Source organism: Cupressus sempervirens, chromosome 1 (genome assembly GCF_028749045.1).
Source record: "Cupressus sempervirens isolate cs-2001-9-10 chromosome 1, ASM2874904v1, whole genome shotgun sequence".
In the NCBI taxonomy this organism is placed as follows: domain Eukaryota; kingdom Viridiplantae; phylum Streptophyta; class Pinopsida; order Cupressales; family Cupressaceae; genus Cupressus; species Cupressus sempervirens.
Window position 1 is genome coordinate 771,546,440 of NC_143118.1, and position 288,358 is coordinate 771,834,797.

The window sequence follows — 288,358 nt, forward strand, 5'->3', positions numbered from 1 at the left end:
TCTTTTCATCTATCTTTTTGGGGGAGAGTTATTCCCATGAGATTTTCCTTCTTTCTCCACCTTATGAGAGATTACATTTCATTATGTACATGGGTACCTAACATGGCCTAGTAGTTAGGACCCATTATGCATTTCATATTAGCTTTCATAAGCTTAAGTGCATTCCCCTAAGTTGCACTTAAGGGGGGGGTGTTGGTGTAAATAAGTATTTACTATTTACACTTTGCTTAAGTTTAGTTAGGTTAATGCATTATTTTATTATTTATTTAGGTGAGACACTTAGGAGTTTGCATACTCTCATGAGTTGTCATGTTGACAACACTTGAGTAAGCAACTCTAATTCAGCACATGGTGTCTACAACACTGGAGTTTGCATAATTAATTGAGTTGTCATGTAGACAACATAGTTATTACCACTCTCATTTTAGCACATGTTGTCTACAACATTATTTTGTGTGCTACACCTTTGTAGGATTATCCTCTCATCATCACACTTGCTCTTGTGCTTAATGGAGGATAACCCATATCTAGTGGACATGTGCCTAGTTGTATGACTTATCATGTTGCTAACTTCTATGCATTCTAGAAGCTCTCTAGAGGCCTTTATATACAAGCACTCCTAGTGTACTTTCACAATCAATATTGAATGAATATATCATCATTCTGATCATACTCTCTTTGGTCTACTGGTGTGCTTGTGTTTGAGTTCCTTGGTCTTGGGTGAATTCTACCCTAAGGAAAATTCTTATAGCTAGAATCAATAGGTAAAATAATTAATCTTTACATGCCAAAATAAGAAAATCCTTTGGTAGCTAACCTAGCTCAGTAGAAATTGATTCTGAAGCGATTTCCTATGTTAACCAACAGAAGCTCGGTTAGCACTGCAAAATTAAAAAATTCCTTTGGTAACCAAGTGAACTTAGTTAATACTAACTTAGTTCAAATTTCCCTTCATTAATTGAGTGAGCTCAATTAACCCTCTTTTCTACATAACTTCCTTCAATGCTTGAGAGAGCTTGGTAGATTCTACCTTCTATACAAAGTATACTTAGGAACACTTAGTAGACTAGGAAAACTATCTTCATTGACCAAGTGAGCTTGGCATGCACTGACTATCAATTGATATGACATCTGTGTAACATCAAAGACAACACACAATTAATCAATTGTATCCAAAAATCTCCCTCTTTGGCATTGATGGAAACACACCATGTCATAGCACAATGAAATTTTGAGAACAAGATTCCCTCTATCAGAAAGTTTCTCCCTCTTTTATTTTATGCAAAAAACTTCTCCTATAGTGTTCTCCCTCTGTGAAAGAACTTCTTAACTTCTCCCTCTACAAAATATTATAAAAATATGACAATAAACTTCTCCGTCTTTGACAACACATGCCAAATATAATTTTGATTAGTATCAATGTACCTTGAGTACATATTCATTTGCAAGATGTCCTTGTTAATACTACATCAATTGATTGATCTTGAACTTAGTTCCTATTGATGCATCACTAAACTTTGTTTAGTGAGCTTCAGATCGGGGAATGACCCCTAGCTTACCTCTTAGATACAAAAATGCATCCTTAGGTAATGGCTTTATGAATATATCTACAATTTTTTCTTTTGTATGCACATATTCCAATCTGATTTCTTTGTCCTATACTAATTCTCTTACAATGTGATATTTTATAGCAATGTGCTTTGTTTTGGAATGCATTGCTAGATTCTTTGATATGTTGATTGTACTAGTGTTATCACAATACATCACTATTGGCTCTTTGATTTCAACCTTCATTCCTTCCAATGACTGTTTGAACCAAACAATGTTAGAGAAATTCATTGGTGTTGCTACATATGCTACTTCTATTGTGGATTGAGATGTGTAGTTTTGCTTCTTGCTTGTCCAAGATACTAGCCTTTTAAAAAGAAAGAATGCTCCATCATTGGTGCTCTTTCTGTCATCAAGATTTCTTACCCAATTAGCATCATTAAATATTTTTAGGTCAAGGTTGTCTCCAAGTTTGTACCATAAGCCATAGTCTTTAGTACCTTTCAGATATCTCAAGATTATTTTTATTGCCATCATGTGTTTTTCTCTACATTTAGTTGAGAATCTTTCCACTATCTGAAATGCTAAGGCAATATCAGGCCTTGTATGTACCACATACTATAATTTCCCAATCATTGATCTGTATAAGGTCTAATTTACTTCTTTGGAGTCATCATCTTTTGTAAGCTTAAGTCTAGTACATATTGGGGTTCCAACTAGTTTTGAATCTTCCATTCCAAATTTTTGAGTATCTCTTTGATATACTTAGATTGATTGATATAGACACCATTTTTGTTCTGTTGTATTTACAATCCAACAAAGAATTTTATTTCACCAAACATAGACATTTCAAATTCTTTATTCATTTGTTCTAAAAATGCTTTGCATAAATCATCATTCCTGTGAATAAAGTATCATCCACAAATATTTCTATGAACACAATCTTCTTATCTGGTCCTTCCTTGATGTACAGACTACTATTATCATTTGTTCTTTGAAAATCAATCTATATCAAATAGTTATGTAGTCTTTCATACCAAGATCTAGGAGCTTGTTTGAGACCATATAGGGCTTTGTGTAATTTGTAGACCATGTCCCTTTTGTCTAGATCAACAAAACTTTCTGGCTATTCAATGTAGACTTCCTCAACAAGAATTTCATTCAAGAATGTAGATTTAACATCCATCTGATATACTTTGAGTCCTCTATGAGTTGCATAAGCCTGTAAAGTCCTTACACCTTCTAATCTTGCAATAGGGGAAAAAGTTTCATTGTAATCAATACCTTCTTCTTGAGACTAGCCTTTGCATACCAACCTTTCTTTGTTTCTTGACACTTTTCCATCTTCATTCAGCTTATTTTTGAATACCCATTTTGTACCAATCACATTTTTATCTTTGGGCCTAGGTAAAAGAGTCCAAGTTTTATTCGTTTCTATTTGTTTTATTTCTTCATTCATAGTGTCAATCCAACTTTCATTTTCCAATGCATCTTTAACACTTCTAGGTTCAAATTTAGCAAGTAAACGTGTACCTTTTAGTTTTCTTCTTGTCAATATTCCATCTAGTTTGTCTCCAATGATCTAATCAGGTGCATGATGCCTTCTAACATATTTAGTCGATACAAGTTCTTTGACTTTTGAATGAATTGTATTATCTCCATTTTGAATCTCAACTTTAGACTCAGATCCTTCTATCTATGGCTCAAGTTTTTTAGACTAAGTATGCACTAACTCAGTAGCCTCTGAATGTGACTCAGGTCCTTGTGACTCAGTTTGCACTTCCTGTAACTTGGTAACTAATGGAGACTTGGAGAGCTTGGAGATGAAGTCTCCTTTTTGTCAATCGTGTTTGGAAATGTATCAAGTTCATAGTAGACAAACCTTCTATAATCTTCTAGTTCCTTTTTTCTTCCTTCTTCATTTTTTTCTACAAACTCATCAATTTTCACATGTGCACTTTCTATGATTTTGTGAGTGGGAAAATTTAGAGATTTGTATGCTTTACTTCTACAAGAATATCCTAGAAATATACCTTCATCACCTATTACATCAAATTTTCCTTTTCTAGATTCTTTCTAGATATAACATTTGCTGCTAAATACTTTCAAGTAACTTACATTAGGTTTTTAGCCATACCATAGTTCATATGGAGTTTTGTTTGAGTCCTTCTTCAACTAAACTCAGTTCAAAGTATGAACTACAGTGTTGATAGCTTCCTTCCAGTATTTAATAGGAACATTCTTTTCACGAATTAGTGTCCTAGCACAATCCATGATGGATATATTTCTTCTTTCAGCTATTCAATTATGCTCAAGAGTACCAAGGGTTGATACTTGTCTTTTGATTCCTCTTTCAATGCAAAAATTGTTGAATTCATTTGAGATGAATTCACCACCTCTATTTGATCTCAAGCATTTCAATCTTTTTCCAGTTTCTTTCTCTAATCTAGCTAGATACCATTTGAATTTCTCAAAAGTTTTTGATTATTATTTCAAATACATAACAATCATCATTCTAGAATAATCATCAACAAAAAGAATGAAAAGCTTTTCTCCACTATAATTTTCTATTCCAATGGTTCCACATAGATCAATATGCACAATTTCCAAGACATCTTCTAACTAATAATTTTTTCTTTTATAGCTAGTCTTTCCCATTTTACCAATTTGGAAATTCTTGCATAATCTAACATCAAGTTACTTCAAACTAGGAAGACCTCTTCCTCTTTTGAGTTTGATTATCTTGACCATATTATCAAAGTTTACATGACATAGTCTTCTGTCCCATAGCTAGCTTTATTCTACTTGAGCAATAAAACATGAACAATCACCAAGATAAAGATAAAATAGGTTACCTTTTGTTTGTTTGCCTGATCTAATCAGATTTTCTTAGTTATCCAGTAGTCTTTCTTTGTCATTCATGAATTCTGCCTTGAATCCAATGTTGTTCAGCTCTGCCACACTCAATAAATTATGTTTTAGTCCTTCAACATAATAGGCATTATCACATACAAGTTCATCTATTAATGAGATACAACCTTTTCCTTTTGTGCAACAAGGTTCATTGTTTCCAAACCTTACACTACCTCCATCATAGTGTTAAAAATGTTCAAACTTATTTTTTTCTCCATTCATATGGTGAGAACATCCACTATTTATGATCCATGTGTCATTTTTACTAACATGAGAGACAGGTGCCATCTTATCTCCTTCATCATCAGATTCATCTTTTACAACAATATACACTATTTCATCTTCACTGTTATCAGAATCTTTAGCCATAAAACAAGTTTTCTTACCTTTATCTTTGTAGGATTTGTGACCATTGAATTCCTTTTTGCCTTTGTACTTGTGGATTTTCTTCTCTTCCTTGCCTTCTTTGTTTGGACACCTAGCAGCAATATAACCAATTTCTTCACAAGAAAAATAGATTAGAGGGATTTTACCTTTGTACTTTCCTCTGCTCTTGGAATATTTCTTTGCAAGTAGAGCTTCAACAATTTCAAGATCACTATCAAAACTTTCCTTAGTTTCTTCCTCAGTTTCTAATTGATTTTCTTTAATTTTCTTGCCCTTTTCTTTAAGTGATAGTTTAGCTTCAAATGCAAACTCAATATTCTTGGAAGCAGGAACATAGTTGTTAAAGTTGTTTTGTTCAAAAGCTATCAATCTTCCTACTAGGGCATCAAAGCATATCTTGTTATTTGGATCACATCTATTTTCTTGAATAGAAGACACTCTGATTGCATAGATGGGATGCAAAGTTCTGAGTATTTTACTTACAATAGTTTCTTCTTTGATTTCTCCTCTAGATGCTCTTATTGCACTTACATTGGCCTTGATTCTTTCCACATATTTTGCAACATTTTCATCTTCTCTCATCCTAATTTGATCAAATTAACCTATAAGTCTTTCTTCTTTGCCTCTTCTTACATTGTCATCTCTTCCATAGATTTCTTTTAGTTTGTTCCACATATCAAAATCTATTTTATAGTCTTTGACCTCATCAAATTTAGCATAACTGAGAGCAGATGCAATGTCAATCATCATGATGTTATGGTTCTTCTTCTCAACAATATCTTCAACTAATAATGTTCCAGTGGGAGTTTTATATTCTTCATCAAGATATTTGCATCCTAAATCACTGATGGTAGCCAAATGAAGCCTCATAAGTCCTTGCCATGCTGCAAAGTTGTCTCTGTTCAACTTTGGAATCTCTCTCTTGTAAGACATCCTGATCTTTAGCTTAGGTCCTTGAAACCTTCACTAAAAGCACAAAAAGATCTTATACCAATTGTTGTAAATATAAGAGGAGTAACTGAGAGGAGAGGGGTGAATCAGTTACTACTAAAATAAATCCCAGATCCCTTAGATGTCAATTAAAATTCAGACTGGTAAAACTGATTACTATTGATACTTGGTAATCACACAAAAATTGTTGTAACTTGGTAAATCTAGAATATGAATTACTTTAGCAAATCTTAAGATTTTATCAGTAATTATTTGCAAGCATGAAAGAAATGACATGAACACATGAGACACCAGGATTTAACATGGAAACCCAAGTTGGAAAAAACCACCAATGTAACTAGTTACTATTTTTCACTCTTATGAAGTGAGCCTTGTTAGGATCCAACCCTGTTAAAGGTTACAAAACACACTATTAGGTGTCACCCTGTTAAAGGATTTAATCACCCTGTTAGGAGTGGCCTTGCAAAAATTCTTGAAACAATTCAATGGAATTGCCACCTTGTTAGAGGATTTACAAATGGTTGCTAAACCAACTCTGTTAAGAGATTTTAGATCACTACTATAATGGTTAGAGAGTAAAAATGAAATGACCTGATTGAGATGTTATTGAATTTTTCATTACAGATCTTTGTTCTAGTTCATACTTGATCATTTATGATTGAATAACACTTTTCTTCTCCACAAGGATATCTACTTATCCTTCAAGTTTGCTTCCTCTTCTTATCTCTTTCAACTTATTCAACTTGCATATCACACACTTTGAAATCACAACTTGACCTTTTACTTATACTTTTGAGATTGTCAAGTCAGCTCAAATAGAAATTAGCATAATCAATATTCATCACCTTCGTTGGCTAGAATCAATAAATAAAATAATTAAGCTTTACATGCCAAAATAAGAAAATCCTTTGGTAGTTGACCTAGCTCAGTAGAAACTAATTTTGAAGTGATTTTCTATGTTAACCAAAAAAAGCTTGGTTAACATTACGAACTTACAAAATTCCTTTGATAATCAAGTGAACTTAGTTAATACTGACTCAATTCAACTTTCCCTTTGTTAATCGAGTGTGCTCAGTTAACACTCTTTTTTGCATAACTTCCTTTGACACTCGAGTGAGCTCAATAGATATTGCCTTCTATACAAAGTAAACTTAGGAAAGCTCGGTAGACTAGGAAAACTATATTCATTGACCAAGTGAGCTCAGCATGCACTGATTGTCAACTGATATGACATTTGTGCAACATCAAAGACAACACACAATTAATCAATTGTATCCAACAATGATGCCCTAGGGTCATTAAGCTAGTTGGTTCCTTGAAATCTCATGAGGATAGAGTTCCTAAGAAATAGGATCATGGCTTAACAAGAAGTTGCCAAATGTTGCAAAAATATTGTCATGGCAACATTGGTAATAATTGCAAAAGTTGCATGCAACATTATTACCCTCAAATTCCCTAAAGTCTAGAAGATGGTGCTCGACCAATAGGCCCTAGAATGATGGAGATGGTATCATATATCATCCAATACTTGAATCTTACTATCAAAAGAGATACATTGTATTAACTTTGTATGAGGAGTAGAGCTTTGAACAGTGTTACAACAACTTTTTGAGTTTTTGTGATCATAGTACCTCAAAATGGATTGAAAGGTTTGACTTGGTGATTGAATAGTATTATAGGTTTAGTCTTAAGATTTTTTAATTTAGGAAACAAGTTGATTAGAGTAGTTTTGGAAGGTTAAATAAATTGTTTTTGGTTTTGAGAGTTCATTGGGTCTGTGCTGACCAATTTGTAAAGAAATGGCTCCCCCATGAAATCTAGCCATTGGAAATACTTAAGGATAGATGGAAAATCTAGGGGAGTCATTAGTGTACATATTTCTAGTATTAGGAGTTGTGGAATTTTGGGGAACTATTTTTAATGTTAAGCCCTAGGTGAGTAGATAGAACTTGGTTAGAAGTTTGACAGTGTTGAATCGAATGGTTAAGTGTAGGGGATAGAAGTGTTATATATAGCAGATTTGGTTCTAGGAAGGGTTTAGTTATATCTTGACATTACTTGAGCATTGATGTCATACCAATTACTTTGAGTGGGTTTCTAAACAAGTTTATAGTCTAGACCTAGGAAATATGCATTTTAGCCCTATTAGACCTAGATAATAGGAATCATCTATACATACAACTTAGGAGTTTAATACCTATATTATCCTTTAGGAAATCCAAAAGGGTTTTTGAAACTAGAATTTATTTGCCAAGTTGTTTGGAGATTTTTGCAAGAAAGAGGAATTAGTCAATTTCAACGGCTGATTGGCATTAGGCCTGATTAGGCTTCCTATAGAGAAAACCTTGAAATTAATAAGGAAGAAGTCTAAAGATGTTTCTAAATAGACTCAAATGATAGAACATGGAGTGATCTCATGTGTATGGATGACCTTGAGATGAATGATGAAGTTTGTGAGCAAGTTGCACTTAGAGCTCTCTAAGTGTGTGGAGAAGAGTACTAAACTAGAGTGTTAATAATCTGAGTGTAAGAACAAAGGATCAAACTCTTGGAGAGGATTTTGGATTGGTGTTAGTTAATCACCTAATCCAATCAAGGACCTAAGTGAGCTAGGTTCCTAGAAGAGACAAGCTAGGTCTCTTGAGGAGCAGTTGAAGCACCCCTTGGAACACTCACACCATTAAGCAAGGGTTAGGACTTTCTAACCCAAGCCAAAGTCTTCCCTTACCCTCTTACATACCATAATGACCCTTAAATTCCTCTTATATCCCTCTCCCACACTCCTCCCTCATTACTTCCTTTGATCCTCCACTTTTCCCATCGAATCCCCTTTTGACACTTGTCACAAGGCTAGAGATTTAAAGAACTACCGTCCATGTATTTCCCCCTCCTTGCATTCTAGCCCTTCTCTGCCAATCTCCCATCCTTGCATCCTAACCCTCCATCTCACTAACCCTTAGTCTACAAATTGAACCTCTCCTCTCTCAAAAATCATCAACTCTTAATGCAAATTTATAATGCTCCATTAACTACCACAACATAGCTATTACATCCTTACCATGCCAAAATCCACACACACCACAATTATTGAATTTTTCACCCATCTCCATACTTGATCACCAACCTACCACTTGAAGTTTGAGCACATATGAGCACACATCCATAATTGCTTGACACATCAAATTTATTATTTGTTACACTCGAAAAGCTTACCATTATTGGTCTTCCTTCCTTTGTAGTGTCTCCATTTGTCTTATCATTATATTGCTTGTTATTTAGTTGTGAATGTTAGATTATATTTGATATTCTTAGCATACTAGATTCCATGGCTTGGCAAAAATGAACAATTATTGCATCTCAAACCTAAAAACATTTATGTCTTCTCCATTTATCTTCTCTTTTCTTATACTCCAGGTTACTATCCTCTAGATTCTTCTTCACTTTCGACTCATGCATTGTCTTCATTAAATCTACAAATTCCTTTGCTTCAGCACTTCTCTTCATCTTAGCATTCAAATTTCTTAATTCATTAGTTCCCCTAGGATTGAATCCATAAACAATCTCAAAAGGTGTCCTCTTGGTACTTCTATTCATAGAATTTTTGTGTGAACTAATCATGAGCTAAAATCAAGTCCTAGTTAGGAGGCTTATCCCCAACCAAATAGCTTAGTAAGTTACCAAAACTTCTTTTCAAAACCTCAGCTCATCCATCTATCTATGAATAAAATATATAATTAAACTTCATCTCTATATCCATTTTCTTCTAAAGTGTTCTCCAGAATTGACCAATAAACTTAGTGACTCTATCTGAAACAATAGTCCTAGGCAACCCATGAAATCTTATTATCTCCTTAAAGAATAATTCAGCCACATGTGTTTCATCAAATGTCTTATTACAAGGTATGAAATGAGCATTTTTGAAAATATGTCAACCACTACCAAGATAGAATTAGTATGTATCTATGTTCTAGGTAAACCAAGAAAAAAATACATATTGATATCTTCCCAAGGTTTATTTGGTATAGGAAATGCAGAATACAGCCCCAAATTCTGACTAGTTCATTTTTATGTTTGACAAATTCTACAACTTCTAACCATATTTTTTACATCCTTATCAATTTTAGGCCAAAAATACTTATCATAAATACACTTTACTATTTTATCAATTCCCAAATGTCTAGCTAGTACTCTACTATGTTTCTCTTTCATGATATTATCCCTTATAGATCCTTCAAGTATGCATAATTGAGATCATTTGAACAAAATGTCTTCCTAAATGAAATAATCAGACCATCTGTTCTTCCCCCTCATCAATTGATTCTTACAAGCTTTCTAGGGTTTTTCAAAATCAGGATTAGTTTCATACAAATGTTTTAAATCATCAAAACCAAGTACTTTAACTCTCAATTATGTCAGAAAATTCCTTGTTCTTCTTAAGGTGCCAATAACATTATTTGAATGCCCACTTTTATGTTTCAATACAAAAGAAAACTTTTGCAAATGCTCTACCCACTTCATATGTCTCTCGTTCAATCTATTGTGACTTCCCAAATACTCCAAATCCTTATGGCCAATGTACACCAAAAAAACTTTAGGCATCAAATAATCTCTACACTTCTTCAAATATTAAAAAATGGCATAGAATGCTTGATCATAAACCAAATACCTTTTCCTAGCATCATTCAACTTCTCACTATAGAAAGTTGCAGGTCTTCCTTCTTGAGTCAAAATAGCTCCAATGGCACTTCCACTTATATCACAATCAACTTGAAAAATTTTATTGAAATAAAGAAAAAAAGTGTAGGCAATTATGCTACCCTTTGTTTCAATATTTCAAAGCTTTTATGTGCTCTATGTGCTCACTTGATATCGCTCTAATCTCCTATTATAGTTTATGTCATATTATTACAAACTAAACAGAAACTTTTGATGAACTTCCTATAGAAACTTGCAAGCCTATAAAGTGATCTAATTTATCCAACATTCTCAAGTGTAGGCCAATCAAGAATAGATTTTACTTTTTAATGATCCATCTTCAAACCATCAACTGAAATCACATAATCAAGATACACAATTTCTTCCTTCATAAAAGAATATTTCTTCAAATTGATTAACATTTTTTCTTCCTTCAACCTTTGTAATACTTTTCTAATATGTTCAAGGTGTTCTTCTTTAATCTTAATAAATATCAAAATATCATCAAGATATACAAACTTACCAAATAATTTCTTCAAAACCTTATTCAACAATCTCATGAAAGTACTAGGTGCATTAGTTAAACCAAAAGGCATAACCAACCACTCATACAGACCTTCATTCATCTTGATAGTAGTTTTCTCTTCATCCCCTTCTCTAATTCTAATTTGATGATAGCCACTTTTCAAATCAATCTTTGGGAAATACTTTACTTCACTCAAACAATGCATTATGTCATCTGTCCTAGGCAAGGGAAATCTATATTTCACTATTAACAACTACAACACAAGGAATCAAACTTTCTCTTATTAGACTCTATTCAAGCAGATCTTGCCCTTGTCTATTTAGTTCAACATTTTTAGTAGGTTTCAATCTATGTGGTGTTTTATTAGGAAAACTAGCTTCATGTATCAAATCCATACAATGACTAATACTTCTCATAGGGGATGGTCCATCAGGTACATGATTAGGAATGATATATTGAAACTTAGCTAACAAAGATTCAATCTCAAGTGCATGCTCAAGTTCATCTTTTTTCTAAATCTTTCTAGGAATCAAAGAAAAAAAAACATTCTACTCCTTCACATCTTTAACAAATTGATTACCTTCAACCAAACATACTCTTACTATGGTACAATGATTCCAATCAATATTTTCTACCAAAGGTAACAATTTGGTTCTCCTAATAAACCAAAATAGTATATAGATTCAATCTACCATTATGCAAATTTTTCCATCATACTGCCAAGGTCTACCCAATAGAATATGACAACAATCCATAGGCATAATATCACATAGGACTCCATCATAATATTCCCAAGTTTTAACTTAACAAGGTATTTCTTACTTACAAGTAATCAATGCTCCTTTTGGATCCAAGAAATGTGATAAGGCTTAGGATGTCTCAATCTCTAAAATTTAAATTTGTTAACCAACTCCTCGAATGCAAAACTATTTGAACTCCCATTGTCATGATTACTTTGCAACATTTTCCAGTGATCTTACACTTAGTCTTGAATAAAATTATTTGTAGAAAGGGTTCTTCATCAATCTCATCATTCCACAGCATTCTTCTCAGCATCAAGTTATCACCATGCTCAAGTTCATTAGTTGTTTCAAAAACTTCTTCACAAGCCAAAGTTTTTATGGTGCTACCTCTAATCTTCTTTCTACAATTACTACATTCAAAGACTATATGTCCTTCTTCTCCACACTTGAAACAAGTTTGCTTAAACCAAGACCTTTCTTCTCTTTCACTTCCATTGTTATTCCTTGAGTAACTAGTATAGCTTCCTCTAGTGTAATTACCTCTCTTTCTAGTAGGTTCTTATTTCAATTCTATATTTCCTTTATCTTGTATTGCATTTTCAAATCTACTACTTTTTCCATAGGTTGTGCCTCTAATTCTTTGAAATCTATCACCTCTTCTTTTTTGTGATCATGTTTTGGTGCCAACCTTTCTTCATCTTTTAAGTCATTTCTTCCTCCACATTATCCATCTTAACATGGCTAATCTCATCTTGAATTTATGTCCTCAAGATAATTATGTATCTAGCCACATTCTCTACTTCATCATCCGCATATCTAGATCTGATATCCAATTTGTAGAATTCATTAATGTACTCCTTCACACATGTTTTTTTGTCCCAAATTATCATTTTTTTTCAACTGATTAACTTGGTAATCTATAGGAAGCAACTTCTTCATCTTTCCAATCTTTTTTTCCATGTCTAACCCTTTTCTTTTCCTCTTTTTTGTCTTTCATTCTGCAAATGATCCCACCAAAGTGAAGCATGACCCTTCAACTTGGTGATTTCAATCTTAACCTTCTAGAAACCCCCCTTTAGAAAAAAGTATAAAATTTTGGCAAATCAAACATTAGTTTAAGGGGAAATTTTAATTTCTATTGGAAAATTTTTATTTTTAAGTATGAATTTTTTTTATTTCACTGGCAATTGTTTTTCAATCATATGAAAATTCTATAAAATTCTTGCAGATATTTCATTATTGATGATAATCATGGAAAAAAGTATACATACTTAGAAATAATGATTTTATTATTATTTTTTTATATGGAGCTTAATTAATTATCAAACTTTAAGGTTAAATTTAGCTCACTTTTATCATTATAGTTTCCTTCCAAGTTATTGAATGGTGGTTTAGGGGAAGCATCCCTATTATTTTTAATCAATGATCCTAAGTCAATGACCTAAATTATATTAAAAGTCAAACTTTTAAAAGGATGCCAAGTTTTAAAGAAAGTTCCAAAAGTAAAGACACTTGTTCCCAATCAAATCTATTTGTGGTAAAGTGAGAAAGGATAAAAAGTTTCATGAAAAGTCTTCAGGATATAGACACATGTCAAATCTACATACTTAATCTATAGTGTAACTTAATTTTTTACCAAATATTGGTGAATATGACCATCAATTAAGACAAGCCTTGAAAATTGTAGCCAAAAAACATTTATTTTACTATGTAGAAAAATTAGATTCCATTGGTGAAGTCATCACTAAATATAAATATTTCTGTATGATTATTGGTAATTAGCCTAAGCATAGGACCCAATTTTGGTAAAGTGTAGGTGACATGGACATCCCAAAAGTGCAAAAAAAAATCCAAATCAAGGGTCCCCAATGAGTGAGATTAGCCAATTGGAGAATATTAGCCACTAAAATTATCCTTGACCTTCTTGTTATCATAAGTACTTTCATACTCAAAGTACTTATCTATCTCAAAGATCCAATCTAATACAACATTTTTCTCAAGTCTTCCATCATAACAAGAAATTTCAACAACATGTCTAGAGTTTTCCCTAGACAAAAATCTTAGAAGCCTCCCCTCATCTTGTTCCACTTCAGGTTCTAGGTTAGGATAAGATGTTTCTTCTTCATCAAAACTAACATCTTCAAGATGTACACCTCTTCTTTTGGTTGTCTCCATAGCTTTGGTCTCACTACAATCTATTTCAACATTTCCATTATAGAATTATCTATATTTCCTCTACCTTGAACCATCTTGACAATAGTTACTACAAGATTGTAGTTGTCTATAATTTATAGGTTGGATTTTAGATCTGCCACCCTACAACCATTACATTTAAGGTTCTACACAATCCAATTTCACAAGAAAGAAACCTTCAACTCTAATACCACCAAACACATGCATAGTAGATGAGAGGATGCAAGTTCACTCGCCTAAAATCCCTACCAAGAGTAAACATGGAAGAAAACATAAACTTGTGGGATAGGAAACAACAAAATTCATAGATTAACTGATCGATTACACAACTAGCATAATAAAATATATGTGATAGCATCCAATATGATTGGTTGTGAGGCCTTCTAGGTTGCAAATGGTTAAAAAGATTTTTTAAATATTTCTTATACTATCCTAATTCTCAAGAACTTTCATGGTACTTTCCTACATCAAACCCAAGTCTTGATATAGCTAGCTAGACCACAAGTTGGTCAATCAAGAATTTAATTAAAAACTTGATCATGCCTTGGAGGTCTAAGTCATAAACCGAGTAATGGGCATAATTTTTGTGTGCTCTCTTAAGGGTAGGTCCAAACACAATCAAGTAGTTAGCTTCCAACTATGCAAGGTGCCACATCATCATAGAAAATTGTGCCAAAAGAAATAACACACCAGGCTAGATGAAACTATAAGAAATAGGGGATGGAAAGAGCAACACATAGTTTGAAGAATATTACATGACACCTTTTGTGCTCTTATGGCAAAGACTTGAGATTTTTCCTCAACAAGATACTAACTGCTCATAGCACAAAACTCAAGATAGCAACAACTATTATGTGAACAACAAATTGGTACATAAAAAAATAAGTGTTTTTGGGGAATGCAAGATTTCTCATTGACCCAAGATTTCTTCTGTATCAATACCCTCTGTGGATCTACAATATTTTTCAAGATCAAATTAATCCTTAATTTCATTAATCCAATCTATCAATTCTCAAGATCTAATGGACTAGAATAATTTGAAACTTGTTTTCTATGACTCTTACCAACTTTTTTCATAACTTTCAATAATATTTCTTCTTCTACAGGGATCTCTACTTTAGGTACTTCAAGATCTTCAACAACTTCAAGATATTCCTCTTATGTTTGAGGGTTCCTTCTCATATCATTCAAGATATTTTGCATCTCACTCCTCATCTTAACCTTAAATTATTCAAACATATTCTCCAACCTCCTAAGATTCATTCTTTTAGGTGGCATACTAAATTACAAAAAGGTGCAACTACCTCAACCTTTGTGGATAAGTTCAACAAAAAGGATCAACAGGTCTGTATCAAGATTTCAACAAAACTTGAAAAATTCCTTTGCAATTGTGATCTAGTACCACAATTTGCAACCTTACAACTAAAGAATTAAAATCTTCACAAGCTCATCAAGATTAATCATGATCATATCAACAACCGTCATATCCAACCCCTCTTTGATAAGTCACCAACAAGATCAAACAATGCTTTCATACCATCTAATGTAGCAAAAGGCAAGTGTACCTCCATAGGAGATGACCAAGTCCCCAAAAAATACAACACAATATAAGTATAACAAGATATAGTTGTAAATAAATTTCTTTATTAACAAGATATCTCCATAAAAAACTCAATAATGATTGATTGTGGAACTCCTATACAAAATGATAAACAATATGTTAGGTTGTAAGGCATTATTGGTTATAGCCAATTAATTTTAGATTATAGACCACACTCGCTATTCTTGAGCTCTTCCTCCTTGATCATGAGTAACTCTACTTGACACCTTCATGCTACCTTCTAGGACTCAAGGATATTACATATATAACCATTAGGACACACAAGTCAACTTTGAATCCACAATCTCCCATAATAGGAAACATGTTATACAATATAAGACTGGTCCTCAATCAATTAATGAATAGATACATAATACATGACAAAACACTATGTAACCTTGGGTATCGGTCCACTTGTTAATCAACTACCTAGATCCAAGAGTGCATACGATAACTCTTAAATATAGAACCTTTCTAAATTAAATACCAGGTACCATATGAAAAAATATAGGAAACCAACACCCAAGAAGATGAAGCATAACTTCAACCTATTGTAAAATTGAATTTTGTGTAGTTCAAATAATGCTACATGATAGATCAACAATATAAATCAAAGCTCATAGAATCTCTAAGCGATAAACAATTTGATACAATTGATTAATTGTGTATTGTCTTTGATGTTACAAAAATGTCATCTCATTATCAATCAATGTATTTCAAGCTCACTCGAGTAGTGAAGATAGTTTTCTATGTCTACCAAGTGTTCTTGTGTTTGCCTAGTTTTAGAAGGCAGTGTATATTGAGTTCACTCGGGTGTCCAAGGAAAGTCTGTAGAAGATGAGTCTTAACTAAGCTCACTCAGTTAATGAAGAAAAGCTAGATGGAACTAGTGTCAACCGAACTCACTTGGTTGCCAATGGATCTTTGCAAGTATGCAATATTAACTGAGCTTCTTTTGATTAATACAGGAAATTGTTTTTGAGTCTGTGTCTACCAAGTTGGGTTAGCTAACGAAGGATTTTCTTGTTTTGGCATATTAAGCTTAATTGATTGTAGCCAACTGAGGTAATGAATTTTAGTTATTCTAAGTTGCACATGAGCTGACATGATAATATGAAAGATATAAGGTCAAGTTGAGAATTTGAAAGTGTGTAAGTGTGAAGATGTGATGAATGTATTGAAGATTTACTAATAAAGAGAGGAATTGAATTTGAAGGATAAGAAGAATATCCTTGTGGAGAAGAAAATCTATATTCAATCAAGAAGGATTAACTACAAGCCAAAATACAGATCTATAATCAGTAATTTTCTTGCATTCAAATCAGGTCATCTCATTGTTACTCTCTAACTATTTCAACAATGGTCTAAATCTCTTAACAGAGTTGTCTTAAGAGCTATTTGTCAATCCTCTAACAAGGTGGTAGTTCTATTGAATTTTCTTAAGACTTCTAACAAGATCACACCTAATAGGGTGATTAAATCCTTTAATAGGGTCACACCTAATAGTGTGTTTTGTAACCTTTAACAAGGTTGGCTGCTAACAAGGCTCACTTCACAAGAGTGAAAAATAGTAACTAGTTGCAATTGGTATTTTTTCCCATATTGGGTTTCCACATTAAATAATGGTGTCAAATGTGTTCATACTATTATTTTTTATGTGTTTTCAACTAAGTTAAAGTAAGGGTAATCATAGATAACATTTAAAGATTTGCATAATCATCACTTATCGAGTTACAACATTTTATGTGTGTAAATCGAGCATCAACAATATTCAATTTTCAAAGCTTATTTTATACCGACATCTAAGGGATCTAGGATTTATTTTAGTAGTAACTAATTCACCCCTCCCCTCTTAGTTACTTCTCTTATATTTCCAAAAATTGGTATCAAAGATTTTGGTACTTGCAGAGAAGGTTTCAAGGACCTAAGCTAAAGATCAAGATGTCTTAAAGAAGAGAGATTCCCAAGCTGAATAGAGACAACTTTGTAGAATGGCAAGGACTTATGAGGTTATATTTGGCTATTATTAGTGATTCAAGATGAAAATATCTTGATGCTAAATACAAGACTTACACTGGAACATTATCTATTGAAGATATTGTTCAAATGAAGAATCATAATATCATGATGATTGATATTGCATCTACTCTTAGTTATGTTAAATTTGATGAAGTTAAATACTACAAAATATCTCATGAGAAGTGGACCAAAATAAAAGACATATATGGAGGAGATAACAATGTAAGAAGAGTAAAGGTTGAAAGTCTTAGAGGTCATTTTGATCAGATGAAAATGACGGAAGATGAGAATGTTGTAAAATATGTGGAAAAAATCAAAGCAAATGAAAGTGCAATTAAAGCATTTGGAGGAGACATTGAAGAAAAAATAGTTGTAAGCAAGGTACTTAGAACTCTTCTTCCCATTTATGCAATTAGAGTTTCTGCTATTCAAGAGATGAGATGTGATCCAAATAATAAAATATCTTTGGATGGTCTAGTTGGAGGATTGGCATCTTTTGAGTTAGATAACTTTGATAACTATGTTCCTAATTCAAAATTTATTGAGTCTTCTTTTAAAGATAAACTCTCACTCAAAAAAAATGGTAAGAAATCAAAGTCTAGTCAACCAGGAAGTGAAGAAGAAGAAACAAAAGAAAGTTTAGACAGTGATCTTGAAGTTGTTGAAGCCCTACTTGCAAGAAAGTATTCCAAAGGTAGAGGAAAGTACAGAGGTAAAGTTCCTCTGATCTACTTTTCTTGTAAAAAAGATGGTCACATTTCTACAAGGTGTCCAAACAAGGAAATCAAAGATGAAAAGAAAATCAATAAGCACAAAGGCAAGAAGGATTCCAAGAACTATAAGAAAAAAGGTAAGAAATATTTTTTTTTTATTTGAAGATTCTGATAACAATGAAGATGAGATGATATATATTGCAGTAAAAGATGAATATGATGATGAAGGAGATAAGTGGCACTTATCTCTCATGTTATCAAAAATGATATATGGATTATTAACAGTGGTTGTTCACATCATATGACTAGAGACAAAACAAATTTTGAGCACATGGAATATTATAATGGAGGTAGTGTGAGATTTGGAAACAATGAACCTTGTAACATAAAAGGAAAATGATGTATTTCATTGACTAAAGAACTTGTATGTGCCAATGCTTCTTGGGTTGAAGGACTAAAGCATAATCTATTGAGTGTGGAATATTTGAATAAAATTGGATTCAAGGTAGAATTCATGAATGGATAGGCCAAACTACTAGATAGAAAAGGAAATCTGGTTGGATCTAGCAAGCAAACAAAAGGTAATCTATTTTATCTTGATCTCAGTGAATGTTCATGTTTTATTGCTCAAGTAGAAGAAAATTGGTTATGGCACAAAAGACTATGTCATGTAAACTTTTATCATTTGGTTCAGATAAGAAAACATGTTATAGAATAGTAAGAGGTATTCCTAATTTGAAGAAGCCTGATATGGGTTTATGAAAGAATTGTCAAATTGGTAAAATGGGAAAGACTAGTTTCAAAATAAAAAACTATTAGTCAAAAGAAGTCTTAGAAATTTTTCATACAAATTTATGTGGAACTATTGGAATAGAGAGTTACAGTGGAGAAAAGCTTTTCATTCTTTTTGTTGATGACTATTCTAGAGTGATGATTGTAATGTATCTAAAAGAAAAATCAGAAGCCTTTCAAAAGTTCAAATGGTATATTGCAAGAGTAGAAAAAGAAACTGGAAAAACATTGAAATGTTTAAGATCAAACAAAGATGGTGCATAATTCATGCATTGAAAGAGGAATTAAAAGACAATTATCAACCTTTGGTACACCATAGCAAAATGGTACAGCTGAAAGAAGAAACAGATCTATCATGGATTGTGCAAGATCCTTGATGATGGAAAAGAATGTTGCTACCAAGGAAGCTATCAACATTGTAGTTCATATGTTGAACAGAGTATAGTTGAAGAAAGATTCAAAAAAAAATTCTTATCAACTATGGTATGGATACAAACCTAATGTAAGTTACTTGAAAGTATTTGGCAACAAATGTTATATCTTGAAAGAATCTAGAAAAGGAAAATTTGATGTAAAAGGTGATGAAGGCATATTTCTAAGAAACTCCTACAAAATTAAAACATAAATTTTTTTGAATTTGTCTACTCATAAAATAATAGAAAGTGTACATGTTAGAATTGATGAGTTTGCAAAAAAGAGTGAAGAAGAAAGTAGTAAGGAGCTAGAGGATTATAGAAGATTTGTTTACTATGAGCCTGATACCCTACCAAACCTATTTGAAAGAAAGGAGGCTTCATCTCCCAAGTCCCCAAAATCTCCAATAGTTACCAAGTTGTAGACAGTGCTACCCAAGTCACAGTTTGAAGGACTTGAGTCATAGTCAAAGGCTATTGAGCTAGTTCAAACTGAGTCTAATGGACCTGAGTCATAGATAGTGGGACCTGAGCTTGATACTAAAGTTCATGATAAAGATAGTGGAACTCATTCAAAACCTAAAGAACCTATGTTAGTAAGATATGTCAGAAGGCATCATGCACCTAAGCAGATTATTAGAGACAAATCTGATGGAACAATGAGAAGAACCAAATTAAAAGGTACATATTTTCTTGTTGAATTTGAAAGTAGAAATGTTAAAGATGCCATGGATAATGAAAGTTGGGTAGAAGCAATGAATGAAGAAATATAACAAATAGAAAAGAACAAAACTTGGACTCTTGTTCCTAAATCTAAGGATAAAAATGTAATCGGCACAAAGTAGGTGTTTAGAAATAAGTTGAATGAAGATAGAAAAGTTTCCAAAAATAAGGCAAGACTAGTATGGTTATTCTCAAGAAGAAGGCATTGATTATGGTGAGACTTTTGCGGTGTTAGAACTTTACTAGCATATGCAGCACACAGAGAATTTAAAGTATATCAAATGGATGTTAAATCTACATTTTTGAATGGAATTCTCGATGTGGAAGTCTACATTGAACAACCAAAAGGTTTTGTAGATCCTAGCAAAAGATACATGGTTTGCAAATTACACAAAGCATTATATGGTCTCAAGCAAGCTCCTAAAGCTTAGTATGAAAGACTTCATGATTACTCGGTATAGATTAGCTTTCAGAGAACAAATGATAACAATAGTCTATATATCAAAGAAGGATCAAATAAGAAGATTATATTGGCAAAAAAAAAAATTGGTGATACTTTATTCACAAGAAATGATGATTTGTGCAAAGCATTTTTAAAAGAAAAAAGTAAAGTATTTGAAATGTCCATGTTTGGTGAGATAAAATTCTTTGTTGAGTTGTAGATACAGAAGAACAAAAAAGGTATCTACATCACTCAATCTAAGTATATTAAGGAGATACTAAAGAAGTTTGGAATGGAGGACTCAAGACTAGTTGGAACCCCTATGTCTACTAGACATAATCTTTCCAAGAATGATGATTCCAAATATGTAGATCAGACCATATAGAGATCAATGATTGGAAAATTTCAATATGTAGTACATATAAGGCATGATATTGTTCTAGCAATTGGAATGGTGGCAAGATTCTCAACAAATCCTAGAAAAAATCACATGATGGCAATCAAAAGAATCATGAGATATCTGAAAGGTACTGAAGATTGTGGCTTATGTACAAACTTGGAGGTGATTTGGACATGAAGGTGTTTACTAATGCTAAATGGGCAAGAAGTATTGATGAAAAAAAAAGCACTAGTGGTGGAGCATTCTTTCTTGGTAAAAGACTAGTGTCTTGGACAAGCAAAAAACAAAATTGCATCTCTCAATCCACAGCAAAGGAAAAATATGTGGCAACAACAATTAATTGTTCTAAAATTGTTTGGTTCAAACAATTGTTGGAAAGAATGAAGATAGAGATCAAGGATCCAATAGTCATATACTATGATAACACCACTGCAATCAATATATCAAAGAATCCAGTAATGCATACCAAAACAAAGCACATTACTATAAAATATCACTTCTTAAGAGAGTTGGTGCAGAATAAAGAAGTCAAATTAGAATATGTAGATAGAAAAGAACATATTACAAACATATTCACCAAGTCATTACCTAAGGATGCATTTATGTATCTAAGAGGTAAGCTAGGGGTCATTCCCCTATCTGAAGCTCACTAAATAAAATTTAGTGATGCATCAACCAAGAGCAAGTTGAAGATCAATCAGTTGGTGCAAAATAGACAAGGTCATATTGCAAATGAAAAAGTACTTAAGGTACATTGATATTAATAGAGTTGTTTTCTTTGGTATGTGTTGTCAAAGAGGGAGAAGTTTACTATCATATCTCCTAATTTTTTTGTCATTCCAAAGAAGGAAAAGTTTTTTGTAAAAGGGAGAAGGTTTTGTGAATGAACTTGGTAGAAGTTGTTGCAGACAAAGGGAGAAACTAAAGATAGGAAGAGCTCACACTAACAGAGGGAGTTCTCATGAATAAAACTAAGGATATGTTCCTTACCTTATTTCTGTTCCAAAATTGTATTATGTTATGACACGTTGTGTTTCCATCAATGCCAAAGAGGGAGATTGTTGGATACAATTGATTAATTGTATATTGTCTTTGATGTTACACAAATGTCATATCATTATTAGCTAGTGTATGCTAAGCTCACTTAGGAAGTGAAGATAGTTTTCAATGTCTACCGAGTATTCCTATGTTTGCCTAGTTCAGAAGGTAGTTTCTACCAAGTTCACTCAAGCATCGAAGGAAATTTTGTAGAAGATGAGTGCTAACTAAGATCACTTGGTTAATGAAGAAAATTTGGATGGAACCAGTGTTAACTGAGCTCACTCAGTTGCCAAAAGATCTTTGCAAGTATGCAATGTTAACCAAGCTTCTTTTCGTTAACATAGGAAATCATTTATGAGTCAATGTCTACCGAGCTAGGTTGGCTAACAAAGGATTTTCTTGTTTTGGCATATTAAGCTTAGTCAATTTATCTATTGGTTCTAGTCGACTGAGGCGATGAATTTTAGTTATTCTAAGTTGCATATGAGTTAACTTGACAATATGAAAGATATAAGTATAAGGTCAAGTTGAGAATTTGAAAGTGTGTAAGTGTGAAGATGTGATGAATGTATTGAAGATTTACTAATGAAGAGAAAAAGAAAATTTGAAGGATAAGCAGAATATCCTTGTGGAGTAGAAAAGCTATATTCAATCAGGAAGGATCAAGTATAAGCCAGAATAAAGATCTGTAATTAGCAATTTAGTTGCATTCAAATTAGGTCATCTCATTGTTACTCTCTAACCATTACAGTAGTGATTTGAATCTCTAAACAGAGTTGGCTTAGTAGTTATTTATAAATCCTCTAACAAGGTGGTAGTTCTATCAAATTTTCTTAAGACCTCTAACAAAGCCACTCCTAACAAGTTGATTAAATCCTTTAATAGGGTCACACCTAACAGTATGTTTTGTAACCTTTAGCAAGGTTGGCTCCTAACAAGGCTCACTTCAAAAGAGTAAAAATAGTAACTAGTTGCAATTGGTGTTTTTTCCCAAATTGGGTTTCCACATTAAATCATGGTGTCAAATGTATTCATGCTATTTTATTTTATGTGTTTGCAACTAAGCTAAAGTAAGGGTAATCACAGATAACTGTTGAGACAAAATTTTGCACCCTTGCCTGAGGAACTACTTCTTAGGTGACCTTGTCTAACATGGAAACAACCTCCAAGTGTGGGACTTGTACTCTGAGATTGAATCTCTGGAGAAGGCTAGCTTCCTTACTATCAGGGTGCACTTAAGCTACTTCTTGAGAGGAAAAGGGAGAAGGAATGGAGAAATTAAATTGCTAAAAGGGAAAGTGGGGTGATGCACCAAGATAGAAATATTGGTTACAAATCTACCTATAACTACACAAAACATAAATAAATCACCTAAATACATAGAAATAATCCATACAAGGCATAAAATGCACAATATATTAGACAAGCAAGATAAGGTAGAAGCTAAGTTTTCTATTCATGAAAGGCAAAAATTGTAGAGCATAATGCTGCTACAAAAATACAAACAGAGAACCTGGAAACAATATTTACAACTTGCCTTTATAGATCAGGAATAACTCATATTTGACTATGAAGTTCAAACCACAACCAAAGATGGAGTCAAGTTGCCGAGAGTAGCAATGAATGAATATATGAACTAAATCTGATCATTAGATACAATATGTTGTAGAAGTGACAAGAAGGGAAAAAACAAATTCATCCAGCCGTAAGAAATCAAATCCCATGAGATTTGATCATTACAATCATTAATGAGGCATGGAGATGCATAGATGTCATGCAAATAAGGCCAAAGAATGTCATTCAGCATTAAATAATAATCCTTGTAATGTGCCATGGCTACAACAAAGAAATATGCACCGCTGTCAAAAAAATGTGGGATGGGATAATGCACAAGTTACCCCACCACAAAAATTATAAAATTGACCTGTGTGGAATAAATTTGATTTGCCCCCAAAGGCATGAACCATTGGTGTAAATCTTCATTTGAATATGGACAACCAAGATGCTACAAAAATCTCCTCAACAAGTGAATAAAACCCAATTGTAAATGCATATCTTCCTTTATAACCATGGATGGTTGAGATGCACTCAAAACACCTACAAGATGTTTCACAATCTAATGGCCATTGTATCTTTGCAAGAGACCCAAGAAATGATGCAAAAATATGACCACTGTCCAATTAGAAGTAGCCTAGAAAAAGAAGGATCTTCCATGTGGAAGAAATCAATTAGTTGGCACATTTGTTGAATGTTTGATTGAAGAGACAACAATGATTTCACAATTTTGGAAAGAGCAGAGAATTCATTCTCTAAAATGGAAAAATTGGTTAATGTAAAATGTTAACCCTGGAAGAAAATGCACGTCAAACCGCAACTCAGTACATGAAGGAAAAATGAGCCAACTCGACACATTAACAAGCTGAACTAACTTGACACATGAAGGAAATGAACTAAATCGACACATGAAGAGATTGAGTTAACATGAGATATTAACCTGACCAAAAAGCATGTTAACCCACATCAAAAAATCCAACCCATTGAAGATCTCTTAGATCGGTTATTAATGATGGGCTGAATGGGGGGTCAAAATGGCCAACATTCTTGGCAACTCAGAGGGGATGCTTCCCTACTAAGCATAGACTAGTGGCCTTAAGCAATCCATTCAACATAGAATCACTACCAAGAATTGACATGTTATCCCACCTGTAACTTTACAAACTTTGCAACTAGCAAAAAACAAAAACTCTAGGGAGCTCTGGAAAGCTTAGAATGACTCCAAAAAGGAGCAAATGTGCTCATGCACTTCTTGGAAAGCATAAAACACCTACTCTTATATGTACAAGTATTTACATTGCAAAAATCAAAAAAATCCATTGACTGGCTTGTTGAAATAGCTACTCTTCCTCACAAGTTGATTTCTTGTTCCATGCATAAGGGCAATCATGTGAATCAACAAGTATGACAAGCATATTGTTGCATGGAATTCCTTCCTCCCAATGCTGAAAATAATGAAGCTTTCTAGCACTAGGGCATTACCTTGTGGAGCAAAACATACTTGCTCCTCTTTGTGATCTTCACCCTCATGCTCAAGAGTAAGCATGACTGGGGGTAACTTGCTGATTTTTTGTAGAGCTAGATGCTTGATGGGTATCCTCTCGATGGCTTTGAGTCTAAGAAATCAACCTTGACCTTTTTGTCCTCTGCAATGGTGGTATTCATTGATTTGGAAGTGGCTTCTCCTCTTATTGTGAAGAAAAAAACTCCCCCTCTTGTTCATGTTGCTCATGAACCACTTCCTTGAGAGCTACTTGTATGGTGTCAGTCTCCTCATGTTGCTACTAAAGAACATGCTCTTCATATATAAGAGATGATAACTCAACATCTATGGCAAAACAAATAGAATCAAACTCATCCAAGAGATCATCCTCATCATTGATCTCCTCTATTATAGTTGTAATAGCATGCATAGGTTGAGGGGAAACCTCATGCATATTAGTATGTTCCTTCTCAAGGATAGAGCTATCCTTGGGATCCTCTTCTCCATCCTCCACATCATGGAGGACTATCTACTACAACAAATGATCTTCTTTTTGCTTAGCTTGCAATAGATTCTCATCTTCTTTCAAAGGCTCCAAAGCCATGACTTGTTCCTCAAAGGTAGGAACAATTTTTTCTTCTTCTTCTTCCTCAACAAAGGAAGGAAGCTCTTTAGATAAGAGGATTGAATCCTTTTCCTTCTTCTCAACTACTACTTCCTTTGCCTCCTTAGCAGGCTACAACTCCTCCCATGGTAGCTTTATGTGCTTGTTCTCACTCTCCCAAAACTCTTTATTTGGGTCATTAGGAGTCCATACAATTACTCCACCCTCAAAGAGTGAAATGGGGATAGGTTTGGAAGGCTCATGACCCAACCAATTTTCTCACATAGGGAGTAGAGAAGTCATAGCAGCAAGCTCTTGTAATGGAGGGGGCTTCTTAAAGCTTGGGATGACATATTTTGGAGAAGGGACTACCTCTACTTCATTGGTTTGAAAGTGAGCTAACTAGAGCCTCATTTCCTCCCCTCTTGCTATAGAAACTTTCTTTGTAAGGTTCTCCTCAAAATGTCTTTGTTTCTCCCTCTCTTCTTCTTGTTGTTGGAGATAGGCCTAGTATTCAATCTCCTCTTGTTGTCTCTCTATCTCTTGTTGCCCTTTAATCTCATCAAGTTGCCTATCACAAGCTAGAAATAGCTCATCTTGTTCATGCAACCTTTGGTCTTTTCTCATACTCCTCTCCTAGAGCTTGCAGTCAATTTTCCTTTCAAACTCCAACATCATATCTTCAAGTTTTTTATATGGAGATGTTGGGGTTGGAGGAGCAGGTCTAAGAGGGTAGTAAAACTTTTGAGCATATTGGCTATACCCAACTTGGGGCTGAGAATTGAATTGGCAATATGAGGGTTGAGGACTAAACCTTTCATGATATAGGGGGAATAGTAGTCATTTCTATGAAATGGGTCCATTGTTAGAGCTTCATAAAAAGCTACAATTTCATAGAAATATTTGAAAATCACAAAAGATTAAGAATGATCTTTACATACCAGCACTATTTCATCTTGAAACCAGTACATGTGCACTAGAGTCACCATGGTGGTTGATTGAATGCCTCCAAAAAGGCTGATTTCATTGAGAATAACACCCAAATTCTCAATGCATGAAGATTGGATTGGCTTCCAACGAACTTATGTAGCTGAAATTGTTTGTCCCATCGGGCGTGCCAAAAATTGTTGACACAAAAGTCTGCACCCTTGCCTGAGGAACTACTTCTTACGTGACCTTTTGTAACATGGAAATGACCTCCAAGTGTGTTACTTGCGCTCTAAGGTTGAATCTTTGGAGAAGGTCAACTTCTTTATTATCAAGGTGCACTTAAACTACTTCTTGAGAGGAAAAGGGAGAAGGAATGTAGAAATTAAATTGCTGAAAGTAAAGGGGTGTGATGCACCAAGATAGAAATATTGATTACAACTTTTCCTATAACTGCAAAAAACATGAATAAATCACCTAAATACATAGATCTTAGCTCAAATCTACTCTTTTAGAATTCACATGAAGGTAAACTAATGAAATGTTGCAAGGAAACAAATTCACATAACAACATTCAACAGCAGGCTACACATGATATGCGAACATGAAAGAATAAACAAGGAAATAATCCATACAAGACATAAAATGCACAATATATTAGACTAGCAAGATGAGGTAGAAGCTAATTTTTCTACTCATGAAAGGAAAAAATTGCCAAGCATAATGTTGCTATAAAAATACAAATGGAGAAGAACCCAAAAATAATATTTACAACTTGTCTTTATAGATTAGGCATAACTCAAATTTGACTATGAAGTTTGAACCACAACTAAAGTTGGATTCAAGTTATAGAGAATAGAAATGAATGAATATCAAAACTAAATCTAATCATGAGATACAATTTGTTGTAGAAGTGACAGGAAGGGAAAAAAAACAAATGTATCCAAGCGTAAGAAATCAAATCCCATGATATTTGATCATTACAATCATTAATGAGGCATGGAGATGCATAGATGTTGTGCAAACAATGCCAAAGAATTTCATTCAGCATTAAAGAACAATCCTTGTAATATGCCATAGCTGCAATAAATAAATCTGCACCGCAATATAAAAAAATGCGGAATGGGATAACAAGCAAGTTAACCCACCATAAAAATTAAAAAATTGACCCATGTCGAATAAATTTGATTTGCCCCCAAAGGTGAACCATCGATGTAAATCTTCATTTAAATATGGATGTCCTAGATGCTGCAAAAATCTCCTCAACAAGTGAATAATACCCAACCGTAGATGCATATCTTCCTTTATAACCACAGATGGCTGAGATGCACTTAAAACACCCACAAGATGCTTCACAATCTAATAGCTATCGTATCTTCGCAAGAGACCCAAGCAATGATGCAAAAATATGACCACCATCCAATTAGAAGTAGCCTAGAAAAAGAAGGATCTACTATGTGGAAGAAATCAGTTGGTCAGCACATTTGTTAAATGTTCGAATGAAGAGAGAACAACAATTTTGCAATTTTGGATAGAGTAGAGAAGTCATTCTCTGAAATGGAAAAATTGGTTAACACAAAATGTTAACCCGGGTAGAAAACACACGTTAACCCATAGCTCAGCAAATGAAGGAAAAATGAGCCAACTTGGCACATGAACAACTTGCACTAGCTTGGCACATAAAGGAAATGAACTAGCTTGGCATATGAAGAGACTAAGTTAACACGAGATGTTAACTTGACCAAAAAGCGTGTTAACCCACATCAAAGAATCTAGCCCATTGAAGATCTCTCAGATCGGTTATTAATGATGGGCTAAATGGGGGGTCAAAATGGCCAACAATAATATTTAAATATTTGCATAATCAGCACTTACCGAGCTACAACATTTTATGCATGTTTATCGAGCATTAGTAGTATTTAGTTTTTAGAGCTTATTTTGTACTGACATCTAAGGGATCTGGGATTTATTTTAGTAGTAAATGATTCACCCCTCCCCTCTTAGTTACTCCTCTTATACTTCCAACATAAACAAGTGTCCACCAAATTCAATTGTTGCACAGATAGCTAGAAAACAAAAAACAATAAAATATCTTTTTAGGGATGCAAGATTGCCAAAAACCCAGGGATGCTCATGCACCATATTAATTGATGAGATTAAGTGGATTTATAATGAATGGTTCATAATGCACAATGTTTGGTGAAGGTTTTTCAAATGGGTTTGCAAGAAGAGTAGGTTTAACCATGAATGCAATATGTAGCTAAGCATGCTCAAGATGGAGTAGCACTAGGATGGGTGACCTCTTAGGAAGTCTTGATGCTTCACCTTTATGAGACTCGCCTAGATCTAATAAGTGCTAATCATTCTATTCATTTTCATGAGATTTCAGTTTATGTAAACCACTACTCATAAAATATAGCTCAATGAGTTCAACTCAAAAACTACACAGTTGAATTCTAATAGAAATATCACAACTTGATTTGTTGTGTAAATATCCCCTACTTATCAATTGATGAGCTCAAGGGGATTTCTAATGAATGGTTCATAAGGAACAACACTTTCTAAAGGTTTTGCAAATGGCGTTTCAAGAGGACTGGGTTGAACCATAGAGGAAAATCCATAGGTAAGCTCACATGAGATGGAGTAGTGATACGATGGGTGACCTCCTAGAAATTCCTAGTGCTTCACCTCTATGAGAATCACATAAATACAATGAGTGCTAAATGTTCTATTCATTTTAATGAGATATGGATTTTTGTAAACCACTATTGATGAAATATAGCTCAATTAGCTTGACTCAAAAACTACATAGTTGAATTCTGATATCAATATCACAGTTTGACTTACTGTGTAAATATCTCCTACTTGTGAATAGATGAGCTTAAGGGGATTTCTAATGAATAGCTCATAAAGTACAACACTTGGTGAAGGTTTAACAATGGTTTAATCATGGAGGAAACTTTCTAGTTAAGCACACTCGAGTTGGAGTAGTACTAGGATGGGTGACCTCCGAGGAAGTCTTAATGCTTCACCTATGGGAGATTCACCTAGATTCAATGAGTGTTAATTGTTCTACTCATTTTCATGAGATATGGGTTTTTGCAAAACACTACTCATGAAATATAGCTCAATGTATTTGACTCAAAACTTATATAGTTGAATCCTAATAGAAATATCACAATTTGACTTGCTGATAAAAATATCACAACTTGACTTGATGTGGAAATATATCCTACTTGTTTATTGATGAGCTTAAGGAGCTCTCAAATTAATGGTTTATAAATCCAAATACTTAGTGACAATTTTTTAAAATTGGGTTGCAAAAAGAGTGGGTTTAACCATGGAGGAAACATCATAGTTAAGCGCACTTGAGCTGGAGTACTAGTACTAGTATGGTTACCTCCCAAGAAGTTCTGGTGCTTCACCTTTGTGAGAACCACCTAGATCCAATGAGTGCTAATATATCTATTCATTTTCATGAGAGGTATATATATGTACTCATGAAACATAGCTCAGTGGTTTTGACACTAAAACTACATAGTTGAATCCTAATAGCAAAATCACAATTTGACTTATTCTGGAAATATCTCCTATTTATCAGTTGATGATCTTAAGGGGACTTCTAATGAATGGATAATAAGGAACAACACTTGGTGAAGATTTTTTAAATAGGGTTGTAAGAAGTGTGTGTTTAACCATTGAGGAAACTCTTTAGTTAAACATGCTCTAGCTGGAGTAGTACTAGGATGAGTGACCTCCTAGGAACTCTTAGTGCTTCACATCTATGAGCATCATCTAGATCAAATGAGTGCTAAGTGTTCTATTCATCTTCATCTTATGAAATATAGCTTATATTGATGATCATAATGGGATTTATAATGGATGGATCATAAGGTACAACACTTGGTTAAAAAAATTCAAATGGGTTTACAAGAAGAGTGGATTTAATCATGGAGGAACCTCTACAGTTATAATATGCTCAAGTTGGTGTAGTATTGGACGGGTGACCTTTCTAGAAGTCTTGGTGCTTCACCTTTGTAAGAATCATCTAGATCCAATGATTTCTAAGTGTTCTATTCATTTTAATGATATATGGGTTTGTGTAAAACACTACTCATTAAATTTAGCTAAATTTGTTTCACACAAAAACTACACAGTTGAATCTTGATAGCAATATCATGATTTTTTTTGTAGAAATATCTCCTACTTATAAATTGATGAGCTTAAGGGAATTTATAATGAATGGTTCATAAGGAACAACACTTGATGAAGGTTTTTCAAATGGGCTTGCAAGCTGAGTGGCTTTAACTATGGAGGAAATTCTATAGTTAAGTGTGCTTGAGTTGGAGTAGTACTTGGATTGGTGACCTCTTGGAAATTCCTAGGTGGTTCACCTTTGTGAGAATCACCTAGATCCAATAAGTACTAAGTTTTCTATTAATTTTTATGAGAGATTATTTTTTTTAAACCATTATTCATGAAATGTATCTCAATGGGTTTGACCCAAAAACTACACAATTGAAACCTAATAGCAATATCTCAAGTTGACTTCTTGTGGAAATATTTCCTACTTATCAATTGATGAGCTTAAGTGGATTTCTAATGAAAGGTTAATAAGGCACAAAACTTGGTTAAGTTTTTGTAAATTGTGTTGCAAGAAGAGTAGGTTTAACAATAGAGAAAACTCTATAGTTAAGTCCACTCGAGCTAGAATAGTACTAGGATGGGTGACCTCCCAAGAAGTCTCAATGTTTCACCTCTATGAGAATCATCTAGATCCAATGAGTGCTAAGTGTTCTATTCATTTTCATGAGATATGGGTTTTTGTAAACCACTACTCATGAAATGAAGCTCAATGAGTTTGGCTTAAAAGCTATACAGTTGAATCCTGATAGCATTATCACAATTTGACTTGTTGATAAATATATCACAATTTGACTTGTTGTGGAAATATCTCTTTCTTGTCAATTGATGAGCTTAAGGAGCTTTCAAATTAATGGCTCTTAAGGAAAAACACTTGGTGAAGGTTTTCCAAATGGGGTTCTAAAAAAAGTCGGTTTAACCATGGAGAAAACATTGTATGTGGTTACATTTATAGGACTAGTACTGGAATGGTGACCTCCTTGAAAGTTTGAGTGGTTTACCTTTGTGAGAATCACCTAGATCTAATGAGTTCTAAGTGATATATTCATTTTCATGATAGATGAATTTGTGTAAACCACTCCTCATGAAATATAGCTCACTAAGTTTGACTCAAAAACTATCAGTTGAATCTTGATAGCAATATCACAATTTGATTTTCTATGGAAATATCTCCTACTTATCAAGTCAAATTTTATACAATTTGATTAGTGATTATATAGAAGATAAATTGATATGGATTGAAAAATAATTAAAAACATCACTAGTTGCATCCTCAAGTAAGAGAAAAGAACCTGAAATCTAGTACTTGACAAAATAAAATAAGTTACAAGTAGATTAATGACAATGTTCAACCTTCACAACATGTTCAACAAAATGTCATTTGTGTGCTTAAATTTTTTTTGAATTAGATATACAAGTGAAATATTGGATATATATGCTATAGAGTGATATATGCTAAGTTATTATTTAGTTCCAAGCATGTTCATTAGGAAGAAGATTTAAAGTATACAAATTGTTATAGAGATTAGTTATAATTCTAGGATAATTGATATCTACATTGTATATAAGTAGAAGATTGGTTGTAGATATTATTTTATTTAATAAAGGTAGACCAATGCATGCATTTCAATCTAATGGGTTTATTTATACTTTTAGTTGGTGGCTTAGGATGGAGTTAAAATTCTAAATTTTCTTCCATGAGATAATTTTTTAGAATAGTGTTTGACTATTGGATGTATTGTGACACGAATATTTATGTGTGGTGGATTATTTTAAAGGATTTAACTTTCTTTAATTTGTTAAATAATTCATGTTGAAAGCTAGTTTACTCTAATTCTTAGGCTTTTATAGTAGTGGCTTTGGAATATTATGGATATAATGTTAATGATTCTAACTTGTGTTATGAAAAAATATGCATTTAAAGCATCTAAAACTCTACATAACTCTTATACTAAAATCTTATTTAATTTCTTATGTCTTATACATGAATATAATATGATGTTATGAGGGTTGTTTTGTTAGGATGAATACACTTTTTTGACTTCTCTTGGGTAGTAATTTACAAACTTATGATGTTTAATGATCAATTTATCTTGAAAGATATTAATTGATATTGTTGATAATGTAATTGTGGAAACGACTTCTAAGAGATATTGAAGTATGATTTGAGATTATTATAATAGAATTTATATTGTTCATATTAAGTAATGATTTTTAAATTAAAAAATTGGGTCAATTTAACTAGGGTATAATTTAGTGGCTAATATTCGTAAATTGGCTAATTTTAGAATTTTTTGGCTAGTAATCTGGCTAATAATTTAAGTTTTGATACAACCTAAATCGCCATAGTTTTATAAAATTCGGTTATATAATATTTAAAATCGCTCAATAATTTATTTTATTCAAAAATTTAAACTCGAATATTTGCCACAATATTTGTTACATGAATAGATTTGAGTTACCTAAATATAATATATTATTGGAGAAATTAAATTGAACTGACCAATAATTATCTTAGTTATTAGTTACTTTAGGGATATATCACCAACATTTATTTTTCACTATTGATTTAAAGTATATGTAATGATTCTCATAATATTCCACGAAGTAAAAAATGTTCAATTTTGATTTGTAATATTCCATGGTGATTAATGAACTTCCTATTATTATTGAGATTTGTCAATATTTTATACAAAAAAATTAATGATTCAAAAATAATTGCCAATATTAATCATATTTAGAATAAAAAATTGAGAGATTCGCCAATAGAAATAATTTTGTTTTTTTAAGATAATGAGAGATTCGCCAATATTTTATTTCTTTATTTGGAGGCGGCTTTCTTAAAGTTTACCCTGAATTTAACTGTAATGTAGTTTATGGCTATTATGTTGCATAGTCTTACACAAAAAGCTAGAAGTAATCATTCTTTGCTCTTCAATTATTTATTGAAATGACTAGGATATTGTCTCACCACAAAAAAATTTGCATGTTGACTATTTTAAAAATTAATGATTAGAATATTCAAAAGGAAATTAATTATATCAAGTAACCATCATCTTATGATTGGATATACCCATCATCAGAGGTCTCTACATTACTTTTTACTCTCATTCTTATAGATTTTTTTTGAAGTTCTTATTCTCTAATAACTTGTGTATAACCAAATAGAATTTTCTGCAAGTGTATAACCTTAATTTGGATTTTGTCCCTGCTTTACCAGTGGGTAAAAGTTGATAAGGCAAATTGTTAGGAGACTCTACCTTAGAAAGGTTCACATACATGCTTCTATATTTTAAAAACAATATAATGATAAACATGTGATACATTTGAAACCCTTGATATGGTGAACTAATCCAATATGGTTCATGATTAAAGAGTCAAACTATGAAGTCTCTGAGTATGAATGTAGGAAAGACCATCAATGGTGAGTTCTTAAGACTTAGGTTTGGCCCTTGAGTTTTTTTTTCTTATTCACAATTCATCTAGATAAGATAATGGGCCAAGTTATATTTATTCTCATGTATCTAACATTTAATGAATTTTATGACATGCATCTATTTGTAAAGACATGTGTGCAAAAATAGGTATGAGGACATGGTTAAAAAACAACAAAGAAAACTCAACAATACAATGATAAGCATTGGCTAATTGAGCACAATAATAGGTACAATCTTTATTCTCTTTGTTTCTATTTTAGATTATATAATAAAAAGAATTATATTGTCACATTTAACTTATAGCAATATAATATTGTTTAAGAAAAACAATTCTAAATGTTTTAAATGAGTATTTTGTCCTCGCGCCAAGGGTTCCTTGGTGGGGCATTACATTTGGTACTAGAGTTAGGTTATATGCATTGGGAACTCTGGGACTTATGTGTTGTCAATTAGTATTCTTGGATCATATCCATTGAGGCTCGTCCTTCATTTTTCCGCTTACCCTTGTGTGGCCTAACTTTTTGTCTCATATGTGAATTATGTTGGAGATAGTTTGGAGGCATCTTCTTTAAGGATTTATAATTCCTTATTGACATTATGCATAGTCTTTATATTCTCTATATAGATTTAATTGAATTTGTATTCCTTTTTGTAGTATGCATTCATTGAGAATGCAATACTTAAATGGATATAATTTGATTCTAAAATAATTATATCTCTAATGAAAAAGATATATGATTGATTATGATTAAGAGTTTTTATTGCATGTATATTCAAAGGAATTATAGTTTGATGAATGGTGCAAGTTAGGAAATACAAATATATGATTTAAACCATGGACTTTAAATGTATAGTGTGTGTTGTTGAGATATGATTGAAAAGATCATTCTTGAGAGATTGTTGAAACTAGATTGAAAGAGGGAGATTGTTGAAGAAGATTGTTAGTTTCAATCATTGTTTTGTCACTAATGTCAAACCTGCTATTTGCTGGTAGAGCAACTGCTTATAAGATTCAAGTACTATCACTTATTTGATTGATGAAGAGGATTTGATCAAAAGATGTAACAATAGCACCTAGAGGAAAGGTTGAGTTATGATTATGTAATGAAGTACAAGGATCGGTTAAGACAATGATGACATGATGTATTGATAATCTACTTAAGGTTACAAAGGCTCGTTACACTAAGAAAGTTTAGAAAAAAAAGTTACACAAAGTTTGTTTGCTAAGCTTGACTGAGTGGATAGTAGGTGCCGAGCAAAGTCAATGCAAACCAAGTAGAAAATTAGTTGGAGCCAAGTAAAAGTTCATTCTAGTGTATGCCGACCAAAATAGTTGATGCTGAGCAAAGTTTAGTCAATGTCGAGCATCAATAAACTTTAGTAGGTGCCGAGTAATTTCATAGTGGATGCTGAGCAACTCAGTATGTGTCGAGCATCAGAAGGCTGATAATGTCAAGTTGCTACATTATTTAAAAGATTGTGGATTTGATGAATCTAATCCAAAAAGTTTGTTTTCTTAGATTTTGTGAACTAGGAGAAAGATAAAGTTGATGAGCTAGTGGCACAAAATTTGAGATAAACCATTTTTAGGCAAATTCAAATGGATTCTAGGAGAAGTTTCTAGAAGAGATATGAGATATGGGGTAGATACATTGTATTCTACCTAATCCATCTAAACCCTAAATTGGACGATAGAAAATGAGTAGGAAAATATCTTAATTTCCTATTTATAGGAATGGCTAGTCATGAAGCAAAGTTGTCATGTGCGAGAAACTAAGGGAGACAAGGAGTCAAGGGTTTTGCTTCATCAAGTGACCTAAGAGAAGAGTTTGCAATGGCATGTTAAGCAAGAAGGCTTAAGGAGATGAATGCTTGAAGGGTGAACAAGCTATCAAAGCTACAAAGTATGAAGGCCAAGAAGAATTGAGGATTGAATAGAGATCTATAATCTACAAGTGAAGTTGTAAGTTGTATCAGATGAAAGCCTTACTATTACTCTCTAACAATTGTATCAATTTAGGGTAAATCCTTTGGATTAAGGTTGCCCTAACAGTCATTTGTAAATCCTTTAACTGGGTGACATTCCAAGTGAATGGTCTAAAGTCCTCTAACAAAGCTCACTCCTAATAGGTGATTGAAATCTTTTAATAGGGTCACATTTAACAGTGTGTATTGTAACCTTTAATAGGGTTTGCCTTTCACAAGGCATCACTTCAAAAGAGTGAAAAGAGTAGCATGTTACTGGTGGTTTTTCCCAAATTGAGTTTCTACATAAATCATTGTGTCATGTGTTGATAAATTTGTTATGTTTCATGCTTTATTTTTTTGAAAGTTGATTTGATAGTAACCTACAAGTTTTAAGTTATTACATAATCTTATGGATGCATGCATGAGTATAAATGTTTTACGGGTTCACTAAGCTGTGAAAAGTTTTATTTATACATCTGGATCTTGGATAATTGATTCACCCCCCCTCTTAGTTATTCTTAAGTATTCCAACAATTGGTATCAAAGCCATCTCCTTAAGAAGACTAATTTAAAGGTACTAGAAGCACAAAGATTGAGATGTCTAAAAGAGAAGTACCCAAGCTCAATAGAGACAACTTTCTTGCATGAAAAAGTTTGATGAAGCTACACCTTGGAGGACTTGGAGATCATGCACAACCTTCCATTCCTATGGAGCATGTCGATCCTATTGGTGCCCCAATTGCTAAAGATATGAAGAAGAAGCAAGAACACAACCAGGCAATGTTGGAGATTGCTTTTGCCCTAAGTTATATTGAATTCATGATATCAAAGGTCTTGATAGTGCAAAGAAAATGTGGGATGCCCTAACCACTATCCATGGAGGAAATGTAAATGTTTTTAGAGCCAAAGCTAAAAGTCTTAGAGGTAAGTTTGATGATATGAGAGTGGAACAAGGTGAGAATATTGCTCAATATGTTGAAAGGATAAAAGAAGTTGTCAATGCAATAAAAGGAGCTACTGGTAATATAGACAATGATACTATTTTAAGAAAAGTTTTGAGAACATTGTTACCTATATATGTTATTAGAGTTTTTGCAATTCAAGAACTGAGATGTACTCCAAGGAATAAGCTATCACTCAAAGGTCTAGTAGGTAGACTCATTACATTTGAGCTATCTAACTTTGATAATTACAAGCTTGAAAAGATTGAATCTGCTTTCAAAGCTAAAGTATCATTAAAGGAACCTGATGAGAAGAAGAAAAAGAAAAAGAAGAAGCATGTGTCCAATGACAGTGATACGGATGGGGAAGATGTTGAACAACTTGAAATACTACTGGCAAGAAGATTCCACAAAGGTAAAGGCAAATTCAAAGGTAAGTTATCCATCATTTGTTTCAATTGTAATGAGGTTGGTCGTATTGCTGCTAGATGTCAGAAGAAGAACTACAGAGGTGGTGACAAGTACAAGAGTAGAAGAGATAAGAAAACAAAGATTACAAAGAAAAAGGGAAGAAGTCTTGCTACATTGCTAAAGAGGAAACAAATGATGATTCTAATGAACATGATGATGAGGTGGTATATGTTGCAATGAAGGACGAATCTGATGAAGATGAGGCAATTGTACTTGTAACTTGTATGAACAAGAATGATAGATGGATCATTGATAGTGGATATTCACATCACATGACTGGAGACAAAAGTAAGTTCATTACCCTGAATTGCTATGATGGAAATAGTGAAAGATTTGGTAATGATGCACCATGTTTGATAAAAGGAAAAGTTTCTATCAAACTCACACATAAGATTTTATGTGACAATGCTTACTATGTTGAAGGACTTAACTATAATTTGTTGAGTGTATCACAACTGAATAATTTGAGATGTAAATTTGAGTTTGAAAACAAGATTGCTAAGGTATATGACACAAATGGGAAACTGATTGGAAAGGGTGGTCAAACTAGAAATAATCTATTCTATCTTGATATAGAGGATGTTACTTGTCTTGTTAAATTTGATGATGTATGGCTATGGTATAAGAGGTTATGTCATGTTAATTTTGATAACTTGGTTAGTATCAGTAACATGAAGAAAGTTAGAGGTTTACCTAAGTTGAATAAACCTAATAATGTAATGTGCAAACAATGTCAGTTAGGCAAAATGACAAAGTCAAGTTTTAAGAGTAAAACTTATACCTCTAAAGGAATACTAGAGATAGTTCATACTAACTTGTGTGGACCAATCGATGTGCAAAGCTACAAGGGAGATAAGTACATCATGTTATTTATTGATGACTATTTTAGGATGATGACAGCTATGTTTCTGAAATAGAAATTTGATGCCTTTCAAATGTTTAAGTGGTAAGAGTTGAAAAGGAAACATGTAAAAGTCTAAAGTGTTTGAGATCTAACAAAGGAGGAGAATTCACATCAAATGACTTTGAGATGTTCTGTAATGACAGAGGAATCAAAAGACAGACATCTGCCTCTAGAACACCTCCACAAAATGGAATAGTTGAAAGGAGAAACGGATCTATAATGGACTATGCTAGAATACTCATGATAGAGAAGAATGTTGCTTTGAAATACTAGAGAGAAGTTGTAAGTACATCTATCTATACCTTAAACCTTGTGCAAATCAAGAAAGGTACTCGTTCAACACCTTTTGAACTATGGTATAGATACTCGCCCAATAAAAAATACTTTAAGGTATTTGGAAGTAAATGTTATGTTCTTAAAGATGTTAGGAATGGCAAGCTTGATGCAAAAAGTGAAGAAGGTATATTCCTAGGATACTCCACAAGAAATAAAGCTTATAAGTGTTTGAACACTAACACTATTGTGGAAAGTGCAAATGTGAATTTTGTGAATATACAAAAGTGTATGAGGCTAAACCTATGAAAGAACTAGAAGAATACAAATCATTTGTATACTTTTATGAAGGTATGCCTGTTAAAGAAGATGTTGTGAATCAAGTTACAAATCAACAACAAGTTTCAATAACTTTCGAGTCACACCCTATGAGTGTCAAGTTGCATTCAGGAACAAAGCTACATTCAAATGTCGAGTTATAGAATAAAGTGGGAGCACATTCTGATTTTGAGATTAGTGTACATGAAAGAGAAGCTGAACAACCTGACAGAGGTGAACAAAATGATTTTGAAGTTGAAAGACAAAATGAAGAAACTAGAACTAAGCCAAGATTGTCTAAATATGTCAAAAGACATCATCTTGCTGCTCAAATCATTGGAGATAAAGATGTTAGACCAATGACAAGAAACAAATTGAGAAGTGATACATGGTTGTTGAGCATGAAGAAACCCAAAACAATGAGAGATGCATTAGAAGATGATGACTAGAGTAAAGCCATGGAAGAAGAGATTGAACAAATAGAGAAGAACAAAACATGGAGTCTAATTCCTAGACTAGAAGACAAATGTTATTGGTACCAAGTGGGTATTTAGAAACAAGCTAGATGAAAATGGTAAAGTCACAAGAAACAAAGCAAGATTAGTTTGCCAAGGGCATGCACAAGAAGAAGGAATTGACTATAGAGAGACATTTGCCCCTATTGCAAGATTGGAAGGATTAAGAATTCTACTTGCTTATTCTGCATACAAAGGTTTCAAAGTTAATCAAATAGATTTTAAATCTGCATTTCTGAATGGAATATTAGAGGAAGAAGTTTACATAGAACAACCAGATGGATTTGTTGATGTTAACAATAAGAACATGGTATGTAAACTACACAAGGCTTTATATAGTTTGAAACAAGCACCAAGAGCATAGTATGAGAGACTTCATAATAATCTTGTGAAGATTGGATTTGAAAAGAGTGATGATAACAACAATATGTTCTTGAAGATAGAAAAAAGAAAATGTATTTTGTTATCTAAAATATTTGTTGATGATATTATATTTGAATGTCAAGATGTTTTATGTTTGCAAATTAGATGAAGCGAGAATTTGAAATGTCTATGTTTGGAGAGATCAAAATCTTTGTGGGCTTGCAAGTATCCCAGATGAAATATGGTATATACATCACTCAATCAAAAATATGTCAAGAAAATATTGAAAACTTTTGGATTTTGGAGGATTCCAAACCACTAAGTACATCTATGGTGACAAGACACAAGTTGTCAAAGAATGATGATTTAGCTGAGGTGAATCAAACATTGTACAGGTCTATGATTGGCAAATTGCAATATATAGTACATAGCAGACCTGATATTGCATTATCTATAGGGATAGTTGCAAGATTCTCTGCTAATCCCAGGGAAAATCATTTAATGGCTATGAAGAGAATAATGAGATATCTAAAAGGAGCAGAATTGAAGATTAAAAAGAGATTTATAATCTACAAGTGAAGTTGTAAGTTGTATCAGATCAAAGCCTTACTCTTACTCTCTAACAATTGTATCAGTCTAGTGTAAATCCTTTAGATTAAGGTTGACCTAACATTCATTTGTAAATCATTTAACCATGTGACTTTCCAGGTGAATGGTCTAAAGTCCTCTAATGGGGCTCACTCCTAATAGGGTGATTGAAATCCTTTAACAAGGTCACATTTAATAGTGTGTATTGCAACCTTTAACAGGGTTGGCCTTTCATAGGACATCACTTCAGAAGAGTGAAAAGAGTAGCATGTTACTGGTGATTTTTTCCAAATTGGGTTTCCACGTAAATCATTGTGTCAAGTGTGTTGATGAATTTATTATGTTTCATGCTTTAGATTTCTACAAGTTGATTTGACAGTAACCTACAAGTTTTAAGTGATTGCATAATCTTATGGATGCATGCATGAGTATAAATGTTTTATGGGTTCACTAAGCTGTGAAAAGTTTTATTTATGATTGCCTTAATTTTCAACTTCTTTTCCTCCTTCCTGACTAGTGATTTCAAATTGGGCCTCTTATGATGGAAATAAGATGTCTTCCACTATGCTTGGCCCCAATTTGGAACTAGGGCTCTTTCTTGTGGATTTAGCAAGATTTTTTCAATCTATATTAGCTTCCTCTAAATTTTGAGATCTAAAATATTGTGAGGTATAAGAACAGCCTATCTCTCCTCGTCTTGGTAACCATGATCAATATTTCAAGGACATTCTTAAGATTTGAAGACAAACATTCAAGATTAAGACTTCATTCCAAGCATCCAAGCTTCTTTGAAGGTGATCTTCACTATTTTAGCTAACTCCTCTCTCATGATGACCAAGTAGCAAAGACCTCAATCAAGCAATAAAATCATATATCTATCCACATTCATTTATACATCCATTCTTCAAGGCAAGATTCTATTAAACGTAACAACATTGAAGATCTTTGAGGAATATATATGGATCTATGCATTTGTGGAGGCATCCTTGAATATTCTTCTTTATGTTCTAAAATTCCAACTCAATATACAACTACACACAAACGTCTTCACAGACATCAAAATATAAGTATATGGAGGTATACACATTTCCAATGTAGATCTAATATTTACCTTACATTTACATCCTTTGATGTGATTTCATTTATATTTCATGATTGATTCATCACTCAAGGTTTGACCAAGGTAAACCTCTTTCAATCCAATATTTCCCCATTTTTCTGTGTAGAAACATGTAGTGAATGCACCTAGACTAGGTCTAAAAAGTATAAAAACTGACAAACAATTTGCAAGTGAGTTTAGCTAAAAGTGTTGGGATCACGACAAATTTTTCACCCTCTTCCTCATAACAGGACACCCTAAGAAACCTCATCCCTACAAATCAACCTCATATTGAAATTGTAGGTCATTTGTACTATCTAGTTGTTGTTTTGGTACTTGTAAGTGAGTGTCTATTTTATGTCAGTTTGTGTATTCTAAAACTTGTCATTTTTGTCTATTTTGTTTTCTATCTTGCATTAATCAATCACTTTCTTCAATAATCAATTCGTACATTACACAAAATAACAAACGATTATTGCACTTGTTTAGTGATTAAGTCCTACTTGAGCCTAATGTGTCATATTTCTTCTAATCTTGCAATAACAAAGAATTTGTTAGGTGTTGGACTAGGAAACCATTCTAGAACCCCTTGTTTGTATAACCACCCTTTTCTTATTGAACAGGAAGTTTGATAAAGGGTCAATCACATTAATAAAATTAGGAGCTTCCATAAATGGTTAAATGAATATATGCATGTTGGGTGCAAACAATGGAAGTATGTCAATCTCTAAGTTTCTTTGGTTGTTTTGGAAATTATTTGTCCTTAATTTGGTAAGAGCTAAAATATATATATTTAAATAAATATAAATGTTATGGTAAATTTAGTTAATATGTGACCATTGATATGACTTTCCTCCCATATTGAAAATTAGAATTGTGTTTCCAGCTAACCAATATTGGTGTAACACATTACTTTACTTTTTGAAATCATCATGTTGATAGATATTAGTGTCTTCAACAATGAAAACAAAAGAGTTCCAATATGTCATGGAACTTTCATTAGAAGATGGAAATGGATGCTTATGCAATGATAATGGCTTGACACATTTAGGACTTTCTTATATGTTATGAGAATCATCTAGCTGATTCATTATACTTTGAAAAGATGATGCTTTGTGTATCTTTCTGATGTAGGAGCATCAGAAGAGCATCGGGACACCTAATTTAACTTTTGAAGATTCTCTACCTACGATAAAACTGATATTGTAATAGGACCATCTAGATCATTATAGGGGTGGTGAGATTCAAATACACCATTTAATGGTCTTATGTGGGAATTCAAATTAGAAATGTAAGTGGGTAAGTTGCTAAAGTTAGGTGGGGAATTAGTTTGGATTTGGTTATGAGCATGTGTCCAAATTAGTTTTGGCATGTAGCTCAACAAGTAAAAGATTGGCATGTTAATTTGGGAAGGGACCTGATAGTGTTGGGAGTGTTCAGATTTAGTGGAGAACTAGTTTTGGATGAGCGTTATGTGTACGACATGCAGGCATTCATGATGAATGGGTGCCAGAAAAGTTATGAAGTTTCTGTTGGTATTTAGAATTTAGTGGAGAGAAACTCGAGGACAAGGAAATAAATCGAGATTTTGGAATTTGAGGTTGTCGTTGGTAATTTAGACTTTGGTGTAAGGCCTGATAATGGAAGAAGAAGAGATGGTTTCAGAACATAAAGGGACTCAATAATCAAAACGGGGGTATCAGGCATGAAGCCGATGGCAGGAGGATAGATGGAGCCTGATAATAGAAGGAGAAAAAAATCGGGTATGGGACCCGATAACTTGTTGAATAGATTGGTCAAAGCTACAAGAGCAGGCTGACAGAAATAAGGGAGGATGCTTGGGATTTTAAGTTGGAGAAGAAGCTGATTTGAAGTGTGAGAAAGTCGAGCCAATAGCAATCCTATGAATCGGGTCTTAGTTTAGAAAAAAGAAAGCAAACCAAATGACTATGTATAACCGGAGATCCATATAATTAAAGCTTTGTAATTTAAGCATTTGGAATTATGTTCTTGTATGTATTCTTGGTTTTGGAAAGCCGAATACAAACTTGAACGACCATTGAATGAATCCAATGAGTTGAATAGGAATTGTAAACCAGTTTTGGTGAATACATGATAATAAGATGTGTAAAAAGATGCATATTCAGGAAGCATGATGCATTTGTGATCCTGCCTCTCTTTGGTTTACATCACTTTCATGTCCTTGATAGGGTGAAAATTGGATGACCTTAATGGTTTTTGATGATTAGGCATGAATGTATAATGCGATTAAGTAAATAGAAGTTTGATGCTCATTTCTACAGAATCAAAGTATGTTTACCCACAACGTAGGCACTATTGCAGAGAATCTCTTTTTTATCTTCTTCACAAGAAAAACCAAAGAAAAGGCAACCTTTTGCCATAGAAACAATGTCCACCTAGCCTTTTAAAGTCCATTTCCTTTAAACAAAAGCCAGGACGACCTCAATGTTGGGCTTGCCACCTAAGAACCTTCCTACCAAAGTCGATTCCATCCTAGAAATATTTGTATCAATGATTTGATATGGGATGTCCAAAGTAAACATACCTTGATCAATCAAAGAAATATTCTTTACTAGAGAAAGGAGGACTTGCCAGCCCATTTGATGTCGAACAGACTAGACCACTTTTTTGTTGGAACAATAACCGGCCTAGGAAACCCCCCCGAACCCTCTGTTGTCCCGCTATCATCAGGATCCTTCCGCATTTTAGAGTTGTCACCAGTTGTCCTCGATTGAACTCCTGATCCAGACGATTCTATCTCACTCCCCCCTTAAATTTGAATCCATTCTCCCTGCCTATCACACTTGTTCCCCGCCTACCACACCTGTTCTACTCCTGCTCACCATCCTCCGTTCAAGTTAACAAGGTAGAAATTTATCATTTTCCCTTAATTAGACAAAAAAATATGCTCCACTAATTTTTTTTAAAGAAATAAAAGTTGGTATAATGTAATTTTATTTTTTGTATCAATTTGTAGTAGTTTAAGTCATCTTGATGATAGATGTTATCATCTTGTGTAATGAATAAATATGAGATTGACATGTGTATATTGCATGCTAGCATATGCTCATTGGAAATAATTATGGTGATAGTATTTTATGTTGTGGAAATCATGAGAATTGTGAAAAGATGAAATGCAAAAACATGGATAATGTATGATGTTATTAAGTACTTCCTTGAGAATGTGAGAAAACCAGTACCATTGTTTATGTTGGGTGTTGTGAGAAATTAGTAATTGCTTTGTGTGCCATAATGTGGTGTAATCAAGCAACCGACCATGGAAGTCACATTTGGTATTTGGGTATGAAGGAACCAAACCCCTTATATGTTGGTTGCTTGTTTGTTACCCTACTAAATCCCAATCCAAGTGTTGTTTATAATTCAAATGAGTAGAATGTTACCAACTCCTTGAGTAGAATGATCAGTATATGAATAACAGTGGCACAAAATGACTTTATCATCTACTACTCAAGGGATGAAGTCGTCATTACTTTCCCCTACAACTTAGTATGTGAAGGAATAATATACTATTATCATTACCACTTGGATAGAATATATAGTGTGTAACACCCCTCTTATTGTGACAAGTATTAGTAGCGTTTTCAAGATAGTATAATTACACTTGGAGTAGGTTGGGAGATAAGGTTACTTCTGGTACTCCTTGATTTCACAACATTACAAATTCATGCATAAGTAAAACTGTAAGATGACATCTCACATTATTAGCACAAAAGAATAGTACCTATCTACTCAAAAATTGATAATCAACTAGATTCTTATACTATAATATTTTTATACATATCATACACTTCATTTCTTACTTTTGATGTTAGATATTGCTTTGCATTAGACACTTGATCATGTTCTATATAATATCTTTAGGAGATTGGGTATATGATTGAATTATATCATGCTTTATAAGTTATTCCAAATTCATTATTTATGTTTTCAATACCTTGTTTATAATTCTGATTATTATTTATTCTTTAGCTAACCCAGCTAACCCATGATGCCTTGTGTGTGTGTGTGTGTGTGTGTGTGTGTTTACTCTACTTCATGTATCTTTTGGATGAGAGGAGGCAGTCATAGTTGCTTCTTCAAGAGATCTACACGATGTCATACTCCTCATTCCTTGCCTGTCCATATGTGTGTGTGTGTGTGTGTGTGTCTTGTTGGTTGGTGACGCAGGTACCAGGCATTGACTCCACTTGGCTACACAAGTCCGAGCATGCCTCAAAATCCTCGAACTAGTTGTTAAAAAAGAGATGGAACCATGATCCATATAGGCATCTTTATATCCTTAGAAATCTAACAGGAATTTAGTCACCTAGTCCGGGGATTATACTTTTATCATTTCTTCTTATGGTTTGATCAATGAATTCTAGTGTTTATAATTATGTGTTCATGATCCAGATATTTGTATTTTCATGTATATTGTCTATGATATTTGTTTGGTATATTTATATAAGCATATATGGGTGCACACATATATACCTATATAAATATGCAACGTTACATACTTAATGTATTTAAGTATTTATGAATGATATAAATTATATGTGAGTGATTTATTTATGCACTTAGATATAAAAAGAATTTTATTAGAATACGAAAAAAAAAGCAAATTAAAAGAGAATAAATAAAATAGATTAAAGAAATGTCTAAGAGGTTCAAACTTTAAACCTTTCACTTTTCAATCTCACCTCAACCAACTCACTTATACAACTCCTTAAGACTCTTTTTAAAGAATCTAGCCTTGAGCTTTAAAAAAAAACAAAAAAACTTAGAAAGTGTTTTTAAAGAGTAAAGAGTACAAAAATTTACAAGAATGGAACCCATGCCATTCAAAGGAGACGACACAATTCAACCAATATACAACAAGATGCATTTGGGATTTAACATCCTTGTACACCTTGGTAACTAGGAGTAATTAGAAAATACTAAACAAATTTTTAAACATAACCAAATGAGGGGATTTATTAAATCAAATCTTAGCAAATGACCGTTCTAAGACACAGCCATACCAATTTCCTCCCTATAAAAGAGGACTTTGCGCAAAATAAAACATAAGAAGAAAACAAAAACTTGGAAAATATTTGTACCAGAAGAATTTGAGGAGATAAGGAAAGGAGAATCCTTTGATGGAGGAGGGAATTGAATTTACTGAAGAATGTGAGGCATTTGGAAGAAATTTTCAGATTTGCATGATTGAATGATTTTTGGTGAGTGAATTTCAAAATTGTTGTTGTTGTTGTGTTTTATATTCTTTATTTTTATATATTTTGTCATAAATCCTTCTCAATTATTTTGTTGGGGCTGCACTTATTTTATGTTCACTTGGCTGAAATATTTTCTTCTTTGTATATTGGCTGAAATAGTTTTGTGTTTCTATAATTTGTTGGCTGAAATAATCTTGGATAGATTTATTAAATTATGTCTACTTTGTATCTTATATATATATATATATATATATATATATATATATATATATATATATAAACTTAAAGGATTATAATAGGTAGAGAGCTATTTAACTTTTGGTAGAACAAAGTTACTTAGCCCTTCCATGAAAATTTACCATAGAAGAAAACTAATGAAGTAATTAAATTATAAAGTGTTATTTTATTTTGAGTTATATTAACAATTAGTAATTAATTAAAATACATAATAATGGGGTAAGGTTCTCAAGTAAATTACTTAACCTATTGGTAACTTGGAGGGCATAATAAGCAAGAGGTCTAGAGTTACCACTCTCTTCACCACATGCCAAAAATGTCAATATTCTCCCCATTTAAAAAAATTAAATTTCAAAAGTTTGTGCAAAAATAGGTGCCCCAAATGGGCATCCTGATGTCAAACCCAATTAAATTTTACTTTGGTAAAATGGTATTTAAAATTGGGAATTAAAACAGGAATTCCAAATAACAAGTATATTGAAGGAATTTGGAATTCTTGTTTTGGGGGTCAAATGGGGATACCAAATTCTACTTTTTCAACTTCCAATTCCAATTGTGCGGACCCAAACAATGGATTGGAATCTTTTTAGAATTTCGAATGCCAATTCCTTTCTAATTCCAGCTACTAAATGAGTCCTTAGGTTAATGATATTGCTTGGATTAGTAAATATATCTATTTATTCCTATTGTGATTATTGATCATAAAATTAGTGGACTTTATGTCAAGTGTTGGTTAATAGGAAAAACTTGTTTCCTAGGATTTGTTATTCCCTAAACTCATTTTATGTTTTTGGAGTAGGGTAGAGGCCCTAGATGAGTGGCTCACCATGGGTGCAGAGCCCCAAAAGTGGCTACCGGAGGATCCTATGTGTTAAGAGACCAAAGTCTTGTGCAGGGTGGCGCTAGATGTGAGTTGGTTAATAAGTGATAGCATTAATTAAACTTATGGGTTATGGGGGTTTTGGGAATTCACATTAATCAAGACTAAGGAAGATGCAGTGTTGGAGTATTCAAAGAGGGGACATCCTGTGCAAGTCATCAGTGCCTGACTCATGTGAATGATCCCAACACTATTGTACATACATATATTGTTGCAATACTCAGGGAGTAGACGTTATGTGCGGCAAAATGGTCTTTGGTTCATGTGAATGATTCCAACTAAGAGGAATGTACAATGACACTCACCCAGATACGCTTGAACCCTTAACTCTTTGTTTGCCTCTAGTTGTCTATTCACCTTGTGATTTCATGTTGGGCATTATGTTTTGTGTAGCCTTGTGATATTTTTGTACTTTGATTTTGGGGTATAAGACTTAAATTACTTTAAAATCAATTTGGATCATGGTCTTATCTCCTAGCTCGGGCGAGTGGACCATTTATGGCTCCACGTGGTTGGGTGGAAAACTATTTGAGTGTTCACAAATGGCTTTATATGGATCCCTATTGAGTAACGGTTGAAGATCATTTCTTGAAGTCTATATGTTGCATCTCCTTGAAAGACATGTAATATAGGAATGTCAACTCTTGAAGAAAGTAAAAGATCAAGTATATATTATAAAATGAAAAGTTATGTAAAAAGGGTAAAGGGAATCTCTAGGAGAAATAAAGGGAAATGTGAACATATTGTATCATTTTGTATCATTTTAAAAGATGAATGAGGTTATAATGGTTCCATGTTATTGTATATTTCTTTGTATTTATATAAATGTATGATGCATAAAATAACCATGTACTCTTCATAATGTTATCAATGAACAATCTATTATTTGGTTTACATGTGTAGTTGATGGTTTAAATCTATTTCATGTATCTTTGTTGCATGTTAAGTAGATATATTTGATTGTAAGGATTAGGAAATTGGTTCCTTATTTGTAAATGGACATTAGAATGGATAATGTATCACATCATAAGTAGACATGAAACTTATAGATGATTTAACTTAAATAGTAAGAATAAAATGTCATAAAGAAAATTAAGTAATGGGGTTAAAGATAACATTAGGGAACCTGTTAGGACTTTTACCCCTATGATTAAGTAAACTTAGCAAGTAAAAGATGTTCCAAAAAAATTTATTCAGTAAAATTTTGTAACATTTAGACTCATCCTTTCAGGTTCTCCCTGGGTCCAACATGTAGAAGGAGAGTTTTGCCCATGTTGTGATGGATATCAAATCTGCACATATTCCTACATGGTGCAATGGGTATGATGCAAGCAGAAACACCCCACTGTTGCTCTGACACACTGTGAAATGATGTCGTATTGTTGATGGCAACAAACTAAGCTCAACCATTGGGTCTAACCATTTACAACATCTTACATACACTACCTTACCAACAGTTAAATAACAGAAACACATCAGTATAACATGTATTAACATAAGACTCTTATTGGATTAGTTGCTATTTTGGTCTTCACAGTTTTAGTTGTTTACTGCTTAGATACTGTTAATGCTGTTGATGGCCCTAAGTGACACTTTGATAAGACATATATTTAGATTTGATAGCTCGCTGGACATGAATTCCATAGGCAATAGTTTATTTTTGATGATGCTGCTGATGGTTAGGTTTTGATGTTTTGATGTTCATAGTTGGCTTTTAATGTGCCGCTACTGTCTATCCTGTTAACTATACGCCCTCTAGGCTATTATGTATTGGGACAGCACCCTGGTTCTGCCGCTTTTAATATCAAAAACATGTATTAGAATAAAATAATAAAATATCAAACTTAAATGCATATAAATCAATTACTAATCAACATTCCAAGAGACATCGTACTCCAATTAACTGAATTTTACAATTTGCTATGTTCACAATGTAGCTTGAGTGGGAGACAAAACTCATATGAAGCATTATCCCACTTTCAACAACAAGACAACCTTGTTGAGAAAGTATACCACAACTAAAGTTTTTCCCTTTGAAACCAATGCAAAGCTAACTTAGAATATCACTAAGGGAAACCCAAGCTCAAATTACTGCATAAAACAGGAGCCAAAACCACTAGGTGGCTCTCTAGCCAATTTATTTCTCACTGGAGCAGCAGGGATGCCACGTTGGTTAAGTAGACATCTGAAATATTCTAATCTTGGTAAGACAGTGACCAAGCCACTAGAAGTATCCTCTGTGCTGCTCCATAAGCGTTCTGCAACAATAATCAAAACAGAAATGAAGCTCTTCTAAATGGTAATAGTACTACAAACTGACTAAGAGGTTTTAACTTTTTATCCATAGCCATGCAAGTAATGCAAGAGGAATTCCGGTGAAATAAAAAAGGAACTCAACAATGACAGATAAAAAACCATAAGCATGGAAGGATGAATCCTTGAAATAAAACCTTATATATTGCCCCTCACAAAAGGCACTTAAGTCTTCACATCTTATTTATTTAGCATATAGACAGAAACAAATTTAGATGCTTTGCTATCAGATCTAACACAATCACCTATCCACTACAGTAAAAACTCCAGATGAAAAGACACAGCAAGTGATCTGCTCTCCATAAGTTATGATCCAATAGTTCTTATGCATCGGGTAAACGTCTTCTATACACTGGTGCAACAAATTTTGGGACTTCAATTTTCCAAATGTCTCACAGATAACTTGCTAGAAGGCATGGCAATGAAAATGAGATTTTTTTTGACAGTAAACAGAAAATAGAATCACTGGAAAGTGGGTAGTTTATTACAATAGAAATCAGCACATGACAACCAATAGGGGAAATTATCCATAATCTCTTTCTCAATGTACAAGTACATACAGATACTCACAGCTGTGTTAATATTTTTCTGTGGATGTTATTTCCTATTACTTACAGTTCATTTTTACTGCATAAGCCTGCCTATTCAAATAGAAAACAGGTTTTTTCATCATTTTTTGTTTAAGATGATCATTATTTCGTTTTGTTCCCAGAGTAAAATAAAATTGGCAAAGTTCAGCTATAGCGGGATACAGAGATGAGTATCATCTTTTGTTTGATGTTTTTTCTAATGTAGACCAGATTTTACCATAAATATGCAGTTGTTTTTTAAAAGACATTTGATGGCTTTGGTTTTGCAACCTCTTTTTTTAAGGCTTTTCTTTATATGACAACAAAAGGTATTTTTGAATACATCATGAATGAGAGACAAAATCTCATTTGCTTATGGAATCGAAAGCTGACTTATTTCATTTTGATGATACTATGATTCTGGAATCTGAAAACATACTAAGAAACATGCTAAAACACATTTCAAATTTATATATCTAAAATTCATGAATGGCGCTTTGGCATAAACACTTAGGTTTCCTGCTGAAAGAAATAGCCAGTTTATCTGAATCAGTTTGGAGACCCATCACATAATGATTGAGTTTTAAGGTCTTTGCATTCTTATGTATATAATAAGTTAAAGACATGGTAAACTAGTTGACCTGTTAACTACAAAACCTAACTCCAGTGATGAAGGTCAAAAGGTACTTAAATAAAACAAGTTTTGCAATAGTAATACTAAGATTTTAATGCTAAGGTTCAATTGGAGCTTTCATACATCTTGTTAACTGTCTTCACCACCTTCAAGATCTAGGTAGCTTGCATAATCATGCCAAAGATGCAAGTGTCTCTGGGTTCTCCTTTACGAGACTCCACTATTTCTATGTCTATGTCTATGTCTAAGTCTATGTCGGCATAAAATGAAGTAGATTTGCAAACACGGGAGGCTGCAAAGCAAAATATTGGCATGTGCCTTGCATCATTGACTACTGCTGCTAATGTCAGGAATTAATGGGAGAATACCCTTGTTCCTCCTAACCCACCCTTTCATGAGAGATGGCATTTTAAGCCTTACCTATTAATGATCTTGAGAACAATCAAAAAGGTAGTTACAGTGCTGTCTTACGTCTTGACTAGGACAGCCTTTTAGATAAATAAAATAAACTATAATTGAAAATTAGCCTTTGCAGATTAAGGGAAGTGACTCAGTTACAACTTGTATCTGTGACATTCAAAGTATATAAATGACAGTATTAAATATTACCAATCTGGGATTCTGGAGTACCAAAAAGTTTTACTTCATCATAACAATTAAGTGATTTGTCGGTGGTTATAGAAGAAAAAGGTCCTGCTTTCTCTTTCTGACCTCTACTATCTTATAGCGAGTTCACTCTTGTTTACATTTTCGTTAATTAAACTTCACAATTTCTAGGAACGGCCCAACTTAATTGATATTTTTATTGGCGACCATTGGTTTTTATCACACTTAAACCTATTAAAAAATAGTTCTAACTTCTAACTTCTAACTATTTGTACATAGATAACTAGGATAGCTTGTTGAATGGTTCTGTAGAATATGATCTCCTTCCCATTTTCAACACATTATTCCACAGCTCAGACAGGAACTGTAAATAACCTTTGGTGTGCTACATGATAAACCAAAATTAATCAGCTAAAAAAGCAATAGAAAACTGATAACTGTATTAACATAAGAATATGTGCATATAGGATGAAATGATAATTCTTGAAACAAGGTAGCTGTGCAAGAATTCATATTAATTTAGGTTCATTCAACTATTTTTTACCAGAATTAATGAGAACAACAATATTCGCAAGAAGATTGAATGAACTTCGCATTGTTCATATACATTAATCTGGGAAATTCACCTTCTACTGATTAGCTGGAAGACCAAAAATTAAAAGGCTCAATGCTCACAAGAATAATTAACATTAACTAAACAAGCAAGAGCCTACAACGCAACGGTAACTTGTGAGCCTCTCATGTGGGAGGTCTTGGGTTCAAATCTACTCAAATTTAACACATAATAACAATTAATTACAACAAATATTAATAACAATTAATCTAGGCTTTGGCCCATTACCGATAAAAAAAAAAACTAACATTAACCAAGTTTAAAGTCAAACATATGCATTACAAAGGTCATAAGCCAAATAACATAAAAGTTAAAAATATAGAAAAATACTTCAAGCCAGCTACAGTATTTATACCTGCAGCAGCTGCAGCACGAGGCCAAATTGTTTGCTGTACATCAGAAGCATCAGCAGTTTCACCCCACATGCAAACCTCCCCACCAATTACAAGTTTTTTTTGTGATGAAACATGGATTCCTTCCAGAGGATCACTTGAATAGACCTTTTCCCAAGGCACATCAAGATGGTCAAGGTACCATACACCTTGATTGCTAAAGATGCACTTGAACCCTTTACCAACAGCACGTGGACAAACACCTGAACCCAACCTAAAAAAAAAGGTAGGTATCGTAAACATGTATAGAATTTGCAGCTTCCTTTATCTAGTTCAATGCAGAAGGCTAATATATATGACATATGCAGTTAAAATTTACTAATGGCAAATTTCTCATGAAAAACATTTATTTTCTGTAGGTAAACGTTCACAGCAAAGAGATGGGGAATGTACCAGTTATGAATAACAGTCTTTGGATTAAGCTTTTCACTAAATGCATTAAATGTTTCCTCCCTGAAAAGGTTCACACACGTATTAAGAATAGTGAAGAGAGCATATTATTTCAGATGATCTTACTTTGCAAAACACCTCAAGGTAGAATATAAGTATGCAAACAAGGAAAATATAGCAAAAGAATACCAGTTGACAGGTGTCCATCCTAAATTAATTGCTAATTTCTGTGCTCGCAAAACAAAATATTGATATGCATCTTGTGCTGTCATGTTGTGTTCATCAAGCCTGCAGGGAAAATCAGAAGTTTTCATGAGAGGAGAAATAAAAACTCTGAGAATGAAGCATATTCTGAGATCCAAAACCATGGATCTGAAATTTATCAAAGCTTTCTTACAATTAGTTAAGGTACGCCAGCAACATCTGGCTTAAAGAGATACTCATCTAATGCCTCATGGTAAGTTTTCACAAGGAAATATCTTAACCTTTAGTTTATGATTATCCCAAGAAATGGTGGAATCAGCAATGTCCCTAGAAAATTTCATACAATGAAAGAGTACATAGTGTTTTCTTGATATGTGTATAATATTATCAAGAAAATACAGGGAAACTCTGGAGAGAGTATAATCATTGAGATTGCTCTGGAGATACCTATTTTGATACAGGAAAAAATGAAATCTTACTTCACTTCCTAAAGGGATTTATTACTGGGTTTCCAGTGATCCTTGCAGCTTATGGCTTGTATATATGCTTGAAGGTTCCATATCCTTAATGTAATGTGGTGATGTACCAGGTTGTATGATTGCTAAAACTCTTAAATTTTATGTTTCTGTCTTGCGTCCAATTGTCTTGTGTCATATAGCAGCTAATATCCTCTTGATTTGTCCCAATCGGAAAAAAAATTGCCCTACAACCTTCTTTAGCCATCTCTACCTTTCCCAATTTTGCATATAAATTATGTGATTGGATTTTGAGATCCTGACCAACATATTTTAGATGTTATTTCTGGTCATGCTTGGTATGTGTACACTGTATTTTTTCCACAAGTTGGATTCATCAATGGTTTACCAAATCATTATATGGTGCAGGTCCAAAGTGGCACACTTAATAGACCCAACTGGTCGAGTAAAGCCAATGTTATTGTTATTCAGCCATCATTTCAACTGGCTTTGATGTAAGATGTTTAGCCATACTTGAAAAAAAAACACCAAAAGCAGAAACTTGCCAAGGCTGGAAAAAAACTCTGCAAAAACTGGGTAACTTAAAAATTTGCTTAAACTTAATTAGAAATATTTTTTCTTTTTGCAAAATTCAATGAAATGCATCCAGTGAGTCAATAAATTGAGTACATAAAAGAAACAAGCTGAGTCTAGATTTATTTCATTGATTTAAATGCAAATTGGGTACAAAATGGCATTCTCAAGTGGCATGTTGATGGCTCGTATCCAGATAGTTCGAAGAAAAATTAAAATAAAAAATTGTTTTTTGTAAAACTAAAAGTATATACGTCAAAACATCTTACATTTCTTGTTCCCAGCACAACTAAAAACTAGGGGAGAGGTAGAACTAGAGTGTAATGTTCTAAAGGGCATAGTACCAAAACCAAACACCTACCTGTATGGTATCCACACAACACACCTTTTGCACAAGCCCCTGATTCCAAATAAATATCGAAGGATAGCACCAGAGGACGAAACTGAGGAGGAAGTCGCCCTAAGAAACTTACGTCTCAACAGCAAGAAGAGAGATGCCGTAACTTGAGAACACAAGGGAATTTCCACCGAAGTCAGGAAGGGTGGATTGAACATACCATTGAGGAACTAGCCAACTTGGTTATTTTAGAAACACTAGGAAGGCAGTTCGGGTGCAGAAACCCAGAAACCCCTGCACGACAAGAATTCCGTCACGATGAGATAAACAATCAAGAGTCTAGTCTAGCAGGAAGTGGTGTTCCATTGGGAAGTGGAGTTCCAACGGGAAGTGGTGTTCCATCGGGAAGTGGTGTTCCATCAGGAAGTGGGGTTCCATCCAGAAGTAAAGTTTCATCAGGAAGTGGAATTCCAGCGGGAAGTGGTGTTCCATCAAGGAGAGGAGTTCCAACAGGAAGTGGTGTTCCATCGGGAAGTGGGGTTCCATCCGGAAGTAAAGTTTCATTGGGAAGTGGAGTCCCAGTGGGAAGTGGTGTTCCATCGGGAAGTGGTGTTCCATCGAGAAGGGGTGTTTCATCGGGAAGTGGGGTTCCATCTGGTGGTGGTGTTCCCTCAAGAGGAGGGGTTCCATTGGGAAGGAGGCAACAAGGAAAGAGAATAGCATTAGATAAACAAAAATTGTCTAAATTCACAAGGGATGGATCAGAGCACCCTGCTCGCCATTGCAAAACCTGTATAACTATATGGCAAGCGAATGGGGAGAATGGTAGTAATGAATGGTTGAAGGCATTTCCTGCCACATTAAGAGGGATCGCCATAGATTGGTATGCAGACTTGGATGCTAGCAAGAAGAACACTTGGGATAACCTGCGTGGAGCATTTGAGGAGGAATTCAAATTGTTAAGAGATGATGATGAAATTGTCACAGAAATCTATAACACCAGGCAAGACAAGAAGGAATCGGTGAAGGCTTATACTAGGCGACTGAAGGAACTCATCAACAAATTGGACAATAAGCCTGCGGACAGGTTAAAGAAAAGATGGTTTATTGAAGGACTCACCTCGTCCTTAAGATAAAAAATGAAGATAGTCCCACCATCCACTTTTGGAGATGCTTGTAAGCGTGCCATGGACATTGAAAGTGAAAATAAAACCTCGAAGAGGAGACGGCATGGAAGCTCTAGTGAGAGTTCGGAGGAGAGTGAGGAAGAGTCAAAAACGATCCAAGCCTTGAGGAAGGACCTCAAACGGCTAATGAAGGAAGTAGTCGGAACTAAGGATGAGAAGAAGGAAGGTAAAGACCTATGGTGTACAGACTGCAAAAAAGAGGTTCATACCAAAGGAGCATGCCCGAGAAAGATGTTTTGCGAGATTTGCCAGATAGGGGGTAATGCAATCAAAGACTGCCCTCATAACCTAAAAACAAGGAACGCCCAGATACTATTTACTAGAGAACAGTCTACACCACCAACTCCCCCAAAGAACAATAATACAGAAGCTTCACCAAGGGGGTACAGGAATAACCGAAGAGGCAATGCCAATAGTATTAATAACAATAGCAACACAAACACACCCCGACGGGCAACCCAGTATGATTCTCGAGGATGACCCATGATCCAATGCCGAAGATGCAACGAATGGGGCCATTTTTCTCAAGAATGTCAAAACAGAAGGGGACAAAATGGATGAATGCTCTGCAAATGGTGTGGGCCTGGCAACCATGAGGATGCGAATTGCCCAAGGCAAAAAGGTGTGAACATGCTGGATATTGCAGGATCAGAAAGTGAGATACTTGCAATAACAAGGATGCAAGCTAAGAAAGCCGTGTATCCGGAGGTGACTATGGAAAAAGCAAGATTTGAGGAGGCAAAGCAAAACATCCAAAATGAGTCGAGAGGGGAAACAATAGCTAAGCCAGCCAAGACCCCTATGAGCAAGGGGGTACCCAACATCATAAGGAAAGTATTAGAAACTACCATTCCGGTCTCCATTGGGGAGTTACTAGACACTCTACCCCAATTACAAGTTGCATTGACACAGGGAACACTACCAACTCAACAGGATCCCCAAGTGGAACCAAAAACAGTGGAACAAGCGGAACCAGAAGCAGTAGAACAGGTAGAAAAAGAAGAAACTTCTGTGGAAAAGGAAGGAAATACCTTATTTACAATAGGACTAGGGAGAGCGCCAACAGTGGTAGAAATGGAGATCATGGGGTACAAACTCTCAAACACGATAATTGATGGAGGTTCCGAGGTGAATGTCCTATCGGAAGATACTTGGAAGGCGATTGGGAAACCTACCTTGTGGCCGCCCACATTCCAGCTTGTAGGAGCAGACCAACATTGCATCAAACCGATTAGCACCTTGATAGGGCAAAAGGTAATAATAGGAACCCAACAATTTGTTCTAGATTTTGTGGTTATTACTCTGGAAAAGAAAGGATATGATGCTTTATTAGGGAAAGGATGGCTAGTAGTAGCAAAGGCCAATCACAATTGGAAACGAAACACCCTCTCTATTGAATCAGAGGGAAGGAAGTACATCATAGATCTCAAGAACTAGTTAGTAAGTCAGGCCTTGGCATCAGACTCTGAAGGAGAAAACCATGAAGGGATGGAACTTGATGAGGAAGGGGTACTCAGACTAGGGGAATGCTCAGACGACGACACAAATTCCCTTAATGGATTATTCCACTGGCAAATGGGAGACTATGAAGCTTTCCACACAGAATGTAATATGTAACAAATACAAGACTATCAGTTGGAAGGAAGGTACCCCTAGGAGTACATGAAGTATAAAGAGAATGGGGCTGTAAAGTTATCTACTTTGGATAATAAACCTATCAAAGACCTCGTAAATGGGTCTAAGTTAAAAGTGTATGATAGACAGAATAAAGTGGCAATAAGAGAAAAAACTGAACCAAGTCCTTATAAAAAGACAAAGTTGCAAAACACTTCCCAAAACAGTATCCGAAGTGACAGAGAAGGGAGTGCCAGAGATGACATCCAAGAAATTGCAGAGTGTAGCCGAGAGGAAGAAGTTGCAGAGATTGCTATGACGGCTAGACGGGAGAAAAGTTTGGATGTACAGACAGTCGTACGAACAAAACAGAGGGGTGCCAAAGTAAGTTGTATGGCAGTTGGACATCAAAGCAATTCCATACGGGGGCCACAGAAAGTACGACATCAACGCATGAATTCCGTACAGCGAGAGGGAGTATGGTGTCACCACGGACGGGAACATGAAGTACGGCATTACCACGTACGAAAATCAATGGAAGTACGACAACCACAACTTGCATTCGTACAGCGTCAAGGTGAAAGCTTCTCATCCGTGCGCATACGGTAAGGGTGCAGACGAGGACATTCAGTGTCCGTACGGTAATCATTCACATCTGTATAGCATCACAGTCCAAGACTTTCAGCTGTACGACAATAGTGTGTATGAGGGAGTTTCGTACGACAAGGGAAGACACCCGTACGACAACAATCTGGAAGACCGCAGAAGGAGGTACGGCTGCAATGGCAGACAAAGGTACGACAAACACAGACATTCCTAGTACCTGAAAAATCCGTACGGCAATCGAGACATCCTGTGGAAGTTGGTTACAAGCAATCACATCATAGGAACGGTTGGTACAAGTGGCACATACAGGCAGTTAAAGAAGAAGCAATAAGGGAGATGGCAAAGGGCAAGGGTGAGACAGAAAAGGGTAGCAAAAGCATTGGCAGGTTGTGGCTGCCACCTCTCATCAATGGGAAGCAGAAAAAATGGCCATGGAAGAAGCCTACAAGATAGAGGAAGCTGATCCAACCCCAGGGATGTCCTCCCATCCCTCTTCTTGCAATCAATGTTCTTTTTTGTTGTTTTCATGTTCAGCAGTTGTCTGGAAGACGACTTCTTTTTTGGGGGTATAGATGTAGTCGGAGTATAGTAACAATTATGTTAGTACTTGTTATCAAGTTGGGTAGTTAGGTGGTAAGGAAATGCGTCGGTTGGTTTCCAACCAACCAACCCTTCTATAAGAACTTGGATGATTGTCAATGTACAGGTGTGGGTTTTCTGGTATTAATAAAAAAATCATTTCCTTGCCTACTGGATTGTGGTATTACTGGTATATTCTATGTTTTATGTATGTGTATATCAATTGTGTTATTTTGTATCTATGAACTTGAGTGATATTACCACTCTACAGTGGCCCTCAAACAATCCGTCATCAAACCATTTTCCCATTGCAAAGCTCCACGATATCAAACCAAGCGCAGATGTTGATGGTTGTATTCACTAAAAGCTTGATGCCACACCATGACTATGAGCGCCACCTACAAAACCCAAACAAGCTTTCACTGGTCCACTCTGATATAAACAATGCCTTGCCCACAATTGTCAAAAAGGTTGTCATGATCCCTTGAAGTTTCCTTGTCATCTTCAACAAGTGTTGGTCCCTAATGCTGAGAGTTATATGGTACCAAACTATGACTGATCTGCATCTGCAACTATAAAGCTTGCTCATTCATGCGTGTGCCACACCCCTTTCGAACTCCTTTATTTCTCTATGGTTTTGTGATGCCTTGAGTGGTTTTTAGTTGTTTAAACAATGGTTTTTATGCCCTAAATTGTTTTAGGAAGAAACAATGGTTTCCATTACGTGAACTATTTAGATGGTGAATTGTTTATTTCTTATGGAATACGACTTTATTAATCTCGATGATGTGAATGTAAATGCAAGATATAAGCTATTGATGATTTATCATAAGTTATAACATGATTTTGGACTATCTCTTCTGGATTGGACGCAAGATTATTATAACCCACTGTAGAAGGGGGGAAAGCTAAGTTGCCGATTTGGATATGGGGATGGGTTTGGGTACGAGAATCTGATTCATGAATTCATGATTATTTTTCCATTATGATTCGAATGGATTGTGTGTGTGTGTATAGTGTGCAGTTATTGCAAGTTTGGCATGTGGGTCCTTAGGGATCTATGCTGATTCACTAGGATTCTCTTGGGTCCATGTGAGTTCCTGTCGGATTCTCCCAGGTCTGTGAGGATTCGTGTCAGATTCGTACCAGGGTTTGGATTTGACCTGTGGGTTCATGTAGAACGGCAGATTGTGAATCCTAACGAATCCATAAGATCAAATCCAACACTTGCGCGAATCCAATACGTATTGGTTAGTGAATCTTGACCTGATACGGACCAAGATCCAATCCACAGGCCAAATGCATGAATCCAGTAACATAGGGGAAAAGGTATCACCGGGAAAGGGGAATGATGAGTGGTGTTGTTCAAAAGAAAAATTTACAAAGGACTAGTAAGTCTGACATCAAAATATTAGTGAACCTAGATGGCTAGGGATTAAATAGGTCCTAGAAACTTGGTTCTTTGACAGCTTGTCACTAGGAAGAGCATAGACCTTGGTTGTAGCCTATCACGCTAATCATGTCTCATTGTTCGTCTTCAGGCCTTGGATTATTTGAGGCAAGGGTAAAATATAAATTCAAAATATGTAATTCAATTATTTTCAACTATTCAATTTATGATTGGTTGAGTTAGATTCAAAAATACACATACAAAAATATAATTTTTTAGATATTTATTAATATTCAATTTAATAATATAAATTTAAAAAGTCATAACTAAAGAACATATCCACCTTAATATTTTTAATAACAATGTTATATTTTGTATCTTGTGTAATCTTATTGAAGACTATGGAAATTTAGTCTTGGTCTATTAAATTCCTACTAAAGTTTACAAATCCCTTCATATATTTCGAATGCATAGAAAGTGATTAGTGTCGGCAAGGAAGCTGTGTTTGGAATTTTATTAAATCTGGAACCTTAGCAACGTAGCATAAATTTCCCATTTTTCACATGATGGCTAGTGCCGGATTCACTGCGCCGAATCACACCATCAAACGGTGGAGAATGGTGGAGTCGAGCATGCAGCTGAAGGGAGTTGGGAAGGGAAGCATACGTTGGCGGAAGGGTGAGGAGAAATGATTATTATTTCCTTGCTTACGAAACAAGAACTTGGCTGGCAAATACAAAACCATATGCGGTCTTGCTCGTGCAAAAATTGGCTTGCTGGTTCTTGGAACATTTCTCTCTTGTCCTTTCAAATGAAGTATCATCGGGTAAAGCTCAGGAGTTGGTAGCAGATAGAGTGTGAATTTGGTTTGAAGGAAAGCTAAGGGTCGTCTCATCGCTTACAGCTTGTAAAGACTCTCTAAATGCTCATCCAGCCCAACTGCATTTGATAGAAAGGTGCCTCAAATCTTAACTCTTCTTCTTAGCAAATTTCTTGTGAGTTGTTACCTACGTGAGCTTTGAATATGAACAGTCGGGTATTGTTGTAGAAGGAATATTAGAGTTCACTACTTTTATTTAAGACTTCTGATGTAAATGTGTTCATAGCTACTATACATGCTGATTACCATAACTAGGCTCTTACTTGAATGCTGGCATAGAGTTTAGCAGCTTGGAAAAGATGTTAGTTAATAGGAAGGCTTTTATGGTTGAAGAAGCTAGAAAGATTAGGATAGAATTAATCTGTCATTTTGCTTATGAAACCTCAGCTTGACAGGGATGCATACTAGATAATTTTGAGATGACTGAATTTATTTAACGAAAGTTACATTCATATCTAAATAACGCTTAGAGTACAGGAATGAGTGTGAAGGGAACTTTTAAAGAGATTTATTTATGTTTGAGAGCATTTTCTCGTACCTACAGTGACTTCTAATCTTTGTACATTCAGCTCTAGAAACACATGTTAAGAGAGAACTTCTTCCATAGTCACTGTTAACTGTGAGATTATTTCTCAGTTCCTAATTTTGCTTTGGAATCCTTTTCCTCCAATTCTGTGAACTGTTAAATGCAGCTGTCATATGGCTGGTCAGCTTCTCTCGAGTCTAAGGGGAAATTAAGATTTCCTTTGAGTTAAATTTCTGAAGTTAATTTACCGATATCCACAGGGAACTAATACTCTGTTAGCTGTTGGATAAATAACTTACTTGGGAGCAGTGTATCAAACCATAAATGGTGACAAATTGAAAGAATTCAGAAACACTTCATCACAACTAATCTCAAAATCAAATCAACAGTTCCATACGAGATTATTTTAGCGGAGGTGGGCATGTTCCCGGTGGAGACCTCGGCAATTGTTAGATTGTTGAGCTATCTTGAAAAAGTGAGTAAAATGGATACACATCGCTGGCCTAGTAGGGGGGTTGACGGAAAACTGGCTCAACGGAAGAAGACATGGAAGAAACAAAATGATAAATGGTTCAACAAGTGGAATATTGCAATAATTTGGAAATAAAAAAATGGGTAGCAGAAAAAATCAGATCTGCCATGTGGGCAAACCAGTTAGGTAGAAAAAGAGCCTATTACGTCAAAGAATTTAATCCCACATGCAAAAATGATGACAAAGAGTATTTAGGAGCTGAGATCAAAAGAAAGGCAAAAATCCTAATCACCCAACTGAGATCGGGTTCACACGATTTGAGATGTGAAACTAGTAAATGGAAGGTCCCTAAGGTAGAGTAGGAGGACAGAATTTGTAGATTTTGCAACGAGGGTGTGGTAGAAATGGAGTGGCACTATTTGAAGGATTGTACAGCATACGAGGACATTTGCAACCAGCACAAAAAACTTTAAAAGTGAACAACATAAAAGACCTTTTTGAAGGACCAAGACTCCTCAAGGTGACCATTCTACTTATGCAGATTCACAACAAAAGAGACAGTCTGGAGAAATCACATCACATTGACTAGGAGTTTTATGTGGGTCCCTTAGGCTTATGGCATCGTGGACGTCATTAAAAATCTTTCATTCATTCATTCATATCCAAGGGTGTGTGGCTTTTAGTCTAATTTGGTACCTTGGAATGGTAGATTCAATAAGGAAGTCATTGGGTGAATTTTGAAACAAACATACGCATGCAAAACCATTATTGAAGATAACTTAGACTATTATGGCTAGATGGATCAACTGAACCTAGAACCAGTCCTATTATGAGAAGATAATAAAACAAAGTTAGTGAACCAAGCAAATGCCAAAAGGTTGCAAATATTGACTCGAGTGATTTTGAACAGTAACCTTGAATTATCACTAATATAATATGCTGAAGAGTTCTAATCTTTCTAATTTAATAAGTGTATCACAACAGACATTTGGATACTAGCGCAATCTGTAAATTCCTAGAACTGCTTGGATTTGTTGTAAGTCAACCCTAGGGGATTAAGGGTTTACAAAAGAGGAATCTTAGGAGAAAGACCAAGCTGGTCAGGAACCATGTGCAAGTGGGTTAGGGTGAGATTTTGACTCCAATTGATAGAATCCTTGATCAAGGTACACTAATTAGATGCTAGTCAAATTAAGAACAAAGGATACATTTGTAGTTAGATGTTGTACCAAGTTAACAGTAGCTTTAGGGTACAATCAACTAGATTTTTAGGTCTTCTTACATCAGTTCCCAGCTATTTGACACAACCCTTCACAATCCCTTGCGAAGGGTTGGGCTCAATTCTAATAGGAAGTGAGCAAGGGGGATTGAGTCACGACCCATGGTTGGGTGGATAAATGCCCTAATGATGTTTTTTCCCCTTTCATGTAGTATCCCAAACTCGAGGAGCAATGGAAGTGACTTGACGCAGGCAAGGTAAGAATTACTAGGGCCCAAAGGCTCACCCAGCTATCCAAACCACCCTACAAGAGTCAACACAACGGAAACGGACACAAAGAACAGCAACCAAAGGAGGAAGAAGAGTGAATTACTTATATTGATTCATCAAGATATCTTCTTACATGCCCAGCTGTAAGGCCTTCTGGGTTACGGCCAATTACAAATACATTCACATTCAAAGATCCAACTGCAAATTCGCACTTTTAGTTCTACTCCCTAATTGCTCTCTCTGAAACATCTTCTCCCAAAAACTTCTTCTCTCCAAAACTTCTTCTCTCCAAAACTTGCTTAATTCTAAGCCTGAACATTCTATTTATACTTGCTAAAATGGCTTATAGATCATTCTAGAATCATTACATAAGAGGAAGGCTGACCCAACAATGGTCTGGACTCATCCCAAGAAAAGATCTAAACATAAATGTTACGAATGAAATAAATCCTGCAAGTTGGCTCGCAAAATCACGTCCAAATACTGACACTCGGCTTACACTGGGTAACTCAGCACATGAAGAAACACTCAGAATGCACTGAGTAACTCAGCACATGAAGAAACACTCGGCATGCACTGGGTAACTCAGCACATGAAGAAACACTCGGCATACACTGGGTAACTCGGCACATGAAGAAACACTTGGCATACATTGAGTAACTCGGCACATGAAGAATCAGTCGGCATACACTGGGTAACTCGACGCATGAAGGAATACTACAGTAACTCGGCACATGAAGGAATTGCTACAATAACTCGACACATGAAGTAAACAGGGTTACTAGGCACATGAAGAAAACAGGGTTACTAGGCACACGAAGAAAACAGGATTGTTAGGCACATGAAGGACTGCTAGGCACATGAAGGAACTACTAGGTGAACAAAATGAGCAGGATAACAAGGCAACCTAGGATGCTCCTGCATTATGACTGGCCAAAATGCAAAATAAGTGTGGAGAGTGGAGCCAATAGTGTGAAAGTTGGGAACAGTAGTTCAAAAAATCACAGAATACTCCCAAGGTATATCAAATTATGTATTAAACACATGTGTTTTAACCAAGTGAGTGCATATAACAAAATATTTGTAAACTTACACACAATGATATTAGGAAGTGCAAGCAATAGATATATCTTCAATATAACCGAATGTGAATCAACATAATAATGGAACCTGGATTTTGGGCGTGAGGAAGTTTTTTGACCACATGATCCCTTCCTAGTGATCCATGTTCCGACTGCCCTTACACCAGTAGACAACCCAACCTTCCTAGAAGAGCTTGTTTTATCCCTCAACTGAGATGTGGTCTGGTATACTGTTGCCAAGGCCCCTTAGTGCACTCTAAAATCAATTGCCAATCACCATACGGCTCTGTTACACTGCCTGTGGGTGACACAGAGTCAATGCCTTCTGCAAACGTATTCATGTGCTCCTCTCAACTAATCAACATGTCCAAATTGAGGGAAGATGGATGTTTGCTATCACTCGAGAACTCGATCCAAATCGGGTACTAATATAACCGACATATACACTCCCAATGTACCTTACTAACCCTGCATTTCATACTACCAACCCTAAATTGATACAACAGTGAATACTACCTCCAGTGACGTCTTAGTTACTCAAAATGATTGCTAACTGATCCCTATGTAATGGGCACCCCTGGATGTCCCAAAAAACTAAACCAAATTGCTGAAAGGAATTATGTCAAACAGTTTGCATTCAACCTCTTATTTCTCTGTTTAATGTTTTAAACCCCTAATAACTCCGGAAATCAAATGTTTATTTGTTTGTTGTGTTTTGTGCATGGAATTGGTATCATACAACATAAACAAGAAAGAAACTACAATAATATGCAAAGTGGAAATGAACTGCTGCTAATAAAATGTTATTTTCAGAATTCATAAAACCAAATACATGGCAAATTTATCAACTCACTAATTACTTACAGTAGTATTGACATAATACTCCAGCCCATGCTTTCGAACTTGCTGCTACAGTGCTTTGTCCTTCAATCAATCCACTACCTTCGTAATATCATTCTCTCAAAGCGGCATAAGCGTCGAAAAAGTAGTGAAGAAGATATGAGCAAAATACCAAATCTGCCTGTCGCTGGAAATGCAACTAAATTGCCTGATAATGAAGTCAATAACAAAAAATTCCAAAGGCCAAACCCCAAGGGAATGACGTCTAGAATGTTACAAGAGAGGATAGATGTCCTCAAATGCCAAGAACGGAGCTGCAACTCACACACCAATTTCTTCTCATATTCAACTTGGCGAATGAAGCCACAAATGCTTCCTTTTATTCTATTTCCAAGGGTCTGCTCAACTCATATGGGCAATGTGGGATAAAAGATGTGTAGTATATAAAACATATATTAAAATACCCCTTATGTCTCCCTTGGGTACACATCCCCATAAAATAAATATTAAAGTAACACTTTAATATTTTACAATTAAATTAGACGTTACTTTAATAAAACTTCAGGCATTAAAATGTATTAGCAATCGGACTTCGAATAATGCGAGTGATAGCTCATCGGAAAGCTCTCACCGAGGAGTATCAAATCCAATCACCAAAATTGACCTGCACTGTGTCCTGCCGACTTACTAAAAATAGTATGCCAGAAACTGAGTAAATCAACTTCGTTTTGGCCCAAACTGGAAATGACTAGGCCAAAACACTCCAAGATCCCATTAAACCCTTCATTAGCCCTCGGGACCATGTAGAACAAGGCTAACGCACACACACTTGGTCAACTGCTAAAATGGGGACATTACACCCTAGTGTCCAAACATATTTGCGAATAGATAACGTGATTACTTCCCAGTTATGACCAAGGCTTCCAAATGCTTAGAAACATTAGCAGACTTACTTCTGGATATGAAGCCAACTGAAGCTCGATTTATCTTGCCAACTACCTACCTGACTCGGGGCAAAACTTTCAATGAGATGCTCGAGCTACGTCCAACTTCTCAACTGTCTTGAGGGATTTTGTCCTCAAAAGTAACCAGTCACATTTAAGCAGCCTTTCATTTGCATAATATTATATTTCATGGTGACAATCCCAAGGAAGCTCATTGCTTTTATAACCTCAATATGAGGGCAAGTACATATAACTAGGCAATGTGGGATAAAGGCCATTTTCGTCTTCTAGACACTTAGGTTACTTTTGTTATAAAATGACTTTAAGTAATAAAGTAACTTTATAAATCTGCTTTATAAAATAAAGTGACTTGACTATAGAAAAGCTCATCCACTTAAATATTTCCGTAATGAAACCAAATAAACTCCTACAACTGGTTGACATCCTCAAGATTAATGTCATGAGCCTATCTGGATGGGGAGATAGACCAACAAGGCGCCAATAAGGCCTAACGCGGAGAAGGGGACATTACAGTCCTCCCTTCCCAGGATTGCTTGCCCTCAAGCAATCTCAATGCTAAATGTTGCAGGATTGATTCATCCTACCAAGTAGTGTCTTCATATGGCAAATTTTTCCAGCGGACTAAATACTTCCTGATGGATTTGTTATGCAACTTCCTCTTCTTGACTCAATCACCTTGGCTGGAACCAAAACTAGTTTCCCTTCTTCATCAGGTGGGGGTAATCCAACAGAAGGCACTACACACTGACCAATTGCCTTCTTGAGGCAAAACACGTGAAAAACATTATGGATTCTACTATCATCTGGCAAATCCAGCTCATAAGCAACCTCTCCAACCTTCCTAGTACTGCGATAGGGACCATAAAATCTACGCTGAAGCATCTCGGATCTGCTCTTCTTCAAGGAACTCTGCCTATAAGGTTGGAGACAAAGGTAAACCATGTCGCCCAACTCAAAACTTCGTTCTGTCTGGTGGCGAACAGCGTACATCTTCTACTGATTCTAAACCTATAGGGTATTCTCCCGAAGAGATAGAAGGATGTCCTGCTGATCCTCTATCCAATCTCCAACCAATGGTGCTCTATTGTCTTGTAAGGCTAGATCTATGAATAATAGAGATTCGCTACCATAGAGAGCACAAAATGGTGTCATCTGGATGGACATGTGGTAGGAGTTGTAACTATATTCCCCTAAATATAAGCATTTAACCCAAGCTCTTTGTTGCCCCGCTACATAGTTTCGAAGATAACCTCCACCCATTTGTTTACTATCTCAGTTTGCCCATTTGTTTGCGAGTGGTAATTCGTGCTAGGTGTCAATTTCATACCTGATTATTTAAATAATTCCTACGAAAAAGTGCTGAGAAATCTGCTATCCCTGTCACTCACAATGGCCCGAGGTCTACCATGTAGACAAAAAACCTCTCGAAAAAACAACTCAGCTACCTGAGAGACCGACCAATTTGTTGCTATAGCGTAGAAATGTGCAAACTTAGTCAATCTGTCCACAACCACAAAAATGGAATCTCTGCCTTGCACTCTCAGCAATCCTATAATGAAGTCCATGGAGATACTCTCCTATTTCTGTGCTAGAATAGGGAGGGGTTGTAATAATCCAGTCGGAAACTCATGCTCCGACTTCTTCAGCTGACAAGTCTAGCATTCTCTGACATGTTGAAGGATATCGTCCTTGAGGCCCTTCTATGAAAACCTTTCTCTAAGCTGCCTATAGGTTTTGAAGAAACCTAGGTGTTTGGCTGATGGTGCATCATGAAGAGTCTTCATAATTTTTTCCTTGAGCTTAGACTAGGGCACAAGATAGATCCTATCCTTATAAAAAGTCACATTATCAATTAGCTTGGACCTCCTGTCTTGGAGCTACCCATCCATGATTTGACAAGCTTGAGTATTCTTAGAATACTAAACTTCTCAACCAATAACTGGGACTTCCAATCTGTCAATATCTCTGAAATGGCACAACGCTCTATTATTGAAGGTCTCTTGGAAAGTGCATCAGCAACTATATTGTTTTTACCCTTGACATACTTGATGTCAAAATCATAAGCTTGAATCTTGCTGACACACTTTTGTTGTCTTTCATTGAGATCCTTCTGTTTTAAGAAATATTGCAAGCTGTTGTGGTCTGTCTAAACCATGAATTTACAACCCACCAAGTACTGTCTAAACTTGGTTAAGGTATGCATAATGGCTAGCATCTTCTTGTTGTAGGTGGAGTACAATCTCTCACTGTCCTTGAGCTTTCGGCTCTCATAAGCTATCGGATGCCTATCCTACATCAGAACTGTGCTAATTCCACTCCCTGAATCATCACATTCTAAGACAAAAGGGCGAGAGAAGTCGGGAAGTGCCAAAACCGAGCATGTGCTCATCACTTTCTTGAGCTTATCAAAGGTCACCTCTACATCATCCATCCACTTGAATGCCTCTTTCCATGTGAGATCAGTGAGGGAAGCTATTGTCTAAAAGAAGCCTCTAGTGAACTTCCTATAATAAGAGCAAAGAACAAGGAAGCCCCTCAAATCTAATGCGTTCCTCAGAGGTGGCCAATCAAGGATTGCTTGTATCTTTTCCTAGTGTAGCTTCACCCCGTTTGCACCAATCACGTGTCCAAAGTAAAGAATCTCAATCAATCCAAACTCACACTTTGATTCCTTCACAAACAATGAATGCTCCTCCATAATGCTAAGTACCTCATCTAAGTGCTACAAATGCTCCTCCCAAGTTCTGATGGATATCATCAAAGAATACCAACAGACTCTTGTGCAACTATTTTCTAAAAATATGGTTCATACATGACTGAAATGTGGTCGGTGCATTAGTGAGCCCAAATGGCATAAGCAAAAATTCATAGTGTCCATAGTGGCATTGGAAAGTTGTCTTATGCACATCCTCCTCACGAACCGTATCTGACGGTATCCAAATCTAAGATCTATCTTCGAAAAATAGATTGCCCCATGTAGTTTGTCTCATAGTTTGCAGACTCAGACTCGGAGAGTACTCGGCAAGCCCAAAATTTTCAACTCAGAAAGAATTCGGCATATTCTTAATAAAAACTCGGGGAAAACTCGGCAACTCAGAAAGTACTAAAATTTAAAATCTCTTAAAGAAACATATTTTTTGTAGAATACAATTATAAAATGTATTAAATTAGTAATTGACATTTCAATAGAGAAAATGTATAGTTTTATAGCACTAAAATGATGTGAAAAATGCATCTAATCCAATGTTTTCCCTGCATCAACATGTTCACCTACGTTTTTTAACGTCTATAAATACACGAGAGTTAAACTTGAGAGTACTTGCCCAGTAAAAAAACTTGAGAGTACTCGGCAACTCTGAGAGTACTCGGAGAGTTTGCAAACTATGGTTTGTCTAATAACTCATCAATGCGAGGAACAGGGTACCTATTCTTAATGGTCCTCTTATTGAGAGCTCGACAATCAATACACATGCGAAAAGTACCATCCTTCTTTACCAAAACTACTGAAGAAGCAAAAGGGTTGGAGCTAGCTCTGATGTGTCCCATGTCTAAGAGTTCCTTAATTGTCTTTTATATTTCCTCTTTATAATGCCTAGGATGATGATAAGGAGTGGTAATGATAAGTTTGGCGCCCTCCTCTAACTCAATGATATGCTCAAACCCTCTATCTAGGGGAATGCCTAGGGGTATGTCTTAAAAAACCCTCTCCTACTTATCAAGCACCAACTGAATGTCAACATGAAGTTGTTGTCTTGAACCTAATGTAGCCTTAGAGGAAATGAAACAATACACTGCCCACTCCATGTAACCATGCCTCATAATAGCCTCCATCCTATGAGCTGAAATCAATCTGGGTTCACCCTCTGGCATGGCCTTGAGAATCACCTGTCGGCCATCCTATAAGAATTCCAACTGCATCTTATCATAATCAACTATGTACCTGCAGACTCTCTGTAACCACTGTCTACCCAACATGGCGTCTAACCCATCCAAGTCAACTACATAAAAATCTGCCTCTAAAAGATAATCATCAAAGTGATTCAAGAGACCTGGCACTTTTCTTGTGCACCTTAATCTATCACCTCCTGCTACCCTAACTTCGAACTCGGGTATATCATCATCCTGTAACCTTATCTTTGATGCCCAGTGTGTGCTTATGAAATTATGTGATGCACCTATATCTAAAAGGCACACAATATGCTGCCCTCTAACTACACCCTTCAAGCGAAAGGGGTGACCCATGGGATCACTAGAAAGGGAAGCTATGATAGGAGATTGTCCCCGAGTGGATTCCTTCTTCGTCTCTTTAAGAGGTTGCTCCTCACTTTCTTCCTCCTAGCTGCCATCAACATCGCTGCCTCCTTGCTGCTCATCCTCCTCTTCCAAAGGAACTTCAACATAATGTATTTTCCGTTTGCCCAGGCACATATGATCTGGTATCCATGGCTCCCTACAAGTGAAGCATAGCTTCTTCTTCAACTCATTTTGTGTTTGAAAATCTAACCTTGGGGGGAAAGTCTTTTGATGATTCTTGTTCTTTTGGATTGAAGTGAACCCCTCATAAGGTTTCTTAGGAGGTTGTAGTATCAAAGAAGGTGAATCTAAATCATGTGCGATCTTAATAGCATCATCTAATGTGTTTGGTTTAAGGACCTTGACCAAACTTCTAAATTTGTCCTGTAAGCCCTCAGTGAACAACATTACCTTATGTTGTTCTATCATATCCGGAACCATAACTGAGATCCGCTAAAACTCATCAATGAAGTCATCTAGAGATCCACCCTATCACAATTATGTCAAATCTCTGTAGTAGACCTCAATGTCCTTCCTGTCAAAACAAGTGATCAGCTCAGAGCTGAAAGTCTCGTAAGATGTAATGAGACCATGATCCTGGGTGACCAGCCCATGATGCCACCAATTATATGCTACTCCCTCTAAATGTATTGTGGAAAATCTAATGGCTTTTGTCTCCAACATGGGCTTAAGTGTCAAATAGGTGTCTAGCTTGTGCATCCGAGCTCTAGCGGATGTCTTACTACTGCCATCAAAAGTGGGAAGGGATAACTTGTTCATGGCATGCTTCAAGTCCCTATTTTGTGCCTTAGGCTTCCTATCCTACTGTGGTCTCTTTGTCTCCCTTTTTTATTCATATATTGAAAAAAGGACAAATTATGTTTAATCGGATCAGGGAACAAATCCCATTCATTGTATATGGCCATAACATTATCCGAAAGTAAGCCTACTGCTGCAGGTTGGACTACCTCTTCCTCGACATTATTCTTAGCAAAAATGGGCATCAATGGCCTATGAGTGTTTCATGTGGTGGCCCTAACAGCACGAGACCACACTACCACCTCCACTGTGATGACTCGGTGCTTTCCTGTGTGTCGGAGCTAGCTGCTGCATAGCACCTGTAAGTTGTTGAAGTGCAGTAGCGATATAATTTTCTCCATCTCTAATAGCCCGCAAAGTTTCCCTCACTTCCCATTCCTATTCATTCGCATTGTGAGCCATTTGAGTGACCTGTACCTGTGCAATCTATTCAACATGTATGCTTGTCTCAAAGGTTAGCTCCTCATTAACTGAGTAATTTTCCTCAATATCAGTTTGGTCTAAAGATCTTGCCTGTTCGGGTCGAATGTGACAAATTATATGGTTTCCTATTCATGCCTATCTGACATTTTTCCTGTTTTAACCAGCGTGCAACTTCAATGATTTACCCACAAGTTGACAAGTCTTGTGGCTCTAATACCACTGTAGTATCCCAGACCTGAAGAGCAATGGAAGTGACTGACCAAAATGCAAAATAAGTGTGAAGAGTGGAGCCAACAGTATGAAAGTTGGGTATATTAGTTCAAAAAATCACAGAACACTCCCAAGGTATATCGAATTATGTATTAAACTTCATGTTTTTTAACCAAGTGAGTGTATATAACAAAATATTTGTAAACTACACACAATGATATTAGGAAGTGCAAGCAATAGATATATCTTCAATATAACCGAATGTGAATCAACATAATAATGGAACTTGGATTCTAGGCGTAAGGAAGTTTTCTGACCACATGACCCCTTCTGATGAATGTGAATCAACATAATAATGGAACTTGGATTCTGGGGGTGAGGAAGTTTGCTGACCACACAACCCCTTCCTGATGACCCGTGTTTTGACTGCCCTTACACCAATAGACAACCCAACCTTCCTGGAAGAGCTTGTTCGATCCCTCAGCTGAGACGTGGTCTGGTAGACCATTGTCGAGGCCCCTTATTGCACTCTGAAATTAGTTGCCAGTCACCATATGACTTTGTTACACTACCCGCAGATGACAGAGAGGCAATGCCTTCTGCAGACCTATTCACATGCTCCTCTCAACTAATCAGCATGTCCACGTTGAGGGAAGAAGACAGATGTTTGCTATCACTGGAGAACTCAATCTAAATCAAGTACTGATATAACCGACATATACACTCCCAATGCCACCTTATTGACCCTAAGTTTTCTACTACCAACCTTGAATTGATACAACAGTGAATACTACCTCCAGTGACGTCTCAGTTGCTCAAACTGATTGCTAACTGATCCCTAGTGTCCAAATGTATTTGAGAATAGATAACGTGATTACTTCCCAATTATGACCAAGGCTTCCAAATGCTTAGAAATGTTAGCAGACTTACTTCTAGATATGGAGCCAACTTAAGCTCAATTTATTTTGCCAACTTCCTACTTGACTCTAAGAAAAAATTTCAATGAGATGCTGGGGCTATGTCCAACTTCTCAACTGTCTCGAGGGGTTTTGTCCTCAAGAGTAACTAGTCACATTTAAGCAACCTTTCATTTGCATAATATTATATTTCATGGTGACAATCCCAAGGAAGCTTATTGCTTTTATAACCTAGATATGAGGGGAAGTACATATAACTAGGCAATGTGGGATAAAAGCCATTTTCGTCTTCTAGTCACTTACATTACTTTTGTTATAAAATGACTTTAAGTCATAAAGTAACTTTATAAATCCGCTTTATAAAAAATAAGGTGACTTAACTATAGAAAAGCTCATCCACTTAAATATTTACCCAATGAAACCAAATAAACTCCTGTGACTGGCTAGCATCCTCAAGATCAATGTCATTAGCCTATCCAGATGGGGAGATAGACCAACAAGGCGCCGGTAAGGCCTAGCACGGAGAAGGGGACATTATATTTCATGTCCTATGGAAAACAAAGTCTTTAAAGAACTATCAGACTCTATGTGAACTAGTAAGGTTCTCTTTTCCTTCTTGTCATTTCTAAATTTTTCTCAGCATATTGATGCAAAGTAAGAGTACTTTCTTAAAAATGAATTTGTTGTTACTTCTCAGAAATAAACTTGTTAGGTATTTTTTTATGTAAAAAGAAGAAAAAGTTTCCAAGCTCTTGACCTTTTATGTTTCTTCTATAAAGTGCTTAATTGTTATGTTAAACTTAATTTGAAATGAAAGTTAAAATTATAAGATTTTGACATACATGATCTTTTTGGATTCGATTGTGTATATAATTTTTAGCGTCGACGTTTCGGATCACACTCTGTGATTTTAACATTCTATTCTTGCATTCTCTCATCTTGATGATGGATCACAGAGTATGATTCAAAACATCGATGCTAAAAATTATATACACAATCGAATCCAAAAAGATCATGTATGTCAAAAATGGATTGTGGAAACTTAATAAAATTCATTATAAGATATTGTTCTCATTTTATTTGAAAACTAGTTGTTGCATATTTCCTAGATGTTTAGTCATTACAGCATGAACAGAAAAGCATTTTGACAAAATATACCACTATAATATTTCAAACAGGATTTTCTCCAATTTTCTCAAAACATAACACAGAATTTAAACAACAGATTTGCATGCAAATAATTCCTAATTCATTCAGCAAATACCATTATATATATGTTTTAAAAATATTATTGTTTTACAATCTCTAAGCAAAACAATGCAATATCCAATCTTAAACACAAAAACTACAACCAGATTGGTAATAAAAAACAAAGATTTAAGCAAAAGTGAGATACATGTGTGATATTTCGAACAAACAATGGGTTTTCGTCTACTACCTCTAAGCCTAAGGATTTTGTTGTTCTCACCTGCAATGTGCTCCAGGGAGATAGATACATCGGAAGTTCCTAGCAGGGAAATCTTTACCTATGTACTTTATGTACTTATTGTATTTGGCCTTATGGTCTCTTGTAAAGAAAATAGTTTCCTTATGTTTTACCTAATCTTCTTAAACATTATGTCAGATTATAATATCATGTCTCTACTTTTATTTATTTGAACATGTGGCATTAATTGATGATTGATATGTGTATTTTGTGCATTACATTAATTTAATAGTCTGGAGGTCCTTAAACCTCCAATGTGGACAAAGTTTTCGCTATTTGATCTCATTCTTGTTGAGCGGACAAGAATTAAAATAAGTGGGTTTGAAGAAAGTTCTTTTTCTTTGGATTCATATTCTTCCATGACAAGGATGGATCCAGCAGTGCAGAGGTTAGCAAATGAGTTTCTTGCCCTCAAAAAGCAAATGGCTACTGGTATATTTTTTGTTCCACATGATGACATACAAGGGAGACCTCTTCCAATTGTTGCTCGTAACCTTATTGGTGGGAATCAACAAAAGTTAAGTCCAACACCAACGAAGTTTTCTATTAAGGCGTCATCAATGAAAGCAGTAGTGAAGCATCCTGAATCCAAAGCTAGTGATCTTTCTATTCTTCTAGGAAAATGAAGCAGACATAGTTGGTGACTCTTATTTTTGGCTTATGCAGTCTCAAAAAGCTGTTAATGAAAAGCAAAAAGAGGAGAATCATTTTTCTGATGTTCAAGTGAATGAAAAGATGGACATGCATCAAAGTCCCAGTCAAGCTGCAAATAGTGCATCTTCATTTCAAGTTCACAAGCTTGAACGAGTATTGCATGAAAGGTCTACCCCAGAACTTGATGAGGATCTTATCATGAACATCATAGGGGAATTGATATTAAAGACAATTCTCCTATCTTGGAAATTTGTAACCAGAATGATACAGAAACAAGCAGCGAGGTAACTCAATCTGATCAGCCCAAGGTGCTAGTGATTGGTGAAACAATGATTCAAGTCGCACCAGTCAACAAGAACAATTCAGTCTTTGTTCAATTGTGGGAGTGTCCAATCAAACATCTTTGCCTAGTTGGAAGCCAATGGAAAAATAGATATTCCAGTTTTACATGAGCATGAAGATACAATTGAGGAAGAGGCTTAACAGTGCATTTGTACTTGAACAGGAACAACCTGAATTCATGGACCTACTTTGGGGAGCAGTATATATGATTCATCTCAAGAAGGTGAATTTAGTTCATCTCTTCCAGAGGTGTTACATCAAGCATTGACATTATTGCTCCAGTTGTTCATGGTTTATTTGTACAAAGTTGCTTGTGAGCACGCAAGGTACTGCAAGCTGCTGAAAAAAGGTAGCTATTTTACTGAACTGGTAAATGGTTTTGTCTAAAATGTTGCATTGTTGGCTAGTTTTAATTAGGTAGATTTTTTTTGCTTTCAATAAGTGTGATTGCATAAGTTTGTTTTGTTTTAACTAGGTTTTCTTTTTGTCAGTTGTGTCATCCTTTTTTTCATTTTGTGTTTTTTATGTTTGACTTTGTAACCTAATGGATACTAAGGCACTTGCAGATTCTAGCTACATCCTTGTTTTGTAAAAACAAACGAGCAACGTTCCCTAGTCAAAGCCAATTATTGTCCTCAATTTCATATTCGCAAAATTGGGGCAACCCTATGGGAATTTCGTAGGATAAACTCTCTAATGCATTTTCTCAGTTGTTCTATTTGATTTTGAGTTTGTTTTAACCCTTGGAATGTGGCATTTTCAATTCCGCTCATTTCGAGCTATCGTAGGCCTCAATCAAAGCTATATTTCAAGAGATAATGAGGAATTAAGTACACTACAAGTGGACTTTTTAAGCCTGACTGCATGTCCTCATTCCTTGTTTAAAATCTTGCGAAAGTGGGCCTTTTGTTGGTCATTACATGTTGTCTAGGGTATAATTTAATTGCAACATGGAATAAAACTCAATTTACGCATACTCGCATGAGGATCTATGAATTTTTAATGAGTTTATAATGTAATAGTGGGCTTTTCAAGTCTGATTACATATTTTCTCTTCTGAATTGCTTGTAGTTACACATGAGAAGCCCATATATGTTAAACCATCAACTATATGCAATAGGTGGCAATTTTGGGAGCCATTATATATTTTAAAATTTTGCAATGATGTTTAAACATGTCTTTCATCTTCCAAAGCTCATCCAAGGAATAAAGTGGCATTTTTGAAAGCTCTTGCATATGCTAGATGCACATACATCATGTTTTACATGCAATCTCATAATAAAATCTCATTATAACTTTTGGGGCTGTTATTAAATAGATTGGGCATTATTTTGACATGTAATGTGATCCAAAAAGTTTGTCCCAGCTGTAGATGTTGTTTGATAAACACGTTGCACATATTTGCATGTGTAGTTGCCTCTAAAAAATCCGTATAGAGCCATTTTGAGCATGTGATGGCAACTCTAAACTCTACTTTATTAAAACATAGTCTTGCTTTATATTTTTCGATGTTGTTGTCTACAACATGTTTGATTTTGAATAACCATTTGGATGAGACTACCGATTTGTCATTGGGTCTAGGTACAATGCCCAAACATCGTTTTTAAGGATTGATTGGAATTATTCTGTTATAGCATCTTCCCAAACTCGGTGTTTAAGAGCTTCCTCGATATTTGAGGTTTCTGATTTGATAAGTTCACTCATAAGTGACACATAGCTTAAGTATCTTTTGGGTCTTTTGCTTTCCCAGAAGGTTCCTTTTGGAGCTGCATAATTCACAACTTCTTGAATCATTTTCCTTGCCCAAAGAGGTCTTTTGCAACTCGTGGTGTTTATAGTCTAGTCAGTAGGATCCATGAGTTCACGAATGTTTTCTTCTATGTGTTCATGAGTCTCCCTTTGAATCTCAGGAGTAGGATCTTCTTCCATATCTTGAGGGGATTCATGACCTTCATTGTCTATTTCATGAGTATCTTTGGATGTTTTGAATGCAATGTCTTTTTCAAATATTACCGTACTCCTTAATTAAATTTTGTCTCGGGATGTAAATTCTATAGGCTTTAGAGGTTTCACTGTAACCAACAAATATTCCCTTTTTCCATGGGGGTTCTAATTTGGATTTCTATTCTTTGGGTATATGAGAGTAAACTGGACAACCAAAAATCCTAAAATGACTAATGTCAGGTTTTACTTTTGTAAATGCTTCTTCAAGAGTTTTGTTGTCAAAGAGAGAGTGAGGACATCTATTTTGAATATAGACAATAATGTTGTCAACCTCAGCCCAAAGAGAAGTATTCAATTTTTGGTCATGTAGCATGGCTTTGGCTACTTCCACAATAGTTTAGCTTTTCCTTTCAGCTACTCCATTTTGTTGAGGGTTGTAAGGAGCAGTAAACTCCTTCTTGATCCTAGCATTTCTTCAAAAGACTTTAAAGTTATCAGATATGTATTCCCTCCCATTGTTTGATCTTAGGATTGTAATTTTCTTGCTTGATATGTTTTCTGCTAGGCCTTTGAATTCTTTGAATCTCAGTAGGACTTCATCAGATTCTTTACATTTCATAAAGTATATTTAAGTTTTCCTAAAATAGTCATTTATGAAGATTGCATGGTACAAGAATCCTCCTAGTGATTTTACTTTCAGAGGTCTGAGTGAACAAGTTCTAGGTGCTTTTAATGTTCTTCCCTAGGGCAAATCCTTTGCGAGTTCCACCATTCTGTAGTTTGAATTTAGGTAATCTGCTACTATTTGTTCTAATGATGGCAAGGCACAATAATGAAGATGCCCTAATATTTTGTGTCAAATCTCACTTGAGTTTGAGGATTCATGAATCAATGCTTGAGAAGGTGAAGTGCAGATTTTGTGACTTCTCCAATAGTTTCTTCTATAAGACTATCTAGGCGTTCTTTGAATCTAGTTATGTGAGGAGATGCCCTAGTATGACCCAAGTATTCAAGTTGGTTGTTACTTGGCTTGAGAGGGCTGAATAAAACACGTCTTTTACAATCCCTTTTTGAGTTTTCTCTATCTACTTTGGCAATAGACGCTTGAGATTTAAGTATGTCCGGACATTCATTGGAAGATGACCATATCTATCACATCTAAAGCATTGTACTTTAGATAGATCCCTCTTCCTTTTGATTGATGGTTTTCTATTTGTATATTTTCTTTCTTTTAAAGTTATATTTCTTTCCTTTCTTGTGTGTATGGGTGTTCAGGACTTGCATGTCATTATTCTGAGAATTCAAACCAATCTCTCTAGCAATCAGTCTACACTCTTCTTGGATGCAGTCAATTTTCAAACGATCAAACTTAGAAAGTTTGAATCGAGCACTTATTCCCTATATGAAAGATTCCAAAGATGTAGGAAATCTGTTTAAGGGCTCGCATTGTTAGTTCTTTGTTGTCAATCATGTGACCAATAATTGATAATTGATTCCTTAATTCTGTGATTCTCATAAAGTATGATGTAATAGTTTCACTTTTGTTCATTTTGATACGATGTAATTATTGTTTTAGGCAAGAGCTCTACTTGTATTATTTATCTCATACATGTTTTCTAAAAATGGGAATATGCCATATGTTGTACTTACTTTTGATATAACTGGAACTATATGATCTTTTACAGCATCTACTAAAATTTTCATTGCTCTGTTATCGTTTTTCATCCATATTTGTTTTTCATTTCTTCACTAGGAATGAAAGGTTCCTTTTCAATAAAGGATTCTAACTCGTGTTCCTTTAATGCAAGCATTATCCTAAATTTTCACACTACAAAGTTTGATGCTCCATTAAATCGATCTTCAAATTTGACACCATTCACCATTTTGAACATTTAGGAAATTTGATAGATTAAAGGTAATGTAGATTTTCTCTTTTATAAATCTGATAAGGATCTTCTTTAACTAGGCTTCGATACCATGTTAAATTTTATTAGATTTAAGTGATAGACAAATTAACTTTATTTTGAATTCTTCATGGTCTCTAATATGCCTTCAATACAATTTTGCAGAACTAAAATTTCAGATTGAAGTTAATATTATTAAGTATGATAATCTTTTAAACTTGAGAAGGTAACTATTATATCTGCTCCTTTTCTTGTACTTGCACTTTTTGTTTTCTGTGTGTTCCAAGAATTCATTTGAATCAACATATATAAGATCATGAATGGACATGTCTCATTAAGAGACATGTAGGGACATGCCTCTACATGAGGCATGTCTGCCCAATTTGAAAGTGACGCTTCATAACATGCAGATTACAAACCACGATTAGCAGTAATGGTTTCGTTGCCCAATATACCCGATACTGTTATAACATGATAATAATGTAGTTACGATGGCATTCTAATATGGGAGTGTGAGGATGTCCACGTAAGTATCATTGCTGCGAATGTATTCACTGTGTTATCTAATATATATTGCTGTGGAAAATGCAAGAAGGATATTTGACTAAATGTTCAGTCGATATCAAGAATATGCATTACAAATGTATGATTGATTTCTCATTATCTTTAATCAGTCTTACTCAAAACTGAAATGATTAATAATCATTTGATAATATTCACATACTTGTGTGTGCGTGCATGCGCGTGAGAGTATATTCACATAATAATCAAAATGATTATTAATCATTTAATGGTTACAGTAATTTCAGTAGGATACAAATTATGAATGCTTCAAGATTGAATTCATCAATTTGATTTATCCAACTGACGCTACATATCATTAACTATTATTGGAAGGGCATTTCTTGTGGATATTATATATGCGAAGTGTATTTAAATACCCGTCGCTGCCTTCCAGCACTTGTATTGTACTTCAGAATGGCCATCTAAGGCATAGATCACACAAAACAAATGATGTAATGTCATTTTAAAAAGTTGCAGCATCTCGTATGAAGCCTGTCTAGGGTATTTCAAGGATATTTTGTAATAAGTCTTCCATTTTTAGCTTTTAACGCTGCATAAGAAGCCCATCAAGGGCACAAAAACGGGATTTTTAAACAAGGGAAAGATATTTTCAACTTGCAACAGCAAGTTGCAAGCCTGTCCAAGGTCATAAACATTTGTCTTGCAACTTGTTATCATTCACAAAAAACGCCTTGATCATCTAGGGTGTCATGTTGAGTTCTTTTGCATTTTTGCTTGCATCTTCAACCAAAAATTTCGTATTGCAAGGTGTTGATGCGAGTTTTGTATCACTTACATAACATATTAGGATTTGAATATTCAATATGAGATATCAAACATGCAACTCCTCTCTTGAAAAGTTATTACTAATGAAGACATAAGCAATAGCTCCAATGTTCCTTACACCGTTGGATACTCGCTCAGTTTTATCGATGTGATTTGCTGGTAATCACGTAGGCAGCCTTACGCAAATTGTTGAGGATGACTTGGACTTTGGTGGGATAAAGGTGATGGTGGCTCGGTTTGTGAAATGTGTGGAGGCAGATAATGTTGATGGTGGCAATGATGGAGGATGTGTCTGCCAATGGTGATGTTGATGGGAAAGTGATGGTGGTGGAAGGTGAATGGATGTGTTCTAATACTCGACCTACTCTAACTTCTTTCCCTAAACTTCGACTACCCAGCTACTCACTATTCTACTCCTACTCCTATGAATGGAAGGTTAGCAAATGGACGGGGATCGAACCTAATAAGAGCTGACCAGCAGCCTTACTTCCACAAGTGCAATGATTCAAAGGAATAATAAACCAGTTTACCACACAAAGTTTCCCAACTAGCCGCTAGGATGCTAGTGGTCTAGTATTGATCCCTATCAAACATTTACCAATGCTACCATACAACTATTCATCTACTTTAACCTCACTTAAACAACTTGAAATGAAACCAACTTTAACAATTTGAAAAGAAATCTAAGTGGAAGTAGAAAACATGCAATAACACCCAATATTCTTAATCAACATGCAAATCGTAACAATGAAAAAGAGAGCAATTTTGGTATTATCTTCACAACAATTTCTCCAACATTTTACAAATGAGAGCAAATGGCCTTTTATAGGGGCCAAAAATACAACAGATGGTGGAGATCAAAACAAGATCAATGATCCAAATTGGATCCTCAAAACCCTAATTAGGGTTGCCAAACCATCAGCCAATGAGAAGCTGCCACCTCATCAATGGACCAATGAAAAAAGTGCAAAAAGTGGCAACCAATGAGAAGGCACCAAAATGGTGGCCAATCAGAAATAGACACTTGTCTTATTCTAGAATAAAGGGGAAATTTGCCACTTGGGCTTACATCAGATGATCTTCTAATATAACTCTTCCCTTTTCTTTCATTTTCTTAGCTAAGGCAATGAACTTAGCTAGCCTTTCGTTAACTTCTTCCATAGGAGGACAAGGTGTGTGCTTCGCCCTAAGTTACATTTGCTTCGCCACGTTGCTTGCTACTTGTAGTATCTTTTCGTGATCCTTCTCATATTCCTTCGCAAATCCAATAAAAGCACTGAGAGAGGAAAGGGTACCCAAATGTTTTTTCTTGATAGCAACCTTTCCTAACTCATCCAACTTCGATCCAAAATCTGTCTCGTTGACATCCTCTTTGCCAATGGGGATTGTCCTTCCTTTAGTCTATCCTTCATCCGTATCATGTCCACTGTACCAATATTGGTGTCGGTTATTCTCTTCATTTTCGAGAAGAAGGGCGTTTTGGGCATCATATCCTCTTTGTCTTTCTTAGTCTTGTCCGCTTGGGATTCTTACTTGCACTAACATCCTCCATGCTCGTTGCCCTATTACGAGATGGTAGAGTGGTGGATCAGAAGGCAAGTAGAACCAAGGGAAGCAATCCTAAAACTAGAACGAAAGAAGGATGTCAGCTTAAGGACCCCTTGCAACTCTAGATGATGAAAATTCACCTTAACCAATAATCTTATAGCGACTTTTCGGAATTAGGACTTGACCTTAAGAACTTCAAATTCCTTGCAAATCAGAAATTTATCATGCAATTCACCTCCAAATAAAATTACCCAACCTAGGGCAAAAATTGCAGCCTATTGCAAAAATCAGAATTTTATCTCCCACAAATTTCGGCTCCCACAAAATTCGCCCCCCACAAATTTTGGCTCCCACAAATTTCGCCTTCCACAAATTTTAGCTCCCACAAAATTCACCTTCCTCAAAATTCACCAAGCAAGAAGAGTGCAGATCTGCTTTTGCAAAATCACCAACGCCTTGAGAAGGAGAAGTGAGAAGTGAGGAAGAAATGGGAGAGAGGCCTCCTCTTATACCCAACTTTCTTACTCCTCCCAAGCTAGCCAACTTGGACCTTGGGAGCGAGAAAAACAATAATTAATGCAAAAATTATGGCCCACAATTAAATACTTAGCTAAGTATTAATTTTGGTGAAATGAAAATTGCCTTTTAAAATTGCCAGTTAGTTCTAAATTGCAAAAGGAAATTAAATGGTGTCTTGGAGATGTTAAATATTTCCATTTAATGAGGATTTAGTAATTAATACGTCATTAAAATTGGATTTTGGCTAACCAAAAGCCATTTTTCAATATTAAATTGCCAATTTCATTAAAGGCAAAAAGTTTTCAAGGCAATTTTAATCTATTAAAGCCAATTTGTTGCAATTTTTACCCAAATCGATTTTGCTATGCCAATAAATTTTTTTTGACAAAAATAAAATAAATTTCCTCTAGAGCAAAAAATCGATTTTTGCAATTTAGCCTCATTTCAACAAAATTAAAATTTTCACTAAAGAAAATTTGAGATTTTCCAAAACTTAAGTCTAACAAAAAAAAAAATTCTTTTGAAAGATTATTCAAATTTACACAATTATATCTGGATTTTCAAAAGAAAACGTCTAGGTACAAATTTACAATTTTATCCTGCCAAATATTGCTCTTTAAAATTTTGTCATTCCCCTTGCCTTAGAATAGTAGGGCCCATAGAATAGTAGGGGTTTCAGTGCCAGGGCAGTATTGAACCATTAGAGATCCGATCAAAGCAAATCCTGGGGCATCTCTTCTCAACCTGGGTGAAGAGTAGTGTAACTGGCAGTCGAGTTATTGCTTAAGGATGAAATTGGTGGCTCTGAAAAATCAAGCGAAGCCGGGTGAAAATTAGCTAAGTCTCCCCACATTTGTCCTAAAGGTGCCAAGGCGATCAAAAAAAAGGGGGGTCCCCAAAGAATTTGGGGCGATGGTGTGAAAACCTCACAACATCTGGCGACTCCACGGGTGAAATGTTCCTAAACATTTCAAGAATAAGATAACTTAGAACAAAATCTCAGGATGGCTTATCTGCAAATCCACTTAAGGACAAGCACTCAACAAAGGAAAGAACTCTTAAGCTGAACTCAAGCATCCTGATCATAAGTTGCCCACGTGTGTGCAAATGATTTATTCCCCGCTCGACAAGAACTTGATAATCTCTCAGATCCATTAAACTTAGTTATTATAATATCCTTACTTCAAAAGCAACCTGGATAGAGCCTCGCTGCTAGTCAGGCATCTATAGCCCCAATGAAGTTATCGCTGTGGCACCACAATCACGGTTCTACCTTTAGTGATTATTTTTATAGCACCAATAGAGATGATTGCACACCTTGGAACCAAATTTCATCTTTATTTTCACTTTGATACTGCTTTTCCTCTTTTCTCATGATATTTTCTCTTTTTCTTCTTTCTTTTCTTCAATCTTTTGTTTGGTTTGCAGGCAATGAAGCTTGCGGAGGGTTTGGAAGACCACAGTGGCGCTCAAGCAGGTGTATGATTTGACTAAATTCAATTTCACTTCGAAACATCAAGAACTCAGAGCAATTAAGTGTGAGTAAAATGATGTAACCATGCCAGAGATAACTCAAGAACCTCTATCGAGTTAAACCCAAATTTAGTACAAGTCCTACCATGGACCAACAACTAAGCACATCCTTAAATCTCTGAACCTTACTAAATGTATTCAAGAAATGAACAAGATGGATTCTGTTTTGTCACCAAAAATGTAAAATCTATGTACCTTGCCCACGAGTGATAACATGGACCCCCTTTTACACTTGCAAAGGCCCAAAAACTGAAACTGCTAACTAAGGGAAGCTAAAAGATCTCAAGTCAAATGACTTGGTGCAAATCAAACTAGAGCTTCCTCGCAACATCTAAACTAAACAATTGAAAGAAAACTACCCTAAAGAACTGAAAGGGAAACTATTCTAAACCCTTGGGCCAAATGGTCCAAGACAAACTCTACTCTAAAGAACTGAAAGCAAACTAAACTACTAACTAAAAGCAAACCTATTCTAACTATGTACAAAAGGGCTCCGGGTGGAGTCCTAGGCTTGGAAATAATGCTTGAGGAATTGCCCATTGATGGGCAATGGGACATCCGCTCCAGTGAGTGTCTTTAGTCTAAACGCATTATCTCCGATGATCTCAGATATCTGGAAAGGACCCTTCCATAGTTTGTCGAATTTGTCATGTTGTCCTTTTTTCTCATGGGCTTTGTCCCGATATAAGACCAAGTCTGAAATCCTAAAGGCCTTATTTTGCGCTCTTCTATCGAACCAACGTTTCACTACCCCTTGATGTTTTGCAAATTTATCTAGGGCTTCATCCCTTTTCTCATCCAATTACATCAGTTGAGTCAACCTAACCTGGACTCGGTCTTCATTCTCATCATAGTGTTCCTGTATGAACCTCAAATTTGGAATTTTCAATTGGATCGGGAATACAGGATCTTGTCCATAAACCAAATGATAAGGTGTGTTTCCTATGGACTCTTTCACTCTAGTTCTATCCGCCCACAAGGCGTATCTCAGTTGCATGTGCCAATCTTTTGGGTTCCTATCTAAGAGTTTTCCGATCACGGTCAAAAGGTTCTTATTTGTAGATTCCGCTAGGCCATTACCCTAGGGATAATATCCTGATGAAAATTTTAAAATAATCCCATGGTCAAATGCCCAAGTATGAAATTTCAAATAAGTAAAAGCAGAACCATTATCACAGACAAAAGTAGGACAACCAAACCTGGTGGTGATCTTTTCCTCTAAGAACTTAATGACAATCTCAGTAGTGCAATTCTTGAAATCTTGGGCTTCTGACCACCGAGTACAGTAGTCAATTGCGGTTAGAATATACCTGTGTTGTGCTGAGGAAGGTGGATTGATGGGACCAATGAAGTCAAGTCCCCACATCGTGAAAGGTCTCACCTCGATGATTGGCCGCAAAGGCATTGCTAGGTTCCTCTGTCTCTTCGCCGTAGTTTGGCAAACATGACAAGTCTTCACATGCTCGTGAGTGTCCTTGAACAAAGTTGGCCAATAGTATTTGGCTCTTAGTATCCAATGTGCTATGGCCAAATTTGATCCATGTCCTGTTCCCCATTTGTCATGAAAATGTTCTAAAATGTTCCTTGCTTCTTCCTTTCCAACGCATCTCAAATATACCCCTTCATGATTCTTCTTGTACAACACTGCTCCTTGTAGCATATATTTTCTGCTCTTAAATCTTAGTGCCTGTTTCTGCATTGGATTCAAATGTGAAGGACATCGGTGATTTAAGAGATAGTTGATTATGTCTTGGTACCATTCATCGGGATGTATCTCCTCCAATTCATAAACTTGTTGTACAAGTCAAGGTCCTTCTGATGCCATGGTCTGCACTAATTGTTGTCCTCTGACTAGTTTCATTGGTTGGATCTCTATGTCATATTCTTGAATAGTGGCGACCCACTTGCCTCTTCTTTCTCCAAGTTCACTTTGCATTAACAAAGTCTTTACTGCTATGTCTGGCACGACTACATGTACTTTGCTTCTCAAGATGTAATGCCTGAATTTCTTTACGGCTTTCACCAAGGCATAGGCCTATTTCTCCACATTTGCGTAGTTCAATTCGGCCTCCCTGAAAGGTGCACTCATGAACGCAATCGGATGCTCTTCACCTTCCTTATTCTTCTATGTTAGAATGGCCGCACATGTGTGATCAGAGGCAAAAGAATATATGTTGAATGGCCTCTCATAATCCGGGCTTACCAGGACTGGTGCATTGATAATAGCATGTTTTATTTCGTCAAATGCCCTTTTCGCTACTGGAGTCCAATTACTTTTGCATCCTTCTTCAACATGTCATTCATTGGTTTCACAATCTCAGCAAACGCAGATATGAACTTCCTCACGAAGTTGATCTTTCCAAAGAAAGATTTGAGCTCTTTCGTGCTACTTGGCATACCAAGTTTGGAAATTGCTTCCACCCTCTCTGGATCTATCATTATACCCTTTTCTGAAATCACATTTCCCAAAAGCTTCCCTTCGGTAACTCCAAACATACATTTCTTCGGATTCAAGGAGATCCCAAACCTTTTACATCTTCTGAAAACTTTCCTTAAGTCCATTATGTGATCCTCTCTATTCTTTGAAAATATCGTTGTCATCCATGTAGATGATAATGCATTTATCTTTTAAGTACTTGAAGGCATAGTCCATAGCTCTTTGAAATGTTGCACCGGCATTGATCAAGCCAAAAGGCATCCTTCTATATGCAAATGTTCCCCATTTCGTGGTGAAGGCCGTTTTCAATCTGTCTTCTTCAACTATCACTGGATTGTATCCTGAGTATCCATCCATAAATGACATCATTTTAGCTTCGTTTACAATCTGCAAAACCTTGTCTAATGATGGCAATGGGTAATTGTCCTTTTTTGATGCTCTATTCAAGTTTCTGAAATCCACACACAACCTTATCTCTCCGTTCTTCTTCCTAGCTGGGACAAGATTGGCGACCCACGTTGAGTGTCTCATTGGGAAGATGATTTGCGCATCGAGTAGCTTCTTCACTTCTTGATATATCAATGGTTCTAACAAAGGGTTGACCGGCCTTTGTCACTGCCTGAATGGCTTACTCCCTTCCTTCAATGGAATCGTGTGTAATGATGGTGGGGTCATATGTCTTCAAATCCTCATATCCCCAAGCAATCACGTCAAGGAATTCCCTCATCAAATTCAATATGTCTGCTTTCTCCTTAGGTGTACAAACTTTTCCAATGTGGACAATCTTGGGACAATCCTTTGTTCCCAAATTAACCTTTTCACACTCATCACCTCTTGTAGGTTGATACTACGTTTTGTGGAATTGGTCCATGTCAAATATTCTTTCTAATTCAACCATTTCTTTTGGAATAGTGTTGGTCTTTAGGCTCATAATTCCTTCTGTGTCAATCTCCGCTTCTTCATCTACTTCCCCATCTATGATCTGTGCTGTGAAGATATCTGAACTGGTCAAGAATTTAAGAATATACCTATCATCTTCGAACACCTGGAAATTCTTGATGTTGTCTGGTACTGATAGGACCGATGCCAATTCCACTCTAAACTTTTTCAAGCCATCCAACTTTATTGGTGCTAGTGAGCTTGCAGTCTGTGCAAGGGCATTTGCCACCTGATTGTTTGCTCTATAGCTGAACTTGATGTTGAAGGCATCAAAGCTTTCTATCAAATCCCAGACTCGGTTTCTATAATTCTTCAACCTCTTGTCATGGCAAACGAACTTTTGCTTTATCTGTTCAATTATTAGATATGAGTCCCCTAGTACATGAAGTATTTTGGCGCCTTTCTTAATAGCACACAAGCAGCCTAGAATCAATGCTTCATATTCTGCCATGTTGGTGCATGGGAATTGTAATCTGTGTGCCTCCAAATATGTTGCCCCTATTGGGCTGACTAACTCGAAACCGACTCTGGTTCCTTGCTTGGTTTTGGAGCCATCAAACCTTAGAGTCCATACTCCATTTCTTTCTAAATACTCCATTTGTAAATTCTTCGACTTATCTGATTCATCATCTTCTTTCATTTCATCTGGTGGTGTAACTTGGTTCTTCGTTTCCCCCATCACGCTACTTTCAGCTTCTTCAACTTGTTGAATCTCAACTTTCTGTTTGCCATGTTGATTCTCATGTTTTAGGGCCCCTGGGATCCTCTTTTCCACTTGTTCTAAGGCCACTGTACACAAAGAGCAAGATAATTCTGAGTGGAATGCATTGTGGATTCTGCACCAGTTGGGTAATAATAAGTCTCTTACTGGCATTCGGTTACCCAACTCCATCCCTTGTTGCACAATTCTAGTCACGAGATTCTTGAAGTTTTCAAACATGCCTTCACCCTCATCGGACGAAGCATCTGGATCTGACTCAATCAAGATCTCGGTGGAATCCTTTCCTTCGCTCATGATGTTCAGTCAATACTTCTACTTTCTTTGGTCTGTAGGTGCTCATATTTGTTTCCACGAACAATATTTCATTTGGTTTGTCCTTTTTTGTGATTGTCAATCTCAACTTCGGGGTGCTGTTGATTCTGATTTGATTGGCTAGTCCCTTCCATGGGAACCACATGTGAGAGAAGTCCGTTGCCATATATCCATTCAACCTTCTAGCCCAATCTCTACCTAGGATCAATCCATAGGTATCAGCCACATCTACCACGGAAATGTCTACCATGTGTTCCATTCTTGGATCAGATGCCAACTGCATGTGTATGTTGTGTAGTTCACCTACTACTGGTACTTTTGTTTTATCCGATTAACTCTTCTGTTTGATCCCAAAGGTCTGCTTCCCAGTCTTCTGCAAATGTTCAAAGGCATAACGTTACTTGATGCTCCTGAATCTATTAAGCAATTGTGAAGCAATTTCCCGAACATCCTTACTGATAGCAAAAATGGGGCTGGCTCATCTTTTCCTTGATAATACAGTACGGGTGTCTTATGTTCTTGCTTTGGCTTCACTCCGAAATCTATTGGTTGAGCAACCTCTTCCTTCTTCACTTTTTCTTTATTGTTTATCGGGTCTTGATTCCTTTGAGTTTGTTGTTCTACAGGTGTTGATCCTTGAGCCACGTAAACTGGTTGAGGTCCCGGCTGTCTATTGAATTCACTGATATCACCATATGCAATTTCCTGTTTAGAACTTCCTATTTCTCTGGATGGAATGTCTTGAGACGAGTTTGTCATATTCACCCCTGGAGCGTCCTGGATTACATGCACCGAATAGGAGGTGGCCTCCCTTGAGTCTGTGTTGTTGCACCTTGAGTGTGGAATCCTTGTGATTTATTATCTTTCAAACTATTAAGGAACGTGTCTCTAATCTCTGCTACCTTCAATAATTTGAACAAAGGGAGACTGATTTTAACCTTCTTCATCTCCTCTGTCACGCTTTGCCCTAATCTCTTCAACTGTTCATTGTTCACAGCATTGTTTCCAGTTCTTCCTTTACTTACTTCTTGTGTCAACTGGACATTCTGTGTTCTTTGAGTACCTTGATTGTTTTGTTGAAAGCTCGGTTATCCATTCCCATTGCCAAGGTTGCCTTGTTTGTATTCAGGTGCATCCCTCAAAGGATTCAGTATATTACTCGCATCAGGGTGTGGAGGTGTATTGAAATTGTTTGGGGGTATGGAAGATGTGAAGGGTCCGTCATTTCTCTTGTTGTTCCTCTGATAAAACCTAGCATTGCTAGCCGGTTGTTGAAATGTTTGGTTCCCTCCTATTCCTTGAACTAAAACAGTATCTTCCAAAGGTGGGAAAGAAAAATCCGACCCATTGTCATATCCTTTCTGATCTACTACCTCATCAACTGGCTCGTTTGCTGACTCGGGAGGAAATCTCCCTTAGGGTTCTTCATAAGCCTCAAATTCTGGTGGGAATGAAAACTCCTTGAAGGTTAGACATTGATCATATCCCGGGGAAGGGACAATCTCATACCTTGTAACCTTAACATCTTGCTGGTTATTTGATTCATCTATTATGTTTTGGAACAAGTTAGATCCTCTCTTGAATTCTGCACACCCTACTTCCGAATGTTGATCTGTCTCATGGAATCTGCAATACTGGGACATGGCAAACTCAGCCAAGAATATTCGGTCCACTGGTCTATTATCTGCTGAAGCTTGATTATCAAGTGGCGACACCACATTTCCATTGTTTGGACCCGTATTCCAAGTTCTCCTTTGGTTGGACTGATTGTTGTATCCTTGGTCTTGTGACTGGTTATTACCTTGATAGTTATTGTTTTGGTAGTTCCTTTGATAGCCACCACCTTGGTTATTCCTTTGGTAGTCTCTATCTTGATAATTTCTTTGATAGCCTCCTTGATAACCTCCACCTTGATTCGGGTAATTATTCCCTTGATTATTTCTTTGGGAACTTTGGAGTTTGTTGTTCTGGTTTCTCAAATAGGTGACTTCCGTAGACAGCTTCTTGACTTGGTCAATCAACTCTTTCATCTCATCCTTTTCTTCTTGCATCCTTGTGGAGGAACTTGCTCCTTGTAGATAAACTGGTACTGATGGTGGTGCTTGAGATAGTGGAGGCCCCGGGTGTACTACTAACTGATTTGCAAGCGCTTGGTATGCAAGCTGTGGAACCAGATTGTTTGGATATCTTGCACCTTGGGGTTCCATTCCTTGTTGGCCTAATTGCCTTCCTATCTCAATTGCTTTAGCGTAGGCCTTAGTTAATGTTGTGGGAGCAGGATTCGCCATTCTCGTGAACATAGCGGTCTGGTTGTCTAAGGCATTGTAGTATGCTTTCAATGCACCAGCTTCTATCATTGTGTAAGGGGCTTGCAATCTTGTGTAAGCCTTATGAAAACGATCATTGAAGGAACTTATCGTCTCCCTATCATGCCTCCTTATGTCCACAAACCTTCTATGTAACTCCAGTGGTGTGATGGGCATACCAAACTTTGCAAGAAAGGCTTCCTTAAGTTGAACCCATCCTGTTATTGATGATGCTGGTAAATTGACAAACCAGTAATAAGGTTCTTCACTTAGTGAATAAGGAAAAAACCTACATGCGACATCTTTCTCTTAAATTCTTCTATTGCAAAATGCCTCTTGGAATACCTTGATATGCTCATCTGCTGTACGATTAGGGTCATTGAAAAAAAACTTGGAGCAAAATACCGCCGGATTCTTTGGTAGATCATGGTATTGTTGGAATAAGAGTGGTGAGGCATTGTTTTGGATCCATGGTGGTTGAGCCATTGTTGGTTGATTGATTTGAGATTGAACTGGCTGATTGACTAGGGTCTGAATTGGTGGATTAACTTGAGCTTGAACTGGTAGACTGCTTGGAGCTTGGACTGGTAGACTACTTGAGGGGCTAGCTAAGTTTGAGGTATCAGCCACCCGACGATTCCTTGGTTTCTTGGGAGATTCTAACACAAGTAAGTCCTCCTCTTGGTGTGGTGTATTTCTCAATATCCTCTGCCTCTTATCAGATATCAGTCTCTCAAATCTTTTGGGGGAAAAAGACCCAATCTTTCTATCCAGCTTGAAAATGATCCCAACCTGATTGTCTCTAATTCAAGTTCTCTTTAACAATAGCTTGAGCTTGTCTTTGTGCTTTCCTTTCTCTCTCAAGCTCCCTTTCCAATTCTCTTTGACATTCTAACCTCCTTTGAATTCTCCTTTCAATAGCTCTTGCTTTTCTTTCCTCTTGATTTAGCACATCAACGGTGTCCAGGTACTCTCTAGTGTTCTCACTTTCCTCCCAAGCAGTTGAGCACAAACTTGCTACAATGTGATCTTGAAGTGTTCTCCAAGTTGCTCTAGGCTGATTTGATCTAGAGAGCACCATTCTTCTTCATAATTAAATGTCAACAAATCCTCAAAATAAAAAATTTCAAGCCCTTCTAGCGCCAGATAATGTTGATGCGAGTTTTGTATCACTTACATAACATATTAGGATTTGAATATTCAATATGGAATATCAAACATGCAACTCCTCTCTTGAAAAGTTATTACTCATGAAGACATAAGCAATAGCTCCAATCTTCGTTACACCGTTGGATACTCGCTCAGTTTTATCGATGTGATTCACTGGTAATCACGTAGGCAACCTTACGCAAATTGTTGAGGATGACTTGGACTTTGGTGGGATGAAGGTGATGGTGGCTCGGTTTGTGAAATGTGCGGAGGCAGATAATGTTGATGGTGGCAATGATGGAGGATGTGTCCGCCAATGGTGATGTTGATGGGAAAGTGATGGTGGTGGAAGGTGAATGGATGTGTTCTAATACTCGACCTACTCTAACTTCTTTCCCTAAACTTCGACTACCCAACTACTCACTATTCTACTCCTACTCCTATGAATGGAAGGTTAGCAAATGGACAGGGATCGAACCTAATGAGAGCTGACCAGCGGCCTCACTTCCACAGGTGCAATGATTTAAAGGAATAATAAACTAGTTTACCACACAAAGCTTTCCAACCAGCCGCTAGGATGTTGGTGGTCTAGTATTGATCTCTATCAAACATTTACCAATGCTACCATACAACTATTCATCTACTTTAACCTCACTTAAACAACTTGTTATGAAACCAACTTTAACAACATGAAAAGAAATCTAAGTGGACGTAGAAAACATGCAATAACACTCAATGTTCTTAATCAACATGCAAATCGCAACAATGAAAAAGAGAGCAATTTTGGTATTATCTTCGCAACAATTTCTCCAACATTTTACAAATGATAGCAAATGACCTTTTATAGGGGCCAAAAATACAACGGACGGTGGAGATCAAAACAAGATCAACGATCCAGATTGGATTCTAAAAACCCTAATTAGGGTTGCCACCCCATCGACCAATGAGACATTGCCACCTCATCAATGGACCAATGAAAAAAGTGCAAAAAGTGGCAACCAATGAGAAGGCACCAAAATGGTGGCCAATTAGAAATAGACACTTGTCCTATTCTACAATAAAGGGGAAATTTGCCACTTGGGCATATATCAGATGATCTTCTAATATAACTCTTCCCTTTTCTTTCATTTTCTTAGCTAAGGCAATGAACTTAGCTAGCCTTTCGTTAACTTCTTCCATAGGAGGACAAGGTGTGTGCTTCGCCCTGAGTTCCACTGACTTCGCCACACTGCTTGCTGCTTGTAGTATCTTTTCATGATCCTTCTCATTTTCCTTCTTAAGAGAGGAAAGGGTACCCAAATGCTTTTCCTTAATAGCAACCTTTCCTAACTCATCCAACTTCGATTCAAAATTTGTCTCGTTGACATCCTCTTTGCCAAGGGGGATTGTCCTTCCTTTAGTCTATCCTTCATCCGTATCATGTCCACTATACTGATATTGGTGTCGGTTATTTTCTTCATTTTCAAAAAGAAGGGCGTTTTGGGCATCATATCCTCTTTGTCTTTCTTAGTCTTGTCCGCTTGGGATTCTTACTTGCACTAACATCCTCCATGCTCGTCGCCCTATTACGGGATGGTAGAGTGGTGGACCAGAAGGCAAGTAAAACCAAGGGAAGCAATCCTAAGACTAGAACAAAAGAAGGATGTCAGCTTAAGGAACCCTTGCAACTCTAGATGATGAAAATTCACCTTAACCAATAATCTTACAGCGACTTTTCAGAATTAGGACTTGACCTTAAGAACTTCAAATCCCTTGCAAATCAGAAATTTATCATGCAATTCACCTCCAAATAAAATTACCCAACCTAGGGCAAAAATTGCAGCCTCTTGCAAAAATCAGAATTTTATCTCCCACAAATTTTAGCTCCCACAAATTTTAGCTCCCACAAAATTCGCCCCCTACAAATTTCGGCTCCTACAAATTTCGCCTTCCACAAATTTCGGCTCCCACAAAATTTGCCTTCCACAAAATTCGCCAAGCAAGAAGAGTGCAGATCTGCTCTTGCAAAATCACCAACGCCTTGAGAAGGAGAAGTGAGAAGTGAGGAAGAAATGGGAGAGAGGCTTCCTCTTATACCCAACTTTCTTACTCCCCCCAAGCTAGCCGACTTGGAGCCTGGGAGCAAAAAAAACAATAATTAATACAAAAATTATGGCCCACAATTAAATAGTTAGCTAAGTATTAATTTTGCTGAAATGAAAATTGCCTTTTAAAATTGCCAATTAGTTCTAAATTGCAAAAGAAAATTAAATGGTACCTTGGAGATGTTAAATATTTCCATTTAATGAGGATTTAGTAATTAATGCATCATTAAAATTAGATTTTGGCTAACCAAATGCCATTTTTTAATATTAAATTACCAATTTCATTAAAGGTAAAAAGTTTTCAAGGCAATTTTAATCTATTAAAGCCAATTTTTTGCAATTTTTACCCAAATCGATTTTGCTATGCCAATAAATTTTTTTTGACAAAAATAAAATAAAATTTCCTCTAGAGCAAAAAATCGATTTATGCAATTTAGCCTCATTTCAACAAAATTAAAATTTTCACCAAAGAAAAATTTCAGATTTTCCAAAACTTAAGTCTAACAAAAAAAAAATTCTTTTGAAAGATTATTCAAATTTACACAATTATATCCAGATTTTCAAAAGAAAACGGCTAAGTACAAATTTACAATTTTATCTTGCCAAATATTGCTTTTTAAAATTTTGTTCGGCTTAAGGATGAAATTGGTGGCTCTGGAAAATCAAGCGAAGCCGGGTGAAAATAAGCTAAGTCTCCCCACACTTGTCCTAAAGGTGCCAAGGCGATCAAAAAAAGGGGAGGTCCCCAAAGAATTTGGGACGATGGTGTGAAAACCTCACAACACAAGGTTGAAACAATCATAGAGGAGCTATTCTCAAGAAAATTTCTCCTCACACTCAGCCATTTGTCTAAAATTCACGGAGGACTGAATTTTGGTGAGAAGATTTAATCAAACTATTTCATCTATATAGCTACAAATTGGAGGTCTTTCTTATATTGAATTTGAGAGATTTATAGTCTTTGAATGAGAGCATTAGTTTTCAAAACAATGCAAGTACTTCCCCTTATATATTTTAGTACAACTGCAATACAAGTTCTTTCCTGAATGATGCACATTGCAAAAGCTCCAAACACTCATTTTTCTTGCATCTGCAGTCGGGATTAGAAATCCCATCCATAAACTCGTATAAAAAGAGCAGAGTTTTCTCCACTATATGCAATTCAAGCTAAATAGCCCACCTACAAGCACATTTTGGCTCATTTTTCAAAGTTGCAAACAAACAATAAAAACCATTGTAGGCGGCAATTACTTTCAAAGATGACTTGTAATGGAACTTTAAAACCCCACTTAAAAGAGGAAAATCTTCTCAATTATGTATGTATGTTTGTGCGAAGAGGTGAATGAGTGATGGAATGATGATAGCATGGAAAGCTTTCATGACTAATTTCAGGCAGGTGATTTGTCAGAATATCAACGTAGAATAACTAAGGATACAAATTTTTTTCCAGATCAAGATGCTTCCACTAAACTTGAATACGTCAAGCACAGGGCATTCTGTACTCATTTTCATCATACATTTTGTAAATAGTTGTAGTTTTGTTGACAAATTACATATAACTAGGTAATAAGTTGTGTCGTCAGTAAATACTGTATCAGGATGTATCCCATTAGTGTATCAGGATACATGCCGTCAGTATCAGGATGGGGTGTGTCAGGATGTATATCATCAGGCCGACAAGGTGTGTATCGAGATGTGTGTATCGAGAAGGTTCTATTGTTGCTGACATGTTGTATGTGGCCGACGAATACCTTCGAGAAGGTTCCTCAAATAGTATTTGTATCCCCCTTTGGGATCGTTGTAATCATCATAGCATCAGAAGCATAATGTAATATCTTGGCGTATGCAAATATAATAAGGAGTTTTGCTATTCTTATTTGTTGTTCTCGTCTATTGTCTGTATGCATTATTTTCTTTACCCAGTACGGTAAACATTTGGCGTCATTGCCCAATGGACCTGGAAAGGCAGGCGAATGAAGAGTAATGTCGAATCAGCTAAACAAGAATAAGAACAAACTGAAGGAAAAGGACAAAATACACACAGCACAAGGAAATCTAATTTTGGCACAACAAGCCGAACGTAGAAGGAGGTTCCAGAAGACTGCCGATAGCTAGAGAAGCGCGGAGGAATTGTTGGAAGAGACTCGACAGCGGGTGGAATTGGTGGAAGAAGCAAGGGAGGAGTTTTTGAATTTGTATTCGCTGAGGGAAGAGAATCCAAACGGAAGAGAATCGACTCACACGGCTCAAAGTGCCAAGGGAGCAAGAGCGTGGAGTGACCTCTTCGTCCACGATACACTTCCAGAAGGGACAGATTCACTTAACGGAGACCTTTCTTCACCAAACAGCGTCAGCGTCGGGATATCGAGCATCAGCGTCGGGATGGCGGGACCAAAAGAGAAGTTGCCTAAATTTGATGGTGATGGCGCAGCTGATCCCATCCGACATTGTAAAACTTGCGAAACAATTTGGAGGGCCAATGGCATAACGATACAAACGAATGGATGAGGCAATTTTCGACAACCCTACGGGGGGTGGCAATTGATTGGTTTACTGATACCGATCCACAAAAGTTAAACAGTTGGGATAACATTAAAAAGGAGTTTATCGCAGAATTTCAACTCTTGCACGACGATAATGAGATTGTAGCGGAGATATTCAATACTAAGCAAGAGAAGAATGAAACAGTCTGAGTCTTCGCGAGGAAGTTGAAGGACTTGATCAATAAGATGGAGAATAAGCTGGCTAATGGGTTACAGAAAAGATGGTTCATTAAAGGCCTACAACCGAAGCTGCGAAAGAAGATGAAAATCGTGCCACCATCGACATATACTGAAGCGTACAACCGGGCAATGAACCTAGAAAGTGAACAGAAGACCAAAAAGAAAATGAAGAATAGTTCATCCGATTCAGATGACGACATGCCTTCAGGAGAAGAAAGCAGCGACGATGAAGGCAGTAGCAAGAAGGTCCACGCCCTCCAGAAGGACATGATTTGAATGATGGAGTTCAAGAACATGCACAAAGAGACTAAGGGCAATGAGCTATGGTGCACGGAGTGCAAGAAAGGACATACGAAGGGATCCTGCCCGAAAGATCAATTTTGTGAGATTTGCCAGATTATGGGACGTTCAATAGAGTAATGCCCTTTCAACCTAAAAACAAGAGCACTATAGCAAGTGTTCCTCACACGGAGCATCCGCATCAGGAGGGAGCGGGAACACTAGTACGGAGGGTGCCACATCAGGAGGATACAAAAATAACTGGCACGGTCAAAACAACAACAGTGGCAACAATAATAATGGTGGGAGGAGTCGAATTCAATATGATGCGAATGGCCGGCCAATAGTTCAATGCTACACATGCAATTTGTGGGGCCATTTTGCCCGAGAGTGCACAACGACGAACACACGGAAATTGTTATGCCGATGGTGCGGACTTGGCAATCATGAAGATACTAAGTGCCCGAAGTCGGGAGTCAACTTGGTCGCCGTCAGGATGGACGAAGAAGAGGTTTTGGCAGGCGAAGCTATACCCCGATCCGACAGAGGAAAAGAAGAGATTGGAGGAAGCACAGGCAGAGATCCAGAGAGCAATGCAGGCAAAAACAGAACACCTGAAGGACACGACTGGTACCTCTACACCGAACTGCGTAGAACAGAACATCATATGGCACATATTACAAACCGAGGTACCCGTCAGGATAAATGATCTGATACTCACTATGCCTCAACTCCGTACGACACTCACGAATATAGCTCCAATTGCTAAGCAACCAGCAGAGCAAGGAAGGGAGAAGGAAGGTGGTGCAAGTAAGGAAGATCCGATGCTGTTAGCCCTTTCATTCGGATGCCATCCGACAGTTGTCAAAATGGGCATTCTTGGGTACTGATGGACACGATTGTGGACGGAGGGTCTGGTGTCAATGTGCTACCAGAAGATACCTGGAGAAGGTTGGGACAGCCAACATTGTGGCCACCTACATTTCAGCTACTAACGGCCGATCAACATGGAATCAAACCATTGGGAGTCCTGACGGCACAACCAATCACTATCAGAACGCAATCGTTCCTGCTCAACTTTGTCATGATCCCACTAAAGCGAAAAGGATATGATGCTATTCAGGGTCGGGGGTGGCTAATACAAGCCAAGGCGAAACACGATTGGAAGAACACTTTATCACTTGAAAGAAAAGGGCAAAAATACGTCATTGATCTGCACACTCAAATGGTCGGTGAAGAAGTTCTGTCATCAGACTCCGAAGGCGAAGAGGATGAAGTCAGGCAACATCTGGACTAGATCAAGAGGGAGTCCTGCAATTGGAAGGGGGATCAACAAACGACAACTTGGATTCGGTGAGCGGTCTCTACCGCTCGAAAATGGAGGACTACAAGATGTTCCAGAGCTGCAACGTCTTGACAGTTGAAGAAGGATGAAACGCAAAAGAATTTTCAAAGAAATTCACTGAGATAAAGGAAGGAGATGTGCCATTGGATGTGACACCCGCTTATAAGTTCACTGAAGGGGAACCCATCAAATATAATGAAGCCACGCTGTCGACCATGAATCTAGGAGACGAAGCCAAACCACAGAACATACTGGTAGGAGACAACTGGGACCTAGTACTGAAGGCAGTGGCATTCAAGATATTTTTGGAGTATAAGGATGTATTTGCATGGACATACAAGGCCCTAAAAGGAGTACCCCTAGAGTTTTGTGTGCACCGCATCCCTTTGCTTGAAGGAGTAGTACCTGTACGGAAGCGGCCCTACAGGATGAACAAGAACTATGTGGCTCGGGTTACAGAGGAAATCAACCGCATGCTAGAGGTCGGCATTATCTTCAAGGTGCAGACCAGTGAGTAGGTGTCGCCTATAGTAATTTCACTACAAAAGGACACCACCCAGATTTGGATATGTGTCTATTTCAAATGCCTGAATGCAGTCACCATCAAGGATCCGTTTCTGATTCCATTCATGGACAACATCTTGGAGGAGGTAGCGGGACATGAGATCTACTCATTTATGGATGGCTTTTCCGGATACAATCAGATCTCAATTGCAGAAGAGGACAAACTGAAGATGACATTTGTTGTAGAAGATGGAGTATACACATATAATCGGATGTCATTCAGTCTGTACAATGCGCCTACTACATTTCAGTGGATCATACTGCACATCTTCGACAAAATGTCTGTCGGAAACTTCAAAGCGTTTCTCAATGATTGGTCAGTATTCAGTGCCGAGGACAAACATCTAGCAGCACTAGGAGAATCTATGGAGAGATGCCGACGTGCACGCCTAGCCCTGAACCCGAAGAAGTGCAAGTTTATGGTTCCACAGGGACAGTTGCTTGGACACATCGTCTGTAAGGAGGGATTGAAGACAGATCTGGATAAGATAAGTCATATTGGAGATGCAGTCGTCCACCAATGTAACGGAGGTAAAATCTTTCCTCGAACATATAGACTATTACAGATGCTTCATCAAAAATTTTGCCAAGGTAGCATACCAGGTTACATGCAAGGGAGAATCATTCCGATGGGAGAAGGAACAGGATGAAGCATTTGAAGGGCTCAAAGTACGATTGGCTACGGCACCCATCTTGGCGTATCCGGATTGGAGCAAAGAGTTTCATGTACATGTCAACGCGTCCAACTATGCAATTGGAGCAACCCTGGCACAAACAAGTACCCACGAGCTAGATCACCCGATCTACTTTTCTAGTCAACTACTATCAAAAGCTGAACATAATTACAGCAGGACCGAACGAGAAGCTTTGGGGATGGTCTACGCTGTACAAAAATTTCGTCATTACTTGCTAGCGACACCATTCATCTTCTATGTCGACCATCAGGCTCTGCTATATATGATCAATAAACCTGTCATTCAAAGAAGGATCAGCCGCTGGTTACTTCTGTTGCAGGAGTTTACCTTCAAGATCATCGTACGGCCGGAGAAGAAACATGTAAGCACAGATCATCTGTCACGCCTCAAGACAGGAGAGCCAACAGACGAGGTGAATGATGACTTTCCTGATGCACCACTATTCCAGATTGTTGTATTGCCAAAGTGGTAGACGAGCATCAAAGAGTACCTGTCAACGAGATAGTTTCTAAGTAGCATGCCACCAAATGAAAAACGGAGGTTGGAGATATGGAGGTGAACATTTCAATTGATTAATGGGCTGTTATATAAAATGGGACCCGATCAGATCTTGAGGCGATGTGTTCTGGAGGAAGAGATCTCAAGGGTACTGAAGGAAGCACATGAAGGACCAGCAGGAGGACACATGGGGCCAGACACAACCGCACGGAAGATACTCCTGGCAGGACTATGGTGGCCGATAGTACACAACAACGCCAAGGAGTGGGTCATTTCATGCGATACATGTCAACGAGCCGAGAAACCTTTGAAGAGAGACTTCATGCCTCTGAATCCCTCTCATGCTCAGGAACTCTTTGAACGATGGGGATTGGACTTCATCGGACCTCTGAAGGTGAGCAGAACCAGAAGGTGCCGATATATCCTCATAGCAACCGAGTACCTGACCAAATAGGTGGAAGCAAGCGCACTACCAAATAACTCGTTGGTAAGCACAGCAAAGTTTATTTATGAGAAAATTATTACTAGGTACGGGATCCCATTGCAACTAATGAGTGATAGGGGAGGACATTTTGTAAACCATGTTATCTACCTACTCACCACGGAGTTCAAAATTTATCCTTCGTTATCAAGCCCGTACTACCCAAGAGCAAATGGACAGGCCAAGGCTACCAATAAAATCCTGGCATCGATTATATACAAATCTTGCGCCATCGAAGGCAAGGACTGGGAGGAAAAATTACCCTCCGCCCTTTGGGCTTACCGCACGGCGTATAAAGTCATAATGGGGCACACCGTTTCAACTGATGTTCGGTCAGGAGGCCGTAGTACCAGCAGAATTCATGATACCGACTCTGCGGATAGCACTGGAAAAAAAGTAGGGCAATATGGAAAGCCTAAGGGAGCAGCTGTACAAATTGAACAGGTTGGAAGAGAAGCAATTATTGGCGCAGTGGGCGACTGAGGTAACGCAAAATAGGCAGAAGGCATGGCATGATAAGCACTTGAAATTGAATAGGTTTCAGCTTGGATAGTGGGTGTTGAAGTACGATGGTCGGAATGAGATCAAGCTAGGCAATTCAAAGTTAAGTGGGTCGGGCCGTACTAGATCCGGGAGGTAGGCGACAATGGAGCTATCAAGTTATGGACGTTGGATGGATAGGAAGTTCTAGACACGGTCAACGGGTGCAAGTTAAAAATTTATTGCACGCCCTGTAAGCCGTCGCCATCCATGAATACGAAGGAACACGCCCTGTAAGCTGTCGCCATCCATGAATACGAAGGAACAATAGTATTCTGCCGGAAAAAAAAGAAGGGAGTCACCATACGGCCAAGTGACCGTACAGCGTGGATAGCAGGCAAGGGAACATCGTACGATGTTCTTGATGGTCACCGTACGACATCCTTAACCCAAACCACCATACGGCTTGAAATGGAGATATAAGCCCATACGGACTGAGGAGTGCAAGTTGTCTCAACAGAAGTGCAGAGTACCACCGTACGGTGTCTCCAATCACTCATTCGCTTCTAATTCACATCACCATACGACTCCCACTTATATTACCGTACGGCTTGAAGGTGATTGGAAGGTGACGTTATAAGGAGGTTTCTCAGCGCATACACGTCGTACAGCGGCGGAGATAGGGGCAAGTAAGCCCTACAGCTTCTCTGCTGATGACATAAAGTTGGCACATGTTCACTTTCCAACATATCACCGTACGGATTTCTTTCTAAGGCGTTATAAAACATTTCTGGAGGTATTCACTAGGCATTCGTTGGGAAGGGAAGCATTCGTTTTCAGTTCCGTACAGCATTAAAGAGAAGAGGCTTTTGGAGCAGCCGTACAGCATTCATCCAGAGTAATATTCACCAAAAGCTGGCATAGATGCTTGAGCGGGCATAGGTGCTGAAATTTTTACAAAGCATAATTGTCGTACTGGTTGCAAGTGTTTTGGGAAGGAGCCATATAGGAACAAAAGATTTGCAAAAAACCTACAATTGATTCTGCAGTGGTACGACATTCAAGGGAGGAGGGTTTATGCTCACACCCGTATGGCCTTCATGGTATGGTCTAGAAGTAGCAAGAATTGTAACATCTAAAGAGGAGACAGAGTCCAACGATAGTCGCATCCTCCAATAGCAAATTTTTGTAGAAGCACCAAGCAATCCATACGGTGTTGGCTAGTAAGGGAGTAGAGAAGCCGTACGGTCATACGGCACACAAGAAGGGCAAACGGAAAGAATTTTTTGCAGCCATACAGCCAAGTAACTGACCTAACGGTTTTAATTTCAGCAAATTTGTGAAGGCATAGTATGCAATCAGCCAGTAAGAGGGTTTGGAGAAAGAAACTGGAACAAGATTCGGCCATGAACCAAGATGTGCAGGCAAGACCCTCTCAAGCACAGCCACAGGGGAAGGACACAGGCAAGCACAGGGCAAAAGTGCAGAATCAGCCGGATGTGCAGACAATGCCACGGACTATAGTTTTCGAAGGGTTGAATGGATGGGTCTACCGGAAATGGTGGGATGAAAATCTGGATACTCACCTGGTTAAAGCAAGCATCAGAAAGGCAGAGGTGGAGTGGGCTATTTGGATGCCACTTTTCTGTATTAGAGATTAAGAGGGCGTCTTGCGTCCTATGATTGAGGCGTATGACAGGCATTCCCGGAAGTGTTCAATTCCATATTTGGGGTATGACATAGTAGTATCTTTTTGGCTAGCTGATTTTATGAGAGTATTTGGTACACTAGGAGCGGCGCAAGGTGGAGCCAAGATTGATGGTAAGCCCAAAAAGATGAGCAAGGAGATGAAGTTGCAACTAATATGGATGGTGTGTAACGATCAGGTACAGCAGCAGATGGATACCCTCATGGACACTTCGAAGGGAAGAGGGTTATAGAAGTCTGATATTCAAGAGGGCCATTGGAAGTGCCTGATGGATGTGGTAAAAAGTAGACTTACAAGATCCAGTCGGGCGTTCGACATTTCCTTTCCATTGGTCAGTATGATGAATGGGATCATGAACGAGAAGGTGTACAACTGGGCTTCTCTATTAGCCATGCGCATGGATGAGTTTATGACCCTGCAGCACAAAACATTCTATATGCCGCACTATGCCATCAGACTCTTTCTGGAAACCACGGCAGGAATGATACCCCACGAGCAGCTAGAAATTAAGCCAAGTTCGGCAGTACCTGGCGAGCCTCCGGTAATGCAATGGAAGCATTTGGATTCACCTACAGGATAGAAGGGCGTGGGCCAGAAGAGGGCATGGCAGGAGATGGAGGACTCAGGCAACACGGATAGTGGCTGCCAAGACATATCTTGCGAGGAGGATGACTCTGAGGATATGGAGTTGGAGCAGGATAAGGAGGAAGATGATGAGGAAGGCGGAGTAGTTTCAGCAGTCCCACTTTGCTTTCCACGTCAGTTGACAACTGCACTCGTAACTACTACTTCTACTACTTCAGTTCAGGCAGGTCCAACACCACACATACACACCATGGCGGATGTCCACATCCCAGGATTCGGACAGTTTAGGTGTCCAGTGGTGATGACCCCAGTCACTCTACATTCTAGATCATGGGCAGTAGCAGCGGTAGGATCAGTCTCACATTCAGCGCCTGTCCAACTTAGAGTGAGCCAGAGGACAGCATCACCAGCGGCCACAACTATGGGTACGTAGCCAGCGGGATTGCAGCCTCAGCCAATGGTTCAGGAACTGACTCCCATACCTGTAGCAAAGAGTTTGCCTCAGCCACTTACTGTAGCAGAGCCAATAGCAAATGGAGGAGTCAATCACGAAGGTGCACAGGAGTAGGTTCGTCTAGAGGTGATTGAGTCAGATGCAGTAGTCACCATAGCAGACACTCTATTGGATGAGGATCAGGATGCTCATTCCAATATTTCGGAAGCGAAACCACAGGCACCAGCAGTAGTACCGACAAGCTTAGCAAGTCGGGCGAGTGAATAGTTGAGGTGACGGCTACTTGCCCCTGTCACTAGAAGTCCCTCCATTCAGTCTCCCATGAGAGAGCATACGCACTTGGAGGCCAATTGGTCAAACAGTGAGGTAGTTGAGATACCGGCATCACCAGGGGTGGAGGATCAAAGTGCAGCGGCAACAGAGAAAGTGGATAGAGGAACACAGGTGTCAAACCCGCTACCAGTAGCAGAGGAGGAAGACAAGGATATTCATTCTCGCCTGGCTGTCATCGCAGAGCAGAGCAAGTCCTTAGCGAAGTTGGTGCTGACAAAGCGAAGAAGGGCAGTGGCTGGGTAAAAAGCTCGGGAGACGGCGGAGAAGGCTCAGGAGGAGATGGCCGACTGACTTACCACCCAACAGATTGCGTGGGAAGCAGAGAGAACAGCCCTGTTAGCACAGCTCGAGGAGAGTACACGAGGGAAGCAATAGGCAAAACAACAATTAGCCACAGTGGAGCAACAACTAGCAGTAGCAGAGCAACGGTTGGTAGCATCACTTCAGGAGAAGGACTTAGCGAAGCAGGCTCATGATCAGAAGGAAGCTGAGTGCCAGGAGGTTGCGTTGATGTTGAAGGAAATGGTGGAGGAGAACTCTCAGATTAGAGTTGATTTGCAAGTCTAGACAGATCAGGTGTATCAGCTTCGACGCAGCCGGTCTTCGCAATCGGAGACACAGTCTTTGGGTTCATGATGTATAAGTCCATGTTGTTTTTGTTGTTTTATGAATAATATAGTTAGTTGTTGGGTTTTTGTTGTGTCGTCATCGGGAGACAACTTTTCTTTTTGGGGGGGATGATGTCGTCAGTAAATACTGTATTAGGATGTATCCCGTGAGTGTATCAAGATACATGCTGTCAATATCAAGATGGGGTGTGTATCAAGATACATGCCGTCAGTATCAGGATAGGGTGTGTGTCAGGATGTATTCCGACAGGGTGTGTATCGGGATGTTTGTATCAGGAAGGTTCTACTATTGTAGCCGACATGTTGTATGTGGCCAACAGATACCTTTGAGAAGGTTCCTTGGATAGTATTTATATCCCCCTTCGAGATCGTTGTAATCATCATAGCATCATAAGCATAATGTAATATCTTGGCGTATGCGAATATAATAAGGAGTTCTGCTATTCTTATCTGCTGTTCTCATCTATTGTCTGTATGCATTATTTTCTTTACCTAGTACGGTAAGGTTCTACTATTGTAGCCGACATGTTGTATGTGGCCGACGGATACCTTCGGGAAGGTTCCTCGGATAGTATTTATATCCCCCTTCGGGATCATTGTAATCATCATAGCATTAGAAGCATAATGTAATATCTTGGCGTATGCGAATATAATAAGGAGTTCTAGTATTCTTATTTGCTGTTCTCATCTATTGTCTGTATGCATTATTTTCTTTACCCAGTACGGTAAACAAGTTATAGTTGCATGTGATAGTATCACATGCAAAGCTGTAACATGTAATCAGATTACAAGTGCATTATGCTTTGTAGTCTAGAATAAGTCAAAGGTAGTTAAAGTTTTCCCCTTTATCGAACTTTTTCTCAGCCCCTCACCTATAAATAAAAGAGAGTGATATTGTAATTTTGATCTTTCGGCAATGCAAGAAAGTTTTTCCAATTTTTACACTATAAAACTTAATGCTTGGATGTAGATTAAATTGCTTTTAATAAAAGAGGCAGTTTGTTTTAAGACTTTGAGTTAATCCAAACTGTGATGTGAGAAAATTTCTTGAGTTGATTGTGAGTTTTGTACTATTGTTCAAAAGGGATTTGAACACAATCTCGCAGACCTTGAGTTGCTTATCGTGTTCAGAGTTATAATTTGGTTTCAAGTTTATTCTTACAAACTTTAAGCTGCTTATCAAGTTTGAAGCTATTATAAGTCACACAGACAAGGAGATAACTTGCAGACTTTGTGCTGGTTTTACTTTCTTAGTTTGAGCATACAAGGTGTAATATGTGTTGGAGACTTTGAGCTGCACATGTGTTTCTTTCTTGTTCTTAAAATCGCATAAGAAGCCATGCAAAAAACTTTGAGCTTTCATGATTTTCTTGGCTACAAAAAATGCTTGTAAACTGGAGGTTATTCTTGTCTCAAATATTTTGTTTATCGAAATTATTGCTCAAACAAATGCTTTGCAAGTAAAATAAACTATTTCTTAAAGATTGTATTGCAAATTTAACATTTACTCAGAAATAAGAGAATAGGATGATTGTCCCGCCTTGATTTAGCATAATGTAAATAAGTAGTTATAAGTAGTTAAGTGTTTTGTTGATTCCAGTAGCAATAAGAGTGGGGAGCCTTCCCTGAGAAATAGGAGAGTTGTGTCTCACATGCTGTGATTGGAAGTGGAGCCATTGTTTTGCAGTTGACTCTTAAAAGCTGTCAGTTGCAAACTATCCATGGTTTTGTAAGTTGTGGTCGCAGTGACTTACAAAATTGCCATCCAACAGTATTTCTTCATAGAAGCTTCTGAGGTTAGGGTACAGTACCTATACTCCAGGAATGAAAATGGTTATCAATAAAGTTCAAACCTTATTTCTCGATTTTACTATACCTAAGGAGCTGCTAGTCGGTAAAACAACTGACCTTATCTGTTTTTGATTTTCAATGCAGTCTCTCTTCTATCTTCTGGTTATGGGGAGGGATTCTAAGGTTGGGTGGAAGGGTGTTGATCGAAAAGAAGATTCAAAACCTTGAATCGCAAGTGCAAGCAAATGCTATTCACTTGAAGGCTAAAGAGGCTGCTGCTCAAATTACTGCTTCTGAAGAGGACACTGGCTTGCAATTAAATGTTCTTATTCATTCTCTATATGGTTCAAAGAGGATTTCTGATTTTGTTGTATTGGCATTTATTTTTCTGTACTGGCTATCATATGGGGCTTTAAAATTGGTATTTGTGGTTGTAGATTGATGATCATGGTGTTCCTTGACCCTATAGACATTGTTATATTAGTGCTACAAATGCTCTTCTAAGCACATATTTAATATATTTTGTAAACATTCCCTCAAATATAAAACAGTAATTAAAGAACATACAAAAAGTACAATATTTAAATATGCAAACTGACACCTGCCACTTAGTACACAGCCATTATATGTGCATTCAGCTCCCAAACCATACATATCAAAGTGTACAAAGATAAGTAATGAATTTCTGTATATATTGTCCACTTGACTGCAGGTAGAATATAAGACAAAATCTTCAACAACTTTTGAAGATAAACATTTAGCTTCGCAACATAATGTGAAAGAGAGTCTCACCATTGCTTTACTTTGGGGGTCTCTGTCCAACAATCTGCACAAGATAACACCTTAATCAACAAGTGCTTCTCCAATGATAGAAAAGCCTAAATAAGAATTTCTGAAAGGTTACAATATTTTTAATTTAGAAAATAGATATAAGGTGACTTGCAATATAATTAGAAAATGCATCTACAATTTGTCACATGATTTTAAACTACTTGCTAAAATGCATATGCTTTTTATTATTCTGTATCCATCTTATGTTAATGCTTGAGTTAGCACAAATTGACAGCTATCATAAGGATTGGAATATTTTCTGATGTGGAAGTATTTGCAAAAAATGTTAAATATCTTCAGCCATGCAGCTCATTGTGTTTTTCAACATTTTCGTAAGTCAATGAAATAGAAAAAAATGACAATACAGTAGAATTTTGAGATATTTCATACATAAACCTTTGAATAGCCTATTTACATCCAACTGTGTTTTTCCTTCATTATCTCCAATGTGTTAATATCCTAGAATGAATACAGGCAGTCAATAAAAAAAGTGTCAATGAGTTTCAGATTGAATCTAGAAAATCTATGGCCTTCTCACTACTCCAATTTCACTTGTGTAAACAACTTAATGATTATCAGTGTTAATAAGTGATATGGATATATAGACCCATACTAAAGGGAAAGGACTTGACCTACCTGATTTACCTTAACCATAAGAACTCAACCGATGGAAACTAAATTGAGCTTTTTCCTTGACCAGCAACAAGTAGGCTGTCACCACATAATGAGGCAACCAAATTTGCACTCAAAATACTAGAAGATAGACTAGGATGAAAAAGACAATTTGATATACAAACTAGACCCAAATGGGTTTGATGGCCTCATCATTGTCTTGATTACCAATTTTCTGCATTCTCAGGTATAAACAAGACTATTTTCAAATCACACTGAAAATTGGTGTTCAAGGATGCTACCTATATATCCCTGTGCCTATATTTCCTAGAGACTATATTTACGTTTTATTTAACCATACCTGTATTAAATACTCAAGTATCCTAATCAAAATGATGTTGAAAAATCCTCGTATCTGTATCCCAGGTCTCCTGGTGAGTGATATGGTCTCATAAATGATCAGGTGTTAATATAAGACTAAATGTGATGTTACAATTGACTAGGCCAACTAATGCTACTTCACCTGAAAATTTTGTTTCTTCTTATTAACAATCTTTATATAGAATAAGAGGACTTCATTCATTCCACCATTCAAGTAAATATTTTATCTTTTCACCAATGAATTAATCAAGGCTTAGACAAAAGATTAGAAGATTGAGGATTCTAGAAACTTCCGTTGGTCCTCAAAGTTCTATTGCTATTTCAGCATTGAAAGTGCTTTTAGAGATCAAAATTGTGAGCTATGCAGAGTTTCTTGTATTCTTTTTTCTTTTTTTTATTGAAATGCAAGATAGATGGGGCTATTGATGGCCATAGTCCTATCATTTAAAGGGATCCCATACTAGGTAACTACGACAGTAGAAGGATAGACCAGTTATTTTATCTAAATCAATAATAAAGTTTTGTTATATATGGTTCAGAGTTCCGTATAGTTGTTCCATCTAAATGTATGATAATGATTTGTTATAAATGGTTCAAATTCAAGAATTAACAAAGGCAAAGCATTCCATTTGGGCAAACTTTTGCTATGGTAGGGTGGATTGGAAGACAATGAGATTGAAAATGATGATAACCTATAAAAATAAGCTTACTCTCGCCTACTGTGATAGAAGATGAATAAAAGACTTTACCAAACTGACAGATTCTACTGCTTTGCTATCAAAATGTCTAGGTTGCTGAATTATATCACTTACTGCCTGGATGCAGAAGTGGAGGCATTCAGAGGCAGAGTTGGAGGCAAATGCTCAGGGAAACCAACAGGAAGCGTTATAGCTCACGGTGGATGCGCATGGATTCACATTCAAGCACATCCATAGGGTATTATAATGCTTCCTGTGGGCTTTCCTAAGCATCCAGGCACATTCAAACACATCCAAATGCCCACAAAAAAAAAGTCCAACACAATTAAAAAATAAAAACATTTCACTTAACACTGTGTTTTATTGTCTTTTTTATTTTATTTTTCCCACTAAACCCTAAAATGACCTTAAATGAGGCCATTCATTGTTTTAATATATTATTTTGTTTGTTATTTTGCTCTCTTCTCGTTTGGTCTCCATTTTGGCATTTTGAAGGGCAAGTGATTATTTTATAACAGGATCGTTTGTGGGATCCCAAATAGCTTCCATGAATGACCCTATTCTTGAGTCTTCTAAAAATATTTTTTAATTTTGATGATTTTTTCAAGTTATGAATGAAATTTTGATGAATTTTTGCCTTCTTTCAAAGAAATAAATTAACAAATTTAGATGTCTATTTTAATATTTTTGAATCTTTTTTGCACTTGTATGCTTGAATTTCTTAGTTTTTTTTTTAATTTAAATTTATAGAATTTCTTATGATAGCATATTAGCAACAAATCTGATTGCAAGAATGGGGAGTAAAGAAAGTTCAGTGGGAAGGCAAGGAACCAATAAATTCAAAATTGATGTAGGTTCTCCTTTATGGAGACATACCACAAGAATTTCATAGGTTGCAAAAGGTGGCTCAAAGGTTGCAAGAGGTGGCTCAAATATTTGGAAGTGTAATATATGTGATAGTAAACTATTTCATAACTCATATTCTCAAGTTAAACTTCACTTTAATAGCCTTGTTGGTAAAAGGATGGGAATGCACAAAGGCAAAGATAAAAATAAGGGGTTGTCTCCAACATAAATAGTAGGATGTGTAAAAAAATAAGCTAATAAAATGGTTTAAAGATCAAAACAAACTTCTGATGTTGATCCATCTGGAAAGTAAAAATTGCAATTGCACACTGAATAAGTTACAACCTCTAAAGATCCATTCTTGTCTATACCAAAAGTGGAAGATGAAGAAGTAGAAATTATCACCCATAGAGGAGGTTCATTGGAAACATCATTTTAATAGATGCAAGTGACACTGTTGCTGAAGCCATTGAACACTGCCTATATGCTAATGGTCTTCATTTCAACTTGGTGAGATCACCATATTGGAAGGAAATGGTGTCAACCATCAATAGTGCACCAACTAGTTGCACAAGTCCTAGGTATGAAAAGGTGTGTACCACCGTATTGCAAAAAAAGATGACTTTTATAGAGAAAATTCTTCAATCAATTAGAGACTTTGGGTGTTTCTATTGTTTTTTATGGATGGAAAGATACCAGAAACTGTCTATTTATTAATATTATTGTAGTGTCCCCAAAAGAGGCGGTGCTTTTGAGGGTAGTTGATTGTGAAGGGTCAGTTAAAGATGCATAGTTCATTTTCTAAATTATCATTGAGTCCATAGAGATGGTGGGTAGTGAGGATGTAGTCCTCGTAATTAAAGACAATACAAAAAATTGTAGGGGTGCAAGTGCTTTGGTTGAGAGCCGATATGATCACATTTTTGGATACCATCACCTTAGACTCCCTTAACTTGGTGATGCAACAAATACCCACTCAAATAGAATGGGTGAAACAAATATACCAAGAGGGGGAGGAGATCCAAATGTTTGTGACGAACCACTAAATGTCACAATCAATATTTAGAACTTTCTCAAAATTGGAGTTGTTGAAAGGTAAATTGTAATTATTAAGTTTAATCTATTTATTTCATTTTAATAAATTTCATGTCATGTTTAATCATCAATTTGTTTATAATTGTGTTTCATATTTAGTGACATGTTATTAACTTGTGTTGTTGAGACCTGATTTGCATCGGGTTGTTGTGTTTCTGTCTGCGCTTGGGCCGGTGGTTTATTTCTCACGCATTTGTGCTCAGCGTCCTCCATTTCACGACTTGTCTGTGTGAAGGCAGCTCTCTTTGCATGCTTGGGTGTGAGCTTCTAGTTGCAGCAGCCCCCGTGTTTTTGCTTTGGCTATCTCACACGTGATTCATTTTGTTCTTCCCCGTGTCTACTCTAGCTCTCTCACACAGGAATTTTTTTTTTCTGATCTTCCCTATGTCTGTTGTTGCTTGTGGGTTTTGCGTGAGGGTTTGATTTGTTTTGCCTCCGTCCCATATCACCGCTTGAGGATGACTGCAAATGGCAATGTAATATCATCACAATCACAAACTCTAACCTACCAGAGGCTCTGTGATCAGATTTCTAAGCTGGAAACGGATAATCAAATGCTCAGAGAACAAATACTATCGTTGATAGAGACAATTACAGAACTAAAACATGTCACAGGCTCAAATACCTCTCAGATCAAGGACTTCTCTGATACTTTCACTTCTGAAACTACAAGTTCAAATCACATTTGGAATCCATTATTGAACAGTTTGAGGGATTAGATACAATCAAAATACAGCAATCAGAAATTGTAGCAAAACACTCCTCTCTAATTTCAAAAACTGAACAGAAAGTTAATCATGGGCTTCTCTCTGTAACACCTCAGCTGCTATTGTACCTTTACCGAATCTGGATAAGATTGTTCAAGGGAAGATTGAGGATGAACGTGTGAGATGTGCTTGTGAGCTCAACCTATGAGTCTGTGGTCTTCCTCCCACTTCTGACCCTCTCGTTGTTGGACGTTTTTTCCTTAGCGATTAGTTTGGTCTCTCCGACATCATACTGGATACATGATAGATTGGCCACAATGACATCCTTTTCATTCAGACTCTCACCTTTTCAGATAGGCTCCATGATCTCATAGCAAATTGGAAGTTGTTCCTTCTCCTTTCTAAGATTTTTTTAGATGATCTTATGAAGGTTCAAGTTGCAGAGCTGAAAAATGCTCGTGGTATTGTGGCAAAGGCTAGACGGGTTGGAAAATGGGCAGTTATTAGGAATCTCAAAGTAGTTGTTCAGGATTCCCCCCTAATGGATGGGACGGGAGACAAGCCCCCAAGACCAAATGACGGTCTCGCCAGCAATCTGACAAGAGAGAGACCCCCACTTGCTCTCTTCTTGTTAACTGCTGGAATGGTAATGGTTCGCTATGGTCATTACCTAGTCTCTTCCATGATGTGGTGGGGTCTGCTGATATACTTGTTATCACCGAGACGCACGAGGGTCCCGTACGTCCTCTTCTAGGGTTTACAAGTCATCAGTGGTTATCTATTTGTAGAGAGGAGGTTTGTGCTTCTAGTGGGATCTGTGGGTCTGGTGGTGTTGCTTGTTTGATTAGAGATGATATTTTCAGCCATACTTTTGTTGTTCACTCTGAAATTTATGCCAGATTCATGTGGGTCCATATTGATCGTAAGAGTCCCCGTCATAAAGATTTATTTATTGTTGTTTCCTATTTCTCGCCAGTTTCCTCTCATTGTGCTATCCATGGTACCGAGGACGGAGACCCATATGTAGAACATTGTGAGAGTGCCTCTCAGTTTGCTACTTTGGGTGACATCATCATTCTCGATGATTTCAATGCACAAACTAAAGAACTCCAGACTCCGCTTTATGATCGATGCTCTAATTCCATCTACTCCACAAAGATTAATCTGTCTACTTTGGGACTTCAGCATATTTCTCATGATGCTCTTGGGCTGATTTCCTATTATGGTTGCCATCTTCTGCAGCTTGGTGAGTCCTCTGAACTTGCGATCTTGAACGGTCTCTCATGCTTTCCTGGTTCGAAGCACTTTACTTGCTAGCCTCATTGTGGGGGTGTCAACATTGTTGACTACGCCCTCACCTCTCCCTCCTTCATCCCCTTCATCCATAGCTTCAACATCTTACACCTTCCTCTTATAGACCATGCTCTCCTCAATATTTGCATTTCTCCTCACTCGTCACCTTCTCTTCTGTCTCCTCACTTCTTTCCTCCTGCTACTTGTCCCCCTGCTTGCTTCCATTTCCTTGACAGCAACAATGAGCTCTTTTCCTCTCATCTTGCAAGGTTTCTTAATCCTGCGTGCTTTACTGATTCTTGTGAGGCCTCCCCCATGTTTAATTTGCTTGCAACAACCATTTGGGAGTCCACCATCCTTTCCATACTTCATAGCACTTTGCTCTCCCTTCGAAGCAAGCGTCGCAATACATGCCCTATCAACCAATGGTTCGATGTTGACTACAAAGCTTTTCATCGCTCAGTGCATTCCGCTTTCGAGGCTCATCCCCCACTTTTGCTCACCTTCGTTCTTCTTACCTCTATTTTCTTCACTATAAGAAACATCCTTTATTGTGTTCCAATGTAAATCCCTATGCCCCACACTTATCTGCAATCCCCAGCTCTTCTAGCACACCCTATTTCCACGTTGTTCCCCTTCCGTCCTCCATCCTTGACTTTTGCTGCCTAGCCTCTCACACCACAGCTCTTTATGACATTCTGAGGCAGCCTTCTATCCACCCTATTCTACCACTGTATTGTCACTTGTTCACCCCTTCTAACATTTATGAGGCCATCAGATCCATGAAATGCAGCAGAGCGACGGACGAGGAGGGGTTCCAGTGTGAACTCTTTAAGTTTGGTGCTTTGGTTCTGGACCCCTATCTCTCTATTCTCTTTAATAGAGTGGTTTACACTAGGTTTCCGATTTCTTGGTCAAGGCATCTGATTTATCTGATTCACAAGACCAGTCTTATCTCTAATGCTGGTAATTACAAAACCATTATGATTGGACACACGTTTGCCAAACAATATACTACAACCCTAAATGCTATGTTATCCAAAGAGCTTCATAGGAGAGGTTGTAGAGGTTGGTTTCCAGGCAGGCTACCAAAGTATGGATCACATTCACCTTACAGGCTATTATTGAGGAGGCTAGACACAGATTGGCGAAAGTTTACTACCGCTTTGTTGATTTTCGCAAGGCTTTTGATTTTGTTCCTAAGATGGCTATATTTCAAAGGCTTTGTGAGATTGGAATTTCGAAGATGTTATTGCTATCATGAGATTCTACGAAATTGTGGTGGATAGATTCAAGACTCCTGAGGGATTCTCAGTTCTGATCCATAGTACCATTGGGGTTAAACAAGGTTGCCCTTGCTCCCCCACTTTGTTGCATTTGTATATTGATGAGCTTGAGGCCTCGCTCCCAAGAGACAATTGTTATTTACACCAGGTCTTGATCTCCATTCTTCTCTTTGCGGATGATGTGGTTCTTCTTGCTTCTTCTCCAAAGGCTTCTTCATGGTTTGGCTTCCTTTAGTGGTTAGTGATAGCTTGTGGTTAACCTAGGTAAGACTCGAGTGATGGTCTTTAATAGCTTAAAGACCTCTCATCTTCACTTCTTTCAGGGACAAGAGATTGAGATTACTTCTTATACGTATCTGGGAGTGAAGTTCTTTGGACCCCGCTTTAGTATGAGACCGACGATATAGCCTAGAGTTAGTAAGGGTATGGGTTCTCTTGCTATGCTTGAGAAACAATGTTCCAAACACCATTTTTAGGATACCTCATCCAAGTTATACCTCTTGGACTCCCTTGTTCAACCGACTGTTCTTTATGGCTCTGTGGTTTGGGGGCCTTCTCTCCTTGTTTCTACTTGGGCCTCAATCGAACAAGTGTAGACATTGGTTTTACGACATATCATTAGATGCCACAGGTTCATTTCTCATAGCATCATTCTTGTTGAGTTCAGTACTCATCCCTTGAGTCTTGCGGCCATATTTGATCTGATTTGGTTCCTTCATCGCCTTTGCGGTTTTGTGGATCTGATTGGAGAACAAGATAGATAATCTTAACCTGGCGTATTGCTCTTTTGTTGCTACTGCGAGTTCTGATACTAGCTCTCGAGCTCATTACTGGTATGCACAGGCATCCTTTCTGCTAAGTTCGATTGGAATTGATATTGACTGCCTACCTCCTTATCAGTTCTCGCAGGATGTCTACAAATAGTACATTGTCACCACCTGGCCTAACCCTCCTAGTGATTTACGTCTGAGGATGGCAATCTATGCTGAGCACTTTCTAGAGATCTGTGATGGGATTATTGTTCGTCCTAGTAATCTATCTCGACGATGGTCTTATGCTCTGCGTATCTCTCTATGGTCCTTCAAAGTTGGTTCTCATTGTCTTCGAGCTCAAACCGACGATCATATTGATAGCAGAGAATGGATTTGAAAGTTGTGTACTTTAGAGGAGGTTGAGACAAAGACTCACTTTATTTTCCGTTGTCTTATATTTTATGAGATCAAAGAGAGATTTTATTGTCTGTTTTGTGACTGTTTCTCTCTTTCAGCTTTTCTCAGTGACAGTGATCAATGGTGCCTCGCATTTTATCTTCAGGAGGCCACCCTACTCTGTGATAGTACTTTACAGTCACTACTTCCTTATCGGCATACCTCTAATCAGCTCATTACTACTTTTTTCTCACCCTTATCTCCCTTACAGGGTGTGAAAAGGTCGTCCAATTCTACCGGTCATTCCAGGTCTATCAAATCCTGCAGTAGTTTCTTACGTCAACAACAGTCCTCTAGGAGCTACCAGAGACAGATCAAGGTTCTTGTCCATCTGTAGTCTTATCCTTCTGTGACTGATTTCCTTTTGCCATTGAAGTACTCCTAGTCTTTGTCTTGGTCTTTCTCTATGCTTCTCTTTTCCTCTTCTTGTTTCTTGTTGCTCGCTTTTCTAAGACACCATTTGGTGCTCCTGTTGTTGTGTGTTATTTTATTGTAAACTCTTAGTCCTATAGACCTTTTGTGGTCTTTTGTTGGACATTAATATTATTATCTTATCTTATCTATCTCAAGGTGCAAGAGGTACTCAACCAAATGGTTATCTCCAACCAACGGGGAGTATGGAAGGCTTCACATTCATAAAAGTCTCAATAGGTCAAGACATTGGTCTTGGATGACAGTTGATGACAAAGTACCAAGGTGGAGAAATCCCAAATTGAGATGCTCAACCTTGCAGCAAACACACACAAAGCAATAACACAGATTTGAGAGAGAAACAATGCAAGATCAAGCCTTTTTATTTAAACAAGTACATCAAACATGTCAAGTTGTAAGGCCTTGTCAATTGTGACCGATATAAACAAGAACAACATAGATCCAATTCAGTCCTTCTGCTATAAGCTATCACCCTGAAAAATGCCCCTAGCTTAAACTCTATCTCAGCTCTCCACTAATGATCACAAACCCTAGATTTAAACATAATGCCTCCATAGGTCAGCATTCGAGATGTTACATATCCCTAGGCAAATGTGTTAGACCATTCCGCCTTGAATTACAAATAATTACATCAATTAAATAAACTTCCAAAAATGATTCATCCACCAAGTCGGTCACACACAAATCCATCTCGTGATCCACCAAACAACTTCAATGATCAAAGACTTCTAGCGCAATCCACAATCAAAAAAACTGTGAATGCAACCAGTGCACCGATGACACAAAGAACGACTAGCAATAACACATAGAAGGATCAGTGAACACTTGACCAAGTGAACTAGTGAACATACTCAATAGCCAAACCGGTGAGATCACAACTAATCCAACCAGTGACCACAACTGAAACAACATGAAGTGCAATTGTAAAGGTAAGAACTCCACAAGGTCTTTAACCAAATTCCAAGATAGCAACCAAAATCTCTCAAGGATGCACGGCCGCTGCAATCTTTAAAATAGGAAATAGGAACAAAATGAAAAACAAATGTTTTGGTTGATGCAAGATTTCCAAAAACCCAAGATGCTCCTACATCACTTTGTGGGCTCATGTGCACTATGTATTGGATTTCACCAAGCCTATCATGATTATGCTTTGATTTGCTAATACATGTGCACCTTGTTTGGGGGATGTCTATGATGGCATGGACACAATGGTAGAGAAGGTTAAAATTACAATACAAAACATGAGAATGACCCTATAGAATGTGAAACCTTATGCAAGAAGGTGGAAACAATCATTTATTGTCATTAGGATATGATGACCACCCTATTACACCTCGTTGCATTTGCCCTATCTCTAAGGTCCTCTAGCAAGGAAGTACTTTTTATGTCAAGGAGATTAGCACCATATAGAGATGACGAAGTTGCTAATGGATACAAGAAAGCTTTTGAAAAACTCTTCACATGGATGAAGAAGTGCAAAATAAAGTTAGGACAGAATTTGGCTTGTTTTCCTCAGGAAGAAATCATAGTCCATAGCTATTAATGACCAAAACGACATGGAAGCTATCACATGGTGGTACCTCCAAGGTCAACCATTTAAGTATTTACAACCTCTTGCAATAAATATCCCCTCAAAAGTAATTTTTTTAATTTTGTTTTTTTACCACTTGTATTCTACAATTTAGTATTTACCATTCTTTAATTTACTTTGCATTTTTATTTTTTATTTTATGAACATTGTCCAAGCTGCAAGTTGTTCTGCTGCTAAACAGAATTGGAGCACATACTACTTTATCCACTGAGTGAAGCGTAATTGGTTGGGTTCAGAAAAAGATAAAGACTTGGTTTATGTTCATTGCAACTTATGCCTAGTGTCACATAAGGATCCAAACTACAAGGATGGGGCAGAAAAGCTTTGGGATGTAGCTCTTGCATGTGCCAACTTGGATGCAACTGATGAGCATCTTACTAGACTCGCTACAGATTATGATGATGACAATTACATCCCAACACATGGTGCGTCTAGTGCAAGTGGAACCACTTTGGGTTCAAATGATCTTGAACTTGCGGCAGCTGAAGATGAAGATGATTTTCTTGATAATCCATATAATTCGGATTAGTGAAGCATGGTTGATCAATCATGTGTTGATGTTTGATAGCTTCTGTCAAAGCCTATATATAATTATATATGATATATAATTTATAAATATGTGGTCATTATATTTGAGATATAAGTTTATTGTTATATGAGAGAAATTAATAATATATATATGATTAAATTTGTTATTATATTAATTATCTAATTAACAAATAGACATATCCCTTCATGGGACATGTCTCTTCATGGCTTATTCTCAATATAAATAAGAGATCGCTGTCATTTGGAAAACACAGAGCAACATGGCAGTGCTTAGTACATTTGCAGCGATCTGAGAAAACAACATTATGAACTACATTTTGATTTTGTAATTGTAATGATTTTATGATTTTCACTGGAATCATGAGACATATATGATATGGCTTATTTGAATAGTTGTAAACTATCAATTGGCAATTTGGCATTTACTATTTATCTTGATCAATGATGAAGTATCATACTATTAAACGATTTGACTCTATATATTTCTTGCATTTTTTTATTTTTATTTTTATTTTTTTTGGTGTGTACCCAAACACACCTAAAACCCTGAAAAAATAATCATGCCCAAATCAATAACCTAGCAAAATGATTATAAAATGGTGGTAGCAGAAGTGAAGATTAATTCCACTATAGAGATCACCAATGTTGACCCTCATTTCTGGCACCTAAAAAAGGTTGTCAATTTTAACAAAACATTCAAGTCATATGGTGATAAAATTCAGACTTGTGTTATTGGTAAATTCATTTAAATAGCTTATTCAAACATTTAAAAATCACCAACTTTATGTCTATATAAATGATAACAAGCACAAACATGAATGTGGAGTCACAAATATAAACTAGAAAGTTTAAAGAGTGTCCCTAAGTTCTAGGTTGAATTATATTTACCCACTTTATTATCATATAATTTACCAAATCTCATAGTCTCATAGGGTCTTACAAGAATCCAAAGTTCAAGATGGGTCCACATTGTCATTTCAGCTTTGACTCCACTGAAACTATTTTTGAGGGATAACATTTCATTTGTATGCCAACCTTTGACATAGAGAGCATGAAAGGACTTTATTATCATATAATTTACCAAATGTCATAGTCTCATAGGGTCTTACAAGAATCCAAAGTTCAAGATGGGTCCACATTGTCATTTCAGCTTTGACTCCACTGAAACTATTTTTGAGGGATAACATTTCATTTGTATGCCAACCTTCGAAGTAGAGAGCATGAAAGGGTGACTGTCCTAGATTATAAATTTGGATCATGTTGATTAGAATAAAGTTGTTATGCAATTGTCCCTTGTACATTTCTTCTATTTTTTTCTTAATGTCCTTTCTATTGTCAGTTAGTACTACAGGTTTGATGCAGACTATCATATGGCACTAAAGCTATTCCACATGAGAAAGACAATCATTCATATGGATATGACCAGTAGAGGGTGCAGAAATCCTAAAGAGATCAATGAAATGTGAGCATAATCACTTCTAGCTTCAAGTGGTATTGTCCAAAAGTAACTAAGTCTGTACTCTTTATAATCTAGGTATCTTCTGGATAAATAAATCACCATACCTCAAGTTTGACATGACTTTAGTCAATGGTTCACTAGTTATGGGCTTGAGATAGATGAATCTTTATCTCCTATATAGTAGGTTTATTGCCAACCAGGATGCTTTTTCTGTTCTGACTCAAAGAGTTCAGCTTACTGATTAGTTTGGAGGCATGCATGAAAGTGTTATGACTACATCATTACAAATTTTGGTGCACTTTATTCATTCACACTGCCTTTGCATCTTCAATTTTAGTAGCACGCTTTTCTTCTATGTTTCCATCCTTATAATTTTAACTGTTTTTCGAACCTCTTTCTTTTTCAGTCGCTATATTTACTAGATCATTTTCCCTTTTTTGTCAGTTTCTTTTATCCATTTACAATCCCTTCTGTCGATAGTTTCTTAGTATTTCATTACAAATTTTGATGTGAATTTTTAATTCACACTGCCTTTCAATCTTCAATTTCATTAGAACTCTGTTCTTCTATGTTTCCATAGTTAAACCTTTAATTTTTTTTGAAGCCTCTTTCTTTTTTGCTGCCTATATTTACTAGACCATTTTCCCTTCATATTGAGTTCCTTTTATCCATTTACAATTTTCCCTCTCAGCTACCTTCTGTTGATAGTTTCTTGATATTATCTATCAAGATTCAAAATACACTATGTCTATGTGAATGACTATCATTCCACTTTCCATCTTCGGCCATGTTTCGCACAATACAACAATTATTTTCATTATTGTACAATGTCTTTAAATGTTATCTCTTGTCTGCCATTATCTGCCACTTGAATAACATTTAAGCTGAATTTATCAGTAAGCATTGTCGACAAACCTCTGAGAAGACTCTTTTATGTCATTAGTATCCAACAATCACAACTGTCATTATAGATCAAGGATTGAAGTCCTTGTGGGAATGCAATATAGTGTAAATCATGCCTTTTGTAACATCGGTCCTTCACCATATCAACAGTACATCATACCCCACACATAGTGCATCCTACCAACTTTTTAGCAACTAGCATTCTAAGCATGAACCCTTTTGTAAGAAAGTAACTTCACACCAAGCACCAATATCAAGCCGAAGTCTGCTAATAAAACAAATAGCATTTGTCGTCGGTAGAAATTGTGTATCAGCCGACGGGTCCCTTCGAAAAGGAAATTGTGTATCAGCCGACGGGTCCCTTCGGAAAGGAAATTGTGTATCAGCCGACAGATCCCTTCGGAAAGGTTTTTATGTAACGACATGTATGTGGCCGACGGACGCCTTTGGGAAGGTTCATTGGAAAGTATTTATAACCCCTTCGGGAAGCATTGTAATGATCATTATCTTATAGGATATCATATCATCGAAGTATAATGTACTGTGGGCATATGCGAATAATAATAATAACAGTTCTGCTATTTGTTGTTCGGTGTTCGTGTCTATTTCCTATGTGCGTTGCTTAATTAATCCATACGGTAAACATTTGGCACCGTTGCCTAATGGATCTAGCACGCAGGCAGGCGGATATGAATTAAATGCCGAATCAGTTGAACAAAGATAAGAGTAAGCTGAAGGAAAAAGATGACATACGCGTTGCGCAGGAAAATTTAATTTTGGCTCAACAGATAGAGTGTCGAAGGAGATTTCAGAAGATTTCCGACGGAAACAAGAGCGCGGAAGGATTGTTGAAAGAGACTCAACAACGGCTTGATTTGGTGGAAGAAGCGAGGGAGGAGTTTTCTGAACCTGCATACGCCACGGGAAGAGAATCCTGACAGAAGGAGATCGACTCACACGGCTCGGAGTGCCGAAGGAGCACGAGCGTGGAGTGACCTCTTCGTCCGAGATATACTTCCGGAACGGACAGCTGCGGTTGACAAACCCTCTTCTTCACCAAACAGCGCGGAAGTCCAAAACAGCGCGGGTGTTGAAAACAGTGCGGAAGCAGAAAATAGCGTGGGTGTTGAAAACAGCGCAGAAGCAGAAAACAGCGCGGGTGTGCAGAACAGCGTGGGTGTGCAGAACAGCGCGGGTGTACAAAACAGCGCGGGTGTCCAGAACAGCGCAGGTGTGCAAAACAGCGCGGGTGTTCAAAATAGCGCGGGTGCTCAAAATAGCGCGGGAGTACAAAACAGCGCAGGTACACAACAAAACCCTCGACATATAGTGATAATGGCAGGTCCGAAGGAAAAATTGCCTAAATTTGATGGTGATGAAGCAGCTGATCCCATTCGACATTGTAAAACATGTGAAACGATCTGGAGGGCAAATGGTATAACAGATACAAACGAATGGATCCGACAATTTCCTGCTACCCTACGGGGTGTTGCCATTGACTAGTTTATTGATGCCGATCCACAGAAATTAAATAGTTGGGATAACATTAAGAAGGAGTTCATCGCAGAATTTAAACTTTTGCGTGATGATAATGAAATTGTTGCAGAGATATTCAATACCAAGCAAAAGAAGAATGAAATTGTACGGGTCTTTGCCAGGAGGTTAAAGGACTTAATCAGTAAAATGGAGAATAAGCCAGCAGATGGGCTCCAGAAAAGATGGTTCATTGAAGGCCTTCACCCGAAGCTGCGAAGGAAGATGAAGATCGTGCCACCATTGACATACATTGAAGCATATAACCGGGCAATGAACCTCGAAAGTGACCAAAAGACAAAGAAGAAGAAGAAGACCAACTCGTCAGATTCAGATGACGATGAGCCTTCAGGAGAAGATAGCAGCGACAATGACAAGGGAAGCAGCAAGAAAGTCCGTGCTCTCCAGAAGGACATGATACGGATGATGAAGGAATTCAAAAACATGAACAAGGAAACTAAGGGCAATGACCTATGGTGCACGGAATGTAAGAAAGAAGGCCATACGAAGGGATCCTGCCCAAAAGAGCAATTTTGTGAAATCTGTCAGATCCTCGGACACTCAGTAAAAGAATGCCCTTTCAATTTAAAAACAAGGACACCACAGCAACTGTTCCTGTCACAGGAGGCATCCCCGTCAGGAGGGAACGGGAACACCAGTACAGAAGGTGCCACATCAGGTGGATACAGAAACAACCGGCGCGATCCAAACAACAGCAGCAATAACAACAATGGTGGCAACAACAACAATGGAGGAAGGAGTCGAATTCAGTACGATGCGAATGGTCGGCCACTTGTTCAATGCCACGCATGCAATTTGTGGGGTCACTTTGCCCGAGAGTGCACAACGACGAACACACTGAAGTTGCTATGCAGATGGTGTGGACCTGGTGATCATGAAGATGCTAGGTGTCTGAAGTCGGGAGTAAACTTGATCACCGTCAAGACGGACGAAGAAGAGGTTTTGGCCATCACACGGAAGCAAGCGAAAGTGTACTCTGACCCGACGGAAGAAAAGAAGAGACTGGAAGAAGCACGGGTAGAGATCCAGAAAGCAACACTGGCAGAAACGGCACACCTGAAGGACACGCCGAGTACTTCCGTACAGAACTGCGCAGAACAGAACATTGTCCGACAAATTTTGCAAGCCGAGATACCTGTCAAGATAAGTGATCTGTTGCTCACTATGCCTCAGCTCCGATCGGCACTCACAAACATTGTTCCCGCTGCTCAACTAGCAGGAGAACATGGAAGGAAGCAGGAAAGTGGAGCAAGTACAGTGGACAAAAAGGAGAAGGAAAGTGGCGCAAGTGCAGAAGATCCAATGCTGTTAGCCCTCTCATTCGGACACCATCCAGCAGTTGTCGAAATGGGAATTCTCGGGACTGTATTGACGGAAACAATTGTGGACGGAGGGTCTGGTGTTAATGCGTTGCCTGAAGACACTTGGAAAAAGTTGGGACAGCTGACATTATGGCCGCCTACATTCCAGCTGCTAACGGCCGATCAACATGGAATCAAGCCATTGGGAGTCTTGACAGCACACCCAGTGATGATTGGAACACAACCATTCCTGTTGGACTTTGTCGTAATCCCACTGAAGCGAAGAGGATATGATGCCATTCTGGGCCGGGGGTGGCTGATACAAGCCAAGGCAAAGCACGATTGGAAGAAAAATACTTTATCACTCGAAAGCAAAGGCCGCAAGTATGTCATCGATCTACACACTCAGATGGTTGGAGAAGAAGCTCTGTCGTCGGATTCTGAAGGAGAAGACGATAAAAGGAGGCAGAGTATGGAACCCGATCAGGAGGGAGTTTTACGATTGGAAGGAGATGACGATCTGGATTCAGTAAATGGTCTTTACCACTAGCAGATAGAGGATTACGAGCTCTTTCCAAGTTGTAATATGCTAAGGATCGACGAAGGTAAGAAAGAAGAAGGAAATGAATGTCTAAAGGAACACAGAGAAGCCGAAGGAGGAAATGACTGTCCGAAGAAACACAAAGAAGCCGATGGAGGAAATGAATGTCTGAAGGAACACGGAAAAGCCGAAGGAAGAAATGAATGTTCGAACAAACACAGAAAAGCCAAAGAAGAAAACGCGGATATGACTGAAGCTGAAGGGCAGAACATACAGTACGAACCCAAAAGAAGGAAAGTTTCTACTGTACGACTATGCAGGAAGAAAGTATTACGTCGAACCACAAATATAGCAGAAAGGTACTGGCATCAAGGAAGGCACACGATACGGTCTGCACAGGAAACACAGCGAAAGGGTCTAATAAAAGTTGCAGCAGTACGGAGTGGACGTATTATTGGCGGCCAGAAGGGGCAACTAATGGAGTCCATGCTACGGAGCTTCGAGAACAAATTGGGCGGTATGGAGATGACACAGAACAGGCGTAGCAGGTTTCAACTCGGATAGTGGGTGTTAAAGTACAACGATCGGAATGAGATCAAACCAGGCAAGTTCAAAATTAAATGGGTCGAGCCGTACCAGATGCGGGAAGTAAGCAATAACGGAGCAATAAAACAGTGGATGCTAGACGGAAAGGAAGTATTCGATGTAGTGAATAGGTCGAAGTTGAATGTTTGCCATGAAAGAAGTAATGCACCCCCGTGGACGAATAACTGAGAGAAGACTGTAAGTACTGTATATATGTAAATATTGTACATAATTGTTCCAAAAGTGAGTTTTTCAAAAAAAAAAAAAAAAAATGATGAAAAAGAGGTGATGAAAAAGCTACTGTACGGATTTTTGGAAACAAAGCACCGTACGGATTCTTAAATATTCACCGTACGGTTTTGGAGGAAGTGTATGGATTTTCCAGTTCAATGTACGGATTTCGCCAAGTTTTGTATCTTGTTACGGATTTTTTTTGGAGGTTATGAGCAGTGTACGCAAAAGCATCAAGTCTGATATGTACCGTACGGATTTTAAAATGATGATGCAGTGTACGAAATTTATTGGTTCACCATACGGATTTTTATAAGAAAGCAATGTATGGTTTTTTTACTTGCAAATACCATACGGTTTTTAGCAGCAAGGTTACCGTACGGATTTTAAAGACAGTTCCCGTACAGTTATTTTCACAATTGCCGTACGGATTGTGGAGACAGCATACGGATTTCTTGTGATCGAGTAACGTACGGATTTCATGCTTGCTGTATGGTTTTTAAGTAACGTACAGATTTCATACTTGTTGTACGGTTTTTTAAGACAACGTACGGATTTCATGCTTGCAGAACGGTTTTTAAAGCCAACGTACGGATTTCAAATTTGAAGTACGGTTTTAAGGAAATGTACGGTTTCCATCTTGAAAAGTGGTGTACGGTTTTCCTATGGTACAGTTTTTTTGCACTGTACGATTTTTAAAAGTTGCATATTATAACACTGAAACCACCGTACGGATTTTGATAGCTTCAAAAAGTTAGCGTACGGAATTTGGAGCCAAAATTTGTTAATTTTCATCGCACGAATTTTCAAGACTTGGGAGGATATTGCAGTACGGCTTTTTCAGAAGATTGAAATAGTGAAGACGTCTTCAGATTTGTTTCATCAAAACCCGTTGCAATCAGTAGACAGTGTCAAGATTGAAGCCGTATGGATTTCATCATAGAAGGGTGATAGGAGGTTTTCTAAACAAAAAATAAAAAAACGACGACAAAATCAAGTTGCTCAGAATGAGTATCAGATGATGCCATAAGGAAGGGGAAGCATCAGTGATTGCCAGAAAGAGTGTAGAATCGGCAGAAAATGACAGACTTGGTGTGTTCTGTGCATTTCTGTGTGAATTGCGAAGTGCTAATTTGGTCTTGGCACTCGGGGCGCTGCCCCAGGACCCCGCAAGGGCGCTGCCCCTCGACCCCGCCGGGGGCGTTGCCCCCTGGACCCCCAGTCGTTGCGGATATCAGTTGTGGGAGTTTGACCAGTTGAGAAGAGTTGAAGTTGCTGCAGGCATGGACTTTTTGTGTACCAGAGGCAGTGGGAGCAGGTGTTGGCTGTGAGGCTGTCTTGGTGGATGGTAGAGAGCTCGGGAGGAGCTGATCATCCAGTTGGAGGCAGTGCAGTGACACTTGGCTCAGGGTACCGAGGAGTTGGAAGCAGAGAAAGCAGCACAGGTGGCTATCAAGGTCAGCTTGAAGAGTCAGTATTGTGTTAGCAAAGGCTATAGATGCAACGGGATGAATGTGAAAGTGATATTGTTGTATTAGTTGTTTGAGTTTTGTTGTGTAGTCATCAGGATACGACTTTTCTTTTTGGGGGGGATGATGTCGTCGGTAGAAATTGTGTATCAGCCAACGGGTCCCTTTGGAAAGGAAATTGTGTATCAGCCGACGGGTCCCTTCCGAAAGGAAATTGTGTATCAGCCGACGGGTCCCTTCGGAAAGGAAATTGTGTATCAGCCGACAGATCCCTTCGGAAAGGTTTTTATGTAACGACATGTATGTGGCCGACGGACGCCTTCGGGAAGGTTCGTCGGAAAGTATTTATAACCCCTTCGGGAAGCATTGTAATGATCATTATCTTATAGGATATCATATCATCAAAGTATAATGTACTGTGGGCATATGCGAATAATAATAATAACAGTTCTGCTATTTTCTGTTCGGTGTTCGTGTCTATTTCCTATGTGCGTTGCTTAATTAATCCATACGGTAAACAGCATTCATCGACAAAAGATGAACAACTTAAATGGTGCTCTAATAGTTCCAAACAATTCTCAAGGAATGTAATTGCAATGAAATTTTGGGCTATTGGTTTTTTGGATGCACTACTAGAAATCCACAACCAATCTTTTGCCTTTCATTGGCCTTGTGGAACTAATTAACACCCTATCAATGAGCCTTAGCCTTCAAAGGGCCATACATGACCATCCTAGGATTATCTGTCTAATATCATTATATCTTTAACTATAGATTGGTCTAACAATATTGTATTGCTATATTTTGGAAATTAATTCATGCAGAGCCTTTGTGTTAAAATAGAGAAATGAATTTTTTAGAGAGTTTCAAGAGCAAGCATTTAAATAGGTGATAAAAGTACAAAAAAAGTATTACTTGCTAAAGACAACGCAAAGAAACAGTACACCATTGGCTTGAGAAGAAAAGAAATACAAGGATCAATCAAAGAATATAATAGCACTACAGGCTTATAAGTTATAATATGATCTGCAAATCTACAGTCACTACTTGAAGTATCAACTATCTTCCATAAACCGTTGTAAACCAGAAAAACTATAGCTTGTAGTAGTACTTGACTATTCCATAATTATCCCTCGGATATCAATATCTCTTTAATGATAGATCATTGTAACAATATGGCATTAGCATATTTTGGAATGTCGCTGTGTCACTTGTTCATTGACCAATGTTGTATGTCTGATATATTCCTTGGGTATTTCTTTATATATACATAAATTTTATATGGTATTGCATAGCATATAATACAACTTTATGATCTTGTAGGACATTTTATATCTTCTTATAACCATAGTTTTCTTAGGTTTCAGTTGTCCCATATGCCTACTCCTAGTGCATGGATTAGTTTAGTGCCAAAGAAAAACATGTACCTCAAAATGAAATGAGAAATGGACTCAGCCAAGCAATAAGGTCTCAAAAGGAACATCCTCAACTGTGTACAATTGCCAAGAAGATAATTCATGAAGTTAGGGACAAGATATACATAAAGGAATTGAGATTCATTGCAGTTGCAATATTTTATACTACTACTAGGGTACCAAAAACCATTTTCTCTCGTTTTAGGCCATGCAAAACCTGCTTCTCCTCAACATCAAGGTTTTGCAGCTTCCCTTGCCCACATAACAGGTCATGGAAGCAAGCTTGCATGAGTAATTCATTTAGCACCACCAAGCTTCAACCTTGGATGTTAGGGTTTTTTATAGGAGGGTTATCCTACACCCTCTTATGAATATCCAACTTAGTGCCTTTAGACTTGGAGATCCCCTAATGGATATGGCCATACCCTACATTGAACTTCTTGCCATAATAGACGTTGATACATTTGTTTCTGCTAGCCCTACATATGCTACAATTGTATGGCACAACTAGTTTCCACTGTTAGTAACCACGTTGACTTTGATGAACTTTATGCCTCCCCAAGGCATCCTTCAATCACACAATATTTTTGCTTCTAGTCAATTATAAGGTTTGGTGTATAACCATTTTAGGCTTAACCCTCTAGTTATGTTTACATTGCCTAAGTGCTTAGTTTGTTACCAAGACTCCTCAACACCCCAACTCTCATTCTAACTATCATGGATGTATCTCTTCTTGACATTAGAGACCTTCTAAGGCTCTCTTAAAGGGTCGCATCTTAAATGTTTCTTAAGAAGGTCAATGATATCCCCTAGGTCAGCCCTCCATTTTGACTGTTATTAGTTTTCTTGATGTCTTTTATCCTGGTTGGCCCTATTATTTAATCACCTAAGATTTATTATTTATAGGTGTAGTTTGTGATCTGTTTTGAAAAGGACAAGACATCTGAAGTTAAGAATTTGGTACCTGTCACTTGATACGTATGATATTGTACAGCATAGATCAAAGTCTAAAAACAGAATACCTTCAAATCTTCAAAACTTACTTTCTGAAGCAAAATGCCATAGTAAGTTTGAAAATTCCTGGATTCCTCATTGGTCTTATCACACATTTATTATGGACCCAGACACGGATATGCACACCCACTCTACTGGAAAGCAGATGTTATTTGGACTTGACAGTCACAATTGTTGGGGTTTGAAGACCATCAACTACAATGGTTTCAAAAGCACAGTTCTTATCCTGATCTGATGGTGAGTCAAGGCCCATGGATGAAATACAGTACTCCAAAGGGGATTTTACCTTCAAAACTTCGAAAATAGCAAGGTAACATAAACACACAAAAAAATTTAGGCAAATAAATAAAGAAAACTTGGAATTAAATAAAGTCACCAGTGCATGAAAAAGGAATAACTAAAATAGAATGAAAGCAGGAACAGAGACTCATAGGAAGTTAAAATATGAACAGCTATCTGCCCACTGAAATCTTATGTCATGGCTACAATACAAAAGGCTTCAAACCTGCCACATAAGCTTTTGAACATAGGTTCCATGAGCAAGTGAAGAGCAACTGCTGGACCATAATTCCTAATAAGTCTATGCATATGCTAATAGGGTTTTTAAATGATTCACTAAAATTCCATGTGGAAATAGAAGAATGAGTTTTGGTCTTGGCTATTCTATAAATTGATTAAATAGAACTTTATCCGATGCACATAAAACTTCAAAAGTATAGAATAACTAGTAATCTGTCATGTTTTAAAAGAACCACCACCTGTATGGACTTCATCTCCTCCCAAGTGAAAAAGTTCAAATGGGAATATCTTTCGGAAATCTGCCACACATAAATTATGTCCATCAGCTTATATACAAATTACTGAAAACTCTGCCATAAATTCAACAATTAGCTCTTTAAAAATTTTATAACATAAATTTTTTATGACAAAAACCTCACAGCTGTCCTGATTACATGATCTGCCATAACTATGAAGAAAATTTCCTAGTATTTTCTGCAATCTAATTAGTCAAAAACCGTTGCTTTAATAACTACAAAATTCCATTTTTAATACTTCAAAGTTTCAAATATAATAAAAATGACCAGAAACAAACAGTAAAATTCTTTATTAGGACGCTCAAAGTAAAAAATTGGCAAATATTGGACAACTTATGGATCATATAAAATATTACAAGTCATTGTCAAACATAATAACACATAATACAAGCCCAAAATATAGAAAAAGCATGATACCTCATAAAAATAAAACTTAAGAATTTCTTCCACTTAATGACGAAGAGGAAAATTATCATACTTAATATTACGTTGATTTTCCAAGTGTTAAGAATTAATGGCTGATTTGGGACAACAGAATAGATTAAGTTGAAACATGAGATAAAAAGAAATTCAAGATTGTTGATATTTGGTAGCTTCAGTCGGATAAAACTATGAGACAATACTATTGTAGACATACATACATACATATATATATAATATATGAGATATAAATTTATCTAAGCATTATTATGTGAGAGAAATAAATATAATAATGACTCATGGAAATTATATATATATAATTAAAAAAAATTATTACTATTATATTAATTATCTAATCACAAAAAGACATGTCTCATGAAGGGACATGTCTCTTCTTGGCTTATTCTCAATATAAATACAAGGGGTTGCTGCCTTTGGAAAACACATACCATAGAGACAGTGCCATTACATTTGCAGCAATCCTCATAAAAATATGGTATCAAAGCCAAGCTGCAAATGTAAGAAAAACACAAAGGCTTCCTCAACAAAATATACCATAATCAATGTTAAAATATATAGATATGATGGACCAGACAGTGAACAAAGAATAAAAGCAAGAGATATTGCAACGAAAGACAAGCAATTTGAGGGTGGATAAAGGCATCACAAGTTAACATTAAACATTCCTTGACTTTCATCGATTTGCGTCTGAGCGCATTTTTTAGGGTGATGCGCATTTTTTAGGGTGATTTGTTGTTCGTTACCAAGCAAAAATATTGATTAAGTAATGTCAAATTGATAGAGTGCAGGTTTTGACTAGCAGATAGTGATTAAATAATGCCAAATTAATAGAGCGCAAGTTTCCACTGACAAATAGTGACATATGGATAATTACAAATCGCAGGATAAGAACGAAAAAGAAGTGCATAGTTTACTAATGTGGCATGCTGATACATAAGACAAGGCAATTGCTAACGAGCAAAGAGCATTGATACTGATGTGGAGAAAAGTAGATCGAGCAATTTCAAAATAATTGTCAGGGACCAAATCATATTATCGAACTATTGGACAAAGACAGAAACCATAGCAAGGATGGGACACGTCCTACGAGGGAAGGATAGGGATATTTTGGTAAGAGTACACTGGGCATCCAGTTAGGTGACATGGGCATACAACCCTTTGACGAAGTCAAGGAAAAGATTGTATGTCAGATTGTCGTAATCACATCACGGATATATATTATAATCAAAATCACAAAGGCCACTATGGACTGCATGCCAAGGAATGTACCGATAAAGTTAGCATTGATAATAAAGGAGAGAGAAGTAATTTTTTCTTATCTTCAATATTATTTTATTTATTTTTGTGGTCACTTTAGATTATTATATGTGGCATTAGTAAGGAAATAATAGTTGAAAATATAAATTAAAGTACATATATAGTAGATTGAATATATGCATATATGCTCAAAAGTATATATTTAAATTAGATATTTATCTATATTTTATTGAAATTATATTATTATTATGTAAAATTATTTTTATTTTCAATAAGTACTATAAGAGCTATTTGCCTTGATATTTTCTTTTCTCTTCGGGGATGCTCTCCCAGGAAAAATATATTAGATTCAGAGGGAGTTTAACACTTCATCAAGGGCAACATTTACTTCATCGGGGGCAACATTGAATGAGGAGCTCAGAAGATTGATATTCAAAGGGAGTGTGACACTTCATCAGGGGCAACATTAGATGAGGAGCTCAAAAGATTGATATTCAAAGGGAGTTTGAAAATCCACGTGAGTGAGTGCATGATTGTGATGGGCCTACCCCCTATGTACATCATGAGGAAGTGACGACTTCCAAATAATTATCACTTGTATTTGTAGAAGTTATTGAAAGGTGACAATCTTACAATAACTTAATCTTTTATTGCGATGGAAATCTTATGATGTCTAAGCAAATCATGATAGATGACAACTTGCATGGTGGATTATGTTCCTAATAGACCATGGCCTTCTATTGTGATGGACATCGTATGGTGTCTAAGTAGATCATGATAGATGATAACTTGCATGGTGGATTAAGATCCTTAAACAAACCATGGCCTTCTATTGTGATGGGCATCTTATGGGGTTTAAGCAAATCACAATAGATGATTACTTGCATAGTGGATTAGGTTCCTTAAACAGATCATGGTTGTTCCTATGGTAAGTATCATTGAGGATACATGTGCACATACCTTAATGAACATTTTTCAGTACTTGGTGAATGTTGTGTGACTTGACATTCAGGAGGTCGTTACACTTGATATAATGAGATGAATATCTAAATGGTGGGCATCTTCTGATCAAAGATGTCCTTAAAACTTGTCATTCTTGATTTTACATTGAGACAATATTATATCTTGCCTTTATCCTCCCTAACTAAGAGGAAATGTTCATGTTTGGTAGCTTCAGTCAGATAAACCTATGAGACAATACTATTGTAGATGTGTGTGTGTGTGATATATATTTATCTAAGCATTTTATCTGAGAGAAATAAATATAATAATGATTCATGGAAATTATATATATACTGTAATTAAAATTTATTAATATATTGATTATCTAATAACAAATAGACATGTCCCATGAAGGGACATGTCTCTTCTTGGCTTATTCTTAATATAAATACAAGGGGTTGCTACCTTTGGAAAACACATACCGTATAGACAATGCCATTAAATTTGCAACGATCCTCATTAAAACAACAAGGATTCTCATGAGAACAATGGGCCCCTCAGTACATCAACCAATCTGATTTCAATTGCCTACTAACATTTCGTGTCAACTTCCACGGGCAAACCCAAAATTGTTGTAGGCAATAGGAAATTTAATATTAATGGCCATGCCATGGTAGGTTTCATATGAGTTGGAGAACATAAGCACCAAAGCCATTAAATTTCTAGAGGTCTTAGTCCTTCGAATCAATGTTTTACAAATATTTTCATGCAAGATTGAAGGTCTAGTAGATTTTTGGCTTGCAATCAAAGAAAACCACCTAGAATGGTTGTTAAGAAATAAAAAATCCATTGCTAAGTGCTAGGCTATGTAAAAAAATAATTTGAGACTTGCTTCTAGCATTATAACTATAGTCTTAGCATTTTAATTGCACCTTTCAATGTGACGAAATGAAACAGACAATTGTAAAATTGTTCTTCAAATTAGAAAGGGAGGTTTCCTACAAATTAAGATTTGTGTTTGCAATTTACAATTTTCCAATGAGTTTTGGGTTAGTTCATGTTTATGCTGGATAAAATGTAAATGCATGTCTTCTCTTATTTTTCCTAGGGTAAAATATCAAAACACTCTTTCCAACTAGGCAAACAATTTTACATTTTTCACTGAAAGCAAATCCTACAATTATACACATTGTTTAGTTAAAGACAGAGACTAGGCAAGGCAAGTACAAATTGATTGGATAGATTGACACATAAGTATGAATTGAATGCTATGGTTAAATAAAATATAAGACTCGATACAAAGCCACAAGCTACACCTTCAAGCTGGACTCTTGAAGATTCATTAAAGCAGTTTAATCTTGAGCACACATAATGAGGCATTTCAACCCTATTATTATGCAAAATAGGCATTATATATGTTATTGATAAATCACAAAATCATTATAATTCTAGATACTTGTTGAATAATACCTCCAACAACATGCAGGGAAAAGAACTATCATTAATCAATCTAACTAAGTGCAACAAAATATTTATACGGGTTGGAAATAATTGAATAAAAATAAAATAAACTTCAACCCAAACAACAATTGTGTGCATGGTGTACAAGCTTTATTACAAATTCCACTATTCTCAAATTACAATCATACAACTATTAGTTGAACAGACTTCTCTTTCATGATGAGGCAAAAGACCTAAAAATAGTAGACAATAAGCTATAAATAGTGAACTCTAAAGCATGGCCTCCTTGCACAAAAAATAGACACTACTATATATAGCACAAGCTACAAATAATTTCAATTAGAAATATTAAATCGCTGAATATACACCTCATTGAAAAATGTTGACAATTATTTTTAGTGCAGGCTAAAAACTAATGTTCCTTAAGAATGTCTCCCTTAGTTTATTCCAAGCGTAACTGTCCCAGGTATATCTTGGGGAAGTGGGGATGGCTTGAGGACATTCCCTAGCCATCCTATAAAAATATTGCCCTAAACATCTTGGGGGAATGACGAAGGGTAGGAAATGACAAAACATCCCCCAACCATCTAAAGGACAATCGGATATGCCTTACACCATAAAAGCAATTTCAATTTAAAAACAGATCTAAATCTTTAAAAGGACTATATTACTCTTAACCCTAAAATAACAAGAGAAAGCCTCCCTATCTCATTTTAACTCATTTCTACATGCTAAAATGAAACAAATTGAGAAATGTCTAACCTTGTAGGTGAAAAAACCAGGATTAATGAGCAATGAGAAATAGCAAGAGAAGCAAAAGACGTAAGTGAATCTTCCATTTTTTTATTTACGATCGTTATTAGGACTTGGGGGTGCCAAGGCACGTATACATTTCTTGAATGGTTTACGGATGCCCTAACGTTGCTCAAGCATCTCAAGATGCCTAGGGGTCTCCCGTCCTAGGCATCCCTAAAAGTTTAATTTAATATCACATCATAGGGATTTCAATGGTTGGGTTTTTACTTTTAAATTCAATGTTCATTTTTCTTGTTTTTTAGGCTGGAACATGTTTACAATGACAAGGAGTTTGTAGATGATAAGAGGCCTCCCTTCACTACATACTTATTTTGATATCATGCTACTTATTGTAATCGTATTTACGATATTTTTGATATAATATAAATTTCCAATTTGACATTTTTATTTGTCAAATTTTATTCAGTACTCAAGTATTTAGAATTTTAGTGTTTCGTATTTGCAATTTTGCTATTTTACTAATTTACCAAAGCTTAATTTGAAATGTAACTCTTATACATCTTTTTATAACTATTTTTCCAAGTACTATATGCATATCAATGCCCGACCCCCTTCCTCATCCCCGAACTTAGGCCCTTAGTCCCCCCATCCTCAAAACCCTTACCCCATCCCCTATTTGAAGCTCCATAGAACACCAATTTTTCTTTTTTCAAAATCAAAGCTTAAAGAAAGGAACGTATGATTTGTTATTTTATATTTTTAGTTTTGCGTATTGTTTCACAAATCAAAACAAGATAAGCAACAATAGTGAGGATAGTGAGCATGATGAGATGAAAGAAATGAAAATCAAAATGTGAGTTTTAAGCTCACTTAAGGGTTCGTCAAGGTGTGAGAGTGCTACGTGTGAAAGTTGACAACCACAAAAACCATTTGAGAGAGCTTCTTAAGTTAAAGTCTTATGCAAAAAGCACTTTTAATTGAAAGAACCTAACCTTTTCTCCAATTTGTGATAGCTCTAGACAAATAAAAACAAAATTTAGGGGATACTAGAGTATAATTGTGTAACACTTGTAAAACAATTTTAGATGGACCTATATAAGTGTATATTATCATCTATTGGGCTTACAAGGGATGAAATTGAGTCAAGAGATAAAGGAGGATGAGAAGGTAAAGGAATATATATTGCATATGGAGGTGCAATCAAGGTCTATGGGTGTGTCAATGCTAGCACAGTTTGTATAATCAACTATGTAAATGCCCTTTTATGGTTGGTAAGGGTAGCGATATTGGTGATGTTTCTTCAAGAGAAAAGAAAAATAATATTTCTATTGAGAAGACAAAGATGATTGCAGGTTTGTTTAATTTACAAGCACCAAATGTAGTTGAGTCTTCCATCACTAGATTTTCAAATGCCTATGTCATTCCATTCCATGCAATGCCTTTTCCTTACTTCAAACAAAGGTTCAAAGATGTAGCTTCATTTGGTCCTTTATTCACCCCTTCTGTAGAATAGAAACTACGAACTATCCTCCTTGACAAAATATATTCCAAGGTGATTCTAGTGATGCACATGAAACAAAGTTGGATTAGGACAAAAGCTCGATTGTCATGATTAGGTGCACTGATATGAGACATTAGTACTCATCAATATTATAGTCAAATGTTTGGCTAGCTCTTGTTTTCTTAGAGATATTGATTATTTTGGGAAGCGCAAGGATGCAAACTTCTAATTTCATATTTTGTGACATGTCATAGAAGAGGTTGGGACCTCGAATGTTGTACTAGTAGTCATTAATTTGGCATGTTTGTGCAAATTAAATGACATGATAGTGAAGGATTCTTACAAGAACATATTTTGGACCACAACAACACATTGAAAGACATAGAGAAGATAGGTTGAGTGTGAAAAAAGGTGGCAGAAGCTAGAGATGTCGAGGTGTTCATTTGCTGCCACCACACCTTACTCTCTTCAAGACTTATTTAAACAAGGAATTCCTGAAAGTGAAGACAAGGTATGACAATTATTTCGTTTTGTTAGAAAGAATGTGAGGTGCAAGATCTACATTTGATGATGCTTAGTTAGAAGTGGAGTTTAAGGCTTATTGCGAACACTACAAAAGGAAAAAGTATTGAACAAAAAAATCCTTAGTGATGATTAGTGGTTTACTAAGGTAAGAAATTGCTTATTTTAATAACTTCCTGATTTTATCAATAAATTGATAGTTTTATCATTTGATTTTATTAAATGAAATTTTATTTGAGTTTTCTAAACTTGTGTTTTTTTTAGTTGGGAGATATTTGCTCCTTCATCTCACCTATTCCAGATGTCATTAGATATGTTGATATAGCCTCTCCTACTCTCGGGGAGATTTATAAGATATTTGATAGCATGCTCGGGAAAATGAAGCAAGCAATTTGTAACAAGGACACTAATTGGTATTATATGAAAAACACATGATGTTCATTGTGACACAATGATGAAACACTGTGTGCCCTGCTTCATACAACATATTTTTTTCTAAATTCCAAATGGTATGTGTTGATGCAAGTTTTTTGCCCACTTCAATGAGCAAGATGAAACAGTAACACCTAGTATTTTCGAATAAAACACCAAATATCGAATCCTTCCTTGAATAAGGAAGCTTAGATGCTAAACAATGTATATGATTATGTAATCAATTAAGACAACCTCAAGGTTCTTTCTTATTGTGTACTTAACTCAGTTATGTGATGTGATTTGTTGGTAATCACTTGGGGACCGACATCGTTCATTTAATGGATATCAACTTTACAAATACAAATGATTTAGCAATGATGGTCCTTCAATTACTTCTAATGAAACAAACTGCTAAAGACGAGGGTTTAGGAATTCTTATCTAACTCTAACAATGCATGAGATCATTGATGATGAGGTGAAACTCTAACCAGTCCTTGCACCGGCAAATCAACCATGCTATGAGGGTGCTTACCTCTAAGGATGTAGGAACATTTTTCATATTGTCAATAATCATCAAATTCTCAATGATGGTGCAACCCAAATGAACATCTCTGATTGAAGTTAAATGCTTGCAATAAGGCCCAAACTAACCTTACCCTATTACTTGCAACCAACAAGTACCAAAAAGTATGGACATTGGAATCGCCATAATTCACCAACAACATTATCTTACATTCAACCACTTATACTTCCACTCAACCTAAATAAAAATCCTAATCTAACTGAAGAAATGTAGAAACCGTGCAATACTTTGAGAGGATAAAAATAATCCACCATGTAAACCAACAATGAATTAAGAGCAATTTGGCAGTATTAGAGCAACAATTTCAAGGCCTTTCCTTTTATAGTTGTTCAAGTATAATGAATGCTAGGTCCAATTCAAGATCTAAGGCCAAGATTTATCCAACAAAGCCCTAATCCAACTAACAACTGCAAGCATTAAATGCCTCATCGATTATATTAAATCACCACCTTGTGTCAATAAGAATATTAAAATGCCTATGTGGATCAATAAGAAAATAGGTTAAGTAGAAATATTATGTAGACTCCACATGTACACTTGGCATGATTTGATTGGACGATTTTGGATACGTGCAACTGTAGCCTTGGTTGAAGATGAGTGGGCACTACCTCAACATGTTAATCTCATAAGCTTGATTAATTTCTTGGAGATGAAGTAATATCCCTTGATACTCAACAAAGTCTTCAATTGTGATGACTCATATTCCCAAATTGCTTCATCTTTATGAACTTTCTCTATCCTCTTGCTCTTGCAAACCTTCTCATTGTGATGACTTGAACTTGCTTGTATTTCATTTTTTGATTCCTTGGCCTTAGGATTCTGAATAATGGGGTACTTCATGTAATTGGATCATTTTGATCAAAATGAACTGGAACTTTTTAAGAAAATTCAAGTTGATAATCTTCCACCGCTTGTGCCCTCAATCTTTCTCTTGCACAACTTGTTCTTCGAATTTCACCTTGATAATCTGATCTTGAAATTGGAATGATATATTCATTTAGAATCCTCATCCTTGAATTATCTTCTTGCTTGGAGTCTTTAGCCTAATCTTTTCCATAGTTCCTCATTCTATAAGCATCCCATTCCTTAATTGTTAACTTGTAAAACAAAATGGATAATTGCATTAAATCCTAGATATACAAAGGAAATCTCTTATAAATTGCACATTTTCACCCGCAAGTTATGAGATTAAATAGATGAAATCAATGAAAAATTCTGTTTTAGCCTAATTTGAACCATTTCAACACGTAATTGCTAGGAAAAATTGCATTTGAGGGAGGCAAATTGCATTTTGAACTAGACTTGCAAGCGTAGGAGGTGGAAAAAATTCAAGGGGTGATGGACACAAGTGTCTAAGGTGAGGTTGAATTCTGACCTCCCCATTGGACAGCCCTATCCAAGGTGAGGTTGGAATCCAACCCACCTTAGGACTGACCTCTCAAGCATTGCAAAGTTTTTCTTTAATCATTTCACTCAAAGAAATCTCCTCATTTGTGAGCATGAAGTTGATACTAGTTATCAATTTTTACACTTGCTCATCTCTACCTCTTACTCACAAAACCCCTTTGCCTTGATTAGTTCAAATATAACTGTGTATCATCTAAAAAGTTATCACCCATTAATTTGAAAGCTCTAAAGACTTCTTGGGCCACATTTTAGCGATCTCCTAGAACATGGATGCATTTTTATGCTCGAATTGCTACCTTTTTCCAAGTTTCTGCTTGTTTCCGACTATTTGTTTACTACCACTGAGATCTTGGAGGGCATCTCAACATGGAAAACCCCTTAAGGGTCAAGGTCATCCATTACCCTAGGTAAGGGTTGAGGTTGTCCCTTATTCAAGGAGTTTTTCCTCGAACCCCAAGCTTATTTTGGGGTTTTCAATCTTTTCTCGTTTGAGTTTCATTGGCCCCTTTTGGATCTGATCGCCAAATCCATATAAAAGGAGGCTTACTCACTTCATTTGATCATCCATTACATATGAAAGCAATCCATCATTTGTGCAACTGATCCATACTTCCATAAGCAAGCATTCATTCAAGTCATCATTTCCGAGTAAGTTTGCAGGGTGGATTCAAAGAGTTCAAGTCTAGCTAGCAAGGATTCATTGGAGAACCTCATTTCATGTCATCGATCATGCATTTCCTTGTCAAGTTCTAGCTTCTTTCTTCATAGGAGATAATGTCATTGGTTATCAAGGAGGAAGATCGACATTCAGCAACATTGCACAAGCATTCAAGCATTCATCCTTTAAGCACTCAAAAGCATACTTACATCCATGGATCTATGATTTGATACTTGTAGATACATTGCATTTGTGGAGGCATCCTCCATTATCATTCTACATCATTCATACATCTTTGTGGATTACATATTCGAATCCATCCATGGAGGATTTGCAAGTAAGGTGAATATTTACATTACTCTTATTTTTACATGCTTTCGCATTTCAAGGTTAATTCCTAACAACAATTTCCAATTTTCTTGTGTAGCAGCAAAATGATAGAGTTTCGGAGTGATTATTTCAGATTTCAGATCTCGGATTTTTGGTTTCTATTGTAGTTTTGGATTGTTGTAGTTTTTAAGTACAGACAAGGTGAAGGATGACCTCATCCCTTACTTGGAGCCTCTACATTCTCAGAATCAACGTATTTCAGTCTTCGGGTTCTGTATCCTACACGACTTCTATCTTTGTTACAATCTAACAGTCAATCTTTAGATCTAAAGTAGCACTCCTCTACTAGCCCTCACGGTGAGTTTGATTCCTCATTTTCCATTTCACAACAGTTACTTTGATGTATCCAATCTAATCTTTTCATGTGCATAGCCATGATGTGTGCTTTTACTTTACTTGCATTTGAATTTGTCATTCTACTTGCATTAAATCAATTCATTAAACACAATCGAAAGGAATCAATACATTGTTGGGACTCAAAATCGCCTTCCCGATTTGAGTACCATTCCAAGCTTTTGAGCCCCTTAAAGCACATTAAATGCATGTGTACCCGGCTGTCTTTTTGAGGTCTAAGAGGTCTTTAATGTTTCTAACACCTTGCATTCATCATATCCACTCGTCCCATGAAGATAAATTGTCGTTTCGAGTCATTTTGTAAAGTTTCATTTTGAGCAATGTTCAAATCTGCATTTTTGCCTAAATGTCAAACAGCGACAAGAGGCCTAGCTTGCATTTGAATATCTTGCACCCAGTAATGTTTCATGACTCACCACTTTGGGAGTGCTTAATATCCATATCATATAGCCTATGTTTCAGATTTCAAGTTGTTTTGATATGTTTTGACTAGAGTTTGAATCTCTCAAAGTAGGTTGTTTATTGTTGTCATGCTGATGTAAATTGTTCAAAATTCTGGGAGGCCCTATTTGACTTATTATGACTTTGACCCAATTAACCGAAATGAGATAATTCATTTTGCATTGCATTGTAGAGGTCAAAGACTTGTTATGCTTCAATTTTGAGCTTATGACGAATTTGTTTGATTAGTTTTCAAACACGATTCCATTTGCAATTTGTAAAATTTTACTGGTGTCAAAGTACAAATTGGTTGGTACCCCTGGTGTCAAAAGTACTAGTAAAACTTTACAAATTGGTTAGTACCCCTGTTCAAGATGCCATAACTTTGAATCCGTGAAGGGTGAGATCAAATGGATTGTACCATTGTGTTCTACTCTAAAAATTCCTTAAGTGTGTCAATTTGCAAGTCTTGACCAATCTGTTTTCACACTTTCCCAGGTCCATTCCGTTTGTAAAAATCACTTTTTTGCTAGTGTTAACACTCTACAAATCTCAGTAGCCCACTTTGACCACTTGCCAAATGCATCCTGTTATTCGTCATGAGCCCCAAATGTAGATTTATACTCTCCTCATGACAGTGAACGAATGCCCCAATTTCCGTTACCCCAAGTGTCAGTTTGACATGTTTTCAAAGCCAAATCCAAATGCGTTTATGGTTTTCAGACTTGTTTACTTGCAGGCAATTCTAAGAAGGCAACTTTGACAGTCAGTATCTTTTGACTGAGAATTCGTCATGAGATGAGATTTGGTAGGGTAAGAGTATGTAGAACAAAGGATCAGTAGGTTTGATTTCAGAGCCCGGTCAACTGTTTTTGTCAGTTTTTATAGCCGGTCTGCAAACCACTTGGCACAAAATGGACAAGTTGTGAAAAGAGGTAAAATAAGTTTTCAATGACATCAGTGCTTGAATTTGAATCCAGTCAATGCAAGATGTTTAGTAGGCCTGTTTGAGATGTTAGGTGTTTGAATTCGAGAAAAAATTTGGCCGGACCCACTCTGGGGCCCGACTGATTCCAAGTTGATAACGTACTTTATGAGTTTGAAGATGTTGAAATGTTTCCAACTATTACAATGTTTAATTGAGTACATTATCACTACAAATTCAATGGATGTATAGATATCTACAAATGAAATTTTTTTTATTTGTGACTAGATTCCGAGAAGTCATTTTTCTTAAATGTCAAAAAATGTTGGGCTTAGAGGACAGCCAGTGGCAGTTCTTGAGAGTTTTGCTCTTTATTTTCCATTTTAAAAGTTTGTTTGGCTTATGCAGTAAATACTAATGCAATCATGTTTCCAATCACCATGTTAGTCAATGGATTAATGGATATGAGAGATTGCATTAATTATGTCACTGATTGGAAAAGTTGAAGGAAAGAGAGATTTTCCTAATAGAGATATTCTCATTTACTTCCATCAGAGCTGTTCTGTAATTCTAGTCCTCCAGATTCTTGTCTAGTCACATCAAAGTTGATCTAGAGTTCAACCACACCACAAGAAATAGAAGCAATAGAAGATTTTGAACTAGAGATCCCTAAATGTTGCTTAAAGGATGTCAAGCCTACTGCTATCAAAGTGCCTTCAAGAAGAATTAGTGGAATTGCAAGAGCTAATATTGAAATGAACCACGTAAATAACAAGCAAACTTTCAATTGTGAACTTGTAATAAAGAAGGCCCATAAGTTATTTAATAATTGCTTTGAGGTTAAAAAGGAAAGAGATCCCAATACAATGGATGCCATGTACTAGGAAGCAGTGCGATGCGCAGATGTTGAGGACATTGTTGACACCATCAAGGAACGAGGGATGAACAATGTTCTTGCTGGAAGAATAAAGCTGCGGCCTCCTCATCCGTGATGGCTTTGATATTTGACAAATTCATTCTTCACTGGATAAAGGGATTTCCATCTGCAACGTGTCAAATCTTGCATGACATCAGAGAAAGCATCCATATGAGGGACGATAGAGGAGAATGGGCCCCTGTAAAGGCAAGACCGTTTCCCACTTTACTCCCATCCGTCTGTGGAGAAGAATAGAAGGAGACTTTGAGAGGAAGACCACCAAAGAATAAAAGTTGAGAGGCAGAGGTTATTTGATATTGAGGGGTCCTGTGTGAAGGGATATCAGCAAGAGGAAGGCGGCCAAGTATAAAGTTGGAAAGAGCCATGTTGTAGGACGCCAGTATACACAATAGGAGGAATTGTGTTTGAAGAGTCTTGTTTCTTCTGAATGTCCAAAGCAAAGACCAAGCATTGAAACCTGTGGTGATGGAAGTGTAGAGCAGATCACGACAAAGGATGATTAGCGGCAGCAAGAGAGTTGTGTGTGGAGGCCACGAGATATGAAACAATGCCATAAGTGTATGAGCACCAAAGGTTTTCTCTAGTCCCAGTGGAGTGATCTGAGGCGTGCGAATTTTGCTGAGAAGGCGCCATGTTTTGATTTGAGCGCATCGTGGGAGGGAAAAGTCTCAATGTTTAGCCCCACATTAAATAGGTAGGGGAAACATTTTAATCTTTAAAAGACCCAACGTTCATTTACATAGTGTCTTAAAAGACACAGGCTTTTGGAAGCCCGACCCCATGTGAGGGACCCCATTGTCAACATCAGCCAGCTATCCGTCATGAAATAATGATGTCACATAATTTTGAACAACATGAGTAACCAAAGATTGATGACGTGGAATCTGTGGACCAACCACATGATGAAAAGTGACAGTGACGTGGCGCCAGCGAACGAACCTGAGGCAAGATGTGTCAAGGATGTTCCAGCCTGGCATAAAAACCAAGATACTGACATGTCATAGTGGGACACGTGTCAAAAGGGTGCATTCCGGCATACACAATAAGCAGTTGCTAACTGTGCATGCGGCGATGCGGCTAGCCGACACGTGTCAGCGGGCCCCGGTCGGCATGACATGGCAGGAACAATCAGAGGGTGATGTGGCGATGATGGAGTAGTCAAGAGCCCCAATGAGAAATCGACACGTGGTAGTGCTTTAGGGGCCAGTCAGAGGGTGCCACATGGCGCCCGGGTGGAAGGTGATGTGACAGACGCCAACCAATGGCATGCTGCCACGTGGCACAGGTAGTCAAACCTAGATTTGACTCAGATGCATGGGTAAGGGAGAAAATAAAAAATAATAGAAAAGTGAATTTTAAATGTTTTCCTCAAAATTCACGTGCAAAATTTTAAAACTAAAAGGGAATGTAAGCTAAAGTTTCAACTTTAGAACATTTTAAATTTTTGCATAAGATTTAAAATACAAGATGCAAACCAGAGAACCTTGACTGGAGCCTGATTTTCATTTTGATCCCCTGGGTGTTTCTGGTAAGAAAATATAGCACTATTATATATCGTCAGAATCGAGAGTGAACAAACTTTCCATTTTTGGAGTTTGTTTTCGCACAGGAAGCCATCTACTTAGGTTATATAAGGTTTTGTCCCAGATACTCAGTTTGCAATCACCTTCAAGTATTGAAGTTTAGATTTGTTTTCTAACAAGGTGATGAACTGAATGTGTGTAAAAGGCAGTAAAAATGCAATTAGGGTCGAGTTTTGTCATCTCCAAGTCAATCAGATGAATATTTTATCAGCATTTCAGATATTTTGGTGACAAGGGTTTTCATCATTCATAAGAGATATTTCCAAGTTTGTTACAAAATAATGATGAAAATCATATCAGATTTCATGGGTAGAAAGAGGAGAGATGTTTTACAACTACACAGAATGAAGATTCAAGTGGACACATATCACTTCCAGATCAAATTCGGGATTTCATTCTTCTCCTATATCTCTCTTTCTAATTCATTGTAAGGGTTTTAGTTCTAGAGAAAATTTCTCATTGTTGTGATACTATGTGGGTTCCAATCTTGAGTTTTCTCAAATTTGTGAGACTACGGTTCCAGTTTTGATGTGTTTTCATCATTGTGATACCATTTTCTTCAGCATATTTCTCTTGTATGAACAGCAGTAGTTAAGCTAATATAGCCAATTCTGATCTATTTAATGGTTTTATGAATTGTTTTACATGCATCTGAATGTATAGTTTCAAAGAAATGAATACAAATGAACAAGAATTTCCTTAGTTTCATTCTGATTCTCGTCTCTTATCTCTGTAATCTGCCATCTTATGTAGTTTAGGGACAAAGAGCTGAGACCCATTTGCATCCCCCTAAGGTTGTATGGATGATATGTTTTGTTGTTGGAACAAAAGGCCAAGTAAATGCTTGATGTATTTGACATGGTTGCTAGTTATTTGAGAAGAATACTTCATGAGAATGAGGTCTGTATGATCACCGATGTCTAATTCACAAAGTGATAAGATAGATCTAATATCCTAATGTATGGGATGTCACTGGTATCATAGATGTATGTATGTGATTCATGGAATTGCCCAATAGATAAGGCACTAATCAGCTACAAGATCAATTTGTTCTTACTATTGTATATTTGGGGTTTTGCTGAAATCAACATCATTAATCAAATATCTTTCCCTTTAATGTTGAAGAACTGAAATGTGATGTCCTCACTTAGCAATTTCTTAGGTTATGTCATTAGCTATTTCACGTCTATGATCTTTGCATAAGTGTTAGAAGATTAAGGGTTTTATCTACTTTGTTTAGATTTAGTCTATGCTTTGAATACCGGTACCATATGAAGAATCTAATAGCTCCACCCGCCTAGGTTTTGCAGAGCCTAAAGTGGAAGAAGGGTCTAGCCTTATAGTTGGCCTGGTGTCTAAAAGGATATGTTGAGGATGGGAAGTAGCTACCCCTAGATGTATTTTGTTCTCATCAAGGTAATTTGAAACTGTGAAGTTTCAAAACACCAACATACATCATGTAAGATATGAGAACTATATCATGTACAACTTACACACCACTTCGCATAATACGATCTTCCCTTTATATCTTTGCATTTCACAAAACTCTATCCAATCGGCCTTCAACCTTCCACGTGCTTGAAAAAACACAAAACTATTTCTTGCTAACTTAGGGTTAACATCTAGGATGTCGTCCCTAATTAGTTAAGCAATTATTTCATAACCAAAATAATTCCTTAACCCATAATACATTCTTTCTGTTATGCTCTATTTTGTCCTGTACATTGTCTTACTGATAGAACTATTATATCTAATGTCAAGTGTCTGTACCATATTGCGCTCTTGCACGCGTCATCATGACAATGTATTCTATCTGCATCAGAGTGCGCACGTGCCCAAAATGTCTCTATAGACTGTGCATAGTAAAATTGTCTCTGTACCGCCAGAATAACTATCTAATACTTAGACAATTTTCTATGTCTAACTATAAAATCTTTATCTGCACATTGTGTCTTCTTGACATAAGATTTATGTTGCCATAAAAGACAAATTTGTTACTATTCTAACTTATCTTACTTAGCCATATTGCCAACAATCTCTCCATTTTGCATTGATGGCGACATATGGGAGAATCGACTGAGTCCCAAAATGTTGTACAAACTTTACAAAACTTGTACAAACTTTACAAAACTTGTGGCCTAAAAAAAATTCAAAAACTTCAAAACTTGTGGATCATTCTGATTCATAACAATCTACCATTATCTCTCCTATTACATAGATAAACTCCCCCTTTCTATATATTATTCTGAAACATATAATTTTCCTAGATACTCCCCCTTTGACATCAATGAAAAAGGTGTCAAAACTTATTTACAAGTCAAAATCTTGTGTTACCTTTTCTTCCTTAACTTGAGATTCTTGATATGCAATCTACAAAATCAGTCTTCAGCCTCTCAAGATCTTTCTTCCAGGTGTCCCTCATGACCTCTATAGTGCTCAAAAGTGCACGCAGTGCATAGGATGCTACCTCAACTGCATTCAGATCAGTATAAGAGAATTTCTCATAAGAAGTCTTAGCAGCAAGACATTCTTCCAATTTCTTTTGTAGCATTCTCTAACTATAGAGAACCTTTTAGTTACCCTTTTCTTGTTTAGTTCACTAATTCTGATAGCATCATGAACTCTCGATATCTCAGCCTCAAGATTCTCAATGTTTGTATCAGGTTGCTGCAATCTGGCTGAGTGCTTGGAGCTCATTCATTCATACTGAGAATTCATCATTAATATCTTTGAGATAGTTATAGGACATAGCGCATTGTCCATATAACTTATTTCCTTCCAAACAACTCCTCGACTCCTTTATACAGACATCCAATGTTTGCAGATCATTGCGCACATTTGTGCAGACTATATAAAACAGTTGTGCATCATGCTTCATTTGTGCCTTGATTGATGCAATGTCTGATAGAGTGGTAAACTCCGCATTAAAGAGCTTCACCATTTCCTCGGCCTTCTGCTGCAAATCTGGCTTCGTCACCTTTAAAGTGACTGCATTCTACATTCTTTCCAATACTTCTCCCAAAGTTCTTTCCAGAGTTCTCATAGTCTTGTTCCTTTCTAATAGCTTGCTCAAAGAAGATATGAGACCTTTTTGGTCATCATCATCACCAAATGCTACTGATAATATTGGGATCAAGGGTGATTTACCTTTCACAGGTGTAGCTAGCAATATATTTGCTTCATGCTGAAATTCAACCTTATCAAATTCAATTTCAACATGCTTTAGCTGCGGTAAGAAGGTTGTTTCCTGCATTATAACCTTCCAATTATGCTCTAACCTTTCAGCTTCAATTTTCCTTCTCTCTTCTGCCTTTCTTCTTTCCTCTTGCTCCTTTCTTTTCTCCTCTTCTTCTTTTCTTTTGTCATCTTCTTCCTCCTTCCTTTTGTTTTCTTTTTCTTCCTCTTCCTATATTTTCTTCCTTTCTTCATCTTCTCCATCTTGTTTCTCCTTTTTCTCTACTTCTTCTTTCTTCTTCTCTTCATCTTCTATTCTTTTCTTTTCTTTTTCTTCATTTTCTCTTTTTCTTTCTTCCTCATTCTTTCTTTTCTCTTATTCTCCTCTTCCTCTTTCTTTCTTCTCTCTTCTTCTTCATCTTTGTCCTCATTTGAACTGGAGTAGGCAGTAATATTTCCAACAATGCTAATTCCATAATCCTTAAAATGATCTTTGTCATCAATAGTTATTTGAGTACTGTCCACTTGCATGGTTTCAGTCCCAATTGTAATCTGTGGAGATTTTTCAGGCATCTTTGTGTCCTTCTGGAGTTGGTGCACTATGTTCAACAGTCATAGGGATTGCTCCCCCTAACTCTATGCTCTTCTTTGCAGTATTGGGAACAGATGTCATGAAGTTGACAATAGCTTGCTTTGTCTCCTCATTCACTTCCTCATAGTTAACACCCATCAGTAAAACTGTTCTTCTTTTGTTTCTCAATAAGGGATCAATTTCCCTCAATATTCTTCTCATGTACTCATCATTGTTAACTTCGCAAAGCTTCTTAATTTGATTCTTCCTTATTCCTCTATCCTCTTTAACTACTCTCCTTTTGTTAACTAACCTATTGTATAAGTCTTGAGGAATGTCTTTTTGAATGTCCTCAGATCTTTTCTTTTTCAAAATCATGCATCTAACAACCACATTCTTTAGTTGCATTCTATCCATATTGTTATACAAATGATATTGCTTCTTCAATTGAATAAAGTTCTTATTGTCAATAATTTGAACATTAAGATTTTCTACCTTTGGCTTCCAAGGTTTCTTATCAAAGGTAGTTTTGACTTCTGTTGTCATCTTATCTATGGGTTTGTCCTCTGCCTCTTCTTCTTCTTTAGACTCATCTAATTCTATCATTTGTAGAGTTTTTCTTCTCTTCCCTGGTCCACTAGACAAATGCTTGGTCCTTTTCTTAGAAGGTGACTCTGTTTCCTACTTGACCTTTGTTAGCCTCTTTATTTCCTTGTACCCGGAGGAGTAACTAACTTTACATCAATTATCTTTACTTCCTCATCATCTTTCTTATATTGAATTGGTTGCACAACAATGGGTTGCACTTGTGCTACTGCTGCATATGGTGCACTAGGAATCTGTGTGGAGGGTCCGACCACTATGACTCCCTCTATTGGTCCTGCTACTACAATAGGTGTAGCCATAACAACTTCAGTTTTTCCACTGGCTCTCATCTCTCATTGCCTCCTTGTATTCTTTTGTCATCCCTGTTTCCTTAAGGATTGACTCAATCCTTTTCTCAACTTCCTTCTTGATGTCTTTGTTGTACAGTTCGCTATGAACTTTTTCATCTTTTCCTCAAAAGTACCCCATCTAGGGCATTCCTCGTCTTTGTCAAACACCAGGATGATCTTCGCATAACCTTCTATTAGTTCTTCACTCATTCATAACCCATAGTGTCTATGAACTTGACTCTAGGTTCCACTGCTTCCATACAAGTGGTATCAGTTTCAACCATGAAGCATATGTCATCTTTATACTTCTCAACTAGTGAATGTGGAAATATGAATCTCTTTTTCATTTCTGACTGAAAACTCTTCATCATTTTGGTTATGTCCTCAGTGGATTCGGCTCAAGATGATCCTGGTCCACTCATGATTATCAAACTCCGTATGAAACATATGTCTAATAATGTTTAACTCTTCTAGGTGCCTAAAACCTTGCTTCAAAGATAGATCATTGTTGCATACCATATTCAAGTCCTTATGAATGTCACTGTCACTAGTAGTTTCAAATTTGCAGTAAATGTATGCCCTTACATCCTCTATATGTAACACGTTCGGCAAAACTTGCGAAAATGCTCCCAAAGAATCATCTTCCAAAGATACAAATGGGTGTTTCTTGAATTTGTATCTTGGCCTCTCATTAACATCACACACAGTGGGGTTGTCCATTTCTTTAAAAGAAAAAGCTTCAAAAACTCAACTGTAAATTCGAAGAATACCTGATTTGTGCGTAACTAGGGCTTTCCTTACTTCGCACTTGAAAATACTTCAATTCGCCTTCAACTCATCAAATCACTTAGGGCCCGTTTGGTGAGCAGAATAGGAATACGTATTCCAAAAATTGTGAATTCCTTGTTTGGATGCACCAAAACGGGATTGGAATACGAAGCAAAAATGGAATACGTATTCCATTTTTGGCCCAAAAATGGGCTTTTGCAATTCCACCAAAATAGGTGGTATTGGAATACGTATTCCTATTCCATTTTTTTTATTTTAGAAAACATAAATTTTCGGGTCCACGAATTCCCATCAAATATTGGTTGAACCAAACGAAGAACAGGAATACGTTCTATTCCAGAATACGTATTCCTATTCCACTCACCAAACGGGCCCTTATAATTGCTCTTAATTTCTTCACACAATCAAATGGTACAGACAATCTTGTTCGCATGCCTTAAATCCTTTCAAGTCAAACTTCACATTGATTGTACAGCTACTTAGTCCATAAAAAGTTGTTCCTTATTGCCAGTAAACTTTATTCTTTTCATATGACTTCTTGCGATCTCCAAATTGTTTGCACTCTTAACCAAAGCTTCCTTACAATCTATTCTTCCCCAGATCATTGCACTCTCGCTAAAGGTCTAACCAAACGAACTACTTGGATAATTTAGAATGGTGAACCTTGAACTTCCACAACTATTTTAAGTTGACCACTCCTTTACAATGTTAGCCCCACCAATGTCAACCCTAAGAGCTTGTTCTTTCAACTTCAACACCATTGACTTGTATGTTGGGGTTCCAAAGGCTTCTAAAATTGTTGAAGGAGAGATCTACTAACAACTTTCCATCTAGGTATTAAATTGTTCTATCCTCTAAATTATAATGTCTCACACACTCCACAATCCATATTGCATCTTGGATGGCCAAAAGAAATACATCTTCTACTACGATCTCACTCCTAGCTTTTTGGTTGGCAAGGTATGTAGGAACATGGGTCTTGTAGCCAAACATTCTTCTATTGAATTAACTCATGTTGAGGCCACCCATGTTTGTGGCACCAAAATCTTTCCACTTCACCACAATCTGACTTTGGATAAAATCCCCTTTGTTTATTCTTGATCAATGCCAATTTGGACAAACTTGATCCTCTGGTTTCTACCATTGTCCTTTCTATTAAACAAAATAACAAACATAAGAACATGCAAGGAATATAAAGCAGATTAGATTTCTTCACTTATGGAACAAATCCTAACTTTGGAGAAGAAAAGTTGAAAATATACTATAGAACTTCTCTCTCAAGAAAAATATTTTCTCTCCTCATAAATTTATGCCTCTTCCCTTTTTTTTCCAACTTACAATAGAACTACTTCTCACAAAATTCATAACCTCTTCCTTTAATTCTTCAAACTCTTCGTAAGTTTGTATCTCTCTAGAAAGGGATTTTCTCTATCAAACAATCTTTCCTCTCAAAATTTGCACCTTCGCAAATTCTCCAAAATCTTCTATTGAATAACTTTGATGTCAAAATGAAATTAGAATTCATCTCTTAAATAGAAATGTGGTCCTGAACCTACTAATTTGGTGATATTTAGGAAATTGCATTAAATTTTCTTCCATGTTGTCGTTCCAAGAGATATTCTCTTAAAAGGCCGCCACTTAATTTAAAGTTTCTATTGTTCTTAGAAGATACTATTTTGAGCGTTTAACTTCTTCAAGCTTCATCCATGGGCACGTGCTCGAATGGGTTGGGTTTTAAATATTCTGGCAATTTCAAATGTTTTATCAATTAAATATTGGACATAAAAAATTTACAATATTTAATTATTATTTCCAAACAATTCCAACATTTATCTCGATCTCGACTTGGAATTTTCTTTTTGAGTTCTCTTTTAACAATTTTTTTTTAAAATCCATTGTTTCCAACCTTTTCTCCATTGGGCGTTATTGGAGGCATTTTGAATTTTAAAATCTAGGCAAATAAATCTAATACTTTAGGCCATATCTAATTTTCTTAAATTTCAAATCCATTAGATGGTCGCAAATAATTCTCTAACTTAGAACAGACTTCGATATCCCAACGTATTTTTAATCCTTCGCCCTTTTGTGGTCTCGGGCACAAATGTGCCATAGTTAAGGAGTTAGTATTTTTTTCACTTCATGAAGTGTCAATTCCTTTTTCAAAAATATTACCTTAGGTGTGGTTCATAAAAGAATTTAACATTCTTAATCAATCCTTTTCTTGTGGATTTTCTCCCTTGGGTGTGAACTAATCATGGAAAAGGGTTTTAATATTTCAAACATCATTTGATTCCTCTTTATGTAAATCGCCATAGTGAAGGACATTTTAATCATTCATGTGTATATTTGTGCTAATAAGCGCATATTGACCATAGAAAAGGACATTTAACCTTGGGAGAATTCCTCAACGATTGTATTTTTGCACTCACAGGCACAAACAAAGCCTTGTGATGATTTTTCCATTTGTGCAATTTCGTACTTTGGAAGAAATAACGTTCCAAAACGCATTTGGTAATTGGGGACAATTTCATTGTATTTGAGTGCAATTCCTTTTCCTTGGAAATTTGTGTTGTTGAGTGCAAATTAGACAATGTTGGGGATTTTTGCACTTGCAAGAAAGTCCTTCCATCTCCCATTTTGGCACTAGTGGGCACACATTGCTGTTGGTGGAGGAACTTAATATTTTTCTTCGCAAAGCTAGAGCCAGCTCAAATGGATGCATTCCTTTCTCTGTAATGGACTTCACAAATCTGAAACAATTCCATGAATTCCACATTTATAAGCACATACAACCACTTTAAGAGAATTAGGAAGTCGGAGGCGGATTCCTTAATTAAGATGAAATAGCACTTATGTTGGCTAATTAAGTCCTGTGGAAGATTTTTGCCCAAGTGTAGTTCCTCATCTCCTATGGATTAGTGCTATGGAGAACATATTATACTATGTGGAGGATTTTAAGACACCCAAACAAATTTCTTTACCATTTGTAAACTGCTCCTCTAGGTAGGTTTCAGATCTTATAACAAATTCTCAAATTTCTCTTGAATCCTTCTTTAATCTTCTTCTCATCTATAACTAGGTCCTTTCATCTCTGAAACAAAATCTCTATCCTTGCTGTTGGGCACAAATTGGAGATGGCAGAGGTCTACATGTCTTTCAAAAATTCCTATGCACCTGTTTTAGCACTGTTGAAGAAGTGGAATCACTGAAAAAGCTTCACCAAAGATATTAAAGGAGGTTAATCTTCTTCTTCTCTACTGAAATGGAATCTAAGAAAATTTGCTTCAGCTTGGAGAACACACATTTTATGTTCAGAAGTTGGCATTAAAATGATAACAGACAAAAAGGAAAGATAGCACTGAAAAGTAGCTAAATGGAAAGAGGAAAATTACCAGCAAGTATGCTTGCAATCACTTCAAATGTAAAGTTCTTACTAACATCAAGAGGCTCTCTACAATCAGCAGATGGCCATAAATCAGGGTAACCAATGCCCCTACATTGCAGGAAGTCAACACAAGTGGGTGATGAGATGACAAGTTTAGAAAGATAAATAATAAGACTGTATATATAATTTAGTTTACAAGCAAACACCCTTTAGCAAGCACAAACATGCAACACTATTAAGGAAGTGATTGATAAACTGCAAATTTAATAAAAGCCAGGCCATAGATCATGTAGTTTATGTAAAATAGCAAGTGATTACATATCAATACTTCAGGGAAACTTGCACTCTGTACCTCAAACTCCAGTGTCAAAATGTGTATTAATCAATATGCACAGTGTTACAACTACCTAATAATTTCCTTATCTTTATAAGCATAGAATGGAGTCTCAACCACAGATCTCAATATGACTCATTCTTGTATCAGAGAAGAACAAACAATGCTGTGATACCTAATATCACATCCAACAATATCCTTTAAAAAAATATTTCTTGAGATACAACAAAAATTGGAGAATTTCAAAACAATATGTCCAGGAACATTTTACGTGAGATAAATTAACTTAAAAAGGGCATGCCTAGTCATTCCTGCAAAAATACTAGGAAGTAGGCACAATGTTTGATTAAAGATTATTATAACATGGAGCCAGGGGTGGGGCTGCAACACTGTAAATAAAGTGGTCAGTCTTTGAAATAAACAGTAGCAGGTGATGTGGTGGCAAGGTGACATTCACCAAAAACAAGAAGTCAATCCCTTCTTTAGTATATAATATGACAGTGTAAGGACAACCCGTTATATTATCAGCACAAAAAGTAAACAACAGAATGACAATTGAGACCATAATTTGCATGACACAAACCGGCAAGAGAAAAGATGAGATTTGAAAGAACCAAAAGAGAAAAGCTAATGAAAGGTAAGACGCAATTAAGTATCTTAATAAAGTATAACTTGATATGCTTGGTCTCACATTTTGACAAATCATGACAGCCTTAAGCAGTTAAAACTGCACTTTCTCCTTGCATTAGTACATGTGAATTTCCTAGCATGACTGCCTGAAGATATCTTGAATGCTCTCTTGCTACAGCACTAGAGCTTGGATAATTCATCAGAAAGTTGTTAATTAAGTCCATGAGAAATTTGGTAGTTAGTGTGGATATCAAATTAGATAAACCTTTAATGCAGGATCTCCTAGGTGGATCACTTAACACGGATCCATTCAATAGGAAGGTGCAACTCCTGCAAAATGCACAAAATGGGAATACTATGTTATCATGCATACGCTGATATTACAGGGAACAATCTCCATTGAATGATGGAATTGGATCATAGGGTAAATATAGAACTAAATGGAAACAATCTCATTCACATATACAACATGTTTAATTTTCGGTGCGCAGCTCAAATATTATAGCTTCAATTCTGGCATTATGAGTTTAAATGGAGCCAAACTGATCTTTGAATCCTGTAAGTTGAATTATTGTCATTGAAATTACAAATGTATCTTCAAATCCTTGCGACTTGGACAAAAGGGAGGAATGAATCACTTTCTCATAGCTTGAAATTCTCTTGTCAACTTTTAATCTTACTAAGCTCCTATGTATGTTTTTCATGTTTGATCTTTACATTTCACAGATTGTTGGTCTAATGGTAATGTCGTAGACATCTGGAGATGGGTAGAGTTGCATAACTTACTGGTCGTGGGTAGACTCAAAAGACAATTTCTCTGTGAAAATGATCGCATAAATCTTAAACACAAATTTGATGTTTCAATTGAAAGTAGCCTAGAAAACTACATTTACGTTTTACAACCATAACTGTAACTTTGACCATTTTCTTTGCTTAAGCTTTGAATTCTGAAAACAAAACCATAATTATTCAAATAAGGATCAAGAGGTATTCCTAGAAACTTCTTGCTGTTGAAAACTGGGGCTGCCAGTTGAAACACAACCGTGCGTCAGTGACTAGTATTGTTACTAGATTACTTAGTATGGTTCATCAATCATTTCATAATAATTTGTATCTGATTACACAAATACTTTGCTGCATTAGGAAATAGTGCCTTCGCACTTAATCTTCCTAGTTACACAAACAATTTGTTGCATTTGGAGTGTTTGTCATTGAACCTAATTATCCTAGATGTCCTCAGATTAGGAATTTAACATGTATGTAGCATATCATAACACATTTTATTATTCTAAAGAATACACTACTAAGTGAAGATTATGACAAGGGCCAATAACCTAAGGTTTATTGTGCTTTTAAGAAATTTTGCACATACCTTTCACATGGTCTTGTGTGTGATCTCTTAATGTAGGTGTTTTGAATAAATTGACAAAAACGTAAGGATACACTGTGGGGTATATTATCATGCAGGGTAAAAGAATTAAGATTCGCCAAGGGGGTGTTAGCACCACATAAGATAAGGAGCTCCTACCTTTCAAATCATACAAATTTTCACGTAGATATTTATAATTTACCTACTAACTTCCTCCATTTCTCAAAAGTTTGATCATATACCCGTTATCATGTAGCCTTCTGCCTAATTGTACCTACTTTGGTACTAAGAAGCACTAAGTATACCATAAGTTAATGTTACAAAAGAGTAAAATGCATCATGAACCATATTGGCAAGACTTCATAAAGTCTCTCTGATAGGAAGGTTTTAAATGCAAAGGCAACTTCATCAAACAAACATGACATATCTGGCAGAGCAATAAAAGGTCACGCCAATAAAATCACACTGCGCCACAAAGATGAAAACACATCAAGAGGAGAAATTAGTTCATCAAAACTATATGCAAGTCACTTTGATATAGATGAAACCAAGAGATTTGGATCTGAGGAATTGCCTCAAAATTTACCCAATAGAGAAAAGAGAATAAACAAAAAAAACTCATTTAGAAGGCTCATCAGTGTGACATATGAAATCGAGAAGGCTTTTCTCATGAGTTGTCAATAACATGAGTCATGGCAAAAAAAGAGAAATCTACAAGATTCTAAAAAACTAAAGGTAAAATCTCATCAAAAGGACTTTATTGAAGACTATACAATAAAGAAACCCTTCATATAAAGAATGATTATGTCGAGTAGATATAATGTATTTGAAAGAAAATTCAAGGATCAAACCAATCCCTATAGATGATATTCATTGCGGGGGCAAGATAATTCTTTGACCAACAAAACAAGACAGTCGACAAAGGGATGCCATAGGGCAAAGTGACTTTTTGTGTCTCTTCAATAAGTGTTCAGGTTGAGTAAATGACTCATTGATGAAACTAATGAGACTTCTCCCTGATAACAAAATTTGTTCCACTGATATAATTTTATATTAAGGTAGACTTTGGCCATATCAAGGAGACTTTGGCCATATCTTTCTGACCAAAACTTCATCAAGGAGACCAAGGGGGATTGTCTTATGTCACTTTGATGTCACAAGACACTCTGATGAAGAAAGCTATCTTGTCATTGCAAACATATCAACAAGACTTTAGAGGAGTCTTTATGATCACAAAAGTTGTAAATTATCTCATTGACATTGGGAAAATTAGTGTTAAGCCTCTCAAATCCAGTGAATAGTGAAAATTAGCATCAGCAAGACCTTATGTATCGAGGGGGCAATAGTATATTGCACAGATCACATGAGTTACATCGATAGGCATATAGAAGAATGTGCTAGTATGTAATGTCGATTGAGACTTTGATAATGTATAAAATTGCATTGATGCTAAGAACATTTGGTCTCCCCAATTAACAAATTTTGACTTCCTTGGCAAGACTACTATCATCAAAGTAGTGTCCCTCGAGTCTCTCTAACTAGAGTCAGACCGATAAAGGCGACAACATTGACATCGTTGGAGAGAATTTTGAATGAGCATCCGAAAGTGTGTGAAGGTGAGATAGGGGCAAGATATATCTAACAAATTGTTGATATTAAGAGTCCTCTTTCACTTCCCAGCAAACAAGTCATATAGATAATAACAAGGACTGGGATGGCATCAGAAGGGCTTTCGATACCTTTCTCCAAAGGTTATCGATAACATGTGAGCTTCAAGACACATCGGGGAAATAAGTTGTTTCAGAAGAAAATCGATTTGGTGCCTCTGAAGGCATGAGTCACATCGATACAAATCAACAAGGGAGTGTCTTGTTTCTTTCTCTCAAATTTTCGAGATAAAAATGGGAAGAAACAATCTATGAGGGACTAATGCTTTCAATGAGACTATTAAGTAGTCATGTTGATCCATTCACTAGCAGTGAGAATTCAATTGAAGGGAAATATGAAATCGGAAGGACATTTTAGAGGTCTCAGCGATCAAATGAGATTTATAAACAAAAATGGCGTCAATCCAAGGAAAACAAATCAGAATGAGATTTAACTAGTTCCATCGATGAAAAGTATCAAATCAACACAACATTTGAAATTTCAAAAGAACTAATGATCAGTATAGACATTAATGGCTGCATGGGGGAACTTTATATAAATAAATCAATCAAATTAAGAGAATCACAGAATTTATACACATTCTGAGAATCATAATTATAGAGGAACAGAGGCAAAGTTGTTGAATTGGTGAGCACTAAGATTGTTCCAAGATTTATTGTCCAAAAAGTAGCATACTGGCTCACTCTGAAAATCATAATTATTCTGGATAGATTTTTGCATTAGGGTTTCAAATATTGTCCCTGCATATAGAATAAAAAACAATAGAGAAAAGCCCCAAAGAACAGCCAAGAGACATAAACAAGACACAAGAAAACAAGAACTAGAAGTTAAGGGACCAAATAAGAGAAAGGCAAACCAAGATATCCTTGTCTAATTGCCTAGTTTAGGACCTAGGTCTAGGAGACGTGTCCAATTAAAACCAGATGATAACAGATTAGAGGATAAATAAAAAGATGAAGGGGATATCTAGACACTAGTTAGGGGATATGATATGTTCATATTCCAATATAAGAGAGAGGGACATGGTCCAATATTCAATCCCTGGAAGTTCAACTTAGGGAAATTGGTAGTTCCAAATGTTTTCATGAATGTCGACTTGCTACAACTCTTGGCAAAACACTATAATCCGGCAACTAGAGTAATTTCCAATGTTTAGGGTAAACCACTTTTACCTTTGACTTGGATGAACCTCGAGGAGATCGTGAGATAAACCATGAGGAGATCATGAATGAATACACCAAGATGGATAACACTTATAAAAAAAGGTAGACATTGCCCATAAACAGAGCTAGGGTGAATGGAAATGATCTTGTCAAATTTGAGGATAATGAAAAGCCTTTGTTTCATGTAGAGAACTATTTAAGAAATATCTTCAATGCACCATTTATTCAACTGGTCGTGTCTTCGATATGAATGCCCTTGAATTCATGTCTATTGTTACAATGGTAATTGTGGCTGAAAGCCTTCATTTCATGTAGAGAACTATTTAAGAAATATCTTCAATGCACCATTTATTCAACTAGTCGTTGTCAGCGGACTAGATGGTCCCGGTGGTGTTTCTGTAGCCGACGGAATGATTGTCGTCGGTGTTTTGTATTTTGTAGCCGACGGGTAAATAGTTTGTAGCAGACATAATGTTTGTGGCCGACGGACTCCTCCGGGAAGGTTCGGCGGATAGTATTTATATCCCATCTAGGATCATTGTAAATGAGGAATCATCTTTTATTACTGATACTATGAAGCATAATGTATGTCTGGCATATGCGAATATAATTCTATTGTTCGTGTTCCTGTTCATTGTCTGTATGCATTGTTGATTTCTTACCAGTACGGTAAACATTTGGCGCCGTTTCCCGATGGACCTGGTACGCAGGCAAGCGGATGGAAATTAAATGCCGAATCTCTTGAATAAAAATAAGAACACGGTGAAGGATAAAGATGAGATTCGTGCAACTCAAGCTAATTTAATTCTGGCACAGCAGGCAGAGCGCCGGAGGAGATTCCAGAAGATTGCTAAAGGAAACCGAAGCGCGGAGGAATTGTTGGAGGAGACTCGACAGCGGGTGGAGTTGGTGGAAGAAGCACAGGAGGTGTTCTTGAAATTGTGTTCGCCGAGGGAAGAGAATTCAGACGGAAGAGCATCAACTCGCACGGCTCGGAGTGCTCAGGGAGCACGAGCGTGGAGTGACCTCTTCCTCCGGGATACACTTCCACGGGAGACAACTTCAGAAGATCCTTCTTCTTCACCAAGGTTCACAGCTGTTGAGACCTCCGGTGTGGGAGTTCAGACCGTCAGTGTGGGAGTGCAGACCTCCAGTGTAGGAGTTCAGACCGCCGGTGTGGGAGTGGAGACCTCCGATGTGGGAGTTTAGACCTCCAATGTGGGAGTGCAGACCTCCGGTGTAGGAGTTTAGACCGCCGGTGTCAGAGTGCAGACCTCCGGTGTGGGAGTTCAGACCTCCGGTGTGGGAGTGCAGACTGCCGGTGTGGGAGTGCAGACCTCTGGTGTTGGAGTAAACAGTGCCAATGTTGCAGGACCCAATAACGCCTCAACCAAATTCAGTTGTGATGGCGGGACCCAAAGAAAAGCTGCCGAAGTTTGAAGGCGATGGTACAGCCGACCCCATCCGACATTGTAAGGCATGTGAGACGATTTGGCAGGCAAATGGAATCACAGATGCCAATGAATGGGTCAGGCAATTTTTGGCAACCCTACGGGGTGTGGTGATTGATTGGTTTTTGGATACGGATACACAAAAGCTAAATAGCTATGATAACATTAAAGAGGAGTTCCTAGTGGAATTTAAACTCTTGCGGGATGATAATGAAATCGTAGCAGAGATTTTCAATACCAAACAGTGGAAGCACGAAACTATCCGCGTCTATGCCAAGAGATTAAAAGACTTAATAAACAAAATGGAAAGCAAGCCAGTGGACGGATTGCTGAAAAGATGGTTCGTGGATGGCCTACACTCGAAGTTGTGGAGGAAAATGAAAATTGTGCCACCGTCGTCATATGCGGATGCATATAACAGAGCACTGGACCTTGAAAGTGAGGAGAAGACAAAGAAGAAGAAAACTTGCTCCTCTGATTCTGATGATGACGAGCCTGCCGGAGATGATAGCAGCGACGGCGAAGGGAGCAGCAAAAAAATTCGTGCCCTACAAAAAGATATGGTTCGCATGATGGAGTTTAAAAACATGCAGAAGGAGCCAAAAGGCAGTGAACTGTGGTGCACGGAGTGTAAGACCGATGGTCATACTAAAGGATCGTGTCCAAAGAACCAATTTTGTGACATTTGTCAGATCATGGGCCATTCAACAAAAGAGTGCCCCTTTAACATGAGGACAAGAGGATCTCCGCAGGTGCTTCTCACACAGGAGGCTTCCCCGTCGGGTAGTAGCGGAAACATGAATATGGCCGATGCTACATCCAAAGGATACAGGAATAATAGCAGAGGGCAAAATAACAACAATACAAATAATAACAATAATAATGGGAGCCGAAGTCGAACTCAGTATGATGCAAACGGACGGTCGATCGTTCAATGCCGAGCATGTAATTTGTGGGGTCATTTTGTGCAGGATTGTACAACGGCAAACACACCAAAATTATTATGCAGATGATGCGGACCCGGCGATCACGAAAATTCCAAGTGTCCAAAGTCTGGAGTAAACTTGATCACTGTCGGCACGGATGTAGAGGAGGTTCTGACAATTACACAGAGGCAAGCGGAGGAAAAGAGGAAATTGGGGGAAGCGCAGGTGTAAATTGCAAAGGCATCGTCAGCGGGGATATCTCAGTTGAAGGACATCACCGGCACCTTGGCAAGGAACTTCGCAGAACAAAACATTGTACAACAAATCTTACAAACGGAGATACCGGTCAAGATAAGTGACCTTCTCACAATGCCCCAGTTACGGACAGCCATTCTGAATCATACACCGTTTTCGAAAGCACCGGAGGACATAGGAAGGAACACTAGGGAAGTGATGACAACAGACCCAATGCTGCTGGCACTCACATCCGGACGGCATCCGGCGGTCGTCGAGATGGGGATTTTGGAAAATGTTCTGACAAACACAATTGTCGAAGACAGAGGGTCCGGCATGAATGTGTTGCCGAAGGATACTTGGAAGAAGTTGGGAAAGCCAACACTGTGGCCACCTACATTCCAGTTGCTCACGGCGGACCAGCACGGGATCAAACCGTTAGGAACCTTGAGGGCGCAACCGGTTACCATTGGTACGCAACCATTTTTATTGGATTTCGTAGTCATTCCATTGAAAAGAAAAGGATATGATGCTATTCTGAGATGGGATTGGTTGGTGCAAGCAAAAGTAAAACATGATTGGAAACAAAATACCCTATCAATGAAGCGCGGAGGCAAAAAATTCATAATTGACCTGCACACACAAACGGTAGGTGAGGAGGCAGCATCGTCAGACTCAGAAGGTGAAGGCGATAGTGATGACGAAAGAAATGACGACGAAGGAAAGAGGAGAATGGAACCGGACGAAGAAGGAATATTGAGACTAGACGGAGGATCGAATGACGACGCCCTGGACTCGATGAATGGCCTTTACCATTGGCAAATAGAAGACTACGAACTCTTTCCGAGTTGTAATATGCTAAGGGTCGACGAAGGTGAGAAAAAGGAAAAAAATGAGTGTGGAGGAATATAGAGAAGCAGATGACGCAAAAGAGGTTACGGCTGAAGAAGGGAAGGACATACAATACAGACCTAGAAAAAAGAAAGATCCCACCATTCGGTACACGGTGAACAGACCACACAGGAGGAAAAGAACGCATCGCACCATAAAATTACTTGAAGGGTACCAACAACAAGGAAATAAGCTAGATGCGCGACAATCGTAGGCACAGTGGGCGATGGAGGTAACACAGAACAGACATAAGGTGTGGCATGACAAACTCAGTAGGTTTCAGCTGGGGCAATTGGTACTCAAGTACGACGGTCAGGATGAAATCAAACAGGAAAGGTTTAAGGCAAGATGGGTTGGACCATATTAGACCCAAGAGGTCAGCGACAATCGGGTGATAAAATTGGAGACATTGGACGAGCAAGAGGTGCCTCCGATAGTCAACGGATTTAAATTGCAAATATATGGTACCAGGAAGCCTCCGTCGTTGTCACAAGATGGCCAACTGACTCCGTCGTCGTTGCAGAATGGCAACGGATGAAGGCGAAATTGAGGTACCTCTGTATTTTTATTTTTGGAAAAAAAAAAAAATTTGAAGTTGAGTAGGCCTGCAGGTAACTCTCTGTGGGAGCTGGGCACATGTCCGCGGGAGACTGTCTCGCGGGCAACTCTCCGCGAGAGATTGTTCTGCGGGCAACTCTCCACGGGAGCTGGCCCGCGGGCACATGACCGTGGGAGACTATCTCGCGGGTAACTCTCCGCGAGAGATGGCCCGCAGGTATATCTCCGCGGGAGATGGCCCACGGGCATATCTCCGCGAGGGATTGCTCGGCGGCCTTCACGCAGTGATTCTCTTCTGTCCGCGAGGTTCTTTCTCTCCAAGTTGTCCGCGGAAGCAACCCGCGAGGTTGTTTTAAAGCAGTATAATCAAGCTTTTTCCGTCACTTTGCTCCCAATCTTTCTCAACTTTTCTTGGCGCCATGACGAAGCTGGTTATAGTCTAACAAAACTCTTGGCGCATTGGCCAGCATGTATGCGATGCATCCTATGGCTGGAAGCATGGTGTTCAAATCAAAGGTTCACTCATAGAGAACAGTCTTCCGGCACTTGTCCGCGGGAGTTGCTCTGCGAGCCTGGGAGTGTGTGTTCGAGCAGGAGATTCGAAGTGTCGGGAATGAGAAAGGTGTGTGGAGGACTGAAAAAAATTTAGTTGGAGGCGTCAGAGGATTGGAATATAGGAAGAAAGAGGTGTGGGCAAGCCTGGAAGCCGCATGAGAAGATAGATGGAAGCAGTCAAAAGTGGAGTAAAAAACAAAAAAAACAAAAAACGACGACAAATTTAACTTGTTTGAAATGAGTAACGGATGATGCCAAAGGGAAAGGGAAACATCAGTGGTTGCCAGGAAGAGTGTAGAATCGGTAGAAAATGACAGAAATGGTGTGTTCCGTGCATTTCTGTGTGGGTTGCGGAGTGCTAATTTGGTCTTGGCGCTGCCCCAGGACCCCGCAGGGGCGCTGCCCCTCGACCCCACCGGGGGCGTTGCCCCCTGGACCCCCAGTCGTTGTGGATATCATTCGTGGGAGTCTAACCAGTTGAGAAGAGTTGAAGTTGCTACAGGCATGGACTTTCTGTGTACCAGAGGCACTAGGAGTAGGTGTTGGCCGGGAGGCTGTCTTGGTGGATGCGTAGAGAGCTCGGGAGGAGCTAATCATCCAGTTGGAGGCAGTGCAGCGACACTTAGCTCAGTGGACCCAGTGTTGGAAGCAGAGAAAGCAGCACAGGTGGCTATCAAGGTCAGCTTGAGGAGACAGTATTGTGTTAGCAAAGGCTACAGATGTAACGGGATGAATGTGGAAGTAATATGATAGAAGCAGATTTTTTTGTTGTAGTCACTCTGTTAATGTATTTTGTTTGTTAATTTGTTTCAGATATTTTGTAATTGTTGTCTGGAGACGACTTTTCTTTTTGGGGGGGATGGTGTCAGCCGACTGGATGGTCCCGGCGATGTTTTTGTAGCCGACGGAATGATTGTCATCAGTGTTTTGTATTTTGTAGCCGACGGGTAAATAGTTTGTAGCGGACATAATGTTTGTGGTCGACGGACTCCTCTAGGAAGGTTCGGCGGATAGTATTTATATCCCGTTTGGGATCATTGTAAATGAGGAATCATCTTTTATTATTGATACTATGAAGCATAATGTATGTCTAGCATATGCGAATATAATTCTGCTGTTCGTGTTCGTGTTCATTGTCTGTATGCATTGTTGATTTCTTACTAGTACGGTAAACAGTCGTGTCCTCAATATGAATATCCTTGAATTCATGTCTATTGTTCCAATGGTAATTGTGGCTGATGTGCAAAGTCATAATGCTTGACCATTTTGACCATTTGATTAAGCTTCTTACACAGCGAGGATGATTGATATAGGATTAAAGACTGCCAAAAGTAACCCTTCTTGTATATACTTCAAACATTACTCTATCCTAGTGCCCATGATATTGCATGTTAGTCAAGAAATTGTAAAGTGGTCAGAAGAACTTAAAATTGTAGAGAGGGGTGATGTGAATCAACCAAGACCTGTATAAATGTGAGCATCAGTGTATGATAGCAGATATGCTAAGTCCAATTATGTATACTTCAAAGAATTATTTGTTAAAACATTGTACAGATTATTTAGTCACCCTTGTGATTAATCATTATCCCTTGAGATCAAGAGGTTTCTGAGACCTCGTGAGTATGATGAAAACAGAAAGTTAATCATAACTGGGGGGACTGGTCTTCTTTCAAAGATTGCACAATGATCAAGGTGTGCAGGTAGGTTTGAAGACACCCCTTTCCTACTTCCAAGACTGTACCAAACAGGAGTGGCATATTTAGAGATTGTGAGGCAATTGGACAACTCTAACTTAATGAATTTGAGCTCATATGGAAACAATCACTTGTGTCAGGTATGCTGCTCTTTGGAAATTTTACTATGGTTCCCACTGATGAATATGATCTTAACTGAGACAAATTGGCACATTGTAACATTAGGAGTGGAGCATGAAGGGAAAACTTTGATCTTGAAGGTTTTCTTAGTGATATCAGAAAGGAACTTTGAGTGGATATGTTTATCTGCCAGTTGTCCATGATGATCTCATAAGGAATATGGATCAACAAGAGGCAACACAAACCATAAATAATTACAAAAATGAAATGGAGCAAAAGTGGAAAGAGATGCAGGAAGTTAAGCTTCCTCTGTCAATGAAGTGTCTTCTGATGAAGATGCACCACAGGCTGAGAGAGATGTTCCCACAAGTCAGTTTGACCAAATTTGTTCAGTTGGGAATGAGTACCACACTACTTTAAACAAGGAAGAGGAAATAGGTGAGCCATCAGGCAGTTCTGCTGATGATGCAAGACAATTGGCTTACAATGAATTCATTTCAGATAATGACTTCGCTAAAACTTCAGAATTAAGATCATTTTTGTACAAGGGAGGATTGCTTAGGAGAAGATTACAACTATTGTTGAAGAATATGGGATATACAAAACTCTACATTGATGATTTAGAGATTGAAATTGAAAAACGTACTAGTAAGGATCATCATAATCAATGTGAAAGCATGTTGGATGTTTCTAAAGAAGCTTACAAAACTTCATGTCATGAGAAAATGTTTAATGACTTAGCAACGCCCTTCCCTTTGCACGCAAATCAATGAAAAAACGAGTTTGAGATAGATGATGAATCATGTGTTTCTTATATCAGCAACTTACATGTACATGATAGTGATTTAGAGGATCAAACAAAGATGGCATTAAAGGATGATGACATTCACAATGACAATAATGAGAAACGTGCTTTGAAAAGGCAGCTGAAAGTTACTGAAGATATGATTGTTGCAGCCTTAGTATGCTATGACAACACTCACAGGACCATTGAGGACCTTTATAGGAAGGCACAAATAGGTAAGAGGCAAATGTGAATGGGAGATTCTTATGTAGCTGATCTAAAGAGGGTTAAAGTAGCCTTTGAGTCTTTGAAATCAGATTATTTATGTTTACTTACAAATAGGGATTACATCTTAAAGGTTGCTAAAATATATGTTAAATAATTGAGGGAAAAAGAGGATATGGTTAATAAGCTTAATTGGAAGCTTAATATTGCTTAAACGGCTTTGGATAATACATGGGTTTCTCTTCATGAAGCAGAAAATCAGATTATTTCCACCAAACAATTCAGGGAGTATGAGATCATAGGAAGGCATGAGTTTTTCCAGGAAGTAATTAAGGAAATTGATAGCATTCAGCAAACTTGTGATTTGGATAGCTGCCCCAAGAAATTGATGGAACCATTAGAATGTCAAGATGAGATGCAAGTCATTCAGTTGGTTGACAATTGTTTATTTGAGATGGATGCTGATTTGACTTTTGATAGTCCACCTTTTGAAGTTGACGAAGAAGATCCCACCAATTTACATGACAAGGATGAGTGTTGCATCCCAATTTTTGGCTCAATTTTAAATGTTCCTTTATAGCTGTTGAGGCTTCATGTGAAATTTAGTGGTTGGTTAAATTAGTTATTCATTATGGTTTCATGTGAAAATGAAGTGTTGGTTACTTGTTATGATCTCATGAAGTATTGGTTAATAATTACAACAATATATGAATTGGAAATACATGGCTAATATGATCAAATGCTATGATAATCTTGACTTCGTAAAATGATGAGCAATATGTTTTTACCATGATAAATTTTCACTTGCAGTAACATGGCAAATGGGGGGAGCATTGCTAGAAAAGAAATTGGGCATGGGACACCACCTACCATTGAGCCAGCAGGTATGAGTCTTGACCACCATGGGTAAGGGAAAACGGCTAGGTAAGCAAGGGAACACCAAGGGACTATCATGAGCTAACTGGGTCAACAGATTTAATAAGACAATAAAAGTATTCACTTGAGCTTAAGCGAACTAAGAACAACTATAATTTATGTTAGTAAGTAAGCTATCATTATAATAAAACATAAGGAATAAAAGTATCATTCCTTCCTAAGTCAATGTCTTATTATTATTTCCATTTTATGATAATGGGTTTAATATTATTTCAGATCGTTGGCCCTTTGTATTAATTTCAACTTTTGGCATTATTCCAATGTTATTATTATTACTTCTTGACAATAGTTTATTTCATCTTAAGCGGCCATATTTCTATATTATTTCATTGGCCTTATATTATTTCAGTGGTCACTTTAATACTATTGCCACATTGAACCGATGACCATGTATCTTGTAACTCTTGCCACCTTTGCAATCTTGCTCGTAACTAAGCATGCAGCCAAGAAGGCTAAGTCTTTTGTGCAGTTGTTCATTGAGCGCATACATTTTTTTTTCCATCTTAGAAAAGCATGCCACAAGGAACAGAGACACTACCTTCTCTCGCTCTCCTTTTTTGCTTCTCAATATTCCTACGGCCTTGGTACACCTTTCTACGGGAATTGCTTCAATCATAATTCCATATTACGGTGCATAGCTGATCATTGCAACTATAGCATTTTGGAGTTGGGCATTTTGAGCATTTATCAAGTGTTCATACTGTGCAAGCCGACCAACAATCAGGTCATGTTATTATCTTTGTTTTGCTTGTGAATATGTGTTTCAAACAAATTGTGAGGCTTAGCAGAAGCTGTTGGAAAGATCATATAATGCTATTGTATCAAATATGAATGAATCGATGTTCACTCCTTATGTACACACTGTATGAATGTACCGAACTGTAACATCTCTCATCTAAGGAAAATTTCTTTCAAAATCATAATCAACGACTGTGCAACTTATACAGGGGTATTTGAAATATACTCCCTGCAATAAGAGATATGCACCTTGTAAATCAAGATTTGTATATGTTTCTCATTTCAATACCATTGTATAATGACAGGCCAGAATGGTGGATGTAATGGCTGCAAAAATAAGTGCTTAGATATTTGAAAGAAACTATTTTTTACATGGCCAATGCCAGAATGGTAGATGTATTGGTTGTACATATGAATGCTTTAAAATTTCAGATATCTTTTTGCAATGCCAATGCCAAAATGACGGATGGATCAGCTATGCATATATTGCTTTTTAAATTTAGAATTCCTTCATAATGCCAAGGCTAATTGGACAGATTTATTGGTTGTAATTATAATTATTCATACATCCACCCGATGAATCATCCAGGAAGACATGTATGGTCGAGATGAAGGGTGTGAGATAGGAATCATTGAATTATGGTTAACTCTTGCATGATAAAAAGAAAAGAACCATCAATAACTCAAGCAAGTAATTGTGATTTGTTTAAAAACCTGTGTCATCTCATGGTAGTCCATTGTATAGGTCTTGTTGTCTAGTCAAGCAGTGGGTTGACAATTTAGCACTAGGATGCTCAGTGGTTGGATAGTGGCCAAGCCTTATTCCCAGGATAGGGAGGGTCTTTCTCAGTAGAGATTGTCTGAGGATATTTAAGGGTCCGTGGTTGAGAGATTAAGCCCTTGCCAATGCTTCTCCTCTTCACTAGATGCCAAGACTTGCACTAGACAGAGATATGATATGCATTCAAATATCTGCTAGTAACAGGTATTTTACTGTTATGAATTTCCAATTTCAAGTTGAAGATGTGTTAGATGGTTAATATCATTTAATCAGTTATTTTATTTCCAGGTATTTGGTTATAGTCGTTGGTTCTCTTTCATCTAAATACATAAAGTAGTTGTGTAATTGTCTTCATGTGCTTATGAAAAGTAGTGCATCTTTATAAGTAGAAAAGATCTCTCTTCCATTAAGTAACGGTTGGTTACGATGGCAATTATATTCATCATATTTGTTGAATGAATTCTCCTTCAATTGGTTAAGATTTTTTAGTTAAACTGATTATAACCTTTAATATCTTCCATATGAACATGTAATATAGCTGTTATAATTGTGTTCTCATGCTCATGAATATGAAATAGTATTTGTCCTGAAATTATGCAATAGTTGTTAGCTAATTCTAGGAGGAAGGGGATGTTACAATGAGATTGATTGCAAGATTTGGGACCCAAGTATATGCACTAGTGTTGGGATTTGGTTATAGGACTACAACAATGGGGTGATTTCCAGAGAAGATTGTAGGAGGATGCACATTTATTCCCAAGATCGGATGGATAGACAAATTAGGAATACAAGAGTTAGCATGAAGGCAACTATGCGTCATGTGGAATAAGTTGAGTTGCTTCACTATTTGAGACTTGACATAGTTATGCTTAGAGTACCGCAAGAGGTTGCCGCAACAGTATCTCTCAAGATGACATGGGATCTATGGATCATAGTGATAGATGGGTTGCATTCTTATTTTCTATACCACGACATGGCAGGTTTTTTGTACCACGACATGGCAGGTCTTGACTTCAGAGTTACCAGTATGGACCATTGAGATGCTAGTAGATGGATATGGGATCCTAGTATTGGTTTATGGACTCATGATTACTTGAGGGAAAGCAATGGACACTGTGCATTATGTGGACTATGTTGAGTTGCTTCACTATTTGAGACTTGACATAGTTATGCTCAGAGTAGCGCAACGGATAGCTGCAACAGTATCTCTCAGGATGACATGGGATCTAGGGATCATAGTGATGGATGGGTTGCATTCTTATTTTTTGTACCACAACATGGCAGGTCCTAACTTTAGAGCTACAGTATGAACCACAAAGATGCTAGTAGATGGATATGGGATCCTGGTATTGGTTTATGGACTCATGATTGCTTGAGGGAAAGCAATCTCAAGGGGGGAGAACTATAATGTCCCCTTTCCTAGAACAATAGAAAAATTAATAGACCAACCCAATTTATATTAATATTGACTATTGAGAACTTAAAGCAGAATTTTTTAAGTCAATTTAATATTAAGAAGGGGGTTAATAAGAGACGAAATGGCAAAAGGACAAGGGCTAGGGAAGCTGAAGAGTCACAAACTAGATCTTTAAAAGATGGAGTTCATTTTGAGCATGGTTGGATTTGGATATTGTTTTCAGTTTTCCTTTTGAGGAAATGGAAGCTTAGCTTTCTGTTTCATGAACCTGAGGACAAACACCTTTAGGCTCTTCTTGTGAATGAAACACAAACCCAATTCAGCCTTGTGGTGGATTCGAGACGGAGTTCACATTGTGCATACAAGTTCTTTTTTGGTATTTCCAATCAGACTGTAATACTAATTTAAGATTGGATTTATGCGTGTTGTTGTATTGCTGGTTTATAATACAATAACAAACTTGAAGTTGTATTAAAATTGAGTATTTTAATGAGCATATTGATTCATTAGCTGGTTTATTTTGCATAACTTATCTGTTTATATTCGAAAAATTATTCTAAGATAAATTTGGGAGAACTCCCATTCAAGATATTGCAAAAACAACAAAAAAAAATCATGAGTTTTTTCCTTCCCGGATTTTTGTGCCAACTACAATCTGGAAAAATTGGGTGAGTCCAAGAGAAAAACTCATTTGCAAGACAATAAATGGCCTACTGCTGGAAAATGGCAGTTTTTATTATGTTTTTGGTATGCTCTCTTGCTCCTCAAGAAATAAAACCCCTCCAAACATTTTACCACTTAGTTTGCAATAATTTTGCACCAAGGAGTGAATATTTGAAGCAGAATTTGAGTGAATTTCAAAGGCAAATTGGATTTCTAGATAGGTCTTCTAATTGCCTTTTTTTTTTTAACATTTTACTTCCTTTTTGTTGCATCTGAGCATTTTTTGTATAAGATATAATGACTTCAATAGTACACGATCAAAAAGTCCATCTAATAAGCTAAAACAATACAAAGTACCAGAACTATGATCAGGACGATCATTTTTCTCTATATCTAATATAAAAAGAAAGATAGCTATATGTCCAACCGCCACAAACACCATCACTATACAGATATTTCTATATCCTAATACAAACAGGTACATAGTAAGATGTTACTCAGTCCCTCCTCTATCTACCCAAGTCACCCATCCAAGGTGACCTCCTGTCCATTTCATGACCTTGTCTTCCTAATCCATCTATGCATATGGGTAAACGACTCTTTTAGCAATAGGGACCTGGGTTGGGTCAGTGGGATGGTAGCCAAAAGAATTGCTAGCATAGGTTCTTCCGCATTATTAGTCTGCCTCTCTCTAAGAAGGTTCAGATCTCCCATTAAATTTTCTAAGGCTATTTCAGAGAGGTCCTATTGCTTGTTACAAAGAGTGTAGATCCCTTTTGTCTTTCTTTAGATATATAGATCAGCAATGTCTTGCACTTTATCTTCAGGAGGTCCTGTGACTCCACGATCACATCCTACAGCTTCAGCTACCTTCGGTGTAGTCGTCTGACCAGCTCATCACCTCATTTGCTCTTGGGTCCCCGGCCTAAGGAACAAAGCAGCCCCTTTGCCACTCTTTGGGTCACACCAAGTCTATAAGACCTCGCAAGGGGTACACTTGACAACACCACCCTACTTCCAGCTACTCTTTAAGATGGTGCGGAGCTCACCCTTGCCCAAGGAAGTACGCCTTGGTTCTTGACTACTTCTCACCTATGAGTAGTTAGTTGGTTTGTCTTCCTTTGGTTTTTGTTCTCTTTCTTTCTTATCTTGTTCTTTCCACGAACATTGTTTAGTGTTCCCACTGCTAGTGATTGTCTCTATGTACGCTTTTAAGTCCCTTAGACCCTCATGGTCTCTTGTTGGATATTAATAAATTTATTTTATCTTATCAAACTGCAATCTCTCCTCTAAGTGTTGTTGTGAGGTTTTCACACCATCGCCCCAAAAATTTGGGGACCCCTTTTTTTTTTTAATCGCCTTGGTAAATTTTTGGATTGTCCAACAATTTTGATTTTTTGAGAGTTTTGAGCCTTGGACACCTTTAGGCCAATGGGGAGAGGCTTAATTTATTTTCACCCGCTTTCAACTTAATTTTCCAGAACAACCAATTTCATCCTTAGGCTAGACAAAATTTTAAAAGAGCAATGCTTGGCAAGATAAAATTGTAACATTTGTACTTACACGATTTCTTTTGAAAATTTGGATATAATTGTGTAAATTTGGATAGTTTTCAAGAAATGAAATTTTGTTAGATTTGAACTTTTTTTGGAAAATCTTGAAATTTTTTCGGTGAGAAAATTAATTTTTGTTATGATGAAAGCAAATTGCAAAATCAATTTTAGACTTTAGAGAAATAATTTTATTTGTGTTAAAAATTTAAATTGCTTGGCAAAGTCGATTTGAGTTGAATTGCAAAAATATTGGCTTTAATGAATTAAAATTGCCTTGAAAGCTTTTTAGCCTTTAATGAAATTGGTAATTTAATATTGAAAAATGGCTTTTGGTTAGCCAAAATCCGATTTTAATGACATATTAATTACTAAATCCTCATTAAATGGAAGTATTTAACACCCCCAAGGCATTATTTAATTTCTTTTTGCAATTTGGAACTAATTGACAATTTTAAAAAGTAAATTTCATCTTTGACAAAGTTAATATTTAGCTAAGCATTTTATTGGGGGCCATAATTGTGCATTAATTATTATTTTTCTTGCTCCCAGGGTCCCAGTCAGCTAGCTAGGAGGGAGTGGCAAGTTGGGTATAAGAGGAAACCCCTTTCCTCTTTCTCCTCACTTTTCATTTTTTCTCTCAATGATGTGAGCAATTTTGCAAGAGCAGATTTTCTTCTTCCTTGGACAATTTTTGCAAGGGCAGATTTCTTCTTCCTTGGACAATTTTTGCAAGGGCAGATTTCTTCTTCCTTAGACAATTTTTGCAAGGGCAAATTGGTATTTTCCTGGGATGATTTTTTTTGCAAGAGCAAATCTTCACTCTTCTTGCTTGGCAAATTTTGTGGGAGCCGAAATTTGTGGAAGATAAAATTCTGATTTTCAATAGGGGCTGCAATTTTCTCCTAGAGCTAGGGCCTCAAGATTTGCAAAGGGTTTGAAATTCTCGAACTCTAATCCTAAATTTGAAAAAGAAGATCCAGCTATTTGTAAAAGTAATTTCAAATCATTTAGAATTGAAAGGAGTCCTGAAGCTGACTTCCTTCTTTCGTTCTTCTCTAAGGATTGTCTCCCTTGGTTCTTCTTGCATTCATTATCCACCACTTTACCATCTCGTAATAAGGCGACGAGTTGGTAGATGTTAGTGCAAGCAAGAACTCTAAGGGAACAAACACTAAGAAAGACAGAGGATATGATGCCCAAAACAACTTTCTTCTCGAAAATGAGGCGAATAACCGATTCCAATGTCAGTACAGTAGACATGATGCAGCTAAAGGTAACTTCAAATCATTTAGCGTTGAAAGGGGTCCTTAAGCTGACTTCCTTCTTTTGTTCTAGTCTAAGGATTGTCTCCCTTGGTTCTGCTAGTCTAATTGTCCGCCACTTTACCATCCCGTAATAGGGCGACAAGATGGAGGATGTTAGTACAAGCAAGAATCCTAAGGGGACAAACGCTAAGAAAGACAAAGAGGATATGATGCCCAAAACACTTTTCTGCTCGAAAATAAAGTGAATAATCGACACCAATATTGGGAAGGACAATCCCCCTTGGCAAAGAAGATATACAGAAGGCGGTTGCACATCACAGCCCAAGCGTCGACACTTCCATTTCAACCATGATGAGCGACGTCAGGATGGTGCTTGATTTTGAAGACATCAAAGAAGAGGATATCAATGAGGCAAAACTTGGATCAAGAATGGATGAGCTAGGAAAGGTTGCTATCAAGAAGAAACATTTGAACACCCTTTCCTCCTTAAGCGCTTTCATTGGATTTGCAAAAGAGTATGAGAAGGATCACGAGAAGACACTACAAGCAGCAAGCAACATGGTGAAATCAGCTGAATTCAAAATGAAGTATACACCTTGTCCTCCCATGGAGAAAGTCAATGAAAGGCTAGTTGAGTTCATTGCCTTAGCTAAAAGAATAAAAGAAAGGGGTAAAACTATATTAGAAGATTATTTAATTTAAGCCCAAGTGGCAATTCCTCTTTCTTCTAGAATAGGACAAGTGTCTATTTCTGATTGGCCGCCATTTTGGTGCCTTCTCATTGGTTGCCACTTTTACACTTCTTCATTGGTCCATTGACGAGGTGGCGTCTTCTCATTGGCCGATGGGGTGGCAACCCTAATTAGGGTTTCTAGGATTCAATCTGAATCGTCGGTTTTGCCTTTTGATCTCTACCGTCGGTTGTAACTTTGGCATCTATAAAAGGCCATTTGCTCTCATTTGTAAGGGTCGGAGAAAATTGTTGCATAAGATAATGCCAAAATCGCTTTCTTTCTCATTGTTGTGACTTGCATGGTGATTAAGAGCCTTTGGTATTATTGCATGGTTTCTACTTCCAAATAGTTAGAGTAACATTTGTGAGGGAGTTATGTTGGAGGATTGTTGCCATAATACTATCAAAACTGTTCCCTATTCATTGTTGTGACTTGCATGGTGGATATACATGATCATTTTTGGTGTATTGCATGTTTCTTTTCATCTCTCAAATTAAAGTAGGATTTCATTTCATGTTGCTAGAGTAGAAGTAGATGGTTAATTGTATCGTGATGTTGGTAGATGTCTAATAGGGATCAATACTAGACCACTAGCATCCTAGCAGCTGGTTGGGAAGCCTTGTGTGGTAAACTAGTTCATTTTTCCTTTGAATCATTGTATATGTGAAGGTGGGGCCGCTGGTTAGCTTTCATTAGATTCGATCTTCGTCCATTTGCTAACCTTTCCATTCATAGGAGTAGGAGTAGAATAGTGAGCAATTGAAGGAGTAGGAGTAGAATAGCGAGTAGTTGGGTAGTCGAATTTCACTCTAAGAAAGTTAGGAAGGTAGAAGTCATTAGAACCATTATTGCCTCCTCCTCGCCCAATCAACATTATTTGGCGCTACATCCTCCACCGTCACCGTCACCATCAACATCACCTGGCACTCATACAAAATCATCACCATCTCACCAAAAGCCCAAGTCATCCTCAAATGAATAGCGTAAGACCTCCTATGTGATTACCAGCAAATCACATCGATAAAACTGTGCGAGTATCCACGAGTGTAAGGAACATTGGAGTTATTCTCATATCCTAGGAGCAATAACTTTTCAAGAGAGAAATTGTATGTTTGATACTCCGTATCAAATATCCAATTACTAATATGTTATGTAGTGGTACAAAACTCACATCAACAAGTGCCTAACCCAATTGTGTTCATGGGATATCTCCCATCTTCCTAATCTGACCCTGCAAAACTACAATAGATCTTCAAACTTCTTCTGGCTCACCCTAATGGTGACAGAGACCTGCAAATCAATATTATGCATAATGAGTCTCCTTTAAGACTCAGTGAGAAATCTAACCTGACCATTAAACAAATTTAACTTTTAATCTCTAGTACTCTCCTTCATCCTGATGATGGATCATTGTGTGTGATCTGAAACGTTGATGATAAAAAAAATATTCACACAATCAAACTCTAGAAAACTGTTCTACACATTGTCATTCCTATATTTCCAAGTATTTCTATCGAAAGACAAGATAAAAAAAACATTACAACATGTTTTAAGGCTTGGGATGCATTCAGAAATCAGCTCAATTGTACTAATGTTAGCATAAATTACAAACCCAATTAGATAGATACCAGATTTCTCTAGCAAAAATGCAATTAAAGAACAGGTGTAGCAAAGTTTCAAGGACTCTACAGAAGGTGCAGAGATTAAATTCTCCATTTGGTTGCTTAATAGGAAGCGTATGCAAGATTAATCTCCACACAAAAAAAATTGGGGATTCCACCAGCCTACACCAAATAGAATCAAACAACTTCCAAAAAGCAGGGTCTTGCTTACCCACCCACTCCCCCAGCAAGAATTGATGTGCACAACGATATCATCATTGTCAGATAAGAGGGAGTAAATGTACTTAGCCTTAAAAATGGGAAGGGTTGTGCCATTAGGCCACTTAAAAGACAAGAAGCTTTCATCACGAGAAATACACTATTTAGCAAGGTCAAGCGACCTATAGGCATCCTTGGAATACTAAATATTTTCTCCATTGGCTGGGGGAATATGAGCTTGTTGACACAAAGCTTCCCATCCAACAAGTTGTCCATTGTTAATGTTGTTAGAATATATAGTCCACCAATATAACGGGGGGGGTTGTGTGGTAGAATCAGTTATCCAACTAATATCACAATTATTCAACTAAAATACATTACCTTTGGACCTAGTTCCAGTTCCAATCATCTTACCATCCTTATCCTTGATAGTGCAAGTCTTTTCTGTAAATTGCAATTGATACCCTTTGTCCACCAATTGTCCAACACTCAACAAATTATGCTTCAATCCATCAACAAAATAAACATCATTAGTGTTAGTTCTTCCAATTAAAGTAATGGATCCAATCCCTGTAATATGACAAGTTGCATTGTTACCAACTCTAACAATACCTCCACCATAGTTTTTGAATTTAACAATCTTATTCATATCACCAGTCATGTGATGTGAAAAACCACTGTCTATTATCCAATCAGATTTCTTTTCAATTTGGAAAACTAGAGCCTTTTCTTCTCTAATTTCTCTATCAAGATCATCTTCCTTAATAGCTACAAATCCTAGCTCATCATCACTTTCACTTTGAGCTCTTTCATTAGATTCCTCATCTTCATTAGCATACAAACAATTTCTATCTCTTTTAGGCTTAAACTTTCTTTTATACTTTTTCTCTCTTTTAGGACATTTAGATGCATAATGACCAAACTCATTAGATGTCCAACATTTAAAGATATTCTTACCATCTATTTCTCTTCCCACAAGAAGTGTTATACCTTCCTCAATCTTCTTGTCATCATCAGATCTAGTTCTACTGCTACTAGCAAAATCTCCATGTGTACTTGCACTTATAGACAAACTTGGCCAAACATTCAAGGCATTGAAAGTTGTCTCAACTCTTGTTAGTTCTCCTAGTTGTCTCAGATCCACTTTTGTTGCTTCCAATCTTCCAAGCAACGTTGCCTTGGTAAATTCCTTAGTGCAGGGTATTAGTAGCTGAATCATCTAAGCAACTTTCTTGAATGGTGGTGGCAAAGTTTTCAAGATCTTCCACACAACCTCATCTTCCTTGGTTGAGCCATGTGACTTGATTCCTACAACAATCTCTAATATCCTACCAATTTAGTTTCTTATAGATTCATCTTCCATCATTTTAGCATCTTGAAATGCACATATCCAATTCTGCAATCTTACTCTCTTTGTATGTGTATCACCTTCAAAAATAGATTCTAATGCTAACCAAATTTCATGAGATGTTTGAAGTGACTTTACCTGACTGTATTCATCCTCTAGAAGAGCTGATAGTAAAGCTTCTCTAGCTCTCAAGTTGCACATGAACAGATCTCTCTCTGCTTCAGTGCATTCTTCAATCTTCTCTTCTTTTACAATTGTCTTCTCACTCTTTGTCAAGAGCCAATAACCCAGACCCATGCATAACAGATAAGTCTTCATCTTCTCCTTCCAACTATCATAGTTGGCCCCATCAAATCTAGGACTATCCTTTTTGAACAGATTCGCTATCAATCTCCCAAAGTTGTTAAGCTTATCCTTCAAGGACCTGATGCTCTGATACCAATTGTTAGAATGTCCAACTAATATCACAATTATAAACCTTATTAAACTTTAACCATATGAGCAATATAATCAGAAACCACAAGAAGATACCCATACACAATAACACCAGATATGTTAACTAGGGAAACCCTTGATCAGAGAGAAAATCCCGATGTGGATGGTACCTACAAGATGATGTACTAATATAAATATTCCTTGTTAGAGGATGGACCCTATTAGGAATCTATAACAACATTCAGTACATATTAGTCCCTATTAGGAGACTTTGAATCCCCGTTAGGAGATTCCAACCCTGTTAGGAGTTGTATAAGACAGCTAGACCCACTACCCAAACAGCTTCAAGATTAAGACCAATGAACCCATTGTCCAAATGATCTCTGTATTATTCTTTGCAAATAATAGAAATGAATACTACTTCCTTCCTCTGTCCTGTCAACTAGACTTCTAATCCTTCTGATCTTGTAACTAGATCACAAAACTTGCATCCAATAATCCCTTGGATTGTTTACTCGCATTTATGTAAACACTCTCTGCTCCTTTTCACACTTCGTGCTTTGCACTTCATACAACGATCAGAACACATTACAAACAAGGAAAACATCTTTGTTTGATACCTTATTTTCAAAATAATTCCTTGAGTCACCCTTGAGGCGTTTCCAATTAATTATAACAAGGTAATTAATTAATTACAATTACAATAGCACTGTCGATTCATAGTCTATACAAAACTTCACACATGCGATACTAGGGCTTGTACATCTACTAACGTTATCATCTGACTGTCCTTTGTCACTGGCTGACCACGCATCTTCTTATTACATCTGAGATGAAAGATATAATACAAACATCAAAAATTCTTTTCCAAGCACTCTATTTTTGTACTACTCTCAGTAAATCAAGTAAAACTTTCGTACATCTTTGACTTACGTGTTGTGCATTGAACCACATCATCAAGACATTGTACTGAACATGTCCATGACCACGCATCACCAGACAAGCAAAACCTTGTCCATACAACTAAGATCTCTCTCTACTATTATGTCATTCTTCACAAACTTACTACTATGTTGACATCAATGACAAAAACAGTCATGAATGCAACATGTCATTATTCTCCAATGCTTAGGATATTCCCCCAATGTAGTATCATCAGCATTCATGCTAACAAATGTATCTTCCATATTTTTAATGCCTTTTAATGTCCATCTCTTTCTTAGCCAAGCACCCCTGAAGTTGTGCAAGGGGTTCCCCCTTGTGCAAAAGTTTCCACCAAACAAATATTTCCCCACAAATCCTATCATCTGATGAGGTCACATCATTATGCAAAATGAAGAGCCTTACTTGATCCCATCCTTTCCAAATACCTTTGAAAATATTAGAGCCATACACTTTTATTGGAAAGGATCTTGCAATAAAATCTAATAAATGCATACCTTTCCATGAGGGCCCTTTACAAGGAGAGGCCCTTGAAATACTATGCCTAATCAACATCTTCCATGGTTCCTATCTATGAAGTGCCTTAACCACCCACTTAGAAACCAAAGAGATGCCTTGAATTCTAAGGTCTTTAAGACCTAAACCCCCACCTATTTACTCATGGAGCACGATTGCAGCCTAATTGCATGTCTTTTCTTATTACCTTTAGAATATAACCATAGGTAGCCTGTAATCATTTTTTGTATGTGAATTAAATTGATTTTGGGAGAATAACCAGGCAAAAGCATAATATATGTTGTAGGTAGAGAGAATTTTCTAATAAACTTGAGTTCTCTCGGCTAAGGAAAGATAGAGATTGTCCCATTTATTCAATATCTTATCGATCTTATATCTTATCCACTCACACATATTCTTTAGGTTTGGAGAAATTGAACATGGTATGCTTAGGTATTTAACCTAATGATTAGGGCCACCCTAAACAATCTGATATTTACAACCACTTTGGCGAGTATTCTTTCCACCCCAACATTATCGATTTAGGCAGTAAGATTTGGCTGCCTGAGGCTTTGCGAAAAAAGATCCAATTTACTCATCAATTTTTCAATATTGCCTTCATTTCAATCTACCATTATTGTTGTATCAATTGCAAATTGAACATAAATGAGTTCATCACCATTGAAGAGGGTTGTGCCTTTTACCTTTGCAAAGATAGTATTATCCCTCAGCAAATAAAATAAAGCATCTGCAGCAATCACCAACAAGATGGGGGCTAAAGGGAATCCCTTCCTTATAGATTCGGACAAGATAATACCCTTTGATTTATAGTCATTAACATCCACCTTAGCATTACTGTTTGCCATCAGAACTCTGATCATCTTTGTGAATTGAATGGGAACCTAAGGATTCCATCATTAGCCATATAAAACCCCACCCTATTATGTCATAAGCCTTCTCATAATCAAATCTGGAGCATACTTACATCTTGCCCAGAGTCTTTAGTCCAATTCAAAGATTCCCAACATATGAGTAAATTCTCAATAATGTACCTACCCTTAACAAAACTTGTTTGGGTGGGATTAATGATCTCAGGAAGTAAATCTTCAAGTCTTTTTGCAAGGATCCTCACCAAAATCTTATAGGAGACATTAATCTCCAGATTTTGAGAAGGGTTTTGTCTCCATCTTTGGGGATAAGTTTAATAATACCAGAATTAATATCTCTTCCATGTGTCCCCTTTGAAATAGCCACATTACACAGCTGGCAGAGTTCCTCCTCAATCCAGCTAATGTTGCTCTTATAGAATTCAATGGAAGCCCATCTGGCCTCAAGCCCTTGTCCTTGCTAAGGGCCCTAATAGCACTATTGATCTCATCAATTGTGATCTTTTTGGAGAAATGATCAACATCCTCCTTGTTGACCTTCTTGGGAATGATCTTTCTAATCTCCTCTCTTGCACTATCCATGTCGGATCCCCCCTCCTATATAGAGATCAAGTGACTATAGAATTGAGAGGCCTATAAGATATCCTCTTGGTTGGTAATAGATGTACACCCCCTTCCCAAATACTGTCTATCCTTTCTTTGTTCTCCTTACTCTTCAAAAGCTGAACTGAGAATTTTGTACCTTTCTTATCATGACTTGTCCAATTTTCTCTAGCTCTAACCTAAGTCCCTTGAATCTTAATGTTTTGAGTTCTCCTTAAAGAATCTCTAGCTAATGAGATGGCTTCCAGCACAATATGATTATGGGGATCACTTTGAATAACATCTACTGCATCCATCAGTCTGTAATGAAGCTCAAGTTCTTCAGCCCTAGCATCCTTGGCTATTCTCTTTCCTACAAACTAAAAACGTGAACTCCAGCTTTTGGTGTTTTGAATCCACTTATCAACATAATTATCATGAGCACAGAACAGAATATTGAATTAAATGATAATGTGGACAGCCTCTCGGTCTGCAACATCCTCCAAAATTCTGATATTAATCTCCTGGGGTTGCCTCATGAAAAATCTCAATTAGGATAGGATGAGGATTTGAGAGAGTAGGGAGTGACTCTAACCATTTCCACCCATCGTCTTTCCTGAATCTTAAAAAACACTTTTACCATAAAAGCTACCCGGACTACTATATATTCTCTTACCATCCATCTGAAAATTGCACCATGTAAACTATATGCCTTGATTTTCCATCTTACCTCCTGCCAAAGAGTCAACAATATTAAGCTTGCTCACCATCTTAACCGGCAGAACTGTTCATCCCCTCTCCCTTCAAACATATTGCAGCCTAGTTTATCTTGAGATCTTTCAACCATATTGAAATCCCCACCCTAAATCCAAGGTACATCCACTGACAGACACAACCACTTCCAACCTCCACTCTCTCCTTGTATTCATTAGGTGCATAAATTGAAGAGACCCCAAACTTGTTTTCCTTGTCTTTGAGAATCACCCGAACTGCTCTATTGCATGGTCAATGGTCCTATTGTGAAGTTTTCACATCATCGCCCCAAAAAAATTTGAGAACCCCCATTTTCTTGATCGCCTTGGCGAAATTTTTTGAAGTTGTCCAAAAGTTTTCGATTTTAGAAAATTTTACAACTTGGACACCTTTGGGCTAGGAGAAATGGTTAGATTTGTTTTTCACCCGATTTTAACTTGATTTTTTGGAAGTGATAATTTTATCCTTAGGCCGAACAAATTCAAGGACAACATTTTCTCGATAGTTAGAACAATATTTGGCGGGGCAAATTTACAAATTTTTGGGACTTAGACGATTTATTTTGAAAATAGGATATAATTGTATAGACTTGAAAATTTTCAAAATAAAATTTTTTAGGTTTAACTGTTTTGGAAAATCTTGAATTTTTCAGTGAAAAAGGATATTTTGCAGGAGTGAAATTAAATTGGAAAAGTCGATTTTGGAATGCTAGAAAAATGATTTATCTTGAAAAAAGTTTTAATTGCATTGCAAAATCGAAATGGACTTAATTGCAAAATTTTGCATTAAATTGGTTTAAATTGCCTTGAAAATTTTAAAAATATTTAAAGAGATTGGTAAATTAAAATTGAAAAATCGATTTTAGCTTGCTTAATCCAATTTTAAATGATATTTTAATTACCAAAACATCATTAAAAGAAATGTTTAACATCTCCAAAGCTTTCTTAATTTTATTTTGCAATTTTGGTAACCGGCAATTAAAAAATGCAAATTTCACTAAGGCAAAATTAATTTTCTAGCTTGGCATTTAATTTTGGACCATGAATGGTGGCCTAATTTAATTTCTTGTCTCTCCCAGGGCTAGTCGGCCAGCTAGAGGGAGCAAGTGGATTGTGGTATTAGAGGGGCTCCCCCCCTCTTATCTCCTCATTCATTCCATCCTCCTCTTCCATGCTTGGGCGAATTTTCTAGAGGGCAGAAAATTTTCCTTCCTTGGGCAATTTTTTTCCAAATTTTGGCTTTTTTTGCAAAGGCAGATTTTCATTGTTGGCAATCTGATTTTCTTCCATGAAAACTGCAATTCTGCCCTAGGCGACTTCTTGTAGCAGATCAAAATTTCTTGCCCTAGGCGATTTATTGTGGAGGTCCGATTTCCTCTAAGGGGTGCGAATTTTGCCTTTGAAGTTGGGCGATTTTATTTGTGAGGAAGTTATTTGGTCCAAGACCCAATTGGTGGCAAGTGCATGGGCGATCTCAAGAAGACAAAATTCTGATTTCTTGCTAGGGCATCATTATTTGCAAGGAGGCTTGATTTTTTAAGGTCTAATCCGAACTTCAAAGAGGACCCGACTATTGGCAAAGGTAAATTAAATTTATTCTAGACTTGAAAGGTGGTTCTTAAGAAGATTTCACTCCTTGTTCTTGCTCGTTTTTGTTTCCCTTATGTTCTTCTTGCATTCATCATCCACCACTTCATCATCCCATCTATAGGTTGAAGGTTGGAGAGATAAGTGTAGACTCCATGACAGGACATTTGACGAGGCGGAAATAAGCTAGACCACCCTAGGAATGAAGTTGGGAGATATAAGTGTAGTCCATCCTAAGGTAACGAAGAGGCAGAAATAAGTGGTAGTCACACCCCTAGGTTGAAAATTGGAGATTGATAAGTGTAGTGATAAGACTTAGCGAGGCAGAAATAAGTTAGAATTAGAAAGAAGGTTGGAGATCAATAAGGGTAGTCCATATCACTTAGAATGAAGGGGCAGAAATAAGTGTTTACGAAAGTAGATGTAAGTGCAAGCAAGAACCCAAAGGGAATGAACACCAAGAAAGACAAAGAGAACATGATGCCCAAGACCACCTTCTTCTCAAAAGTGAGGCGAATAACCGATACTAATATTGGTACAATAAACATGATACAGCTAAAGGATAGACTAAAGGAAAGACAATTCCCCCATGGCAAAGAAGATTTACAAAAGTGGAATTGTACACGCAACAGCCTTCCCTCCTACCTTGCCTTGTCCAGAATTGGTTATGGAATGTGCATCCAGGTTTGATTTGGTTAGCAAATCCATCATTTTTGATGAAAGCAAAAGAGTGTTGGCCAACATTGGCGGACAGGTAATCGAAAAAGCATTTAACATTCCCCAGTACAAGGGCATGACAGTGGTAATGATGGATCAAGTGGCCAAGTCATTTAAGGATAACCAAGAGGCTTATTTCATTCATCTAAAGTAGGATTGGCTATATGAAGGCAAGAAGGGACTTACTAGATCATCAAGGCTCACCGTATCAAATTTCAAATCAGAGTATGGCGATCTCATTGTGCTTCTCAGTCGAATCATGGGCCTAGCTCAAGGTATGCAATTCGAAAACTGGATGTACATTGATGAGATTGTAAAAGGAAAAAGAAGATTTGATTAGGCTAGCATCATGAGTGAGAATCTAGAATTGCAACTTAGGACCATGCAAAATCAAAAGTAATTCTATATGGCATCCTATCTGTTCTAATTGATTGCGAGGTTGTATGAAAATCCAGGACTTAAGGCCTTAGGAGAAATTGGCAATGGGCAGGGGCAATGTTAGGTACATAAATCCTATCCACAGCTTCATTTGCACAACAACAAAGACTATAAAATATTTTGTGATGCCTTTGCCATGAAGACAGTAAGGGTACTACAAGGGATACTTGCTAAGAGGCTCTCATCGGAAGCATAAGTAAAGATTAAGAAATAGGGGAGTTGGTTCATCCAGTTTCCGCAATTCACATACATTAGAGTAGCAAGAAGCACAATTTATCCCAAGAGGCTGCCAAGGTACCCACCCAACAAGGTAGTTTTGATGGAATTGGCTAGGCAACTTGAGCATTATGATAGAATGATGAAACTTAAGGGTGAGACAGGGATTACCTTCTCATTCGGAATTGGCAATGATAGTTGTCCCAATCCTGTCGCCTTTGCAACGGATGATAGAGCAAAGCAAGGATTCAATCCTAATGGTCTTATCAAGGCATCTCATGGAAATACATTCAAACATGTTCCTACTATAGAAGATTTCTGAACCAATGCACGAGATAACTTTCACGTGAGGAAGCTAGCTTTCTCAAGATTGTCAGTGAACATGATGAGGGCAATCAGATGGAGAGGCCTTGATATTCCTGATCAACTGGAAGATGATGAAAATGTATTGAGAGAAGATTATAATACAGTGGAGGGAACAGAGTGGAATCTACTGGATTGGAATGATCATCAGGATCCTTCCTTGGAGGTGATTACAAGAGCAGTTGATTTGCATACCGAGTCATGGTACAATGGGAAGTTGAGGAAATTGCAAAGCCAAAGGGTACACCTTACTTATGAAAAGATGAAGCCAAAGGAATGTCCAGTGGAATTAGTCGAACAGAAGGGTGAAGGAGGTAGCAAGCAGCAAGAAATATTTAGAAGCAAGAAGAAAGCTTTGGAGGTTGAGAAAAGTAAAGAACATCCGAAACCTCCAGCTAAGAGACAAAATGCAGCACCATCAAGGGAAAGCATAATTGAGGCTAGAGGCCAAGAAGATAAACACAAGTGAACAAAAGGTCGCGGTAGAGGTGAGCTCTGATTCAGAACCAAGTGGTTACAGTGATAGCACTGAGTACTCTCCTCTCTCAAAGAATCAGCGTGGAGATGATAGCAATTACTAGTGGAGAAGATGATGGGCCGATTGATATCAAGGAAATAAGTCAGGCGCTCGAGGCTATTGGTGATGATCGGCTAATTGAACCAAATCAAGATTTGGGGAGATGCACCACACCACTATGGTTAAGGCAAATGTTTATGCCAAGAGGAGAGGGAGTAACAGCCCGAACAGTTGAAGACATCCAAGGATTAATGGAAAAGGGTGATAGCGAGACCCAAAAACAAATGGCAAAAACAGTGGCAAAGGTGATTAGGAGTAACAGTGATGGTTACCGAAAGGTTCAAATTGCTATACCAACAGTTAACAAGGCACTGGATGAGATTGCAGCTCAAGAATATGAAATAGTAGAGCATGACTTGGGAAGAAACACAGATGACATGGAATGTGAGGAGATCTAGGAGGGTATTGTTTCAATCAGGAAAAGGTTGAGGAAGGCAAATGAAAGGATCATAAAGTTGGAGGCTGAGAACAAATATTGGAGAGATTGCCAGTCTATCCCACAGTTGCACCGGGCAGCCCTTCCTCAAGACAGCGGGAGCAACATAGAAGAGATATTGGCTCAGCTGCATGAAGTCAAGGATTGGATCCATGATACAATCCAAGACGGGCAAAATTTCTTGTCTTCCTTTATCTCGACATTCCGGTTATTAGTGACTGTTAGAGACAAATTCAGAATATTTGAAGTAGAGTGGAAGGATTTCCTTCCAGTCAAGGACTTAGCCATTCCCAGGCTACAGATATTCATTGGGTTACCAGAAAAATATTTGGAAAGGGCCAAGTTGGTTGATGATGGAGGATTGAGTACAGTTGAGTCTTGGTTTGTTGCCTTGACAACCAGATTGAGAACATTGGAGGAAATATAGAATGTGATTGCGCAGCACCGTCCAGTCGTTGACACTTCCATTTCAACCATGATGAGCGACATTAGGGCGGCACTTGATTTTGAAGATATCAAAGAGGAGAGCATCAATGAGACAGAGCTGGGATCAAGATTGGATGAGTTAGGGAAGGTTGCTATCAAGAAGAAACATTTGGGCACCCTTGCCTCCCTCAATGCCTTTATCGGATATGCCAAGGAGTACGAGAAGGACCATGAGAAGACACTACAAGGAGCAAGCAGCATGATGAATTCAGCTAAGCTCAAGATGAGGCATACATCTTGCCCTCCCATGGAGGAAGTCAACGAAAGGCTAGCTAAATTCATTGCCTTGGCTAAAAGGATGAAAGAAAAAGGGAGATTTATATTAGAAGATCATTTGATGTAAGTCGAAGTGGCAATTTCTCTTTCTTCTTGGATAGAACAAATGTCTAATTCTGATTGGCTACCATTTTGGTGCCTTCTCATTGGTTGCCACTTTTCCTTTTTTTTTCATTGGTCCATTGATGAGGTGGCATCTTCTCATTGGCCGATGGGGTGGCAACCCTAATTAGGGATTTTAGGATCCAATCTGGATCATTGGTTTTGCCTCTTTATCTCTACCGTCGGTTGTAAATTTTGGCCTCTATATAACGCCATTTTCTCTTATTTGTAAGGGGTTGTAGAAAATTGTTGCTAAGAATGCCAAAATCGTTTTTCTTTCTCATTGTTGTCACTTGCATGGTGATTAAGAACTTTTGGTGTTGTTGCATGGTTTCTACTTCCACTAGTTAGAATAAGATTTTCTTTGAAGTTGTTAAAATAGATTTCATTTCAAGTTGCTAAGTAGAGAGAAAAGTAGATGGATAGTTGCATGATAGCATTAATGGATGTTTGATAGGGATCTATAACTAGGCCACTAGCATCCTAGCGGCCTGTTGGGAAGCCTTGTGTAGTAAACTAGTTCCTTTCCCTTGAATCATTGCATCTATGGAAGTAGAGCCGTCGGTAAACTTTCATTAGATTTGATCCTCGTCCATTCGCTATTCTTTCCATTCATAGGAGTAGGAGTAGAATAGCGAGTAGTTGAGCAGTCGAATTTCATTCTAGAAAGTTAGAAAGGCATAAAGTCATTAGAACACTCACCCTCCATCACCATCACCATCTCCATCAACATCATCTAGAACTCATACAAAATCATCGTCACCACCATCCCACCAAAAGTCCAAGTTGTCCTCAAACAAATAGTGTAAGGTCGCCTACGTGATTACCAGCAAATCACATCGATAACTGAGTTAGTATCCATAGGTGTAAGGAACATTGGAGTTTTGCTTATGTCTTCATGAGTATTAACTTTTCAAGAGAGGAATTGAGGATTTGATATTCCATATCAAGTGTTCAATTGCTATATGTTATGTAGTGGTACAAAACTGACATCAGCATTATCTGGAGCTAGAAGGAGGGCATGAAAGTGTTTTGTTTGAGGATTTGTTGGTATTCAATTATGAAGAAAAATGGTCCTTCCTAGATCAAATCAACCTAGAGCAACTTGGAGAACACTTCAAGACCATATTGTAGCCAGTTTGTGCTCAACTGCTTGGGAGGAAAGTGAGAGTACTAGAGAGTATCTAAACATCATTGACGTATTGAATCAAGAAGAAAGGAAAGCACGAGCTATTGAAAGGAGAATTCAGAAAAGGTTGGAACGTCAAAGAGAACTTGAAAGGAAGCTTGAAAGAGAAAGGAAAGCACGAAGACAAGCTCAAGCCACTCTTGAGGAAAACTCAAATTAGGAAAATCAATAGGGTAAGAACTATAGTCAAGTTGGATAGAAGAATTGGGTCTTTTTCCCCCGAAAGGTTTGAGAAACTACAATCTGATGGAAGGCAAAGGATACTGAGATCTACACCACACCAGGAAGAGGATTTACTTGTGTTAGAATTTCATAAGAAATCAAGGAATCGTTGGGTATCTGATACGTCAAACTTGGCTAGCCCCTCAAGTGGTCAGTTGGGTCAAGCTCAAGCCAATCAACCAATGATGGCTCAACCGCCATGGATTCAAAACAATGCCTCACCCATTTCATTCCAACAATATCATGATTTTTCGAAGAATCTGACAATTTTCTGCTCCAAGTTCTTTGTTAATGACCCTAATCGTACAGTAGAGGAGCATATCAAAGTGTTCAAAAATGCATTGTGCAACAGAAGGAGTCAACATGAGGATGTAGCATGTAGGCTTTTCCCTTACTTATTGGGGGAAGAACCTTACTACTAGTTTGTCAATCTGTCGGCGTCATCTATAACAGGATGGGTCCAGCTCAGAGAAGCTTTTATTGCAAAATTTGGCATACCCACCACACCATTGGAGTTGCATAGGATATTTGTGGACATTAGGAGACATGATAAAGAGTCAATAAGTTCCTTCAACAATTGTTTCCACAAGGCTTACACGAGATTGCAAGCCCCTTACACCCCTTACACAATGACAGAGGTGGGTGCTTTGGAGGCATATTACAGTGCCTTAGATAGTCAGACAGCTATGTTTACAAGGATGGCAAATCCTGCTCCCACAACGTTGAATGAAGCTTACATTAAAGCAATTGAAATAGGGAAGCAATTGGGCCAACAAGGAATGGAACCCCCAATTGCTAGGTATCCAAACAATTCAATTCCACAGCTTGCATATCAAGCACCTACAAATCAGTTAATGGGACATCTGGGACCTCCTTTGTCTCAAGCACCACCATCAATGTCAGTTTATCTGCAAAGTGCAAGTTCATCCACAAGAACGCAAGAAGAAAAGGAGGAAATGAAGGAACTAATCGAGCAAGTCAAGAAACTATCTACAGAAGTTACTTATTTGAGAAATCAAAACAATCAACTCCAAAGCTCCCATAGAAGCAATCAAGGAAGCAATTATCAAAGTCATGGCGGAGGTTATCAAGGAGGGTTATTAGAGAAATCATCAAGAAGGTGGATACCAAAGAAACTATCAGGACAGAAACTATCAAAGAAACAACTAAGGTGGCGGTTATCAAAGGAACTATCAAAATAATAATCATCAAAGTAACAGCCAACCACAAGATCAAGGGTATAACAATCAGTCTAACCAAAAGAGGACGTGGAACACAGGCCCAAACAATGGAAATGTGGTGTCACCATTGGATAATCAAGCTTCAGTGGATAGTAGGCCGGTGGATAGAATATTTCTAGCTGAGTCTGCCATGTTTAAATATTGTAGATTCCATGAGACTGATCAACATTCGGAGTTAGGATGTGCCATGTTCAAGAGGGCATCTAACCTATTTCAGAACATAATAGATGAGTTGAACAATCAAGAAGATATTAAGGTCACAAGGTATGAGATTGTCCCATCCTCGGCATATGATCAATGCTTGACTTTTGAGGAGATTTCATTTCCACCAAAATTTGAAGCATATGAAGAACACCAAGGGAGATTTCCTCCCGAGTTAGCCAACAGGCCAATTAATGAGGTAATAGATCAAAATGGATATAACAATGGGTCAGATTTTTCTTTCCCATCTTAGGGAGACACTGTTCTAGTTCAAGGGATAGGTGGGAACCAAACATTTCAACAACTAGCTAGCAATGCAAGGTTTTATTAGAGGAACAATAAGAGGAATGATGGACCCTACACATCCTCCATACCTCTGAACAATTTCAATACGCCTCCACACCCCAATGCAAGTAACGTACCAAATTCTTCAAGGGATGCACCCGAGTACAGACATGGTAACCATAACAATGGAGGTGGAACATAGAGTTTTCAACAAAGTACACAACAAAACAATCAAGATGTTTGAGGATCACAGAGTGTCCAATCAACACAAGAAGCAAACAAAGGAAGAACAAGAAACAATGCCGTGAACAATGATGAGTTGAAAAGATTAGGACAAAGTGTAACAGAGGAGATAAAGAAGATCAAAATCAATCTCCCTTTGTTCGAATTGTTGAAGATAATGGAGATTAGAGATACATTCCTTAACAGTTTGAAAGATAAAAAATCACAAGGATCTCACACTCAAAGTGCAATAGCGCATACTCAAGGGAGGCCTCCTCCTAACTCAGTGCATGTGATCCAAGACATTCCAGGAGGAAAAATGATGAATCCATCTCAAGAGATTTCATACAAAGAGATAGAGAAATCTACACAAGAGATTGCATATGGTGACATTAGTAGTTTCAACAGACAACCAGGACCTCAACCAGTTTATGTGGCTCAAGGATCAACGCCGACGGAACCACAAGCTCAAAGGAGTCAAGACCCGAAAAATAATAAGGAAAAGGTGAAGAAAGAAGAGGTAGTTCAACCGACAAATTTCAAAGTGAAGCTGAAGCAAGTACATAAGACGCCAGTGGTATATTATCAAGGGAAAGATGAGCCAGCCCCATTTCTGATATCAGTGAGGATATTTGGGAAGCTTCTCCACAATTGTTTGATAGATTCAAGAGCATCAAGTAACATCATGCCTTTGAATATCTATAGAAGTTTGGGAATCACACCTTTGGGATCAAACAGAAAGGTTACCCAATTGGATAAAACAAAAGTGTCAGTGGTAGGTGAGCTACACAACATACACATGTAGTTGGCCTCTGATCCAAGGATGGAACACATGGTAGATATTTCAGTGGTAGATGTGGCCAATACCTATGGGTTGATCCTAGGTAGAGATTGGGCCAGAAGGTTGAATGGATACATGGCAACTAACTTTTCTCACATGTGGCTCCCATGGAAGGGATTGGCCAACCAAATCAGAATCAATAGCACCCCAAGGTTGAGATTGACAGTTACTGAATATGGGGAACCAAATGAAATATTGTTTGTATAAACAAATATGAACACCTATAGACCAAATAAGGCAGAAGTGTTGACAATGAATATCATAAGTGAAGGAAAGGATTCCACTAAGATCTTGATTGAGTCGGATCTAGACACTTCATCAGACGATGGTGAAGGCATGTTCGAAAATTTTAAGAACTTTGTGACTAAAACTGTACAGCAAGGAGTAGAGTTGGGTAACCGAACATCAGTGAGAGACTTATTATTGCCCAACTGGTGCAGAATCCACAATGCATTCCATTCAGAATTATCCTGCTCCATATGCATAGTTTCCTTAGAACAAGTAGAGAAGAGAATCCCAGGGGCACTAAAACAAGATGATCAACATAGCAAACAGAAGGTTGAAACTTTACAAGTTAAGGAAGCAGAAAGTAGCATGATGGGTGAAACAAAGAACCAAATTACACCCCCCAACTTGGAAATGAAGAAAAGTGATGAAACAGACAAGTCCAAGGGTTCCCAAAAGGATTATCAAGAAAGTGATGGAGTATGGACTCTAAGGTTCGATGGTTCCAAAACTAAGCAAGGTGTTGGAGCTAGATTTGAGTGAGTTATCCCAACAGGGGCAATGTATTTGGAGGCACAAAGATTGCAATTCTCATGCACCAACAATATGGCAGAATATGAAGCTTTGATTTTAGGCTTGTTGTGTGCTATCAAGAAAGGTGCCAAGATACTTCATGTACTTGGAGATTCATATTTAGTAATTGAGCAAATAAAGCAGAAGTTCGCTTCCCATGACAAGAGATTGAAGAGATATAGAAACAGAGTTTGGGATTTAATAGAGGACTCCGATGCCTTCAATATCAAGTTTAGCTATAGAGCAAATAATCAGGTGGCAAATGCCCTCGAACAGAGTACAAGCTCACTAGCACCAAATAAGTTGGATGGCTTGAAGAAATTTAGAGTTGAATTAGCATCAATCCCATTGGTACCAGATGATGTTAAGAACTTTGAAGTGTTTGAAGATGATAGACATATCCTCAAATTCTTGACCAATTCAGATGTCTTCACAACACAAATCATTGATGGTGAAGTGGATGAGGAAGCAGAGATTGATTTAGAAGGAATTATGAACTTGAGGACAAATACTATTCCAAAGGGAATGATTGAGCTAGAAAGAATATTCGACATGGACCAATTCAACAAAGTACAATATCAACCCACAAGGGGTGATGAATGCGAAAAGGTAAATTTGGGAACAAAGGATTGTCCCAAAATAGTTCATATTGGGAAAGTTTGTACACCTAAGGAAAAGGCGGATATATTGGGTTTGATGAAAGAATTCCTAGATGTAATTGCTTGGGGATATGAAGATTTGAAAACATATGATCCTTCCATCATCACACATACAATTCCACTAAAGGAAGGGAGTAAGCCATTCAAGCAGCGACAAAGGCCAAGCAACCCTTTGTTAGAACCATCGATATTCCAAGAAGTAAAGAAGCTGCTAAATGCGCGGATCATCTTCCCAGTGAGGCATTCAACGTGGGTAGCCAATCTCGTCCCAGTTAGGAAGAAAAATGGAGAAATAAGGTTATGTGTCGATTTCAGGAATTTGAACAGAGCATCAGAAAAGGATAATTATCCATTGCCATCACTAGATGAGGTCTTGCAAATTGTAAATGGAGCACAAATGATGTCATTTATGGATGGATATTCAAGGTACAATCAAGTAATTGTTGAAGAACAAGATAGATTGAAGCAAGCTTTCACCACAAAGTGGGGAACATTTGCATATAGGAGAATGCCTTTTGGCCTGATCAACGCAGGTGCAACATTTCAAAGAGCCATGGATTATGCTCTCAAGGACTTAAAAGACAAGTGTATTATCATTTACATGGACGACATAATCGTATTTTAAAAGAATAGAGAAGATCACATTCTGGATTTGAGGAAAGTTTTCACAAGATGCAGAAGGTTCAGAGTTTCTTTGAATCCAAAGAAATGTATGTTTGGAGTCACCAAGGGGAAACTTTTGGGACATGTAATTTCAGAAAAGGGTATTATGATAGATCCAGAGAGAGTGGAGGCAATTTCCAAACTTGGCATACCAGCTAGCAAGAAAGAACTTAAATCATTCTTTGGAAAGATCAACTTCGTGAGAAAGTTCATATCCACATTCGCTGAGATTGTAAAGCCAATGAATGACATGTTAAAGAAAGATGCAAAGATGGATTGGACTCCAGCAGCAAAGAAGGCATTTGAAGAAATAAAGCAGGCTATCATCAATGCACCAGTTTTAGTAAGCCTAGATTATGAGAGGCCATTCAATATATATTCTTTCGCCTCTAATCATGCTTGTGTGGCCATTTTGACACAAAAGAATAGGGCAAGTGAAGAACACCCGATAGCATTCATGAGCGCGCCTTTTAGGGAGGCCGAATTGAATTATCCAAATGTGGAGAAACAAGCTTATGCCTTGGTAAAGGCGGTGAAGAAATTCAAGCATTACATCTTAAGAAGCAAAGTACATGCAATTGTGCTTGACATAGTAGTGAAGACTCTTTTAATGCAAAACGAACTTGGAGAAAGAAGAGGCATGTGGGTCACCACTATCCAAGAATATGACATAGAAATTAAACTGATGAAGTTGGTTAGAGGACAACAGTTGGCGCAGACCATGGCATCAGAGGGGCCTAGACTTGTGCAACAAGTTTACGAATTGGAGGATGTACACCCCGATGAATGGTATCAAGACATAATCAATTATTTCTTAAATCACCGGTGCCCTTCACATTTGAATCTAGTACAGAAGTGAGCATTGAGATTCAAGAGCAGAAGATACATGTTGCAAGGAGCAGTGTTATACAAGCAAAATCATGAGGGGATATATTTGAGATGTGTTGGAAAAGAAGTTAGGAACATTTTGGAACATTTTCATGATAAATGGGGAACAGGACATGGATCAAATTTGGCTACAGCACATTGGATACTAAGAATCGGATACTATTGGCCAACTTTGTTCAAAGACACTCACAAGCATATAAAGACTTGTCACGTTTGCCAAACGTCGGCAAAAAGAGACAAGAATCCAGCAATGCCTTTGCGGTCGATTATTGAGGTGAGACATTTCGCGATGTGGGGACTTGACTTCGTTGGTCTTATCAATCCACCTTCCTCAACACAAAACAGGTATATTCTAACCGCAACTGACTACTATACTCGGTGGTTAGAAGCTCAAGCTTTCAAGAATTGCACTATTGAGATTGTCATCAAATTCTTAGAGGAATGAATCACTACCAGGTTTGGGTGTCCTTCTGCTTTTGTATGTGATAATGGTTATGTTTTCATTTCTTTGAAATTTCATACGTGGGTGTTCGACCATGGGATCATTTTAAAATATTCATCAGGATACTATCCCCAGGGAAACGGCCTAGCAGAATCCACAAACAAACCTTTTGACTGTGATTGGAAAACTTTTAGACAGGAACCCAAGAGATTGGCACACAGAACTGAGATATGCTTTGTAAGCCAATAGAACAAGAGTTAAAGAGTCCATAGGAATCGCTCCTTATCATTTGGTTTATGAACAAGACCCTGTATTCCCGATTCAATTGAAGATTCCAACTTTAAGGTTCATACAAGAGTACTATGATGAGAACGAATACAAAGTCCAAGTTAGGTTGGCTCAACTGATGCAGTTAGATGAAAAAAAGGACGAAGTCCTAGAAAAATTTGCAAAACATCAAGGGATAGTAAAACGTTGGTTTGACAGAAAAGTGCAAAATAAGGCCTTCAAGATCTCTGACTTGGTCTTATATTAGGACAAAGCCCATTAAAGGAAAGGATAACATGATAAATTTGAAAAACTTTGGAAGAGTCCTTTCCAGATTTCAGAAATCATCGGGGATAATGCATTTAGACTTAAGACACTCACTAGTGAGGATGTCCTATTGCCTACAATGGGCATTCCCTCAAGCATTATTTCCAAGCCTAGGACTCTGTCTAGAGCCCTTTTTGTACATAGTTAGTTTAGGTTTTGCTTTCAGTTAGTAGTTTAGTTTTCTTTCCGTTCCTTAGAGTAGAGTTTGTTTTGGACCATTTGGCCCCAAGGGTTAGAGTAGTTTCCCTTTCAGTTGGTTAGAGTAGATTTCTTTTAGTTGTTTAGTTTAGGTGTTGTGAGGGAACTCGATTTAATTTGCATCAAGTCTTTTGACTTGGGATCTTTAGCTTCCCTTAGTTGGAGAGCAGTTTTGGTTTTGGGCCTTTGCAAGAGCAAAGGGGGTCCATGTTATCATTCATGGGCGAAGTGTGTAGATTTTACATTTTTGGTGACAACACGAAGTTCGTCTTGTTTATTTCTTCAATGCACGTGACAAGGTTCAGCGATTAAAGGATGTGCTTAGTCGTTGGTATATGGTAGGACTTGTACTAAATTTGGGTCGAAGTCGATAGAGGTTCTTAAGTTATCTTTGACATGGGTACAACATTCTACTCACACTTAATTGCTCTGAGTTCTTGGTGTTTTGAAGTGAAATTGAGCTTAGTAAAAACCATACACCTGCTTCAGCGCCACTCTAGTTTTCCAAACCCTTTGCAAGCTTCATTGCCTATAAGCCAAACAAAAGATTGAAAAAGAAAAAAGAAAAAAAGAGAGAGAAAATATCATGAGAAAAGAGAAAAGGCATTATGAAAGTGAAAATAAAGATGAAATTTGGTTCAAGGGTGTGCAATCATCTCTACCAGTGCTATAAAAATAATCACTAAAGGTAGAACCATGATTGTCGTGCCACAGCGATAACTCCATCGAGGCTATAGATGCCTGACTGGCAGCAGGGCTCTATCCAAGCTGCTTTTGAAGTAAGGATATTTACAATAGCTAAGTTTAATGGATCTGGGGGATTATCAAGTTCTTGTCTAGAGGGGAATAAATCATTTGCATACACGTGAGTAACTTATGGTCAGGGTGCTTAGGATCAACTTGAGAGTTCTTTCCTTTATTGAGTGTTTGTTCTTAAGTAGATTTACGGATAGGCCATCCTGAGATTTTTGTTCTAAGTTATTTTATTCTTAAAAAGTTCAATAACATTTCACCCGTGGAGTCGCCAGATGTTGTGAAGTTTTCACATCATCACCCCAAAAAATTTTGGGGACCCCCGTTTTCTTGATCGCCTTGGCAAAAAAATTTGAAGTTGTCCAAAAGTTTTCGATTTTAAAAAATTTTACACCTTGGACACCTTCGGGCTAGGAGAAATGGTTAGATTTGTTTTTCACTCGGTTTTAACTTGATTTTTTGGAACTAGTAATTTTATCCTTAGGCCAAACAAATTCTCGATAGTTAGAACAATATTTGGCACGGTAAATTTACAAATTTTTGGGACTTAAATGATTTATTTTGAAAATTGGATATAATTGTATAGACTTGAACATTTTCAAAATGAATTTTTTTAGATTTAATTGTTTTGGAAAATCTTGAATTTTTCGGTGAAAAGGGTAATTTTGCGAGAGTGAAATTAAATTGGAAAAGTTGATTTTGGAATGCTAGAAAAATGATTTATCTTGAAAAAAAATTAATTGCATTGCAAAATTGAAATGGACTTAATTGCAAAATTTTGCATTAAATTTGTTAAAATTGCCTTGAAAATTTTAAAAATATTTAAAGAGATTGGTAAATTAAAATTGAAAAATCGATTTTAGCTTGCTAAATCCAATTTTAAACGATATTTTAATTACAAAACATCATTAAATGAAATGTTTAACATCTCCAAGGCTTTCTTAATTTTATTTTGCAATTTTGATCTTAACCGGCAATTAAAAAATGCAAATTTCACTAAGGCAAAATTAATTTTCTAGCTTGACATTTAATTTTGGACCATGAATGGTGGCCTAATTTAATTTCTTGTCTCTCCCAAGGCTAGTTGGCCAGCTAGAGGGAGCAAGTGGTTTCTTGTCTCTCCCAGGGCTAGTCAGCCAGCTAGAGGGAGCAAGTGGATTGTGGTATAAGAGGAGCTCCCCCCCTCTTATCTCCTCATTCATTCCGTCCTCTTCCATGCTTGGGCGAATTTTCTAGATGGCAGCGAATTTTTTTCCAGATTTTGGCATTTTTTTAGCAAGGGCAGATTTTCATTGTTGGCAATCTGATTTTCTTCCATGAGGACTGCAATTCTACCCTAGGCGACTTCTTGTGGCAGATCAGAATTTCTTGCCCTAGGCGATTTATTGTAGAGGTCTGATTTCCTCTAAGGGGTGCGAATTTTGCCTTTGAAGTTGGGCGATTTTATTTGTGAGGAAGTTATTTGGTCCAAGACCCGATTGGTGGCAAGTGCATGGGCGATCTCAAGAAGACAAGATTCTGACTTCTTGCTAGGGCATCATTATTTGGAAGGAGGCTTATTTTTTAAGGTTTAATCCGAACTTTAAAGAGGACTCGGCTATTGGTAAAGGTAAATTCAATTCATTCTAGAGCTGAAAGGTGGTTCTTAAGCGGATTTCACTCCTTGTTCTTGCTCGGTTTTGTTTCCCTTATGTTCTTCTTGCATTCATCATCCACCACTTCACCATCCCATCTATAGGTTAAAGGTTGGAGAGATAAGTGTAGACTCCATGATAGGACATTTGGCGAGGTAGAAATAAGCTAGGCCACCCTAGGAATGAAGTTGGGAGTTATAAGTGTAGTCCATCCTAAGGTAACGAAGAGGCAGAAATAAGTGGTAGTCCCACCCCTTGGTTGAAAATTGGAGATTGATAAGTGTAGTGATAGGACTTGGCGAGGCAGAAATAAGTTAGAATACATCAATAAAAAGAAGGTTGAAGATCAATAAGGGTAGTCCATATCACTTAGAACAAAGGGGTAGAAATAAGTGTTTAGGATAGTAGATTTTAGTGCAAGCAAGTACCCAATGGGAACGAACACCAAAAAAGACAAAGAGGACATGATGCCCAAGACCACCTTCTTCTCAAAAGTGAGGCGAATAACCGATACCAATATCGGTACAATAAACATGATACAGCTAAAGGACAGGCTAAAGGAAGGACAATCCCCCATGGCAAAGAAGATTTACAAAAGTGGAATTGTACACGCAACGGCCTTCCCTCCTACCTTGCCTTGTCTAGAATTGGTTATGGAATGTACATCCAGGTTTGATTTGGTTAGCAAATCCATCATTTTTTATGAAGGGAAAAGAGTGTTGGCCAACATTGGCAGACAGGTAATCTAAGAAGCATTTAGCATTCCCCAATACAAGAGCATGGCAGTGGTAATGATGGATCAGGCGGCCAGGTCATTTAGAGATAACCAAGAGGCTTATTTCATTCATCTAAAGCAAGATTGGCTACATGAAGGCAAGAAGGGAGTTACCAAATCATCAAGGCTCACCGTATCAAATTTCAAATCAAAGTATGGCGATCTCATTGTGCTTCTCAATCGGATCATGGGCCTAGCTCAAGGTATGCAATTTGAAAACTGGATGTACTTCTTTATTGATGAAATTGAAAAAGGAAAAAGAAGATTTGATTGGGCTAGGATCATAAGTGAGAATCTAGAATTGCAACTTAGGACTGTGCAAAATCAAAAGCAATTCTATATGACTTCCTATCTGTTCTATTTGATTGCGAGGTTGTATGAAAATTCGGGATTTAAAGCCTTAGGAGAAATTGGCAATGGGTCGGGGCAATGTTTGGTGAATAAATGCTATCCACAACTTCATTTGCACAACAACAAAGACTATAAAATATTTTGTGATGCCTTTGCCATGAAGACAATAAGGGTACTAAAGGGACACCTGCTAAGAGGCTCTCATCGGAAGCAAAAGCAAAGATTAAGAAATATGGGAGTTGGTTCATCCAGTTTCTACAATTCACATACATTAGAGTAGTAGGAAGCACAGTTTGCCCCAAGAGGCTGCCAAGGTACCCACCCGACAAGGTAGTTTTGATGGAATTGGCTAGGCAACTTGAGCATTATGACAGAATGATGAAACTTAAGGGTGAGTCAGGGATTACCTTCTCATTCAGAATTGGCAATGATAGTTGCCCCAATCCTGTCACTTTTGCAGTTGCGGAGAAAGAATTGGAATGGTATCATCTAGGATGGTATAGAGCAAGGCAAGGATTCGATCCTAATGCTCTTATCAAGGCATCTCATGGAAATACATTCAAACATGTTCCTACTATAGAAGATTTCTAGGCCAATGTACGAGATGACTTTCACATGAGGAAGCTAGCTTTCTCAAGATTGTCAATGAACATAATGAGGGCAATCAGATGGAGAGGCCTTGATATTCCCGATCAACTGGAAGATGATGAAAATGCATTGAGAGAAGATTATAATGCAGTGGAGGGAATAAAGTTGAATCCAGTGGATTGGAATGATCACCAGGATCCTTCTTTGGAGGCGGTGACAAGAGCAGTTGATTTGCATACCAAGTCGTGGTACAATGGGAAGTTGAGAAAATTGCAAAGTCAAAGGGTACACCTTGCTTATGAGAAGATGAAGCCAAAGGAAGGTCCAACGGAATCAGTCAGACAGAGAGGTGAAGGGGGTAGCCAATAGCAAGAAACAGTTAGAAGCAAGAAAAGAGATTTGGAGTTTGAGAAAAGTAAAGAATATCCGAAACCTCCAGCAAAGAGACAGAATGCAGCACTTTCAAGGGAAAGCATAATTGAGGCTAGAGGTCAAGAAGATAACACAAGTGAACAAAGGGTCACGGTAGAAGTGAGCTGTGATTCAGAATCAAGTGGTTACAGTGATAGCACCTAGTACTCTCCTCTCTCAAAGAATCAGCATGGAGATGATATGGCAGTTACTAGTGGAGAAGAAGATGGGCTGATTGATATCGAGGAAATAAGTTAGGCGCCCGAGGCCATTGGTGATGATTGGCTAATTGAACCAAATCCAAATTTGGGGAGATGCATTGCACCACTATGGTTAAGGCAAATGCTTATGCCAAGAGGTGAGGTAGTAATCGCCCGAACAGTTGAAGATATCCAAGGATTAATGGAAAAGGGTGATAGCAAGAACCAAAAACAAATGGCAAAAATAGTGGCAAAGGTGATTAGGAGTGATAGTGATGGTCACTGAAAGGTTCAAATTACTATACCCACAGTTAACAAGACATTGGATGAGATTGCAGCTCAGGAATATGAAATAGTAGAGCATGACTTGGGAAGAAACATAGATGACATGGAATGTGAGGAGATCTAGGAGGGTATAGTTTCAATCAGAGAAAGGTTGAGGAAAGCAAATGAAAGGATCATAAATTTGGAGGCCGAGAACAAATATTGGAGAGATTGCCAGCCTATCCAACAGCTACACCAAGAAGCCCTTCCTCAAGACAGCAGGAGCAACATAGAAGAGATATCGGCTCAGCTACATGAAGTCAAGGATTGGATCCATGATACAATCCAAGACGGGCAAAATTTCTTGTCTTTCTTTATCTCGACATTCCGGTCATTAGTGACTGTTAGAGACAAATTCAAAAAGAGTGGAAGGAATTCCTTCCAGTCAAGGACTTAGCGATTCCCAGGCTACAAACATTCATTGGGCTACCAAAAAAATATTTGGAAAGGGCCAAGTTGGTTGATGATGGAGGATTGAGTACAGTTGAGTCTTGGTTTGTTGCCTTGACAACCAGATTGAGAAAACTGGAGGAAATATATAATGCAATTACACAACACCGCTCAGGCATTGACACTTCCATTTCAACCATGATGAGCGACGTTGGGGCGGCGCTTGATTTTGAATATATCAAAGAGGAGAGCATCAATGAGACAGAGTCGGGATCAAAATTGGATGAGTTAGGGAAGGTTGCTATCAAGAAGAAACATTTGGGCACCCTTGCCTCCCTCAATGCCTTTATCGAATATGCCAAGGAATACGAGAAGGACCATGAGAAGACACTACAAACAGCAAGCAACATAACAAATTCAGCTGAGCTCAAGGTGAAGCATACACCTTGCCCTCCCATGGAGGAAGTCAACGAAAGGCTAGCTAAATTCATTGCCTTGGCTAAAAGGATGAAAGAAAAAGAGAGATTTATATAGGAAGATCATTTGATGTATGCCCAAGTGGCAATTTCTCTTTCTTCTTGGATAGGACAAGTGTTTAATTTTGATTGGCTACCATTTTGGTGCCTTCTCATTGGTTGCCACTTTTCCTTTTTTTATCATTGGTCCATTGATGAGGTGGCATCTTCTCATTGGCCAATGGGGTGGCAACCCTAATTAGGGATTTTAGGATCCAATCTGGATCATTGGTTTTGCCTCTTTATCTCTACCGTCGGTTGTAAATTTTGGCCTCTATATAACGCCATTTTCTCTTATTTGTAAGGGGTTGTAGAAAATTGTTGCTAAGAATGCCAAAATCGTTTTTCTTTCTCATTGTTGTCACTTGCATGGTGATTAAGAACTTTTGGTGTTGTTGCATGGTTTCTACTTCCACTAGTTAGAATAAGATTTTCTTTGAAGTTGTTAAAATAGATTTCATTTCAAGTTGCTAAGTAGAGAGAAAACTAGATGGATAGTTGCATGGTAGTATTAGTGGATGTTTGATAGGGATCTATAACTAGGCCACTAGCATCCTAGCAGCTTGTTGGGAAGCCTTGTGTGGTAAACTAGTTCCTTTCCCTTGAATCATTGCATCTGTGGAGGTAGAGTCATCGGTAAACTTTCATTAGATTCAATCCCCATCCATTCACTAATCTTTCAATTCATAGGAGTAGGAGTAGAATAGCGAGTAGTTGAGTAGTCGAATTTCATTTTAGAAAGTTAGAAATGCATAAAGTCATTAGAACACTCACCCTCCATCACCATCACCATCTCCATCAACATCATCTGGAACTCATACAAAACCATCGTCACCACCATCCCACCAAAAGTCCAAGTTGTCCTCAAACAAATAGTGTAAGGCTGCCTACGTGATTACCAGCAAATCATATCGATAACTTAGTATCCACAGGTGTAAGGAACATTGGAGTTCTGCTTATGTGTTCATGAGTATTAACTTTTCAAGAGAGAAATTCAGGATTTGATATTCCATATCAGGTGTTCAATTGCTATATGTTATGTAGTGGTACAAAACTGACATTCAACAGGTCCCATCTACCAACATTCTTTCATTTGCAACCCACAAGAATAGCAATCCCCTCACCTTTAACTGTGCTTGGTAGTGAAGACTTTAGCATCCCTCCAAATACATTTCAAGTTAATATCTAGGTTGAACTGAGTCGCCTAATACTAGTTACATTAGTGCTAATACTAAGTATTCGAAATAGATTTAGATTCCACAAAATAAGATGTGTTATCCTTTTTTTGACAAGTTTTTTCACAATGTTTTTTAATACCCTACCTTTTTTTTTTATTTGAATCCTTTTTTAAGAGAATGTTTAAAACGTTCAGAAACTTGCATTAGATTAAGTTTCTATCGATGTCAACTTATCTACATTTATTTAAATTTTAAATTAATTTATGTTGTATGTTATTTTCTATTTAAATTTTTAAAAACTTGTGCTTTCACTTTGTACGTGTAGGTTAATTTATACTGGCAAATAGAGAAGGATCTACATCTGGTTCAACCTCTGGCTCTGCCCCATCAGTGTCACTACCCTCATTTGTAAGCACTCATCCTATAGGGGCTGGAGACCTTTCTTGGAAGTATGTCTATCAAGGATTGGAACCTGGGTATTTTTTGCATAAAATGTGAAAAAGTACTTCATGGAGGCATAAACCACCTTAAAACCATTTTGCAGACATCACTCATCATGATGCCAAGAGTATTTTTGAGACCATTGAGGAAATAAAAAGAGAAATGAATATGATACTTGCAATTATAGAAGAAAAAATTGCGAGGAGAGAGGGCAAAGGCAACAATGCCAACATCCATGGTTACTTCTCAAGGTGCTTTAGGCAACCTTGAAGAAACTAAGGTTGAACTTCAAAACATTGTGGGTTCTTTTTGTGGCTTACATATCCAAACCAAATTGAAAACCACCACCACAAGCACCACTTCATCTACATCTAGTAGAATAGCACATAACATTTTTTGTGCCATTAAATACACCCAGAGCACAACCATCATTGGACGTAATTGGATGGAATAGGAGATGTGTGAGCATACAAACACTACATGTGTTGATTTTTTATACTTCAACAACATCACTTTCAATGTGGGAGATAATCTTTCATGGGATTATTTGGTTACTGTATTGACCATTGCAACAAAGACAAGGTGTCTTCTCGCAAAGACTTCAATTGGAAATTAGTTGATTTAGATTTTTTCGTAGTTGATATTGACTTTTGAACTAAATTTATATTTGTAATTTATAGTAATTTAAGTTGAATTTAAAATTGTGTACTTAATTTCACTTTGTACTTGTAGGTTGTTGGTAAATGCAACAAATAGGGCAAGGGAAGTGGTGGAAAAGAAAAGAAAGGAATGGAAAAGAATATAGTTGCACTATTCTTTCTGATGGTTGGACAAATTGGGCAAACCACACCATTATAATGTTTTTGTGGCTTGCAAATATGTAGTATACTTGAAATATGTGGATGCCACCAAAACAATGAAAACTGTAGAAACTTTAGCTCTATTGTTGGAGCAATTTGTGATGGAGGTGGAAATTAAAAATGTGGTGCAAATGATAACTAAAAATGAAGAAACATATCTGGTAGCTAGGAGAATCCTCCATGAGAAACACAAGACAATTTTTTTGTCACCTTGTGCAGCAAACATCATTGACCTTTTGGAGGACATGGAAAACTTGATTGGGTGACACCAATTGTAGAGGATTTGAGGAGGATCATAAAATTTATCTACAATCACCCTTTGGGTTCTACACTTGATGAGAGATCATAGAAAGATCTAGTAAGATTAGATGTCAAAATGTTTGCATGATTTTCTTGGTTCATGGACAACTTTGAAACAAATGTTTTTGAGTCAAACATTGGCTAGACTCAACATTTTTTAAGAAGCATGATGGAGAGAGGGTTGCAAGAATAGTCTTCAAAAACTTATTTGCGCAAAGAGCTAAAGGTTGTGAAGGTAGTTTCAAAAGTTTGAATTCAAATTCATATTGATTTTTTAAAAATACTAAGGCTTTCATTACAAATTACCAACTTCAATCCTTCTGTATTTTTAAATTGTGGTTGTCAGAGCCCTTGGTTAGAGTTCTTTGCTTGATACATGGGGACAAAACCCTAATGGGGTTTATTATGAGGCCATGGATAAAGCCAAGGAGGCTCTTTGAAGTGAACAATCAATTCCACCAACCCATCCATGCCGCATGGTACTTCCTCAACTCTCATTTTTTCTTCTTAGATCCCAACGGAGAAGTTATGGAAGAGCCTCACTATAATGCACTGAGAGCATGACAACCTAGCTTGTGGGGAGAGACCTCATTGTCAATTAAATGCAAAGTTATAGGGAATCAAGGATTAGTCTTGTCTCTTCAATGCTAGCTAAAAGAGGAAGAACCACTCAAAAAATAGGTATAAAATTTGGAGCCTTTTACATGCATCTTACAAGTTACAAATTTTAAATTTACAAGTTTACAATTATTGATCAATTTATAAAATATGTTTTGACTTCTAACTCTTCAATATATTTTTTGGAGAGAAGTCCAATATTTTTTTTTGTAGAGAAGTGGTGAACCAATTGGGGTGGAAATACCCCAAATGTCCAAAGGTTTCCTCTCATCTTATGTCAACCATGTAGTGCATCTAACTGTGAGTACAACTAGACCTTGTTTGAGGCCACCCACATGAAGAAGAGAAACAAATTGGCTCGAAAATGCCTCAATGACCTTGTTATTCTGCAATATAATCTTTGGTTGCAAATAAGAAAGGTAGAGGAAATATTAAGTGATCCAATTGATTTGGAGATCAATCCTTACATTGATTGGTTAGGGTCAGATGAGCAGACTCCTTTATTTACCGAGAATGAGATCTATGATTTGGAGAGGCAGGCAATAGAGGGGGGCCAGGTAGGTGGATTGGGGTTTCCATTGGATAACATCAAAGAGGATGAGAAGGATGAAGAGGATAAGGAGTCACTGCCACCAGCATCTACAACTAACATGGATCTCAAGAAAAAGCTTGTCATGTTGAGAGTGGGCGAGAACAGTGGTCTCCTAGAACTAGACTCTCTAGTTCTACCTCTCCCCTTGATTTCACTAGAGGTGGGAAGAGGAAGATGTAAAATGTTTTTATGTAGTATATTTACTTTTAGATTTACAATAACAATTTGCTATTTTCATTTTGTTTCAGACTATAAACCATCAGCACTCCGCATTGGGATGCCATTTTGTACCCAATATGCATGCAAATAAATCAAATATAACTAGATTCAGTTTGTTTCTTTTATGTACTCATTTATTGATTCATCAAATACATTTCCTCTATGAATTTTGCCAAAAAGTGTCTCTAATGAAAATCAAGCAATTTTTTAGATTGCCGAGATTTTTGCTGAAGATTTGTTGAGTTGTATTTTGGGGCCTTGTCAAGTTTTTGACAACTCCAAATTTTTCAACTATGATCCAAAGTACGTCATAAATGAAAGTAAAATGTTGTAAAATGAATTACATACCAGGCAAAAGAAAACAAAAAATTTCTAATACAGCAATCACTGGAAGATAATCACAAAATCACCTACTCACGGGCATGATCTTTAATGTTTCAACATCAAAGCTATAATTTTCAACTCCCTGGCTTCCTCAAAAAATACTTCAAAATTTATTATGCAAGTCTATGACTGGGCGGTTGCAGAAAACAAAACACATCAAGAATTATGGACATAAAAATGAATACCACTTTAGCTGCATATGAACACAATTATCTGAGAGCATATGATTGTCTCACCATGATTCTGCATGACCAGGAACATCTATTTCTGCCATTACGTTGATGCCTGTCATAAATAGAACAACTACTCATTTCTCTGCCTCAAACCAAAGACAAAATAATGTACAGAAACAATTAAACTGTGCACAAGACTTTAACTATTAATTGAACAAGAGTTATTAGAACCAAAACGAGCATAAATGGAAATGAATGTTCTAGCCGAACAATGCTCGCAAGTGATGATGCTAAAGATTTATCATTCACAGGAAAATAGTCACTTGGCCCATTATTTGCTGCTCTCCTTTTTCGTTTAATATTGCAACAACAAATGTGACAATAATTCAGTCCACCTTCAAAGTCCACTCTCCATGATACTGCGAAGTCTCCCCATATTAATCTCAAGAGGCTGCTGTTTATCACTACTAAAGCAGACCACTCAAGCCCACAAGATTCTTATGCCAAGTAAAACAGTTGAACATTTCTCAAACACTTTAACAAGGATAAGTAGTACTTAACAGAAGAGCAGGCCTTACCAAACTGCAATCATGCTGTAATTCCAGGTAGCCGTTTTTCAGGCTTTCTTACTGCGAATTCTTTATGTTTTTAAAATTTAAGATGACGTTCAGCATTTCAAGTCTAAGAAATGCAAATAAGAAATATTGATCACTCAAAAATTATTCTCATAGAATTAGATAAATCTTTTTGAAATCCAAAATGGCATTTTTACAAGGAACAAACTAGTGCACTTTATTTATAGATATATTAACAAAACAATTATTCAAATATCACTTCATGACATGCTTACTTGGGAAGCATCTGTATTCCATCTATCCAAAATACAGTTCAATTTATTTTTTCAATATTTGTTTTCTCACTGTAACAATATATCACACGTGATGAATTTGAAGGAGCTCCACAATTTTGCTAAGCTAAATAATGGTTTTTAGAATTTTCTAACTGATACTCATTTTTCATAGCTTCTTCCAAATTGTAGCATCAAAATTTCAACACAAAACTGTAAATGAGAAATATTGATCACTCCAAAATTATTCTCATAGAATTAGCTAAATCTTTTTTAAATCCAAAATGGCACTTTTACAAGGAACAAACTAGTGCACTTTCTTTATAAATATATATTTTTTTAAATTATTCAAATATCACTTCATGACATGCTTACTCGGGAAGCGTTTGTATTCCATCTATCCAAAATATAGTTCAATTAATTTTTTCAATATTCATTTTCTCACTAACAATATATCACACATGATGAATTTGAAGGAGCTCCACAATTTTGCTAAGCCAAATAACATTTTTAGAATTTTCTAACTGATACTCATTTTTCATAGCTTCTTCCAAATTGTAGCATCAAAATTTCAACACAAAAATGCAGTATTCATCACACACTAGATGCATGAATTATTCCTCTAAACATTTTGAAAACATCGATTCAATGTCATATGCTGAATCAAAGATCGTGCTCTGGGTGAGATATAAGTCCTATGTATGTCTGGAATTGTAAGTTATAACAAAACAAAGATGTACCTAAGAACATAAATGTCTCTCATCCAGAGAGAGCAACAGTGTGATAATCTGGGAAACTTGTTATCCTTAACAACTTGTATGTCATTGGATCGTGTATATGAACTTGTCAGTCAGTTAAGGAATCCAAAAGAACAGTTAAATCATAATCTGATTGCAGGAACTAAATAAGAATTAGCTTTAAACTACACTCTTTAGGATAAATTTAATTGATAGATGCTAATTCTATTATTAGCTTGTTTATCTTCGATAAAGCTATTAAAAAAGATATCACAAAACATCTATACCAGCATGTGACTTGCTGTATTCTTAGACATGGGTTTGGTGCGCACCTCTTGATTTTGCAAACCTTCACATCATGACAAATCACATATTAGAGAAGCTAAAATTACAGCCAATGAGATATTTCATTCATTGAGAAAAGTTATAAAAGTTACTGAAAATCCCTAAAATAAACAGATATGAAAATTTCATTTGTGCTTTAATAACAGAAAATTCACTTAGAAAACAAACTCTGATAATGAACTGTCACATCCAATAGAAGCTATTTTGGGTTGATGTTTCTCTAATAGTGCAAAAGCTAGCATATCATAACAGTTGTCAACGTGAAATTAAAGGTTTATTTATTGGCAAAATGAGATGACAAAAGTTAAAAACCTATCAAGCTTGTCCCTCACAGAAGATGGAAAGTCCAATAATCATGCAAAGGTCATGAGACCCCCAACATAACTTCAGACTGCAAGGACTATAAAAGTTAATCAAAGATAGAGTTAATATATAGGTTTCTCAATGGCATAAATTTATTTTCATGGACAACATCATTGAACTAATAATAATGTAAAGGTTTCAGCAGGCTACACAAATGTCAGATTAAACCATTGCATCTTGCAAGCCTAGACTCTGGAGAGCTATCACTTTGAAGTGTCAGGTTAATTGTGTAAGCACCAAAAATTTCACACTTGAAACATTAATTCTTGCACAATTATGCACATTTATAATATCAGAGTGAAAGACAAAGAGATCATGCCTCACAATAGATTCAGGTTAGTTGTCTACTGTAGTTACTGCAAAATTGCAAATCAAGAGCAGCCCAATAAACAAAATACTTCATAGGGGAGACTGTAACATACTCCACGATATCATGGGCATCGTCAAATGTATAACGCTCCCATCCTGTGTAAGAACCCTTCCAAAGGCCAGGGAATGAAGGAATCTCTAAAGGAAATGATTCCTCATCTACAATATGCCAATGCAACACATTCTGCAATCCAAAAGACCAAATTTACTCCTACCAACTTTCTTATCTTGCACATTGAAAAGATATAAACAGAGTGAACAATTCAAATTTGTTAAATGCCCCAACATGTGTAGCTTACCATCATGCACAACTGTGAAATTTCGGAAATGCACAAATTAGGGAGATCTATTTTACTTCTCAGAGTTGAATGATAGATAAGTAAGCCGGACATTACTTACAAATTTAGCATACGACATGGAATCAATTATTTGTTTGATGATTTCGACTGGTTGATAATGTCTCGAAGTATCTGCAGAAACAAATGATTCTCATAATTTATACCTTAATCATTCTGGGTAGATGTCCCGAAGATAACAAATTGCATCTATTGGCCAGGTAAGGCAAACTTCAATCACCTGCTAGAAAGAGGTAAAGATAGAACCACAAACCTATGAGTAGCCCACGAAACGCAAATCGAGGTTTATCATGGATAAGCCAAGGTACATTAGATATCTCTACATTCTTTGTCATAAAGTTGAATGCACATAATTGGCTGAATGTCTGTAAATAATTCAGAATTAGAAGTATAAATATACAGATCAACAGAACCAAAAACATTACAGGACAATGCATGTGCTCCTCAAGATCTTGTTGTTTAACCAAAGATAGCCTTCTATATAAAAGAAATTATTACAAGGCAGGGTACATGAAACTTTCTAAACCTATTGTACTTATAAAGCAACACGGTTCATGATTTTTCCGTCAAGCAATGCTGACTTTGAGACTTGTAACTGCAGAATATTATCTTGCTTCTATTGAGCAAACACATACCTCTCAGTTACTCTGAGAAACTGAAAGATTATGTTGATAGACTAACCTACGCATGTATGATGTGCACCAAAAGAAATAACAGTAAAAGAAATCCTGAATCAAAGAATTCAATGATAGTTCAAGGGTGGGCTTCTGGGACACTGCAAGGTGGGTAGTTTATCTGCATAAATATCGTACATAAAGCAACACATCACTATGAGCATACTTAAGCACCTTACCTCTAGGCCGCGCAATGCACCATACACAGTCTTTGCCTGCAAATAGCATGAAAATCAGCATCACAGTAGATGATCCCCCCACCCACAAAAAAGAAATAATTTGCTCTAACTGAGCAAGTTTAAGTTTAAATTTCAAAAGCTGAAATGAATTTAGTTACCATACTGTTATAAACAAAAGAGATATGGTTAAGGTAGCTTTAATATAACAAGTCAGAGGACGTGTAAATTTTAGAACAGAAACAAATTTTAATCGCTCAGGCTACAAGTTACAAAAAGAATAACTAGCATGGATCCAGGGATATTCAGATTAATGACGGCATTCTAAATGGAAAGGCCGATTAAGAAACTAAATTAAGAACTGAATGTTCCTGATTCTTCATTGCCCCGGCCAACATAATAACCATCTTTAAAGAACAATGAGGATAAAGGTCTCTAGCAGAATGAATGAAATCTGGCTAAAAGATGAAATTTGTATCAAATTGGACAAACATACAAAATTGTTTTTTTCTTAATGGAGATTTTACATCCACAAAGTCGTCTAGCTACCTGGTACAGGAGCTCAAACCTTAGGCTGCACCTCTTTGGCTAGGACTGAAGGGCATTTATTCTGCCAAATTCACCGGGGCATGATCCTGGCCTCATCCCTTTTTTCAATCTCGGAGCCTTGCAGTCGGCAAGACTTGCTCCCTAGTGGACTCGTTAAGAACCTTTTGAGTAGACCAAGGGCCCATTGACAGAATTGTTTTCAATTTGACATTGGATAGACTTGTGCTGTTTTACAAATTAATTTTGTTTACAAGATTATGATTCGAAACTTCCTTCAGAAACCTAGTAAAATTGTGCAGGGCTCATGGTGCTTCACTTTAAAAATGAATTGTCTGATGAAGAGTCCACAATTACAATGTGATATTTACTCTTGTTTCTGATTACATTTATATTCTTGGTTTGCAATTTCCTCTCACAGTAAAATCTCTCTTTGCTGAATCTAGGTGCATTTGATTGCTGTTTCAACTTTGTCCTGGTACTTAACATCAGAATCAACTAGGAGTAATACCATAGACTAAATTGGTTTATTTCAATAAGTTCAAGCAATTGACGGCAATACTGAGATCGAACTGTGGATAAACTTATCTTTAACATATTAGACATGTAATTACTAATTATTTTTTAGAATTCTCCATGACAAGACATAAAGCCAATAGTTCATTTCCATGTATATCTCATTGCAGTAGAGAATTGTACCAGAAAAACAAAGGTTTCAATGCTTCAGCTGATTCATCATAAAGGCCATAGTACTCTTTAGAGTTAGTTGATTCTTCAGTAAAACACCCACTTTTATTTCTGGCTTTGCATAAGGTGAATTTAAGGATCAGCACAATTGTTATGCAGATACTAATCTTAATATCAAATACAAAAATCAAAAGGTTTGTTAGATATTTTATGAACTCGCAACATTTCAAACATGCTATGTTTTTCCCTTGGATAACAATTACAAAATTCTTCTCCCTTTATTTCAGTAAATTTCTGAAATGTACAAGCATGGCAGAGGATTAACTTGGACAGCCTCAAACATAATGAATTGTAAGATTATGTTTGTATGTCAAATGTTGTTTCAAAGCTACGGTGCATTATATATTTGACCTTGGGCTACAGGAGACCAGCGAACTTAAGCCAATCTCTTAAATTGCTTTGTAAGCAGGTACGAAACAAAATTTTCAGTGCAAGAGACCTGGATACTGCAGTCTTTCTCTTTAGTTCATTTATGAGCAAGCATGAATAAAACTTGGCATATATGTTGATTCTCTTTTGATGATGAATGAGAATATCATCTCTGGATAGGAAATGTTGTTTACAAAAGGAACATCTTTTAGCATAATATAAGGGAACTAAAAAAATTAATGATTAACAATTTTCATTTTTTGAATAAGCTGCTAATGTTAAGAATTCAGATGCTTGTGTTTGGACTGGGTTCTAAAAGCTTTGTGTAAAACTTTTACTACTTTTTTTGACTTTCCACATCAATTACAAGTTGCCAAATGTAAAAGTAGAAAACTACAACCAATCTGTAGGATGGAGCTAAATACTTCAAAAATGGAATACCTCCAAAAGAGCACCATGAACAATTGAATGTTTATCGCCCACAGGCACATGAAGAGAATAGCTTTCATCAGTTCCAAGTTGAAGCTGCCAAAAAGAAGGTGGTTTAAGTATCAAGTAGAAGAAAATGGCACATGATCAAAACTGCAAATGACAATGTGAACTCTCCATGGTCATTCCCAAACTGAGCCTCTTGGAACCCTTTTAGTCACAAAATGTATTTTAATGATATCGTACGATTAGTGAGCATAGGTAGACAACTGCTCCAACATAGAGATTTTGTCTCCTCTTGAGATAAGTACATAGTAAGGCCTTGATTACACAACTTACAGTCTCATCAGCAGTGGAAACAGTGATGATCAGCTTGCTGATGTCGTATTCAATGTTTGTCTCACTGTTTTGATTTCCAAACTTGACATGATGGGCAAGAATAATCTTTTTGTAACGTGCAAAAGCTTCCCGAACTAAGCTTGAATTATGACCATTTCCTTGTATGTCAACGACTAAGTTTGGATCAACTGTGACTGTCACATTGCCATTGCTCCGCTCTTTGGGCAGAGGCCACAAATAAGTGGGCTTGTCATTAGTAACCTCAGTAGAGTTTACAGGATCTTCACCTATGATAGACCAGTCTTTACTAAATCCCCTGCCGTCAATTTGGTGTAAAAAGACCAAAACAAGTAAAGGAATTACAAACTCGTGGGCGCACTTCATTCTCATTGCTAGAGGAAACTCTGCATTGACACAACCAATCGAAACATCAGAAGTATGCATTGTCAAAAACATATCTGCCTCTACAGGCACCAAAGGGATTTTCTACAAAAATTATCACTGATACAAACAATTTAAACGTCAAAATCATGGATTCCCAAACGAAGAATCCTGCACATAATATGAATTAAATGAATTATTTTAGACAGTTGATCATCTGTTACAAATAAGTGAAAGACAAATGATATCAGAGAAACATGTGCATTAAACTATGTGTTCCTCGCGTGTGCTATCTGTATTCGTCCATGGCATTGTCAAACCGACTTAAATTCAAAATCACTAAACCGTAGCACAAATATGCAAAAAATAATAATTAATTATTCAATTTAAAACGTAGACTAGGCTACAGAAGTCAAGATCAAAATGAACACATCAGCTGTTACAAGAAATGGCACGAACAAAACAGTTTTATCTTTTAAAATATATCAAAAATCTCACCACGTGCATCGACAGTAAAATTCATAACCCTGTTATTTCAAAAGTATATTTTGCCCGTCTCTGCACTCACTCTTTCTCAAAGAGTCTGGCCATTGCAGATATATGCGAAACATGAATCTGGATAAACCTTATAACTAAATATAACCACTAACTACAAGTCCTATCTAACTTCTATACAACTTAAGGGTCGTCCTTAATAAATGTCTTTCGTCGGACTTCTCAGCTAGATTTGCTTAAAAAATACTTTTGCAATTTAAGATCTATAATATTGGAGGATCTCCAGTTAGGGATGGTGGAAAAAAGGCTTTCACAATCTAACGATATACCCAAACATAATTTCAGAGGATTTCTCAGCTTGGGGTACTGAAAATCAACTCGTAGAATCTAAGACTATCCCACTGTTGTCCAACTATACTTCTCGAGGATATCTGAGCTACCAGAAGTATTATAAACAACTTTTTTGTTAAGAATCTATCCTTACCTGATTAAGTTGTACACAGTACTGTGTTGATCCTGCTTTTGTGCACTGTGGATTATTGTGCGAATGCAACTGATAATACCTTTTTTTTAAACGGCATTGACAGATAAATTGAGGCCCCAATAGTTTTAGGGGATTGAGTCAATGCATGCGTGAAATGTTATGCATATGGATAGAATCTCATGAATCCGCAGAGAGAAAAATTAAGTACTCGATCTAGAAAATCGCAGATGGGGTAACGGGTATATATAATATGTGATTTTTTCTTATTGCTGGCAACAAATTATGGAATATTTCTGTAGCTTCTACAACAAATAGATTCTGTTCGATCTAATTTTCACCATAGCTTTTTCAATTGAGATTATAGCATAAAATTTGCGGAATTTACTGTGTAGATTTAATCCGGATTACGAATTACATGATTTTGAAATGGCAGATGAATACTTTTTTACTGATTTGAGTGACAAAATTGATAAATTATCTGGACAAGAGACACGGCAATTTGGAATGCTGCGACACGCATGCTTGAAATATATTCAAAGATTCTATAGTGAATATTGTTTATCTTCAAATCTTGTTTATTTATTTATTTATTGTTACTGATTAAAGTGTTTTTTATTCATTTATATAATTGTTGATTAGAAGTCAAGTGCGAGCCATCCCTGCGTATGCTTCTTATGATTGAAAATTTATTTTTATTATTATTATTATTATTATTATTTTTAATTGTTTTATTTTATTGTTTAGGTGATCGCTCATTCAAACCTTCTTTACTCCCAATTTTTTATTTGGTTTATCAACACACCTAAAATATTTACTTTGATTTTGCGCTGCCCACTAATGTCTTAGACTGAATTCTTTGCTTATTGGTGTGCTTATTGTACGCAACATTTGTTATTGTTATTGTTGTTAAACAATGGTTTGTAGACATCCCTTCATCTTCACTTCTATCCAAAGTATTTTCCTTTTGCTTGAAGATAGGAGTATGTTGGGCTTACTTGACTTGGGGGTTTGGAAAGTTGTTATACACTTATCATGTGGGTCATCTAAAAGATAGGCTTAAATGTCATTAGCAAAACAAAGTCTAATTGATGAAGTTGATATGAGATTAGATGGTGTGAATTTTATCAATCTTTTATTATATATTAATGTTTGTGAGAAAAAAATTAAAAGATATCAAGATTACAATTTATCAATTTAATATTGCATATATCAAAATTATGATGTGTATAGTGTAGATCATATTGAATTCTAACATCTTTAGTTGCTTTAGCATCTTTTAATGATTGGTGTAAATTGTGTTGATCTTTCCTTATTGCATAATCAATAGGAGTGTGGTGTGTTGTTGTGATCACATTTTTTAATATTTATAATTGTGTCTAGTCAAGAGAAGTTTTGTGTTAACATTAAAATTATTGTCTAGTTTATCATTAGATAAATATGATTTATTGTAAATTGTCTCTAGAACCTATGAATGTATTGTTTGATCATAACCTTATAAATTTGGGTTAATGTTTTGGCTTGATTGGTGAGAGCTTCATGTGGTAAAGCACAAGATCACAAGGTCTAGTGTTCCCAACCTGTGTGGTACCAAAGAATGTGTCACACCAACGTCGTTAGTCATGTGATAAAGAGTGTCATACTCGATTCCTACAATCTAAACAAATAGCCTTATAATTTATTTCTTGAAGTTCAAATAAAGGAATGTCTATAAAAAAAATTACTCAATCTACAATAATCTAGGTAAATGTTTGAGTGTTATGGGTGCATGGTTAGTAATACAACAATGCTTCAAGTGAGACTACATATAATTGTTTTGATAATATAAATGTCTACTTCTCAAACAATTTTTAGAATTTCATAACATGAATAGTATCTTGTATATATCATTTGTATATCACAATTTGTTAAGTGTTGTCATTTGTTTTATTACGCTTGCAACACTCATACAAATTCAAACAATATTGCATCTCTTTTTTAAAATAAAATCAAACCCCTAAATGGAAGATCCCAAGGTTTTGGTTATAATATCGTGTCTTATTATTCTAATTTTTATTTATTTATTTATTTTTAGTCTCTACCTTCTAAGGTGGGGACTAATATTTTTGGGTGTTTATTTCGCATTACTTCATGCTCCAATAATTGTGCAAACCAAAAAATATTCTCACTAAACTATGATCATTGCATTATCTCCTATTAAACTAAGTTTTCGGCTTCAATGGTTTTTGTTTTTCCATTGGTAGAACTTTTTTTTCTTAGTAGTATTTTTGTTTTCTTCCTCAAAAGAAATTTCAAACAAAAGTTGAACTGGTGGTAACACACATCGTCGTGCTACTCCCCAGGTTTATATTGTTAATCTCACTATGGTTTTGACATTGTAGTGACAGAACACTTAGTCATCCTCTAGCATAGTTAGTTGGTCATCATTGTGACCGAGCTACTATTTAGGTCAAGTGCATAGTGTGTGCTGAGTGAACAAAGCATGTCAAGCATAAGTCTATAGACAATACATGATGAGTGACATGACAGTTAGGGTCGAGCACTAGTAGGTGCAAAGCAGTCAATATGTGTCGAGTCACTGAAGTGTCAAGTAGACAGTGCATGCCAAGTGATTGAGGAGCCGAGCAAACAACACAAGAGCATAGTGGAGGTCAAGCATCAGAAGCCTACTAATGTTGAGTAAATAGTCAATGACATAGATGTTTACAATGGCACACAGATGTTTACCACAAATGTTAATTACATAGATGTTTACATAGAAGTTTGTAAACCATTTTTAGTTGACATAATCTCATATTTTCAATATGAAGAGATAAGGATCAAGTCATGTCACACATCCCTATGCAATACATGCAACCAATCAAAAAAAGGGAAGCATTAGGTGGCAATAGCAATCAACCAGAGTCATTGATTTTAACCTAAGATCGCCTCCAGATGCCTACTTAAAGAGGTAAACCCTAAGGGGGAGTATGTATGTGAAGAAGGATACTAAGGAGAGTATCTTGTACGAAAGAGGCATGGAGAGGATGGATAATTGAATGAGTAGCAGAGCATAATTAGTTAAGGTTAACACATCAGTTGTGAAGACAAGTAGTGAAAGGTCGGAGAAGATATATTAGATTAGGAGGATCAAAATACATACTGTAAAGAGGAGATATGACATCTAGCAGAAAGGTGCTAACTGAAGGATCAAGTATTGAATCATTTTAACAAGTGATATAGGGTTAATCTCTTAACAGAGTAGTCCTAATAGACTTTTGTAAATCTCTTAACATAGTGCTTATTTAATTGTGAGTTTAAATCTTTTAGTCAAGGTGAGACCTAACAATCTTTGTAAGCCTTTAACAGGGCAAACCTCTCATGGGGTAGATCATAGATTATGATCAAAACTTTGTAGCCATAATTGGCCACACTTTATTGTTGTAGTGAAAAGTTGTGCATGTCATCTCCAACCCAATTTTACCTTCTCCTTGGAGGGTTTCTGGGTAATCAAATCGTTTGTGTTATGTGTTAATTTACTTTATGTTATGGATGTGATGCATGCTTACATATTTCAGTTTACATGTTAAGTTATGAGATGGATGATGGTGAAATGTTTTAGTGGTAGAAGTTTTAAGTGTTGATTCACCCCCACCCCCCCACCCCCCTCTCATAACTTAATTTTCTATTTTTATTTCCAACAATTGGTATCAGAGCTTTGTTCTATAGAAAGTAAAGTTTGACAGCTTTGGAGAAAAGATCTTGAAGATGGAAGTCGACAAATTGGGAAAGACTATTGAGAACCGGAAGATTGAAGTACAACTTTCCCTACATCAACTTAAGGAGGCAAGAGATGAACTACAACATTCATTGAAAAGAAGAAAGGAATTGGCCATTCAACAAAATGACACTCAATATCAAGAATAAGACACTATTGGACTATTTGAGAACAAGAACTTTGAAGAATTTGATGTAACAATTGCAGATCTGATGGAAAAGAACAATGCCCTAAATGAAGACGTCAAGAATCTGAAAAGGGAATAAGAAATCCAATCAGTATTGTTATGTGAGACAACTAAACTAAAAAAGAAAGTTGAAGAAGACAAAGTCATGATAGAAGAAAAAGAACACTGTCAAAATGACTTGAGGAGAAGACATCAAATGTGCAAAAACTAGAAAACATGCAACTGGACGCAATGAATCAATTGAGAACTCATTGCTTCAACCAACTAAGCTAAACCCATGGACATTGTGGCTAAAATCTTTAAGGATTATGGTTTTAGAATATTAGCATAATTGATTTGTATGTAATACCAATGTCATTATGCTTCAATTGATTGAAAATTTATTAACAATCATTATTGAATTGGACAATCTACTTGAAATTTTTTTAGATTGATTTATTCTCCTCAGATTCAATTTGGGTTTAAACCCTATAAAAAATATTGAAACTTTAAAGATAAGAAAAATAAATAGCTCCAACAAACTAACAAAACAATGAGGGCAATTGATGATCTATGGAAGACTACAATCTTTAAGCACTAGTATTTTTCATACTACTCTTTATTTTGGGTTGAAAAAATGATATAATCCTAGAGGTTCCTTTAAAGTTTGGTTCAATTTTGTGTTTTAATGCTTTACTCTATTTCCACTAACTAATGCCCATTTATCATTTTGTATATGATTTCCTCATTTTATTCATTTGTTAAGCATTTAACAAAAAGTGGAGTAAGTCTCCTCACATGAAAGTTAAAATAGAGTTGCCTTTTTTATTAAACAATTATTGTATCCAATTATCTTTATTTCTACAAATTAACCTATTTTTCTATTATGCATGCAAGAAAAAAAATCTAGCAATTTCCATAGTGTGAGCAGTAGCATGTTGAGTTGTGTTTGAATTATGTCTAGTGGAAATTTAAGTCAAAATTAAGGCCAGAAAATGGTTGGCACAATTCTATTCCATAGTTGGAGATGGTAAGTGAAGATAATCTTTTGTTGGTGTAATTTGATCGTCTCTCTGAGAAAATAGTGTTAGTAGCTCTTTGCTTTGTACTAATAGAGTTTTATGTCCTCCAATATGTAGACCATTAGGTAGTAAGAATTAGTCCACTAGTGTGATAGTTTACTCTTCGTATGATGTTGGTTTCATTATGTAGTTCAATGAGTCTAGTGTTGATGTTTTGCATTAATAGGTCTAAGTGGTTAAATGGTTGGAAAATTTGACTCAAATTCAAAAAAAATGATTTACTTACACTCCTTTATGGGTGATCCACAATAGTGGGTTACCCTTTTTTAGACATGTTACTTTGTGCTAAAATAACACATTTAAAAAAAAATGTTGATTTAAGCGTTGAGAGGTTCCACTTTAAGGATTTGATTAAAAATGGTCAGATCAAAGCCTCTTAGATCAAAAAATATTTGATATAACCTCTGTACTCCTCAATCATACATACAATGGGGTCTCCTTCTTACCTATTAAAATGCTAAAGCTTTTATGGGTTTGAGTCTAAATTTGTGGGCTCAAATGGAACAATAAAGACAAGCCCATTCACATGACTAAAGTACTTGGAATGAGCTTTCTAATGGTCATAGATTTGATAAATTTTGAGTTTATTGTGTACATATTTTTTTACGTCAATAAAATGTAGGCTTCTTACCCAAAAAAAATCATGTGCATTCAACACTCATGGCAAAAATAGCAAATAAGAGAAAACAAATTCTTTTGAAAAAATAGCACTCCTCATACTAAAGTCTTCTTTCTATCAAAAAACAATCAAATTAGACAAATACACAACAAGTTACACACTATGAAAATAACATATGTTCAAATTATGGTTAGGTCAACTTCACACATTAATAATATATGAAATACTAAGGATAAAGTCATGAAACTAATTTCGAGATCTTGACATGGATGTTACAAAAATAAATTGAAAAGAATCACATTGATATCTATTTTAGAAAAAAAGGTGTGCTCTATGAAAAGAGTGTCACTCTTTAAAAAATATGGTTTTAACAACATACCAATTTTTGTGGAAAAAATGGTTCAAATAAATTATAAAAAAATTAAAATATATATTTATAATTTAGACATAAAGTCCTAAAAGACTCTAATTTACTTCATCTTCAAATTTGTAATAGTAGAGTGGAATCTATTTTTAAAAAAATATGTTCAATCTCTGTTCGAGCAAAAAAGTGTAACCCACTATTGTGGGCTCACCCTTAATATTGTGATGTTTGATGTTAACAAGTCCCAGTTTAGAGGTTTAATGGTTGGGAAATTTGGATCATATTTTTTTTTTTAAAATTACTTACACTCCTTTATCTATTGTGATTGGCAATGGATTGTTCTACTCTTTGGTTATTTTTTAATTTTTTATGTCCTCAAAGACATCACCGAAAAAATTATTTTGCAAATCTTTAGAAGTTCACTGCAACATGGACTATGATTTGTGTTCTCTCACTTGAATTGAAATTAATTGTGAGAATAACATTGAAATTATTAATTGCCAATATAGTTAATATATACCTATTAAAAAAAATTCCCATATGCTTCAAGAGAGATTTTATATAGAGCATCCCCAATACAACTTGAAGAGGAAGAAAATATAGTTTTCTGCTATTGATGAATGCTTCATAGATATATTTGTGGAGTATTTTTTTAACATCAGCATTTGAGAGAAAATGTCAGTGTAATAAAAAATGCAAATAACTCAAGGAATAGAAGCCAAAAGAGAAACAAAAGACCACTGAAAAACATAAGGAAGTTCTTTTGCAACTTCAATAATAGGAAACTAAAAATAGCTTCAGTAATTGAATTTGTAAGAGCAATAAAAGACTTGAATCCTCAAATTTTATAAAAATGTAAATGTCAATGATGATAGTTATAGATAAAACATGTACGTTTATAGAATAATATTTATGTACATAAGTGGTTACTTAACACATGGTCCATGAATAACTTTTATTGCCTCGACAATTAGTTCTACTTGTGGTTGTAAGACCTTAGGGGTCTACTCTTAGTACAAGAGGTACCCCTCAAATACCAATAGTAAAAGTCCTACTAAAGTGAATTATTGGTTTACCAACCTTTCCAAAGGTCATTATTGAATATACTAAAGCTATGCACCTACCAATCAAAACTGGCTCAAAAATCATTCCAAATTTCTCTCAAAAATAATTCCAAACATCATAGGATTAGAGCTTTACACTTACTACTTTGTCCTTTAATTCTTACTAATGAAAGGAGGTGTATTTGGTTTCCATTTTTATTTTCATTTGTTTCATTCTCTCCATTCTTGGAGCTTGTTTGGTCACTTTCTTAACCTTCGGTGCTTCCATTCTACTCTTTCAAATATTCAATATTCTTCCTGTTAGAGTAATTAGATATTTCCTAATTAACTCTAGTCTACTTAAGCTAAACTTTAGGCATTTAAAATTTTATTATTTTATTAATTATTATGATGCAACCTAGGCTAGACCTTTTTAGGGTTTCAATCTGCTTTATAAGAATGATCTCTCTTTGTAATTTTATTTCAATTCATTCACTTTTGATAATATTAATTTATCTTTTTGCCCATCAAGAATGTCTCATCTGTGGATCTGGGAATTCCAGCCTCCATAGCTTTTGCATCTCTCTTTCTGTGACAAGTGTTTGCATGTAGGTGATTCTTGGGAGCTGTGGGGTTGATCTTTCATCAACTTCTACATGGTATCAGAGCATCAAATCTTCATGCCCCTGTTCTATTCATGAGAAATTTGGCATCGGTTTTCAAATCTGAGTTTTCTCTTTCAGAGGGTTTCAATTTTCAGAAGTGTTTTGTATTGGATATATGGGGACTTTTTTTAGAGCACTTTGAGCCCAAACAGACATCACTATTGAGCTCAGAGTGCTTGAAAACTCCCATTTCCATATAAAATACATCTAGTTTGGATACTGTTGAAATCTGAGGTAAAAAAAATTTGCAGTCAAGTCGTATTGACTTGGACATAAAAATTGAGACTAATTTTTCTTGATTTAATTTATCATCAAAATAATTTCTGAGATTTTATTTTTCTTTTATAAGAAAGGTGCATGCTACTTTTTTAAAAATCTTTTATGCATGTGTTTTTTATTAACAAGAAAAGTTGGAGGCAATTTTTTTTTTAAAAAGAGAAAGGTGGATTTTTATTTGCTTTGTGCTCTCTAACAAAGTTGATAGATATGTCTGCTTAGCTGGTATAAATTTTGGGGGACTCGTCCCTCCTTCGGCTTTTGCACAATAGCTCGGTGGTCTCTACCTGTGTGCTTTCCTCCATGCCTACGTCCATCTGGGTACCTCTGTGCCTCTTCCCACAGTCCCCACGATTACATGACAATGAGAGAATTAAAGACTTGAAATTAGGGGGCTCTCTTGTTCATTGGTCTACGAATTCTTTGGTGGAGTTGGCAATTTGTATGGGATGCTATAGGTGGTTTCATGGCTTTCAGAGAGCACCACCTCAACTCCCTCCTTAGTGTGTGCACGTAGTTTCAGACTTATCTAATAGTTTTAGTGGATAAGGGTGGTTTCAACCCTTTCATTGTGGCCAAGCTCCCACATCTTCTGCAATTCATATGCACCATCCATGGTTTACTATTGTGTTTGGACTCACCTCCTTTGGATCTGCCTTCAACTCTACCTCACACAATTTTTTGTGGCCCTTGCTCAACAATTTGTATGGAGAAAATCTTTTGACCAACTTGGACTCCTATCCTCCATGCTAGCATATTTTTTGAAAGGTTACCCTATGCGGTTTGGTATTCTACTTTGAAGTGGACTCCTTTGAAACCCTACATTAGAGCTTTGATCTCCCTACCCATGCGACCAAATATAGTAGCATGGGTGTTGTTTTAGGTTATGGGTGACCATTTTGATTGGTCCATCTGCTTGAGCCACATGAAATTAGCACCCAGTCAGCAAAAATATTTGTGCACCTTTTTAAATCCACTAGTTTCTCCTTGGGCAATGAGCAGTCTTCTTGTGTCATCTTTAGCTTCTTTTGAATTTTTTGGTGAAACATTTTTTGGCACCAAGTTAAGTTTGAGTTGGACATTGACTGGGTCGGGTGGATAATGGAATCCAAGTCAAACCATGTGTAGGAAGGTATTTGATTACTAGTCCTCTGCTCAAGGGTTTGTACCTTCAGATGGCTCCACTTGGCAATTTCCTTACCACATTGTCTGGATGATTCCATTTTTTAATAATGGATTGAGGTAATTGATAGTTTGGTATGTTCCTCCTGCATTTTTTTGCCACATATAATGGTTTCCACTTATTCATGTGCTTTTGAGATAACACCATCTATTTGGGAATTTTTTTCTTGGCCACTATTTTTTAATCGAGCATTGACCTTTGGTTTTCCATCTTGTTTCTGATGGTTAGATTAATTTTTTCTGGTGGGGGTCATTTTTTAGGCTTTTTTTTTGCCTCGACGGTCATTTGACCATCAAATTTAGGCTCATCACTTCCTGACATCGAGGCCATGTCAACACTACATCAACATATCTTGTCACCTCTTTAGGCTCTATATGGACCTCACTTCATATTTTTGCTCATATCTTAGGCATACGAACTCCATTTTCTGAAAATGAGATATTGCCAAAAAATCAATTTTGAGCTTGTCACAGTGGTACAGTTAATTTTCAATTTTGATATTTTTTTTATGGCTTTTTCTACTGTCAAAGTCAGGAGTTCCTTTTTGCACTCCTGGAGACATATCTTGAGCATCTAATCTCTGATTTAAGAACTCTTTATATCATTGGAAAGCTCTTTCCGAGATCTTTCCAATGGTGCTAGTTATTTTTCCAAATTATGCTCCTAGCACATTCTATTCAATCTTTTGCATTTTTGTATTCTGGTGGATATCTTGGTTGTTTCAGGTATGAGGATCAATTTTGTTGCTTTAGATGATTTTCCATGACTTGTATTATCTATTATATTAGTCTTATCTCTCTTCTGGTCTATTTAGACATTATTTGTATACATTCTTGCAAATACACTGAGATAAAATGTCATATTCCATCTATATTTTTGTTTTAGCAGTTTTGCCTTATTTTACCTTCTTATTCGAGCAATGTCATCTGAGGACACTCATGCAAATTATTGTATTCTTGAAATTCACCATATCTTGTGCCTTATTGTACATATACTACTATGATTAAAGTGCCATGGGGGTTTGATGTTTTGCCTTTGTTTGCCATCTTCCTTTGTCTAGTGAGTTTCCCTTCTCTAACATTAGCCTCATGTCATGTTTGAGATTGATCACCTCAGTACACACATATGAACTCTTTTGTACATTTTGATCATGGTTCCTTGACTTGCAATTCTTTTGGCCCACTTTTCTAGTTGCCTATCACCTCACCCTTGTCTACATTGGGGGGGTTCTTCTATTATTTCTCATGCTTCCTTGGTTTTATGGAGTGATCTATGTATTTAGTTTTTGTTCCTATGTACTAGGTGGATGCAGTGGTTAGGTACCTATGTGTTTTGGTGAGATGGATCATTTACCATATAGAGACTCTTCTTTTCATTCCTACTTTAGTTGTAGCCTTCCATGTTCGATTGATCAACTCTTTAGGCTTTGGTGTTTCATGCTATCTATATCTTTGAGTTCAGTTGTTTTCCTTTGTGTGCCTCTTAATTCGGTGTAGATTATAGTCTTCTTTACCTGGTTAGGTTCTATCTCAGTGGAGGTTCTTCATATCAATAGTTACTTTTGACAGATCTTTGCAACTTCTACATGCTTTAGTGGTGTTCTTCATGATCATCTTTTGTTCCTATCTTCTAGAACATTCCCTAGTTTGGAGGCTTCTTAAGTCCTTCACTAGATTCTTTCAGCATGTTTTCCATCTCTTTTTGGAGTAGTGATTTTTGCATGTAGTTTTTTCTATTTCTCTTCTTTTCAGAGATTTGGTTGTGCTTGGGTACCTCATTAGACCTTATTGTCAGGACCCAATTCTATTTTCAGTAGTAGTTTCTAGGTTTTTAGCTACTCCCTAAGTTTATCTTAAGGAGGGGTGTTAGAGTAATTAGATATTTCCTAATTAACTCTAGTCTACTTAAGCTAAATTTTAGGCCTCTAATAATTAATTCTTTTATTAATTATTATGATGCAACCTAGGTTAGACCTTTTAGGGTTTTGATCTCCTTTATAAGAATGATCTCTCTTTGTAATTGCATTTCAATTCATTCACTTTTGATAATAGCAATTTCTCTTTTGCTCATCAAGAATGTCTCATCTGTGGATCTGGGAATCCCAGCTTCCATAGCTTTTGTTTCTCTCTTTCTATGATAGGTGTTTGCATGCAAGTGATTTTTGGGAGCTATTGGGTTGATCTTTCATCAACTTCAACACTTCCAAATACTATCATTTTTTTTTTGAAATGGATTGTATTCATTTATTACCACTCTAGTTATATCATGTTTACACTTGGCAAATTGTCCACACTTCCCTATGTAAATCCTAGCTTTTCAACCATTCCATCCTACAAGGAAAATCTAGATGAAGAGAATATGGATGCTATAATACTAAATAAATAGATAACCATTGAAAGGAAGTTTCCATAGTGGTTTTCATTGACCAACAATTTCACAACTTTCTTTGAGTTTAATTGTTTTAATTTATTTTGTTTTAACTTTTGATGAGTATTTATATTTTTATCGAACTGAATTGAAATACAACAATTTGAATTGTTCATTTAATCATTTAATTTTTATAGAAGGCTACTATTAGGTGGGGTTAGACACAAGTAGATCCAAATTAATAGAATAAATCTTATTATGGGTATGGTCAAGGATACCAGTCTTATTGTTATGCTCAATCACTTCAAGTTCTATCAATGTATGGTTATGATCTCTATCATGTAAGTGGGGTTTATCAATAGGTGAAGCATAGCCATTCACTTCCAACTTTACTGCTTAGTTATTTCCTTATGGTATAACTTTTTACAAATTGACATAAATATATTGCATAGTTAGTTGTGGCATTAATAAGTTGGTAACACTTTACTTATCATCAACTCTAATTATGCATTAGCTCCTTGATAATTTTCTTCTTATTACGTTTTATAATTTTAGGCCATCAAATTCTTGAATTTCCAATAAAGATGAGAAAATAAATATAATAATATTATAAAAAACTTGAACATCACATTGAAGAAAAAATATCTTGTAACATAGATTTCAAAAGACAAATCATAAATTCTTTTGATTTTCTAATCTTTTTGTACCTCATTAATGTTGTCTAATTCTAATTCCTAGAAAAGTATTTATAATTCTAGTTCCTCCAATTTGTACTCACAAATATTAAGTCCAATGCATGCATTCTAGCATAGAGGCCATTTTATCCTCACAAACTTGAAGTCCAATGCATTCATAATAGTATAGCATATGTATAATAAACAAACCCAAGAAAGGGTATTCACCAGGAATTTGTGGGGCTAGAATTGAAGGTCAAGCGTACAAAGAATGTAAATGGTGTTTGCATTTGTCACATACTTTTTATTATTTTTTTAGAATTCAAAATTGGATACTTTTTACTATCTACATACAATTCAACCACTAAATATTCATATAACTATTTAATATATTTTTGCTTTACTATTATTGTGTGATATAGATATATGTTTGATATATTAGGGTTCTTCCATTGTTTCTTAGCTGAATAATAAATAATTCATAACTTTCTTTCTTAAACTTAGTAGTTTATCACAATCCATCCTATTATATCTAGTTATTTCTCAAAAAGTTTGTGTCCATTTTTGCATCATCATAGAATACAATATCATTATCTGATCATTTAATTTATAGCACTCAATTATTTATGGAAAAGCTTGTGTTTATATTTTACATCCTAATAGAATACAACATCAATATCTGACCATTTAATTTCTAGCATTCAAATGAAAAGGAAATAATCTGCTCCACCATTACACCAGAGTTGAAGCAAGATGGTGCAATATTTTCATAAACAAGCATACATTGCAATTGAAATTTCATATTGCAATTCCTACAATAGATAGGGACTTCAACTACATCAAAACACTTGTTTCACAAAGGAACTTAAATAATTGTATTTTGAAATTTGCATAATACAAGTTAGATCTTGATGATACAACAATTTACAGAGTTTCAAATGTTTTTTTTTTTAAACTTAATATTTAGTTATGATAAAATAAGACTACTAGGAACATTATAGGTGATTAATTTTCAATATTTGTTGCTACAATTTCTAGTTCTAATCAACCTATTAAAAAATTCAAAAGCAAGGGAAAGAAAGATAATCTTAAGTTTAAAATGATGTTTGAACCATACAATGCATAAATAAATTAATGTTAACATAAACTATTTTTCTTTATCGGTAAGAGGTTGAAGACAAGATTAATTATTATTATTTTTTTTGATTAATTGTTATTATTAAACTAAAGTAGATTCGAACCCAAGACCTCCTAGATAAGAGACTCACAATTTATCATTGTGTTGTAGGATCATGCCCAACACAAACTAATTTTTTTAAAACTAGATTAAACCATGAATTAAATGAATTACTCAAAATAATTTGTTTAGTTTTTTGATATAAAAGTATTCAAGCAGGCTTCTAACAATTGTTCAATTTTAGGAAGACCTTGAATTATATCATCAAATTTTAATCTTTTGTATAAAATAGTTATTAATATTGTAGATCTCCTTCACAAAGTGTTTTCCCATCACGAGTACTAAAAGTTGCTCCTTGAATACCCAAATAGGGTTAGCTAATCTAATGATGAAATATTCCTCATGAACAACTGCAATTTGACATAATCCTTTGGAGTTTTTTAAATCTTTGGATATCCAAATATTTTCACCTAGAAAATTGTCCATGGCATATTACTAAAAATGCCTTTTTCAAATAAATGATTAAGAAAAAGAATGAATTCAAATTAAAGAAACTAAAAAAACATGCTTGTATAACCACCACACAAATCCTACCAGAAGGAAAAATAAACCATGAAATCTTTTGAACTTATGTATTGCTATAGCTCCATGAAAATGAACAATTTCTTCTGCCCTTTTATAAAGCACAAAGAATTTCCTTTTATATGGTTAAGAAAATCCTAGTTGTAACTGACAACTAGTTTCTATAGAACATTCATGCAGTCATGTTACTCTTAGTACATTTGAATAAGTATTTATAGTTGTCCCATTTAATCTTTTAGTTGATATAATAAAATGGTTAAGACTATTGTTAATTATTCTATGAATATTCAATTACGATAAATATGTTCTTTGATGCTTGAAATTGGAATTGAAATTAGTTTGACAATGAAATGTACTTAAATTATAGGTTAATGGGCTAACCCATTAGCAATCATTTGAATCCAAGTGAAATGTACAAACTTGTCAAAGATGAGAACTTGGTTGAGAAAGAAGTGTCATAGGCACCCAAAAATGATTTGCAAGATAAAAAGTTGATGCACATATATACTTTTGTAGTTACATACAATCTTGATGTAGGAGCATCCTAGATTGTTTGGAATGGAGGTGCTTGATTACTTCTTTGGACTTGGTTGGTAGTAGTAGTAGTAGTAGTTGGTTCAGTGTATTCACTATCTTCTTTCACCAAATTAGCTTGACTTGGCTTGGTGCGCATATTCACCAAGTGATCCTTGGTCTCATTCGCTAAGTTATTCTCTTCTTCATTCACAAAGCATGTTTGGTGATGCTTGTCTGAGTCCATTTGATGATGTCTATAAAAGTCTGTTCAGTGATGCTTGGTCCCTTTGTTCACCAAGTCGTATGTTTGGTTCTTCTTTGAGAGCCGACCTGTGTATTTAATTTGTGAGCTAGATTTAACGTATGGGATCGATCCTTGGGGAGTGTGTAGACCTATTTTGGGTTGCTGCTTTCTCTAATGTAGGCCTAGAATAATTTGTAAGTCATTTTGGAAAGTATAAATAAGGAGTCGAGTCTTAGGTTTAGAGATAGAAGTAGATGCTTGGTAGAGGTTAGAGTTGGAGTCTGAAAGATAGAAAATTGTGCATGATGTATAAGACAACTATTCTATAATTGAATCTTTGTATTTGGCTACAACTAGAAAGGCCTTATAACTTGACATGTATGAAGTAAACTTTTGAATGATTAAAAAACTATTGTTCTCTCTCTTTCTGGCATTGTCTCTTTATGTTTTTGCTTTTGTTTTATTAACTCAACAAGGTTGCATGGTAACTAGGTGAGCCTTTGGCCCTAGTTGTCATTCTCCCTTGCATCAAATCCATAGCTAGAATGTTTAATATTATGTTATTATGAAGCATAGTTAAATGTGAGCATTGCATTTAAAGTATGTTTATAGAAATTTTATTTTGTTACATTGTACAAACAAATAGGGACTCCAACTGCATTGTAGATCTTGTTTCACAAAGGAACTTAAACAATTGTATTTAGGATTTTTCATAATACAAGTTGGATCTTAATGATAAAGAAATTTATGGAGTTTCAAACCTTAAATTTTTTTTACTTAATCTTGAATTATGATAAAATATGACTACTAGGAATATTCTAAGTGATTAATTTTGAATATTTGTTGTTATAATTTCTAGTTGTAATCAACTTATTCAAAAATCAACAGTAAGGGAAAGAAAGAGAATATTAAGTTAGAAATTATGTTTGAACCATATGCATGAATACATTAATTTTAACATAAACTAAATTTTGTTTAACTAGATTAAATCATGAATTATATGAATGCCTCTAATTTTTTTTTTTGATTTTTTAATATAAAAGTATTCAAGCTGACTTCTAAAAATTGTTTAATTTCAGGTAGGCCTTGAATTAGATCATCAGATTTTAATATTTGGTATAACATAGTGATCAATGCAAATCTCCTTCACAAAGATTTTTTCCATCATAGGTATTGAAAGTTTCTCCCCGAGTACCCACATGGGGTTATAACCAATCTAATGATACTTATCATGAATAATTACAACTTGACCAAATCCTTTGGAGTTGTTTATATTTGGATATCCTTATATTTTTGCAAACAAATTGTCCAAGGTTGACTATTGAATTTTTTTTTTTTTTTTTTTAAGGATAGGAAAAAATACAAATTCAAATTAAACAAAATTGAAAACATGTGCTTGTATATTCACTATGCAAATTGTACTAGAAGGAAAAATAAAACATGAAATATTTTTAATATATTTATAGCAATAACTCCATGAAAATGAACAATTTCCTCTGGCATTTTATAAAGCATAAAGAATTTCCTTTTATATGGTTGAAAATGTCCTAATTGTAACTAACAACTAGTTTCTATAGAAGATTCATGTAGTCATGGGTACCAAAAATGTATGCTAAAATATGAGTACATTTCTATAAACCATTATTCTCAAATAATCATGTGGATTAGGAAGCTTGAGAGGTGGCTTGTAGCTTCCTATCCATGATGTACAAGGAATCAAAATGATATGATGGTGGCTCTCAAATGAACCAAAAGATGGAGACCCTTGTAAGATGCACCATAAAATGGAAGATTCAAGGAATAAGAGCAAGGATGCTAGTATCCAAGAACTTCAAATGAGAATGCAATGCAAGTAGTAAACTAGAAAAAAAAAGTGCAAGATTAAGCTACTATGATGATGTTGGAATACTTTAGAATATTTGAGGGGGGGGGAGGGGTTGAATCAGTTATCCAAGGTCCAGATGTATAAATAAAACTTTTCATAGCTTAGTGAATCCATAAAACATTATTCATCATGCATGCATCCATAAGATTACGCAAACACTTAAAACTTGTAGGTTCTTGTCAAATCAACTTGCAAAAATGTAAACATGAAACATAACAGATTCATCAACACACTTGACATAATGATTTAGATGGAAACCCAATTTGGGAAAAGCCACTAGTAACATGCTACCCTTTTTCACTCTTCTGAATTGATGCCTTGTAAAAGGCCAACCCTGTTAAAGGTTATAATACACACTGTTAAATGTGACCCTGTTAAAGTATTTCAATCACCCTATTAGGAGTGAGCCTTGTTAGAGGACTTTAGACCATTCACTTGGAATGTCAACCAGTTAAAGGATTTACAAATGATTGTTAGGTCAACCTTAATCCAAAGGATTTACCCTAGATTGATACAATTATTAGAGAGTAACAGTAAGGCTTTATCTAATAACAACTTATAACTCCATTTGTAGATTACAAATCACTATTTTGGTCCTCCATTCTACTTGGCTTTCACTCATTGCAACTCCAATAGATTGTTCACCCTTCAATCATTCATATCCTAAGCCTTCTTTCTTAACATGCCATTGCAGACTCTTCTCTTAGGTCACTTGATGAAGCAAAACCCTTGACTCCTTGTCTTCCTTAGGTTCTCGCACATGAAAAACTTGCTTCATGACCATCCCTTCCCATAAATAGGAAATTAAGATCTTTTGCCACTTATTCTCCATCATCCAATTTAGGGTTAAATGGATTAGGTAGGATACAATGAATCTACCCCACATTCCATATCTCTTCTAGAAACTTCTCCTTGAATTCTCTTTGAATTCGCCTAAAAATAGTTTACCTTCAATTCTGTGCCACCAGCTCATCAATCTTATCTTCTTCCTAGTTCACACAATCCAAGAAAACAAACTTGTCAACTTAGATGCATCGAATTCATGATCTTTTAAATAATGCAGCAACTCAACATTATCTAGCTTCTGATGCTTGACACAAATTGCATTGCTCGACATCCTCTATGAAATTGCTCAGCACAAACTAAAGTTTACTGGTGCTCATCATCAACTAAACTTTACTCAACATCCACTATTCACTCGACATACACTAGAATAAGAATTTACTTAGTTCCAACTAATTTTCTGCTCGACTTACACTGACTTTGCACAGTACCTACTATCCACTTGGTCAAGCTTGGCAGACAAACTTTGTGTAACTTGTTCTTCTAAACTTTCTCAGTGTAACCAACCTTTGTAACCTTAAGTAGATTATCAATACATCATGTCATCATTGTCTTAACTAATTCTTGTACTCCTTTTATATAATCATAACTCAACCTTTCCTCTAGGTGCTATTGTTACATCGGTTGATCAAATCCTCTTCATCAATCAAATAAGTGATAGTGCTTAAGTCATATAAGTAGTTGTCTTACTAGCAAATAGTAGGTTTGACATCAGTGACAAAATAATGGTTGAAACATACAATCTCCCTCTTTAAAGATCTCCTTCTTCAACAATCTCTTTTCAATTAATTATCAACAGATGATACAAGTACAAGAAAGAAAACTAAGCTAACAAGATCATGATTACAAACCTCCTAATTAAGCTATGTGAGCTAAGTTAAATTCAATCAATGAAATTCTAAGCTAGAGTGCAAATATGAAATTGCAAAGTGAGTGCTCAAGTGCTCAAGAACCAAAACAACAACATAACAATACCATGAAAGTTCAAGATTATGAGAGTGAGGAGAGATCCTCCTTTTAAAGAGATTTGGATAGTTAGATATTAAGAGGCAAAATCAATGACAGAGAGTTATTTTTATTTTGACTTTGAGCTCAAGATTCTCAATAGGCAAAATCAAAAGTTATTTTTAAGAGGCAAAAGAATGAGTGGAGGAGATTAAGAGATAAAATAGATCCCACTCACCTTGAAAAGTGTGCATTCAATGTGTAGATATGAAGTGTTTTCCTTTTTATTTTTTAATTAGAAAATGTCTTTTCCTATGCACATAGGATAAAGGGGATTTTTATATAATTAAAAGGGGACACATTCTTCTAATTAAATAAAACTTAGCATAAGGTGGTCAAACCATAGGATATAAAAAAGAAATGATAAAATGATTTGATAAATTATTAATGATTAAATACTCATACACAATTGATCAGGCATAGTGAGGTCTAGCATAGAGGTTTAAAATGCTAAAAAATGGGGCTTATAGTTTACTAGACCATTTTTGGGTGATCACATTTGCCCCTCTTTGAGTCAATGTGTGAGTGATATAGGAACACCTTGATTCAAAGAGTGACAATGTCAAGATGATAAGAGAGGTATGACTCTAAAGTAGATGGGGACAAAGTGTAGTAATATAACTAAACCTAAACTAGTAGTGAACAAACATTAGCAAGGTAGTAAGATAATTCCAACACACAGTTCGAAGAGAAAACTGACACATAAACAAAGATTGATAAAAAAGACAATCACAAAAATTATGTGTTCAAGAGAAAATAAATCAGGTCAAGCTTCTGCAAGACTGAAGAGATTGAAGGATATCAACTTGATGTGAACCAGTGAAGCTGAGATGCCCCAAGTGATGATAGCATAACATGATCAATTTGCAACATTAAAAGATAAACTATTCCTGCCCCCTCAAGATTGAAATTAAATTGATGTAAATGAGATGCAAAAAAAAGATAGATTTGATCAAATAAAGCTAAGGTAAGGTCCAAGATGATAGATAAGTGATTCAAAGAACATAGAACCAAGTTTGACGACCAAGCATTAAGAATGTGACCTAGTTTGACTAAAATGATGAAATGTGAGAATTAGGTATAAAAAAATGAAATGATAAGAAGGAGAAGGTGAAGAGGTAGAAATGGTCAAGAAAAAATGAAATGATGCTTGGCTCAAATGATGTGAATATTTACCTCGAATGGGTCAATCAATTGCATGTAGAAGAGAGAAATTTTAAATTGTAATTTTGATAGTCAAGATGAATCTAGATTTCAATTGTGATCCTAAAAATGGATCTAGGGTGTTGAAACTAGGTTAGGGTACAATTTTTTCAAAAATTTGAGACTTCTAAAAATTAGGTCAAAATATTATATAAGGGGTCCAAAAGGGTCATTTTCAAATCATTTGTTCCTTTGCCATTTAGTAATTTTAGAGCCTTTAAAGAGTGAAGATGTAGGTCCAAGTGCACAAGCACTAATTTAATATGAGCCAACTACATAATCAATGATGAGACTACCTTGTGTTGATAAGTGATTGAAACCAAACTTGTTTTTGCTTCTGTTTTGTAGATTTTTAATGCTTTTTAGTCCTTAGTTTTTAAATTTTTGTTTGATTTTTTAGAATATTATCTGCAATTAGATGTAATATCATACAATGTTTCATTTAGGTGTGGAATTTCATAGGGTAATTGTCCAAAGGATCATTTGATACAAACCCACATATAATATGATACAATATGATATATTGCATGAACAAGAAACATTGTACAACCTCAAGTGAAAGATCGTGCAATACTAGGGGAGCCTGTGAAATATCGTCTGACCAAATAGGAGTACTTAGTTTCTTTTTGGACTATCTAGTTGGACTTTTCACTTGTCTTGAATGGTTCTTGGATGTAATTAGATACTTCTTGATATCTAATTGGCATATTCTAACATATTTTCTTGTTCTTTTGATGCAACAATCATTTCCATATCTTTCTGTGAGGTGTACATATCTAGTTGGCTTTTGTTTATTTAGTCTCTTGACTAATGAGGGTACATGTACATTGATGATCATGGGCCTTGGGTATTTACTTAAATTTCCCCATATCCAAGAAAACCATGGCTTATTGACTACTCTTGGTGAGAGGTTCTACTCTAAGAATAATACATTTTATATTTCAATTGGAGATGATGATCACAATTGAGGACGTGTATCGGATTTGATGCATTCTCTATCAAGGAGAGCCTATGAGTATTCACATGTTCTTATTCTTTTCAATGCTTTCTTTTTGATGAGATATCCATGATAAGTAGTAATTCATGCCATGAATTACGATTCAAGTATACTTTGACCAAGTTTCAATAGAGGGGATAGTAGTAATGCACCATGAGTTTTCAAATGAGACCATCCTTGATAGGTTCATCCTCTAGGAATGGATGATAATTGATTATAGTGATGAACTTTATGTGGCCTACATTTTGTGTTCTTTAATTGGATGCATACTTGGTATAGATTGGAGCTAGAAGGGCTTCTAGTGTGGATGGGATCGCTTAGTGATGGATGTCTTAGTGTATTCACATTGCATGGCTTAGGGCCTATCTATTCTATATGATGTGTATATATATCTTAATAACATTTTTTATAGGGAGGGGAGGATTTGGTCTATGGGAGTGGTGATAGGATAGGTATGGGAGCTGGAGTACATAATTGTGATTCACCCTAGGTTACAACTAAGGCAATAGAGGAGGCCATACATCTACTAGTACTCTAGATATGTACAAAAAAAAATGTGGGAGATACTCCTTACTAGAGGAGGTAGTTGGAGGATATCTCTTCAATGGTATGGAGAACCTTTCAAGGAGATCAAGTAGTAGGAGGAGGCAAGGGATAAGCTAGCATATATGTTATTTAGTGTACCCCTACTAGGAAAACATACAAGGTTAGTGGAATGATTTGTGATCAATAACGTGTGGAGGAAGTTTAAATGCTAGTAGGGTGTGAGAACTAAGGTTATAGTGTATGAGAGGTATCTAATAGAGGAGGCCCTAGGATGGGGAAATATGTTGAGGTGTGACCTTTGTTTTGAGGAGGTCCAAGAGATGTAGTGGGTAACCTAGGACTTGCTCCCAGATGTGACAAATTTAGGGATGTCTTTGGAGTAAAGGAGATGGATTAGAGATCATATATAGCTAAGGTTCATATATATGAAAGGGAGAGTACCCAAAGAAGGAGGCATAGGTAGAGAAGATGATGGATATGGAGGGGATAGAGGAGGAGGAAACAACATAGGTGGGACCAAGGGCAGTATCCCTTCTAGCAATCATCCAACCACTTACTCTAGGACTAGGGGGATAGTAGTGGCTATGGAGGAGGAGTAGTTTGTATGGAGGCCTCAGGTAGAGAGGGGAAAGAGATAGACTCCTTAATAGGATTGAGGAGAGGGGAGTTCATCCGTAGGATGGGTGAAGGAGATGGAGGCCAAGGTATAGAAACTATGGATTACTATAGCAATTAGAGATCAACAACTCATGGATGACTTGACATAGAACTAGGAGTTCCATAAGGAGATAGATTGAAATGGTAGGATACAGAGTGATATGAGGCTAGAGATGCAGTTTACATTGTAGTAGTAGTAGTGGGATAGAGAGTACATGACTACTCTCATAGGTCAAGGAGGTTAGAGGGCATGATTCAGCTTCCAGATAGGTGTATAGGCTCCTCCCTCTCCTCCTCCTACATAAGAGGGTGGGAGTTAGTTATGAGCTTTCTATACTTAGATTGTACTTATGGCTATTTTTTATACTCTAAGATTTTGACACTTTATCTAGATTTTGATCTCATTGTTCTTGTACTTGATTTATCCATATATATGAGATACTGGATTTGGCTTACATGTGCTCTTGCCTCTTTTACTTATTCTAGTATCATGGATGTGTCTTTACTTTTAGCACTTTATTTCCTTATGCTCATGGAATTTAATCTTTATTCTCATATGATATCATTGATATATATGCTCTATTATCTTTCCAGTACCATGATGTATGTCATGCTCTCATAGATGTTATGCTCCTCGTGATATGATCTGATATGTATTTAGGAACATTATGATTTGAAAACTTAGTATTTTGGATAGTTGCAAATGAGATTATGTGATTAAACCCTTTCATTTTAGGATAGAAGAAGATTGGAGATGATCAAAAGATCAAGAGAAGATGGTGAAGGTATGATCAAGAAGAGAGGAAGAGGTGCAAGGTTAAATGTAATTAACCAATGAAGACTCTCTCCTCATGCAAAATGAAAATCCTAAGATGCAAGCTAAAATGAAACCCTAATATGCATAGTATCATGAAATGTAAAGTGCGATTTAAAAGGGTCAATTAGATAACTCCTTGTTATTATCACCGAGCCTTATTAAGGAACATTGTAAGATCATACAACCATCACTAGTGCAAGAAAAACTATGAACATATGAACATGATCTATATTGTATAAGATGTAGGAACCTAACATAAGGATTAAAGACATAGAGGTCAAGATGAGTCATTATGAGATTCCAAGTTAATATAGCAAGATTATGTCCACATTGAGACATAGAATATCAAGATGGCTATAAGGACAATCTTACAGAACAATCATAATGTAACAGCCAAGGGCATAGTTCCAAATCACTTAAGTGTCCAAGGGGTCAGAGAAAGCTATATGCTTAAGACACCCAAGATCATTAAAACTAAACCTGTAGGAAAAAGACAAAGAAAATATGCCCTATGCTCCTAATCCTCTAGTCGAGTGATATTTGGGAGTAATTAAGGAGGAAACATTCAATGAAAATTAGAAATAATATGAAAAACAAAAATAAAATTATCAAACATGTGTTAGTTATTTTAGTTTAAGTGTGCTATGAAAAAGTGAAGAAAAATAAAGATAATCACTGACTCTCTTAGATTTATACCTGCAAATATGATATGTTGTACGCCTTGACTAGTGACAAGGTGTAAGCCTATGATAAACAATCTGATAAGTGTTAAGAGACACTCACTATGAGAGTAGCATTGAGAAATTCTATTTGGGGTGGTGTCACAGAATACTAACATGTCCTAGAGACCAAAGATGATACAGTTCATGACCACTAGACCTAGAGGTAGATCAATTCAATACCAAGAGACAAGGATGCAAGTGGTTAAGTGTCAAGGCTACAAGTTAATAGATAGAAGCATATAGATCTCAAGTAGCACCTGTTTCCAAGTTTTTGCCACTTGGAAGGAAAAAAAATTCAAGACTTTTTGTGCTTTTTTTTGGGTATTTTTTGATATTTTGATATTTTTTTGTGATGCATCAAAGTGCTTATTTCTAGGTTTTCACTAAGATGATCATTTTTTCAGTATTTTTTAGGACCATATTTGATTTTTTTAAGGATCATAAGCTATGTACAAATATTTGAATGCCAAGAGTGCTGAACATAGAACTTATTGAGATTGATTTTGTTGATAGGCTTAGGGATATGATCTCCCTTTGGTGTTGAGAGTTTATATGCATTAGATCTAAAAGAAACAATAACAATGTAAGGACCTAGTCAATTTGGTTCAAACTTCCCTTTCTATTATCAAAATTTTATTTTATTTTTAGGGTTTTCTCTCAAGACCAAGTCACCAACTTCAAAAGCTCTATGATGGACTTCTTTACTATACCTTTTAGACATCCTACTTTTTATGAACTCTCATGTGATCAAAAGCTTCTTTTGTTTCCTCATTCAATAATTCCAATTCTTATAAGCATGTAATATGGCAGTCCTCATCTTTGATCAATCCTCTTAGGGAAACTCAAAGTGAAGGTATCTCAACATTAATAGGAAAGAAAACATTAGTCTCATAGACAAAAGTGAAAAGATAGCTCCCATAGGTGTGAAAATGCTTATTCTATAAGTCCATAAAGTACAATTGATTGAAGTTGCCAATCCCTTCTTGATGTGTTAATAGTTATGTGCAAGATCTTTAGGAGTGTCTTATTTGAAGATTTCTCTTGACTATTTTCTTAGGGGTAGTAAATAGAAGAGTAGTATTGCTTAGTCTTGAATTTATTACACAATTGAGATTTTATTCTTGAATTGCCTCCATTATCAGTAACTATGGAGAATGACACACTATATCTAGAAATGATGTAATTTAAGATGAATAGTGAGAATTGCTTCCATGTAGCAGTTGAAAGAGGTACAACCTCAACCCATATAGTGAATTATTTTGGAGTAGTGATGATAAACTTGTGCCCCCCATATGAGTTGGGATGTATCTGACCTACCAAATCAAAATCCCACTACTACAAAGGCCAATGTGAGATAAAGGGAATGAGGTATCTTCTTGGAGAATGGATCAAAATACTATGTGTCTGATGCTTCTTGCAAGATTTATCAAATTGAATAACATTTGTTTGCATGGTAGGCCAATAGCAACCATTCCTAAGTAATTTGAGCTAGAGCAAGACCATTAAAGTGAGACCCACACATACCCTTATGGACTTTCAGCCAATGCACATTCATATTCCTCTCTTTCTAAACACCTAATAAGTGTTCCATTTAGACCCCTCCTATATTGGTCACTCGAGATGAGGGTATAACAAGAAGCATTAATAATGAATTGGCATTCTCATTGTGGGTAAATTCATCAGGGACAATTTAGTTATGAAGGTAAGAGTAGATTTTTTTGTAGTCGGAATAATCATGACCAATGATGGTATAGATAACATGATTGTCAGGTTAGTCATATGTAGGGTAACGTAGTTCTTCCACCATTAATTCATATCAAGATTTATGTTCTTCTAGCTATAGAATGGAAGACAAGGTATCCATAGCATCAACCACTTTGTTCTAGGAATCTATTGGAACATGAAAAAGGTAAACTAGTTCCTTATATCATCAATCATTTTCTTATGGGGTGTCAATTTTTTTTTGGTAGTTATTATTTGTTTGATTGATAATTAGCTAAGAGTCTCCAAAGACATGTAAATCAATAATCTTCCATTCAATTTCTTACTTGATTCCATTGGTGAGAGTCTCATACTCTGCTATATATTGGTGCATGGAAAAAGCAACTTCCTTTAAGAGGAAAGTCAGCTAGCTGATCTTCAATTGCATGTCCTTCTTTGTGCTTACTTTGGATATGCTCAATGCTAAATTTAGAGAGAATCTTCACCCATTTCACAAGTTGACCAGTAAGGGTAGCTTTGCTTAATAGGTATTTTAATGGGTCAATTTTAGTGATAATGTGAATAGTGTGAGCTAGCATATAATGTTTAAGTTTATGAGATGCAAACACTACAACAAGACAAGATTTTTCAATGTTGTTAATTGATTTCACAAGACACTAGAGTTCTACTAATGTAGTAAATGACTCATTCTTTCCTTGATGCATCTTGATGTGCAAGTAATACCCCCAAGGATGTAGGAGTAGATGATATATATAATATGAGTGGTTTCCCCAAAATAGGAGGCATTAGAATATGAGGTTTAGCAAGTATTCCTTTACATTGTTGTAATGTCCCATTTAGGACATTTACTTATTTACCTTCTTATTTGTATAAGTTTGGTAATATTCCATATGATATCGTTCTCAAGGTTTTATATTCTATATGTATATGTGTGTATTTTATAGAGTCATTTCCTTTCATTAATATTAATTATACTATATTAATAATAATATAATAATATAATAATATATTTATATTAATAAGTTTAATTAATATCAAAAGATATATTATATTAATAATTATATTATAACATATATTATTTTAATAATATATCAACTATCTATACTATTATATTATAATAATTTATTAATATAGTGTTTCTATATTAAAATATATCTTAATCATCTTAATATCATTATTTATTTATAATTATATTAGATTTTTATTTCATACTTCCATATTGCTATTATAATGCGATATATATTATATGATAATTTAATATTATCTATAAAATATTTTTATTTTAATATTATTAATAATATTACTTTATATATAATACTTATTTATTATTTAGATTATATGTCAAAATGGGGATATCACAATTGTTCAAACTCTTTTCACATTTTTTGTTCCACATGCATGTAGCTCCTTCATGTAGATTTTTGTTAAAAGGTTGTGCTCTATCTGCAAGCTAGAAAACAAACCTCCTAATAAATTGAAGATGCCCTTGAAGGCTTCTCAGTTGAATAATGTTCTTGGGAGGTGGCATTTCTGAAGGATTTGAGCAATACAAATCCATAAAGCCTGAAGAATACTTGCATGTAAAAATTTGTCATAGAGAAGAAAAAGACAAGAGGAGGCAAGAGTTTTACTCTAAAAATATACAAATTGTATTCTTAGAAATGAAAAAGATGAATTGTTATTATAAAAAATGAATTAATCTCAATTACAAAGAGAGATCACTTATAAAGGAGATCAAAACCCTAAAAAGGTCTAACCTAGGTTGCATCATAATGATTAATAAAAGAACTAATTATTTGATGCCTAAAGTTTAGCTTAAGTAGACTAGACTTAATTAGGAAATATCTAATTATTGTAACTGTAATGTCCCCATTATTAGAGTTAGATAGGAACATGTAATAGTTGATAGAATTGTAAAAAAATTAAAAGCATTCTACTCTTTATTATATGCAAACAGTTGCCTATGATGGGCTAGATCAAATGTTGTTCTAATTTCTAAGTTTGAAATAATTATCATTCATAACAAATGTTCTCCACCAAGCATGAATCAGATCATATTATGGCATTCATAAGGAATGCCCTCCACCAACTTATAACTCAGATCGTAAAGATTGTATCCACTTGCATAAAGCTATTATAATCTAAAATAATAGATTATTTGTTTATTACACAAAAATATATGCTTCATATATAAATATATTATTTATGTATACATATATCCTATTATATATATCCATAAAGTTTACTACAAATTTATTATAGTATATAAATAAATAAAAATATATATAAATAAATAAATAAATATATATATATATATAAAACTGTACAAAATATCATAAAATATAGTTTTGCTTACACTCTGTACTTACTCTTACCTTTCTTGCTAATTCACGTGCTTAAGGCTTTCAAATTAAATAGTTTCCCTTTTATGTGCTTAGCCTTTCATGGCAGCTTTAAATTTTTATGAACTTATTTTAATAATACTACTTGTTTGATTTTGCATGCTTTCCTTTATTAACTCCTAAAATCAAGGGTCATGATTTTCCTTGGTATTTATTTATTTATGTTGTTTCTTATCTGCACTTTTCTACCCATCGATTCCTTGCTGCTCATGTGGGTTTATTATATGTTTTATTATTATTATTTTGTATATATATTTTGTTTTCTACTTCGTCCATCCTTATTTTTTTAGAATTGGACTATATTTATAGTGCACGAATCAATGCTTCACGTCCCTTCGACACATTTTAAGTGACTGATGTTAAGTTTAGTAGTAGTCTATGCTTAGGAGTATGTAGTGAAATTAGTAATGTATCATTGATAGTAAATTGATAATAATATATTATTATCATTTAATTTTATTGTTTATAGTTTACATATTCAATTTTTCATTTAGTGTACACTATTTATTTTATTTATACTTATTAATGAAATTATTATATAATATTGTTTTAACTATAATTCACAATTTAAGTAATATATATTAGTTTATTCATAAGTATTTAGTCATGTCATTTTATATGTATACACATATATTAAATAAAATACTTAGTTGGTTAATACCAAATTTTACCATTAGAGGGTTATTACAGTCCTACCCTCTCAAAATTGCTTGTCCTGAACCAATTCATAATCAATTGTTGACTCTTGTTTGAGTTCTAAATCTAAATTTGATGATATAATTAGGAGTTTAAGATTTGTTTATTGCAAGTGATTTGTGCTTGATGATGATGACAAATTATAGATTTCATAATTTCGAGTTGCCCCAATTGGTTCCAAACATAATTTGATGGATGACTTTATGATTAAAGGGTGAATGTGTGATGGATCAAAAGATATAGTATGATCGATATTTATTGTTTCAATATATTTTCCATGATGATTCATTTAATGAAATAGATTAAATAGGTTAGAATATTGAGCTCAAGTCCTTTTGTGTTTCATACATTACCTCTTTAATAGGATGAAAATCTCAATGTCGTAGGGCACTAGATACCTATCTATGAGTAGGCTCCCTCAAGGCATTGGGACTGTATGTTCGTACCCATCTTGGATTCTTTCCTCAGGGATTTTGGAATCATGTTCTCACCTATCTTGGACTCTTTCCTCAAGGAATTAGAAACCATTTCCTCACCCATCTTGGACTCTTTCCTCAAGACATTAGAATTCATGTCCTTACTTATCTTGGAATCTACTTATCTCGAGTGGATTTACTTCGCCTCTCTCGTCTTGACAATAAATCACTCGTATGAACTTAGATTCATCATTTGTTTAATCATATTAAAAAGCTTCTTTAACAATTGTATCCAATAGTTTGATCTTTTTATTTTTGTCTTCACCCTATTAGATGGCAAGATCATGCTCCTATACCATTGTAATGTCCCCACTATAAGAGTTAGATAGGAACATGTAATAGTTGATAGAATTGTAACAAAATTAAAAAATTCTACTCTTTATTATATGTGGACATTTGCCTATGATGGAAAAGATGAAATATTTCTCTAATTTCTAAGTTTGAAATAATTATCATTCATAACAAATGTTCCCCACCAAGTATGGATCAAATCATATTATGGCATTCATAAGGAATGCCCTCCACCAACTTATAACTCGGATCGTAAAGATTGTATCCACTTGCATAAAGCTATTATAATCTAAAATAATAAATTATTTGTTTATTACACAAAAATATATGCTTCATATATAAATATATTATTTATGTATACATATATCCTATTATATATCCATAAAGTTTACTACAAATTTATTGTTATATATATATATATATATATATATATATATATATATATATATATATATATATAACTATACAAAATATCATAAAATATAGTTTTGCTTACCCTTTGTACTTACTCTTACCTTTTTGGCTAATTCATGTGGCTTAAGGCTTTCAAATTAAATAGTTTCCCTTTTATGTGCTTAGCCTTTCATGGCAACTTTAAATGTTTATGAACTTATTTTAATAATACCACTTGTTTGATTTTGCATGCTTTCCTTTATTAACTCCTAAAATCAAGGGTCATGATTTTCCTTGGTATTATTTATGTTGTTTCTTATTTGCACTTTTCTACCCATTGATTCCTTGATATTTATTTATGATGTTTCTTATCTGCACTTTTCTACCCATTGATTCCTTCATACTTATTTATGATGTTTCCTATTTGCACTTTTCTACCCATCGATCTTGTGCTGCTCATGTGGGTTTATTATATGTATTTTATTACTTTGTATATTTTTTTTTTCTACCTCGCCCATCCTATTTTTTAGAATTGAACTATATTTATAGTAAACAGATCAATGCATCATGTCCCTTCGACACATTTGAAGTGATCGATGTTAATTTTAGTGATAGTTTATGCTTAGGAATATTTAGTGAAAATTAGTAATGTATCATTTATAGTAAATTGATAATAATATATTATTCTCATTTGATTTTATTGTTTATAGTTTACATATTCAATTTCTCATTTAGTGTACACTATTTATTTATTTGTAGTTATTAATTCACAATTTAACTAATATATATTGGTTTGTTCATAAGTATTTAGTCATGACATTTTATATGTATACACATATATTTAATAAAATACTTGGTTAATATTAAATTTTACCATTAGAGGGATATTATACTAACACCCCCCCTTAAGATAAACATAGGGAGTAGCTAAAAAACTAGAAAGTACTACAAAAAGTAGATTTGGGTCCCGCCAAACAAAGCCTGATGAGGTACCCAAGCACAACCAAATCTTTGAAAAGAGAGAAATAAATACAACCACATTGGAAAAACCCTACTCCAAAAATAGATGGAAAACATGCTAAAAGAAATTAGTAAAGGACGAAAGAAGCCTCCAAACTAGGAAATGACCCAGAAGATAGGAACAAAAGATGATCATGAAGAACACCATTGAAGCATGTAGAAGTTGCAAATCTTTGTCAAAAGTAATTGCTGATTTGAAGAACCTCTACTACAATAGAACCTGACCAGGTAGAGAAGACTGTAATCTGCATCGAATCAGGAGACACACACAAAGGCAAACAACTAAACTCAAAGATAAAAATGGCATGAAACACCAAAGCCTGAAGAGCTGATCAATCAAACCAAGGAAGCATGAGAAACAACAGAAGAACCCCCCCCCCCCCCCCCCCCCCCCCCCCAATATAGACAAGGGTGAGGTGACAAACAACTAGAAAAGTGGGCCAAAAGAACTGCATGTCAAGGAACCACGATCAAGATACACAAAAGAGTACATATGTGTGTATTAAGGTGATCAATCTCAAACACATCATGAGGCTAATGTCATAGAAGGGACACTCCTTGGACAAAGGAAGATGGCAAAAAAAGGCAAAACATTGACCCCCCATGGCACTTTAATCATGAGTAGTGCATGTACAATAAGGAGCAAGGTATGGTGAATCCAAAGAATACAATAATTTGCATGAGTGTCTTCAGATGAAACTACTTGAATCAGAAGGCAAAACAAGACAAAACAACTAAAACAAAAATACAAATGCAATATGACACTTTATCTTAGTGTGTTTGCGAGAACGCATACAAATGATGTCTAAATAGACCAAAAGAGACATATGACCAATACAATAGATAGTAAAAGTCATGATGAATCATTTGAAGTAATGAAATCGATCCTTGGACCTAAAATAACCAAAATATCCACCATAATGCAAAAAATGCAAAAGATTAAATAGAATGTGCTTGGAGCAAAATTTGGAAAAACAACCAGTAACACTAGAAAGAGTTTAGAAAGACCTTTCCAATGATATAAATATTTCCCAAATTAGAGATTAGATGCCCAAGATATGTCTCCCAGAGTGAAAAACTATACCCTTGACTTAGATAGTAGAAAAAGTCATAAAAAAAGCATCAAAACTGAAAATAACCCGCACCACTAGAATAGACTCAGAACCATCTTTCTAGCAATATCCAGTTTTTGGAAAATGGAGTCTGTGTGCCCAAGATATGAGAAAAAAACATGAAGGTAGGTCCAAAAAGAGTCTGAAGAGGTGACATGAACGTTGATGTAGTGTTGACATGATGCTTATGTTAGCAAGTGACGGACCCAAATTTGATGGTCAAATGACCATCGAGGCAAAATAATGCCTGAAAAATATCTGATTTATTATGTCAAACCCTCATTCTCCTTTTTCTCCAAATAAAGAACAAGTTATAATAGATCTGGCTTTGATACCATGAAGAATTTGAGCAATACAAATCCACAAAACCTGAAGAATACCTACTTGTAAAAACCTATCGCAGAGAAGAAAAAGACAAGAAGAGGCAAGGGTTTTGCTCTGAAAATATGCAAATTGTATTTTGTGAAATGAAAAAGATGAACTGTTATTATCAAAAATGAATTAATCTCAATTACAAAGAGAGATCATCCTTATAAAGGATATAAAAACCCTAAAAAGGTCTGACCTAGGTTGCATCATAATAATTAATAAAAGAATTAATTATTTTAAGCCTAAAGTTTAGCTTAAGTAGAATAGAGTTAATTATGAAATATCTAATTACCTAAAAATTTCCATTATGGTTTTAACTTTCTCAGGGTCAATCTCAATTCCTTTAGCTGAAGTGATGTATTCAAGTAATGCACATTTCTTAGGATTCAATCTTAGTTTGAATTGTTCCATTTGATTGAGAATTAAACCTAAATCTTCAAGGCAAGTATTTCTTTTCTTTGATTTATCCTAGGTATCATCATCATTATCTTCCATATATTTGTACATCATATTATGGAATATAGTGTTTGAAAATTACAATTGGAACACATGTCAAATCTATGGATGAGACATATTGCTACCTAATCTAAATATCACATCTATTTGATTGATGAAGAGGATTTGAGAAGTTACTCATAACTATATCACCTAGAGGAAAGGTTGAAGTTATGAAAATGAAATTAAATTGTACATTTGATTAGATAGACTTTGACAAAGCAAAGTAATTGTTTATGCCAAGAAAGCTAAGCTAACCTGAACAAAAGAGTAAAATACTAAGGAGTGCCAAGTAATGCTAGTGTCAACCAAGCTACAGTTAGTGTTGAGAAAATATAGTGTTGACCAAGTGTTAGCATTGACTAAGAAAGTTAGTTGATACCAAGCCAAAAATATTTATAGCAACCAAGTATTCAATGTTGACTGAGTATCAGAATTTAGAGATTGCCAAGTGATAGTAAGAGATCAAATTCAAAGAAATTGTAAGATCAAGATGACTCAATTGATTTCTTGGGAGATGTAAAATGTGTTGAAGATATGATTGATGAGTTGGATCATTAAATTTAAAGAGGTAATTAGGTAAAGACTTAACATACAAATTCTAGAGAAGTTTCTAGAGGATGGTCAAGAAGATGGACATAAACATTGAATTTAGGTGAATCTAATCATAAACCCTAAGATCTATGGTGGATGTAGAAAATTGTAAAGCACAAATTGCCTATTTAAAGAGATAAATAACCAATCATTTGGTGCCATTTCCAGTCAATCCCAGCTGAGCCTAGCCAAATGTGTGTACGAGTGAGTTTGTATGTGAAGAGAGACATACATAGAGAGGTTGATCATAAATGCAAAAGAGTGTGAATGCAAAGCTAGAGGAGAAAGATTGCAGATATAATGTTGTTTTTGATAAGTGAATTAGAGTAGAAGGCTTAAATGTTGATGAGATTAGTGGACTGATTTCTTGAAGGATGACCAAGTATATCAAGATCAGAGACAACAATGTAAGCCTTATCAATGAACCAAAATAAGGACCAAACACAGATCTGAACTTGCAAAAGTGAGTTGTAATCACACATATCAAACCTACTATTTTCTTTCTTATCATTGTAAACAATTTGTATTGAAATCCTTTTAATAGAGGTTGACCTAACAATCATTTGAAGACTCAATAGTCTGTGTAAATCCTTTAACTAGGCGACATTCTAAATGGAATGATCAAAGTCCTCTTACAAGGCCACTCCTAAGAGGGTGATTAAATCCTCTAACCAGGTCACATTTTATAGTGTGTATTGCAACCTTTAATAGGGTTGGCTCCTAATAGAGCCTACTTTGAAAGAGTGAAAAAGAGTGACATGTTGCTGGTGGTTTTTCCCAAGTTGGATTTCCACATAAAATCCAAGTGTCAAATTGTGATGAATGTTTTATGAATTTTTTCATTTGGTAATGTTTTCATTATGCATTGCAAGTTAAAATTTATGACATTTTTACAATAGTGGCTGAGCAACAATAGGATAAGAAGAACAATGAAGTGATTAATGTTTAATTGTTCAAGTGGTACATATAGACCTTGAGTAAGTGATTCACACCCCTCTCAGTTATTCTAAATATTTCTAACATATAGTTGTCATAGCTCTTTGGTAGGTATCTCCAACATTTTTTAGTCCAAATGGCATGACATTCCATCAAAAGCTTCACCATACACAAGTGAAAATGGTCTTTGCTTTGTCTTTAGGTGTCATGCCCAAAATTCTAGAAGGCAAAAACACAACTAATTTTTTTTTGAAAGATATGCTAATGTTTACAATTTAGTTGAATGACATGATGTTAAATTTGATAAGGTTACACTCTTATCCAATTGTGGTTATTCTTGGATGGTACATTGTTATGACTGAATGTGCATAAGTTACATTCTAAGGTTATGGGTCACAACAAAGATTCAAACATTGCTTGATCATTCTAAATTTTTGATTAGAGAGTAGAGAAATTTCTCAACTTCATTAGTTAATGTAGTTCTTTACAAGATACATCTCAGATATGGGGTAGGGTTATGATGTTCTTATCCTAATGCACATCTTGTGTTAAATTACTTCCAAATTGCATTAAGATTATTGTTATATATGTGTCTATTAACTTAGCAATTAATTCTTGCCAGGTGATGACTATTCAATAGTCTCAATATTGAGGTTGATCTTGTAAAATACTCAAGGAGTGTACATTGATCAATCAAAGATTATTGCATGTTATATAGTAACTACACATAAATTTTTGTATGCTATAAAACCTACTAACTACCATTTCATTACAACACTACTAACCATAGTTAATTCTATAATACTACACTATCTTGCTATAATTAAACATTAATTTTCTTTTCAACATAATATCCCCTAAAAAAAACACTTAAATTAATGTTTTCTTATTTAATATTATATATATATATATATATATATATATATATATATATAAAATAAGATAAACAATGAACTAACTATCTTATTCCTAAACCATTTCCTAAGTACCCCCTTAAGCCTAATTTCCATCTACTTATTAAACTCCACTTAATTATGTTCCTATTAAATCCCTAACCCTTAATTACCATCACAAAATTTATATTAAAATTTTTTTTTTAAAAAAATCACACTACCCTAAGCTCCTTTCCCCATACCCTAAACCTACCCCACCCACTTCCCAACACCCTCCCCTTTCCTCTCTCTTCCAACATGGGAAGGAGGAGGAAGGAATGCATGCTTCTAAGCTGCCAACACCTAATGACCCCCCTTAAATGAGTATGGCCGCCAAGAAGAAAAAGGGTGGGGGGGGGGGGGGGCAAGGTTTGTCCTTTCTCCCCCCAACTTGCATTTTTATACTTTAAAAAAAAACTCTCCCGACATGAATAATGACCAAGTCGCCTCCATAGGATGGGGAAGTAATAATATATATAGATATAGATATAGATATAGATATATTAGCTATATTTATTAATGACTGGCTGACATTTACTTTCCTTCAACCATATATTCATATATTTATATTTTTTTGTTTACTTCTTGGGTAGCCACCATTATTATGATAGTTGACTGATATATTTTTATATTACTAGAGGTAAAATATGCTTATTTTATTCTAATATTATTATTCTATTGAATGTATTTTTTTGGAAAGAGATTTAGTTTGAGTTGCCATACATTTTCTAGCAAGTAAATATGCACCTACAGGCTTCTTTTGAAGTTAAACTTTTTGCTTAGTTTTCTTCATAGATTCTTATGATTGTTTCAAAAGTGAATTGATGATATTTTAACATTGTATAATCCAATCCAATGCATATTCTATAGAGTAAATCTAATGATTGTGTACATAACAATCACCTTATTGCTATCAAACTGAATTACAAGATACTTCTATATGAAACATAACTGAAATCTTTTGCATGCAACTTCATGAACAACAAGTATTCAAATTCCATAATGATTTCCATTTCATGATTTAAACTAAATATGAATCCATTATCTATCGAATACATAGTCTACAACTATGTATGAATCAAGATTGATCAGATAATGCATCTAATTATTTCTATGAGCATGAAGAATGATAGAATAACAATGGATACTCTTATTTACATCATACTAATGCTTACATTAATGCTTAACTCTTCTCTTCAATACTTTCATATCCAAGATTATGAACCAACAACACCAATACAATAAATCTTTCTTTCATGATCCTCTCAAGCTTACATCTAACATTTATCAAGCATGCACATAAGGTGGTGAAATCACCATATTCAAGATATACAAATGGAGTGACCTTTTTACAATACATAGATGATTCACAATCTCTCTAATGACAAATTAATGAGAATAATAACAACACTTTTACAATACAAACTAATTCACATAACAAGATGGAGTTTGTTTCTCCATTTTCAACACAATACAATAGAGTCTTCTTCTCCTATGAAATGAATAGACTACATGAACTTCAAGTTTCCAATATCATCAAGTTAAACCTACAAAATAGAGACAAAAATGGGGAACCATGGAGGCTCACTTCCCAACCTAGGCCTCAAGGAGGCTACCCATCGAGCTTGGGGAAACAAGGCACAAATGGTTGCACACCTTCACATTCACCTATCATGCATAACCATAACAACACAAATCAACACAACACAATACAACCCATACCAAGTCTTGCACATAGATTCAATAATAGAATCAAGATATAGGGTGGAGGTGGGCTCTCTCCATGAGGAGAATTTCAAATCCATGAATCACATATATTCGCATATTCTCATAAGTAACATGCCCTTTCAAGGCTTAACAATGTCTACCCTCTTCATACACCTCCTTATACCTCCCAAGAATGCAAGTAATCATAAAGTTTATACTCCATTGAAACACATCAAAATCATCTCCACACATGGGAGAGTTTCTCAACTACATGGGTGAGCCCAACTAACCCCTTCACTTAAGCATCTATTCCCTCCCAAGGGTGAGTGATGCTTCACACCCATTTTACACAAACAATCAACATAAAAAAAAAAAAGATTCAAGAAATAAATCTCATAGAACTTCTCTCATTCAACACACATACAACAAGATTCTTCACAAAACCACATCTACACCATAACAAATCTACAATGCAATGAAGAAACACCATATCAATCCTATAATGCAATGAAGAAAAACCATATCAAATCTATAATGAAATGAAGAGACACCATGGATCATGGATACCAACCTCACTCCAAGCAATGGCAAATGAAAGTTGTAGTAGAGCTCCTTATCCTCTTCCTCCAAACCCTAAAGGTCTCTAAAGTTAGAGAGTGGGCAAGTGGGTTTCTAATTTGGCCATTCCTCTATATAAGACTCTCATTTTCGGATTCAATACAAAATGCATTCTTTTTGGGGTCTCCTAGGTCTTCTAGGCACCCTAGGGGTCTCTATTAGCCCCTTAACTTAAAGTATTATCATGGTTAGGTTTTACTTTCATCACAAATTCACCTTAGAGCTACTTTTTGGTCCTCACAATGCAAGGTAAAGTCCAATTTTCAAGTTTTCTATGATGGTAACCTTTGTTCCCCTTGCTAAATCAAGGCAATAAGTCTAATTATTAATTAAGGAATTTAACTTGAGATTAGGTGGCCACATGATCCATCTTTAGAGAACATGTCATTTTCACATAACGAGAAAAAGTGTCAAGTGACACAAAAAAAATTCACTATACATCACACGTGACATGTTCTGAATCTACTCATGAAATACATACTACACACATACATCCCATGTTTAGAAAATAAACACATCACAATGAGGTTTATGAATCTTCTAAAGATTCACCTTGGCAGTGTCATATTAACATGTGTTTATACCTTGTTTCTCCGTTATGTTTCCATGGTTCCTTCCCTGCACACTAAACTCAAGCATCAGTAGTCCAATGAAAAGTCACATATAAAATACATATGAAAGTAAAGATACATGATAATGTCATTATTCTACGGTTCACATATAACACATTTCAAAATTACCTTCCTATCCTCCATCGTTTTCTTACAAACATTTAATCATTAAACTTTAGAAATCTGCATATTACCAACTTCCCTAACAAGATCAAATTAAGCATTTAAATCACATCATAATTCCATTTTCTATCATAATAATTCATCGACTATGCCAATTAAGTCCTAATATATATCATGATGGAAAATCACAACGTAAATATCATCAGATAAGTAGCAAAATTTACTGTCCATCAAGTCTCAAAAATATATGTCGAGATATCCAGCCCTAAGTAACAAAATAAAAATATAGTATCTATGATATGATGGGTCAGGATGAGGCCTCACATTAGGAGCAATATTAATTTGATTTCAACTTGAGAATCCATTCATGAGAGAATACATTTTATAGCTCAAAGCCATATCCACTATCATGTTTATGTCAAGGAGTGGAAGGTCATTCTTAGGGCACACTTTATCAAGATCTCAGAAGTCCATACAAACACAAATATTGGATTTTCCATGTTTTGAAACTAGTATGATATTTGAGATTCATTAAACATAGTCAATAGCTCTTATAGATCCAACATTAAGAATATTTTCCAATTCTACTTTAACTAGGAGAGCTATGTGTGGATGCATTTTTCTCAAATTTTCTTTTACATATTTTACATTAGGAGCTATGGATAGGTGATGCATGATAAGATTAGTATCAAGCCCTGACATGTCTAAATAAGTCCAAAAAAAATCAATCTTCTTCTCCACAAATAATTTTTAAAATTGTTTCTTTTCCTTTTTTGATAGCGATTGAGCTATTTATATGGTTTGAGGTGTTTATTCTATCCCAAGATTTATTGATTATGTAGGATCTATTAATAATGAAGATATTTCCTAGAAATAACAAGGTAAATTACCAAGTATCTCATCCTTAGGTGTCTTAGGAAGGTTTTCACACTTAGATACATCTTTTACTTTTACTTTTTAGGCTCTTACATTGCTACAAAGTTTTTTTTGGCATCATAGTGCTTATTGTTTTTCATTTTTCATTTTATTTTCTGACTAAGGTACTTGATATCTAACACATTCTTATTTATAGTTGGTTTTTTGGTGGAAGAAACTATGAGCTTAATAGCATTGAGATAACATGTGATTTCATAGTTAGTTTAGAAGGTAAGCAATTTAGGCAATTGGTTTTTCTATAGCCAATCAATAAGGTCAGAGTGGATAAGAAATATAACTGTGAAGGGTTCCAAGTTATTGATGCAATAGGAATCATCTTTGGTAATAAGAAATTTAGAATATATAAGGCCCCCCTCAAAGGTTCCGAAATCAATTAGTCCCCTAGCATGGTCAACATGGTCAACAAGTGTGATATGCATGTTTGACTTGTCATGTCCTACAGGTGACTTGTATACTACCTTTGTTTGGTCATAATAAGTGTGTACAACATCTATCCCTAGTTCCATAGATTTCACTAAAACCAAATCTCACTCATAATCATGTGAATTTTTACTATGAGTTCTTTCAAATAAGCGTGCACAATATTTTTTTCAAATTCTTTCTCTATTGGTATCTTCAACATCTTAGTCATTATGTTGACAGGATGTAGAAGCTTTATCATCATGTTCTAATGACGGTCCTTCTTCATTCCAAAGAATAGCATTAAAAGGGACAAATTTTTCATCATCTTGTTCAAGAATATTAATAGGCAAAATTTATCCTTTAGATTCGTTAGTACTATCTAGTTCTTGATAAAAAATAGGTTGTTTGTCAGCATTAGAAAATCCCAAATTGGTTGTATTCCTCAACTTTCCAGCATTAGAAAATACTCTCCCATTCCAATATTCATCATTTTCAATTTATTTTCACATTTAGCAAGAGTGTTCTTGTTTTCTTTAACAACTTCATTGTGTAGTACCAATGATTTAGTGAGAGTAGTGATAGACATCAAATTATCTCCAGGAATAGAGACCTTTGTAGCATTGCAAGGGAATTTTATGCATTGATGGTAGGTTAAAGGGACCACTTGCATGTCATGGATCCATGGTTTACCTATAAAAAATTTGTAAGCAAGTGAGATATTTAATACTTGAAAAATCACATATTTCTCTATAGGTCCTACTTGGATAGTCAAGACCACAAGACCCTTAAATGATCTTTCTTCATCATATTCTTTGATTGAAATTTTTCATCGAGTGTCAATAGTGAACTCAGAAAGATGCAATTACTTGACCAAGTTGTAAATACAAATATTTAACCCCATGCCTGCAACACATGTTTGATAAATTTGGACTTTGATATGCAAGCCAGGGTTATGTGAGTGACTTAATGATTTATTGCCTTCTTAAGAGAAAGTAAGATAATGAGGGGTAACAATTTTCTTGATCATAGTCTAGAATTGATTAGTATCAATTTCTTTAGGAACACTAATTGTGTATAAAGATTTATCCAAGATTTTCTTGTGTGTAGGTGACAACTTAAGTAACTCAAATATAGAAATTTGAGCAAGGGTTCTCTACAACTGATTCACAATTTTGTAACTCAACTTAGAGGAAGTATATGCATGTTTTAAAGAGGTCCCTAATTTCTTGGATGTTGAATTCTTAAAGGAATTAAGACCTTTAAGGATGACCTTTGGTTGGCTTGATGTGATAGCATTGAAGTTTCCAACCTGTGAAGGTGAGTTGATATCTCCAAGAATAAAAGAAGATTTTGGTTCATGTGTTCTTCTAGTGCCATTGTTGTAGGATTGCAAGGATGGGGACAAAGAACCATTGCCTCTTAAGCTAACTTTGGGTGGCTCATCAATGTCTAAAACATAGTTTTTTTTTGTCACCCTTAGGTCTAATCATATGTATGCTTTCCTTAATGGGGTCAAGTGTGTGAATAATGTTGTCATTATTTGTGTATGTGTAGTTGACTTTGGCATCTCCATTCTTCTTTTTTGATGTTTCACCTTTCTCATATTTAGGTAAACATCTCTTAAAAACTAAATAACCCTTGTTTGTCATGAATCCATCTACTCCAACCTTTTCATTATCAATAAGGTCTTGAATTATTTGTTTCAATCTCATAAAATTTTAAGTTTTTTGACCTTGATTTCTATGGTAGTTGCAATAGTGAATATAATTCCACCACTTAGGGTTTACATTAGGTTCATAGCATCTAGAGTTGTCTGGTAAAGTAATGATATTGTTTGTAACCAAGGCCTTTATCACAACATCATAAGCATCTCCTAAAGGTGTAAAGTTACACTTAGGTTTTTATACCCATGCGGGTTTACCTCTAGAGTAATTAGATTTTCTTGAAATACTAGCCTTGGAAGCCTCTTGTTGTTTTGTTGTTTAGATAGAAATAGTTAAGTTAAAAATAGGTTCTTTGGGCTTGGATGCATCAACAACACCATCATTGATCATGTGCTTATTCTTGTTCCAAGTTTTTCTCTTGCCTTTTTCATTATATAAATTGTTTCCATTGTTGGATTATCCTTGTTTAATGTGATCTCACTCTTTTTGACCAAAACATCCTCTATAAAAAAATCACTTTCTATCATGACATCAGATGTATCAAAGAGTTATTTCCTAAGGTCATAATGTATCTTACGTATATGATTGTTGATAAATATATCAATATTCTCATTCTTGGGAAGTTGTTGCAGATAGCATGAGTGTAGCTTCTTCCATCTTTGTAAGAATGTGATAAGAGGAAAAACCCTTGATCAGAGGGAAAACCTTGGTAGGGATGGCACCCACAAGATGATGTACTAATATAAGTATTCCTTGTTAAAGGATGGACCCTATTAGGAGTCTATGAATACATTCAATACATATGAGTCCCTATTAGGAGACTTTGAATACCTGTTAGGAGATTCCAACCCTATTAGGAGTTGTGGAAGACAACTGGACCCACTACCCAAATAGCTTCAGGGGCAAGACCAATGAACCCACTATCCAAATGATCTCTATATTATTCTTTGTAGAATAATAGAAATGAAATGTACTTCCTTCCTCTTCTTTTTTCCCATCAACTAGACCTCTGCTCCTTCTGATCTTGTAACCAAATCACAAATCTCACATCCAATGATCCCTTGGATTGCTTACTCACATTCCTTAAGCACTATGCTCCTTTTTGCATTGTGCACTTCAATAGATCACCACACACATACTCACATTAAAAATAAGGAAAACATCTTTCCTTTATACCATATCTTCATAATAATTCATTGATTTAGCCTTGAGGCTTTCCTAATTAATTATAATAAGATAATTAATTAATTAAAATTACAATAGCACTGTCGGCTCATAGTCTATACAAAACTTCACATGTACAATACTAGGACTTGCACACTCACTAACATCACCAAAAAATCATCCCCTATCACTGCCTGACTATACATCTTCTCATTACATCTCAGATTTAAGATAGTGAACAAACATTAGAAACTGCTTTCTTAATACTTTGTCTCTAAATTGCTCTCTATAAATCAGGTACTTTTTTTGTACGTCTTTGAATTGAACTCTATGCACTTGACTGCATCATCAGGACACAGTGTCGAACATGTCCATAACTACACATTACCAGAAAATCAAACCATTGTCTATACCATTAAGATCTCTTTCTACTACTCAACTAGTCTTTACAAAAACCATGCTATGTTGACATCAATGAAAAACATAGTCATGAATGCTACATGTCAATACTGTCCAATGCTTAGGATACTCCCCTAAAGTAGTATCATAAACATACATGCTAACAATATCCTATTAGAAATATGGTCAGATAGATATTTTAAGAGTTTTCATTTATGGAAACATATATTTAGTATTTTATTTATGCATTTAGAGATAGAACATTGTCTGTGTTAGATAGTTTGTAGCATCACAGAGAGTAGATGTGACATTTATGGATGACTCATTGGAAAATTGTCTACGTTAGATAGTTTGCAGCATCACAAAGAGCAGATGTGATTTTTATGGATGACTCATTGAGGGTTATGTTAGATGCAGTTGAGAAAAGTTCTATGAAAATGTCATGATGATGTATACTAGTGCGTAGGTGTGTATAGACAATATATCACAAGATATGATTGAAATACCAATACAAGAATTAAATAATGCAGAATAGAGTATAGAAAATAATTGGATTGTACAACTTGAGAAATTATTTTGGTAACAAAATAATTACTAAATCATGATGAGTCAACTATGTGGATTTTAATCCGTAATTGATTTCATATTATGTCAAGTATGAAGGCCGACTAAGCAGTGAATTATGAATGTGCAAGGTATGAGTAAATATCTTATCTTGCAAAGATAAGAGTGTGACATATGTGTGATCTATGATATATTTTTTATTGATGTAAAGTTGATGAGATGATATGTGAACTACATCTGATGTATGATCAAAGCAAGTATGAATTATAATAGACATAAAGTATTGTATGAATATTTATTATTGTGAAGAACTAAATTGTATAATTGCATGTTAGGGTAGTGGGATCTTTTTGCATACATTATATTTATTCTAACAACTCCTAATAGGGTTAAAGAAACTCCTAATAGGGTTGAGGCTTCTAACAAGGCCTAGTCCTCTAATAAGGACTCAAGACACTATATGTACTTCACAGACTCCTAATAGGATCAATATTCTTAACATGATCCTTTTATTTAGTGAATCATCTTGTGGGTATCATCTCCACTAGGGTTTTCCCTTGTCCAGGGTTTCCCTAGTTAACAAATAATGGTATTATGAGTTCTCTATGTGTATGTTTATATTTACTATTTAGGATTGTTGGTTTACTTTCATATGCAAGTTATATAGTAATTAACAATATTCAGTTGTGGGCAAAAGTTCGTAGAATATTGATTCACCCCCCCTCTCAGTATTGTCTATTTCTAACAATTGGTATCAGATCCTAGTTACTCTAAACAAGTTTAACAACTTGAGTAAGATCCCTGTTGATATGGAATAGTTGAAGAAAATCTTTGAAGAAGCTCTTGAGTAGATTGACTTTCTTAGTGCAAAAAGAGATAACCTGAAAGATAGATATGAAGATGAAAAAGTCTTCATTGTTAAACTGAAAGACAAGATTGATGATCTGAAATTTGACAAGTAATCAATTGTATAGACTAGTGACAATGATGAAGTAGGAAATATCCAGAAAGAAAATGAGATTTTGAAACATGAACTAAAAATTGTTGAACTTAAGTTGAGTCTTAAGAAAAATGGTGGCAAGAAAAAAACTGAATTGAAAACTTGGATTATAGACCTTAGATCCTGGTTAAGTCAAGTTACATCTAAATTAGATACTATCAAGATTGAGCATGCAAAATTTAAAAAGTGCAATATCATTATAAAATGAGAATTAACACAAGCTAAGAAATAGTTAAAGAAACTTTATTCAAGTGGTGAGAACATAGATGAACATATATTTCACCAAAGACCTTCTTATGACAAGACATGCCTTGGATATCTTATTAGAGAGAAATCAACCAAGAAAGTTGAAACCATAAGAGAACCAGATCCTGTTATTGAATCCATTAAGGAATTTGGTCTAAGTAAGGTAAAATCAAGCACATCTACTGAAGTATCAAAGGAAGTTGTGTTGGAAGATTGGAGAGATTGTTGGAAGATTGGTTGGAAGCATAAATGTTGATGATATGCTACATTCATGACTAAGTTTTTCATTGATGTCAGCATAGCATTTTTGATGTCTTCTGCGGTATCTGACAGAAGAACAATAGAAAGATTAAGTTGGTACAGATGGCTAGTTGAGCATGATAATCATCCAAGGTTATGGGAGATACTTCTAAGTATCTTGTATATGTCATTAACATTGGAAGCAGAAAGGATAATTCTAGAAGAAGTTATGCAAGTTTTGGTGATGTCTATTCTGAGATAGAGTTTACAAAGCCATGTTCTAGTAAACTTGTTATATCTCTTAGCAGAGTTGATATCTCTAGGATCAAGGTTGAGGACATGAAGAAGATATGTTGAGGATGATGTGGCTAAGCTCACTTGTCATAATATTGCATGTACAAAAAGTTATTCAAGTTGCAAGGAAAAAAATTAAGGTTATCACTAAGTATAACATGTTCTCAATGTGGTCTTATAATAATTTATTAAGAAGGACTAACAACAGACTTAGGGAGTTGTTTTATGGACTCAGTATAAAGGAACAAAATTTTCCTTTATAGAATAGGTGTGTTAATATGATTGAATGATCGATGATAAGCAACAGAGAGGGCAGAATGTGAAGTTGAGTAGAGCAGTACGGAAGTGAAGGAAATTTGATTGTTGAGGTTTTGCTAAGTGATCTAAGGTTTGGTATTTAGATTCGAGGTTCGTGACCTAGTCTACAAGGTCTGACAGTGATTAGTCTGATTGATAGGATAGGAAAGGATAGAGGAAAGAAGAAGATAATAGTAAATTACTTGATGAGAAGTGAGCTCTTCTTATAATTAAAATTGCATGTTTGGGTTGTGGGCTCTTCTTGCATACATTGTACCACAACTCCTAATAGGGTTGGAATCTCCTAATAGGGATTCAAAGTCTCCTAACAAGGACTCATCATACTAAATGTTGTAAAAGACTCCTAAAAGGGTCCATCCTCTAACAAGGAATATTTATATTAGTACATCATCTTGTGGGCTTCATTCCCATCGGGGTTTTCCCTCTGATCAAGGGTTTCCCTAGTCAACATATCTGGTGTAATTGTCTATGTGCATCTTTGTATGGTTTCTATATACTTTGGTTGAATGGTTAAGTTTGCTTAAAGAAGATAATTATTTTAATTGTAGGATAATAGATTCAACACCCCCCCCCCCCAAGTTATCTTGGTGGACTATTGTTTCTAACAATTGGTATCAGAGCATCAGGTCCTTGAAGAAAAAGTTTAACAACTTTTGGAGATCCATGGTAAACATGTTAAGGAAAGATAGTCCAACATTTTATGGAACAAATTATTATAGTTGGAAAGAAAAGATGAAGACACATTTGTTGTGTATGGGTTTGAGATATTGGATCTTAACAAAGTCAGCAAAGAAAATCATTGAAGAAAAGGATTCGAAAATTTTCACTGAAGCAAAAAGAGATCTTTTCATGTATGACATGAGAGCTAAGGAAGCACTATTGACTGCACTTCCTAAAATTGAGTACAATCAAGTAAAATCACTTTCTACTTCACATTTGATTTGGAAAGCTTTGAAAAATAGTTTTGAAGGTTATTCACATTCTATGAAGTTGATGCTACAAATTTATATTTGTGCATTTCAAGATGCTAACATGATGGAAGATGAATATGTAAGAACATATATAGGTAGGATATCATAAATTATTTTAGTTATTAAAGCTTAAGGAGGAACCAAAGAAAATGATGAGGTTATATGGAAGATATTGAAGACTCTAACACCACCATTTAAGTCAGCAGTTTAGATGATACAATTTTTGATATCATGTACCAAAGATTTCACAAAGGAGACATTGCTTGGAAGGCTTGAAGCAATTGAGAATGAACTTAGATAGTATCGAGAATTGACCATAATAGAGACAATTTTTAGTGCCTTGAATATTTGACCTAACCTATCAAGGAGCACAAGTGCTAGATCAGATTTTTCTAGCAGCAACAGATCTGAGGAAGATAGAAGGATTGATGAAGCAGTAGCCCTTTTGGTAAGAAGAGAAAAAGGAGGTAAGAAAATCTTTAAATGTTGGACTTGTGATGAATATGGTCATTATGCATCTAAGTGTCCTAAAAGGGAGAAAAATTATAAAGGAAATCATAAGCCTAGAAAAGATAGAGATTGTTTGTATGCAAATGAAGATGATGAATCTGATGAACAAGCATTAAGTGCTAGTGATGATGAAATTGGATTTGTGGCAATAAAAGAATAAATTCTAGAGAAGGTAGCTTTGGTATCATAGGTTGAGAAGAAATCTAATTGGATAACTGAAAGTGGTTGTTCACATCATATGACTGGTGATAAGAACAAGTTTGTTGACTTCAAAAGTTAGGATGGAGGAATTGTCAAAGTTGGAAACAATGCAACATGACAAGTAAAAGGTATTGGATCTATAACTATTGATGGTAAAACTAATATTGAGGATGTATATTTTTTTGATGGTTTAAAGCACAATATTTTGAGTGTTGGACAACTATTAGAAAAAGGTTATTAGTTGCAGTTCATAGAAAAAGACGTGCATGATCAGGGATAAAGATGGAAAGGTAATTGGAACATGAACCAAATCTAGAGGTAATGTATTTCAGTTGAATCCTACTGAAATGACATGTTTGGTTGCTAAGGTAGATGACAATTGGTTATGGCATAAGAGATTTTTTCATATAAAATTTGATAGTATTGTGAGAACTAGTAGAATATTTGCTGTGAGAGATTTGCCTAAGATTGTAAAGCCTACTAACACAATTTGCAAGGAATGTGTTTTGGCAAAGCATAACAAAACTTCTTTTCCCAACAAGAAATTTACCACTACAATGAAGTTAGAGATTGTACACACAAATCTCAATGGTCCTACAAAGACTAAAGGATTCTATGGTGAAAGGTATTTTATGATTCTAGTTGATGATTTTTCTAGAATGATGTGGCTTGCATTTCTTAAAGAGAAATCTGAGGCATTTGACAAGTTCAAGATATTCAAGAATAGACTTGAGAATGAATCTGTGTAAATATTAAATGTTTGAGATCAAGTAGTGGAGGAGAATTTACTTCAAATAAGTTTAACATGTTTTGTGAACAAATGGAATTAAAAGATAACTATCAGCTCCAAGAATCCCTGAACATAATGGCATTGCAAAGAGAAGGAACAAGTATGTTATATAAGCTGCAAGAGCTATGTTAGTAGAGAATAATGTATCCAAGACATTTTGGAGAGAAGTTATGAATAGAACAGTCTACACTATGAATAGAGTGCAAGTCAAAAAGGACACAAATAAGACATCTTATGAACTATGGTTTGGTCACTCACCTATGGTCAAGTATTTCAGAATATTTGGAAGTAAGTGTTACATAAAGAGAGATGATGACATTGGTAAATTTGATGCTAGAAGTGATGAAGGTATGTTTATTGGTTATTAATTGAAAAGCAAGGCTTATAGATGTTATAATTAGAGAATTAAGACTATTAGGGAAAGTGCAAATGTGAGAATTGATGAGGAGTTCATAATACAAGAGAGAATAGTTGATTACAATTTTGATGATGATGATGTTGTTACTAAGCCAAGAAATGATGAGGTATTTCTTGAGACTAATAATGATTTGTAGAATGAAGGAGAGAGAAGGAAAGAACAAAGGTCAGAACATTTAGTAGAGCCAAGAGTTGAGATAACAACTCCTACTTTAGGAAGGAACATGATAAAGAATCACCCATCCAAATAGATCATCAGAAACAAAGATAAAGGTGTGATGACAAGAAGTAGAGTGAATGAAGAGCTATGCTTGATATATCAAGTTGAGCCTAAGAATGAAAATCAAGCATGAAAAGATGACTATTGGAAGCAAGCTATGAAAGAAGAATTGAATCAAATAGAAAAGAATGAGACATGGGAATTGGTTCCCACACTAGCAAACAAGAATGTCATAGGAACTAAATGGGTATTTAGGAACAAGATGAATGAGCAAGGAGAAGTTGTAAGAAACAAAAAAAGATTGGTATGTAAAGATTACTCATAGAAAGAAGGAATAGATTATGAGGAGACTTGTGCTCCAGTGGCTCTAATAGAAGTAGTAAAATTATTCTTAGCCTATGTAGCATAGAAGAAATTCAAATTATATTAGATGGATATCAAGTCAGCATTTCTAAATGCAGAACTTGAAGAAGAGGTATACATTGAGTAGCCTAAAGAATGTCCTTTGATAGATGACAAAGACATAGTATGCAGACTGAGGAAAGAATTGTATGGATTAAATCAAGCATCCAAAACTTGGTATGCAAGGTTGGACAAGCATTTGAGAAAACTTGGATATAACAAAGGTATGGTACATAGTAATCTGTATTGGACAAAAACTGATGATGGATTGATGATCTTAGTAATATTTATTGTTGATATCATATTTAGAGGAAATGATGAAGAAAATAAGAAGTTTGAAAAAAAATGAAGAATTTGAAATGAGTATGACAGGAGAAATGAAATATTTCCTAGGATTGTAGATTGTAATAAAGAAGGAATTGTTATTTCTTAGACTAAGTACTTGAAGGATTTATTGAAATTTTTTTGTTTGGAAACATGAAAACTTTTTGGAACACCTATGGTAACTAGACAAAAGTTATATACAAAGGATGAAACTCCTACTATTGAGAAAAAGAAGTACAGATCTATGATCGAAGGATTGCAATATCTAACTCACACAAGGATGGATATAGAAAATGCAGTTGGAATTTTTGCAAGATTCTAGGCTAATCCTAGAGAAGAACATTATGTAGTAGTGAAAAGGATATTTAGATATCTAAAAGGAACATTTGAGTTTGGATTATGGTATGAAAAATCTAATGATTTTACTCTAAGTACTTATAATGATGCAAATTGGGTAGACAGTATGGATGACAGAAAGAGCATCAGTGGAGGAGCCTTCTTTCTTGGAGGAAGATTAGTTTCTTGGTTAAGCAAGAAGTAGGATTGTACATCTCAAAGTAGAGGAGAAGTAGAGTATGTTGCAACAAAAAATAATTTCAATCAAGTCATTTGGATGAAGTAGATGCTAAAGGATATAAGGATAGAAATTAGTGAATCCATTGTTATACATTGTAACAATACAAGCACTATAAATATGTCTAAGAATCCAGTGTTGCATTCAAGGACTAAGCACATTTCTATTAAGTGTCATATGTTGAGAGAAAAAGTTGTAGAAAAAGAGATCAGATTGGAGTATGTGAGCACTAAAGAGCAGATTGCAGATATATTCACTAAGCCTCTTCCCAAAGAGACTTTTGAGTATTTGTGAGGTATGCTTGGGGTTATGCTCCTTCCTACATCAAAGTAGAAGATGCAAGACTGAATCAGTCCAGGGTAACTGCACCAATGTTTGTTTGGACTAAATGTTGATGCTTCCTATAAGGGGGAATATCTATGATGGACAGAGTCATCTAGGATGGTTGTTGGTTGTTGTTTTGAATAGTGTCTTTTGACACTCAAGCTAGTAAGTATCAGTTGTTGCAAAGTTTGATGTAGAGATGTTGGTTGATGAAACCTTTGACATTGATGTCAATGGGGGAAAGTATTGCATTACAAATATTGTGTTGCAGAAGATGTTTGGCATGAGTACAATATTTTGGTATAGAGCACATTGAGGTATATCAATGGGGAGAATGATTGATGAAGAGGATTTGAAAAGATGTTTAACAGTCTTTTGTTGGTATTCTTGGAACTAGATATTTTTTTCATCTATGTTGCCATCAATGAAAAAGGGGGAGATTGTTAGAAGATTGGTTGGAAGCATGAATGTTGATGATATTTCTATGGGGGAATACTACTCTGATGATATCTTACATTCATGATTGAGTTTTTCATTGATGTCAACATAGCAATTTTTTGTGGTATCTGACAGAAGAACATCATAAAGATCAAGTTGGTACTGATGACTAGTTGAGTATTATAACTATCTGAGTCTATAAGAGATACTTCTGAGTATCTAGTATATGGAGTTAACATTGAAAGAAGAAAGGACAAGTCTAGAAGAAGTTATATAATTTTTGGTGATGTCTATTCTGAGATAGAGTTTACAGAGGCATATTCTGGTAAACTTGTTATATCTCTTAGTAGAGTTGATATCTTGAGGATCAAGGTTGAGGATATGAAGAAGATATGTTAATGATGATGTGGCTAAGCTTGCTCATCATAATATTGCATGTACGGAAAGTTATTCAAGTTCCAAGGCAGGAGATTAATGTTATCACTAAGTGTAACATGTTCTTAGTGTGGTCCTATAATAATTAATTGAGAAGGTCTAGTAGCCAACTTAGGGAATTGTTTTGAGGACTCGGTATAAAGGAAGGAAATTTTACTTTATCATAAAGTGTGCAAATATGATTTGATAACTGATGATAAGTAATAGAGTGCAAAATATGAAGTTGAGTAGAGCAGTGCGGAAGTAAAGGAAACTTCATTGCCAAGGTTTTGCTGAGTGATTTGAGGTTTGTTATTTGGATCTAAAGTTTTTGATCTAGTCTAAAAGGTTTGACAATGATTGGTCTAGATGATATGATAGAGGAAAGAGGAAGATAATAGTAAATTACTTGTTTTGGCAGTGACCTCTTCTTGTAGTTGAAATTGCATGTTTGGGTAGTAGGCTCATCTTGCATACATTGTACTGCAACTCCTAACAGGGTCTGAATCTCCTAATAGAGATTTAAAGTCTCCTAACAGGGACTCATTGTACTAAATATTATAATAGACTCCTAACAGGGTCCATCCTCTAACAAGGAATATTTGTATTAGTACATCATCTTGTGGGCATCATTCCCACTAGGGCTTTCCCTTTTATCAAGGGTTTCCCTAGTTAACATATTTGGTGTAATTGTTTATGTTCATTTTATTATGGTTGTTGTTTACTTTGGTTTAATGGTTAAGTTTGGTTAAAGAAGATAAATGTTTTAATTGTTGGATAACTAATTCACCCCCCCCCCAGTTATCTTAGTGGACTATTGTTCTAACAATTTTGTCCCATGTCTTTTGAAATCTATAGTTGAAATCAATCATGCATTCATGGGGGGCTCTTTTTATAGAAGTAAACTACTCTAAAAGTGACAAATAGTCAATTTTATCCTCAAAATGTTTACATAGTCCTCCTCCTAATCTATCCCAATCCGTTATAGAACCATGTGATAGACCCCTGTACCATTGTAGGGCCTTCCCTTTTCAAGATAAAGCTAGGAGTCTAATGGTCACATCATCTTCTGTAATACCATGAATATTGCAGACATTTACAACCTCTTAAATGTGTTCTAAGGGGGAGATGGAAGTTTCACCAGTAAATTTAGGTATACTTTTTTGGATACAATTGTTCAATTGTATGTTGTCTTTGATGTTACACAAATATCATATTAGTTATCAGTAAGAGTCTACCAAGCTCAGTTGGTTAGCAAGGCAAAAGACAGAGTCTACCGAGCTTAGAAGGTTAGCAAAGAAGATTTATAGTGTCTATTGAGCGTTCTCAGACTTTACCTTGTGTATACAGTTGTTATCGAGCTTTCAAGGTTAGCAAAGGAAATTTGGTGTCTACTAAGCTTACTCGGTCATCAAATGAAAATGTGGTAGAGAACAGTTCTTACTGAGCTATCACGGTCAGTAAAGGAAATTCAGTCGAAAGGATTTCATAGAATTTGCAGTATTAACCGAGTTGAGATGGTTAGCTCAGGAAATTATTTCTGGAACAATGTTTACTGAGCAAGGTCGGCTAATGAAGGATTTCATTATTTTGGGAAATAAATTTTATTTGTTTAATGCAATATTTGTAGCTAACTAATGTATGGTTTATTGGTAAATGTAACTTGTAATTGAGCCGACTTGATAATTTGTAATGTATAAATAAAAGGTCAAGTTGTAGATTCTAATTGTAAGTAACGAGCATGCAATGAGTTGATTGTGTGAAGAGGTAGTGTAAGCAAATTTTGAAGGATATAGGAGAAGCAGAGTTGAATTTGATCAACAAGGATCTATTGAAGCAAAACTGAGATCTGTATTAGCAAAGTTCAATTGCATCTTATTCAAGTCACTTATTGTTACTTTCTCACCATTATAACAATATTTCCTAAATCTCTTAATAGAGTTGGTTTAACAGCCATTTTGTAAATCCTCTAACAAGGTGGATAGTTTAGTTGAATTGTTCTAAAGACCTCTAACAAGGCCACTCTTAGCAGGGTGATTAAATCCTCTAATCAGGTCACACCTAATAGTGTTTTTTTAAACCTTTAACAAGGTTGGTTCCTAACCGAGTTCACTTCAAAAGAGTGAAAATTGGTAGCTAGTTACTTGGTGGTTTTTCCCATATTGGGTTTCCACATTAAATCTAGTGTCTCTTGTGCTTATGTTATTTACTTTTGCATGCATGTTAATAATTATGAATGTTTAAAATCATTAATAGTTAATCTACTAAGTTACAACATTTTTGTGAATTTTTACCAAGTGACAGTAGTAAGTAACTTGTTTGACATCTAAGGGATCCGTCGATTTGTTTTTGTATTAACTGATTCACCCCCCCCTCTCAGTTACTCCATATATAATTCCAACAATTGGTATCAGAGCTTTTGGTGCTTGCAGGAAAATATTTCAAGGATCTAAGATAAAGATTAGGATGTCTTACAAGAGGTAAATTCCAAGACTTAACAGGGACAACTTCTTAGCATGGAAGGGATTGATGAGACTTCATCTAGCTTCTATTGGAGATATAGGACTAAAATATCTAGATGAAGCATATGTAGAACCTGTTGGCACATTATTTGTCAATGATATTTCTGAAAAGAAGACTCACAACAACATGATGATAGATATTGCATCTGCCCTAAGTTATGAAGAATTTGATGATATCAAGGATTGCAAAACTGCTTTTGCAATGTGGAACAAGCTAAAGGAAATCTATGGAGGAGATGACAATGTGAGAAGATCCAAAGTAGAAAGTTTAATAGGTCAATTTGATCAAATGAGGATGAGAGAGGATGAAAACATAGCAAAATATGTTGAAAGAGTTAAAGCAAGTGTTAGTGCAATTAAAGCATCTGGAGGAGATATCTAGGAGGAAAAAATTATAAGTAAAGTTCATAGAACACTACTTCCCATTTATGCAATCAGATTTTTTTCATTTTGAGAAAGAAGATGTGAAGCAAATCATAAGATAAATTTAGAGGCCATAGTTGGAAGATTGACTGCATTCGAGCTAGATAACTATGATAATTATGTTCCAGCTGCCAAGAACATTGAATCAACATTTGAAGCCAAGCTTTCACTCAAGGAGAAAGGCAAGAATATAAAGGACCCTCAGTCAGATAGTGAAGAAGAATTAGAATAGAGTTTTTATAGTGATCTTGAGGTGGTTGAAGCTCTACTAGCAAGGAAATATTCAAGAGGCAAAGGAAAATACAAAGGTAAGGTTCCTCTAATCTATTTTTCTTGTGAGGAAATTGGACATATTGTTGCTATGTGCCCAAATAAGTAGAACAAGGATGAGAAGAAAGGTCACAAGTGCAATGGCAAGAAAGACTTCAAATCATTCAAGGACAAAGATAAGAAAACATGTTTCATGGCTAAGGATTCTAATGATTTTGATGAAGAAGAAGAAGATGAAATTGTTTACATTGCTGTAAAAGATGAGTCTGATAATGATGAGAAAATGACACTTATTTCTCATTGGAGAAAAAATGATACATGGATTATAGATAGTGGTTGTTCTCATCACATGACTAGTGATAAAACTAAGTTTGAACATTTTGAAGACTATGATTGTGGCAGTGTGAGGTTTGGTAATAATGACCCTTGTTGCATAAAAGGAAAAGGAAGAATCTTACTAACCAAAGAACTTGTATGTGATAATGCATATTGGGTAGAAGGACTAAAACACAATCTATCAAGTGTGGCATAACTGCTCAATAATGGATTCAAAGTGGAATTCATGCATGGAAAAGCAAGACTGTTGGATGGCAAAGGAAAGCTGATTGGATTAGGCGCTCAACCAAAAGGTAACTTGTTTTATCTTGAACTTGGTGAATGTTCATGTTTTATTGCTCAAGTTGAAGAAAGTTGGTTGTGGCATAGGAGGTTGTGTCATGTGAACTTTGATAACTTGGTGAAAATAAGTAAATTCAAGAAAGTAAGAGGCATTCCTAACATAAAGAAACCTGAGGTTGGTTTGTGCAAGAATTGTCAAATTGGAAAGATGGGAAAGACTAGTTTTAAAAGAAAGAACTATTAGTCTAAAGAAGTTTTAGAAATTGTGCATATTGATTTGTGTGGACCTATTGGAATTGAAAGTTATAATGGTGAAAATTTTTTCATTCTTTTTGTTGATGATTACTCAAGAATGATGACTTTCATGTACCTAAGAGAGAAATCAGAAGCATTTGAGAAGTTCAAATGGTATTTGGCCAAAGTAGAGAAGGAAACAGGCAAAAGACTGAAATTCTTAAGATCAGACAAAGGTGGTGAATTCATTTCACATGAGTTCAATAACTTTTGCATTGAAACAAGAATCAAAAGACATATTTTAGCACCTGGAACTCTTGAACAAAATGGAATAGCTGAAAGAAGGAATAGATCTATCATGGACTGTGCAAGAAACCTAATGATTGAAAAAAACATTGCTATAAAATACTAGAAAGAAGCTATCAGCACTGCAGTTCATACCTTGAACCGAGTACAATTGAAGAAGGACTCATTCAAAAGCCCCTATGAGTTATGGTATGGCTACAAACTCAATGCAAGTTACCTAAAAGTATTTGGAAGCAAATGTTACATTTTGAAAGAATCTAGAAAAGGTAAGTTTGATGTAAAGGGTGATGAAAGAATATTTTTGAGATATTCTTGCAAGAGTAAAGCATATAGATGTTTGAATTTGTCTACTCACAAAATCATAGAAAGTGCACATGTGAAAGTTGATGAGTTTGCAGAAAGAACTGAAGAAGAAAGAAAAAGAGAACTAGAAGACTACAAGAGATTTGTTTTCATTGAACTTGATATAGTGTCAGGTACACCTGCCAATCAAAAATCTTCTACTCTAGAGTCTTCAGTAACCAAGCTGCAAGAAATTCAAACCGAGCTATAGGAACTTGAGTCACATTCTGATGCTACCGAGCCAATGCCTATCGAGTCTGAAGGACCCGATCAGTAGATAGAATAGCCAAAACCTGAACATGAAGTGAACGAGGATGAAAATGTAAAGCATTCAAAAAGCAAGGAACCTATATTAGCTAAGTATGTTAGGAGGCATCATCCACCATATCAGATCATTGGAGATAAATCTGAAGGAACTATGACAAGAAGTAAGTTGAAAGGTACTTGTTTACTTGCTGAATTTGAACCTAGAAGTGTCAAAGATGCATTAGAAAATGAAAGCTGGATTGAGGCTATGAATAAAGAGATAGAGTAGATAGAGAAAAACAAAACATGGACTCTTATACCCAGGCCTAAAGACAAAAATGTGATTGGAACTAAGTGGTTATTTAAAAATAAGCTAAATGAAGATGGTAAGGTGTCAAGAAACAAAGCTAGATTAGTATGCAAAAGATACTCTCAAGAAGAAGGTGTAGACTATGGAGAAACTTTTGCTCCTGTTGCAAGATTGGAAGGTGTCAGAACCTTACTTGCATATGCTGCATACAAAAAATTCAAAGTTTATCAGATGGATGCCAAGTCAGCATTTCTCAATGGTATACTAGATGAAGAGGTTTACATTGAACAACCTGAAGGTTTTGTTGATCCAGACAAGAAGGACATGGTTTGCAAATTACATAAAGAATTGTATAGTTTGAAATAATCCCCTAGAGCATGGTATGAGAGATTACATAACTATCTTATTCAAATTGGTTTTCAAAGAACTAATGATAATAGTAGCTTGTATATCAAGGAAGGACCAAATAATAAGATTGTTTTGGCAGAAATATTCGTAGATGATACTTTGTTCACAGGAAATGATGATCTTTGCAAAGAATTTTTAGAACAAATGAACAAGGAATTTGAAATGTGAATGTATGGTGAGATCAAATTCTTTGTTGGTCTTCAAATTAAATAGAATAAGAATGGTATTTACATCACTCAATCAAAATACATCAAGGAGATACTGAAAAAGTTTGGTATGGAAGACTGCAAACCAATTGGGACTCCAATGTTTACTAGATTGAAACTTACCAAGGATGATGAATCAAAGGAAGTGGATTAGACATTGTATAGATCTATGGGTGCATACAAGACCAAACATTTCCCTTACAGTAGGAATTGTAGCAAGATTTTCAGCAAAACCAAGAGAAAATCACATGATGACAATCAAAAGGATCATGAGATATTTGAAAGGCACTGAAGATTATGGTTTATGGTATAAACTTGGAGGAAATATGGATTTAAAAGTGTTTACTGATGCAGACTAGGTAGGAAATATTGATGACAGAATGAGTACAAGTGGAGGAGCTTTCTTTCTTCGAAAGAGGTTGGTTTCTTGGACAAGTAAAAAGAAAAATTGTACATCCCAGTCCACAATAGAGGCAAAATATGTTGCAACAGCAATAAACTATTGAAACATTGTTTGGTTTAAACAATTATTGGAAGGCATGAAGATAGAGATTAAAGAACTAGTTGTCATGTTTTGTGACAATATAAGTGCAATTAATATATCCAAAAATCTAGTGATGCATTCAAAAACCAAGCATATTGCTATAAAGTATCACTTTGTCAGAGAATTGGTGTAGGATAAGGAGATCAGATTGGAATATGTCCATACAAAGGAACAAATTACTAACATATTCACAAAGCCTTTACCTAAGGATGCATTCTTGTATCTAAGAGGTAAGTTAGGGGTCATTCCTCTATCTAAAGCTCACTAAAATATAGTTTTAGTGATGCATCAACATGAACAGAATTGAAGATCTATCAGTTGATGTAGCAAAATAATGAAGACATTGCACATGAATCAATAATTAAGGTACATTGGAATTCATTTGAGTTGTGTTGTCTTTGGCATGTGTTGTCAAAGAGGGAGAGTTTACTATCATATCTTTCTAAAATTTGCAAGAAAAAGAGAGTTTATGCAAGAGGGAGAGATTATTATGAAAGAGGGAGATTTTTGTATTTGAGGAGTTTTGTATAAAAGGGAGAAGCATTCTATCAGAAAAGACTTGTTTTCAAATTTCATTCTGCTATGACATGTTATGTTGCCATCAATGCGAAAGAGGGAGATTGTTGGATACAATTGTTCAATTGTATGTTGTCTTTGATGTTACACAAATTTCATATCGGTTATCAGTCAAAGTCTACCAAGCTTAGTTGGTTAGCAAGGCAAAAGACATAGTCTACCAAGCTCAGAAGGTTAGCAAAGAAGATTTACAGCATCTATTGAGCATTCTCAGACTTTACCTTGTGCAAATAGTTGTTACCGAGCTTTCAAGGTTAACAAAGGAAATTCAGTGTCTACTGAGCTTACTTAGTAATCAAAGGAAAATGTGGCACTTTTGAACCATCATGACACCAAAGATATACACATCTAGACTTGTTTTGATCTAATAGTCACATGCAAATCAGAAGACCCAAATAAATGACACAAGGAAGATAAGATTCACTTAAATATCACTCATAGGTTAAAGAGATATAGTCATGTGATATTGTAGTTATCCACAATACACTAATGAGAGGCTATCAGGTCTTGCACAATACATCAATGACTGAAGGCGATAAGGCAAAATGACATTAGGTCCAAAGGTAAAGGGGATTTTCAGTGAACTTGCAAAGAAATATTAAAAAAACATAGAATAGTCGAGAATAAGAAAGAATGACAATTTTGCCTTTATAGTTCAAGCATAACTGAGATATTTCTACTGAAGTTACTCCACAACCATTGCCATTAAATGCTCAAAGAACAATCAAGATGATTGAAACAATAGATTTGATTTGGTACACTTGCAGAGGCATGAAAATCATGGAAACCCTGACTAGGGTGAACCCTGAATTGATATAAATGACACGAATTAATGTAAAGTTGGGTAGATGGATAACTAGGTGATATTGCCTGCTCCTTTTGCATTTACTAGACATGGGGATGTTGAAAGAAATATGCAGACAATTAAAAATCTGATCCACCATTAAAGAGTTGTTTTGTCTTTGCTACCAGCATGCCAAGTCATATGTATTAGTAGGTCAATCATATTCATGTACCTTCTTGCAATTCCATTGGATGAAGACCCTTTTCCTTTTCTAGCTTAGACAAGTGAAATCCCTTCATCATGGTCAACTCAAGATTCTATGATCCTATGATCATCAACCTATCTTAACATCAGACCACCCTTGAATTTTCTTTATGATCTTACAATCGCCATGATGTTATGAAAAATCCTTTATCTTCATGCCTTTAGAAGACCTATAAAACTTCACCTATGATCTTATGAAAATTGCACATTATAAGCTCATAATCCTTCTTACCACCTCCCATGACCATACACTTCTATGATGTCACAATAGTTATGCATCATAACATCAACAAATTTGTTAATCATCTTCATGATCTTATGTTGGGTTGTAAGATTGTGACACAAGAATGTAGTCATATCATCATAGCCTTGAATTTCACCCTTTGTGATCTAGAGAAATGGGAACCCATTGGGTACATGTGTCAAATCCTCGCTATGTCACTATAACTAAAGATCGATCATTTTTCTATAGTGACATAACAAGAGACATTGATCATCCTCCATCTGATGGCCTAGAAACATGAAACAAATTTACTATACATGCCAGAACCTAGACCAATTAGGACTCATTCGTATGCCAACTTATTTAATAAGTCTTTGCCTTTATAGCCCATTGAGGTAAAAAGGATCCACAATCCATGTGGCAAGCGCTCGCTATGTCACTATAACTAAAATACTTGCAACTTTCCTTAACAATAGAGTGAGGACTGTTGATCTGTCATCATCTGATAGTGAAAATAGAAACTAAGAATAGGTGATCCACCAAACTAACCATGTCAGAGACTCGACCAATGAAATGGCCACAGTATGCGAGCTCAGTCTGACTCATCACTTTGTCACATTACGGCCCACTAGACTGACTTGGACCCACATATACATGTGTCGCAATGTTACTTTGTCACACAAAATAAAGGATGAGCATTTCTACGAGGCAACAAAGTGATGACCCTGGATTACAAAAAGATCTAATGATGGGGAAGATGCGGGCCCGTGGAAATCTTAAATTGCATAGTCACTTAGGAATTGGAATATAACCTAAGGTTTTAGCATAAGATTTTTTTTGTGCCCCATTTTATTTGAATTTTCAAATATGTGAATTTACTATGTTTGAATTCAAATAGGGCAATTTTGGTAGGAAGGAAAAAATGACCAACAATAATCATTCACACTATCAAGTGTTGAGCTTTAGTAATATTGTCTGTATTGATTGAGCATTGCAATATAGACTAAGAGATTACATCAATTGAGTTGATGTATTGGCCGAACTAAATAGTATTGACCACGCCAAGTAATAGTAACCAAGTATTTAAATAAAAGGAAGCACAAACACAATGTGAAGGTTGAGATAGTTTTTATGCACATACCATAGTACAATGCATTTATTGCAGACCTAAATGAATAGATTGAAGGTATATGTCAATTTTTTGAAGTTTATTTTTATTTACCAAGAAATTTTAGTGCATAGGCGATTCGAGGTGATCAAGGCAAATTCAATGAAAGAACAAGTGAATCACAATGTGTCATTGGCAAAATTTAAAGAATTCAATAAGTAAGGTTTTATTATCGAGTTAAGTTAATTCCAAAGTTCTTGAAGTAAATTTTTTTAAACCCTAGTTTTGAAATGGCATCCACTACATCCGTATCCAAAAAGGAAATGTTGAAGGAAAGTAATGCATAGATAGTGAGTTATGATTAGTGTCCTCCACTTAAATTCAAGGAGTACCCCAACATTGTGATGACTAAAGACACATATAGCACCCTATCATCCATTCCACCAAGCGTGTTAGTGGTTCATGATGTTTGATCATGTTACATGTGTAAGATTGTAGAAATTGGAGACTACAAACTATGAGCAACCTATGATAAGTTGTGTGACAATGGAGTTATGAGAGATAAAAATAAGATTATTGTTGAGAAAGAGCTTACCTCTGCCCTATCATTTCCAAAGATATTCAAGGTAGAATGGATTATGATTGTATTGAGCCAAGTACGTGATATGAAAATATGGTTAGAAGGTGGACCAGTAAAGATAAGAAAGACAATCATTCATTGAGTTACTAGTTATCCTACCTTGGACAAACCAAAGACAATCAGGTGTGCTATAAAAGATATTGTTGAGAAATAAACAAAGGCTAAGAAAAATGGTCATGGAATGCCAATTCATGGGATTAGTGGAGCCGATTGAATAGTGTTCCTTGTGTGGCAATCAACCTAGGTTATAAGCTAGTGAAGAAAGATCACAACTATGATCTAGCTGATTTGTAATTGCAACAACTATCAGAAAATCTCGGAGCAATAAGGAAGGTGAAGAAAACATCTTGTAAGTTTGGATCATTACTTGTTTGTATATTTTTATATGTATAGAATTCATTACTTACTATTAGCACAGTTACATGGGATAGGAGTAGATTAGCTACTAAATAGATAAATGATCTTATTGAACAATTGGGAGAAAACTCTGAAGCTATTATGGACAACTATTTTGATGAATTCAAGAATAGAATAAAGAATAGAGTGAGGATACCAAAATCAATGGTTGATCATTATTTTGATGATATATGCTTCATGGTGGACATTGAATTCACCTATGCTAAGATAGTACTACCAAGGGTTACATGGTTAAGACCAATGCAATATGAAGGTAATGTAGATGAAGTTATTGCATTTTTATTTGAGGAGATAGATAAGAATGTCAAGCCCTTCGACAATTATGACTCAACCAAGATTACAATTGTAATGCAAACTAAAATGCCCAAGATAGATAGGAAATTAAAGAAGATGATTGAAGATCTTGAGGGAAATCTTGGCATAGAAAAACTTCAAATAATTGAGGGAAAATGTGAGGATGAAGAATCTGATGAAGGAGAAGAAGACAAAGACTCAAAAGGAAAAGAGATAGTTGTTGCCAAGCCCAAGGCAACTAAAAAAATGAAAGTAATCATTATTGATCCTAAGGTGAAGGAGGATCTAAAGAAAAATGTGAAGAAAGTTGTCACACCTCCTAAACTCGAGCCAAAAAGGAGGATAATTACTAGATCCAAGGCATCTCAATCCCCAACTACTAAGATTAAGAGAAGCCCAACAAAGAGGAAACAAACCAAAGAAGCTAAGTAGAACCTACCTAAGACACCAAGGAGAAAATAAATTTTGACACCTAATGAGGAGGAGGAAGATGAAGAAGAAATTAATTCTAATGATTTGAGAAAACTTCAGATTGTACCCAAACTACCTCCAATGACAATTGATCAAGTATGTGAAAAGATTAAAGATTCGGCTACAATAGTAGGACTTAAACAGATTGATTATGATTCTTTGAATAAAGTTGATCAAGAAAATATAGAGAAAGTAATAATGGATATGATGATAAAATTTAGGTATACACCTATAGAATTAGGTGAAGGCATTCTTGAAGATTTGTATAATAAATTAGATGCTAAGTGGAAGTGGGAATTATCCACTAAGAGACAAATAAGGGAGACTACTTTAGAACAAATAATGTCTGACTTAGGGAAGAAAAATATGTCTATAGCCCTAAAAGATTTATAAAGAAATTTGTACCTAAGGAGAGGGCATACAAAATTTTGAAGAATAAAGCTCATGAAGTTGAAAAAGAGAGCATTATTATATTGAAGAAAGCATTTGGATTGCTAGTTCCATTGGCTGAGGAAGAGAAAGAGGAAGAGGGAAGAGATGTTGTAAATGTTAGTCTAAAAATGGTTTTGGCACTTGAGTGTCAACACACTTAACCACCTTTCACATTGAAGCCGAGTACACTGTGTATGCCAAGCCACAACATGTGCCAAGTTAGGAAATTCAACAAGTGCTTAGCATGATCTTCAGGTGCCGAGAGAAGATTAGGTGCCGAGTAAGTACAAGTGCCGAGCATGATCTAAGTACTGAGCATTATTTAGGTGCCGAGTCTTAAAGGATGCTGAGCAAGATAGGAGCATATATAGAAGCCGAGTTGTAGTAGATGCTAAGCATCAGGAAGCAGTAAGTACCGAGTAACTCAGAATCAACATATGAGTTTGAAACTTCACAAACTCATATGTAAACCATTTTCATAGCTGCCATAAGACAAATCTCAGAAGATTTAAGTGATAATATCAAATCATTTATATTTTCTATGCAATCTACATGAAACCAATAAGAAAAATGGAGAAGGCTTGCAACCAATAAGAGATGTGCAAGGAATAAGAAAAAATTAGAGATTAAATATGGATCGTAGATCCATACCTAACCCTAAGTCTTCGATTGTCTTTATAAGGAAGACAAAATCAGATTGAGAAGAGAGAGATCATGAAAAAAGTGTATAAGGAAGTCTAATATCAGAGAGAAGAGAATCAGATCATAGAAGATCAAGATCAGAGAGAGCAGATCAAGTGCCTGTATTCAGCAATCGAAGGATTGTAAGCCATTAGGTTTATCATACCTAATACTCTTTAACCATTGTATTAGAGAAAAAAAAAAAAAAAAAATCCTATGATGATAGGTTAGCTTAGCAGCTATTTTATAGATCCTTTAACTAGGTGACTAAATCCTTTGACAGGGTGACACTTCATGTAAAGTGTTTGTAAATCCTTTAACCAGGTCACTATTGATATAGTGTAAAGCCTTTGACAGGGCAGGCCTTTAACAGGGCAGACCATCAGAAGTGGTTAAACATTATTACTGCAGTGATTTTGTGGGTATCATCCCCACCCCTGTTTTAGCTTCTTATTTCTGAAGGGTTTCTGGGATACCAAACCTTAAGTGTTATGTGGTGATGCATATTGGTTTCTTATGATTTCTTAATATTTATATGCATGCATGTTTATTCCAAAAATATGTTATTAAGGATTTGAAACAGTTAAAGGGCTAGTTCTTCTAATTCACACCCCCCCCCCCCCCCCCCCCCTCCTCTCTCTCTCTCTCATAAGCATTCTTTCCAACAAGACAATCCAACAATAGAGCTAGAAGGTTAGGATGATGAAGAAGAACTTGTAAAATTAGAAGATGAAGTGAAACAATTGATAGAGGGAAGTGAACAATAGGATGTTGTCACTATTGAGGAAATTCCTGATTCATCACCACCAGATCAGAATGTATTAACTAAGGAAGATTTGAGAAATGTTAAATTAGAAACCTTAGACATCTCTCTACCATGCACCAATCCATTTTTTCTACAAATACAATACCATCCTACATGGATTGAAAGTGCACAAACTAAGGGTTTTCAAGTTACATCAATTAGAGGGTTTTTTGATGAGTGTTGAGCATTGAGGTAAGGAAATTATTGTGTTTCCACAATTCATCCATGTCAAAAATGAATAAATAGACAAACAAGAAGAAGAAAAGCAATTAGAGTCAGTAGAGCCAGAGAAACCAAAATAGAAAGAGGCTATTCAAGCCCTTATACAACTACTGAGTGTCATTCCAACTAATACATTAACTATTACACCAATTCAATAGGTTACATAAGCTCCATAGGAGCCCAGACAAACACCTAGACTGAGTACAAAGGGAAAACAATTGCAGATATCAGTATTTAGTGATAGTATGTAGTGCCTCTCCCATTTGACTTCTGTAAGTCATCTTGATGGATGCAGCCTTGTTGATCTTTCATTGTGATGGATTGGGATTGAGGCCATGAGTGGTCTACACCCTTGAGGTGATTTGGATTTATGTTACCATATTAGTTGCTTTAATTATGCTTATGATTGATTTTTGAGATTATGACATGATTTATGGTTCATTGAGGTTTTTTACTAGTGGTTGCCAGGATTGATGTGGTATCATGATGTTATTCTGTGATTATCCTGAGATGTGTGCAAAGATTGCATTGTGTACTATTACCATGCTACACTAGACTAGGTTCCTATAGTAGTGGTTAGTCATGTTCATGATTGTGGTTTCTTAGATGTTTTAAGTGCCTTCTTGTTGTTTTTTAAACAACCATAATTAATGCTTAAATAATTAGGAATAGATTGTCCATGTTGGATTCATTGGTTATGTGTTGCAGATATTTACCTTGTTATATTTTGATCTGAGAGATATTTGTTACCTATGTTATGTTTTACATGTGAGATGACCTGAGAGTCAAATGTTATACTTTGATTTCAGTATCATAGATGTTAGACTACTATGTTGTTTAGTTGATCATATTTGCATGATGATGCCGTTTTGAGATGACAATGTGTTTTATGATGACATCTAGTTATCTTGTATTTGGACATATCTCTGATTATGTTATGTGATGGATTTAATGCTATGGTTATTTACTTCATTCTTGCATTGTTATGCTTTATGTGAACATGAGTGATGTAAATAGATTATTTCAGTATAAGTGAATAAATGGTTAAATTACATGATTTGATACATTTATTGCTTTGGCTATGTTATTATATGCAATTGCACTTGATTATGTTGTTTAATGTGTAGTATTTATATCCTTGGTAGTGGCACATGGAGTTAGTGATTTAGCTATTCATATTTTACCAATGTCATTCCTGTATGGTCGACATATGCTTATTTTAATTATTTGATTAAACCTTTCAGTGATTATTAAATTTGAACTCATCTGCATTATGTGATTAGACTAGTGAGCGTGTCTGTGAATTTAGAGTTTTGCATTGTGCAAAAGTTGTTAAGGATTTTTTTTTTTTTTTGGGTTTTCAAGCTTTTTAATTGATTTATTTTAATTTTTGGTAGTTGTTGTCACAGAGGTTTGCACCCTTGTCCAAATTTTTTACCTAAGGACAACCTCATGAAACATGGAAATAACCTCCAAGCTGTGGGACTTGAACTGTGAGGTTGATTCTTCAGAGAAGGCCAACTTCCTTTACTATCAGGGTGTATGCACCTAACTACTCTTGGAGAGGAAAAGGGAGAAGAAATGCATGAAAAGAAAATCTACCTATTCTAACCTAAGGGGGTGATGCACCAAAATTGAGTGTTCAACCAATCCCTACCCATATATGCACTATTGAACCATCATGACACCAAAGGATATACACATTCAAACTTGTTTTAACCTAGCAACCACATGTAGATTAGAAAACCCAGATGAATGACACAAGGAAGAGAAGATTCACTTATATATCATTCACAGGCCAAAAGAGATATAGTCATGCAAATCACAGATCTCTACAAAACACCAATGAGAGGCAAATAGTTCTTGTACTTTCACATTAATGGCTGAAAGAGATAAGATAGAATGTCATACAGTTTAGAGGCAAAGGGAATGTATAGTGAAATTGCAGAGCAATAACAGAGAAGTCAGAGAAGAGTCGACCTAAACAAAATCTACAAAAATTTCCTTTATAACTCAGGCATAACTGAGATGTCTTCTAATTGCAATTACTCTATAACTACTACCATTTAGTCTTACAGAGAATAATCATGCAGATCTAGGGCGAATCCAACCTTGGTGCAGACCTAAGAAATCTGATCTTTAATGGAATAGGGTCTTGAAAAGATAGAAATAGTGCCATTAAATAGTTCTGACTAGGTAGATGGATAGGATCAGAGGTGGTGGAGTGTTCTCCTTCATTCACCAAGCACAACATTCACTCAGAAGTGGTTGAAATCAATCATGAAGATTAGATTGTGCAAGTAAACCTGATATCCTCTGTTTCTAGCTCGTGAATTAGTAATGTCAAATAGTCAACTAGATTCTAGCGTCAGGATGAGCCACGTGGACCAATGATTTCATTTTGTTTTGCCACCCTGTGGAGTCTTCATGTGTTTGATTATATCTTCTTTACCAACTACACCACCTCCCAACTTAACCATGACTACCTTAGGAAATCGTGACCTTAACTACCAACCTTTCTGTTAATACCTTGGCTGGGCCTGTCGGGACATGTGTCACGAAGGGGCTTGCCCACATTGTTTAAGAACCATGCACTTTCAAATCGTGGGCAAGCACCAACCCCTGATCCCTAAAGATCTGATAGTGAGTAAGATGCACTGAAGGGACTGGCCCACATTTTGCACCGTCATCACCCTAGCCAATGAGAAATCAACTAATTTCCAACATTTCATTAATCTATGCACTCATTCCTAACGCATCATTGGTTCGAGGGCCACCCTGTGGCTTATGGAACAAACTTGGCCCCACAAAGACACGCGGTGGTGAATCGCTATCTCGCTATACATATCCTTCAAGAAACTTCCCATAGAAAGATAGCGAAAGCCATTGATCTGAGGTCAATCCAAGGGTAAAGAAGCCACATTCAACATTCTGAAGATTGGTGGGTCCCATACTCACTATGTCACTATGAGTAAACAACTTGCAATTTTCCATAGCGAGATAGCGAGGACTGTTGATTTTTCATTGATCTGACGGTCTGAATCCCTCCTATGTTTTATGGAAGGGGCATGGGTCTAGGTACTGATGGCATTAGAAAATCTACATAGCTGGCAAAACAAAACCCCACTTAAGCATTGTCACCCTTCCATGTCGCAAGAGGTCCCACCAAACACTCATTTCATGGTGACTCGCTATGTCGCTAACGACAAGATGCTTGAGTTTTTTGATAGCGAGATAGCGAGCACCAAGGACTTTATCAAAACTCGATGCCAAAGAAAATAAAACACCACTGTCGCTATTTGGATCAACTAACTATTCTAACAACACCTACACATGGCTAGAAGGTTAGCCAGAAAACAAAACTTTGACCACTGCTCCTTCACCTCCGGTTCCATTTTTTAGATTTCCCAATACTCGCTATGTCACTATGGGAAACATCCTCACAACTTTTCATAATGACATAATGACGATCATAGATTTATGCAAGATCCAACGGTGGGGAAAGTTGTAGGCCCGCAGAAATATTAAAGTGCACGGTCACTTAGGAAATAAAATATAACCTAAGGCTTTAAACATTTGTTTTTTTGTATTTCCTGAGAATTTAAATAATATAGAAGATGGGAAATAGCTGTTGGGTGGGCTTGCATTTGAAGTTCAAATTTTGGCGGGGGCAAAATTAGGTAACAGTAGCTCCATAAATGAATTCCTATTTCTAGGAATAGCCTTTTTTTGTTTGGGTCGATTTGGGGTTTAACTAGGTTGGTTGGTTATTTTCCCTAATCAATTATTCACTCGAAAAGTGAATAAATATCCAAAAAGGAATTTAATTCCTCACTTCTCACTTTTGAATTAGAAAGTTTGAGAGTAAATCCCAAAATCCTCTTCATGAGGATTTACTTTTTTTTGTGTCGTGGGAGCTACGGGCGTGGGATCGTCGCTAGATCAGTCTCGTCGGATCCAACTCGGGGAGACCTTAGATTGCCACAGTTTTTAGCTACTTCTATAAGATTTTTATTTTTTGGTTCAGATTCCCATTTTTTCCTTTTGGCTGTGAGGTAGGGCTCTTCTAGTTTATTATTTATGCTTTGTTTTAGCTTCTATTTTTGGTAGTCGTTTGTTAGGAGGCTGAGAACTAGTGTTCCCCTCTGTTTCTATTTGTTGGTTCTACCCGGTTGGTCAGGTACAAGCATTTCCCTATTTTTTAGGATAAGGGCTTGGGGTTTCACATCATTATGTTGGCTATTTTTGCATATGGTGTTCAAACTTAATTATTTTTGGATTTTCGAGGTTTGTTTGCCCAAAGAACAAATGGGTAATAATTTTTCAATTTTTCAATTTTTGGGGTTTTTACCTCATTTTGCATGCCACCCTATTTTCTCAAGTTTTCTTAGCATGAGTTTGGTCATGGACCTAGATCATACATTTGGATGTTAGTTGGACAATTTTATGTTTGCATTGGAATGTGTTTCACATCCATACTCCTGACTTTGTGTTCAGTTGAGTGATTTTATAATTGTTGTAATAGTTTCTCTTGGACCTTTGTTTTGGTTTCGTGGACACTGGGATTCGTGTAGAATTCCATACTCTTGGATTGAGGTTGGTTGAGTGAGTTCATGATGTTTGGTCTTGTTGCATCATTGGGATTCATGTAGAATTCCATACTCCCAAATTGAGGCCAGTTGAGTGATTTCATGATGTATGGTTTTATTGCTTATTGGGATTCATGTAGAATCCATCCTTTTGAGTTATTTTCAGTTGAGTGTTTTTTTGCATAGTGTTCTCATCCAATCCTTATGTTATGATCTTCATGATGGTGGTGCACTACACATGAGTACGTGCATGTATATTTGTTGGGTGACTTGTAAGGATCGATCTTTCGTGGTATTTTTGGAAGCTATGATCATTGGGGTTGGGTTGGGAATATGCATGCCCACGGGAAATTATCATAGGATGAACATGGGTAGGGAAGGGTAGCATATGGAAGGGGCTTCTATCTTGCAGCCCGATGATCATGGCATCATGGGTTAGCAGAGGGAGCTTTAATTAAGTGATAACTAAATAAAATATGTGAGTGGTAATAAAACTTAAGATAATGAAAAATATTATGTGCTAGAGCCTTTCTATTGAGGGAGTTGAATCTCCATGATCCAAGCTTGGGCTTGTTGATGCCAAGTGATTCTCCATGATGTCAACCCCTACTTAGTAGCCTTTTGAGTGTCTAAAAAGGACTTGTACTACTTGCATTGTCTTAGGTTCTTGGTTATAACCATCATAATGTCTAGTATGAGTGTCAACCATGGATGTTTTCTTTGTGTGTGTTTATGGTTGGATCATTATATCCATCAGCATGGTGGGAGTGGGCCTATGGGTTCCATGTGGTTGGGAGGTGTAGCTACCTATACCACTACTAGAGATTGGTGTACAAAGATAGTCTTTTGTCCTAGTGCAACTGTTGTTGGATATTTTCACTTGGTACTTTGAGTTCTGGAGTATGCTTTCTTGTGATTTATGCTTTCATTGGGATGCTTGTATATCATGTTTAGATGATGTTAGTTACTTTCACATTTCCTTATTATATGATTAGCATGTGATAGGCGATGTTATCTACTTTGTAGGATTATCTTATGCTTTACTTCTAGCATGTTACATTTCCTTATGCTTATATTGTAGCATGTTTTAGTAGTGATGCCTCTATTCTGATAGTATTGACGATCCAATCAGTACCTTGGGATGTTACACATGAGGGATGGCTAGGGCCCATGATGGTCTTATGATGCCATTGATGGTTGGGAGAAACCACGTATTTAGTTTGTTTGTATTGTTCATTGTGATGTTGCTTTCAACACTCTGTGATGTTTCCCTTCTATTCTTTTCCTTCGTTGTATGATTAGATGGTTAGATGTTCTTTCTAGCTTTCCATATTTTAGAAATTGTTCAAGCGTTCTTGCCTTAAAATGTGGATCTAGAACTCCCCGGTGTAGAGGAACTTTGTAACTTAGTTTTTTTATCTTTTTGCTAGTTTTTCTTCTGGCATGCTATTTTGAGATCTCACTCAAGGATTTAAGATCTCATGCAAGGATGCAACATCTCATGTGGTGTATTAGGATTCTTAGTGTGGTTTGGCACTTTCTTGTGCAAAACCCTACACCATGTTTGGGTGTCTTGGTTGTACGGCCAAATGCTTCCTTGTGCCATTGTGCACATCTTTGTGTAGAAAGGTATTTCTTCACATGATGTGTGGCACTTCTTCACACAAAAATTTGTCAGAGGAAGGTCCTTGCATGAAAAACAAGAGGTGTCTCCATGATTTTTGAGCATCAACTTTCAATGTTTCTAGTACCCATTGGGTTGCTTTAATTTTCCTTGGTCGGGTAGATCAAAGATTTTGTGTTCTTTTGTCATATTTGGTTTTTGTTCTTGAGTTTGTGTGTGTCAGTTTAGTAATGGTTTTTGGAGATTCGTTGGTTGCTAGGATTGTTGGTGTAGTCTTCTGTTGTGATCTTTGTGATCCCTATATGATGTTATCATGTGCATTCATACTTGTAAAAAAAATCTTGGCTCAAATTGAATCCTTGTTCCAAGGATCTTTGGGTGAGGCATTAAATATGGTATCAAAGCCCATGTTTAAACATTGTGATCTCTACATTTATGTTGCTCATATGGTTGATGTTGCATTGTGTGAGTGTGAGTGTCTTGGTGAGAGCTCATGATCTTTGTTGCTTTGGTATCTACTTGTGATGGACTTGCTTGTCCAATAGATGCAACTAGATCAGTGTGAGGAAAAGGAAGTGAGTCTTCCTGGTTTTGTAGATCATTGATGTGCCTTGTTTGGTTGGTTACTTGTGTGACCCTTTTTGGATGGAGCCACTGATTGGTGTCCATGTGTTAGCTTTGAGTGCCTCTTTTGTTTCTCCTTGTGGAGTAAGGTGCATTGTTTCCCTTCTTTCTCCTATTTGTAAATAAAAAAAGGATTTGTGACTCTATGTTATGTCGTTATACTAATGAAATGGTTCTTTTCATTGAGAAGTGAGTTTTTATTATGAATCATTACAAAGAAGTAGGTTTTGCATTATATCCTTGGATTAATGACTTAAGTCCCCAATCTAATTACTTCATAAACTTATGGAAAATTATATTAAATTGATGGATATCTAAATGTTGCATTGCATGGGAAACAAATAATAAAGGAAATTATTGTAGTCTGCATATGCATGAGGTTATTGATGGTATATTGCTTGATGTGTGTGAGTGTGTTCTCTAATGTTGCTAGAATGATGTATTCCTTAGCATTCTGTGGTGATCTATCCCTCTTGTGTGATTGTTCTTAGTCATCACTTGTAATGTGATTTGATTGATGCCTTATTTTATTTTCCTAGAGGTATTTTCCTCATGTTGTTGGGATAGCATTGGTTTTCAGTATTTTCCTCTCTTGGAGTAGTCATCAAATTTTCTCTATTGCTTTCTTTTGTGGCTATTGTCACACTTGGATTATTGTTGAAATGAGCTATTTTGTGATTTACCATTAGAATTGACAATTCCACATTTGGGCTTTTTGTTTTGGTTCATGATTACTATTCTGAATGTGTTTCTAACTACTGCCCAGTTGTGTGTTGTGACTCTACCATGTTTATCTTGGACCTCTGGTAGTTCGTACAAGGTATAATATCATAGAGAACATGCTAGTGTCTTTGATAGATTTAAAAGTTGTTAATGTAATTGGATTGTTTAAAATATTAGTAAACATAATGTTATTCTTGAAAGAAATTGAAAGACGTGAACTTGTTTTATGGTAAGTAACTCTTGAAACCTTACTTTGAAAACCTTTTAGTTTCATTGTGCATTAGTGCTTATGTTATGTTTAATTAATGAAATTATGAAAGATAATTAATAATGGTTTTAGTGTGTGAACTACCTTTCTTTCCATTTCTAATGTTGCTTTGGGAATGTGTGCTCTTGAATGGTTGTGGACGTTTTGTCCCTCGCTTGTCTTGGTAACCAAGACTATTGTGTTTGTCTATGTTGTTTTGTCTCTAGTGATGACTCAAACTCTTAGATCTTAGGACTCTCTAAGATCCATCATGTTGTAGGTCTTGTTGATATCTTTTTGACACTTTTCAAATGGAGTCAATCAGAGTCTAGACATGAAAGTTATGGCCTCCAGAGTGAAGGCAATTTTTTATGTTGGTTTGAAATTTCATGCAAGAAATTGGTGGTCATGCACTTTTTGACCTAGTTTGGTGAGAAACTTTGCGCAATATTGTGCTAATGAAAAATTTCTCCTGAGGAACAACAAGCATCTCATTACACTTCTAAAGTTGCAAAATGATGTTCCAAGTACCCTTTATCGAGTAGAGGCCAATTCAATCATGACATATCACATTTATGGCCATTGGAAACTTTTAACTCTTCATGTTATTCTTAATGCAAGAGTTATCTAGCCTTCATAATCTACTAGGTACTTGTTGGGATTCATGCTTGGGTTCACATGTTCCGTATAGCACAGAACCATCTTTGTGAGGTGAGGTGTAGCTTTTAAGTGTAACTTGCTCAAGGTTGATGTTGCCTTATCATTGGGAGTGACTCATTTCTTTGGATGAGTTTAGATACTCCTTTTAAACATTGACCTTGGTACATCTTTATTTTCTTTTCTCTCTTGAGAGAGTAGGCTAGCATGGTTATGCCACTAGCTCAATTAGTGTTTTTAGATTATTATTTTGATGGTTAGTGGAATCATGAGGTTTCTCTAGCGTGTCTTGGGTTGATTCAGTGCAAAGTTTGAGAGTGATTCCCTCTCAGTCCTATTACTCTATAGTTTCTTTATCCCTAACCTTGTATCTTCATGAGGATTTTCTTAGTGGAGTTGCTCAGCTACAATTGACTTGAGGCTATAGATTGCGTTTAGCAGAAGGTTGGGTGTAGTATTTCCAACATGTTGCTAGAGGGACATAGTATCGTTGGACACATGTTACCATCTTGTGAGTTGGTATGAAGTTTTACATGATTTTGTCTAGAAGTGAAATTCCTTGTAACCTTGTGGAAAGGTGATATTTTGTCTGGTTGGGTTGCATAACCCTAGTACCCAGTGGTAGTTGAGCTCTTGTACTTTGGAGAGGCATAGTGCTCCTACACTTGGTGGTTAGTGGTCGTGAATTTTCCTTGGAGTGTGTAATTTTTTTAAGTAAACCATTATCCACTTTTTTCTAAGGGTGATATTACATGGATTCAAGGATGCTCATGTGTGACATGATTATATTCTTGGGAATTTTGGGATGGTTACTCCCCATGATTCTAACTCTAGTTAGAAGTGCGTAGTGTTTTGACCTAGTTTTGTGGTCACATGGTAGGTGCATGTTGTAGTTGGGCACTTGTGGACAAGGTAGAGTGGACTTTTCCTTATCTTGTATTGTTGAATTTATGGCTAGATGGGTTTTCCTAGTACATAGGAAGTTCCTTGTTGGAGGACCTTGTGTTAGTGTGAAACCTATTCTCTTATGGCTGACCTATTTGGGGGTTGACATAATGGTTTTAGAATGTTGGAGTGATTTGGTTTGACTTGTGGAGAATTTTTTGAGTCATTCCTATTGCTTGGTTTTGATTATTTTTTCTCTTGGTGTGTTTTGGTTTCTATTTTTGGATTGTAGGCTTTCAAGAGTAAGCCTAGTCTTTGGAGGGGATGATGTGGTACCTCTCCCATTTGACTTCTATAAGTCATCCGGATGGATGCAACCTTGTTTATCTTTCATTGTGATGGATCGGGATTGGGGACCATGAGTGGTCTACACCCTTGAGGTGATTTAGATTTATGTTACTATATTAGTTGCTTTAATTATGCTTATGACTGATTTTGAGATTATGATGTGATTTATGGTTCACTGAGGTTTGTGCTAGTGGTTACTAGGATTGATGTGGTAGCATGATGTTATTATATGATTATTCTAAGATGTGTGCAGAGAATGCATTGTGTACTATTACCATGCTACACTGGACTAGGTTCCTATAATAGTGGTTAGTCATGTTCATGACTATGGTTGCTTAGATGTTTTAAGTGCCTCCTTGTTGTTGTTTAAACAACCATTATTAATGCTTAAATAATTAGGAATGGATTGTCCATGTTGGATTCACTGGTTATGTGTTGTGGATATTTACCTTGTTATATTTTGATCAGAGAGATATTTGTTACCTATGTTATGTTTACATGTGAGATGACCTTAGGGTCAGATGTTATACTTGGATTTTAGTATCATAGATGTTAGACTACTATGCTATTCAGTTGATCATATTTGCATGATGATGCCATTTTGAGATGACAGTGTGTTTTATGATGATATTTGGTTATCCGATATTTGGACATATCTTTGATTATGTTATGTGATGTGATGGATTTAATGCTATGGTTATTTACTTCATTCCTGCATTGTTATGCTTTATTGCAAACATGAGTGATGTAAATAGTTTATTTCAATATAATTGAATAAACGGTTAAATTAGGTGATTTAATACATTTATTACTTCAACTATGTTATTATATGCAATTGTAATTAATCATGTTGTTTAGTGTGTAGGATTTATATCCCTGGTAGTGGCACATGGATTTAGTGATTCAACTATTCATATTTTACCAATGTTGTCCCTATATGGTCAACGTATCCTTATTTTAATTATTTAATTAAACCTTTTGGTGATTATTAAATCTGAACTCATCTACATTATGTGATTAGACTAGTGAGCATGTCTATGCATTTAGAGTTTCACATTATCATGAAAGTTGTTAAGGAAATTTCTATTTTTTTGGGTTTTCAGGATTTTTAAACTTGTACTATATCTTTGGGCAAGAACGCAAGTTCAAGCTCACATTCTTATAATAAATTGGCATATGATTAGGGA

At 36.1% G+C, this 288,358-nt stretch overlaps 1 protein-coding gene across 1 annotated transcript; it reads right to left on the bottom strand.

The window, feature by feature from the left end:
- Positions 1-49,872: 49,872 nt before the first annotated feature.
- Positions 49,873-213,645, bottom strand: HEXO1 (beta-hexosaminidase 1). Its single transcript, XM_089789825.1, has 16 exons — positions 213,433-213,645; positions 212,073-212,476; positions 211,746-211,829; positions 209,646-209,681; positions 209,046-209,157; positions 208,836-208,906; positions 208,490-208,620; positions 207,692-207,708; positions 205,839-205,887; positions 153,486-153,586; positions 129,996-130,055; positions 108,029-108,062; positions 53,751-53,849; positions 53,565-53,624; positions 53,135-53,385; positions 49,873-50,302 (listed from the first exon to the last, which is right to left on the bottom strand). Exons 2-16 carry the CDS (start codon positions 212,460-212,462, stop codon positions 50,133-50,135), a joined length of 1,665 nt encoding a protein of 554 aa, XP_089645951.1. The 5' UTR covers positions 212,463-212,476; positions 213,433-213,645; the 3' UTR covers positions 49,873-50,132.
- Positions 213,646-288,358: the final 74,713 nt, after the last annotated feature.

What these genes read in the sequence shown, in the direction of transcription:
- HEXO1 (XM_089789825.1), bottom strand. Translation starts at nt 212,462, where the DNA reads ATGAGAATGAAGTGCGCCCACGAGTTTGTAATTCCTTTACTTGTTTTG. An exon ending in GTTTCGTGGGCTACTCATAG is followed by an intron (nt 208,907 to 209,045) that starts GTTTGTGGTTCT and finishes TTGTTTCTGCAG; the next exon opens with ATACTTCGAGACATTATCAA. An exon ending in TCGTGCTGCAGCTGCTGCAG is followed by an intron (nt 50,303 to 53,134) that starts GTATAAATACTG and finishes TTATTGTTGCAG; the next exon opens with AACGCTTATGGAGCAGCACA.